At 41.4% G+C, this 288,358-nt stretch overlaps 2 protein-coding genes across 6 annotated transcripts; one reads left to right on the forward strand and one right to left on the reverse strand.

Moving 5' to 3' along the window:
• Positions 1-8,094: 8,094 nt before the first annotated feature.
• GNPTAB (N-acetylglucosamine-1-phosphate transferase subunits alpha and beta) lies at positions 8,095-122,063 on the reverse strand. Of its 3 annotated transcripts, XM_049884180.1 has the most exons (21): positions 121,760-122,063; positions 87,408-87,493; positions 78,911-79,030; positions 77,847-77,888; positions 74,145-74,350; positions 69,854-69,918; positions 69,422-69,556; positions 37,150-37,311; positions 36,163-36,342; positions 35,768-35,938; positions 33,896-34,019; positions 32,555-32,758; positions 30,445-31,502; positions 26,823-27,022; positions 26,258-26,477; positions 25,429-25,542; positions 22,046-22,131; positions 21,683-21,781; positions 17,104-17,271; positions 13,518-13,608; positions 8,096-11,193 (listed from the first exon to the last, which is right to left on the reverse strand). In XM_049884180.1, exons 1-21 carry the CDS (start codon positions 121,874-121,876, stop codon positions 11,116-11,118), a joined length of 3,726 nt encoding a protein of 1,241 aa, XP_049740137.1. In that variant the 5' UTR covers positions 121,877-122,063; the 3' UTR covers positions 8,096-11,115. The 3 variants fall into 3 exon arrangements, with proteins under 3 accessions (XP_049740140.1, XP_049740141.1, XP_049740137.1); XM_049884183.1 differs by lacking the exon at positions 21,683-21,781 and having other exon boundaries at positions 8,095-11,193; XM_049884184.1 differs by lacking the exons at positions 87,408-87,493; positions 121,760-122,063 and adding an exon at positions 84,056-84,760 and having other exon boundaries at positions 8,095-11,193.
• Positions 122,064-165,594: 43,531 nt separating this feature from the next.
• On the forward strand, positions 165,595-218,828 carry DRAM1 (DNA damage regulated autophagy modulator 1). 3 transcript variants are annotated; one of them, XR_007517357.1, is made up of 8 exons: positions 165,595-165,819; positions 190,710-190,777; positions 194,179-194,321; positions 200,590-200,767; positions 206,121-206,179; positions 214,217-214,309; positions 216,468-216,678; positions 218,562-218,828. XR_007517357.1 is itself a non-coding variant. In XM_049884185.1 (7 exons), the coding sequence occupies exons 1-7, from the start codon at positions 165,689-165,691 to the stop codon at positions 216,510-216,512; spliced, it is 717 nt and encodes a 238-aa protein (XP_049740142.1). In that variant the 5' UTR covers positions 165,595-165,688; the 3' UTR covers positions 216,513-218,828. The 3 variants fall into 3 exon arrangements, 2 of the variants coding, with proteins under 2 accessions (XP_049740142.1, XP_049740143.1); XM_049884185.1 differs by having other exon boundaries at positions 216,468-218,828; XM_049884186.1 differs by lacking the exon at positions 206,121-206,179 and having other exon boundaries at positions 200,590-200,721; positions 216,468-218,828.
• Positions 218,829-288,358: the final 69,530 nt, after the last annotated feature.

Consider the following 288,358-nt stretch of genomic DNA (forward strand, 5'->3'; position numbering starts at 1 on the left):
TACAGTGATCTGCCCCTACACTCCATTCAAAGTCTCCCAACCTGACCATACCTGAAACTACTCCCCCTTCAAAATTCCTCCTTCACACCTCCTCATCTTGAGCCATTACCATCTATCTTTCCAGTTCCCATAGTCGTCTGTCCCCACTATAACCATTTGCCAACCTCATCAGGACTTCCAATCCATTAACCTTTTTGCTTTTCCTCTATCCATGAGCCTCCTCCTGTCGTCTTAGATTCCAAGTCCATTATTTTAAGTCAGTCTCTTGCAAATAACTCCCTATGCTTTCATTTTATTTGTCTGGCAAAATCCTATTTCTGCAAAAAACCAACGATCTTTCTCTGTGCAGGCCCTAGCTCTTTTGCTTTGGGAGAGAATTACCCAATGGGATGATGTTGTACCATTTTAAATGAATGATTACCAACCTCAATTGGCCTCTCCCTCAAATTCTCCCATTTCTCCTGGGTTAACGTATTCTCCTCATTTGCCATTTAAAGCCTTTTTTATTCTATTCAACTTTCAACCCTGCTATATCTTCCCTCACAACTTTATTTTCAGCATTTTACCCTCTTCCTGAGAAAATAGTTCTGACTGAAACCATGAAAACTTCTACCATCAAACCTGTAATTTATCTGTATCTGTGTCCATGCTTTCTTCCTGTTAGAGTATGGGAGACGTCCCTCCTCCTGTGTTCTGGGTTCCATGATCTTTTGTTTTCCAGGACTCTTGCACTATCCATTATTTCTCTCTCTCTCCTGTATCTTCAGCCTACCTTTCTCTGCTGTTCCCCTCCCATTAACATTTTTGAATATTCACATCTCTCACAACCTAAAAATTAACCTCTGTGCCTTATTTGCTCTCCCATCTTATCCCCTTACCAAAGTTCTAGAAAGTATTATCTAAGCTTATTGTCTCTGTTTCCCCACCTTCCATGTGCCCTTTAAACCACTCTAAGCTAACTTTGGCCCCTACCACGTCTCCAAAATGGCTCTCACTCTAAAGTCAATAGTGATCTCCATGTTGCTAAATCAGATGGACAGTCTCTGCTCCTCAACTCACTTGACTCTCAGGAGTATTCAACACTCTTGACTGCGCTTTTTTCTCCCTTGTTCTATCTTCTTTTGGCTCCCGTAACTACACATCCTTCTGTTATCCACTTATTGTTCTGTCAATTTCTCGTTATCTTTGCTACTTTTCCTCCTTCAGTGGACACTGACATATTCCCCGGGACTTGGTTTTACTCAGTTCTCAGTTTATAGATATTTTTCTGTAAATGTTTTCATGTATTCATATGGTTTCAAACATCAAAGTTTCTTAAAGTGTGGCTTGTGGACCAGCCTATATCAGGATCACTGGAAGGGGCAAGAAGGGCTGTGAGCAAAAATTGTAGCTTCCTGGGCCAAATCCAAGGCCTACAAAATTAATTCTGTGGGTGGGGACTAGGAATTGGCATTTTAAAATAACTTCTCTAGGTTATTTTCATGCCCACTAAAGCTTGGAACCACAGTTTGTCAAGGACTGCCAGTCTGACGGAGCCCTGGTGGCACAGTGGTTAAAAGCTTCAGTTGCTAACCAAAAGGTCGGCAATTCAAATCCACCAGCAGCTCCTTGGAAACCGTATGGGGCAGTTCTACTCTGTCCTGTACAGTCGCTATGAGTCCGAATCAACTTGACAGCGACAGGTTTGGTTTTAGGTTGGCCAGCCCGACATTAACAAGGACAGCGCAACATCTCCATCTGGTGGCTTACTAACATCATTGCTTTATTTTCTTAAATGTTAAACTATTTAAAATTTGAGGGAAAAAAACGGAAAGAAATAAAGAACAAAGAGATTATCTGCTCCATGAACAGTCAATATTGGATTATACAATCCTTTGACTTTTCTAGAACTTGCCTATATTCAAGTTTCGAATTTTAATCCTCATCCAACTATATAAAAACACAGGAATGGGATGACTCTATCCTGTTCTATCACACCAAGTTTCTGATTTCTTACAGTGGTATGAAGGACATTTTAGAGATTTCAAAGTAAGCCTTCATGAGGAAATGGGTTATCTGCTCCATGAATAATCAAGAGTGGGTTATTCTCTGAATGCTTCAAAGGTCAGCAGAGCAAGGGCGGGGGTTTGGGGACTATGGCTTAAGGGAACTTTCAATTGGCAAAATAATTCTACTATGAAAACATTCTGCATCCCACTTTGAAATGTGGCGTCTGGGGTCTTAAATGCTAACAAGCGGCCATCTAAGATGCATCAATTGGTCTCAACCCACCTGGATCAAAGGAGAATTAAGAACACCAAGGTCACACGATAACTATGAGCCCAAGAGACAGAAAGGGCCACATGAACCAGAGACTTACATCATCCTGAGACCAGAAGAACTAGATGGTGCCCAGCCACAATCGATGACTGCCCTGACAGGGAACACAACAGAGAACCCCTGAGGGAGCAGGAGATCAGTGGGATGCAGACCCCAAATTCTCATAAAAAGACCAGACTTAATGGTCTGACTGAGACTAGAGGAATCCCGGTGGTCATGGTCCCCAAACCTTCTGTTGGCCCAGGACAAGAACCATTCCCGAAGACAACTCATCAGACATGGAAGGGACTAGACAATGGGTTGCAGAGAGATGCTGATGAAGAGTGAGCTACTTGTATCAGGTGGACACTTGAGACTGTACTGGCATCTCCTGTCTGGAGGGGAGATAGGAGGGTAGAGAGGGTTAGAAACTGGCAAAATTGTCATGAAAGGAGAGACTGGAAGGAGGGAGGGGGCTGACTCATTAGGGGGAGAATAAGTGGGAGTATGGAGTAAGGTGTATATAAGCTTATATGTGACAGACTGACTTGATTTGTAAACTTTCACTTAAAGCACAATAAAAATTATTTTTAAAAAAGTGGGTTATTCTAATAGGTTAGCTAATAAGAGCATTCTACTTTCCACTAAAAATTTAATATAGGTCAGTATAAGATTACCTAAAATTTAATATTAAATTTTTGTTCTAATTACACACACACACACATACCCATTGCCATCCAGTCGATTCCAACTCACGGCACACCTATACTTATACGAGTAATAAATATTTATGGTAAAACTTTTTTTTTTATAGTTTATGAAGGAAATGAAGTTTACCCATAATCTCACTACCCAGAGATAACACACAATTTTAAATCTGTAATTGTTGTTACTTGCTGCCGAGTCTATTCCAACTCATGGCAACCCCATGGGTTACAGAGTAGAACTGCTCCATAGGGTTTTCTTGGCTGTAATCTTAACAGAAGCAGATCACTAGGACTTTTCTTCCGCCGTACCACTGGGTAGGTTCAAACCAATGCAGTACAAACCATTTGCACCACCTAGGGCCTTAAGAAGCCTTGTGGTGCATTACTTATTTGGTTGTTAAACCAAAAGGTCAGCAGTTCAAACCCACCAGCAGCTCCTTGGGAACCCTATGGGGCAGTTCTACTCTGTCTTATGGGGTCCTTATGAATTGGAATCAACTCAATGGCAACAGGTACAGGTAAAAAAAAAAATATTTCCTTTAATCCTTTTTTTCTGTGCCTATATTTCCTCCTAAATCATATAAAAAATATATTTCAATTTTTGTACCAGTCTTTGTTACAAGCTCTACAATTTCTTTCTTCTGTTTTTAGTCATACATTTTAAGTCTTTTATTGAAGATTTGGCAAACAAAGTCTTAAGGATTTTGACTTCAGTCATAGTGTCAGACTACCTAGCTCAAAAAAAAAAAAAAAACAAACAGCAATCCACCAATTGTCTTAGGCTGGGTTCTCTAGAGAAGCAAAACCAGTGAAGCATATATATAGATACAGATATATAGATTTATCTCAAGGAAATGCCTCATGTGGTTGTAGAGGCTTGCAAGTCCCAAGTCCCTGAGTGAGACGTCAGGCTGGAGGCTTCTCCTGACTCAAGTAGCTGCAGGGGATGATGAACCCAAGATCAGCAGGTCAGATAGCAGGCCGCTGGCTCACAGGTCACAGAGGCTAACAAATCCAATATCAGCAGGCAGTATGACAGGCCACTGGCTCAAGTCCCAAGAACTGGAGGCCAGATGATGATAAGCCAGATGCAGCACCCAGAGCAAGCCAGGGAGCTTTGCCAGAACGTCAGTATATATTGGAAGGGAGACACACTCCTGAGGAAATTCCCCCTTACAACTGATTTATCATAGCAGATCACATCATGCAACTCTGGAAGCACTCACCCATCTATGCCAAGATATTCGGAAAACAGCTAGCTGGCCAACCGACTGAGATACATCTTTGTGCCCTTTCCAAAGAAAGGTGATCCAACAAAAAGCAGAAACTATAGAGCAATATCATTAATATCACATACAAGTAAGATAATTTAAAAATAGTTGTAGGAGTACATCAACAAGGAACTGCCAGAAGTTCAAGACAAATTCAGAATACGATGTCGAATGAGGAAAATCATTGCTAATGTCAGATGGATCCTGGCTGAAAGCAGAGAATACTAGAAAGATGTTTACCTGTGTTTTATTGACTATGCAAAGGCATTCAACTGTGTGGATCATAACAAATTATGAATAACATTGTGAAGAAAGGGAATTCCAGAACACTTAATTCTGCTCATGAGGAACCTTTACATAGATCAAGAGGCAGTTGTTCAGACAGAACAAGGGGATACTGATTGGTTTAAAGTCAGGAAAGGCATGCAGCAGGGTTGTATCCTTTCACCATACCTACTCAATGTGTACACCGAGCAAATAATCTGAGAAGCTAGACTATACGAAGAATGGGGCTTTGGGATTGGAGGTAGACTCATTAACAATCTGCGTTATGCAGATGACACAACCTTGCTTGCTGAAAGTGAAGAGGACTTGAAGCACTTACTGATAAAGATCAAAGGCTACAGCTTTCAATATGGATTAAACATAAAGGAAACAAAAATCCTCACGATTGGGCCAATGAGCAACATCATGATAAACAGAGAAAAGACTGAAGTTGTCAAGGATTTCCTTTTACTTGGATCCACAAGCAACACCCATGGAAGCAGCAAAAAATCAAATGATGCATTGCATTAGACAAATCTGCTGCAAAAGACCTCCTTAAAGTGTTATAAGGCATAGATGTCACTTTTTTTTTCCAAAATTTTTTTAATGTGCTTTAAGTGTTTACAGTTCAAGTCAGTTTTTCATACAAAAAATTATACACATATTGTTATGTGACCCTATTTGCTCTCCCTATAATGTGACAGCACACTCCTCCTTTCCACCCCCCAATTCCCCGTGTCCCTTCAACCAGGTCCTGCCTCCCTCCACCCTTTCATCTCGCCTCCGGACAGGAGCTGCCCATTTAGGCAAAGGTGTCAATTTCAGGAATGAGGTGCGCCTGACCCAAGCCATGGTACCTTTCAGTTGCCTCATATGTATGCTAAAGCTGGACTTCGAATAAAGAAGACCAAAGAGTAATTGATGCATTTTGAATTATGGTGTAGGCAAAGAACATTGAATAGACCATGGACTGCCAGAAGAATGAACAAATCTGTCTTGGAGGAAGTACAGCCAGAATGCTCCTTAGAAGCAAGGATGGCAAGACTTCATCTCTGGCACTTTGGACATGTTATTAGGAGGAGCCAGTCCCTGGGGAAGGACATCATGCTTGGTAAGGTAGAGAGGGTCAGCGAAAAAGAGAAAGACCCTCAAGTAGGTGGATCGATACAGTGGCTCCAACAACGGGCTCAAACACAGCAACAATTGTTAGGATGGCGCAGGACCTGGCAGTGTTTCATTCTGTTGTACACAGGGTCATTATGAGTTGGAACTAACTCAAAGGCACCTAACAAGTTCAACCATAGGTTCAAGGTAAACCTAATGTTTACTGTTTTGAATAGAATTCTCTTCCTTATGACTCTCAGATTTCATTGCCCTGTTTAAACATACCAAGATATTGGGTGAGGGATATTTGATGACCCTAGATCTCTTCCTATAATACACACTGCTCATTCATTTTACCATCATAAAAACAGTTGTTTTTTTTCCTACAGTGACTTTCCTGGAAATCCCCTATAATTTTTCTTTACAATTCATTTCATGGTAAAACTGTCCTAAGATTGATCTCCATCACTTTGGCATTTTACTACTGGAAAGAGCATATCATAATCCGAACAAATCTGAAGATTTCATCATGTGCTTTAACAGATAATTTATAATAGACACTTGTCTCAATGCTAATTCTTAGAACATAATGTTGGTAATATTTTACCACATAGCTCATTGCCTATTTAATTACCTGGATTCACTATAAAATATTTTCTCTTTTTTTAGTGTCTTGTGATGTACAATCTTTATCAAGGGCGTTTAAAAGCCTAAATATTAGATTCCTTGTTTCCTTATTCATAATCTCAAAAAACTCAAAGTGATATAATCAGGCTCTTAGAGAATTTTTCAGTAGACAAATTATTGCTGATGGGTCTTGGAGGTATGAATAAGAATTTAACAGATGAATTAGATAGGAAAAGACAGTTCAAGTCATAGTATCAGCAAGGGTACAAAGGCATAAAAGAGCAAACACAGCACATTTAGGAAAAAGAGATGTGGCTGATACAGTATGTGACCAGGGGTAGGGCTGGCAGGAAAGGCAGAAATAAGATCAGAAAGATAAATTGGGGACCAAATGTGAGCTGTAATGGCTATTTATGGAGCATTTATTATGTGGCAAGCACTGTACTAAGTGCTTTATAAATCTTTCTCTGAAACCTTTCAAAAATAAAATCCTTACAATTATAAAAATATGTTAAAATGGAGCCATAAGTTTCAGTATATCCTAATCTTCAGACATTTTGGTGTTCTCCAGCATGGCAGCTTACCTTCAACCTGTGTAATTCATCCAGGAACTTCATCTTCCACGTACATTCAGCCTTTATTCTGTGAAACTGGAGTGTTGTTTTTGTCAGCCCAGTCTCACCCCTTCTCCCCTTTCTGATAAGAGTCCCCATCATGCTGGCCACAGAACCCAGACTGAGCCAATTATAGCAACTTGTCCCCCACCAGATGGGAGCCAGAGAAAGAAGCTTCCTGCTTCTCTAGGATATTCGAGCCAGGAGCTGCCACCACTCCATCACGTGAGAAAGGCTGACATGCCAGAGGCAGGGATGAGTGGTGTTGCACAAGGGTCCTGCCAGGGCATCTGCCTCCTGCACCCCTTTTTTTTTTCTGTAAGCAGGTTGAGTGAAATTTGTCCTTGCGATGAAGTGTATCTTAGTGACTAAGAATGAACTCTGGAGAGACTTGAACCAAAAAGCTGTTTCTGCCACTTCACAGCTGTGAGACCTTGGGCAAGATACTTAACCTAGTCAGGCCCTAGGTCCCTCCCTGGTAAGATGAGGGTATGGTGAGGGTAAAATGAGATTATAAAATACAAAGCATTTAGCACATAGAAAACATGTTATTAGGGTAAGTGGGAAGAAGCAATTAGACTGATGGGGAGGTGGGCTCCTTCAGCCTCTCTTCCTTCTTAACAATTTCTGAAACTACTGACTGTACGCCTGTCTCCAATCCATTCCAGACGATACCCTACCACAGTGAAACCTGTGAAAGCCAGAACTAGACAGGACTGCCTTATTTTTTCCAAGTCTTGTATGTTTTCTGTGTTTGACAGAGTATAGTCTTATCACTTTTCTATTGCTTGTTCTAGGGGAAAAATATTTGCATTTTCCTTCTCTGACAGGTTTCCGCCTTACAGGGGTTCCAGCTTTTGCAGGTTTTACTATATACATTATCAATGCTATTACTGGCCTACATTGGAAACCCTGGTAGTATAGTGGTTAAGTGCTACGGCTGCTAACCAAAAGGTCAGCAGTTTGAATCTACCAGGTGCTCCTTGGAAACTCTATGGGGCAGTTCTGCTGTGTCCTGCAGGGTTGCTATGAGTCGGAACCAGCTTGACAGCAATGGGTTTACTCGCCTACATTAGTGGCTTGTGAGATAGTTTTACACACAAAACATACACAGAATAAAACTGTTTGAAGACACTCAAATGAAGACATTACATATACAGTACTCTTTAAAATTCAAGTTTTAAATAAATAAAATAGGCAAAAACATTTTTTAATTAAAAAATGTATCACTTTCTTAGCTTAGGGCAAGGTATTTGTCTGATCCTGACTAGGATAGAAACAATCCTTTACATAAATTTCCAACACCATCATCGTAATCAACATTACCAGCGAGGAATATTTGCCAGACACTGTACATTATGTGTGGCATTTCCTCTATTCATCACTGTAAGGCTATCAGGTAGATAGATATCAGTATTATACCTCCCATACTTCAGACTAAAAAGCTGAAAAGTAACAAGTAATGTCCAGGACCCTGGACTTGAACCCCAACAGTCTGACTGCAAAGCGTGCTTTTCACCCAGCTGTGCCACTCTGTCATGGGAGGCTGCGGTCTGGTGGGGAGCAGAAACAGAGACAGGCAACCTGGGCTCCAAGACAGGCAACCTGGGCTCCAATCCCACGGCTGCCTCTAACTGACTGGGAGACCTCCGGCAAGTCATGCAGTCTTTCTGGCCTTTGTTTCCTCATTGATAAAATGCAAGGCTTACCCCAACCAATAAAAAAAAACAGTCCCTTTCAAATTCTGCCTGCGAGCCCTTGGGTTTGGAGGCATTGCCTTGGGCAGACTGAGCAGCTTTCCTTCTTCTGTATTAAATACTGGCCTTCGGTGGATTTTATATGAATTTAATGGTTCTGAGGCTTCAAAAATTTTGAGGACCATCAACTTCTGAACTTCCTGTTCTAAAATTCTATGATTCTATTATCCATCCCATTATCTATCAGGCTCTTAATTAGGTGTCAACTATGTTTACCTAAAGGAGCCCTGTCCCAAGTAGTGATGTGGTTAAGCACTCAGCTGCTAACTGAAAGGTCGGCTGTTCCAACCCACCAGCTACTCTACAGGAGAAAGATGTGGCAGTCTGCTTCCGTAAAGACTGCAGCCTTGAAAACCCTATGGGGCAGTTCTACTCTGTCCTATAGGGTTGCTATGACCAAAACCAGTGAGTCGGAATCAATTCGTTGGCAATGTTTTTGTTTTGTTTGTTTATTCAACCACAGAAATTTCCACACCCAAATGTTCATTTCTCTATAACCTTTCTAGAATAAATTCTTTACTTCTAGAATGATATCCAGATGCCCCTTCCATTTTTATCGTATGATAAATTTCATCAAACCCAGCCCACCCAGTGCCGTCGAATCGCTTCTGACTCATAGGGACCCTACAGGACAGAGTAGAACTGTCCCATAGAGTTTCCGAGGAGCACCTGGCAGATTCAGACATTAGAGCCTATTTTCTCCTTATAACCTTCTCCAGTATATTCTAATACTACCCTCTCTTTGCACTGTTTTCCGTTTAATTTTCTTATTGTTTGGTACAAATAGTCAAATTGTCTTGCACAGAACCTTACATACTGTATAGGCACTCAAGTGGTTACTGAATCTGGATAACAATAAACTCACTCTTCAACGATTTAAAAATCAAAGTTTCAGACAAAATAACTTTAGAAGATTTCAGTTTTTGAAATACACAACTTTTACAGCACAAACACAGTATTTACATTTCAAGTTCTTTTTACAAAATATGTATGCCATTTTGAAAGAATACTTGTGAGATCATGATCTAAAACACTTGTCGGAAAGCTCAAAGAGGACTCATGGTATCTGGTCTCCACAAATCCACTGTATAATGACATAAACAAAATATGGCTGAATGTCAGGGCTTCCCCATACATAAAAATACTAATTCTCTATACCAGGCGTCAGCAAACTATGGCCTGTGGCCTGTAGTGGCCTGTTTTTTATAGCAGCAAGCTAGACATGGTTTTTACATTTTTAAAAGGGCTGTTTAAAAAAAGGAAGAAAAATATGCAACAGAGACAGATGTGGCCTGCAGAGCCTAAAATATTTACTATCTGGCCTTCTAAGTCTGCTGACCCCTGTTCTTTATGAAAGGAGCCCTGGTGGCCCAGTGATTAAGCGCTCTGCTGCTAACCAATAGGTCAGTGGTTGGAACCCACTGGCTGCTCCGTGGGAGAAAGCTGTGGTGGTCTGCTTCTGTAAAGATTACAGCCTTGGAAACCCTATGGAGCAGTTCTACTCTGTCCTACAGGGTCGCTGTGAGTCGGAATTGACTCCACAGCAATGGTAGTAACTCTTTATCATAATAACTGAGAGAGCACTACTGGAATACACTGATGAGCATTAAACAAACCACCACTGCAACGTACAGGTACCATTAGCAGGACTCATTTCTAAAATGAGGCACTTCTGTTTGAATATGTACATTTCTATGTTTTTTTTTTTATAACATAATTACATCTGGAAAGTAGCACTGCTATTTAACTCTAGCCCTTTGTAGTTAGGTCTCCACATGAAATCACAGTATTCTTATGGGCTGAAATAGACAAGAACAAGCATTTCAGATATAAGTCGCTGAGTTCTTCAGTAGCTGGACACCATTTACAGTTTTACACATTAATAAAAAAATCCATAATTTAGATATTGCCAATAAAAAGTGATATTGCTGCATTATTTAAATAACATCTATAAAAACATGTTCAGATATCCCAATTCATTATTCTCAGAAGTGAGAATAACTAGTTAACTTAGTAGCTACTTATTTAAAAAATGGGAAATAGAAAAGGGAAAAAAATAGCAAAAGCATAGCAAATGACTTTGGAACGCAAAGGCCGGGATCTCTGAGCAATTGCTCCCAAGCTGACCTGGGCTTCTCATATTAAAGTTTGCTCGCAATGGTTGCTATGGGAAATTAGCAGCTATCTCTTGTCAGTGAGCTTTTTTTTATAAAAAGGATGACAGGTCCATGAGCAAAGGCTTTTTAAAAGTAAAACCAGTTCAGAGCTGCTCAACGCACAAGTTTTCAAGGTATTGGTTAAACATTTCCTGGTCAGTGGGCTACAGTCACGCCACAAAACAAGTATTGTACTGGACATTATTCCTTCTTCAGGCCGAGCTGGCTAAGAATCACATCATGAAGACATCTTGGTGGCTCCAAGTTTTAAAATGCTCAGTAAACACTGAGGTAGACGATACTCAAATGAAGACCTTCTATACCCTGATTCGGTTGGGACTAGCTTCTTTGAGTATTCTCCTCCTGGGAAATATCTTCCGCTTAAGTGCAATTAACTAAATGATGAAAGATAGGAAATAAACTTTAATTCACCATGTGATCAAAAGAGTACATTAAATTTTCTTTCTGGAGAGCCATATGGCCTCAATTATTTCCATAGACTAATACATTAAAAAAAAAAAAAAAAAAGACTAACAATTCTCTATCATTCCTTCCCCAAAACAAAACCCAACCACTCATTTTGACTGGCTTTGCAGGGTCATTATGCTTAGTTATGTGCCCACAAGAGACCCACTTAACTTACAGTTAAGATTTTTACATAGTCATTACCATGCATATTTATTTTCAAGGAGATGTGTTTGCCAAGACTTTCTATTGAAAGGAAACTAAATGATGTTTAGCTATTAAGACACACCTTGGATTTGAAAATGACTAATTGTGTAACATAGGATTTTTTTTTTTTTTTTAACACTGTATTAAAAACCCTCTAATATTTTGTTCTATACTTGGGTTGTGATACAGGAGTTCATTTATAAATTAGCAGCTTGGAATTTGGATACTTTTTTCTTATAGAAACAGTTTACCCATGATACATCTGAAAAAGAAAAACTTCTCACCATTTTAATAAAGTTTCAATGAGGAAAAAAAAAGTGTTCTTTATGGTGGCAAAGTGGTTAAGAGCTTGGCTGCTAACCAAAAGGTTGACAGTTTGAATCCATCGAGCCGCTCCTTGGAAACCCTATGGGGCAGTTCTACTGTTTTACAGGGTCACACTATGAATCGGAATTGACTTGACAACAGGTTATTTACCTTGTCTTCCTTTTCTCAGGGCCAGCTACTCCTTCATCTAGAGGTAGACACAGGGCTTTGCCCAGGCATAAGCTACAATGGTTTGAATGATGAGCTAGGATTCTGGGGCAGAGGAATGAGCAGTGCTGACTATATTGGAGTGATGGGCAGGGGTGATGGGTGTGGTAAGAGTAAAGAGTTCGACCTGAGTAGGTAAAGAGCAGGGAGCTGGAGAGGAGAGGAAACTTGATCCTCCCTTCCTTTCTCTCTCCTCCTGGCCCTCTGGCTCCCAGTTATGAGATAGTATAAACAATAGGGATGGAAAAATGACCCTCCTGTTCCCTTTCCACTGCCACCAGCTGCTCCTTTTAGCCAGGGTCCCTCTCCTTCCCCATCCCCAGCCAGCGTATAGCAGACTCGCAGGTTCCTCAGTGGACTTCTATTCTAAAAGCAAGTACACACGCTTAGAGATTTTTTTTCCTTAGAGTCTGACCTGCCAGGAACAATGGCAAAAAATACCACAAACAAGGCTTATATTCCCTGGGAAGTAGATGAAGGCTAAACTGCAGTCCTGCTTGCCTGCCCGATCTCCATTTCCTGAATTTCCTTCCATTTGTAGCAGAAAGTCCCAAAAAACCAAACCAAACCCACTGCTGTCAAGTTGATTCCGACTCACAGTGATCCTGTAGAGTTCCCAAGGCTGTAAATCTTTCTCCGGCAGAGTGGCTGTTGGGTTCAAACCACCAACCTTTCAGTTAACAGATGACTGCTTTTTTAACTACTGCACCACCAGTCTCTGTTTATCTCAGAACTTGGGCCTCCTCCTCCTCCTTGGTGTGATTCCTCTGAGTCACAGCTAGAAAAGCCCCACTTAACGGTTATCTTAAATGGAGGCCCAGGCAAGGCTCGCCTGCCCTGCCTAAGTCAGGTTAGTGAAGACCCTCATTCCCCTCCTTCTTCAATCCTTTTTTCTTCAGACTGCTTCATCCCTGCAGTCACTGAGGGATTCTCTTATCCTTTCTTTTTACTTCACAAATCTTTCTCCTACCAACTCAAGCCCTCTCTCTGCTTCTGGCCTCTCACCTCAAGAAGGCTGTATGTGGGTGGGGAGGGACTGATAGCTGAGAGGATGAGGGAGGATTCCCGGCAATTCACAGGAAAGGTAAGTGGGAGACTAAGTGGTGTGTACCACATGCAATGCCACAGAACAGAGTAAGGTCTGAAGCCAAAATATCGCCATCACTTTTGGAAAGGAAGAACATCGACGACTCATAAAAAACCAGAATCAGACAAGGATCCTAAGTAGGTTCTTGGTGAAAAGTCCTTAGAGCGTTTTGGTTTTAGCCTGACAGCTGCAAGTTAATCTATTGAGTTCCAGGTAAAAAGAATACTGGTATTAGATTTAGAAGACGTGAATAAAGGCTGTTATGGCTGCTGCCTATTATTAAATATCCCTGAAATATTAACATGTAAGAAACAAAAGTAAAAATTAAAATTTTCTGGTTGTGAATTTATACCATTTTCTAAAATAATCAGATGCTAATGTATCAAGAATATCATTTAATAATTACATAAAATATAGAAAACTTACCTGTTCGGCAAAAAAAGAGAATACAGTAAACATAATCAATGTTGCTAGTACACAATGGGTCCAAAACTTCAATTTATCCCGATAAGCCCTCCTGTTCAGAGAGAGAAGAAAGCAAACATGTACCTCTGAGTATGGTTTTTCTGTCATTAGTGATAGTCATATATTAGTTTTGCAAAAAACAACACTGTGAAAAACAAAAAATATTGCTTGGAGGCAGTTCAAAAATGTTAACACAATATATATTCCCATCAGGAGCTCAGATTTTTCACTATATCACAGTAGACTTTATACTTTCATTAGAGAAAGTTATCCAGGGAGCAGAGAGGACCTCAAAAGAAAACTATCGCTAGGATTTAAACAAAACCACTCTTCCACTCATTTTTATTTATTCACTCATGTTCACTGGGTTGGGTTACTCATGTTTATTTCTTCCTTTACTCACTCACCCAATAAATGCTGTGGATACAAAGAGAAGAACAAGATAAGGTCACTGCCCTAACATGGAAAGTCACAGACATGCAGACAACAACCACCAGAGAACACAGAGACATATTACAAAAAAGCAAATTCTTGTCAAAATTGCAGAGAAATGTGAAAGCACCAGAGAAATGATACTAATTCATTCAAGCTCTGAAGGGAATCGAGAAAGCACCCGGCCGAGGAAGGGAATGACCGGCAGCAGAGTCAGAGTCACAAGGTGAGTCCTGCAGGACTGAGCCAAGTTCGGGACATGAGCTGCAGTGGGCACCAAACCATGGAGGAGGCAGTGATTATGAACTGTGGTTGTTCTAGAAAATCATGCAATGGGATTTGGACTTAATACTCCAGCGGGGAAGGAGGTAAGATGGCAGGGGTGAGGGTGGGGGTAACACAATCAGGGTAAAAATGGTGGCCATTTGAAGGATGGATGGAGAAATGAGTCCAGTTAGTCTAGGTATGATGCAAGAATCAGGGGCTGGACTAGGGCAGCGGGAATGAAAACAAATATGCAACTGAGAGTAGAATCCATTGGATTTGGAGACTACAGGACACCGAGGATTAAGAGAGGCAGTACAGCAGTTTCCTCACCTGTAATTTGAAAATGGGTAATTTGTTATGAAGATTAAAAAAATACTTAGCATAAGGCCTGAAGGTATGCTAATAACTACCAAATTCAGTCCTCTGTGCTGAGTTCCAGATTCTCATTTACAACTGTTCACTGTGGATAGCTCTACCTCAAATCACATGTTCAAAATCACACGTGTACTCTCTCACACACTGTTGTTCCTCCTGTATTTCCTAACTCTGTTAACAGGATCACAATTAGCTCACTCAGTTCTGCTGTCTACAGCATCATTCAGAGCCCACATGCAATTTAAAGAGCTAATGAGCCACAGGCTACAGCACAGCTAATGTGACGCATCAGCAATCAGAGAACCCTATAACAGCTGGAGGTGAACTGAGGTTCCCTCAACCACCCATCCACTGAGCACCTACCAGGTGCTAGGGAGGCACTGTGAACTCAGCGACAGGTAAGACACAGTCTTTGCCCCTGAAGAGGACTCAGTCTACTAGGGAAGGAGAGCATAACCAGATGCACTAAGTGGGGAAGGAACAGGGTTCTATGGAGACAGGAAGAAAGCCAATGCAGGAAATAAGGAAAAGATAACAGGTGACTCAAGAGTGCAGGTTGTAAAAGTAAAGAGAAAAAGGAAAGTTTCTACAAAGCAGCATGGGATTGGTGGGTTAGCAGTGGGGCAGGGTTGTCAGAGAACTGGAGGCAGGGAGACAATTAATATGTATTACAACAGACCTAGAACCATGGACATAGCCCAGGGAATAAGGAGAAAGCAATAGGTGGACCTGAGAGAGATTTCAGAGGGGAAACTGGCAGAGCTTGGCAACTAGAACTCCTTGGTACCTTGGAGTTGGGTAAATTGCACAATTACCGTGTACTTTGCTGATATCTATATATTTTCATTTTTAAAAGGAAAGATTATTACTAAATCCTTAACATCCTGTATCTGATTCGTCTCATTTGCACAACTCAGAAATCAAGGTCTTCTCAAACTACTCCTATGCAATTGAGCCCTTAAGGTGAATGTAATGACAAAATGTATTTGGGGGAGATAATACTTGGGGCCATCTGAAGACCATTTTCCTCTACACTAAAGGAAAGTAAAAATTTGAGAATCCAATCCTTGCTATTTCTGAAAGACATCAAAAAATGTTATCCCTACCTCTGTGTCTTCCCTTGTCTTCATCCTTCACAACTCTATAATTTCTATACTATACAGCTCTTAACCAGATGCCAATTCTTTGCTCATTATCTATAAAGGTTTCCAGCTGGTTATAAAGGCTAACTAGACACTCTGGTTGTCAAGGCTCTGAATAAAATGGTTTCCAATGCATCTCCAGGCTTATCTCCCACAACTTCACTATAGGAATTCTCCAACTGAGCCAGGTTAGCCCCTAAAACTTCTGGATCATTCTACCTCCAAACCTTTGCTCAATGTTCCCTTAACATTTTCTGAAATTCTTGCTTCTGAATTTAGCCTAATTCCATTTTCCCAGAAGCCAAAAGCTCCATCACAGCTAATGCACTGCCCCAACAATCAAAGAATCCTATAATAGCTGGGCTTCCCTCAGCCACCCATCAACTGAGCACCTAATACCTTGACTATCAGCTCAGCCTACACCTACTCCTCATACCTCTCATTGTGTACGGAACAACATGCTCCTATGAATTGATATTCCCCGTCATCTATATACTCGGTCAGCAAGCAGTTGAATAAATGATTAAAGTTCCCACTAAATTCAAAGGAGCTCTGGTGGTGCAGTAAAAAGCCTGGCTGCTAACTGAAAAGGTGGTGGTTTGAATCCACCACCACTCCAGGGGAGAAAAGACCTCATGATCTGCTCCCGTAAAGATTACCCAACCCAACCCAACCTCTGCCATCAAATTGGAATAGGAACCCTATAGGACAGAGCAGAACTGCCTCATAGGGTTTCTGCGGCTATAAATCTTTACGGAAGTATACTGCCACATCTTTCCACCACGGAGTGGCTACTGGGTTTGAACCTCTAACGTTTTGGTTAGCAGTCCTCCTATAAAGATTACAGGCTTGGAAACTCTATGGGGCAGCTCTACTCCGTCCTAAAGGATCGCTGTGGGTTGGAATCAACTCAACAGCAGTGGGTTTTTGAAGAAGCCCTGGAGGTGCGGTGATTAAGTGCTAGCCTGCTAACCGAAAGGTCAGTGGTTTAAACCCACCAGCCACTCCTTGGGACAAAGATGTGGCAGTCTGCTTCTGTAAAGATTACAGCCTTAGAAACTCTACTCTGTCCTACGGGCTTGCTATGACTCAGAATCGACTCTACTGCAATGGGGTAAACTGAAAGATTCTCAGTTAAATATTTTTTCAAATCCCTTAAAGTGCTAATAAGTGTCTTTCACATATTAAGCTCAATAAAAATGCGAACTGTATTTTTCCAAAGAAATTACAGAGCAAATAATAACACACTAAAGGTATTTCAACACTCTGAAATATAAATATATGAAATATATTTATATTTATATATAAATATATGAAATATGAGAACTTACCATTCTTGCAGCTCATGCATATGAAGGAAACGGTTGCGATACTCTCTTGGCAGCTCAAACTGGGATGGGATGGGGAACATGGATTCATAGAAGTCCCTGAGAACAGCCTTCACTGTCTGGGCATCTTTATGATTATGGTCAATGTTGTCATTCAAGCAAACAAATTTCCTGAAGTAACAGAGACCCAGGATTACTGATGATCATACGGATGATTGTGACCTAATAAGATAAGGAATGTGGATTCCAAATACATTTTAAACAAATTTATGCCCCCACGTTGGTGCATTTACCGATACAATTCTCTGCAGGAGTAATGTTCCATAAAATTATTCTTTAGCTATTCCTCGCTTGTAAACCAAGAGAACTGGGGTAGACAATCTTAAATGTGCCTTCTAGCGATGTGAGTGAATTAACGATTTTTACTTAGTGTGTCCTCTAAGTGTTCAATCAATATAGTTAACTGACTGGAACATTCTGTTAGCAGCTGGGGAAAAAAATTAGTTGTCTCTAAAACTGAGATCTATGAACTGATGGTTATATTATAAGAGCGGTCCCATAGAGAATTAAAACAGAGACAGTATGCTACAGCTACAGATTCTCTTAGTTTGCTGACTTCTACTTAATATGTCTTCAATCAAGTTAGAGTTCTGGCAAAAGTGATTATGGGTTGTGCTTCCCTACTTGTTTCAAGTTCCTTCAAGTCAAAAGTCATTACACTGAAGATGTATTAAAACAGCAGGTAAGTATGACACCACTTTTGAAGTTGTTGTTAGGTGCTGTCGAGTCGGTTCTGACTCATAGCGACCCTATGCACAACAGAATGAAACACTGCCCGGTACTGAGCCACCCTCGCAGTGGTTGTTACGCTTGAGCCCATTGTTGCAAACACTGTCAATCCATCTTGTTGAGGGTCTTTCTCTTTTCCACTGACCCTGTACTCTGCCAAGCATGATGTCCTTCTACAGGGACTCATCCCTCCTGACAACATGTCCAAAGTATGTAAGATGCAGTCTCGCCATCTTGCTTCTAAGGAGCATTCTGGTTGTACTTCTTCCGAGACAGATTTGTGCATTCTTTTGGCAGTCCGTGGTATATTCAATATTCTTCTCCAATACCACAATTCAAAGGCATCGATTCTTCTTTGGTCTTCCTTATTCATTGTCCAGCTTTCACATGCATATGAGGTGTGATTGAAAATACCATGGCTTGGGTCAGGCGTACCTTAGTCTTCAAGGTGACATTTTTGCTCTTCAACACTTTGAAGAGGTCCTTTGCAGCAGATTTACCCAATGCAATGCGTCTTTTGAGCTCCTGACTGCTGCTTCCATGGCTGTTGATTGTGGATCCAAGTAAAATGAAATCCCTGTCACCTTCAATCTTTTCTCCGTTTATCATGATGTTGCTCATTGGTCCAGTTGTGAGGATTTTTGTTTTCTTCATGTTGAGGTGTAATCCATACTGAAGGCTGTGGTCTTTGATCTTCATTAGTAAGTGCTTCAAGTCCTCTTCACTTTCAGCAAGCAAGGTTGTGTCATATGCATAACTCAGGCTGTTAATGAGTCTTCCTCCAATCCTGATGCCCTGTTCTTCTTCATATAGTCCAGCTTCTCAGATTATTTGCTCAGCATACAGATTGAATAGGTATGATGAAAGAATACAATCCTGACGCATGCTCTTCCTGACTTTAAACCAATCAGTATCCCCTTGTTCTGTCTGAACAACTGCCTCTTGATCTAAGCAAAGGTTCCTCATAAGCACAATTAAGTGTTCTGGAATTCCCATTCTTCGCAACGTTATCCATAATTTGTTATGATCCACACAGTCGAATGCCTTTGCATAGTCAATAAAACACAGGTAAACATCCTTCTGGTATTCTCTGCTTTCAGCCAGGATCCATCTGACATCAGCAATCATATCCCTGGTTCCACATACTCTTCTGAAACTGGCCTGAATTTCTGGCAGTTCCTTGTCGATATACTGCTGCAGCGGTTTTTGAATGATCTTCAGCAAAATTTTGCTTGCATGTGATATTAATGATATTGTTCTATAATTTCCACATTTGGTTGGATCACCTTTCTTGGGAATAGGCATAAGTATGGATCTGTTCCAGTCAGTTGGCCAGGAAGCTGTCTTCCATATTTCTTGGCATAGACGAGTGAGCACCTCCAGGGCTGCATCTGTTTGTTGAAACATCTCAATTGATACTCCATCAATTCCTGGAGCCTTGTTTTTTGCCAATGCCTTCAGAGCAGCCAGGACTTCTTCCTTCAGTACCACCGGTTCCTGATCACATGCTACTTCTTGAAATGGTTGAACATCGACTAATTCTTTTTGGTAGATATACCAAAATTAAAAAAAAAAAAAAAGATTTGATAAAGCCTTCAGATCCAACTACCAATGTACAGGAAATACAACAGACATAGAATAGGCTAAACGACTGGTATACAATTACAGAAATCCGAAGTATAGGAAAGCTACAGAATATACAATGAGATTTTTTGACACATATTGATCTTTTTTTTTATATAAAAAGATCAGTTAAAAAAAGAGAAATAGGGAAACCTATAAACTTAATTGCAATGAATGGACTTTACCAGATACCAATTTAACAAATTTAAAAACAGAAAATAAATGTTTATATAAGACAATTGAGGAAATGTGTACACTGACCAGAGAGTTGATCACATTAAGGAATTATTATTCATTTTTTTAGATGTGATAATGGTATTGTATTACGTTTTTAGGGGTCCTTATCCTTTAGAGATACACACTGGAAAATTTACAATGAAAGGATACAATGTCTGAAGTTTACTTAAAAATAATTGGGAGATGGTAGTGAGGGAGAGTATTTAGGTGAAACAAGACCAACCATGAATCAGTTATTGTTGAAACTGAGTAATGAGTACACAAAGATTCATTATTCTATTCTCTAAACTTGGAGAACGCTTGAAATTAAAGGGTTCTAAAACCAAATGCAGGGCCTAAGCCTTCATTGTATCCTGGATCAAAAACAGACAGACAACTATAAAAGGCACTTGAGGGCAACTGGGCAAATTTTAATATAAACTGTGTATTACATGGTATTATTGAATCAAAATTTTAAAATGTGTGGTAATGGTCTTTGGTATAAAGCAGACTGTCTCTGTTTCGGAAAACATGATGAAATAATCGGATGTAAAGTGTGTGGATGTCTGCAGTGTATTTTCAAATGGTTCAGCCAAAAAGAAAAAATGTGTACACATGCATGCACATAGAGAGAGAGAGAGAAAGCAAATATGACAAAGTGTTGACAGTGAGAAAATCTAGATTATGGGTTTATGGGGGTTATTGTACTACTTTCCTAATTGAGGGAAAAATTAAAGCAAAAGTTTACGAATGAGACAAAGGGTACGTGTGGGCACAGGGTAGTTAAAGCTGACACTGCTGAGCGCTCGCCAAACACCACTGCACTCCCCAGTCCTTCCGTCCTAAGAGAACTTCCATTTTGTTCAGCATTCTCTGCCTCTGACCTGACTCAGGAGGGGCGAACCCCACTCCAACCTCAGAATTAGCCCTTGACTGGTCTAGGTGAATCTCTCCCCCTCGCAGTGTCTGCTAGAGGGAAAGAAACACAGGAAGAGGTGGCCCCTTTCTGCCTGGAAACAAGGCGACATCCACAAGTGACATCTAGGACTGCTGCAGCCATCCTAAGCATAAAACTCAGACACATAAGAATGTCCTTAAAGTTGAAGCCAGTGAGAAGTTTGATTTTCTGCTCTTAACTTAACAATGAGACCCCATTATAGTAAAACAAAGCAAACAAACAAGAGTTAAAAAATGATAAAACCTGTTCAAGTACACTGGAGGTAGCTGGGCCTGGCTGACACTGTTGGAGAAGCCCAACTCACCATGTAACCTTTTAATAACTCTGTCCTTTTATGTATCGTGAAGATGTCTATGAATTCTCTCATCCCAACAACTTTTCAAAGTGGCACAAATACATAAAAGTAATTGCAAATTCCCACAGATATTGCTATAGACCAATAATGACTAAATGGGGAGAACAATAAGAAAGTATCAAAAAAGACTTCCAAAAACATTTTGGTGGTTCCTCAAAAAGTAAAACATAGAACTACCATATGACCCAGCAATCCCACTCCTGGGTATATACCCAAAAGAACTCAAAGCAGGGACTGAGTATGTTTCTCTACATGCAGGACCTTCTGATCTTTCCCAAACTCCTACCTCTTGGTCAAGTCCAGCTCAGTCATTACCTCCACTGTAAGGCCTTCCCATCTGCTCCAAAGAGATATAAATCGCTCCCTTCTCTCTGCTTTTTTAAAGCACTCGGCTGCTAACCAAAAGGTTGCTGGTTTGAATCCACCAGCCGCTCTGAGGGAGAAAGGTGTGGCTGTCTGCTTCTGTAAAGATTATAGCCTTGGAAACCCTATGCGGCAGCTCTGCTCTGTCCTATAGGGTTGCAATGAGTTGGAATTGGCTCACTGGCAATGGATTTGGGTTTTGGCTTTTTCTTTCTGTTTCTATTGCCCTTTATTGATATTTATTTGCAAAATTAAACGTAATTTAAGAAAACCAGTACCTGGGATTTTTCCTTATGTCATCGAGCTGGCCAACTACATGCGAAACGTTAGTACGGATCATTTTAAAAGCAATCTCTTCTTCTCCCATGATTTCAAACCTAATTATCAGAACATATTTTAAAAATTTACATGTTCATATGGATATGAAAAGCAAAACTTCAATGGAAAAAAAAAACTTTTTGAAAGGTTCGGTGGACCTGACATCCACAGAATTAAGTAATATTTCAACATTACTAAAGAAAACAATCCCATGTAATTTTTAAAAGAATTCTTAATAGATAAGATATTGTCAAATTATGAAAATGCCAGACCTCTGCAATTGTTCTTACACTAAATGAAAAGAATACGTATATACTACTTACCTATATTTGTTTTTGTCCTTATATGCTTTGTGGATTTTATCAGTTACTGGTTTACAGTTGGTAACTAGAGTCTTAGTGACTGGTGGCTGTGAGGAAATACAAGGAGGCCAGAGGTTACATCGGGGCCAGGGCTAGGGTGAAGCGAATAAGGCACTCACCTCAGGTACAAACCAAGAAAACTCAGTAATCAAGATAAATGATTTTTAATGCAATATTTAAAAAAATCTAATTGGCATACTACAGCTCACAGGCTGGCCACCTATTTTAATAAATAAAGTTTTATTTTAATTCCCATTTCCCACTGCCATCACATCGATTCCAACTCATGGCAGCCTCATGTGTTACAGAGTAGAACTGCTCCGTAGGGTTTTCTTGGCTGTAATCTTGATGGAGGCAGATTGCCAGGCCTTTCTTTCACAGTGCCAAAGGGTGGGCTCGAACCTCCAACCTTTTGGTTCATAGTGAAGCACAAACTGTTTGCACCACCCAGGGACTTCCATCACACATTACCCCATACTATATGTTACAACAGTCTTGTAAGTTATTGTTATACTTTTCTTCAGAAAGAAAATAAATTTCTAACACAAAATATAATGAAGTGGTCTATACTATACTCATAAGCTAACTTGTGATTCTTATAGTCTAATTAGAAAATACTTTATCTCATGTGTAATCGCAGTTAATTACAAAAATAAAGCCAACACCTTGGCTAAGATAAAAGTTCACTCAAGCAATGTAACTAATGCTGCCAAAAGAACTAGTACTTATGCTTTAAAAGTTTATTTGTGTGAGTTTCAAAACACCAACTTAATTACTAGCAAAGCAGCTTTACTTAGTTCTTAGCTCTCTCCTAAGTGCTAATTCTAAATCTCATTCCAGAAATTTGGAAAACACTGAAATATTATTCTGCTAAAGAATGCAGACAGACATATTTCAAAAGAAAATTAAAATCTCTCAATAATCTCTCATCATACCTATAATAGCAAGATGAATGGCTATTTTATACAGGTATATCATCTTTCCTCAGAAAATAACCCACTTCTGCAAGTTCTATATATGTGTAGGAGTCTGTAAAGTCTCACTACGAATACAATGTCTGCAAGAGAAGGAAAGAACACTACAGGAGGAAAGAGACACGAGTGAAAGGACAGATGTGGAAATAAGGGTGGGTGAAAGAGAAGCCTTGAGAGAAAGCTAAAAATGCTCTACCCATAACTAAGTTCCCTGGACTTTGAGGCCTTAGGTGATCTTTCAGCACAACTACTGCATCGACCAGAAGAAAGCAAAGATCAAAGGGGATTGGTTAGGAAGAAAGGTTGAGGGGGAACCCAACATCATTTTTCCTTCCTCCCTCCTCTGTCTTAGCCACACTCAGGGGCTGCTGACCAGGAAGGCAGGGAAAGGACAGGTTAGGGCAGCCCGGAGTTCACAGGGGCCCACTTTCCCCCTAATGGAGGTAGAGTGTGCCTATATCCCTGACAACAGATAGAAACTCCAGTATCCTTGACAAATACATAAACTTGGGGAAAAAAAGGATCTAAACCAGATCATCTACAGCCGGGTGATTTAGAGTTGACTGAATTAGCTTTGTTATACTGCTCTGTTAACGCCAAATTTGGGGGAGGTAGAAGAGAGTTATCGATGTTTAAAAAGTCTTGTAACTGAGAACATCCTTCAGCCTATGCAATCTAATGTCTAATGTTTTTTTAGACTTCTTTCTGCAGGAAAGAATAAAAACCTATTGTGATTACAGATATACCTTTTTATTCATGAAAAACATAGCTGTAAACGATTATTAACATTTATATAGTAATCTAGACTTTACAAAGTATTTTTCACAAGCATAAAGTACTTTATCCAACGAGACTGTGCCAAAGATCCAGAAGAAACTGCTGAGGCCACAAGATGAGCTACTAATATGTTATCGGGCTGTGTGAGACCTCCCCTGAACCAACAACCCAGACCTAGTCTTATTCCTCGACCTATTGATTCATATCAACTGGTATGAACTGATTACAAAAGCAAAGCCCTGGTGGCGCAGTGGTTAAGAGTTCGGCTGCTAACCATAAGTCGGCAGTTCGAATCCACCAGTCGCTCCTTGCAAACCCTATGGGGCGGTTCTACTGTTCTATAGGGTCGCTACGAGCCAGAATTGACTCAACGGCAATGGGTTTAGTTTTTCTTAATTCATCACAGGATGTACCAAAAATCTACGTCGAAAAGAAAAGGATTAATAATTACCCTTGATTTAACTTGCTATCACATCATCTTTTCGTGTGTGTATGGGTGTGAGAGTTTTCTGTATTTCAAATCATACTGTGTCTACGGAGCTACATTCCTTTTTTTTCCACCTCATTTCATTTTGTAAGCATTTTTCTGTACACCAATAAAAATTACCTATAAACATGTTAATGGCTATTTTATCCCTTGTTTCATCAATTCTAAGACGCATGGTTTTTTACATCTTCTCTGAAATCGGGATACATCTTAGAAGCCAGTCTTGCAATCACTTCAGCCTGGTGGCACCCCAGTGTTGTGTGCCGTCGTGTCAATTCAGACTCATAGCAACCCTATAGGACACAGTAGAACAGTCCCACAGGGTTTCCTAGGCTATAATCTTTATAGGAGCAGATTGCCAGGTTTATTCTGCCACAGAGCAGTTGGTGGGTTCGAACCTCGCCTAGCAGCTGAGCACTTAACCAATGCGCCACCAGGGCTTCATGGCATCCCAGTGTAGTTGTCTACAAATTATCCACCGACCCCTTCTGGTAAGATCAAGAAAGTGCCAGCGTGAAACATTTAGCTTTGATGAAAGATGGCACTTCGTCTGATGAATATTTCTTCCTTGGTTAATATTCAACCCCAGGATTGTTCTCCCAGGGCACTTAGAATGCTTTCAAGATATCTTCTGCCACATGTAGTGAACAGGATGTCTACTCATGGAATATAAGCAACCAATCTGAATATTAGCTTAAAATATCCATCAGGAGAAAAAAATATTCTACAACAAGATATAAATGATTCCGGAGCATTTGTGCCACTACTTTCCACCAAACACACACATATAAAACTTGCCTGTTGTTTTTAAATGGTGTAAATGACACCTGATAAGTTGTTGTACAAATGGAGACCTGGTGGCACAAACTGTTAGGCGCTGGGCTGCTAACTGAAAGGTTGAAGGTTCGAATGTACCCAGCAGCTTTGTGGGGAAAAGACCGGTGATCTGCTTCTGTAAAGATTACAGCCAAGAAAACTCTATAAGGCAGTTCTACTCTGTCACATGCGGTCACTATGAGCTGGAATTGACTGAAAGCACACAACAACAAGCTGTTGTACACCCATACAATGTTTTGTTCTACAGAAAAGTAACTCATGCCACCTACCAGATTGGGATCATAGTATGCTTCCTGAGTTGGTGGAATATTGTTTAGCTGAGTGATATTGGCAGGAAGCATTTTGGAGCAATTTATTAACATATGTTCCAGACCTGTCAAATCCTAAAAAGCAAAATAAAAGAATAAACCTGTTATGTGTATTTAAATAATGACTGTGGTTTTACAAATAAAACTTGTATAGGTCTCCTTGAAGATAGTTTAAATACTATCTTCAAGGAGAATTTGACAATATATTCTTAAGATAAACATTAAGACATCCTAAAAAAAAAAAAAAAAAGAGTAGAGTGAGACAATACAAATATAAATATTTCACCCTTGTTTCAAAGTAGAACAAACTGCTCTGTGAGACACCATTTCACACAAGGTGGTCCAAAGGGGTCACCAGAGGGAATGCTATGAAGCCCTATTCATCTTGGTACTCTCCACTGGTGAGTTTGCTACTCCTGGAACTAGAGGAAGCCAGGATGGTGTGGATTGTACACTGTTAGGGGTCTGGCTGAGATCTTTAGCCAACCACACCTGAAGGGCCCCTAAATGGGCCTTCCACAAAATTCTTACATGCAGGTATACTCTGGCTCTTCTCCAAATAGCACAATATCAATCCCTGCTGAAAACCCTAAAAAGTAATCTCATAAAATACTAACTTGAAATTTAGTTTGAATTCTGGCATTAAAAACAGACTCGTTGTAAACCCTCGCTAAATAATAAGAATTATTTTTAATTGCATTGAACTGAAATCTGTAAGGGAAAAAGAGAAACTGGCAAAATCAAAAATTTCATTTAAAATGTTGCAAAATTTAAGAAAAAAATATAATACCTGTAAACTTAAAGGCAGGTCGTGAATTCTGGTAGCCAGTGTTCGGATTTCTCTGTCAGATAAGATACCAGATTGGTCTGTATCCACTTCATCAAAAACTTGAGATATATTCAGTGGCTGGACTGCACTCATGAGATAATAAAAATAAGAGAAGGCAAACTGCATATCCTCAGAATGGCGGACTTTGTGAAATGACGTTTTGTCAAATTCTTCAGGGAACCTGTCCAAATATAAGACAGGATGAACTCTTCAGATTCAGAATATAAATAGTCCCTAACATTTGTGGGAATTGACGCCATTGAATTATGGTGCTGGAGAATAATACTGACTATACCACGGACTGACGGAAAAAACAACAAATCTGTCTTGGAAAAAATATAACCAGAAAACTCCTTAGAAGGGAGGATGGCAAGACTTTGTCTTACATACTTGGGAGTTATCAGGAAGGACTAGTCCCTGGAGAAGGATATCATTGTTAGTAAAGTAGAGGGTCAGCAAAAAAGAGAAAGACCCTCAATGAGATGGACTGACACATGCAAGCAACTCAAACACAAGCAAGACTCACATATCTTGCAGTTCTTGCATAACAATTCGGTCAATCATGTGAGGCATGTGTGCTGGGACTTTCCGAGACGTGAATCCAAATTTGCTGTTTAGAATTTTATTGACGTAGCGGAGGGAATCTGCAAACGTATCTTTCAGTTGCCTCCCAGTATGCTTGCTATCGGTAAAATACGCCAATTGTGTCCTCAGTGATTCTTCTTCCTGAAAAGAGAGTTCCATGTATACACACCTTTACATTTAGTAATGTACTTTGTTAAGGAGCTCTGGTGGCAAAACAATTAAACACTAAGTTGCTAACTAAAAGGTTAGCAGTTTGAACCCACCCAGCCACTCCAAGGCAGAAAGACTTGGCAATCTGCTCCCAAAAAGATTACAGCCTAGAAAACCCTATGGAGCAGTTCTCCTCTGTCACCTGGGGTCACTGTGAGTCATAATTGACTCAACGGCGCCTAACAACAACAATGTACTTTGTAAATAAAGGCACCATCTTATATAATGTGGCAATAATTAGTCACTAACTGGAGCCCTGATGGTGCAGCAGTTAAGAGCTCAGGCTGCTGCCCAAAAGGTCAGTAGTTTGAATCCACCAGCCGCTCCTTGGAAACTTTATGGGGAAGTTCTACTCTGTCCTACAGGGTTGCTATGAGTTGGAATCGACTTGACCGGAACAAGTGTGGCTTTTTTTTGGTGACTGACCATGCGGGACAAATTAAATGAGCACTAACTTGAAGCATCCTAAGAGTAGGACCGAACTGGATTCAGTGAAAGTCTGTCTCACCAACACTGGCTTGAGAACAAAAGCTGTGTGTTGAAGGTCTGTTTTCAGGGTATTCTTCATGCACTGGTCATTGGCCATGAGATTTCACAGCCAATTCGATGCAACATTTAAAAACGTATTTATAAACAAATCTGATATAATAATATCGAGCTATCTCTACCAGTGACGCCAAAGCAGAAAGCACCTGAGCTTGGAAGACAAGAACTGGAAACACATTTGGTGTCACCATATAATAGTGTTAATGATGCAAAGTATAAAGAATCCTGTCAAAACCAGTAAGAAGGAAAACGAAATGGCAAAGAAAATGAACACACTTTACAGGAGATGAAATTTTCTGTATGGAAACTTTTTTTTTTTTCTCGAACTGATAAAAAATGTAAAAAGATTGATATTAACTGGTATTGGTTAGCCTGTAGAGAAACATGTACTCTTATATACTGTTCATGGAAATAAACTTTATATACCAGCCACTTTAACCTAGCAATTCCACCTTCAGAAACAATTTACTCAAGTGTAAGGTACACATACAAAGATATTTACTGTAACATTTACAAGCATAAAAAAAGGAAGTAACTGTAGCTGTTGTAAAGAACAATGTACTGCTGTGGTTACTTTGCCCACTGTACTACTCAGTTACAAGGCAAAGGCAGAGCAATACATGCACAATATAAATTCACTGTTGAAAAACAAACTAGTTTATATGTTTGCATATCTATCAAAAAAAGACTGGAAGGATATGTGGCCCTCTAAAATATATGTCGAATTCTTGGGCCTTATACCTGTGAATCTGACGCTGTTTGGAAATTGGGCCTTTTCTTTTGTTATGTTAATGAGGCCATCTCAGTGTAGGATGGATCCTAAACCTAATTGCTTCTGAGCAGGGCTTTGAACCCCTGCTGAGAATTTGCCTTTCTAACAAGTTCCCAGGAAGTTAGACCTAAGAATCACCTGAGGATCTTGTTAAAATGTAGATTCTGATTCAGTATATCTGGGGGTGGGAGCGCAAATTCTTAGCAAGGAACTTACTAGAAATGCAAATTCTCAGCAGGGGTTCAAAGCAGTTGGAAGTCCTACTTTTGAGTTATAAAAAGACCAGGATAGACTCAGAGACACAAGGGGGAAGACATGCCATGTGAGGGCTGTCTACAAGTCAAAGAGCCAAGGAATGGCCAAGGCTACTCACAAGGAAGGAATCAACGCAGCCAAGATCCTAATGTGGACTTTTAGTCTCCAGAACTATGAGAAAATAAATTTCTGTTCTTTAAACACTTGTGGTACTTGTGTTGAAGCAGCACTAGGTAACTAGGACAGACACCCACCAAACTATTAAGAGTGATTATCTCAAAGAGGATGACTGAAGAAGGAAGGAGGGAGGAAGAACCTTTGCCTTTTTACTGTATATTTTTGCACTGCCTGTCATTTTTACCACTAACCTATGGTGCTTTTGTAATTAAAAAAAAAAAAAAGGCAAGGCGAAGGGGGAAATAGTGAGAAAATAAACACAGGCAAAAACGCCTCAGTTCTTCACTAGACAATTAGTAAATGTCTAATATGCCAGACACAAGATACTTTCAGAGGACACTGAAGAATAAGATGTCATTCCCCCTTCACCCACTTTTCTCCAGCCTAACACCTACTCATGACTCCTCTTCTTCACCATCCAACCTACCCCACTATTTTTCTTGTACTGTCAACTCTTGCCCACCCTTCAAAGGTCAGCTCACAGGGCACTTCCTCTTGGATGTCTTCCCCAATTTCTCAAGGCAGAGTTAATCAATTCTCCCTCTGGAATTCTTGCCCATACCTCAACAGAGGCACTTGCTACATAACTACGATTGCTTATCCATGAATCTGTCTTCCCAGCTGGTCTCCAGGAGCAGTGACTGTCCAAATCACTCTGTACTCCCCAGCGGTTAGCACAGTGACGGCACTTTGGAGATGTTCAAATGACAGCATGGCAGAGTGGAGCCCGGGGTGTGAGGGAAGAGCACCCCAAGTTTGAAGCTTGGCCACACTGACCTGCTGCTGTGCTGCTGGGGAAGCTAATGCACTTATCTGAGCCTCAGTTTTTAAATCAATAAAACGGGAAAAATGTCAGACTGGACTAGCATAATGTACACAAAAGCATTTCTGAAATCACAACAAGCTGCATAAGGATAAGATCCCACCCCTGGCTAAATCTCTTAACTCACAGTAAGGCTGTTATCAAAACTGTAAAATGGGGACACAACAGTAAATACCCCTTGCAAGGTACTTTTATTATTAGGGTTATTGGGAAAAAATGAAATGAAACCATATAAGAAAAGCACTTAGTTCAGTGGTTTGCAGAAGACAGTATTTTGTAGATGGTAAACAAACAGACAAAAAAAAACCCAGTTGCTGTCCAGTTGATTCCTACTCACAGTGACACTATGTGAGTCGGAGTAGAGATGTGCTTCCTAGGGTTTTCAACAGCTGATTTGTCAAAAGTAGATCACCAGGCTTTTCTTTCGAGGAGCCTCTGGGCACACTAGAACATCCAACCTTTGGGTTAACAGCCGAGTACATTAACTGTTTACACCACCCAGGGTCCCGTATAGACCCTAGCTATCAGTACATTGGAAACCTTGTGGTGCAGTGGTTGAGAGTTCGGCTGCTAAACAAAAGGTCAGCAGTTCAAATCCACCAGGCGCTCTTGCAAACCCTATGGGACAGTTCTACTCTGTGCTATCGGGTTACTATGAGTCGGAGTTGACTCAACAGCAATGGGTTTTTTGGTTTTTATCATTACATTGTTATGAATCACAGGATCACCGTAATCTATTTTTCCTGAGCATGGGAAAGAATAAGACTGGATGTAACTTACATCAAGGATATCTTGGAAATACTTCTTTCTCTCCCATGGCAGAAAGCCCGGGTAAGCTTCTATATAATGCTGCAGTTTTCTTCCAGGTAATACTTCATTAACACCTATGTTATTTTTAGGATTTTCCTCCACTCTGTTTTTCTCTTCTTTTTTTCCTTTCTTTTCTTTTGTCACATGTGAGACAATCAGAGAGGAGAGCTTTACATTTGATGCACCTCCGCCTCCTACTTTTTGTATCTCCAAGTCCTGGGGTAGATTCTGGCCCTGGGGGTGATCCTTCATCTTTGTCGTCACTGCTGGAAAAGTAGGCCTCTGTAATCTTTCAGATGCTAAGCTGTTTGCCAAGATGCTTTTGTGAATTTGTTTTTCCAGTGGGGCGTGCGAACTGTCATTTCTTTCATCTGTTAATTTAGCTTCACTTATTTTCGCTTGAGCGTCCTGTGAGTTCATCAGAAATGATCTCAGCAAAGCAGACTTGGACAGATTGTAGCCTTTCAAAGTGATATCTCCACGCTCTAGCTGCAAATCCAAGTTACTGAGACTTAGTTGGACCTGTTTTGGAAGAAGTGAAATATTGACCAGGGGGATTTTTGCCTTCTCTTGGGGGATCTCTGTTGTGTTACCATAACGTCTCTTGAACTTTGGAAAGCGTTTTCCCACAGGGACATCTTCAAACGGGATTTCCACCTCTGGAAGAAGTGTTATGGGGCTAACCAAATGCTTGTAAGACTTCTGGGTGGTAGAATTTAGTTTTGGCTCCTCTCTTGTGTCAACCTCTACTGTTATCTGGATTTTGAACTCGTCATTGTTTTTATTTTGAAATGTGAGGTTGAAATGTATTGTGGTCGCGTTCATTCCACTGTTCATTATCAGGTGGATGGTTTTCCATTTATTGGCAATAGAAGCATGTCGAATGATTGGATTGTCACTATAGGCACCTTCAAGTCCTCTTTTGGCTATTTCTGCAAAGCTGAAATAAGGTAGGCATTCACCTTTTGGAAGAACATAGTGAGTCTGGTTTGGGAGAAGTGTGACTTTATACAATTCATGAAAATGATCTAGAAGACAAGACACAAACATGATTTTTTAGAAACAAGGCATTTTTCTTCTTTTTCTTTAATTATCCGAGCTTGAGGTTTCACTTTCTAAGACTGACTCTAAACTGATTTCAAAATAATGAGAACTTCTAATACAATAGCTACTAACTGAGGAAATCATCATCATGAACCCTGAATGCTAACTCTGACTCACGGTAGGGATATGACTCTGTTCTTCATAGAAAATTTCAATAATCAACTTCCACCTTTTTATCCATTTGAAAAAATACCATTTTCTGCCCAAATGACTTCCATTACTAAGCCATCAACAGGGGCCAGTATTTGAATCACCCTTATGTACTGAATTTTTGTTCTCCTTTCATTGTTTCCAAATTAAACCTTCACAGGCATTTTTAGCTAAAATAATTTGCTTATTCAGAAAAATCACACCGTAGCAACAACAGGGAAATACAGCGCTTTAGTGTCTACTGTTTTCTAAAGATCTGTGTTCTGTTATTTTTCACTTACAACTGGTTTGGATGCAAGGCTAGAAAAAGTACTGTTGTTAAGGACTGAATTGTATTCCTTCCAAATATTTGTTGGAATCCTAACCCCTATACCTGTTGATGTAATCCTGTTTGGGAACAGGGTTATCTTTGGTATGTTAATGAGGTTCTATCAGTATAGGGTGTGTCCTAAACCTCATCACTTCTGAGTTATAAAAAGAATGGATCAGACACAGAAGCCAGCAAGCACAAATGGGTGCAGGTGGGATGTGGGAGATAGACTGCCAGGCAACCAGGGAACAATGGGGCAGATGGATCTTCCCCCAGAGCCGACAGAGAAAGAACCTTCCCCTAGAGCCTTGAATTCAGGCTTCTAGCCTCTTAACTGTGAAAAAATAAATTTGTTCTTTAAAGCTACCCACCTGTGGTATTTCTATTACAGCAGTATTAGGAACCTAGGCAGGTTTACGCAGAAAAACTAAGTAATAACAACCACCCCAAAGTCCTCCACTCATCGAAAATTTTTATTCCCTTATTTGTACGACGTTTTTATGGCAATAAATATACCTTGCCCACAGTCGCCAGCATCAAACCCACAGGACAAGACATTGCAGGCTTGGTCACAGAACTTATCAGCAAGCCAGGAATTTGCACATCCTTGATTACAGTAAGAGATACTGCTAATCCCTCCACCAAACTGCCAGGGCTGTCCAACTCCAATACTGCCGGTGCCCCCACCTCCTGCACCATAGCGACTGCCTCCACTGTTACCTATAGAGGAAAGGAAAAAGACAGTGTGTCTTACCATGCTTGACTTTGAAAAAAAAAAAAAAAAGATAGTTCCTTATTAATGTTTTCAGGGTTGATGAATGATTTCAGTTAGAAAAGGTTCATTTCATTCTTTAGTAGAAGATTTCACCTATCTGAAGACAAAAATAAACTGAAAAGGGACCATCACTTCAGTGAACAGGTCATGGGATGACCAGACCTTGGCACGTACGAGCTATGGAAGCCAGAAGTACAGGTTTCAAATATGCTCAAAGGGGCCACGTGCAGACAGGCGCAGGGAGCAGGAAAACAGGACGGGCAGATTATTTCAAAGACTGTAACTACTGTGCTGTTAAAAACGTGACCTGATACGGCTGCAAACCCTTGATCAACTAGCTTCCTTTCATTATCTGACTTTAATATTCTACGAGGGGCTGGGTTCTCTGGACAGCACAGAGTTATTTATGTCTGCATTCTCTCCCTGCCACTGCATATATTTTTCAAATGTGCATCTGACAGGTCTGATGGAAACACAATGCAAAGCTTTGTTTTCTGCAATAGGCAACACTTTTTCAAGCCCATTTCCTCATATGTAATTTGGGGGTGATGGTAACTACGTACATATTTTCTCTTTCTTAGGGGACTAGAAAATTCAAGCGGATAATGGCTAACGTGTGTGAAAACGCTTTATAAATTTAAAGGCAATAAATAAACGTAAAAAGTTGTTATCAAAAAGTCGAAATATAAGCATGTGAGAAAGGGAGAAGAAATGTTTACTACTCTTGCCTCCTTTAGTCATTCATTGACCGAGAGCAATCTACTGCTGAAAGCCACCAGCACAAGCTCCTATATAACCAGTCAGAGTGATTCCAGAGCTTGAGCTTCCATAATTAGGGGTATTGCAGATTTTCGTATTTTAAATAATAAGAAAAGGCATTTTCAAGTGCAGGACCAACATGGGAAAATGTCTTCAACAAGGGATAAAAGGAGTAACTGGGCCACATGTCAACTCCAAACAGTCTATGGATTACTGATTCAATATATGAAGAATGTTTATTACGTCTACGTGTATGTTCAATAATGTTGAAGAATGAAAACAGTCAGTAAACATGAACAAATTACATTTCAATACATCCTTACCAGAGCAATCACCACCATCCCAATCACAGGCCGAATTATTACAAGCCTTGTCGCAATAGCCATCTTTAATCCAGGAACCCGGGCAACCCTCGGCACAGTTTGGCACAGGCCAGGTCAAATAAACCTATGAGAAAACACCGGAGACGGTAAAAGGATTTCTGACACTTTTTTATACTCAAATTAACTGCTTAAAAAAGACAAAACAAAGAGCCCCCAGAAAAGGCTGAAATTTTCCAAGGGCTGATTGTTTACAGTCACGTGGGATATTTTGCTCAAAGTTCATCTGTACATACAGTGGTGTTCTAAGTCCTGCTGTGCTGGCAGTTCTTTCTGGGCAACACTATCCCTTCCCAGTTACTTGTATTAATCTCAGCAGAGTGAAGGGACTTTCTGAAATCTGGGCATTTCAGGGTGCCCCTATGTGAGAGAAGTCTGAAAGGCAGGCTCTGCTTAGTTGAGTCTTAGTTCCAAGATGAGCTCTCTGCAGAATTAAGGGCATGGCAGGGGAGATTTGAACAAGGATCACCTTGATGGAAGCAAAGACTCAATTTGTGGATTAGTTTCTTACAACACGGTCTATAATCTATTTTTTAAATAGATTTCAAATGTCAGACTTAAAAGCAAATGTCTGAATATGAACCCATGTCAAAGCAAATGGGAAGTGTAATACAAGTTATTGCTTTTCTGTGACAACTATCAGTAATTCCCAAGTGTATTTCCGTATAATTTTATCTCAAGACTGAGAAACGCAGCAGATGAATTCTCAGTATCCTTATCTCCATGCATTAGATTAGGTGATAATTAATCAACACAGTGGTTTACAGTATTGTGAATTGCAAACCTGCCTGCTTTCAAAATGAGTGATACTCGTGGCTAACTTTTTTAATTAAAATTATTTTTTAAAAATACATCTGCCTCTTAAAACCTCCATGTTTCTGCACACTCTGTCTACCTGGAATGTCTTTCTTCATCTAATTAACTCTTACTTATTCTTCAACACTCAGTTCAGATGGGAACTCTTCCCTAACCCTATCTGATTTAAACCTCCTGTGCTCCCACTCCTTAGCACGAAGGCATGCACACCTGTCAGCCCTGAAATCACTGTACACAGTCATTGATTGTGTGTGTGTCTCCCCTGGTAAGCCACAAGCTCGTCTTGCAGCCCTACAACCTAGCACAGAGGCAGCAACAGAACAGGCAAATGGGAGAATGAGCACAGCTGGGTGGCATAAACAAGAACAGAAAAAAAAATAGCTCTGGGCTGTTAGCATTTAGTTACAGAGATGTATAACTTTACAAGCTTATGGTGATAAGTATCTAACTTATCACACAACCCTTCCAACAATGCTATGGGGATATTCGTACTTTCCCCGTTAGGCAGACGGGAAATGCAGACGATGAGAGGCCAAGTCCCCGCCCAGAGCTGGGAAGTGGTGGAGCCAGGATCTGCCCTAAGCAGCTGGTCCCTGCCTCTCTGCTCTTAACCACTTCTCCATCCTGTCTCTCAAACAAAACCAAGCAAGACTGGCTGTCTTAAACAAAATTTCATCCATGAAACTGAGCTACCTTTCTGTCTCAGCCATTTTGCTGACATCCTACCCATGATTTTGTGTTTCATAGAGATTCCGTTTCTTGTGCTGTTGTTGCAGTAGAAAATTTAGAGGGTCGGGGAAGAATGGGTTCTGGGTGTCTGAGAATGCAGAGAAGCAAATGTCCTTACTCCCTAATTGTTAGCTCTCCTGAGCTTGGCATTGAAAAACACTTACCTGATCAAATCTGAATACAGTATTATAATAGACTGATTTCCTGATTTCCCTTTTATAACTTCTAAGTGCTTTCCAAGCTAGGCATCCTTTCCTCTTAGGTACTTACCTTCTGGCCTTTAGAGTGGCTGTAAAAATCATCTGGCCAGACGTCCTTCCCAAACATGACATCATCGTTTAGGTAAATAAATTTCTGTGACAGCCCTTCAATGCGATGAATGTGACTTTCAATAGCAGGCGAACTAAAGGTAGGCAAGTGGCTCAAATTTTGAAAAACGTCCTTTTAATAGGAAAAAAAACGAGAGAAAGAGAGAGGGTGAATGAGAGGTTTTGGTTTGGTTTGGTTTGGTTTGGAAAGGAAGGAAAGGAAAAGAAAGGGAGAATTAAAGAAAGTAGGAATGGAGGTAAGGAGGGGAAGGGAAATGAAATCTCAGATCCGTCTGAACCACAATAAAAGAACTGGAAAGGAACCCATGGCCTTGCCGTATTTGGAAAGTCATGTACCTGGTGTGTTACTATTGTTACTCGAGGGTTATCTAGGTTCAGCCAAGATGGAATCTGCCCATTGGTGACAATGAAAATATTCCGAACCCATGGTGCGTGCCTCTCGATAGATCGCAATGAGTATCTCAGCTCTTCGTTATCCTCAAAACGGCTGGCAGACACATCTTCATCCTGCTTAGACTGAGAAAAACAGTTGGGGCATGAGAAAGTAAAACATCCTCTTCTTCCTCTTTCCCCTGTGCTCTCAGGGTGCCTTGGCAGACTTTTCTTGTTGAGCGTATTCCCAGCAGGACATACATTGATTCAATAACTTCTACATGTGCCATTCAATGACACTGATATTGATAACATTCTTCAACTTGTGCTCCGGCAGACTTTTAGAGACTGAGTCCTACTTTTAAATGTTACAAAAAATGCAAAAGACTCACCATATTTAAAAAAAAACAAAAACAAAAACCTCAAAGACACAGCATTTCTTTAAGCCACGTTATAGAAAATACTCTTGAGTTAACGTAATTCTATATCATTGCAATTACACGTAGTCTTCAACTTACGACATGTTCAAGTAACGATGAACTGCACTTATGTCTTTTTTTGTACATCTTATCATTAGAAATATGTACTACATAAAATGTTAAAATGTATCTGTAAGTTTATATGTAATATTTCCAACCCCCAAAGCCAAATAAAGATCAGATTTACAAGGATAACTATAATTAAAAGCAATAATAATGAAAACTTAAAAACAAAAAAAAAGTGAGGTACTTGACTTACGTCAGAACTGATTTACAATGGAGTCATTGGAACGGAACCCCATAGTAAGTCAGGGACTACCAATGGTAAAAATGGTAGTGGCTGGAAAATCAGAAAGGTCCACTCAGCTCACCTTTCTACAGGTCCTCTTCCTTCTCCTCACCTGGTGACTTACAAATCCTTAACATTCTAAACCTTTGATTTGAGTTTTAAAAGAATCTCTGCACCCCTCACCTGGCTGATGGCACTCAGATCCCACAATAAGTATGCAGGACTTATGGTCAGTTCTTTTCCATCGATGGTCATGTTCTTCTTAGTTTGTTTATTCAGTTCTTGGAAACCCCTGGGGTTATTCAACTTTAGAAGTGCTACACTTGCATCTGAATATAACTGCAACTATAAAATAACAAGAGGGTTATATATACAAAACCTGAGCCCCAAAGAAGTAAACAAAACAAAACAAAACCTTAACCCACTGCTGTGAAGTCAATTCCAACTCATGGTGACTCCATGTGTGACACAGTAGAATTGCTCCATAGGGTTTTCCTGTTTATAATCTTTGCAAAAGCAGATTGCCAGGCTTTTTTTTCCGTGATGCCAATGGGTGGCTTCAAACCACCAACTTTTAGATTAGTAGCTGAGTGCAAACCGCTTGCATACCACCTCTGCAGACTTCCTGGAGTGGAAAAAAAATCACTATTCTCGAAACAAATAAATAATATACTGCACTTCAATATTCTGAACTTAATTTTAAGTTTATGAGAATAATATTTTTACCTTAATTTTGTCTACCCAAACTACTTTTATTCCAAAGAGGGGAACTATTTTGAAACTTCAAAGACATTTTAAAATTTCATGGTTTTTTAAAAATATTATTTAGGATACATTTAAAATCCAGAAAAGATCTGACACTGACATATTCCTGATATATGACAACACATTCAATTTTGATCTCTGATTTCCAACTCACAGCTAAGGTCATTTATTGTAGGAAATTATTTGTGTAGTATTTTTGTTGTTTTTACTGCCTAGGTACTGTTCATTACCCAGTGCCACCAAGTCATTAAAGGGAACCAATTTCACAGTAGCTATACATAAAATGATAACAAAAATAAAAGCTAAAAGTGCAACACATTACAGTTAAAAATCAACAAAGCTGACTTGCTTAACACATTTATATTTTAACTTGATTATATGTAGTAGCATTTTCACTTCAATTTCTACTACTCACTGGGTGCATACTATGTGCCAAACACTGCCCTAGGTGGTAAGTAAGTACCACAGCTGAAGACCCAAACTCAGATCTTCACGGCTCTAAACCTGGTATTTCTCTGCAAGTTTAGGCTTTTGACAATTCCTGGTGTCAGAAGTGAGATTCAAAGTGGATGACCAGAGTACCCCAGAGGTCTCATCGGACACAGGAATGGTACCTGCAAAAGCCCTTTTGGCTTACTCTCTCCATGAAGCATCTGGGTGTCATCCTGGTAAGCCCTCTTGGATTCTCAAGTTCCACTCTTTGCATTTTGAGCTTGAAACAGATATTTATTATGAGTTTGGTGCATTTGTTGTTTTGTTGCTGTTAAATCTGTCTCAAAATGGGGTCTCCCTAGGAAGCAGCAGATTTTCCTAGCAGAACTCTGGCTCACTACATGGCTAAGAGCTACAGGTCTAGGTCCTGTCTGTGTTTGGATTTATGGTTTGAGCTCACTAACATCAGTTTGCCAAATCAGTGATGACTTTGAGGTAGTTTTCAGTTGGAAAACTAGTATACCTAAGATCTAAATTAGAAAACCATGGTGCCCAAACCATACAAAACAATGCCATGTTTATTTTGATTGGTATTCTGAGGCATCAAATGTATTCAGGATTCTAAAATACCCTCTTTGAAGGACACTGTTCCAAAATTGAACGAATATAACCTTAAACTCCTTAATGAAATTACTGCTTTACCAAAAAAGATACTCTGGTTCTTCTCTCCCTCTTTGCTGCTCTTTATTTGGCTTTACCTCCTTATTCTGATGAGTGCTCAAATCTCTCTGAGATACCCTTTGCTCACTCTGATCTCCTTTCAGATCCTAAACCTTCCAGGGCCCCTGTGCCCCAAATGACTTTTAAAATAAAATCCGGTGAAGAAGGGGAAAACAAGCCACCTGTCATTACTTTTACTCCATGGTATATAAGCAGAGTTAAGGACTACACAAAAGGAATTTGCTAACTCTGTAGAAAACCCAGAGAAATTCAGGATATTAACTGATGCCTACCAACGAGGACGCCCTGACTTACACCTGCTAATATGCATTTGGGTGAGTCCTGGGGAAGCCCCAAATTGGATCCGGTTAAAGGAGCGGGAAAATGCTGAACAAAGTTTAGAAGCTGGCACGGCAATGCCGGCTAAATTTTTAAACAACTTTAAGGCTTTTAGCTCATAAATTATCAGAAGCTATACAAAAAGTCTTTCCTAGAAAGATTCATTGCGCCAAAATTCAAGGCTGCCAAAAAGGACCAGGCAAAACTGTATACAACTTCCTAGAACACTTAACGAAATCTTTCTCTGAACACGCTGGTCTAGAAATAAAAGGTGCCAGAAAAGCTTTTAACTCTATGTTTGTTAATGGCCTTAAGCCTGAACTAGCCATCCTTGTCAAACGACATAGTTTAGACTGGGACATGGGTCCAATAGTGGAACTAGCACACTCAATTGAACAATTGGCTCAGATACTTCAAACTGATAAGACAAATAAGCACAATCACCTCATGACTTTACAACTTCAACAGCTTCAATCTTCTAGCACCTGACCTGGCAATCCCCTAGTTGTTACACATGCTGGAATTTGCTATTACTGAAAAAAATCCTGGGCACTGGAAAAAAGAACGCCAGAAAGTACAGACAAAACTCCCAAGGACTGCCCCTGACGAGGATCTGAGGAAGTTGTCAGGCTGCAACTGGCTCTGCCCCTTAATTCTCAAGGTGAAGCTATATTACTAATTAATGGTGAACCACACACCTTTTTAATCAATACTGGTACTACCTTGTCTGCAATTAACCCCACTTCTTTATCACAGACTACTCCATGGAGTAAAAAAAACTATTGATATAGTGGAGGTTTCTAACATTACTCAGCACGTCATCCAGTCCCTTCCCATTTCAGTTTCTGTAGGGTCAGTGACCAACTGCCACTCATTACTTTTATGTGACACAGCCCCTATAAATCTCTTGGGAAGAGATCTACTGGGGAAAATGAGACAGTACTATAACCTTTAGGAAAAAAGGACAGAGTTCTTCAACTTCCAGAAAACCCTATGCCCAAACTAATTTGTCACTTAGAGGCCTTACATCTGCCAGAGGAAAGGGTACATTTGGAGACAGGTGTCCACTACTACCTACTATTCTTCCTCAACTGTGGGCAATCTCTTCTACTGATATTTGGAAAATACCAAGTGCCCAACCTATTAAAGTCCAAATTAACCCTCTAAACACCACTGAAATTTGAGGCCATTAAAGGTGTAACCCCTATAATTAGGGGTTTCCTAGACAAGAAACTCATCATGCCTTGTACTAGTTCTTGCAACACACCCATCCTGCCTGTTAAAAAGCTCCATGGCAACTTCTGGGCAACCTGGCACCACAGACAGAAGCACCACGCTGTCCCTCCACAGCAAAGACCCAAAAACCTAAGTAAAACAAAGACAAACATCACTCCTGGAACCCGAAGTGTCAAACAAAGAAATAAAGAACTCAGCCAAACACCAAATAGAATAAGAAACTGACAGAGGACTGAGAGTGAGGAAACATACTTGCTGAGATTCCTTTACAGCAAATGCAGCAGGGATTTGCCATCTTGGACTCCTGTCGGAGATCAGCTGGCGGGGAGCATGGGAAAGCAGCTTCACGGAGCTCTCAGCAGGAGACAGAACAACTGGTAACCAGCAATGCATACTTTCCCACTGCCCCCATCCTCTTCCTGTTCTTCTACCTCCAAGCTTCCTGGCTAGCTGCAGTGGATCAACCAGCTGCGAAGTGCAGTGTCCATGCTGCTTGAATTTGCCCCACCCACATCAGAGACAGGCGAACAGGAAGTACGGGAAAGCAACTTCACGAAGTTCCCAGCAGGAGACAGAGCACCCAATAACGAATGATATGCGGTTTCCTAACCCCTCTCCTTGTTCCCTTCCCACTTCGGCCTCCTCTGCTTCCCGCCAGCTTCAGATTCTTGGCCAGGAAGCAACTGCTTCCACCCCAGGCTGCTTGGATTCCCCCGTCCATACTGACTGGGTCCCTAAGCTGGTGTAGCTTCTTTCTGTCTTTTAGTTTCTTCTGTGCCTCCTACCATCTCCCCCTCCTCTCCCTTAAACACCTGGCTCCGTGCGCATCTTTGCTTCTTCTTGAAAGGCTGTGAAGCCCTGCATAACTGGGGATCGCTACCCCGGCCCATGACACCACGCTGGTGGGATCTCTGGGACTTTTTTTTTGCTTGTTTTGTTTTGCTTTGATCTGTTTTATTTTGTTTCTTTCTCTTTTCACACTTGGGAGCCCCTTCTAGCCAGGGTGCACTGCATGAGCTAGGAGGCACTCCCCCCATCTGTGTAGCCACGTATGCGGGATCCCTGGGGCCATTCTTTTCTCTTTTTTATTTCCTTTTACTTCTCTTTTTCCCTTTCTTTCCTTATTTCTCGGTTCTTGTCTGTCTATACTTTCTTTTCCAGTTTCCTGAGTACCTGGTACTGTGTAACATCTATATACCCTCTAGCCAGGCTGTACTACACAAACTGGGAAACTTCCCCAGTCTTCGCAGCCACACTGGTGGGACCCCTGAAGGCTTTTTTTTTTTTTTTTTAAATACATTTCCTTTTCTTTTCCAAATTTTTAATCTATTTTTTTTTTCCATTTTCCTTTTTTATTTTTTTTCCTTTTCCCTACTCTCCATTTCCCGGGTTCTCATCTCTCCACTCCAACAACGAGCTCCCATTGCACTTTTTTCTTCTGGTGGATTTTTTTTCCCTTTGTTTTTAGTTCCTGTTTCTCTCTCCTCTTTCCCATACCAATTTTAGCTCCATACATCACAACCTGCCCCCTCTTTCCTACCTACCTGCACCATGTACTGAACATCGCACCTCTGAGAAGCACAGGAAAGGAATACCAGAACCTGCCTGGCACTAATTCCTGGTCCACCCTGTCGGCCTTAGTATGTGCCACCAATAACCCATCCCAGCCCCTCCCCTTCAGCTGGACTTGCCCTGCTGCATCATAGCTGAGTGACTGGCCCCACCCACTGGACAAGGAGGTAAAAAGTATTACAACTACAAACAAGCAAACAACAAAAAAAGCACAGTCTGCCTGCTGAGACATAACCAGATAAAACAAAAAACCAGGACAAAACAAATCTACAATCAAGAAATGAAGAAAATAACTAATGAATGCCCTGGAGACAGCAGACAATATCAGCACATATCTAAAAAAAAAAAAAAAAGACAGGATGGTTTCAGTAGGCATCTAAAATAAATTAGCAGATGACTTTCCAGTAGAAGAAAAATCACTAGAACTACCTGACAGGGAATTCAAATCTGTAATATTCAGAGCTATCCAAGAGTTGAAGCAAAAAATAGATCAAAATGAGGAAAAAAAGACAAATTTATGGAAAAGACAAATTCATAGAAAATACACACAAAAAAATGGAATTCAGGAAATAATACAGAAACAAAATGTCAAAATAAATTCACAACTAGAAATCATACAAAAATAACATTTACAAATCCAAAAGATAAACAAGATTAAAGAAATGGATGGTGTCATAGAAGATCTGAGGAGAAGGTTTGAAATGACAGAAGACAGGATCAGTGAAATTGAAGACAAGCACTTGCATACAACTCAGGTTGAGAAAAATCAGAAAAAAGAACTAAGAAAAACGAGGAAACCCTGAGAAATATGTGGGATACAGTCAAAAGCAAAAATTTGCAAGTGATCGGAGTTCCAGAACAGGGAGAGAAAACGGAAAACATAGAGAGGATCACTGATGAACTGCTTAAACTTCCCAAACAGCATGAAAGATGAAAAGATGACCATCCAAGAAGCTCAACAAACCCCATATAGGACAGGTCCTGTCATGGATTGAATTATGTCCCCCAAAAATGTGTGATTCCCAGTATTCTGTGGTTGTCCTCTATTTTGTGACTGTAATTTTATGTTGAGAGGATTACAGTGGGATTGTAACACCACCCTTACTTAGGGCACTTCCCTAATCCAATGTAAAGGGAATTTACCTGGGGTGTGGCCTACACCACCTTTTCTCTCTTAAAAGATAAAAGGGAAGGGAAACAAGCAGAGAGTTGGGGACCTCATACCACCAAGAAAGCAGCACCAGGAGCAGAGCACGTCCTTGGGACACAAGGTCCCTGTGCCTGAGAAGCTCCTCGACCAGGGGAAGATTAAGGACAAAGACCTTGCTCCAGAACCAATGGAGAGAGAAAGTCTTCCCCTGGAGCCGAAGCCCTTAATTAGGACTTGGCACCTACTAGACTGTGAGAAAATAAATTTCACTTTGTTAAAGCCATCCACTTGTGGTACTTCTCCTTAGCAGCACTAGATGACTCAGACCCCAAAGGAAAAACACCAAGGCATATCATAATCACACTCACTAAAACCACAGACAGAGAAAACATCCTGCAAGCAGCTCAAGAAAAACAAAAAGTCACATACGCTAAACTCTGACTATTCAGCAGAAACACATAACACTAAACTCTGATTATTTGGCAGAAACCATGCAAGCAAGAAGGCAATGGGATGATTTATATAAAACCTTGAAAGAAAAACATTGCCAACCATGAATAATATATCCAGCAAAACTTTTGTTCAAATATGATGGCGAAATTAGGACATTTCCAGATAAACAGAAATTAAGGGACTATGTACAAACCAAACCAAACCTACAAGAATTATTAAAGGGAGTCCTTCAGTCTGAGAACAAACAAGCTTGTACCAGCCAGATACCAATATAGGAAATAAACTCTCAAGGATTATCTAAAACCAAAAGAATTGCAACAGGGAACCAGAGAGGTTTATCTATAAATGACGACAATGTCAGAACAATAAGAGAGGGAATAAATGGTGAAGGTACAGAACTTTGTAATGGAGAGGAAGGCAAGGCAATAACAAGTAATAATAGACTGGTTCAAACCTAGGAAGATAAGGGTAAATTTCAAGGTAACCTCAGAGAAAGTTAGCAAACCTACTCATCAAGATAAAACCTACAAAAACAAAAGAAATCCGCTAACAAAAGGAACTCAGCACAGGAGAGAGTAAGAGGAACAAAAAAAAAAATGTTAGCATCACCAAAAAAAAGCACTACAAAAGGATAGCAATAATCTCACACCTATCAATAATTACACAGAATGTAAATGGCCGAAATGCACCCACACAGACACACAAAGTGACAGAATGAGTAAAAAAACAAAACAGGATCCATCAATATGCTGTCTAAAAGAGACACAACTTAGAAACAAAGATGCAACTTTATTAAAAATCAAAGAATGGAAAAAAATATATCAAGCAAGTAACTACCAAAAAAGAGCAGGAGCAGCAATTCTGATCTCAGATAAAATACACTTTAAAACAAAATCCAACATAAAAGACAAATCACTATATAATGATTAAAGGGACAATCCATCATGAAGACAACAACAATAAAAATCTATGCACCCAATGACAGGGCTCCAAAATACATAAAACAAGCTCTAGCATCACTGAAAAGAGAAATCGACAGTTCTACAATAATCGTAGGAAACTTCAACACGCCATTCTCAATAAAGGACAAAACATCTAGAAAGAAACTCAACAAAGATACAGAAGAGCTAAAGAGCACAATCAGTCAACTTGGCCTCACAGACATATACAGAACAAGTCACTGAACAGCTGCAAAGTAAAAATTCTTTTCCAAAGCACATGAAACATTCACCAGAATAGACCACATCTTAGGCCACATGGCAATCCTCAATAAAATCCAAAACACTGAGATAATACAAAGAATCTTCTCTGACAGCAATGCCATCAAAGGAGAAATTAATAACAGGAAGAGTAAGGAAAAAAAAAAACGATTACATGGAAACTGCATAACACCCTGCTTTTTTTAAAAACCACTGGGTAATAGAAGAAATCAGAGGTGGAATCAAAAAATTCCTAGAAACAAATGAGAATGGAAACACATCATACCAAAACCTTTGGGACACAGCAAAGACAGTCCTCAGAGGTCAATTTATAGCAATAGATGCACACATCAAAAAAGAAGGGACAAAATCAAAACATTAGCCCTACAACTAGAACAAATATAAAGAGAACAGCAAAAGAAGCCCACAGCCACCAGAAGAAAGGAAATAAACAGAACAGAAATAAATGAAATAGAAAAAAGAAAGAATCAACAAAACCAAAAGTTGGTTCTCTGAAAGGATCAACAAAATTGAAAAACCACTAGCCAAACTGACAAAAGAAAACGAGGAGAGGATGTAAATAACCCAAATAAGAAATGAAACGGGATACATTACAACAGACTCAACCGAAATAAAGACAATCATAACAGGGTATCACAAAAAACTATACTCCAAAAAAATTGAAAACCTAGAGGAAATGGACACATTTCTAGAAACACACTACCTGCCCAAACTAACAAAAAATTATCTTGAAAATCTGAACAACCCCATAAAAAGATATTGAAAAATGTAATAAAAAAAACTCCAAACAAAAAAAGCCCTGGCCCAGATGGCTTTACTGGAGAATTTTACCAGACATTCAGAGAAGAGCTTACACCAGTACAACTCAAACTATTTCAGAACACAGAAAAGGAAGAGATACTTCCAAATTCATTCTATGAAGCCAGCACAGTTGATACCAAAACCAGGCAAAGACACCACAAAAAAAGAAAACTACAGATCAATCTCTCAACAAAATTCTACCCAATAGAATTCAGGATCATATCAAAAAAAATAATATACGACAACCAAGTATGATTCATACCAGGTATGCAAGGATGGTTCAACATTAGAAAATTACTTATAATTCACCACATAAATAAAAAGAAAGAAAAGAAGCACATGAGCATCTCAATTGACACGGAAAAGGCATTCGAGAAAGTCCAAAACCCATTCCTGATAAAAACTCTCAATACAATAGGTATAGAAGGAAAATTTCTCAACATAGTAAACGGCATCTATGCAAAACCAATGGCCAAGACCATTCTTAATAAAGAGAGGCTGAAAACATTCCCCTTGAGAACACGAACAAGACAAGAATGCCCTTTATCACCACTCCTATTTAACACTGTGCTGGAAGTTCTACCTAGAGCAATAAACCAAGAAGGAGAAAGAGCGAGCATCCAAATTGGTAAGGAGGAAGTTAAACTCTCCCTATTTACAGATGATACGATGCTATGCATAGGTAACCCAAAAGACTCCACAAGAAAACTACTGGAACTAACAGAAAGATTCAGTAGAGTTGAAAGATACAAGATAAACATACAAAAATCAGTTGGATTCCTATATGCCAATAACAAGAAGGATGAAAAGGAAATTAGGAAAACCATTACATTTATAAAACCAAAAAAACCAAGCCCAGTGCCTCAACTCGATTCCGACTCATAGTGACCCTATAGGACAGGGTAGAACTGCCCCATAGTTTCCAAGGAGCACCTGGCGGATTCAAACTGCCGACCCTTTGGTTAGCAGCCATAGCACTTAACCGCTACGCCACCAGGATTTCCATACCATTTATAATAGTCCTTAAAAAAAATAAAATACTTAGGAATAAATCTAACCAGGGATGTAAAAAACCTATAGAAAGAAAACTATGAAACACTACTGCAAGAAACCAAAAGACATGTATATAAATGGAAAAATATACCATGCTCATGGATAGGTAGACTTGTTGTTATGTGCTGTCAAGTCGGTTCTGACTCATAGCGACCCTGTGCACAACAGAACGAAACGCTGCCTGATCCTGCAACATCCTTACAATCGTTGTTATGCTTAAGCTCATTGTTGCAGCCACTGCGTCAATCCACCTCGTTGAGGGTCTTCCTCTTTTCCGCTGACCCTGTACTCTGCCAAGCATGATGTCCTTCTACAGGGACTGATCCATCCTGACAACATGTCCAAAGTATGTAAGACGCAGTCTCGCCATCCTTGCCTCTAAGGAGCATTCTGGCCACACTTCTTCCAAGACAGATTTGTTCATTCTTTTGGCAGTCCATGGTATATTCCATACTCTTCACCACCACCACAATTCAAAGGCGTCAACTCTTCTTCGGTCTTCCTTATTCATTGTCCAGCTTTCACATGCATATGATGCGATTGGAAATACCATGGTTTGGGTCAGGCACAGCTTAGTCTTCAAGGTGACATTTTTGCTCTTCAACACTTTGAAGAGGTCCTTTGCAGCAGATTTGCACAATGCAATACGTCTTTTGATTTCTTGACTGCTGCTTCCATGGGTGTTGACTGTGGATCCAAGTAAAATGAAATCCTTGACAACTTCAATCTTTTCTCCGTTTATCATGTTGCTCATTGATCCAGTTGTGAGGGTTTTTGTTTTCTTTATGTTGAGGTGTAATCTGCACTGAAGGCTGTGGTCTTTGATCTTCATTAGTAAGTGCTTCAAGTCCTCTTCACTTTCAGCAAGCAAGGTTGTGTCATATGCATAACGCAGGTTGTTAACGAGTCTTTCTCCAATCCTGATGCCCCGTTCTTCTTCATATAGTCCAGCTTCTCGGATTATTTGTTCAGCATACAGATTCAATAGGTATGGTGAAGGAATACAATCCTGACGCACGCCTTTCCTGACTTTGAACCAATCAGTATCCCCTTGTTCTATCCGAACAACTGCTCTTGATCTATGTACAGGTTCCTCATAAGCACAATTAAATGTTCTGGAATTCCCATTCCTCGCAACGTTATCCATAATTTGTTATGATCCACACAGTCGAATGCCTCTGCATAGTCAATAAAACACAGGTAAACATCCTTCTGGTATTCTCTGCTTTCAGCCAGGATCCATCTGACAGCAACAATGATATCCCTGGTTCCATGTCCTCTTCTGAAACCGGCCTGAATTTCTGGCAGTTCCCTGTGAATATACTACTGCAGCGGTTTTTGAATGATCTTCAGCAAAATTTTCCTTGTGTGTGATATTAATCACATTGTTCTATCATTTCCACATTCGGTTGGATCACCTTTCTTGGAAACAGGCATAAATATGGATCTGTTCCAGTCAGTTGGCCAGGAAGCTGTCTTCCATATTTCTTGGCATAGATGGGTGAGCACCTCCAGTGCTGCGTGTGTTTGTTAAAACATCTCAGTTGATATTCCATCAATTCCTGGAGCCTTGTTTTTCGCCAGTGCCTTCAGAGCAGCTTGGACTTCTTCCTTCAGTACCATTGGTTCCTGATCATATGCCACCTCTTGAAATGGCTGAATACAGACTAATTCTTTTTGGTATAATGACTCTGTGTATTCCTTCCATCTTCTTTTGATGCTTCCTGTGTCGTTTAATATTTTCCCCATGGAATCCTTCACTATTGCAACTCGAGGCTTGAATAGGTAGACTAAACATGTGAAAATGACAATTCTACCCAAAGCAATTTACGAATACAATACAATCCCAATCCAAATACCAACAACATTTTTTAGAGATGGGAAAACTTATCATTAACTTTACATGGAAAGGGAAGAAGCCCCAGACAAGGAAAGCACTTCTGAAGAAGCATAAAGTAGGAGGACTCCCACTACCTGACCTCAGAACCTACTATACAGCTACAGTAGTCAAAACAGCCTGGTTACTGGTACAAGGACAGATACATTGACCAATGGAACAGAAATGAGAACCCAGATGTAAATCCATCCATCTGTCTTCAACAAGGGCCCAAAGTCCATTAGATGGGGAAAAGACAGTCTTTTTGACAAATGGTGCTGGAAAAACTGGATGTTCATCTGCAAAAAAGAAAAAAGAAACAGGACCCCTACCTCACACCATATATAAAAACGAATTCAAAATGGATCAAAAACCTAAATATAAAGCCAAAAACCATGAAGTTCACAAAAGAAAAAATAAGATTAATGCTAGAGGTCCTAATACACGTCATTAACAGGATACAAACCACAACCAACAACACACAAGCTCTAGAGGATAAGCTAAGTAACTGGGATCTTCTAAAAATTAAAACACTTATGCACATTAAAAGACTTCACCAAAAGAATAAAAAGAGAACCCAGAGGCTGGGAAAAAATTCTTGGGTAGTACAAATCAGACAAAGGTCCAATCTCTAAAATCTACAAGGAAATCCAATACCTCTACAACAAAAAGACAACTAATCCAATTAAAAAAATGGGCAAAGGAAATGAACAGACCCTTCACCAAAGAAGACATTCAAGTAACCAACAGACCCATAAGGAAATGCTCAGTATCTCTAGCCATTAGAGAAATGCAAATCAAAACCACAATGAAATACCATCTCGCCCTGGCATTACTAGCACAGGAAATAACAGATGTTGGAGAGACTATGGGGAGATCGAGCTCTTATGCACTGCTGCTAGGAATGCAAAATGATACACCCATTTTGGAAAATGATATGGCATGTCCTTAGAAAGCTATAAATAGAAACACCATATGATCCAGCACTCTCACTCCTAAGAATATATCCTAGAGAAATAAGAGTCATCACATGGACAGTCATATACACACTCATGTTCACTGCAGAATTGTTCACAATAGCAAAAAGATGGCAACAACCTAGATGCCCATCAACAGATGAATGGATAAACAAACTGTGGTACATACACACAATGAAGTGTTACACACAATAATGAATCTGAAGCATCTATTTCATAACATGGATGGATCTGGAGGACATTATGATGAGTAAAACAAGTCAATTACAAAAGGACAAATATTGTATGAGACCATTACTGTAAATACTCATGAAAAGGTTTACATACAAAAACAATCTTTGATGGTTATGCTGGAGGGGAGGGGTGGAGATGGAAAAACACTTAATACAGAAGATAGGTAAGTGGTGACATTAGTGAAGGGTAAGATAGTGCACAATACTGGGGAAGCAAGCACAACCTGTACAAGGCAAGGTTATGGTAGCTCTATAGACACATCCAAACTATCTGAAGGACCGAATTGCTGGGCTGAGGGTTGTGAGGACCATGATCTCAGGGCATATCTAGCTCAACTGGCATAACATAGTTTATAAAGAATATGTTCTACATTCTCCTTTGGTGAGTAGCATCTAGGGTCTTAAAAGCCTGTAAGCAGCCACCTAGAATACTCCGCTTGTCTCACACCATCAGGAGCAAAGAAGAATGAAGAAAACCAATGACAAAAGGGAATGATTAGTCCAAAGGACAAATGGACCACATCTACCACGGCCTTCACAAGACTGTGTCCAGTACAATGAGATGGTACTCAGCTACCACCACTGACTGCTCTGACAGGGATCGTAAGAGAGGGTCCCAGACAGAGCTGGAGAAAAACACAGAGCATAATTCTAACTCAAAAGGAAAGATCAGACTTGCTGGCCTGACAGAGAATGGAGAAACCCTGAGAGTATGGCCCCTGGGCACCCTTTCAGCTCAGTATGAGGTCACCCCTGAGGTTCAGCCTTCAGCCAAAGACTGAACAGGTCCATGGAACAAAACAAGACTAAAGGCGCGTACCAGCCTTGGGGCAGGGACTGGAAGGCAGGAGGAAACAGGAAAGCTTTCCTCCCAGACACTCCGGGGATGGGTGTCAGCCCCCTGCCTTGTTCAGAGCATGACCCCCTGCTGCAACAAGATACCTGTACCTACACCAATCACCCCTGCCCCTCTAAGACTGTAGGAGAGAGCCTGGAACACACAGCTGATGACCAACTACCTGGACACCTGAGCTGAATCCACACAAGAAAAGTGAATGGACTCCTAGGCTCATATACCTGGTAACAGCTCTAGCCATCTGGCGACAGGATGTTAGGGCTTCGAAGGCAAAAATAATCAAGCTACCTCACTCAAGCAGCCTATTTAGGCATATCAAAACAAAACAAAGCAAGAAGCTAGGATACAGTAAGCAAACATAAATTAATGCAATAACTTAGAGATGGCTCGAAGACAACAGTCAATATCAAAACACATGAAGAAGCAGACCACGATCACTTCAACAAGCTCTCAAAACAAAGACTCAAGGAATCTTCTGGATGAATCTGTATTCCTGGAAGTACGAGATGCAGAATACAAAAGATAAATATACAGAACTCTTCAAGACATCAGGAATGGTATCAGGCAAAATGCAGAACAAACCAAGGAACACACAGATAAAGCAGTTGAAGAAATTAAAAAGGTTACTCAGGAACATACTGAAAAATTTAATAAGCTACAAGAATCCATAAAGAGACAGCAATCAGAAATTCAGAAGATTAACAATAAAATTACAGAATTAGACAATGTAATAGAAAGTCAGAGGAGCTGAACTGAGGATGTGGAAAGCAGGATTAGTGAGATTAAGATAAAACACTTAGCACCAATGTATTTGAAGAAAAATCAGATTAAAGAATTAAAAAAATTGAAGAAACCCTAAGAATCATGTAGGTCTCTATCAAGAGAAATAACCTATAAGTGATTGGAGTACCAGAACAGGGAGGGATAACAGAAAACACAGAGAGAATTGTTGAAGATTTGTTAGCAGAAAACTTCCCTAGTATCATGAAAGATGAAAAGATATCTATCAAAGATGCTCACCGAACTCCACATAAGGTAGATCTCAAAATAAAGTCACCAAGACATATTATAATCAAACTTGCCAAAACCAAAAATAGAGAAAATTTTAAGGGCAGCTGAGGATAAACGAAGTCACCTACAAAAGAGAGTCAATAAGAATAGGCTCGGACTACTTGGCAGAAACTATGCAGGCATGAAGGCAGTGGCATGACTTATACAAAGCACTGAAGGAAAAAAATTGCCAGCCAATAATCACATATCCAGCAAAATTGTCTCTCAAATATGAAGGCAAAATGAGGACATTTCCAGATGAACAAAAGTTTGGGGAATTTTTAAAAACCAAACCCAAACTACAAGAAATACTAAAGGGAGTTCTCTGGTTAAAAAATCAATAATATCGGATATCAACCCAGGACTAGAACACAGGAGAGTGCAACCAGATACCAACCCAGATAGAGAAATCACAAAAATAAATCAAGATAAAAAAATGCTCAAAACAGGGAAACACCAATGTCATCAATATAAAAGAAGACAACATTAAAACAATAAAGTGGGGCTAAGAATTTTTTTTTTTTTAAGAAATATAGTCATAGCTCTTTCATATGAAAAGGAAGTCAAGGCGATATAAATGAGTAAAAGTCAGGTTTAAACTTAGAAAAATTGGGGTAAATATTAAGGTACCACAAAGGAGCCTAACAATCCTACTCATCAAAATAAAATACAAGTAAAAAATACTCAGCAAAAACAAAACCAACAACAACGAATAAGAGAAAAAATATATAAACTACTAAACAGTGGGTTTAAGCACAAAAAATTAAGTGGGCAAAACAAACTCAACAACGTACAAAAGAAGACATTAAAATGACAGCATACCTATCCGTAATTACACTGAACGTAAATGGACTAAATGCACCAATAAAGAGACAAAGAGTGGCAGAATGGATAAAAAAAACATGAATCGTCTATATGCTGCCTACAAGAGACACACCTTAGACTTAGAGACACAAACTAAAACTCAAAACTCAAAGGATGGAAAAAAATATATCAAGCAAACAACAATCAAAATAGAGCAGGAGTGGCAGTATTAATTTCTGACAAAATAGACTTTAAAGTTAAATCCACCACAAAGGATAAGGAAGAACACTATATAATGATTAAAGGGACAATATAGCAGGAGGATATAACCATATTAAATATTTATGCACCCAATGACAAGGCTGCAAGATACATAAAATAAACTCTAACAGCATTGGAAACTGAGACAGACAGCTCCACAATAATAGTAGGAGACGTCAACACACCACTTTGGGTGAAGGACAGAATGCCCAAAAGAAGCTCAATAAAGACACGGAAGATCTAGATGCCACAATCAACCAATTTGACCTCATAGACATATGCAGACATATACAGAACACTCCACCCAACAGCAGCCAAGTATACTTTCTCTTCCAACGCACATGGAACATTCTCCAGAATAGACCACATTTAGGTCATAAAGCAAGCCTTGGGCAGAATCCAAAACATCAAAATACTACAAAGCATCTTCTCTAACCATAAAGCCATAAAACTAGAAATCAATAACAGGAAAAGCAGGGAAAAGAAATCAAACATTGGAAACTAAACAACACCTCGCTCAAAAACCACTGGGTTATAGAAGAAATTAAGGACAGAATAAAGGAATTCATAGAATCCAATGAGGATGAAAGCACTTCCTAACAGAACCTTTGGGACACAGCTAAAGCAGTGCTCAGAGGTCAATTTATAGCAATAAATGCATGCATACCATTGGCCAAACTGGCAAAAGAAAAACAGGAGAGGAAGTAAAAACCCAAATAAGAAACGAGATGGGCGATATCACAAAGACACAACTGAAATTAAAGGAGTCATATCAGATTACTATAAAAAATTGTACTCTAACAAATTTGAAAACTTAGAATAAATGGATGAGTTTCTAGAAACACACTAACACAAACTAACACAAACAGAGGCAGAACAACTAAATAAACCCATAACAAAAGAAGAGATTGAAAAGGTAATTTAAAAACTCCCAACAACAAAATAAAAGCCCTGTCCCAGATGGCTTCACTGGAGAGTTTTACCAAACTTTCAGAGAAGAGTTACACCACTACTACTAAAGGTATTTCAGAGCATAGAAGAGGAATGCTCCCAAACTCATTTTATGAAGCCAGCATATCCCTGATACCAAAACCAGGTAACGACACCACAAAAAAAAAAAAAAAAAGCAGACCTAGAGAATTTGGATTTCTTCTGTAAGCCCATCCTCATTCAGTATGTGGATGACTTACTGATTTGTTCCAAGTGTAAGGAAAGTTCTGAATACAATTCTGTTTATTTGCTAGATCAGCTGGCTTACAAGAGGCATAAAATATCTAAAGACAAATTATAATTTGCCCTGCCACAAGTTTAATACCAAGGATTATTTCCTTACTAGTCAAGGTATTCAACTGGAGCCTGCTCATTTAAAAACCACTTGTGACTTTCCTTTGTCCCATAAGAGGAAACAGCTTAGAGGGTTCCTGGCCTGTGTGGTTACTGCCATACTTGGATTCCCAATTTTTCTCTCATGGACCAACCCCTTTATGCCTATTGAAAACTGAAACCCCTGAACGTCTTGTTTGGACTAAAGAAAGGAAACATCAGTTCCCGGAGCTAAAAAGGGCCCTATCTGCACCCCCAGGCCTGAGAATACCTAATTACAAAAGAAACAGAAAGGCACTAGGTGTTCTGATTCAAAAACATGGAAGTCAGAGGAGACCTACTGTTTATTATAGCCTCCAGCTTGACCCTGTGGCCTATGTCTATCCTCCCTGTTTATGAATGGTAGCTGGCACTGCTAAATTAGTAGAGGTCACTGCAGATATAGTGATGGGGAATGATTTGGAAGTTCCTGACCCTCATTCCATAGAGACCTTACTTAACTCTGCTTTAATCCAGCATCTATCTACCAGCTGATTTTCCTCTTATGACATTCTTTTACTTTCTTCATCTCATCTGCATTCACAGATGCCACCTTCTTAACCCTGCTTCTCTCCTTTCGCTAGCTGATGAAGGTGAACCACATCCTGACTGTCTAGACTTGACTGAACAACTGTTGACTCCCATAGCTGACTTAAAGGATACTCCTCCTACTCACGAACCACGATCTCATTGTCTGTACTGATGGTTCTTATTTAGTACCCCAGAAAACTATAGGGTTAAGTATGTTGTCACTACTGATACTGAAATGTTGGAACAGCATTCTCTACCAGAGGCTAAGTCCCACACAACTAGCAGGATTAATAGCCCTAACCCATGCAAGGAGTCCTGGTGATGCAGTAGTTAAGCGCTCACCTGCTAACTGAAAGGTCAGCAATTTGAACCCAGCAGCTGCTCCGTGGGAAAAAGATGTGGCAGTATGCTTCCAAAAAAATTAGAGCCTTGGAAACCCTACGGGGCAGTTCTACTCTGTCCTATAGGGTTGCTATAAGTCAGAATCAACTCAATGGCAACAAGTTTGGTTTTCTGAACCCATGCACACCAGTTTGCTCAGAACTCAACTGTCAATGTATATACAGATTCCAGGTATACTTATATGAGGATTCTTAACCTCATCAGGGCACAAAATAAAGAGCCCAAATTAATCACCTGCTTGGTGCTCTTCTTTTGCCTAAAGAAATCACTACCATTAAAGTTGAAGCCCATACTAGTAAACAAAGTACTGAACATGGAGAGATGTATTAGTCGATAAAGCTGCAAAAGCTGCATCCAGTTTAAATAAGATCATTTCTACTTATACGTGTAGGATGAGTTAAACTCTGCCTGCTGCTCCTCAAAAATTAAAAACCCAGCAAAGTCTCATTCCAGACACTGAAAGGGAGCAATGGGAAGCCCAAGGATACTGTCTGGATCAGGGATCAGTTCTTTGTGTCAAACCTAAACACAAAACAGTATTACCCCCAATTTAATGACCCTCATGGTCAGTGCTTTACATTCCCTAAATTCATTCTGCAGTAACAAAATGATCCATATTGTGGAGAAACATTGGTAGAGAAAGTTTCTCCCCACTGTCAAACAAGTTTATACTTCATGCCAACCTGCCACAAACATAATGCAGGGAAGCCATTAAAGGTTTCCCCTGGAAATGATAGTCTTTTTAACAAATGGTGCTGGCATAACTGGATATCCATTTGCAAAAGAATGAAACAGGACCTATGCCTCACACCATGCACAAAAACTAACTCCAAATGGATCAAAGACCTAAACATAAAGACTAAAACGATAAAGATCATGGAAGAAAAAATAGGGACAACCCTAGGAGCCCTAATACAGGGCATAAACAGAATACAAAACATTACCAAAAATGATGAAGAGAAACCAGATAACTGGGAGCTCCTAAAAATCAAACACCTATGCTCATCTAAAGACTTCACCAAAAGAGTAAAAAGACCACCTACAGACTGGGAAAGAATTTTCAGCTATGACATCTCAGACCAGCGCCTGATCTCTAAAATCTACATGATTCTGTCAAAACTCAACCACAAAAAGACAAACAACCCAATCAAGAAGTGGGCAAAGGATATGAACACACATTTCACTAAAGAAGGTATTCAGGCAGCCAACAGATACATGAGAAAATGCTCCCGATCATTAGCCATTAGAGAAATGCAAATTAAAACTACGATGAGATTCCATCTCACACCAACTAGACTGGCATTAATCCAAAAAACACAAAATAATAAATGTTGGAGAGGCTGCGGAGAGATTGGAACTCTCATACACTGCTGGTGGGATTGTAAAATGGTACAACCACTTTGGAAATCCATCTGGCGTTATCTTAAACAGTTAGAAATATAGAACTACCACACAACCCAGAAATCCCACTCCTCGGAATATACCCTAGAGATACAAGAGCCTTCACACAAACAGACATATGCACACCCATGTTTATTGCAGCTCTGTTTACAATAGCAAAAAGCTGGAAGCAACCAAGATGTCCGTCAACGGATGAATGGGTAAATAAATTGTGGTATATTCACACAATGGAATACTACGCATCGATAAAGAACAGTGACGAATCTCTGAAACATTTCATAACATGGAGGAATCTGGAAGACATTATGCTGAGCGAAATGAGTCAGAGGCAAAAGGACAAATATTGTATAAGACCACTATTATAAGATCTTGAGAAATAGAAAAAACGGAGAAGAACACATACTTTTGTGGTTACAAAGGGGGGAGGGAGGGAGAGGGTTTTTTATTGATCAATCAGTAGATAAGAACTGCTTTGGGTGAAGGGAAAGACAACACACAATACAAGGAAGGTCAGCCTAACTGGACTGGACTAAAAGCAAAGAGGTTTCCGGGATAAAATGAAAGTTTCAAAGGTCAGCGGAGCAGGGGCTGGGGTCTGGGGAACATGGTTTGAGGAGACTTCTAAGTCAACGGGCAAAATAATTCTATTATGAAAACATTCTGCATCCCACTTTGAATTGTGGCGCCTGGGGTCCTAAATGCCAACAAGCAGCCATCTAAGATACATCAATTGGTCTCAACCCACCTGGAGCAAAGGCAAAGGAAGAACACCAAGGTCACACGACAACTAAGAACCCAAGAGACAGAAAGGGCCACATGAACCAGAGACCTACATTACCCTGAGACCAGAAGAACTAGTTGGTGCCCAGCCACAATCGATATCTGCCCTGACAGGGAGCACAACAGACAACTCCTGAGGGAGCAGGAGGCCAATGGGATACAGACCCCAAATTCTCATAAAAAGACCATACCTAATGATATGAATGTGACTAGAGGAATCCCAGAGACAATGCTCCCCAGAACTTCTGATGGCACAGGACAGGAACCATCCCCGAAGACAACTCATCAGGCATGAAAAGGACTGGTCGGTGGGGGGAAGACAGATGCTGATGAAGAGTGAGCCAATTAAATTAGGTGGACACTGGAGAGTGTGTTGGCAACTCTTGACTGGAGGGGGGATGGGAAGATAGAGAGAGAGGGAAGATGGCAAAATTGGCACGAAACGAGAGACTGAAAGGGCTGACTCAATAGGGGGAGAGCAAGTGGGAGAAGGGAGTAAGATGTATGTAAACCTACATGTGACAGACTGATTGGAATGGTAAATGTTCACTTGAAGCTTAATAAAAATTAATTAAAAAAAAAAAAAGGTTTCCCCTGGGCAATTTCCCCCACCCATTGGACCGATGAGGGAATGACAGATGGATTTCATTCAGCTCCCTTCTTCTATGTCAAACAAATATGTTTTAATCCTTATCTGTATGTATTCACGTGGGCCTAAAGCTTACCCCTGTTGAAAAGCAACTGCCACCTTCACTGCCAAAGAATTTTGTGAGGACACCATTCCTTCTTGGGGTACACACACCACGCTGCACAGTGATTGGGGAACTCATTTCACTGGACAATCAAAGAAATTTGCCGAATACTTCTAATTACTCAACATTCACACACCCTATATCACCTCCAATCATCTGGATTCGTTGAAATAACAAATGATATTATTATAAAGCAACAGCTAGCTAAATTAACTGAAACACTACATCTGCCATGACCTAAGATACTGGCTCTGGCTTTACTCAACCTTAAATCCACCCCTTTTGGAAAACATAAATTAACTCCTCCTGAGCTTGTGACTAGACGACCCTTACTTTTAAGTCACACAACTTATACTGATCCGCAATTAGTTAATGCTGATATTCTGAACTACTGTGAACTACTGTATGCAAAGGCTTAATGACATACGCTCAAACTTGTATTTCACACCTGGAACAAACTTCTGCCAAAAAAATAAAAGGATCACCGCAATTTTGAAAACAACTCCCTGTTGGCACCAAGAGATCTAGTATGTTGGAAAACTTCCCACTGCAACGCTCTTTGGAACCTTGCTGGAAAAGACATGTCTCTTCCATGTCATGGACTGAACTGTGTACCCCCAAAATATGTGTCAACTCGGTTAGGCCATGATTCCCAGTATTGTGTGGTTGTCCTCAATTTTGTGATTATAATTTTATGTTAAAGTGGATTAGGGTGAGACTGTAACACCCTTACTAAGGTCACATCCCTGATTCAATGTAAATGGAGTTTCCCTGAAATATGGCCTGCACCATCTTTTACCTTAAGAGATAAAAGAAAAAGGAAGCAAGCAGAGAGTGGGGTCCTCACACCATCAAGAAAGCAATGCCAGGGGCAGAGCGCGTCCTTTGGACCCACAGCTCCTGTGTGGAAAAGTTCCTAGTCCAGGGGAATATTGATAAGGACCTTCCTCCAGAGCTGACAGAGAGAGAAAGCCTTCTCCTGGAGCTGATACCCTGAATTTAGACTTCTAGCCTACCAGACTGTGAGGAGATAAATTTCTCTTTGTTAAAGCCAACCACTTGTGGTATTTCTGTTATAGCAGCACTAGATGACTAAGACACCAACCAATGTGCAATCAAACTTGAAGGAGTAAAACTCTGGGTACACATTTTGCAGCCTAAAAGCGCTCCACCGAACCCTTGGACAAGTGCAGTTGCCAGGATCCTCTGCCTTCATCTTTGCCGAGGATGACCCGAAGCAGACAATGTCTAAGACAGAGAAAGCTATTCCAAGACCACTGAATCAAGATTCTATCTAAACAAGTTTTTTCTTCCCCCTCCTCTTTTTCTTTTCCTTTCCCTTCTTCTGTCCTCAGTGAAAGTAACCTCCTTTTTCTTGTATTTTTCCCTGATGATTCCTTTTATATACCCTTGGAGAAGCAATGTTTTTATTCAATGGGCTCATTTATTTGTACAAACATTAAATCAAAAAAATTGCTGGATCTGTGACGTTATGCCCATGTCCAGCTCCTCTGGGATTCCCTGGTGGGTCTCTCCCCTGCAAGGGAAAGACTGGGCCTCTCCTGCCAAGTTTATACTTGAGGAAAAATAGGAATTTATCGTACTAAATTTATCCATAACTCTAGACAATCCTTATTTGTTCATACCCTGAACAAACCTGGTAATGGATACACTTTCTTTCTCAGCTGTCTCATACAAATGGCCAGAGAAACTGCTAAAAATGCTCCCAGAAACAGAACTACCAGACCATTTGGTACTGTCTGGCAGTTATGAGATGGGTTTATATGGCTAACTCCAGGATACAGTTCCCGAAGCACTACTGCCCCTCTTTATTGGGAAGAACATAATCACTCTAGACAACAGATAGAGTCCATCAAATATGATGGTTACTTGCCACCACATTATCATCTTACATGAGTCTGAATGGTATGGTACCAGCTGGTCTCATTGGCCTGGCACATTCTGGGTACCTACCATTGGCACACAATGGACTTGTGGCTCTAACCTTTGGCCTTCGTTCCCTCCTGGATAGCTAGGAAGCTGTACGGCAGGGTTTGCGTGGGCTCAAGGCTGTGTTGTGTACACCTTAGGCCCCACTGCTAATACCACTTCAATTGGAGCCAGATGGATTCATTCTGTTTTTCACTGGTATGACCATTTAGCCATTCTATTCATATCCTCTCGGAAACCCTGGAGGCGTAGTGTTTAAGAGCTACAGCTGCTAACCAAAAGGCTGGCAGTTTGAATCCACCAGGCACTCCTTGGAAACCCTATGGGGCAGTTCTACTCTGTTCTATAGGGTCCCTATGAGTCAGAATTGACTCAGCGGCAACGAGTTTGGTTTTTTGGTTTTATTCGTACCCTCTACTGGGTTAGAAGATGTTATAGCACACATTGAAACTCTAAACATGTTAACTCAATTAGCCTTAAAAGATAGTGCTAACAGTATTCTGACTCTAAACACTGAAAACACCCAAATGAGGAAGTCTGTCCGTCAAAATTGAGTGGCTTTAGTGATCCTCACTGCAGCCTAAGGAAGAACTTGTACTATAATTAAAACTGAATGTTGTAGTCACTGATGAAATCTAGTAATGTTACCTAATACATGTCACACATGAAGAATGTAATTAACCAAATGTCTGATCCTACTTCCAGTCTAGGTAAGCTATTCCAACAATGGTTTTCAAGTTGCGGATTCTGGAAGAAATCTCCATCTTTGTCTGCATAGTTATCATCCTATTATGCTTATATTGTTGCTTATCATGTTTCTGTTCTTTTATTCAGACTGCTCAACAATTTTGCTACAAACCAACTGTTCCCAGATCTATGCAACACTCGATGGGCCCTGAGGAGTCACCTCTCAGCCTTTGACTTAACCTTTTTCTGTTAAAACCAGCACTGTTCCTACAGTTCTGCCCAAGTCTACACTAGACACCAACTCATGAGTGTAAAGCTACAGCACAGTTATCGTTAGGTGCCACTGAGTCAGTTCCGACTCATAGCGACCTGATGTACAACAGATCGAATCACTGCCTGGTCCTGCACCACCATCTCATGATCATTGTTATGCCTGAGCCCATTGTTGTAGCCACTTTGTCAATCCATCCCTTTGAGGATCTTCCTCTCTTTTGCGGATGCTCTACTTTACCAAGCATGACATCCTTCTCCAGGGACTGATCCCTCCTGATAACATGTGCAAAGTATGTGAGATGAAGTCTTACCATCCTTGCTTCTAAGGAACATTCCGGCTGTATTTGTTCCAAGTCAGATTTGTTTGTTCTTTTGGCAGTCCATGGTATATTCAATATTCTTTGCCAATACCATATTTCAGAGGCGTCAATTCTTCTTCAGTTTTTCTTATTCATTATCCAGCTTTCGCATGCAGATGAGGCGAATGAAAGCACCATGGCATGAGTAAGGCACATCTTAGTCTTCAAGGTGACATCTTTGCTTTTTAACACAGACGCATGAGGGATGGCAGAGTAGATTCAAAGACATGTAAGCACTCAATGAATTGATGAGACCTGGTCACTCTAATGATTGGAAGTCTATGTAGAAGAAATACTCACCAAGCTTAAAGTGATAATAAATCTCATTTGAGATACTGATCAAAAGGGGGGAAGTGTGGATACCCCAAAATCCTAAATAGGTTGTGCTGGGCTAGCTGAAAGAGAAAAATTCCTTAACGATTAAATTTCCAGATGTTCTTCGATATATGGCATGTCCTTAATGACTCTGTTTTCACAACTGCCTGACCCTGAAACCTACACATGCTCTGATTCTATCTCTTGAGAAACCAACATGAAAGGAATTTACAATTACCTTCAGAAGACTACCCTGCCCAAGCCCCAATACCTTAAATTCTTAAGAACTGACCACCTTGAGGATCAATGCACATGATTCTTGACAAACAAACGCCGTCATGTTATATCCAAAGGTCACCCGATGAAAACCTGTTGCCTATATAACCCGCTTTCACTGTCATCTCTTCGGAGCACCTTCTGGTTTGGTGCTGCCTGATTTGAATTGCATCTACTCACAAGAAGTATTTTCTGTCACGCTGATTTCTGGTATTTCTCTGCACGTTTAGGTTTTTGACACCTCTATACTCACCCCCTGCAGGTCCACAACAGACACGTAGCATGTCTGAGAAATAAACTTTGTTATTTTTAAGCCACTGAGATTTTGCGATATTTGTTAGGGCAGCATTACCTAGAATAACCTGATACGTCTATATGTGGAAATATGTGACAAGGAAGAGAGAGGTAGAACAAAGTGGTGCCCAAGAACAGGACTTGGGTAAACTATAATAAATGAGCAACAGATGGAAGAATTTTAGTCAGTGAAAGACAACACAAATGATAATCAGGAGCGCTGCAGAAACCAAGGAGAAAAACAGGTTTCACAAGGAAAATGTTAATTCTGTCAAATGCTAAAGATAAATAACACGCATCAAAATTAAGGGACAAGAAACCAGTGGGTTTGATAATCAGCAGGTCAACAGAGACCTTATTGAGAGTTGTTTCAATGTGGTGATAGAAATGGAAACCGGAGCTCAAGGACTTTACTCTTAATAGCTAAACTACTAGGTACTGTTTGTAATATTAGAATGAAAGTAACACTTTATAGTTTGTATAGTACATGAAATAAGGCAGAGAAGAGAAAACAGTCACAGGACATTCACTTACAAACCTAAACTCAGAATTACACTCACCAAATCATAACATATAATAATAGCTAACAAATACAACTTTGAATGCATGATTTTAAGTCAACTAAAAGTAGACAATTGCAGAAGAAAAATTACCCTTTTAAGGCAAGCCTTAATTTAAAATAATGGTATCAAACTGATCATTTTTAAAAGCTGAGAAGAAAGGTTGTGCCAAAAAAAAAAAAGTTACTATCGAGTTGATTCAGACTTATAGTGAACCTATAGGACAGAGTAGAACTGCCCCACAGGTTTCTGAGGAATGCCTGGTAGATTCAAACTGCTGACCTTTTGGTTAGCAGGTATAGCTCTTAACCACTACACTACCAGTGTTTTCGTTTAAACCACTGGGACCTGAAAACACTACTTCTAGGACAGTGCTTTACACTATATTTAGCAAAGTCTAGAGACATTTTAGGTTGTCCCAATGAGGACAGAGTGCTACTGACATCTAGAGGGTAGAGACCTGGGATGCTGGTAAACATCCTACAATGCACAGGAGAGTCCCCTAAAGCAAAGTACTATCTGGCTCAAAATTTCAATAATGTAGAGATTGTGAAAACCTGTTCTAGAACATGCAAATCCAAAATGATGGCAAAGGCTTTCCTGTAAAAAGCTATGTCCCCAACATCGTTAAAGTGTTCACAAATTCAAAAGATCTAATTATTTTTTACTTTGGATCGACTTGATTCAAAGTCATTAAGAATCCTTAAGGAAAAAGCATGTTTGCTAAAACCAGCTGAAAAACAAATTAGCTCCTTCTAGTGACTTGACAGGAGTCCCTACGTGGTGCAAGTGGTTGAGAGTTCAACCATTAACCAAAAGGCTGGTGGTTCAAACCCACCCAGGTGCATTTCAGAAGAATGGCCTGGCAATCTGCTTCTGAAAGGTCACAGCCTTGAAAGCCCTATGGATCAGTTCTACTCTGCAACACAAGGGGTCACTGTAAGCCAGAGCTGACTCAGTAGCAGCTGGTTTTGTTTGTTTTGGTTTAGTGACGACAACTCAAGGCTACTGGGTCTTACTTAACATGTTCTGGTGGTTTTCTAAAACTTAAATCAGTTGAGAGTTGCTTGTTTTATCAACTTTTTAGAAACAAAACCAAAAGAAAGGGTGCTACACTTTAAAAGGGCAGGCGTATGAGATGGTTTTCAGGGAAGTCATTCAAGAAAGGACCAAAACTCATTGCCATTGAGTGGATTTGCAGTCATAGCTCTTAACCACTGAGCCACCAGGGCACCAGCAAGGAAGGACATTAGTACAATATTACCACAGTTTGCTGTTACCTTAAACATACCCTAAACAGAGGTTAGAGGTGGCAGAAAGTCCAGGAAGGACAATATGCTGTTTCCATCCAGCCTGCACTGTCCTTCCTGTCTATGCACTTTCTACCTGTTGAGCCTTCAAGGACCGGTTTACAGCCAGCCTCTTTTTTTTTTTTTTTTGGAGACCTTTCGCACTTCCCTAATCCCCATCTAAACCTTTCCTGTCTCTTAATGTCAATTCTAACTATTGGTACTACTCTCCTCAACATCTGTTTAATCTTATACCATCTCGTTTTGCTACCCAAATACTACGTATGTGCACACTCTGTCTCCAAAATGTCCAAAACATAGGTCGAGGACGGGGTCCACGGCCTCTACTTCTTTTGCACATCTTCTCAACAACCACTATAACTGAATTAAACCAAATGTGAGAATTCACTTGAGGGCTTCTGAGACGGTTCACCTGCTGTAACATACATCAAAGAAGAAGTAAACAGAATAAAAAAAGAACTCACCGTGAATGAAAATGTCTAAAGATACTGAATGACTAATAGTGAGATGAAAATAAAGACTAATGGATAATACGATTGCTCAGAAGATGAATTCTGTGCCCATCATCTAAAAAAATTCTACTTCATAAAACAGATACATTAGAAGATAATTAAAAAAAAAAACAAAACAACTCACCGCCATCAAGTCGATTCCAACCCATAGCAACCCTATAGGACAGGGTAGAACTGCCCCCCATAGGGCTTCCAAAGAGCATCTGGTGGATTTGAACTGCTGACCCTTTGGCTAGCAGTCGAGCTCCTAACCACTGCACCACCAGGGCTCCAGGAGATAATTAAGCAGAGCATAAAAAGGACTCACCTCACAGTATCTCAAAGTAGAAAGTCTCTAGTAAAAAAAAAAAAAAGATTATTTGATTTATAAGACTATGTTGTTACAGTCGTTAGGTGCCATCGAGTTGGTCCTGACTCATAGCGACCCTATGTACAAAAGAACAAAACACAGCCAGGTCCTGTGCCATGTTCACAATCATTATGCTTAAGCTCAATGTTGCAGCCACTGTGTCAATCCAACTAGCTGAGGGTCTTCCTCTTTCCCGCTGACTGTGTACTTTACCAAGCATGATGTCCTTCTCCAGGGACTGATCCAAAGTATGTAAGACGGAGTCTCGCCATCCTTGCTTGTAAGGAGCATTTTGGTTGCACTTCTTCCAAGGCAGATTTGTTCCATTCTTTTGGCAGTTCATGGTATATTAAACATTCTTTGACAACACCACAATTCAAAGGTGTCAATTCTTCTTTGGTCTTCCTTACTTGTTGTCCAGTTTTCACATGCATATGTTGCAACTGAAAATACCATGGCTTGGGTCAGGTGCACCTTAGTCTTCAAGGTGACATCTTTGCTTTTCAATACTTTAAAGAGGACCTTTGCAGCAGATATGCCCAATGCAATACATCTTTTGATTTCTTGACTGCTGCTTCCAAGGGTGTTGATTATGGATCCAAGTAAAATGAAATCCTTGATAACTTCAATCTTTTCTCTGTTAATCATGATGTTGCTTATTGGTCCAGCTGACTATAGTCAACAGAAGAAGGTCTAGGAATCCAGATCTATTATCTTGCAAATGAAACCATTTTCACATCCCACCTCCCCTCCTGAGGTGGGGGACAGGAAGTGAGGAATTCAGGTCTTGCTGTAAACAGGGCATTAAAGGCAAAGTTGCTGTATGTATACAACAATGTATAAAAGCACATTTCAAATACCAAAGAACCGAAGAGACTCGTGTGAATAATCACACTGATGAGAGTTCCCCTTTATATCCTAAGACACTGTATATGGCTGGTGTGTTCACAGTCACAGACTTTCTTCTGGCTCATTCCTTCAACAAGCATTTCTTAAGCACCCTGTAAGCACCTGGCCCCATTGTAATCATTACAAAGGTAAACAGGGTACAAAGGTGAACAGGGCAAAGCCTGTTCTGAGAAGCTCACAGCCCAGGTAGCATCTTTGGAGCAGAAGTGGGCCCAGGATGGCTTGGAGGGCCATGCCAAAACCAAACCAAATTCATTGCCGTCGAGTTGATTCTGACTCAAACTGACTCAAAGTGACCCTACTGGCCTTGGCGAAGGCCTCCCACAGAGGAGTCGGAGGTGGGAGTAGTTCAGCTTTCAGGTCCTGGAGCGCCTAACGGCCCTTTCCTCCCACACACCGCAAAACATCCCTAACGTAACATATGTCAAACTGAGCTCTGGGTTTCCTTCCCAAAACACTTCCTCCTCCCACTGAAGCTGTGAGTGTGGCTAATGCCACCGCTTCCATCTGCACTGAAACATCCACTCGCTCTTTCATTCTTCCTTCCCTCTCCCCCAACTGAACTATGCTGAGCATCACTCTCAGATGTTTCTGGAGCCATTCTCATCACTTGAATTTCACTGCCAAGGTCCTCCTTGAAAGTCAAATGTCTTGCTGGGTTATGACAGCAGCAGCTGAACTGGTTTTCAAGCCTTCTCTTGCCTAACCCAAGTCTAACTGCTCCACCCTCCCCTATGATGTTCCTTAGAAACAGATTAGACAGTGTTCTCCTCCTGCTAAAGACTCTCCCAGCCTCCAGGATAAAGTCTAGGCTCCTCAACACAGCATACAAGACCTTGATCTGTGTTCCTAACCAATCTCATCACCAGCAAAATTACAGCCAGTGCTTTGGTTCCCAGGAAAAACCATTTACCTTCAAGCTTCTAACCCTTTGCTCAGGCTGTTCCCTCTGCTTGGTATGGTCTTTCCCATTCCCTTCTCTGCTGCAAGAATGGCTATTTTGTTCTAGGCCCAGCTAAAATGCTTCCTATTCTGCAAAGCCTTCCTTGGCTTCCAGTACACCTATGGCCCATATGGTCTCACACCACTTTGTATAAACTTCTATTTGGAGCTGATCACACAGGGGTAAAAAAAAAAAAAAAAAAAGGCTGAAGTGCTGATCCCTAGCACAGCCCCTGGGCACACAGTAGGCATTTAATAAACGCTCACTAACCAAATCGACTGGGAACCCAATCATAGGAAACTTTATCACAGAGTATTCATAATAAGGAAACCCTGGTGGTGTAGTGGTTAAGTGCTATGGGTGCTCACCGAAAGGTTGGCAGTTCAAATCCACCAGGCGCTCCTTGGAAACTCTATGGGGCAGCTCTACTTTGTCCTATAGGGTCGCTATGAGTCGGAATCGACTCGACGGAACTGGGTTTGGTTTGGTTTTTTGGTTATTCATAATAAAACCAGGAAGCAGAACCTAAGGAAAGAAAGTCACTTGAAGAACTGAACTCTAATGCAAACACACTCCTCCTCTGTTCTTCCTCTTCCTCATTCTCTCTCTAGCCTCCAAAAATCAGCAGCCCTAGTCTGGAAGTTGATCACTGGTGATGGAATCATGGAAATGAATGCTATGAATTCTAAGGAGGTGCTGACCTCCATAAAGACAAGCCTGGGAATCGAAATAAACCTCCAACTGATTTAGAGGAAATGTGCAACAGGGTATTAGCAAGCATGGAGCCTGCTGGTGCTCCTTGTCCAATTCAAAGAACTTCTCACCCTACCTCTGCCTCCACAGGCCATACCATGCCACCCAAAAAGTTTGCTGAAGGATCAAACACTGCTTGGGGTTGGCACGTTCTGGCATGGCAGCAAGCACCCACCTGCCCAGCAACAGATGTATCAAAAGCAGTCGGCAGGCAAGGAGATCTGGGATATTCAAACCTGACTGGAGAAGGAACCTTCTTTCCTTTAGAAAATTATTATGGTTAGAATTATATAAACAGAATCAAGAATGTCATCTGAGCTGCCAGTCAGAAGTACAGATATAAATATATGTCTGTAATTCTGGTACTATTAAGTAGGAAGCCAAACCAAAAAACAAACAAACAAATCCATTGCTGTCAAGCCAATTCTGACTCATACATTGGCTGAAATGAATACTAACCTAGGGTTTTATCGGCCCAAATCAGTACTGAAAATAACTCAGGGGAAGAAGTGTAGAATATCTACTTTTAAATAACTGCAGATTAAAAACAAATTCAATCCTAACCTAGCTGAGCACTACCAATTTCTAGGTACCACCAAGAAAGTTACAGGTGAAAACATGAGGAAAAAAACCAAAAATATCACTACCACCACCAATGAACTGTGACAATAATTGAATGTATCTTAAAACTTATGGAGGAAAACAAACAAGTTAAAGGGAATTTGGGGGGGTGGGGGTGGGTAGAGATTAAAAAAAAAAAAACAGAAATTACATCCGAATGCCCGAGTCACTGCTCTCTCCCACCACTATCTCCATCTCTACCCTTTCATGCGCTAAACTGTTCAGTCTGTGCAACAGGAGAAGGAAGGAAGAGCCATGTGAAAAATAAACACATTAGTCAGGTCTCAACTAAGCTAAGTCCACTGGCAGAACTTAAAGCACATTTCTTTGTAGAATCAAGAAACTAGAGCCTAACTGGTTTATGCCTAGCTTAATGCCCTCTACTCTAAGAGAAAAGATATTCATGTTTTATGACCCGAATATTTCTGACAGAAGAGCAGACACCTTGACATAATGTCAAGTAGAAAGTACACCTACATGGACTATTCTTGAACTCCATCAGGCAAATGGCTCTGAAAACAATCAGGGTAAAGTAAGAAAGCATGGCCATTCTCCAATCTAAAGTCAACCCTAACAAATGGCATCAATGGTCAAACCTAGAGAGTTAATAAATAAAAACTTTAAAAAGTATATTAATACCTCAATTGGCTATTAATGAATGATGGTTGTACATCATCAGACTTTCCAAATATCTTAAGTTATTTGCAAGTGTACTCCCTCTGAGTGAAAACATTTTATAAATACACATGTTGGAGTAGGTGTATACTTAACTATATACATGAATTTCCTCCATCTCCTTCCCTTCCATGCTTTCATTTCCTTACACCGTAAGTTCCGTGTCCACTAATGTATCCCCAGCAGGTATAAAAACAGCACCTAACACACAGAAGGAACCCTGGTGGTGCAGTGGTTGAGAACTCAGCTGCTAGCCAAAAGGCTGTGGCGGTTCTGATCTACCAGATGCTCCTTGGAAACTCTATGGGACAGTTCTACTCGGTCCCATAGGGTTGTTATGAGTTGTAATTGACTGACTCGATGGCAACGGGTAATACATATGAGTTCATTTGTTAAGCAAATGAGTCCTGTTTCTATCTGAGAAACCAGCAAACCAAATTAAGACTCTTATAACTTTGCCTAAAATCAAATTTTGCCCAAAATGAAGACCTTCAATAAATAAAGAGTTGCCTTTATGACAACATAATGGGGCAGGAATAGAGACTCTGTTTCTTATGATTGTTGGCTCTTCATGGAATGAAATGAAGGGTCACACGTTAAAAGAGACAGGTTATATCGGTTGCTCTATTCGCTATGTTCTTACCAGTTTTATTTTAGAAGAAAGATTTTCTGGCAATTTTGTTTTGAGTTGATTTGTTTCCTTGAATGTTGGTGGAAATCCACTCAGGAAAGCCAAATCTTGCATTAGCACTAACCCAGGGACTTCTTTATCAGTTGTCTGAAATAAAAGGGGGAAAATAACCACAACTCACTTTCCACATCATGTGGCTGGTGAAAACGCACAGTCAGGAGAAGTAGTAAAGATATATTGCATTACACAATCTTCAAAATAAGAATGTCAAGATTACTTAAATCAACACTCATTAATACTAGTAAGCTAGCCTTAGAGAAAAAGTAAACATTCAAAAAACTTCTCAAAGTAAAACACTATTATAGTATAATTACTATATTAGTTACTACTCATTTTTTTATTCAAGTACACTGCAAACCTACAATTAAGTTTAAAATAACATACCAAATAGCCCCTCCAAACTGTCTGTCTGCTGTTTACTTTAGGCATTCCAGCATGGGCATCTTCAACTACAAAATACAATAATTACAAAATACAAAATTAAAGAATACAATAAACAAGCATATTTTTAATGAATACTTAACTACAATGCCTGGCAGGACGCTGTGTAAAGCATTTTGAGAGATACTAAGGTAGTATAACATATACAGTCTCAAAAAAAGGTAGTTGGAGGAAACAAAATGAACACATACAACAAAAGGGAAACAACAAAGTCAATGTACAATTAAATGTTAAATTCTACAAATACTGAGGGAGAGATCTGTGTGGGCAGCGGACATACTGAATGCTTCATAGAAGCAGTGGTATTTGAGCTGGATCTCGAAGGAGGAAATGACAGAATGATGGAAATCAGAGATGCAAGAAAAAACACGCATATGCTTGAGATGAGAAAGTAAAAAAAAAGAATGGTTTGATTAGAGTGAAACATTTGGGAGTGTTGAGTAGGAGGAAAAAAGGGTAACACGGCCAAGGGTGCCTTGGAAGCCAAGAAGAGGCATTTAAGTTAACAGCAAGGAGTCACTGTAGATCTTATGGTTCTTTAAGAGTCACAGTGACAATGGCCTCCTAAGGTCCATCAGGTAATGCTGAATAAAAAAAAAAAATTTTTTTTTTTTTTTTAGAGCAGGTTAAATGGCGGAGAGAGGAGGGTATGAAGCACAACTGGGAGAGCTTCTAGAGTGATCAGGACAAGTGATATTACCAAACTTGCTGCTCACATTCAGGGGTTGTGGAAAACAGGAAAGAGGTAAGAAAGCTGCCATTCTGATCTTCGAAATGGGCAAAGAAAGCAGATTCTGAAGATTATAGCCTGGCGAGATGGCTATCAATCCTGGGCAAGAGTTTCACATGTACCATAAAAATATAGTTGGTGAGTACTGGAGAAAAAGCCTTTACAATTTATTGTTTACCTTTAAAGGGGGCATTGCACACCAAGAGTACAAGTTCATTGCAAATAAATTTACCATATACACCTCTCTCTCTGTCTCTTTTGATATGGTGAGTTCCAGCTCTGTAAAACCAAAACCAAACCAAACTCACAGCTGTCGAGTCGATTCTGACTCATAGCGACCCTATAGGACAGAGTAGAGCTGTCCCATAGAGTTTCCAAGGAGCACCTGGCGGATTTGAACTGCCAACCTCTCGGTTAGCAGCTGTAGCACTTAACCACTATGCCGCCAGGGTTTCCTCTAGTTCTGTAGACCTAAACTTTTTAAAAAGCAAAGATGTTATTTTGATGACTAAGGCGTGCCTGACCCAAGCCATGGTCTTTTCAATTGCTCCATATACATACAAAAGCTGGACAATGAAAAGGTGGACAGAAGAACTGATGCATTTTAACTGTGGTGTTGGCAAAGCATACTGATTATATCATGGACTTTGAGACCAAAAAAAAGCCCGTTGCCCATCGAGTCAATTCCGACTCATAGCGACGCTATAAATCAGAGTAGAACTGCCCCATAGAGTTTCCAAGGAGTGCCTGGTGGATTTGAACTGCCAACCTTTTGGTTAGCAGCCATAGCACTTAACCACTACACCACCAGGACTTTCATGAACTGCAAGAAGAACAAACAAATCAGCCTTAGAAGAAATACAATTAGAATGCTTCTTAGACACAAGGATCCTGAGACTTTGGATCACTTACTTTGGACATATCATCAGCAAAGACCAATTGCTGGAAAAAGCATCATGGTTGGTAAAGGTGAGAGAGGACCTTAGTGAAATGGACTGACATAGTGACCAAAACAACAGACTCAAACATAGCAAATATCATGAAGATAGGCAACGTTTCACTGTTTCATTTATAGCAACCTTATGGTTGCTATGAGTTGGAGCTGACTCAAAAACAACTAACAGCCCAGTAGATCAGAGAAATCTAATAGATGACACACCCACATACAAACATCATAATCTGAGCAAGAAAGCTGACAACATCTCATGTCATCTTCATGGATAAAGCAGAGACATATGGGCTAGATGTTCATTTAGGTGGAATATAACCTAACCATGGCTGCCTGGAGAGTGTTGAACTTTAAAGACACAATATACCTACAGAGAGATCTTAGAGGTTTGTCATAGGTCAGTCTTTCTGAACCCTCCTATCAAGGATTTGGGGAACCCTGACACAGTGGTTAAGAGTTTGGCTGCTAATCAAAAAGGTCAGCAGTTTGAATTCACGAACCACTTTTTGGAAACCCTATGAGACAGTTCTACTCTGTCCTACAGGGTTGCTATGAGTCAGAATTGATTCGATGGCACCAGGTTTGGTTTGGTCTTTTTGGTTATCGAGGATTTGGGAAATAAAAGCCATCCTTGTGAAATCTGTGAGTTCATACAAAGGTGACAGAGAAGCTATTACCCTGAGTAACTAATGAAGAATTCCCAAAATTTCTGGCTCTTTGGAGCAATGAGTCAAATCTAGCAAAATAAAATCTCCTACAAAGGCAAGATCTTTAACTTAGCACCAAAAAACCAACTACACAAACATAAATTAAAAGTGGTATTTAGTACATATAAATTAAAAAAAAAAAAGACTTAGGAGTTTTAGCTGACAGTGAGTTCAGTACAAGTCTACCATGTGCTGTGGCTGTATAATCACTCCTCACTTATGAACATGATTAGGTTCCAAAGACCAGGTCATTATGTGAAAATTGGTGTTATGTGAAAACAGAAGATGACCACATCAGATCACAAAATGGAAGATGACTACATTAATACATAACTGCCAAATTACATCATTACACATCTGCCAAACCACTGAAAATCATGGCCCAGCCAAGTTGACACATATAACGTTAATTATCACAGCTATAGTTACTCTTGCCTTGTACCCTGGTGTTCGTTACTGCCAGACTTATGTCATTAACGGGCAAAATAGTCAGATAGTAGATTTTTACTATTGTTGCTAAGAGCAAAATGTTGAATAACGAGGGAGTTGATAAGTGAGGGGAAGGTGTACTGTATTTCCATAGCATGGCTGGGCTTCTAAACAAAAGTTCAGTACTCAGAATAAGAAAGTTGGATGACCCATCAGGAAACCCTGTTGAGTTGACCTTCCAAATATCTAGAATCCAACCACTTCTTACCATCTTCACTGCATCTCCCTGATCCAAGCCACCTTCCCCTTGCCTAAATTACAACTTTAGCCCCTTACAGTCTCTTCCCACCACAGCAGCCAGCCTGATCCTTTCAGAACATAAGTCAGATCACACTGCTCCGCTACTCAAAACCCCCCAATGACTCCTCATCATACTCCCAAGTTGAAGCCAAAGTCCCTGTTATGGCTACCAGGGCCTACACCTTTTGGTCCCCTCATTACTTCTCTGGGTTCATCTCCTGCCACCCTCTCCCTTCCTCACTCCATTCCAGCCACACATGTGTGTGAAGACACTGACAGATGCAATGTGATGGGTGGGAGGGTAGGGGTGCATGAATTAATGGGCAAGGTCAAGGCAATTAAAGATGAGTTCAGAACACCAGAAGAGGACTTTGATCTACATGAAAAGCAAATATAGACTACTACATTATTCTCTTCAGAAAGAGAATGAACCAATGAAATCAGAATTTTCAGATTTATTTGACAATTTTGTGCTAGACAGACTGAAGGAAAATTTTATAGGCAGTCAGAGCAGCTGGGAGCCTATTACTGGAGGCTGTCTGAGGGAATTCAGTCTGGTGGAAAGGATATGAGATGAGCAAGCAAGGTAAGAATCTAAGAATCACTTGCAAAAATAAAAGCAAGCAATACGTGAGGTTAGTTATCAGTACAAAGGTAAGCAGCAAGTACGAGTCAAAGATGGGTCAAAGATTTAAGCTAAAGAGTACGACACTGACAAAATGGGAAACTGAAAACAGGACTCAGTATTACAAGGGGAACATGACATCTAAACTAAAGAAAATAACCTTGCTGAGGAGTTATATGGTAGAAAAAATAACCTTCAAGAATAACTCAGAGCCAAAAGAATGAGGTAGTTGGGAGTGCCTGATTTAAGATCCTTGCCATGGCACAGAAAGGTATGTGTATTACACAGAAAAAAGCACACACCTTCTCTTTCTGAGGATAGGGCTGAAATACAAAGAGCTGAAATAGCTATTCTGCTTCTCTCTGTGCGCTTTTAGATCCTCAACTTCAGTGGCATTATCTTGAAAACTAAATCATTTCCATTCGGTTCAAAATTCTGTTATTCAAACATCCAACAATAATCTGATTTCAAAAAAACCAATAAAAAGAGCTTACCATCCTTAGAGCTGTCGAAAACGACAACTGAGACATTAGTGGAGGGGTTTTTTGGTTTGGCAACATTAAATATGTCACTGGCAGAATGAAAAGAAGGATGGAGAGACGGCAGGTCCTTTAGTGTGATGTTGGCTGGCAGGGCTGGATCCAGGATGAGCATTGGCACCTTAATGCAGTGGGTCAGCAAACACTCTAATTGCTTCTCACTGGAAAAAAAAAAAAAAGCCAACATGCTTATTGCTACATTCTTGAAAATTTAATCAGGATAGAAAAGCTTGTTGATGCTACTAAATTTTTCAGATTTTTCACAAAGACAAGGAAGCGCATCCCAAAATCATAAAATTTTAAGTCAGGTAGCAAGTATCATATAAAATTATTTAGGCTAACTCTAGAGATACAGCTTTCAATCAACTTTATTCTATTAATAAACTAAGATTGCCATAAAAATTTACACTAAAGTGTGTAAGAAATTTATTAGCATTATTTATAAGCTTATTCATAATTCCAGTGAATCTCATGATCAGGTAGATTAGGGAGTAGGAAAATTCTGGTTAACAGAGTGCTGTTTTACCAGATACAATTTACCAATTTCAATTAAAATACAATTAGATACAATTAAATTCAATTAGATACAATTAAATATACTGGACATGAAACTACACTGAAAGAAACAAAAGCAAATACGAAGCAAATATGACAACATGCCAATATAAGATAATTTCATCTAAATATAAGAAACAGCTAGAGAGTCCAACAAGGGAGTAAAGAACATGGCTAGATGATTCACGAAATGGGAACTAAAAATAACTAACATAAAATTGTTCAACATCAGTGATGAATCTGTGAAACATTTCATAACATGGAGGAACCTGGAAGGCATTATGCTGAGTGAAATTAGTCAGATGCAAAAGGACAAATATTGTATAAGACCACTATTATAAGATCTTGAGAAATAGTTTAAACTGAGAAGAACACATTCTTTTGTGGTTATGAGAGGGGGGAGGGAGGGAGGGTGGGAAAGGGTATTTACTGATTAGATAGTAGATAAGAACTACTTTAGGTGAAGGAAAGGACAACACTCAATACAGGGAAGGTCAGCTCAACTGGACTGGACCAAAAGCAAAGAAGTTTCCTGAATAAATTGAATGCTTTGAAGGCCAGCGGAGCAAGGACGGGGGTTTGGGGACTATGGCTTCAGGGGACATCTAAGTCAATTGGCAAAATAAATTCTATTAAGAAAACATTCTGCATCCCACTTTGAAGTGTGGAGTCTGGGGTCTTAAATGCTAACAAGCGGCCATCTAAGATGCATCAATTGGTCTCAATCCTCCTGGATCAAAGGAAAATGAAGAACACCAAGGTCACCAGATAATTATGACCCCAAGAGACAGAAAGGGCCACATGAACTAGAGACTTACATTATCCTGAGGCCAGAAGAACTAGATGGTGTCTGGCCACAACCGATGACTGCCCGGACAGGGAACAAAGCAGAGAACCCCTGAGGGAGCAGGAGAACAGTGGGATGCAGACCCCAAATTCTCACAAAAAGACCAGACTTAATGGTTTGACTGAGACTAGAAAAATCCCGGTGGTCATGGTCCCCAAACCTTCTGTTGGCCCAGGACGGGAACCATTCCCGAAGATAACTCATCAGACATGGATTGGACTGGACAATGGGTTGGAGAGAGATGCTGATGAGGAGTGAGCTACTTGTATCAGGTGGACACTTGAGACTGTGTTGGCATCTCCTGTCTAGAAGGGAGATGGGAGGGTAGAGAGGGTTAGAAACTGACAAAATGGTCATGAAAGAAAAGACTGGAAGGAGGGAGCGGGTTGACCCATTAGAGGGAGAATAAATGGGAGTGTGTAGTAAGGTGTATATACGTTTATATGTGAGAGACTGACTTGATTTGTAAACTTTCACTTAAAGCACAATAAAAATTATTTTTAAAAAAATTGTTCAACATTGCTACACAATGCAATTTAAAACAATGAGGTATTATCTTTTATTTACTAAATTAGCACTCCTAAAAAAGTGTTACTGTAGATATAGTAAACCTAATTCCTCTCAAACACTGCTGGTGTCATTCCTAATTGGTACATGCTAGATATGTGCCTGCCACACGGCCTTTGCATAGGCTGTTCCCTTTCCTGGGACCATGCTTCCCCCACTTACTCATACAGCAAAAGCAATCTGGCAATATGTATACCCAGATCCATAAAAACATACAAATGCTTTGACTCAATAATTCTACTTCCAAGAATCTTGTCCAAGCAAGGGGAGAGAAACAAACCAACTTACACAGAAAAATTGCCATAGAACCAAAAAGAAATATTACAATGAAAATGTGGAAATGTACAACATGCAGTAAATTATAGTGACTTTATGGAATATTATGCAACTATTAAAATGGAAAACTATGAAACATGAAGATTATATATCAATATGGAAATATATATGATAACGTAAATTAAAAAAGTAGGGTACAAATTTGCATAGAATGTAACTGTGAAAATATACATGAAAAGAAGGGAGTAATAAAAATGACAATAGTGTTGTATTAGGGTTATTTTTATGTGAGTTATAATTATGTGAATTATTTCTTTTTACTTTCCCCTCAATTGTTCTGTAATGTTGCTTTATTCCTTTTAAATAACTGTTAAATCATTTTAAAAAACAGTATTAATATTAGTAAAGTTTATAAATAAAGCTACATAATTAACATAAGGAGATGATCCAGAAGGCAGTTCTGGATCTTAAAATTCCTCAGCATCACTTCTATGACTGTTTTGTTTGTTTGTTTTGTTTTAACAGTTATAGAGTCTATTTCTGGAAAAAAAGGCCAGTGAAAGCTTTATGAACAGCAGCAGAACACTGTCTGGTATAGTGCCAGAAGATGAGCACCCCAGGTTGGAAGGCACTCAAAATATGACCGGGGGAGAGCTGCCTCCTCAAAGTAGAGTTGACCTTAATGACGCAGATGGAGTCAAAACTTTGGGGCCTTCATTTGCTGAGGTGGCACGACTCAAAACAAAAAGAAACAGCTGCAAACATCCATTAGTAATCAGAATGTGAAACGTATGAAGTATGAATCTAAACAGAGGAAGCCCTTCAACGAGATGGACTGACACAATGGCTGCAATGATGGGCTCAAGCATAACAACGACTGTGAGGATGGGGCAGGACTAGGCCGTGTTTTGTTCTGTTGTACACAGGGTCACTATGAGTCGGAACCGACTTGCTGGTACCTAATAACAACATAGAGGAGAAGGAGCCCTGGTGGCACAGCGGTTAAGAGCTCAGCTGCTAACCAAAAGGTCAGTGGTTCGAATCCACCAGCCACTCCTTGGAAACCCTATGCGGCAGTTCCACTCTGTCCTATTTAGGGTTACTATGAGTCAGAATCTACACAGCAATGAGTTTTATAGAGAAGAAAAACCTGGTACCCTAATCCTCCCCCCAAATGATAAAGCTTTGGTTAGCCAGAACCTGAAAAACCACAGTTCCCAATGAGCTATGCCTTCCACACTGCAAAATTTCCCCTTTAACAGTTGCACTTAATTTGGGGGCTAGAAGAAAGATCAAACACGAGCAATAGAGTACCTGCAAAATACTGGGTACCCAATAAACACAAAGGATAATCTATAATTTTCATTTCAATCCTTCACTTTTTTTCCTAAGAGGAAAATCAAAATGTGTACCTCTTTTTAGTTGGTTCTGTTGTGTTCTTCCCAAGGATCTCTCTAATGAAAAACAAATACAGATTATTATACATGCATAGGCTAGTGCTAGCCCTAAACATGAATAAGTGTGGGTCTTACTAGTTACTCTGCTGAAACTAATCTATTGTTAGAAGGTACTACAATGATTACAACTTTTAAAATGCATAATAAACTACATGTTTCAATGAAACAGTTTATCAACGAAGTTTATCAATCATATGTCAACCAAGACAGTTTACTTAAGAGAAGTTTTTACATTTTACTAGAAAAACATGGTACCAGGCTGTCCAAGCCATTTTTGTGCATTTGGAAGGTTTTATATCCTCTAAAAAGAGAGAAAGAGACAATCCGTTGAAGTATGAAGTGGCCAGTGATCTACAACAGGGTGTACGCGTAACATTGATAAAGAGATAAATGGGGAAGTTCCCAGCAAACACTCCTAAGGAATCAGAGAGGAAGCTACATCGGCGAAGGCCCTAGATCTGAAGGCTCCCGGCATCCCATTCTACCTTACCTGGATAAAGTAAATGAAACGAGCAAAATGGCGTGTTAAAAAAAAAAGTTCTCAATTCCGCAGTGTACTATTTGATACTAAAAGGGGAAAAAAGAATACACTCTTCCACTGCCTTTTTCAAATGGAAAGAAAATTAGGTCTACAGGCCCATTTTATTTCTCAAGGAATATATCTGTCTTACTGTGAAGTTGTTTCTCATAAGGAAAGCATATTTCACGAAGATATCATCAGCCTGGGACTCAGACTCTGCGAGCAGGAAGCACCTATAGGCCCCTCGGAGACAATGCTATCGCTACAGCCCAACATTCACATCTAACAAAGGCCAGGACCTCCCAGAAGTGGCTGAGTCCTCCTCATGCAACAAGAAACAAGGGTCAGACAGGTGACTGTCAAAATCTGGAAATGGCATGAATTTGAGACACAGACTTTTGTTTGGGTAGCATGGTGGATATCACCTGATCCTTCTCAAATGCTTTGTTACTTGTATAGTAGGACTTTTTGCATTTTAGTTTTGAAAAATCAGTTTTACCTCATTGCTTTCTGCTCCTCCTCCATCTGTTCTCTGACTTGCTTTAGTTCCTTTAGCAGTTCAAGATCGGTGCCGTTGACCCAGGTGTAGACCACATCAATTGGCATGGGCAGACAGAGCCTAGGACAAACCCGAAAGTCTTCCAGGTTAAGTGCATTTCTTCCAGTATATTTGGGAATAAGAGTATCACACAAGGTTTAAACTGAAAAGCCATTTTTAAAACTCAGTGTAAAGGTAATCCAACCACGGCATGTACCACAGAGTTACATGCTTTCAAATGGGAGCCAGAGGGCTAATATCTGTCACCTCCTCTGAGCTGCATTATGTACCCTAGATACTCTGTCATTTGCATCATTTGATCCTCACAACCACCTTGTAAGGAGGTTGGTATCACTCCATTTTAAAAATTGACGGGGAGGGTGTTTTCGGAAGCTTGTTAGATTAGATAAATTGCTACAGTTACATAGTCTAGGAAAAGGTGGAGCTGGGATACAAATGCAGCCAAAAATAGAAAAGAAATTAAAAGCTTAAAGAACAAAATAAAAGTTACCACAACAGTCCCCAGTGAAGACCTTGCCCGATTTCATGCTGCAGCTTTGCCCAGCCATGCCCAGGTGTCCCAATCCTCACTCTGATCCTCTTTTTTCTTTTCTACCATAACGCTTACACTTTTCTAACATGCTAATTAACTTGTCACCTACTCTGTTAATGATCTGTGTCCTTCCCCTAGAATGTAAGCTTCAAGAGGGCAGAAAAGCCTTCATCTGTTTGGTTTCCTCAATTGTCCAAGCACTCTGAAGAGTGCCTGGCACACAGGTCCTTGATAGATACTTGTTAAATGAATCGATGCTCTACTAGCACAGAAGACTTTCCTGAATCTACTTGATTTTTTTTCTTATGTCCTTATTCACAAAATAAGGAGTCAGGTTTACAGTTCTCAAGTATCCTGTTTAAGCCTCACCTTAGTGTTTCTGGTTTTACCCCTGCCTAAAGCATTCTTCAAGGCGCCCTGGTGGCACAGTGGTTAAGCACTTGGCTGCTAACCAAAAGCTTGGCGGTTTGAACCCCCCAGTCGCTCTGCAGGAGAAAGATGTGGTGGTCTGCTTCAATAAAGATTATGGCCTTGGAAACTGTATTGGACAGGTCTATTCTGTCCTATGGGGTCACTTGACGGTAGTGGGTTTGGTTTAGAAAAGCATTCTTCCTCTTCCTGTCACCGGTTTATCAAAATTCTAGCTATCAGGGTTCACGCCCATGTTACTCCAATCTATGACACAGGAGTTTAAATCTGGGTACTAGTATTACTTTAGATTATTCTGCTTCAAGTTTGGTATTTGCTAAGGAACTGCACAGTTCTTTTTAGGCCAATGACCAAAGCTTACCCTACTTTTGTCCTCATACCCAGACACAGGATCAGGCCCACTGCAGCTATAAAGGGTTCCAGAGACTAACCAAAAGATTGTGTCTTTGCTTTTAGCTGGATTCACATCAGTCAGTGCAGGGTTAATTACCTCAAGTTAAAATAAATGCAGTTTGGTTGGATAAATCTTTCAAATTATGGAGGGAAAAAATAAATGATAAAAGCTGAAAAGAACTAAGATAATGGTATAAAAGGAATGTTTAGTCATTCATTGAAAAAATATTTACTGAGTACTTTGTATATGCCAGGCACTATTTTGTGTACTGGAGATTCAGCAGTAAATAAAACAGACTCAAGCTGAAATTTGACAAACGCTTTTGATTTTCTTGGAATCCAGATTCTGGGGCCTCCGGAGTAGGCGTGATCCACCCAGGCCACTGCCCTGAGAGCTTCTTTCAAATCTTGAGCCTTGAGCAGACTGATCTCCTAAAAACCAAAAAGAAAATAAAAAACCCAAAAGAAAATAAAAAACCCACTGTTGTCGAGTGGATTCCGACTCATAGCGATCCTACAGGACAGAGTAAAACTGCCCCATAGGTTTCCAAGGAGCCGCTGGTGAATTCAAACTGCCAACCTTTTAGTTAGCAGCCAAAAAAACGCTTAACCACTTGGGCCACCAGGGCTCCACGGTCTCCTAAAAGTCAAACAATTTTGCTCATTAGTAAAGACAGTTTTGTCTTGGGCATTGTGCCCTTTTAAAGAATTCAGTCAGTTTCAGGCAACAGAAACTCCAGGGTTGGACTGGAAGCTGTGTTTTAGGATAAATTGTTATTATGAAAACACTGTTCTGGCCTCACTTCCACAGCAATGTCAGTAAGATGGGATATAAAAATCTTTGGAGAGTCTTCTTTGCAACATTTTTGACTCTCTAGTTGAAATATTCCCCCTATAAATGTCAATCAATTTCTATTATTGGCTTACTATGATTTTTGTTTTAACACATTATAGAAGGGTAAAGACAGGAAATTAAATAGTAGTAAACAAAAACTGAATACCTGTTGCCATCGAGTCGATTCTGACTCATAGTGACCCTGAAGGGCAGAGCAGAACTGTCCCATAGGGTTTCGAAGGATCCTCTCGTGGATTCAAATGCTGACCTTTTGGTTAGCAGCTTAACTGTTAACCACTGTGCCACTAGGGCTTTGAAATACATAGTAATATATATGTAAAAATCAGCTGATGTTAAGTGCTATGGAGAAAATAAAGCAGATAATGTGTCTATGTTGGGGTCAGTTTTAGATAGAGAGATCAGAGGTGGCCTCACTGAGAAGGTAGTATTTCAGCAAAGACCTAAACGAGGTAAGGAAGCAAGCCATGTGGGTAACTGGGGGAAGAATGGCCCCAGGAAATGAAACAGTCTGTGCAAAGGCCCTGAGGCAGGCACATATCTAGCATGTTCAAGGAGCAAGAGGCCAATGTGGTAGAGACAAAGGAAGCAAAGGGAAAAGTATAATAGGAGATGAAGGCTAAGAAGGTAACAGGGACCCAGAGCTACAGTAGGAAAACGAGAAATCGCCTATGCTTAGGCATATGTGGTATCTCAGTATCTAACAACTTTCTTGTCTAAGTTGACCACTACCTGCAGAATAAAGTCTAAACTCCCCCATAATCTGCACCTGGTGCTCCAAACCCGAAACGAAAAACCCAGTGCCGTCGAGTCGATTCCGACTCATAGCGACCCTATAGGACAGAGTAGAACTGCCCCATAGAGTTTCCAAGGAGTGCCTGGCAGATCTGAACTGCCGACCCTTTGGTTAGCAGCCGTAGCACTTAACCACTACGCCACCAGGGTTTCCGACGTGGTGCTCCAGACACTCAAATTGTGTACTCTTACCCAAACATGATAAGAACTTGCAACCTTTTGTGCCTTTTCCCTCTGCCTAGAATGTCTTCTTTCTTGCCTCCTTTACCCACCTCCTCCTTCCCTAAACCTCTTCCTCCTTTACCCATCCACAAAGAGAATTACAGCTTAACATGCAGCTTCCATAAACCAAACCAAACCCATTGCCATAGAGTGGACTCCAATCCACAGCTTCCACAGTACTCTGAAACCCTAAGGAGTCATGGCACACTATGTTATCCTATTTTTTATGCATGTTATCTCCCACTAGATGGAGTATCTCTGGTCAGGAATGGTCCTATTCTGTGCACTGATTCACTAAATATTTTCTCTTTCTTATAACTCCAGGCTCACTCCATGTAATACTATGTAAAAGCTTCTCTGGTTAGCTTTTTCTGCGTTTATCTGTATCAACGGTTTTCAAATTTTAGCAGGCATCGGAATTACCCAAAAGCCTTGTGAAAGAGATTGTTGGGTTCTGCCCCAAGGGTTTCAGATACAGTAAGTCTGAAATGGGGCCCAGGAATTTGCATTTCTAACAATATTCCAGGTAAGACTGATGCTGCTGGTCTGGGAATTACACCTCGGTAACTGCTGATTTATATGTTCACATTTTTAAAAAAAGTTTCCCCCACTAAAATGTTGGCTCTATGAGTTCATTTTGTTCACCATTATATACCTATGGCCTAGAATAGTGCCTGGTACATGGGTGGGGTTCAATAAGTATTTGTTAGATAAACAACTACTGGCTCACACCCTCAACATGCACATCAGTCTAACTGTCTCACATTACTCCTGTGTAAATTATACAAGGTCATCATGCTTCTAACTTACCAAGTGGTCTGTGTTCAGACTAAAAATTAATTTTAAAACTTGCTCTTCAAAAAAGAAGTTTAAGGGGGGGGGGAGAATTATACATTCTGAAACTTTCCTGTAAACATAATTACCTGCTATTAAAGATATTTTAATAGAATCAAGAGATAGCCATACATGTTCAATTGAGGGAAACAACGAAAGTATGTAATTCATTTATGTGTTGGCTCTTCTATTAATAAGGCTGTATTTCATGATCAATTTAATTCTCTGGTGTAAACTAACAACCCTAAAGAGATCATGAGATCTGTTCGAGGTCAGTGAGTCAGTTGTTTTCTACTATTAGCCATGGTCACACAGACTGAGTGTTTCCTTCTAACCACTAGATCGCTATCTTGGTTCACAGATGAGAAGGAAGACTATCTTAGTGGTGAAAACTCAGTCATGACTCAGATCCAAAGCAGTGGTGACTCTGATACAGCTTTTATCTTAGTCACTGTTTAGTTTAAGTGAACATTAAAGTCACTTAATTTTGCTCTACAATCTATGAAGTAGATAACAAAACTTAAATACCTATACCTCAGAACCAAAGAGTTGGAAGAGGTTTTACACTTAATCTAATATTCACATTTCACAGATGACAAAATCAAGCCCAGACTAACCAAGTGCCTCACAATGATAGCAGCAGATAGCTTACATATTCACTTGCTACTGGCATAAAAAAACAAAAACCAAACCCACTGCCATCAAGTTGATTCGACTCATAGTGACCCTATAGGACAGAGTAGAACTGCCCCTAGGGTTTACAAGGAGCCCCTGGTAGATTATAGAACAGGGTTTTTTTTTCATTTGGGGCAAAAACACATTAGAAAGATTTGTAGAGAAATACAGTATTTTAAAAGATATGATATATATGATCTGTTTGTCAGAAAAATTAAGCAATTCTGAATATCTCTACATAAAAATCAAGCTACATTTTAACGCAATCTAAAATTTGGAGAAGAAATATTTAACACAAAAAGAAAAAAACACTTTAGAATGTAAACAAAAGTATTTGATTAAATCTACTGACCTCAATATTTGGATTTTCTGAGCCAGGGTTTTCTTTCTGAAAGGTTGAAGCTCCTTCGGAACAGCAATTTATGTACCGGCGCACCATCAGGAAACCCTGGTGGCGTAGTGGTTAAGTGCTACGGCTGCTAACCAAAGGGTCAGCAGTTCGAATCTGCCAGGTGCTCCTTGGAAACTCTATGGGGCAGTTCTACTCTGTCCTATAGGGTAGCTATGAGTCGGAATCGACTCGACGGCACTGGGTGTGGTTTTGGTTTGGGTGCACCATCAGGACTTTACACAACTCATGGCACAACTCAATAAATGCTTGAGAAAAAAAGTCAATCAACTTTCAATTTTTCTTAGGGAATTCAGCAGTTGTTCAACTGAAAATCAGAGCAACTAGGAAAGTTGTATTTCATTAAGAATCTTTTAATGCAGTAGATCTCTGAGTACAGTCACCACACCAGTAGCTTCAGTATCACCAGAGACCTTGTTAGAAATGCAAATTCTTGGTGCCTCTCTAAAACCTACAGGCTCAGAAACTCTGGGGTGGGGCCCAAGCAATCTGTTACCACAAGCCCTCCAGTGGGTTCTGCTGCAGGCTCAAGTTTGAGATTACTATTTTAAGGCAACAGCTCTCAAACATTTTACCCTCAGGACTCTTAAAAATGATTAAAGACCTCAAGGAGCTTTTGTTTATAGGTTATAAGTATCAAAATTTGCCATATTAGTAACTAAAACTGAGACATTTTAAAAGATTAGTTCATTTTTAAATAATAAACCACTTCACAATTAACAGGCATAATTTTTTTTTAATGAAAATATGTATATTTTCAAAAAAAATTTTTTTTTAATGAGAGGCATTGTTTTACATTTCTGCAAATCTCTTTCAATGTCTGGCTTAATAAAACAGATAATTAATAAATAATTCTCCTATCTGCTTCTGCATTTAATCTGGTTCCATGTTGTTTTGGTTGAGATATGTGAAGAAAATGCAGTCAGCCTCATACAGTAGTTGGAAAGCTTTAAGGGATTCTAAAAGAGAGAGAGCTAAGGAGCCCTGGTGGCACAATAGCTAAGTGCTTGGGTGTTAGTCCAAAGATTGGCAGTTCAAACCCACCCAGCAGCTCCATGGGAGAAAAAACCCACTGCCGCCGAGTCAATTCTGGCTCATAGTGACCCTATAGGACAGAGTAGAGCTGCCCCATAGAGTTTCCAAGGAGCACCTGAGAACGACCTGGAAATCTGCTTCTGTAAAGATTATAGCCAAGACAACCCTATGAGACAGTTCTACTCTGTCGCACGGGGTTGCTACGAGCTGGAATCAACTCGACAGTACCCAACTACAACAAAAAGGGAGAGAACCAATTCCCTTATTTCATCAGCTACTTGTTTAGAAGCTATTTCCCTTACTAGACTATTCTTCACTGCAGATAGTTGTATCTCAGGGTCTCAAACAGGTTAAGGCTCAAAGATTTGACACTAAATCCTTGCTGAAAGAGCAAGGTCAGGGACACCATTCATACCTAGTGTTGCTTTAAGGACCAAAGCACAGGGTAAAGACTTGGGTCAACTCAAGGAATCCCATGGCCCTTCATTACTGAGACGTTAGGGACTATGTTTATCATCATACTCTAATTAGCATGGTTATTTTAAAAACTACTTATTTGATTGATAGAAACCACACAGGTACATAAGGAAGTGCCTCTGAGTAGGGGACAGGAACTCCAAGAGAAATGATGATACACAGTCTGGAGGTTCCCAGAAAACTCACACGCTACTAAGACGGCACCTGAATTGACACCAATTATCATCTGCAGTTTAACTAGGCTTTCTGGTTCAGTGGGAGTAGAGGGAAGAGCTGATGAGACCTGTCATCAGGGAAAATTGGACAGTCAGGATGCAAGGACCTTCCACTTATGGCCTCAGCATGGAGTCAGGACATTTAGACAAAGGTCCTTAGTGAGATTAGCCACCTTTGCTAACTAAAAAAAAAAAAAAAACTACTCCATGTTTATTCTGGTCACCTGCTGCTCCTTACCTGGTCATGATTAGCTGTACACCATTACAGTGAAAAGGGGAGTCCATCGATACTGCATAAAGTGGCTAAATCAAGGCGAGTACTCAATTTATTTTGTAAAGTTAGAATGACGATCACCAGACGCATGCAAAATAAATTCTTTAACAGTAGCTTCCCTGAGTGAATGATCATTGGGAATGGAATGAAGTGGCTTTTAGTTTTTATTTTATTTTTCTGTATTGTTGGAACTGTTTTCAACCATAGACTTCTATTGCTTTTGTGACATAAAACTGTGATAATTAAAAACAAAAACCAAAAGGACTCATGAAATTGAACCTAGTTGCAAGAAGGCAAGGAGAATTTTGAAAGACTGATTTCATTCTGAGGCTTGTCTTGTGAGGGAGGAGAAAATCCCCAAGGGAAAGAAAAAGTGAAGGCAGCATTCAAGAGTGACTACACTCGAGGAGTGCACAGACTTAAGGAAAGGGCCAAGCTGTGAGGTTGTTTGCTCCTTCCCCACAGTGTGGCAGGGGATATGTCACCACAGGAACGGGTCTAGCACCAGTGGTTACCATGGGAGCAGCCCTGGTTAACAGAACAATGTGACCGGAAGAAAACTGACTAGCCAGGGCTTACCCTACAGAGGATGAAATTACCTTTATCTCACAGACCTGGAGCGATGATTAAATGATATCACTGAAAGTGCTTGATAAACTGCAAGGCAGGATTACTCTTTGGCTTCTGTTTCTTTACCCATAAAATGTGGGGCTGAGCTATAAGGTTTCTTCCAATGGGAGTAGTCTTGTTTTATTTTTTATTTTTAATAATTTATTTTATTTTTGTTGTTGTGTTTAGAGTATATACAGAACACACACCAACTCAACCATTTCTACATATACAATTCAGTAACACTGACTACATTCTTTAAGCTGTGAGGCCATTTTCGCCCTCCTTTTCTAAGTTGTTCCTCCCCCATTTAACATAAACTCACTGACTCTTAAGTTTCCTACCTAATCTTCTGAGCTTCTGTCATCAATTTGATCCCATCAATTTGATCCTGTATAGATAGATCTTAAAAGAGCACAACACTCAAGGCAGACATTCTTTACTAGTTAAGCTAAACTACTGTTTGGTTTTAAGAAGACTTCAGGGGATACTTGTGGTATAAAGTTAAAGACTATCTCCGGGCAATAGTTTCAGGGGTTCATCCAATGGGAGTAGTCTTGAATAAGTTAAACGATACCTACAATTTGGAAAGAGCCCTTCAATGGTTGTATTTTAACAGGGGTGGTTTCATGAGTCATCATTTAAATCCAAATAACAGATACTCTCCAAAATATTTTTTTCTCACCGATTCTGAAAGGACTTTCCAGCAATATTGTCTCTATAGGAATCAAACAAAACGTGGTATTGATCCCGGCTCCATTCCAGAACCACCTATTAAAAAAAAAAGAAGAAACAATGTTTTCTTGCATCAAAAATCAAGAGTGTATAACTTTCATTTTAATTTCATTAGGAATTGCTAAAGGAACAGATACAGCAATCGAAATTCATTTGTTCACTTAGTGCCTGCCATACACCAGACACTGTGCTAGAGCCAGATAAACAAGCAACAGCTCCTGCCCTTGGCAGCCTAAAAGAACACTTGTGCTGGGGAAGGGTGGGGGAATCAAAGATGCTTAAGAGGATGTGACGATATCTGAATTGGATACTGCAGAATGAGCAGAAGCTCACCAGGTAGGGAGAAAACGGCCAGGCCAGCCACAGGAAAAGCATGTTCAAATGATTAAAAAGCAGCCGATACAAATTATTTGGGGGCAATGGCATAGCTGGTCATGGCTAGAGCACAGGTAGATAACTGGGGACAAAAGAGGCTTGCAAGGGAAGCTGGGCTCAGACTGTGAAACAATCCATGGGGAATCAGAGGCTCTGAAGGGCTTTAAGGCAGCTGCACAATCTGTCCAATGTTTGCGAAAGACTCTTCTCACAGCATATGGAAACATGAACTGAAACGTAAGAGGCTGACAAGATCTGGGGGATAAAACCTATGAGGTCTCAGCTTATAAACCTGCTAACCATTTCAGGAGAAAATTAGATAGGAGCTCCCTCATGTCTGCATCCCATCTCTATAAACCTGCCCACACACCTATGCCAAATTCTTCTTCACTCCTTTTACCACAGAGGAAGTGCCCCTTTTCCTTGCAAGCATCCATTTGCTCTGGATCTCCTCACCTCTCAGCTTCTCAAGTCCTTGCTTCTTTTCTCTTTCCCTCTCAAATAGGATTATTCCCGTCAGTATACAAACACCTTCTAGTATCTTGGGAAAACCTTCCCTTCATTCCATGTGCTTCCAGTCAGACCCCTTTTCCCAATTCTCTACCCCTTTCAAAGGAGCCCTGGTGGTGCAGTGGTTAAGCATTCGGCTGCCAATCAAAAGGTTGGCAGTTCAAATCCACCAGCCACTCTTTGGAAACACTATGGGGAAGTACTACTCTGTCCTATAGCATCACTATGAATTGGAATCGACTCGACTGCAACGGGTTTGGGTTTTTTGGGGGGTTTTTTCAAGGTCAAATATCTTTTAAGTCATCTCCTACTCTCCCATTTACCCTCGAGCCCACTCCAATATCACTTCTGCCCTCACCACTTCAATGGCCTTATCAAGGCCTCAATGATGTCAAATCCAATGATACTTTCTCAATCTCCACCTTACTCAATTCATAGTAGATGCCCAATTCCTCCCTCTTTAAAGAATTTATTTCTTGGTTTCCTTCTTGAAACACTCACCCACTTTTCCTTCACCCTGGTAGTTCCTTTTCAGTCTCCTTTGCCAGTTCATCCTCTTCAACCTGACCTTTAACTGTGTTCGTTCATTCTGCCCTTCTTCCTGGAACACCTTCCTTTGTGTCAAGCACCCAGGCTTTTTCCACCTTCCTATCACGCCACCCTAGGACGTGGTCCCACTACATACAGATGGCTGTGGGAGTTCCAGTCACTTGATTTGCATCCCAGCCAGCAAAAAGGAGAAAAAGGGAAAGACATGCCTCCTTCACAGAGACTTCTTGGAAAGTATACCTACCACTTGTTTTCACTGGCCAGACCTGGTCACATGGCTACATGACTGGAGGGTGGGGGTAGCCGTACGGACCCATGTGCCCAGCTACACATCCTCATTTCTTTTCATAGCATTCAGACCCTTCATGGTCTGTCTCTGTCTACCTTTTGCCATCTGACTTCACTGGGGTAGTTCATAAATACTACAAATTAAACTAATTATTATCTCAATCAATGTATTTATTTAAAAACATTCACTGAGGGTATAATGTACCCAGTACTGGGTTTACAAAGGGCAGTAAGCTAAGTTCTTTGGCTTCAAGGAACCATACCAATTACTTTTAAATAAATTACTGCCAGGTATAGCTGCACTGAAGAAAGAGCACCTCTCCCTTCTGAGAAGTACCGGAAAGACTTACCATAAGAAGCAATGTTTGAACAGAGTCTTAAAGGTTAAACAGGAGTCTGTTAGCAGTTCAGGTGGAGAACAGGGATGTGTTAAGGGGACATGCTACCACACTGGATAGGGAGTGAAGGAGAGGAAGAAAGCCGAGGATGATTGCTAGCTTATCAGTTTTTAGTATGAACAACCAAATGGATGGTGGGGTCATTTAAAGATATAACAGGAACAGGGATAGTGGGGGTGAGAGATGGCTCAGATCCAAGGATTCCATTTTAGTTATGGCAAATTTGAAGTTATATGTGCATACAACTAGCCTTTCTAACGAGACTGTAAACTCCTGGAATAGAGGGAATGAGCTCTACCTTTGCTATCGCACATGGCATAAAACCCAATGACAGCCACATAGCTATAAAGTGCCATCTGTTTGCTAAATATAGAATATTATCAATTTCAAATAATTTTAAATCAATCATACAACTGTATCAATTTACTGAAGGAGTCATGGTGGCATAATGGTTTAAGTGCTTGGCTGCTAACCAAAAGGTTGGTGGTTCAAAAACACCCGGCTGTTCCATGGGATAGAGACCTGTTGATCTGCTCCTATAAAGACTGCAGCCTAGAACACCTACTGGGGCAGTTATACTCTGCCACATGGAGTCGCTATGAGTCAAAAATCAACTCGACAGCACGCAACAACACTTTATTGAGTACATACAAACGGTGACTCTCCATCAGGATCTTTGTGTACTCTGCAAAAGGACAACCAGTATACCCACTATTTTTGTAAAGAAGAATACAGAAAATAAGCTTAGTAGGATGACTAAGATAAAAAAGAAAATAACAAATGTTGGTGAGGATGTGGGAAAATTGTAATCCTTATCCATTGCCGGTGGGAATGCAAAACGGTTCAGCCCTGTGGAAAACAGTGTGGTCATTCCTCAGAAAACTAAAAATAGAACTAACATATGACCCAGCAATTCCACTCGTAGGTATATACCCAAAAAACTTGAAAGCAGGCTCAAACAGAGACTTGTACACTGTCCTAGTTATCTCGTGCTGTTATAATAGAAATACCACAAATGGATGGCTTTAACAAAGAGAAATTTATTCTCTCAGAGTCTAGGAGGCCAGGAGTCCTAATTCAGGGTGTCAGTTCTCTCTATTGGTTCTGAAGGAAGACCCTTGTCATCGATCTTCCCCAGGTCCAGGAGCTTCTCAGCACAAGGACCCCAGAGTCCAAATGACATACTCCATTCCTAGCACTTCTCTCTTGGCGGCATGAGGCACCCCTCTCCTCTCTACCCAATTATCTCTTTTATATCTAAAAGAGATTAACTCAAGGTATAAACTAATCCTGTAGATTGAACTGTGAGTCATTAACGTAACTGCCTCTAATTCTAGCTCATTAATATCGTAGAAGCTAGGATTTACAACACATAGTCACATCAGATCACAAAATGCTGGACAGCCACACAATACTGGGAATTATGGCCTAGTCAAGTTGATACACATTTTGGGGAGGGACATAATTCAATCTACAACATACACCAGTGTTCATTACAGCACTATTCACACTAGCTAAAAAGTGGAAACAACCTAAATGCCCATCAACAAATGAACAGATAAAATGTGGAACATACACACAATTGAATACTACTTAGCCAGTAGGAGAAATGGTGTCTTGATACATACTACAATACGAATGAAGCTCAAAGACATCATGCTGAGTGAATTAAGTCTATCACAAAAGGACAAATATTACATGACCTCACTTATACAAAAAGACAAGGAAAGACAAGTGTATAGAGACCAAAGTTTATTGGTGGGTAACAGGGGTGGGAGGAGGAGGGAAAGAGGGGATTAATGGTGATAGAAAAATCACATTGAATAAGGGTAGGGTTGTATAGCCAATTACTATAACTGCTGTCAATAAGTTGCATATCTATAAAAAGTTGAATTGGCAAAAGTAGTGTGATATATTTTTAAAAACGACCAACAACAACAACAACAATAGAGGAGCTGCTGAGGCTGCTTATGAACAACCAAAAAGCTCAGGTTGTTTGGGTCCTTGGTCTGGAGGCTTAAGGTCATAGTTTCATGGGACATCCCAGTTCATTAGCCTAAAAACTTGTTTAGCACTTCTGTTCTACCTCCTAGCTCATGGTGTAGCGCCTGAGGTCTTAAAAGGTTGCAGGTGGCCATCTAAAGTAGAACAATTGGTCTCTATTTGCCTGGAGCAACAGAGGAAGAAGGAGAGAAAGGAACTGGAAGAGGATATGGAATATGTGGCTAAGTGCCTCCATGAACAACTGCCACCTCTGCCATGGGGCCAGAAGAACTGGACTGTGCTAGGCTACCATCACTGAACATTTTGATAAAAAACTCTATAGAAGAATCCTGATGAAAAGGGGGAAAGAACAGAACTTCACATTCTCGTGGAATCCAGACTTTCTAGAGCTATGAAGGCTGGATGAACCCCTGAAACTACTGCCCTGAAACAGTATTTAAACTTTAAATAAAAATTTTCCCTAAAGTCTTCTTAAAACCAAACAATAGTCTAGCATACCGAGTAAAAAATGTCTACCTTAAGCATTATGCTCTTTTAAGAACTATGTATACAGGATCTAAGCGACCACAGCAATTCAAAAGATTAGACAGGCAATGTAGGGAGCAGTGAGTTTATGTTAATGGGGAAGAGTAACTCAGAAAATGAGTGAAAATGGTTGCACAACTCAAAGAACGTAATCAATGTCACTGAATTATACATGTAGAAATGGTTGAATTGGCGTATGTCTGATTCTCTGTATATAATCAACAACAACAAAATAAAAAGGAAAGAAGCTCAATAAAGTCGTTCTTGGCTGGTGGGGTTAACCAGATGGGGAGAGAGCATCAGAGACAGCACACTTCACAAGCAGGTGAGAAACACTGACATGTTATATGTTGATATAACCTGTCTTCCTTCAACAGATAAGTTAATCTCACCATCTCCAAAACACTCCTGTGTATCAGCAAAAACAGTAACAACAGCAAAGCGTTCTTTTCCTACCCATTTAGGAACATTCCTACTAGTATAGAGCTCTACAAACTTAGATCTCAGCAGAAGTGGTAGGACTGCTAGGTTATGAGTCGGGAGACGTAGGTTTTCAGGCCAGCTCTGCCATTTTTATGTGAGACCTATTAGTTTCTTCATTTGTACAATGAAGGGGTCTGACCAAATCATCCTGAAATCCTTCCAGACCTAAAATTATATGACTACAAGAGTTGCAGAATTGTGCGGCTGCTGGCCAGGTTTCCTCCCTGTGCCTACATGCCAACTCCACGAGGCCATGGTATTTCTTCCTGTCTTCAGGATTCCTCTGGGTCTTTTCTCCCTGGTCTGGACTCATCACCACTGGAACTTGATTCTCTTCCATCACAACTATTTCCGTTTTCTGCTTAATTCCAACCATTAACTAGGCCTTAGTATGGAAATCTTGCCAAGCTCCTTTTTATTTGAGTAATGTGCTATATGAGAAAAAGAGCAGAAGACCGTATTGACAGAAAAAAATAATAAACCATTATGTCAGTATATGCTGTGGTGGTTGTTAGGTGGCTTTGAGTTGGTTCCAACTTACAGCGACCCCTACATACAACAGAAGGAAACACTGTTTGGTCCTGTGCCATCTTCATAATCGCTGTTATGCTTGAGTCCACTGTCGCAGCCATTGTGTCAATTCATCTCGTTGAGGGTCATCCTCCTCTTTGCTAACCTTCTACTTTACCAAGCATGATGTCCTTCTTCAAGGACTGGTCTCTCCTGATAACGTGTCCAAAGTATGTCAAACAAAATCCTGCCATCCTTGCTTCTAATGAGCATTCTGGCTCTAGTTCTTCCAAGACAGATTTGTTCACTCTTCTAGCAGTCCATGGTATATTCAATATTCTTCACCAACACCATAATTCAAAGGTGTCAATTCTTGTTCAGTCTTCCTTATTCATTGTCCAGCTTTCACATGCATATGAGGCAACTGAAAACACCATGGGTGGTTGGATCAGGTGCACCTTAGTCCTCAAACTGACATCTTTGCTTGTTAACACTTTAAAGGAGGTCTTTTGCAGATCTGTCCAGTGCAATACGTGGTTTGATTTCTTGACTGCCGCTTCCATGGGCATTGATTGTGGATCCAAGTAAAATGAAATCCTTGACATATTTTCTCCGTTTATCATGATGTCACTTTTTGGTCGGTCCAGGGGCGGGGATTTTTGTTTCCTTTATGTTCAGGTGCAATCCACACTGAAGGATGTAGTTCTTCATATAGTCCAGATTCTTGGATTATTTGCTAAGCATACAGATTGAATAAGTATGGTGAAAGGATACAATCCTGACGCACACCTTTCGTGACCTTAAACCACACAGTGTCCTCTTGTTCTGTTCGAACGACTGCCTTTTGGTCTATGTACAGTTTCCTCATGAGCACAATTAAGTGTTCTGAAATTCCTATTCTTTGCAATGTTATTCATTATCTGTCATGATCCACACTGTCGAATACCTCTGCAGTCAATAAAACACAGGTAAACATCTTTCATGCATTCTTGGCTTTCAGCCGAGATCCATCTGATCTCAGCTATTATATCCCTTGTTCCACGTCCTCTTCTGAATTCAGCTTGAACTTCGGAGAGATCCCTGTTGATATACTGCTGCAACAGCTTTTGAATGGTCTTCCACAACATTTTACTTGTGTGTGATAGTAATGATATTGTTAGATAATTTCCACATTCTGTTGGATCACCTTTCTTTGGAATGAGCACAAATATGGATCTCTTCTGGTCGGTTAACCAGGAGGTTGTCTTCCAAATTTCTTGGCATAAAAAAGTGAGCGCTGCCAGCACTGCATCCATTTGCCAAAACATCTCATTTGGTACTCTGTCAATTCCTGGAGGCTTATTTTTTGCCACTGTCTTCGGCGTAGCTTGAACTTCTTCCTTCAGGACCATCGGTTCTTGATCATGTGCTACCCTCCTGAAATGGCTGAATGTTGACCAATTATTTTTGGTACAGTAACTCTGTGTATTCCTTTCATCTTCTTTTGATGCTTCCTGTGTCATTCAATATTTCCCCCCATAGTATCCTTTAGTATTGCAACAGGAGGCCTGAATTTTTTCTTTGGTTCTTTCAGCTTGAGAAATGCCAACTGTGTTCCTCTCTTTTGGTTTTCTAACTCCAGGTCTTGGCACATTTCATTATAATACTTTACTTTGTCTTCTTAAACTTCTCTTTGAAATCTTCTGTTCAGCCTTTTTACTTCATCATTTCTTCCTTTCGCTTTAGCTACTCGATGTTCAAGAGGAAGTTCAGAGTCTCTTCTGACATTCATTTTCGTCTTTTCTTTCCTGTCTTTTTAATGACCACTTGTTTTCTTCAAATATGATATACGTGATGACATTCCACAACTTGTCTGGTCTTTGGTCATTAGTATTCAATGTGCCAAATCTATTCTTGAGGTGGTCTCTAAATTCAGGCGGAATATACTCAAGGTCATATTTCGGCTCTCGTAAACTTGTTCCAAGTTTCTTTAGCTTCAACTTGAGCTTGCATGTGAGCAATTGATGGTCTGTTCTGCAGTCGGCCCCTGGCCTTACTCTAAATAATGATATTGAGCTTCTCCACTGTCTCTTTCCACAGACATAGAAAATTTGATTCCTGCGTATTCCATCTGGTGAGGTCCACGTGTATAGCGGCCGTTGATGTTGTTGAAAAAAGGTATTTGCAATGAAGAAGTCGTTGGTCTTGCAAAATTCCATCATGCAATATCAGTGTCGTTTCTATCACCAAGGCCATATTTTCTAAGTACCAGTCTTTCTTCTTTGTTTCCAACTTTTGCATTCCAATCACCAGTAATTACCAATGCATCTTGATTGCATGTTTGATCAATTCAGACTACAGAAACTGGTAAAAATCTTCAATTTCTTCATCTTTGGCATGGTTGGTGCGTAAATTTGAATAACAGTTGTATTAACTGGTCTTCCTTGTGGATGTAAAGATATTATCCTATCACTGACAGGACTGTACTTCAGGATTGATCATGAAATGTTCTTTTTGACAGTGAATGTAACATTATTTCTCTTCAATTTGTTGTTTCTCGCATAGTAAGCCATATGATTGTCCTATTTAAAATGGCCAGTATCAGTCCATTTCAACTTACTAATGCCTAAGATGTTAATCTTTATGTATACATTTCATTTTTGATAACTTTCAATTTTCCTAGGTTCCCCACATGTCTGTCAGTTTGTCATACTATGGTGGTTTGTGTGTTGCTGTGATGTTGGAAGCCATACCACTGGTATTTCAAATACCAGCAGGGTCACCCATAGTGGACAGGTTTCAGCAGAGCTTCCAGACAAGACAGACTGGGAAGAAGGATCTCAAGGCCTACTTCTGAAAATACTGGCTAGCGTGCCTTGTAAAATCAAATAAAATTCATCAAAGGGTTAGTGTCAGATCATGGTCTTTATACTATCGAGAATGGAAAATATCAGAAATTTGCAGAGGTAATTATCAAATAATTTATTCTGCGGTAAGCTGTAAAAATACAAACACCTTCTAAAAGAACAAAGAAGCCAAATACAGACTCAAATTTGTTATCAGATATTATTTTCAACCATCATCAGCAATAAACAAAAGACCTCAGGAAAAGGTTGGAGAAACACTAACTGCTGTAAAATCAAATTCCTTCTACAAAGCTTGTCCATGTTCTTCAGCCCAGCCCTCCTGCTCCCTTCTCAGAACTCTGGATAACTTTTCTCTCTATCACTTACTTGGAAATTAGTTACCCACTGCCTTGTGACGTTTTTTTTGCCTTGCATCATTTAGTTTTTTTTTGTTACTTACCTTTTTTCCTCAAGCAATCAATTTATAAATGGAGGACAGAGAGCTGCATACATTTCTATTTAACATTCAACTCATAGCCAGCACAGTTTGTTATACACCATCTTCTTAAATACTATCTGGTTATGGAAGGAGTGACATAAGGAAAGGCAACTGGATTTGGGAATTTGGGACACCTTCTGGGAGAACTTCCCAGTTCTCCTACTTAGTATCTGTATAGCCTTGGTCAGGTCACAAACGTTCAGGCCTCAATTTCCTCAGCAATAAACTGGGTACAATATGTATTTCATTGGTTTGTTGTGTTGCTGTAGTAGGACAGTGATGCCCACGTCAAGTGGGTGAATAAAGGGTTCCAGGAGTGTGCTCAGCATACTAGAAGTCATGGGTAAGCAAAGCATACGTTCCTAAACCATCATTTTTTTAATGGTAAGACATTTAAAACATTATATTTATAGTAACATAAATGCAAAATTGTTATGGAGAAAAACAAAAAATCCATGTGATTTTTACAAATACAATGTTGAACTTCAAAACGATTTCCTACTTGCCAACTTGGAACTATTTCCTCAGGCGTCTCCTCAGAGTATTTACTTTTCTCTGCTATCAAGAGTACTTTGTTAGGGAAGTTTAGAGATACAATGAGCTAAGATACTATTTATTAAAATACTAAATGAGCTATGAAATGCATATTAACAATGCATTATTAATAAAGGATTATAAACAACATCTGAAGATACTAGTTAAAAATGTTTATCACTTCTAAGACTCCATTTTAATAATCATGGCAATCAAGGTACTCAAGATGAATTGTTGGTTGGTTTCCACAAAATGGTAGCCAAAGTCGGTCTTAATTTGTTGACCCCAAGGAAGGGGCACGTGCACACCACCTTCACCAAGCACCATCATAACAGGTGCTCTACCCAGCACTGAATCCCCATAACAAGGTACAAACTGTGAGGCAGATAACAGGAAGGCTCATTTTATACAATGAGGCCTCAGAGCATGTAGCTGTTGTGTGGTGCGGTGAAGATTTGAATCAGCTCCAGGGCCTATGCTTCTGTTTGGCTTAGCTTAGTCTCTCTCAGCTTCACCAGGCTGCCTCCTCTGACATTTACACAGAGCTAGCTTTGTCAAGTACACACTTATCAATGTGGTCATTCAACCAACTCTGAAACTGGTGTGTTTACCCTTAATTCAATGAGCCAGAACTGTTTCCCTGGCACGTTTATAACTGAACACAGGTCAGATAAGAATTTTGTTTTTTCATCAGCATTTTTCGAATGTCTAGTAGTCCTTTAACTGGTTTGCACCCACAAATGTTAAAATCTTCTGATAAAAAACTTTTTAGGATTATGAAACTGGGACACATTTTTAAGACTTTTATGATCCCGGTGCAGGATCAAATGTGTGCTTGTGGCAGAATAGTAAGTAATGAGATGCAGCCGCCATAATCGTGTATATCAGAGGAGCTCCACAGTGAAGGAAAGAATGGAAGGTAATTTTTAAGAAAAAATCTGGCACACAGAGGAAAGATCATAAGATTTATAATCAGAAAACATGAGTTTAAATTTGGTACTTATCAGTAGTATAAATCTAGGGTACTTCTCTATTTTTAATTTCTTCTTTTGTGGAACGACGATATTAATACCACCTCTTTCACAAGATTGGCCTGATGAGTAAATGAGATGTGCAAATCAGGCAGGGCTGTATAACAGTGCTGATATGCACACTGCTCACATGTCTCCTAAAGACAGCACTTAGAATGCTGCAATATCATTTACCTGCTTAAATGTCTGTCTATGCCTTTTGGGCAACTCAAGAACAGGGACTTGATCTCTTGTTTTTATTCCCAGAACCTTGCACTGTGCCTGGCACGAGATCAATAAACATTCTCAGAATGAATAAATAAGGCTACAGGTTTTGCACGGCAAACATCCTGGAACAGCCCAACACTCCATTGTTTCTCTCCAGAACTTTCTGCTTTCAGATCCATTCCATGATAGTCAAGGTACATGCTAAAGTTATAAAGAGATCATAACAGGCCTAGGCACAGAGTGCATAAAATTTCTTACTAAAAAGCACATGTCCCTTGAATATTACCAATTTTTAAGCATAGCAGGAATGTGGCCTGTTGTCAGCTCTAACTCACGGTAACCTAATGTATAACAGAACAGAGTGTTGCCTGGTCCAGCAACATCTTCGTCATCATTGGTATGTTTGAGTCCATTGTTGAGGCCACTGTGTCAATCCATCTCATTGAGTGTTTCCCTCACCTTCAATGGCCCTTTACTTTACCCATTGTGATGTCCTTTTCTAATGACTGGTCTTTTCTGATGATGTGTCCAAAATAAGTGAGCTGAAGTCTCGCCATCCTCACTTTAAAGGAGCACTCTGGTTTTATTTCTTCTAAGACTGATTTGTTCATTCTTCTGGCAGTCCATGGACTGCCCTGTAAAACTTAGTTCTTGAGGCACTTCAGCTTCAAGGAAGAACTCTAACACTGACAGACCTTTTCATACACTGATGATCACATCAGAAATGTATAGTGTTCCTAGCTTACAAACAGTTCATGGTTTCTGAAAATAAAATTTGTTTTGCATTAAAAGACACTAAAAGAGAGATCAAGATATAAAAATGTTCTAAGCTCTATCTTTCCTGCTAACCCTCCATCATCTCCTTTGATACCAATCAGGAAGTCAAATCTGCTCATCACCAGCAGCATTTTCTAACCACATCTAATTAAGAGCACTGACTTTCCCAGTGCAAAACGCCGTGTGATCAGCACGAGAAAGCAGTACTCAACAAATAAAAAAAATAACTGACCATGTTAGGAACTGAGTGGTTATTAAAACTGGGGTGACTCCCCCGCTTCACATAAATTAAAGGAAATGATCCAAACCCAGATGCATAATCACTAAGTATTCAAACACTAGTTGAGCTCAAGGGCACGTTTCTAGACTGTTTCTACCTTCTTTGAATCCTTTACAGTGTTAGACACATAACATATTTTTTAAGTAGATTTTTAAGAAGCACAAAATAGAAACCAGAGCTCTGCCCTCAAAGAACTGACATCCCTGTTAAGGACTAATCATTTATTTGCATGAGATGGCTTAGGAGTACTTCTAAAAAGTAAAGATTAAAATAACAACACTGTCAGAAAAAAGGAGCGATCCAGGGTAGGGTTAATCGCTATAGACTTTTCCTAGGATAAAACGCTGAGACGTTAAGGAAATATAAGAGTTGAAGAAAAGAAAAAATTTGTTCGCCACTTGGGGAGCAAGAGATATAATAAAGAAGAAAATGGTATTAAAAGGCAGACAAGAATTTGACAGTACACTGTATGAAAGGTGTATTACCTAAAAGGAAGAAAAAACACCTTCTGGCAACCCAACTTGGCTAAAAGGAGTGGAAAAAAAAAAAAAAAAAAACTACCAAAGATATCTTCAAAACATACACAACCAGACTTTCTGGGTCTATCTAGTTTTGCTTGTTGTACTGTTCAGAGTTTAAAGAATCACAAAATTCTATAGGAAGGGCCTGAAGCCCACTGTCCTACTCTGCGGTCAGTTTTTAAATCCTTGCTATAATCTTCTGGCAAGCAGTCGCTCTACCCACGAGCTTAGACCTTCAGGGTTCAGTGTGACACCCAATAGTGTCGTACCCAATAGACATATGTAGCTATTTAAATGTAAATGAATTAAAATTAAATACAACAAAAAACTCAGTCCATCAGTCTAACTGACCACATTTTAAGTCCTCAATAGGCACAGACTTGAGATTCTTTGGCAAGAAGGCAAAAGCAGCTGGTGACAAACAAGGCCAGTGTGCCTGAGCAGTTAAATTCTATGAAAGGTACAAGGTGATTTCTACAATATAAGACCAAAGACGAAAGGCAATTTTTGTAGATTAATTCCACCACCTCAATTATAAACCCTTCTTTGAAGAACATAACTCTAAATTGCTAATGTTATACACCATTCAACTAAGATTGCATTGATTTTATAATGAATTCTATCCTTAAGAACTTCTAACCCTCTTACAATGTGTATAGGTCTTTATGTAACTTGAACTTAACAAGTCAGGTGCACAGAATTATAAATGGCATAAGAATGATGAACAGGTGCCATTTCTGGACTTCAACACAATCACTAGTCTCCTATGATGCATCAGTGACTCCTACCTTCTAATCCAGTTACTTTCTAAATGTGGTATGGTAACAGTGGAAACAACATGAAACCAGAGCCAGGAGACTTGGGCTCCACTTCCACCTCTGCAATTGGATCATTATGCATAAGACAAATCCTCAATTTTCTCATCCTTAAAATAAGGATAATAACCGTACCCCTCTCTAACACACAAGAATACAACGAAATTCAAACAAAATCTAAACAAAGATGCTTCCGATATGCACTGGCATTTTAAAAGAACAAATGCATGAAACCATTAAATTTCTCAAATGATTTACCTAACACTTTTAACAACTAGTTTTTTTTCATGACTTATAAAGGTAACAGGTGCTCATTTTAGAAAATTAGGAACATAAAGATATGCATAAAGAAAACAAAACTACCCATAATCCCACCACCCGGAAAAAAACATTATGAACAGTTTGCTGTATTTCCTTCCAACTTTTGTTCTCTGTTTATATACTTATACAGATATACACACACTTTAAACAAAAGAAGCATTGTATTCTCGGTTTTGTATCCTGATATCTTTTTCCACTTAGCATATCATGAGCATTGTCACACGTTATAAACACCTCCAATGTAAATTTTTTACTGGCATCATGGTCTATGCTATGTTGTTGGGTGCCATCAAGTTGATTCTGACTCACGGCGACCCCACGTGTTACAGAGCAAAACTGCCCCCGCTGGGTTATTATCATGGCTATAATCTTTACAGCAGCAGATCACTAGGTCTTTCTCTCAAGGTGCAGCTGACTGCGTGCGTTCGCACACCCAACCTTTCAGTTAACAACCAAGCACTTAACCGTTCATGCCACCTGGGCTCCTTGTCTATGCTACAGACATAGCATTAATGATTTACCATTCCCCTTTTTTTTTGTGAGGTCATTCCTATTTCTTCATGATAAATGCCTCCATGAAATTCTTAAACACAGATGCAGAGAGATGCATCTCTCAGTATTTATTTTCTTAGGGCAAATTTCTAGAAGTAGAAATATACAGAACTGGAGAAATACCACGCAACCCAGCCCTCCAAAAGGTGTTTTTTTAAAAAGAGGGTTTAAGGATCATGTGAAAAGGAGCTGGGATGGAAGCCACGGAGGTGAATCTGATCACTGTGAGGCAGTAGCATTATATGAACTACAAAGACTAATGTTCAAATCCTAGTTTTGAATTTTGAAAAGTAACACATAGAAAATTCATAAAGCATATGTAGTTTAATTACTTAACAAATTATAATGTTAACATCCATGTAACGGCTACAGGGTAGAAACATTTTAAAAGCTCATCCCTATGCATAAAAAATAAAATAAACTTAAAAAACAAACCAATATTAACACTTTCATAAAAGTGTTACGCCAAAGAGATGATTTAGTAAAGATCTAACATAAATCAATGAGGAAAATAATCATATCTAAATAGGAAAATGGGCTGAAGGCACAACAATTCATAGAAGAAACACAAACGGTTAATGAAAACATGGCAAAACTCACCAATAATTAAAGAAGCGCCAATTACTAAAATAAAATACAATTCTACAGATTGGTACACAATTGTTTAATCAGCAGCAGTGTACAAAGTAGGCTTTTCGATACACTGCTGGTAGAAGTATAATTTGTTACCATCTTTCTAGAAAAAAAAATATTTCTGTAAAAAGCATCACTGGCCTTATTCAGTTTGCTTTTTAAATGTGAAACAAATTTAAAATTACAAGGAGAAATTAATAAACCTAATGTCTCTGTTTATAAACAATATTATACAGTTCCTCTATAAGCCAACGGAACCAGTCCAGGACGAAGGACACCGTAACAAGCTTTACAAGCAAAGGAATCATGGCTCGGCAGATGACTCTGCTCCCTAGACATCAACTAACTCATCCCCAAACTCCCAGAATCATTTTAGCCCAGCAGGCAATGAATGTCGTTGGACCAAGTCTGAAAAACAGACCTTCATGCATTCACTCCAATCTCAGTCTCATTCCTAAAATCCTCAAAGATGCCGATAACTCAGGTATTTTAAGCTAAGTAAGAGAGTGACAACTGTCAACAATGGCGACACAAATCTAGCCCCAGAATCTGAGATATAGAAGACCAATACCCAAACCTTACACTAAAGTTGAGGAACCTAAGACTCACCAAGGGTTCTCAACCTGGAGTCTGTGGACTTCTCCCCAAAATCCATGATAGAATTCAGGGGGTTTGCGGACTTGAATGGGAAAAAAGCTGTTTTTATTTTCACTTACCTCTGAGTGAAATTTATTATTTCGTCCATCTCAGTAATATTAGTAGTGCCTGTAACTCTACTATCAAAAGAAATCACAGATAATTTCATAGCAAATACTACTGTTGCAGATACCTTGAAATATATACCCTTCACTACTTACAAATCAGGACAGGTATTAGACACCTTTCCACACTAGGTTTTGTTATCTGTGTTAATAAAAAAGCATATTACCATACTGAATATTTGATTTTTAGAATTTTGATTATTTTATTTTACCATAATAGCTTTCCTTTGTAATCCTATGCATCTTAAGAGAAGGGATCCATAGACTTCATCAAACTGTCACAGGGACAATAATACAAAAAAGATCAAGGACCCCTGATAATCCTAGGGCTGTCTAGCTCTCAGTCCATCCCATTCCTTTATGCTCACCATGATTCCTGTATCTCTAGCCCATTGCAGCTTTTACCTTACTAACCTGCAATAGGTCATCTGTATGTCTACCGCCGTCACTAATCCACAAGCTTCTGAGGGCAAAGGCTGACTATGTCTCTTATCTTTGAATCATCATCACAGTCTCTGGCATTTCACAGGCATTCAACAAATACTTGGTGAATTAAAGAAGGATGGAAGGAGAAGACAGTTTAATAATATCTCCTCCTTTTCGAGCCCTAGCAGGTGCCATGGTTAAGAGCTATGGCTACTAACCAAAAGGTTAGCAGTTCGAATCCACCAGCCACTCCTTGGAAACCCTACGGGGCAGTTCTAGTCTGTCCCATAGGGTCACTATGAGTCAGAATCGACTCCATGGCAACGGGGTTTGTTTTGTTTTGTTTTTCCCCACCACTCTAGCAAACCTGAGGCTTACGTTGTTGTTGTTGTTAGGTGCCACTGAGTCGGCTCTGACTCATACTGACCCTATATACAACAGATCGAAACATTGCCCCGACCTGTGCCATCCTCCCAATAGTTGCTGTGTTTGAGCTCATTGTTTGATTTTGTTGAGGGTCTCCCTCTTTTTTGCTGAACCTCTTACTCTACCAAACACGATGCCCTTCTCTAGGGACTGGTCCCTCCTAACACAGCCAAAGTAAGTGAGACAAAGTCTCGCCGTCATTGGCTTCTAAGTAACATTCTGGCTGCACTTCTTCCAAGACAGATTCGTTAGTTCTTCTGTCAGTCCATGGTACGTTCAATATCCTTTGCCAACACCATAATTCAAATGCATCAATTTGGTCTTCCTTTTTCATTGCCCAGCTTTCCCATGATATGAGGTCATCACAGTTTGGGTCAGGTGCACTTTAGTCCTCAGAGTAACATCTTTGCATTTTAAGATTTTAAAGAGGTCTTTTGCAGCAGATTTCCCCAATGCAATATATCGTTTGACTTCTCCACTGCTGCTTCCATGGGCATTGATTGTGAATCCAGATAGGATGAAATTCTTGACAACTTCAGTATTTTCTCCGTTTATCATGATGCTGCTTATCGGTCCAGTTGTGAGGATTTTTGTTTTCTTTATGTTGAGGTGCAATTCATACTGAAGGCTATAGTCTTTGATCTTCGTCAGTAAGTACTTCAGGTCCCTTTCACTTGCAACAAGCAAGGTTGTGTTATCTGCATATAGCAGGTTGTCAATGAGTCTTCCGCCCATCCTAATGCTGCGTTCCTCTTTATACAGTCCAGCTTCTAGGATTATTTGCTCAGCATACAGACAAATGAATAAATATGGTAAAAGGATACAACCCTGATGCACACCTTTTCTGATTTTAAACCACATAATATCTCTTTGTTCTGCTCGAATGACTGCCTCTTAGTCTACATACAGGTTCCTCATGAGCACTGTTAAGTGTTCTGGAATTCCCATTCTTCACAATGCTATCCACAATCTGTTATGATCCACACAGTCAAATGCCTTTGGGTAGTCAATAAAACACAGGTAAACATTTTTCTGGTATCCTCTGCTTTCAGCCAAGATCCATGTGATATCAATAATGATATCCCTCATTCCATGTTCTCTTCTGAATCTGGCTTGAGTTTCTGGTAGCTAATCTCTAAAATGTCACCTATCTTTACAACTTGTGTAATCAATCTGGAATCATCATCAACTCTTTTATATTAGAAATGAATTTCTAAAAATTTCCCCCAAGTGAAGTTTTCAGAAATACACACACACACGCTAAATGTAGGCATGTATATGTAGGTATGTACTACTAAGAAGTAGTACGTAGTTTTTCTGTAATCTCTAATAGTCTTGGAAATACACTGAGTCTTGGAAACCCTGGTGGAGTAGTGGTTAGGAGCTACAGCTGCTAACCAAAAGCTCGGCAGTTCGATTCCACCAGGTGCTCCTTGGAAACCCCATGGGGCAGTTCTACTCTGTCCTATAGGGTCACTATATGTTGGAACTGATGCGACAGCAACAGGTTTGGTTTGGTTTCTTATAATAGTCACTGATTATATAATTTTATTTTCTAATTAAACAAAATAGGAACAAGATACTTTCTTGTTATACTGGTTCTGCAAGTTATTTCTAAATAAGCTTAACAGTCAAAAAAAGGTTCCATTAAAAAGAAAGTCACATGCTCAGTCTAACAAAAGTTGAATAGTAATCTCATACTTGTAAAAGCTGTATATATATACAGTTAAGAAGGAAAAACGTATGTGGCACCACATTAAATCATTAAGTCAAACACAGTTCATGCTGATTAGATACTCAGCCTTTTCATTTAGCATAATAACCCTGGACAGATTCTCAGTAGTACAAAGCAGGAACCAAATTGAGGAAAGGTACAAAAATGGAAAATGCTATATAAGAAGGAAGACAAACTGGATAATCGGGCTAGACTACTAGGAACTGGCAGTCCCTAGAAGCCAGCCTTCTCTCTCCATCATACCCACATAACCAACAGTCATAGAATCAGAGTTGAAAGGAACTCTATCTTTCAAATTTCCATTTGGAGTAGAAACTCCTTGATGAGTGACCTTCACAGATGGTTATCTGGCCTCTAATACTTCCAGGGAGGATGCACTATCAGCTGCAGCAGTTCCAAGGAATTCATTCATTCGCCACATAGCTACTGAGCACCTACTGTGTGCCAGGCACTGTTCTAGGTGTTGAGGATACAAACATCCCCGACCTCATGGAGCTTATATTTTAGTATGCAGAGAAAAACAGGATCTTAATAAGTAAAATACATAGTATCTCAGATGGTGACTAGTGCAATGGAGAAAATAAGGGAGGGAAGGCGGGGGGAGATGTCTTGGGGTAGAAGGTGCCAGGGAGTTGCAATTTTACGTAGGGTAGGAAGGCCTCACTAAGAAGGTAGTATTTGAGCAAAGATGTGAAGACAGTAAGGAACAAGCCACACAGGTATCTTGGTGAGAAGCATTCCATGCAGAGCCAAGAGCCCATGCCTGGAGGTTTGCAGAATGTGCAAGGGGAGAGGAGAAGGCAGGTCAGCAAAGAATCCAGGCCTCGATGACATGGGCCTTGTGGTCCACACTAAGGGTTGTGCTTTTTACTGAGTGAGATGGGAAATCAATGGAAGATTAATGCAACAGCTGGACAGCTTTAATTATGAGCTGATGCTTTATCTCATCTATAACTAGACTTTCATTACAGAGCAAAGGCAAAAAGAATGAAATCACTATTTTACTTTACTGTTGCAAAAATTAAAACACTCTGAAATACCAACTTAGCCCACATACTTTCTGTTACAGTTAATTTAGAAACCGTTCACCACAAGTGACTTTTCCACATCATCAAAGTGACATGAGAACACGTTTCAGATACCAGGAAAAGGTATTCCTGTGCTCAACTGACTTCTACGTGCTAGCCTCGGTTCTAGTGGCTGGGGATACAGTGGTGAATGAGACAGAGTAGCCCCTGTTCCCACAGAGCTTATATTTTCATGGAGCGAGATAAGACATTAAGAAAACATGTGTGCACACAATCTCAGACTGACACTAAGTATTTAAAAACAGGGTAATGTGCTAAGGAGTGAGCTGACGGGAGAGCCTGCTTTAGGTTGGGTGGTAGGGAAGGCCCATCTGGGAAGGTGTTACCGAGCTGAGCCTACAGTAGAAGCTAGTGACATGTTAAGGAGTCCTGTGGTGCAATGGTTAAATGTGTTATGAAATATTATTCTTCTTTTAATTTTTTTAACCATTTAAAAATGTAAAAACCATTCTTACACTAAACTGTACATGTGAAGATTGCTGAAATGGCAAAAACATGGGACAATTTGCGCCAAGAAAGATTACAGCCTAGGAAACCCTATGGGGCAGTCCTACTCTGTCACGTACAGTCACTATGAGTCAGAATTGACTCGACAGCATACAACAGTGACATGATGATCTGGGGCAGTGCTCTCCAGGCTGAGGAACGGCGAGCACAAATGTCCTAAGGCAGGAAGAAGCTTGATTTGTTCAAGGAAGAAAAAGGAGAAGGTAACTGCACCGTTTTCAGCCTAGACCTCAGGAAGGCTTGCAAGTATTCACCTGATGTTTTGTGCCTTTATCTTTGCTTTAAGAACATGTCCAGGTGGATCCACTGCTCCCAGGAAGATTAGAAACATGGGGAGCAGAGCCAATCAAGTCCAGCCTAGATCAGCTAAGCCCAGCTGACCCACACACCTCTGAGAATGAGAAATTGCCATTTTAGGCCAAGGGCTGGCAAACTTATTCTGTAAAGGGCCAAGCAGTAAACATCTTAGGCTTTGCAGGCCACATGATTTATGCCGCAATTATTCAGCTCTGCTATTGTAAAGCTAAATCAGCCCTCTAATCTAACCTGTTGAACTCGTTGCTGTTCCAACTCAAAGCGACCATACAGGACAGAGTAGAACTGCCCCATAGGGTTTCCAAGGAGTGGCTGGTGGATTCCATCTACCACCCTTTTGGTTAGCAGCCAAGCTCTTAACCACTGTGCCGGCACGGCTCCAAAATCAGACATAGGCAATACATAAATGAATAGGCATGACAGTGTTCATATAAAAATTGATTTAGGGACACTAATATTGAATTTCATATAATCTTCACGTGTTATGAAATATAATTCTTCTTTTAATTTTTTTAACCATTTAAAAATGTAAAACCATTCTTACGCTAAACCGTACATGTGAAGATTGTTGAAGTGGCAAATGTTTTTTACCTATATATTTACCACAATTAAAAAAATGTAGCCCGCTACAACCGATGACTGCCCTGACACAACAGAGAACCCCTGAGGGGGCAGGAGAGCAGTGGGATGCAGACCCCAAATTCTCATAAGACCAGACTTAATGGTCTGACTGAGACTAAAAGGACCCCGGTGGTCATGGCCCCCAGACCTTCTGTTGGCCCAGGACAGGAACCATTCCCGAAGCCAACTCTTCAGACACGGATTGGACTGGACAATGGGTTAGAGAGGGATGCCAGTGAGGAGTGAGCTTCTTGGATCAGGTGGACACTTGAGACTATGTTGGGCATCTCCTGCCTGGAGGGGAGATGAGAGGGTGGAGGGGGTTAGAAGCTGGCAAAAAGGACATGAAAAGAGAGAGTACAGGGAGAGAGCGGACTGTCTCATTAGGGGGAGAGTAATTGGGAGTGTGTAGCAAGGTGTATATGGGTTTTTGTGTGAGAGACTGACTTGATTTGTAAACGTTCACTTAAAGCACAATAAAAATTATTCTCAAAAAAATGTAAAAAAAATAAAAATGATCAAATCGTTCTCAGCTCATGAGCCATACAAAAGCAGGAGCAGTTTGCAATTTTCATCAGAAAATTTTGGAATGATTTGTTATACAACATTTTTGTAGCAATACTTACATGATACACAATCGTATCATGGAACTCACAGAAGTGGACAGGGCCAGCATATTTAGGGAGCCCTAGTAGCACACTGGTTAAAGCGCTTGGCTGCTAACCAAAAGGTAAGCAGTTTGAACCCACCAGCCACTCCACAGAGAAAAACGTTAAAGCGCTTGGCTGCTAACCAAAAGGTAAGCAGTTTGAACCCACCAGCCACTCCACAGAGAAAAACGTGGCAATCTGCTTCTGTGAAGATTTACAGCCTTGGAAACCTTATGGGGCAGTTCTACTCTGTCCTATAGGGTCACTATGAGTTGGAATCGACTCGATGGCAGCGGGTTTGGATTTTATACATGCTATTTTTTTATTGGAAGAAGTTTGGATTTTTTACCATGTTCAGTTGGTGTCATATAATGTTTCACATTTTAAAAAACACTCCTGTTGCAGTGTGGAGCCTGGATTATAACCGAGCAAGAATGGTGAGAGAAGATGGTAGCTTATCTTTGTATCTGCATGATAGAGGTAACACATCTTTCTTGCTAAATTCTCAGAGCAGCAGTTCTCAAAATTTTTGTCTCAGAAGCTTTCCACACTTAAAAATTACTAGAAGATTCCTAAGAGTTTTCTAAAATGGATTATGTCTATTGATATTTCTGTATTAAAATATTTAAAAAATTTTAAAAATACTCATTTAAAAATAAACCCATTACACACCATGTTCATTGCAGCACTGTTTACAACAGCAAAAAGATGGAAGCAACCATGGTGCCCATCAATGGATGAATGGATAAATAAATTATGGTATAGTCACACAATGGAATACTACATATCAATAAAGAACAATGACAAATCCATGAAACATTTCATAACGTAGTAGAATCTGGAAGGCATTACGCTGAGTGAAATTAGTCAGTTGCAAAAGGACAAATATTGTATGAGACCACTATTATAAGAACGTGAAAAATAGTTTAAACAGAGAAGAAAATATTCTTTGATGGTTATGCAAGCAGGGAGGGAGGGAGAGGGGTTTTCACTAATTAGTAGATAAGAACTATTTTAGGTGAAGGGAAAGACACACAATACAGGAGAGGTCAGCACAACTGGACTAAACCAAAAGCAAAGAAGTTTCCTGAAAAAACTGAACACTTTGAAGGCTAGTGTAGCAGGGGTGGGGGTTTGGGGACCATGGTTGCAGGGGACGTCTAAGTCAACTGGCATGATAAAATCTATTAGGAAAACATTCTGCATTCCACTTTAGAGAGTGGCGTCTGGGGTCTTAACTGTTAGTAAGCAGACATCCAAGATGCATCAATTGGTCTCAACCCACCTGGACCAAAGGAGAATGAAGAACACCAAAGACACAAGGTAATTAGGAACCCAAGAGATAGAAAGGACCACATAAACCAGAGACTACATCAGCCTGAGACCAGAACTAGATGGTGCCTGGCTACAGCCAATGACTGCCCTGACAGGAAACACAATAGAGAACCCCTGAGGGAGCAGAAGAGCAGTGAGAGGCAGACCTCAAATTCTCGTAAAAAAGACCAGGCTTAATGGTCTGACTGAGACTAGAAGGACCCCAGAGGTCATGGTCCCCAGACCTTCTGTTAGCCCAAGACAGGAACCATTCCCAAAGCCAACTCTTCAGACAGGGATTGGACTGGACTATGGGATAGAAAATGATACTGGCAAAGAGTGCGCTTCTGGGATCAAGTAGACACGAGACTATGTGGGCAGCTCCTGTCTGGAAAGGAGATGAGAGGGCAGAGGGGATCAGGAGCTGGCCGAACGGACAGGAAAATAGAGAGTGAAGGGTAGGAGTGTGCTGTCTCATTAGAGAGAGAATAGGAGTATACAGCAAGGTGTATATAAGTTTTTGTCTGAGAGACTGACTTGGTCTGTAAACTTTCACTTAAAGCACAATAAAAATTTTAAAAAATAAAAAAATAAACCCATTACAGGTTACCATAAATATTTTTATGAAAAATAACTATATTAACAAAAATTATAAGACAGAAACTTTTTTTGCTTGTTTGTTTCAAATCTCTTTAATGTCTGATTTAACAGAAGACACGTGGAATATTTGTCTGTTCTGCAGTCAGCTGCAATGTCACATGCCAAGTAGGTCTCTGGAAAACTCCACTGTACTCTCATGAGAGAATCAAAGTAAAAAGGCAAATAATGTCTTAATATTATAATAAAAATAGTTCTGACCTTCAGAATCACTGGAAAAGGTTTTGGGCACCACCAGAAGTCCCAAGACTACACTTCGAGAACTGCTGGCTTAGGATAATAACAGCTTATTTTAAATGCTAGGCTCTCAGTGGTTTTGAAGTTACTTTGTGGTAAGTTATTTACTTTAAATACTATATAATAAGGACAATTTTAAAATAAAGAGACTTGCCCAAAGTCAAACAATAAATCAGCAATAGATAAGGCTAGTTTCCAAAAGCAAAGGTACCTTGCTTTCAGGCCACTGTACAATTCTAAATATCAAAATTCAAAGCCTGCTGATTCTGAAGCATTGCACTCAATGTGGAATCTTTGCCTACTACAACTCATAGTTTTCCACCTGCAATTTATCTTCCACATTACTTCCAGAGCAATTATCCTAAAACACAGTTCGATTCTATCACTCCTTTGCTTAAAATCAGGAGCCCTGATGGCACTGTGGTTAAAACGCTTGGCTGCTAACCGAAAAGGTTGGCAGTTTGAACCCTCCAGCCACTCTCCGGGAGAAAGATGTGGCAATCTGCTTCCATAAAGATGTACAGCCTTGGAAACCCTATGGGACAGTTCTACTTTGTCCTTTAGGGTTGCTACGAGTTGAAATCAACTCCATGGCAACGGGTTTCTGGTTTACTTAAAATTCTTTGATGGTCCCCATTTTCTTCAGGATGAACCCAAATTCCTTAGCATCACCAAAAAAAAAAAAAAAAAAAAACAAACGCTCTGCCATCGAGTCGATTCTGACTCATAGTGACCCTATAGGTCAGGGCAGAACTGTCCCAGTGGGTTTCCAAGGAACGCCTGGTGGATTCCAGCTGCCAACATTTTGGTTAGCAGCCATAGCTCTTAACTACTATGCCACAAGGGTTTCCGCATCACCAACGAGGCAAGTCCTAAACTGGCCTGTGTCTGCCTCTCCATCTTTAAGCTCCAAAACCAAAAACCAACAACACTGCTGTCGAGTTGATTCCGACTCATAACAACCCTATGGGGCACAGCAGAACTGACTCATAGGCTTTTCAAGGAGTGGCTGGTGGGGTCGAATTGCCGACCTTTTTTGGTCAGCAGCTGAGCTCTTAATCACTGTACCACCAGGGCTCCCTTTAAGCCCCACTGCCCACGTAATAAGGATCTCTGGTGGTACAGTGATCAAGCACTTTGCTGCTAACTGAAAGGTTGATGGTTCAAACCTACCAGCCGCTCCACGGCAGAAAGATGTGGCAGTCTGTTTCTGTAAAGATCACAGCCTTGAAAACCCTATGGGGCAGTTCTACATTGTCCTATAGGGTCGACAGCAGTGGGTTTGGTTTTTTACCCCCGTGATGCTGCATCCTTCAGAATTACTTCTGTTCCTAGAAAGTGACAGTATCTCTCATTATCCATACCTTTACACCTATGGCACCCTTCGCTTTAAAAAGAAAAAAAAAAAAAAAAAGTCCCCTCAGCCATCTCCTTCAAGATCCGGCTAAGATGTCACCTGTCTGGGAAGCCCTGCCTGACACCCATGCCTATCTCTACAGTTTCATTTTTCAAAATGTGTTTTAATTGTCTATTTGCTTGTCCTGTCTGGACCATGAGTTCCTCAAGAGCAAAAAAAAAAAACTGCATGCCTACTGTCTCGCACGGAGTGAATACCTCGGTAAATCTCTGTTGAATAAACAACTTCTGGAAATTTAGTAAAGGTGCTTTACCCAATTTGGAATGAATGATAGACAGAAATGAAGTTAAGGGAATGAGGTCATGAAGAAAAGAGTATACCAAAAGGGAAAGATAAACCAAGAAGAAGCTATTTCAAGAAACAATTTTAAAGCAGGCAACATGGTTTTCATCTGATTACAGAGTACATCCCACTCTCCTTAGTCTGCTGTAACATTTTTGAAAGATCACTTCTTTTTCTGCTTAATTTAGTGCAGGTATGAATCACACAGAGGCTGACTAATCACCTGCCAAGAATACTGCATCTGGATCAGAAGACTGGAACAACCAATCTAAAGACAAGTTGGAATTTAAAAAGAACATGAATACATGTAATCTATTGCAGTAATACTTGTTCATAACAGTTTAGAAGAAATTAAAGAGGAAGACTACAAAAGTTATTATAAAGCACGAAAACCAAAACCAAACCCCTTGCTGTCAAGTATGACTCATAGAAACCCTACAGGACAGAGTAGAACTGCCCCACAGGGTTTCAAAGGAGCAGGTGGTAGATTCAACCACCAATCTTTCGATTAGCAGCTGAGCTCTTAACCACTGTGCCACCAAGGCTCCTTATAAAGTACAAGCTGTGATCAGTAAAGCAGCCTGCCCCCTCTGCTTTCATATCAACCATAATAAATCACACTGGGTTAAAGAACACTGCATTTTTCTACTGTGTCTCTAAAGATCAATATATCCCTCAGTGTGATCTGAGGCATCAGTCCAGAGGGCAGGCCTCCTGCTCCTGTCTTCAGGAGCACTATGGCCAAGGGGAGAACAGCCCTAAGATGGGACCTTAGAGCTTAATTAGCATCTGCTGGACACCCTGTTGACAGATTAATTAGCAATAAAATAATAAAAATAGAAGCAGCCCACTATTAAGACTTCTAGAACAAGATGAAGGGCAAACAGCAAACACAGTCACAATGTCAACGTCAAGGCTAAGGAAAGGAAATGGGCTTTGACTCAACTAGGACATCTGTTGCTCTAGCCCTTCTTTTGATAATACCCTTGTGATCCTCCTCTGGGAAACCAGTGGCCCCCCTCAGTTCATGTGGTTCAGCTGTGACTGACAGCCCTGACCACTTCCCCACCTCCAGGAATGGGCATGTGACCCAGGTGGTTCACAAGGGCATAACAAGGGTGCTCACTCCCCTCGCCAAGCAGGCAGCCTGGGTTTAGGCGGCATTAATGAGAAAAATCAGCTCTCTTTTGGCTGGGCTCACTCAACTGGTGAAAGAGAAGCTGGAGTTGCTGGCAGCAATCTTTGTTCCCATATGGGGAGAGTTTGCCTGAGAACGAAGTCAGCAAAGCTGGAGGACAGTACAGGATGAGATTCTTGAAGATGTCATTTGAGTACCTCGATCCAAGCCCACCTGAAGTTTCACTTATATATTTCAATTACACGGGTCAATAAATTACTTTTTTGCTTAAGCCAAGGTCTAAGCTAAGATTCTGTCACTTGCAACCAAGTGCTTCTAATACCAGCAGCAATTTTTAAACCATTAATAATTCAAAAAGAAAAAAGGACCATAAACTTTTCTGATATTACCAAGTTTATACTCAAATTATTCCCCTCACAGCCTAAAACCTTCTTTCCTTCCGTCTCCTCTATTTAGAGTCCTACTCCTCTTTAAGCTTCCCCTAAGGCTTTTGCCTCCCTGTGATGGTCTCTGAACCTCCTCTAGGCTGTTTCAACCCACCAATTTCTTCCCTTTTCTGTGACTTTCTAAGCTCTTACTGTGTACGTACTCAGGTATTCAACTACAAAGTCCTCACATGTTTATCAATGTCTCATCGTAACTAGATAAAGACAAAGGCATGAGCTATAATTCTTTGTCCATTTGAGAGCCCCCTCTACCGTACAGAGTACATTCTAAGAGCAGGCCTCAGGTTTTCTGAGAAAGCTACCAGCACAGTACTAGAATGACTTTCAGAGCATGGAGACCAATCATGTCTGAGAAATAAAATGTAATTACAGATGATCTTTGATGACTGTGATGCACCTGACCCAAGTCATGGTCTTTTCAAGCACCTGATATACATGTGAAAGGTGGGAAACAGAAGAATTGATCGGTGGTGCTGGCAAAGAATACTGAATATGCCATGGACTGCCAGAAGAACCAACAAATTAGCCATAGAAGAAACACAACCATAATGCTCCTCAGAAGCGAGGATGGAAAGCCTTAGACTTGCATACTTTGAACACATCACCAGAAAGACTAATCACTAGAAAAGGACATCATGGTTAGCAAAAGCAGAGGGTCAAAAAAACAAAGGAAACACTCAATGAGATAGAATGACATAACGGCCAAAACAATGGACTCAAACATGTCAACAATCATGAAGATGGCTTAGGACCAGGCAACACTTCATTCTGTTATACAAGAGATTGCCATGAGTTGGAGATGACTTGAGGACAACAATAACAATAACAACAGATGGTTTTAAGACAGGGAACAGAGGGCCCCCCAAATCTACAAACAAAGTTACAAGAAATGGGCCAGGGCGCAGAAACAAAGCCATTCCCCAGAACAATGGGGCAGGGTATCAGAAAATAGCGGGCAAACTTCTTTAGTCTTGCAGATGCTGCTGGAGAAAACCAGCCCCAGGCACATGCGCAGAACATCCACCTGTGACTGCTGTGTGACCTTCCACCAAGGGCAGCGAGGGGCTGCAGCAGCAGCCGGAAGACTGCACAGGTGCGACACCCCATAATAAGTCCTGCTACGAATCCCAGAGGCCTCCAGGAGAGGAGCCATCTTGGAAAGCCGCTGTGAGGACACCGTAGTTAACACATCCCCACCTACGCCTGGGAATAAACATGAATCTTTTCCCGCCCAAGAACTTTTAAAAGCCCAGGCTAGTCTTTTGTTCTCTGAGAGGAGGGTAAGCATTGCTCTAGACCCTCCTTGTCTCTGCTTACAAGCCTATTCAGTAAAGCTTTGCTCGTGTGGAAAATTCTGCATGCCTTACCTGTTCATTCTTGACCAGGGAGAGGCAAGAACCTTATTCCAGTAACAGTTTAAGTCAGAGAGCAGAAAACTTTTTACTGGAAATGAGCTTGAAAGAATGCCAGTTAAAATCACTCAATTCATTTATTCATTTATTCAGCAAGTATTTATTTGGCATCTGCTGGGTACTTGGTACTCTAAGTACTAAGCATACAGCAGGGAATAAGACAAGGTCCCTGCTCTGACAGTTAGCTGGGCCACATATCCCTCTCAAATCCCCCAAAAGAAAAAGACCACTTAAAAAGGGCTCTCTGAGGCCACTGACATTTTCTCAGTAGCACATGCTCCATTACGTTGTAGATCCTGCTTTCTCCTATGAAGCATTCAATGAATGTATATTCACAGAACATTAAAGCTAAAAGCAGTCTCAGAAATCTAGTTTAGCAGTTTTAAGATATTATTTTTTAACAAGAAAACGTTGTCCCCAAAAGACATCTATACAAAACAAGAGTGGCCCTCACAGCCAGGGGCAGCACAGAGTAACAGTTTGGGAACAGGTCAGTATCAGTCTGTGAGGGAGCTACAATCCAACCAGAGGCTGTCTTTGACTCCTAGGCCAGGTGTTTCAACTTTGCCTATTTGTTGCCTTCGGCAAAGAACACACTCAAAATATATGTTTAATGAGTGAACTAATCAAATACAAACCTGATAAATAAATTTCTTTCTTGCAATTGGGCCAGCATGAGAAATTAGTCACTGAGGCTGAACAGAACTCGAGCTCAGCCCAGCTTTCAATCCTTACCGAACAATATCTGACTAAGCCAAAATGGGGAGCCCTGATGGTGCGGTGGTTAAGTGTTCGGCTGCTAACCAAAAGGCTGGCAGTTCGAATCCACCAGCCGCTCCTTGGAAACACTGTGGGGTAGTTCTACGCTGTCCTACAGGGTCTCTATGAGTTGGAATCAACTCGACCGCAGTGGGTTTGGTTTTTTGGTTGAAATCCAAAATAGCAATGGAAGGTAGGAGACCAAAAGGGAGCAGGGAGGCCAAGGAAAAGTTACTATTCAGTATGGATAGAATCTAACTGAACCTCTGACTTCTTTATGCAAATTAATTCTGGGATGATTCTTTCTTTCCATATTTTATGCACATAAGAAGTCATGCATTTTACATGCATACACCACTCATCCACATGCGCACAGATACACATATACACCACAGATCTACAATCCTTTATCTGCAATCGTGAAATCCAAAAAGCTCTGAAAATCGAAGGTCTTTCTGTACTTAGCAAAACTTGACCTGACTGGAACTCATTTGGTGGCAAAACCTGACTTAAACTGACCTGAACCTATTTATAGTCCATTTATCTCATTGAATAGGAGTACTCGTACATTTCACTATAAAAAAAATATTGCTATTTAATTATAAGGCAATGCAGCAGTTCTAAAGGTTTTAGAAAAAAAAATTGTGGACTTGTATATAAATGCCTCAACTAAATTACAACAGCCCTGAAATAATTTTTTTACCTTGAAAGCACAAGTTTGAATGGTTATACAGTACCAAATAGTAGATAGAATATTTAAAAATGGAAATTCCTCAAGTTTCAGGTCCTAAAAGGAGAGTTAACCTAGCGTCCTCATTTGTACTTGAGAAAACTGAGGCTCCTAGAGGCCATGTGATTTGCCCAAGGCAACTAGTCCATCACCCACAAAAGCTCCACCCTGCCATCCTTACCATCAGGACGCCCTGCTGGAATGTCACTTTTGGATACATTTCAGCTTTGTTTGGTCAGGTAATTCCCAAGCATTCTCCAGAAAGTACTTCACTCACTCAACTTGAGGAAACAAAAATACATATTTGGAGCCCTGGTGGTGCAGTGGTTAAGAGTTCAGCTGCTAACCAAAAGGCTGGCAGTTCAAATCTACCTGTCGCTCCTTGGAAATCCTATGGGGCAGTTCTACTCTGTTGTATACAGTGGTTATGAGTCAGAATTGACTTGACGACAACAGGCTTGGGTTTTGTTTTGTTTGTTTGTTTGTTTTTTTACTCAACTCCACTTTTTACCCTCAAAATTTGTCTGCGTATACAAATAGCTTATCAAAAGGCAGCAGTCAATACCTCTAACATATTACATATAAAAAGATAACAATATAAATGATAACAGTGATGATGTTAGTCCTTAGTAAACTTATCAACAAATTGATGACATTAACTGGGGAACATATTCTATTTCAAGGGTATATTCCAAAATACACACTAAGGATACAAAAATAGCTGATAATAATTATAACACTAGCAGTTGATGTTGTGTCATGTCAACTAGTAGCAACCCTATATGACAGAGTAGATCTACCCCATAGGGTTTCCTAGGCTGTACTCCTTAAGGAGCCCTGCTGGCACAACGCACTGTGCTGCTAACCATAAAGGTCGGAGGTTCGAGCCCACCCAGCAGCTCCACGGGAGAAAAGACCTGGCGATCTGCTCCTATATAGATTACAGCCTAGGAAACCCTGTGGGGCAGTTCTACTCTGTCACATAGGGATGCTATGAATCAGAATCAACTCGAGGGCGCACAACAAAAAAAATCTTTACTGGAGCAGATTGCCAGGTCTTTTTCCCCATGGGACAGCTGGTAGGTTCAAACTGCATATCTTTTGGTTAACAGCTGAGTGCTTAACCATTGCACCACCACGGCTCCTTACAGTAGCAGCATAAACCAAAACAAACCAAATCCATTGCTATTGAGTCGATTCTGACTCATAGCAACCCTAAAGGACAGAGTAGAACTGCCCCATAGGCTTTCCAAGGAGCGCCTGGTGGATCCGAACTACCAACCTTTTGGTTAACAGCCATAGCTCTTAACCACGTCACCACCAGTGTTACCATTTATTGAGGGTCTATTATGTGCCAGAACTGTCCTAGGTGCTTTACATACAGGTCTCATTTAATCCTCACCATCAATCCTACGAGGAAAGTTTTTCTGCCTCCATTTTAAAGATGAAGAAGCTGAGGCTCAGAGAGGTTAAGAGCTCTTCCCAAGATCATGTAAGGGACAGCCTGAGGTCTTCGAGAGATGGTAAAGATATGTGCTTTAAGAACACAGCTCTAGAACTAGACCGCCTGGGGCTGATGCCCAGATCTGCCACAAACTAGCTGGATGAACTTTTACAAGTGACCCAGCTTCTATACAACAGCTCCATCACCGGTAAAGTGAGTATATTCACAGCACCTACCTCACAGGGGTGATGTTGTCAGGGTTAAACAAACCAAAAACCATCGCCGCAGAGCTGATTCTGACTCACAGCGAACGTACAGGACAGAGAGCTGCCCATAGGGTTTCCAAGGCTATAAATCTTTACCGGAAACCCTGGTGGCGTAATGATTAAGAGCTACAGCTGCTAACCAAAAGGTCAGCAGTTCAAATCCACCAGGTGCTCCTTGGAAACCCTATGGGGCAGTTCTACTCTGACCTATAGGGTCCCTGTGAGTCAGAATCGACTCGACGGTAATAGGTTTTTAAATCTTTACAGAAGCAGATTGACATATCCGTACCCTGTGGAACAGTTGGTGAGTTCCCGCTGCTGATGTTTTTTTGGTTAGCAACCAGAGCTTTTAACCACCATACCACCAGGGCTCCTTCACTGTCAGGATTAAATGAGTTAATGCATATAAAAAACCCATTGCCATCGAGTCGATTTCTACTCATGGCGACCCTATAGAACAGAATAGCACTGCCCCCTAGGGTTTCCAAGGGGCAGCTGGTGGATTTGAACTGCCAGCCTTTTAGTTAGCAGCCATAGCTCTTAACCACTACGCCAATATATATAAGGCACTTAAGTATATTAGGGGAGTACCTAGGCACATGGTAAGCGCTATGTCACTACGTGAGCATTAGCTATTATCGTGATTATTACTGGAGTCTACATTCAAACCCATGTCTGCAGAACCCTTCTCCTCCTCCTCTTGTTTTCCACCGCACTGGACAAGTTAACCACAGGTGATACGTTAGTGGTACTGAGTCAGCTGCCTCCACCTCACATGCCACCCGCTGACATTCTTTACTCCTGGTTTCCTTTCTCCATTCCAAACTTTAAGATCTGTGACCATTTCAAGACATCTTTCTTTTTGGTACGTGAATAACCAGGCATGAAATAAAAGGAAAAAGGATAAAGAATGAAAAACTCTAACAACTGATGCCTTTAAGTCACCTTCACACTAAGCAGGAGTTACTAAACAGCTAGCTTAAAATTAATCAAGGGCAAAAATCTTCCAAAGGCAATAAGGCACTTAACTATGCATAGATACATTCATTGTATTAGCTGCAAAATACGAAACAAAGACAGAACAGCAGGTGTCGAATATTAAGTACCTATTGCACTTTTCCAAGTTTAGGGCATCTTCTCACCCTTATCCTATAAGACTTTTTTTTTTTCCCCCATTCCCTAGAAACAAGAACTACCAAAAGTGTACACTTGGAAATCATGCCATATAACTCATTCTTTCATTAAGCAAACACTCAGACTGCCTACTCTGTACCTGGCACTGTGCTTGGGCCAGGGCTGCAGTAGCTAACGACACAGTAGGGGTACAGACTTCAAGCAAATATACACAGTGGCATTTCTAAAAACCATTCTGTTAAATTTAAAACATTTTGTGCTGGGACGCGGTGAGTTTCTGCTTGCGGTAATGGGAAATTTGGCAACACTTATGGGTGAGGGTTGCACAGCATGATTAACGTAATTAATATCACTATACTGTCCAAAAAAAAAACCAAACCCATTGCCGTCAAGTCGATTCCGACTCAACAACCATACAGGACAGAGTAGAACTGCACCACAGTTTCCAAGGAGCGCCTGGTGGATTCGAACTGCTGACCTTTAGGTTAGCAGCTGTGGCACTTAACCACTATACTGTGCACCTGAAAAATACTGAATTGGCAAATGTCGTTATATATATTTTTACAGCAGAAAATAAATAAAACCTTTTGTGACCTCCTATCGAAAAAAAAATTAGAACAAGGAGACAGATTTCAAACATCTTGAAAATACAGCTTTTCCCCTAGCTGCTGTAGACATTTAATTTTAAAAGTGGTGTTCTCTAACATATATTTTCATGTGATTTTATTCCAATTCTAACCTAGTCATGTTTTCTATATACTTGTTTATGATAACGAATATCTTATTAGACTGCCAATAATGAAATAATACTGCTAAACCTAAGCCAAAGAGCTGTATCATTCAACAAGATGTTTAAGGTATATATCCAAAGGGGCATACAACCTATTAAATCCAGTTGTTTCCACGTCGTAAACAACTTGCCTGGACCCTGAAGAGTTTACAGCCTAACATAACGACTTTATTGCACATTACAAGCAGCTCAAGATGGCTGGGCTTGTGTGATCTGAAAACTATATTACGAGCTTATCCCATGACCCAGGGGCTTGTCCTGGCTCCCAGGATGTCAAATGCTGGAGTCCAGGGCACTTGCCTGTTCTCGGTCACGTGAAGGGGACCCTAGCCTTGGCTGATCCCGGAATAGGGACATGGGTTTGGAGCTGCCAAGAAATCTTTCACGTTAGTGTGCCCAGACCTACCAGTAGAACCTCTAGGGACTACCAGATGTACAGTTGTCCAAAATAACAGACCAAAAGCGCAAAAAGCCCCCTTCACACCTAAATCCTTTCAATTCTGGCCCAGTACACTCTCCCCACTGCAAAATTCACACGCAAACAACACATGCCTCTTGGACAAAAGTTTTTGCGATCCGGGAAAAATGAGATTAAGAATATAAGGTTCTTTTGTCAAAGGTGAAAGGATTAGAAAAGTGTCACAGAAGAGAAAAACTGCAGGAGGGGCAGGGAACAAGAATTTAAGAATGCTTTGGAAGAACAGGAGAAGACACAAACTCTAAGTCCCGGGGAGAGGATCTGAAAGTAGGGGTGGGGGAGGGAGGACAAGGCCTGAGGAAGACACTCCAATAACGTGAGGACCCTGAAGAAAGCACCTGCAAGGAAGAAGCGTCGGCAGAAGGACCACCTATCCCCCCAAACAGTCGGGAGGATGAGATGTCGACCCCAGATGCTGAAACGGGAGCCCGGGGAGAGGATTCCGGCTCTCGGCGCCTACGGCGAAAGGGTAGGCTCCGGAGCTGGTCCCCGGTGCTGCAGGGAAGATGGGAAGGCGAAAGCCAGCGCGCCAGGACTCGGGGCACCGCGAGGGCAACGGCTGGGGGGCGCCCTGAGGGTCCTGCGGGTTCAGGGAAGGGCGCACTGGCTGGGGCTCCAGCGCCGGTACTCACCTCTCCGAACTGGAAGGCGGAGACGATGGTGACAACGATGCCCACGAAGCAGACGTAGAGCCCATACCTGTGGGACAGGCAGGTATAGGTCTGTCTCTGTAGAAGCTTGAGTAGCATCACTCCGGCCGCCGCCACGCCACGCCCGGAGGAGCCGCCACCGCCTCAGCGAGCCGCCATTCAGCGACCCCTGCAGGGCCGCCGGACTCAAGTCACAGCCTCCAGCCGCCGCGCATTGCTGCGCCGGGAACCGAAGCCTGCTCGGCTCCGCGCCACGGCCGCCGCTTCCGGGAGCCCGGAGCCCACGCCCTCAGCGCAGCGGAGGCGGACCCGCAGCCCACGAGGCAGCCAGCACCGCCCCGGCCCGGCTCCGCTAGAAGCGTGGTGGCTGCGGCTGCGGCGGGCCCTCCAGCGCCACCTAGAGGGCGGAGGGGCCGAGGGACGACAAGGCGCCTTCCCTTTCTGCGCGTGCGCGACTGTCTCTCCGGCCGGGGTAGGATCTGTTTACAGGGTTTGGTCAGGCAATCCAGAGGCTGTTTGTACCCCAGCTACAAGGATGGCCTAGACGACTGTTCAGGGCCAGCCCCTACATCAAGACTGTGCCACAGACTGTGCTAGATTGCCATGAATATTTTTGTGCATAAAGTCTTCTCTGCATTGACAATAGTTGGGAATTTTTTTTTTTTTCTAAGTCCCCAGAGGTTCCCTATGGGGCTCCTTCCCTCCAAACCATATTGTTTGGGCTGAATGTGCTAACCCTAAATTCATTCATTCGTATATTCATTAAATATGTATCTAATGCCTGGTGTCTAGCATAATAATGCTAAGGGTCAAAAATGAACTAGACAAACATGTAAACCACTAAGTACAGAGTAGTTATGACAGAAATCCTGAGATGTACAGGAGTGGAAGCAATGCAGAAATGGTCAGTTCTACCTTGACACCAAGTTATTTCCAGGAGGTCCTCCTCTTGGCACCATTGACAAAGAGAGGTTTTTTTCTCCCAATGTTGTTGTGAGGTGCGATCAAGTTGGTTCCAAATCCTAGCAACTTTACGTACTACAGAACAAAACACTGCCTGGTCCTGTGCCATCCTCACAATCGTTGCTATGCTTGAGCCCACTGTTGTAGTCACTGTGTCAGTCCAGCTAATTGAGCATCTTCCTTTTTTTTTCCACTGACTGTCTGCTTTACCAAGCATGATGTCCTTCTCCAGGGACTTGATCCTCCTGACAACACGTCCAAAGTACAGGAGACAAAGCCTCACCATACTTGATTCTAAGGAGCGGTCTGGCTTTACTTCTTCCAAGGCAGACTTGGTCGTTCTTCTGGCAGTCCATAGTTATTTGATATTCTCCGCCAGCACTACAATTCAAAGGAATCAATTCTTTCATTGTCCTTATTCATCGTTCAGCTTTCACATGCACGTCAGGCGATTGAAAACACCATGGTTTCGGTCAGGCACACCTTAGTCCTCAAAGTGCCATCTTTACTTTTTAACACTTTAAAGAGGTCTTTTGCAGCAGATTTACCCAATGCAATATATCATTTGATTTCTTGACTGATGCATTCCAGTAAAATGAAATCCTTGCCCAAAACCAAAAAACAAGTCCCTTGCCATCCAATCGATTATAGCAAAGACTAGAACTGCCCCATAGGGTTTTCAAGGAGCACTTGATGGATTCCGGCGGCCAAGCTTTTAGTTAGCAGCCAAGCTCTTAACCACTGCATCACCAGGATTCTACAACTTTCATAACTTCTCCCTTTATCATGATGTTACTTATGGGTCCAGTTGTGAGGATTTTTTTTTTTAATGTTGAGGTGTAATCCATACTGAAGGTTGTAGTTTTTGATCTTCATCAGTAAGTACTTCAAGTCCTCTTCTCTTTCAGCAAGGTTATGTCATCTGCATATGTTGTTACCAAATCTTCTCCAATCCTGATGCCATGTTCTTCTTCATATTGTGAGGCTTCTTGGATTATTTGCTCAGTATACTGATGGAATAAGTATGTAGAAAGGATACAACCCTGACACATACCTTTTCTGATTTTAAACCACGCTGTATCCCCTTGTTCTGTTCAAACAACTGCCTCTTGGCCTATGTACAGGTTCCTCATGAGCACAATTAAGTGTTCTGGAATTCCCATTCTTTTCAATGTTATCCATAATTTGATCCACACAGTTGAATGCCTTTGTGTAGTCAATAAAATACAAGTAAAGATCTTGCTGGTATTCTCTGCTTTTAGCCAGGATCCATCTGACATTAGCAATGATATCCCTCATTTCATGTCCTCTTCCAAATAAAGCCTGAACTTATGGCAGTTCCTTGTCAACATATTGCTGCAAACATTTTTGAATTACCTTCAGCAAAATTTTACTTGCATGTGATACTGATGACATTGTTTGATAATTTCTGCATTCCATTGAATCACCTTTCTTCAGAATGGGCACAAATATAGATTTCTTCCAGTTCTTTGGCCAGATAGCCATCTTCCAAATTTCTTCGCATAGACGAGTGAGCACCTCCCGAGCTGCCTCCATTTGTCGAAACATTTCAATTGGTATTCCATCAATTCCTGGAGCCTTGTGTTTTGCCATTCCCTTCAGTGCAGCTTGGACTTCTTCCTTCAGTACCATTGGTTCTTGATTATATGCTACCTCCTGAAATGGTTGAATGGTGACCAATTCTTTTTGATACAGTGACTCCGTGTATTCCTTCTACCTTCATTTGATGCTTCCTGCATCATTGAATATTTTCCTCATAGAATCCTTCAGTGTTGCAATTCAAGGCTTGAATTTTTTATTTACTCCTTTTACCTTGAGAAATGCTGGGCATGTTCTACCCTTTCTGATTTTCCAACTCTAGGTCTTCACACATTTCATTATGATACTTTACTTTGTCTTCTCAAGCTGCCTTTTGAAACCTTCTGTTCAGCTCCTTTACTTCACCATGTCTTCTATGCGCTTTAGCTACTCTGCATTCAAGGGCAAGTTTCAGTGTCTCTTCTAACATCCATTTTGGTCTTTTTTTTTTTTCCTATCTTTTTAATGAACTCTTGCTTTCTTCATGTATGATATCCTCGATGTCAATCCACAACTTACGTGGTCTTCAATCATTACTGTTCAATGCATCAAATCAATTCTTGACAGGGCCTCTGAATTCAGGTGGGATATACTCAAGGTCCTACTTTGGCTGTCATGAACTAGTTTCAATTTTCTTCTACTGATTTTGCATGTGAGCAACTGATAGTCTGTTCTGCAGGTGGCCCCTGGCATTGTTCTGATATTGAGCTTCTCCATCGTATTTTCCCACAAATGTAGCCGATTTGGCCAGTTAATACGACCATCATTTAAATTTACGCACCAATCATTAAGGCCCCAGATGAAGAAATTCAAGATTTTTACCACCTTCTGCAAGCTGAAATGGATCGAACATGCAATCAGGTTGCAATGATAATTGGTGACTGGAATGCAAAACTTGGAAACAAAGAAGAAGGATCAGTACTTAGAAAATATGTCCTTGGTGATAGAAATGATGCCAGAGATCCCATGATAGAATTTTGCGAGACCAACTACTTCTTCATTGCAAATACCTTTTTACACCACCATAAAGGGCAACTATCAACAACAATGTGTCTGTCAGTTTGTCATACTGTGGGGGCTTGCGTGTTGCTGGTGCTGGAAGCTATGCCTCCAGTATTCAGATACCAGCAGGGTCACCCATGTAGGACAGATTTCAGCTGAGCTTCCAGACTAAGACAGACTAGGAAGAAGGACTTGGCAGTCTACTTCTGAAAAGCATTAGCCAGTGAAAACCTTATGAATAGCAGCAGAACATTCTCTGATATAGTGCTGGAAGATGAGCCCCCCAGGATGGAAAGCACTCAAAAGATGACTGGGAAAGAGCTGCCTCCTCAAAGTAGAGCTCACCTTAATGACGTGGATGGAGTAAAGCTTTCGGGACCTTCATTTGTTGATGTGGTGTGACTCAAAATGAGAAGAAACAGCTGCAAACATCCATTAGTAATCAGAACCTGGAATGTACGAAGTATGAATCTAGGAAAACTGGAAATAGTAAAAAATGAAATGGAACGCATAAACATAGATATCCTAGGCATTAGTGAGCTGAAATGGACTGGTATTGGCCATTTTGAATCGGACAATCATATAGTCTACTATGCTGAGAATGACAACTTGAAGAGGAATGGTGTTGCATTCATCATCAAAAAGAACGTTTCAAGATCTATCCTAAAGTACAACGCTATCAGTGATAGGATAATATCCATATGCCTACAAGGAAGACCAGTTAATATGGCTATTATTCAAATTTACGCACCAACAACTAGGACCAAAGATGAAGAAACATAAGATTTTTATCTGCTGCAGTCCGAAATTGATTGGACATGCAGTCAAGATGCATTGATAATTACTGGTGATTGGAATGCGAAAGTTGAAAACAAAGAAGAAGGATCAGTAGTCGGAAAACGTGGACTTGGTGATAGAAACAATGATGGAGATCGAATTATAGAATTTTGCAAGACCAACGACTTCTTCATTGCAAATACTTTCTTTCACCAACATAAACGGTGACTGTACACGTTTTATACACATGGATCTCGCCAGATGGAACACACAGAAATCAAATTGACTACATCTGTGGAAAGAGACGATGGAAAAGCTCAATATCATCAGTCAGAACAAGGCCAGGGGCCAACTGTGGAACAGACTATCAATTGCTCATATGCAAGTTCAAGCTGAAACTGAAGAAAATCAGAGCAAATCCACGAGAACCAAAAAATGACCTTGAGTACATCCCACTTGAATTTAGAGACCATCTTAAGAATAGATTTGATATATTGAACACTAATGACTGAAGACCAGATGAGTTGTGGAATGACATCAAAGACATCATACATGAAGAAAGCAAGAAGTCATTGAAAAGTCAGGAAAGAAATAAAAGACCAAGATGGATGTCAGAGGAGACTCTGAAACTTGCTCTGAATGTGAAGCAGCTAAAGCAAAAAGAAGAATCGAAGAAGTAAAAGAACTGAACAGAAGATTTCAAAGAGCATCTCGAGAAGACAAAGTAAAGTATTATAATGACATGTGCAAAGAGCTGGAGATGGAAAACCAAAAGGGAAGAAGACACCCAGCGTTTCTCAAGCTGAAAGAACTGAAGAAAAAAATGCAAGCCCCGAGTGAAGGATTCTATGTGGAAAATATTTAACAATGCAGGAAGCATCAGAAGAAGATGGAAGGAATACACAGAGTCATTATACCAAGAAGAATTAGTCAATGTTCAACCATTTCAAGAGGTGGCACATGATCAGGAACTGATGGTACTGAAGGAAGAAGTCCAAGCTGCTCTGAAGGCACTGGTGAAAAACAAGACTAGAGGAACTGATGGGATATCAATTGAGATGTTTCAAAAAACAGATGCAGCACTGGAGGTACTCACTCGTCTATGCCAAGAAATATGGAAGACAGCTTCCTAGCCAACTGACTGGAGAGATCCATATTTATGCCTATTCCCAAGAAACGTGATCCAGCTGAATGCAGAAATTATAGAACAATATCATTAATATCACATGCAAGCAAAATTCTGCTGAAGATCATTCAAAAATGGCTGCAGCAGAAATTCAGGCTGGTTTCAGAAGAGAATGTGGAACCAGGGATATCATTGCTGATGTCAGACGGATCTTGGCTGAAATTAGAGAATACCAGAAAGATGTTTACTTGTGTTTTACTGACTATGCAAAGACATTCAACTGTGTGACTCATAACAAATTATTGATAACATTGCAAAGAGTGGGAATTCCAGAACACTTAACTGTGCTCATGATGAACCTGCACATAGATCAAGAGGTAGTTGTTCAAACAGAACAAGGAGATACTGCCTGGTTTAAAGTCCGGAAAGGTGTGTGTCAGGATTGTATCCTTTCACCATACTTATTCAATCTGTATGCTGAGCAACTAATCTTAGAAGCTGGACTGTATGAAGAAGAACAGGACATCAGAATTGGAGGAAACTCATTAACAACCTGCGTTATGCAGATGACACAACCTTGCTTGCTGAAAGTGAAGAGCGTTTGAAGTACTTACTGATGAAGATCAAAGATCACAGCCTTCCGTATGGATTACACTTTAACATAAAACAAAAATCCTCACAACTGGACCAATAAGCAACATCATTATAAACGGGGAAAAGATTGAAGTTGTCAAGGATTTCATTTTGCTTGGACCTACAATCAACACCCACAGAAGCAGCAGTCAAGAAATCAGAAGACACATCGTGTTGGGCAAATCTGCCGTGAAAGACCTTTTTAAAGTGTTGAAAAGCAAAGATGTCACCTTGAAGACTAAGGTGTGCCTGACCCAAGCCATGGTATTTTCAATCACATCATATACATGCGAAAGCTGGACAATGAACAAGGAGGATCAAAGAAAGATTGATGCCTTTAAATTGCGGTTTTTGCAGAGAATATTGAATATACCATGGACTACAGAAGAACAAACAAATCTGTCTTGGAAGAAGTACAACCAGGATGAGCCTTAGAAGCAAGGATGGCGAGACTAGGTCTTACATACTTTGGACATTTAATCAGGAAGGATCAGTCACTGGAGAAGGACGTCATACTTAGTAAAGTACAGGGTCAGCAAAGAAGAGGAAGACCCTCAACAAGATGGATCAACACAGTGGCTGCAACAATGGGCTGAAGCATAAGAACGATTACGAGCATGGCGCAGGACCGGGCAGTGTTTTGTCCTGTAGTACATAGGGTTGCTATGAGTCAGAGCCGACTCAGTGGCATCTAACAACAACAATAACAGTCAGTTTGATTGCTGTGTATTCCATCCGGTGAGGTCACCATCTATGTTGTTGTAAAAAGACATTTCCGATGAATAAGTCATTGGCCTTGCAAAATTCTATCATGCAATCTCCTGCATTGTTTGTATCACCAATGCCATATTTTCCAAATACTGATCCCTCTTGGTTTCCAGCCTTCGCATTCCAATCACCAGTAGTAACTGTTAGTGCATCTCGATAGCATGTTTGATCAATTTCAGACTGCAAAAGTTGGTAAAAATCAAAACACTTAATAGACAATAGATACATGGAAACTTTGGTGAAGGGTAAGACAATACACAATACTGGGAAAGGCAGCACGACCTGTACAAGGCAAGGTCACAGAAGCTCCACAGATACATCTAAACTCCCTAAGGGACTGAACTGCTGGGCTGAGGGCTGTGGGGACCATAATCTTGGGGAATATGTAGCTCAATTGACATAACATAGTTTACAAAGAATATGTTTTAAATTCTACTTTGGTGAGTAGCGTCTGAGGTCTTAAAAGCCTGTGAGCGGCCATCTAGGATACTCCACTGGTCTCACCTCTTTGGGAGTAAGGAATAATGAAGAAAACTAAAGATACAAGGGAATGATTATCCCAAAGGACTAATGGACCACATCTACCATGGCCTCCGCCAGACTGAGTCCAGAACAACGAGATGGTGCCCGGCTACCACCGCTGACTGCTCTTACAGGGATCATAGAAGAGAGTCCTGGACAGAGCTGGAGAGAAATGTAGAACAAAATTCTAACTCAAAAAGAAGGGCAAGACTTGCTGGCCTGACAGAGACTGGAGAAACCCTGAGAGTATGGCCCTTTCCCCTCAGTAATGAAGTCATTCCTAAGGTTTGCCCTTCAGCCAAAGACTGAACAGACCCATGGAACAAAACAAGACTGAAGGGGCCCACTAGCCCTACGGCAGGGACTGGAAGGTGATGGTGGGGTAGGGGTTGGGATGGGGACAGGAAAGCTAGTAATAGGGAACCCAGGGTTAAGAAGGGAGAGTGTTGACATGTCATGAGGTTGTTAACCCATGTTGTAGAACGATGTGTGTACTGTTTGATGAGAAACTGGTATGTTCAGTAAACCTTCATCTAAAATACAATTTAAAAAAATTTTTTTTAAAGTTTGTAAAAATCTTCGATTTCTTCATCTTTAGCATCCTTGTTGGCATTTGACTCTTATCCTATCACTGACAACATTGTACTTCAGGATAGGTCTTGGAATCTTTTTGACAATGGATATGAATCTGTTCCCCTTCAACTTGTCATTCCCAGAATTGCATACCACATGATTTTCCAATTCAAAATGGCCAATACCAGTCCACTTCAGCTTGTTCATGCCTAGGATATTGATCTGCAAGCATTCCATTTCATTTTTGACAACTTTCAATTTTCCTAGATCCAAACGTCATACAGTCCATGTTCCGGTTATTAGTGGATGTTTGTAGCTGTTTCTTTTCATTTTGAGTTTTGCCACATCAGCAAATGAAGGTCTTGAAAGCTTTACTCCATCCACGTCATTAAGGTCAACTCTACTTTGAGGAGGCAGCTCTTCCCCAGTTGTAATTTGAGTGCCTTCCAATCTGAGAGGCTCATCTGCCAGTACTATGTCAGATAGTGTTCTGCTGCTATCCGTAAGGTTTTCACTGGCAAATTTCTCCTAGATCTCTGAGTCCTTCTTTCTAGTCTGTCTTAGTCTGGAAGCTCGGCTGAAACCTGGCCACCATGGGTGACCCTGCTGGTATTTGAAATACCTGTAGCATAGCTTCTAGCATCACAGCAACATGCAAGCCACCACAGTATGATAAACTGACAGATAAGTGGTAGTCTTTTCCAATACACCCTGGTTAATATAACCAAATCATTGTTGTTTTAAATCTAGTCACCTTGGGAAACAATACACAATGCAATGTTGCCATCTTTTAGAACATTTTTAGAAGCATCTTCCTAACCAACTTCAAGAAACACTCAAAATATGCACTCTAAGCTTGACGGTCATTGGCTACACCATGCAAACCAAATAGATGGAATTAACAGAACTGCGAAAGCGATTAACTTTGTTCCAAGATGAGGTGAGGTTTTTGTGATTTTCCATCAATGTCTTAGACTGGGCTCTCTAGAGGAGCAAAACCAGTGATGCATGTGTATAAATACATAGAGATTTATTTCAAGGAAATGGCTCGCACAGTTGTGGAGGCCAATAAGTCCCAAATTTGTGGGTTAGGCATCAGGCCGGAGGCTTCTCCTGACTCACATGGTTGCAGGGGTCGAGGAACCCAAAATTGGCAGGGCATGAAGAAGGCCGCTGGCTCATGGGGTTGCAGGAGCTGCTGAATCCCAAAATCTGAAGGTCAGACGGTAGGCTTCTGCCTTATGTCCCAAGAACCAGAGGTCAGAGCAGGACGAGTTGGATGCAGGATCAAGAGAAGGCAAGCTTTGCCAGCTCATCCATATATATTGGATGCAGGCCATACCCCCCAAGGAAACCCCCCTTTCAACTGACTGGCTGCTCACATCAGATTGCAAAATGGAGGATGATTACATAATATCTGCCAGACCACTGAGATTCGTGGCCTAACCAAGTTGATATATAACCTTAACCATCACACCTTCTTTAGAAGAAGTTGATATTAATGCTATATGTACAAGACAAAGATAGTAGCAGTAGTACAAGGCACTTGTACAATTCTGAGGTCTTTTCAAGCATGATGACAGATAAAAAACCATTTATCATTCAACAGCTCTCTCTTATGACATTTGTTTTGATGACAATTATGGCCAACATTACTTAAAAAAAAGCCAGTGCCGTTGAGTTGATTCCAACTCGCTTAGTATCTACAATATGTCACAACAACATTATGAGACAGAGATCATTATTATTCCCATTCTACAGACAAAGAAACTAAGGGACCAGAAGGGTAAATAACATCACACAACTAGTAAATGACAGAATTAAGATTTGAATCAGGTACTCAGGCTCTAGAACAAGGACAGCAATCCCCAAACAAAAAAAACTCAGTAGCAGGAGGTAAATGAGGTAAACCCTACAAGTGAAGGATAAGATTCTGTTTTTATTTTAAATTTTGGTATTTTGTTCATCATGCATTTTTTGCATTGCCTTTTAAGAGAACTATTGTATTAAAATATTATTTATCTTGATTACTGATTTTTTGGCTTCTCCTTAAATTTTACATCCAAGCATGTGCCTTGCTGACCTGACCCTAGTCCTGGCCCTGCCCTGAAACTCCATGTCTTTAAAAAGTATGTTCTGTTGTAGCGAAAGTTACCTTAATATTTTTTTCTCTTTTTATGTTCTAACAGAAAACCTCAAGGTAGTCAGGAACTTTTCAAGTCATTTCTTCTGGAGCACTTATTCTTAATTGTCTTCCAAATTTCTTGGCATAGACAAGGGAGTGCTTCCAGTGTTGCATGATGTGATCTGACATGATCAACCAATCAGTTGTAAAATGAGTTTCCTAGGGGGTACAGCCCGTAACCAATGTATATGTGGATGTTTTGGCAAAGCTCTCTGGCTCCTTCTGGATCCAGCACCTAGCTTGTCATCTCTGACCCCTGGTTCTTGGGACTTGAGCCAGCAGCCTACTGTCTGACCTGCTAATCTTGGATTCATCAGCCCCTGAGTTTGACCTGCTAATCTTGGATTCATCAGCCCCTGAACCTATGTGAGTCAGGAGAAACCTCCAGCTTGACACCTGACCCATGGGACTGCATAAGCCATTTCCTTGAGATAAATCTCTTTCTCTCTCTCTCTCGATGTATATATATGCTTCACTGCTTTTGCTTCTCTAGAGAACCCAGCCTAAGACATTTGGTGGATTGCTTGAACTAGGCAGTCTGAAAGTGTGACCAAAGTCAAAATCCTGAAGCCTTTGTTTGCCAAATCTTCGATAAAAGCGGTAAAACGTATGATTAAAAACAGAAGAGGAAAAGTTGCAGAGCTGGTAGTAAACAAAGGCAGATACAAAAATTGAAATATATTTTTAATTGATTTAGGGGAAATATATACAGGCATAGAAAAAGGATTAAAGGAAATAATACCTCAAATTTAAGGTCTCTAAGTGGTGTAAATGGTTTGTATTTCACTGCTACCTTAAAAGTTGGTGGTTTGAGCCCAAGACACAAACCATTCCCAAACCCAACTCTTCAGACAGGGGTTGGACTGGACTATGGGATAGAAAATGATACTGGTGAAGAATGAGCCTCTTGAATCAAGTAGACACATGAGACTATGTTGGCATCTCCTGTCTGAAGGGGAGATGAGAGGGTAGAGAGGGTCAGAAGCTGACGAAATGGACACAACAAGAGAGAGTGGAGGGAAGGAGTGTGCTGTTTCATTAGGGAGAGAGCAATTACGAGTATATAGCAAGGTGTTTATAAATTTTTGTATGAGAGTCCAACTTGATTTGTAAACTTTCTCTTACAGCACAATAAAAAAAAAAAAAATGTTGGTGGTTCGAACCCTCCCAGCAGTATGGCAGAAGAAAAGGCCTATTGATCTGATTCTGTTAAGATAACAGCCAAGAAAACCATATGCTAGCTCTCAGGAGGTGAAGTGCTGGAGTCCAAGATACTTATTCTGTTCTCAGTCATGGGAAGAGGACCCTAGCCTTGGCTGATCCTGGAATAAGGACATGGATTTGGAGCTGCCAAGAAATCTTTCACTTCAGTGTGTGCACACCTACCAATAGAACCTCTAGGGACTATAAGATGCACGGTTGTCCAAAGTAACAGAGCAAGAGTGCAAAAAGCCCCCTTCACACCTAAATCCTTTCAATTCTGGCCCAGAACACTCTCCCCACTGCAAATTCATGTGCAAAAACACATGCCCCTTGGGCAAAAGTTTTGCAATCTGGGAAAAAGTGAGATTAAGAAAATAGGTCCTTTTGTCAAAGGTAAAAAGATTAGAAAGTGACATGGAGGAGAAAAATTCAGGAGGGGCAGGGAATAAGAATGTAAGAATGCTATGGAGGAACAGAAAAAGGCACAAACTCTAGGTCCTGGGAGAGGAGCTAAAAGTGGGGATGGGGAGAACAAGGCCTGAGGGAGATACTCCAGTAATGTGAGGACCCTGAAGAAAGCACCTGGAAGGAAGAGGAGTAGGCAGGAGGACCACCTATCCCCTCAAACAGTCAGGAGGATGAGATGTTGACCCCAGATCCTGAAACGGGAGCCTGGGGAGTGGATTCTGGATCTAAGCGCCTATGGCGACCCCACTGCTGCAGAAAAAATGAGGAGGCAAAATCCAGCATTCCAGGACTCAGGACACTGCGAGGACAAGGGCTGCAGGCGCCCTGAGGGTTGCTCAGGTGCACGTTGGGAAGTTGGGTGTCACTGTGGGTGTGAGGGTTGGGGCACACAGTGTCCATATCAAGGGAACTGCAACAAAGTGGCCACCAGGCCTAGGCCAGGGATGCCAAGTGTCTTAGTCATCTAGTGCTGCTGTAACAGAAATACCACAAGTAGATGGCTTTAACAAAGAAAAATTTATTCTCTCATAGTCTAGGAGGCTAAAAGTTCAAATTCAGGGTGCCATTTCCAGGCGAAAGCTTTCTCTCTGTGTCGGCTCTGGGGAAGGTCCTTGTCATCAATCCTCTCTGGTTGAGGAGCTTCTCAGTGCAGGGACCCAGGGTCCAAAGGATGTGCTATTTTCCTAGCTATTGTTTCTTGGTAGTATGAGGTTCCCATGTCTCTCTTTTATATCTCAAAAGAGATTGACTTAAAACAAAACCTAATCTTGTAGATTGTGTCCTTTCTCATTAGCATAACTGCCATTAATCCTACCTCATCAACATCATGGAGAGAGGATTTACAACACATAGGAAAATCACATCAGATGACATAAAGGTAGACAATCACACAATACTGGGAATCTTGGCCAAGCCAAGTTGACACATTTTTGGGGAATGCAATTGAACCCATGACACAAGGTCACTGAGAGACTATGCAATCTGGGTACAAGTATGATGTTGTGATGTCGAACTTTGCCAGCAGAGGAAGCTGGAGAGCTACTTCTGGAAGAAGGCTCTTCTTCCTGATTCTAGTGTGTGTTCTTTTGTTTTTCTTCCTCTTGTATTATGGAGGGTTAAAAAAAACACAGCTGCCATCAAGTACATTCTGATTTACTGTCAGATTAGAACTGTGCTCCATAGGATTTTCTATAGCTAAAATTTTGGAAGTCCATCACCAGGCCTTTTTTCTGAGGCACCTCTGCATTAACCCAAACCTCCAACCTTTCAGTTATAAGCCAAGCACTTGATCATTTTCATAACCCAGAGACACCCACGCTGGGTTAATTCCTGAGTATGTGAAGAGCAGCCTCCTTCCAGCAATAGCTCTCCAGCTCCCTCTAATGCCCAAGCTCAACATCACAACATCATACTTGGTATAAAGGAGAAACACTTAGAGTACAAGTCCTTCATTGCAGAGCAGGTTCATAAGGGTGAATGTACAGCCAAGAGACGATCATTGATAAGTGGCATATCCCTGAAGTTAGGGTTCCAGATGTGATTTGTTGTTGCTGTTGTTAGGTGCCATTGAAGCGAATCTGACTCATAGTCACCCTATGTACAACAGAATGAAACACTACTTCTAAGCCATCCTCACAATTGTTATGGTTGAGCCCACTGTTGGAGTCACTGTGTCAATCCATCTCATTGACGGTCTTCCTCTTTTTCACTAACCCTCTACAATACCAAACATGATGTCCTGTTCCAGGGACTAGTCCCTCCTGATAACATGTTTAAAGTATGTGAGACGAAGTTTCTCCATCCTTGCTTCTAAGGAACATTCTGGCTGTACTTTTCCCAGACAGATTTGTCTGTTTTTCTAGCAGTCCATGGTATATTCGATATTCTTCGCCAACACCATAATCCAAAGGCATCAATTCTTTTTCAGTCTTCTTTATTCATTGTCCAGCTTTCACATGCATATGAGGTGATTGAAAACACCATGGCTTGCTTGGGTCAGGCGCACCTTAGTCCTTCAAGTGACATCTTTGCTTTTTACCACTTTAAAGAAGTCTTTTGCAGCAGATTTGTCCAATGCATTGCATCATTTGATTTCTTGACTGCTGCTTCCATGGGCGTTGATTGTAGAGCCAAATAAAATGAAACTGTTGACAACTTCAATCTTTTCTCTGTTTATCATAATGTTGCTTATCGGACTAGTCGTGAGGATTTTTGTTTCCTTTATGTTGGGGTGTAATCAATATGGAAGGCTGTTGTCTTTGATGTTCATCAGTAAGTGCTTCAAGTCCTCCTCACTTTCAGCAAGAAAGGTTGTGTCATCTGCATAACGCAGGTTGTTAATGAGTCTTCCTCCAATACTGATGCTGCATTCTTCTTCATATAGTGCAGCTTCTCGTGTTATTTGCTCAGCATACAGACTGAGTATGGTGAAAGGATACGACCCTGACACACACCTTCCCTGACATTTAACCAGGCAGTATCCCCTTGTTCTGTTTGAACAATTGCCTCTTTTTCTGTGTACAGGTTCCTCATGAGCACAATCAAGTGTTCTGGAATTCCCACTCTTTGCAATGTTACCCACAATTTGTTATGATTCATACAGTCAAATGTCTTTGCGTAATCAATAAAACAAGGTAAACATCTTTCTGGTATTCTCTGCTTTCAGCCAAGATCCATCTGATGCTATGATAAATGGAGAAAAGATTGAAGTTGTCAAGGATTTCATTTTGCTTGGATCCAAAATCAACAACCATGGAAGCCGCAATCAAGAAATCAGACGAAGCATTGCATTGGGCAAAGAGATCTCTTTAAAGTGTTAAAAAAGTAAAGATGTTACTTTAAGGACTAAAGTGCCTGACTCAATCACTTCATAATGAATACAGAAGACCGTAGAAGAATTGACACCTTTGAATTATGGTGTTGGCGAAGAATACTGAATGTAGCATGGACTGCCAGAAGAATGAACAAATCTGTTTTGGAAGACGTACTGCCAGAAAGCTCATTAGAAGCAACGATGGTGAGACTGCATCTCATGTACCTTGGACATGTTATCAGGAGGGACCAGTCCCTTGAGAAGGGCATCATTCATGGTAAAACAGAGGGTTAGCGAAAAACAGGAAAACTTTAACAAAATTAATTGACACAATGGTCGCAAAAATAGGCTCCAACGTAGCAACGATTGTGAGGATGGCACAGGACTGGACAGTGTTTCGTTCTGTTGTATATAGGGTTGCTGTGAGTCAACGGCATCTAAGAACAATATCCCTTGTTCCACGTCCTTTTCTGAATATGGCTTGAATTTCTGGCAGTTCGCTGTTGATGAATAATGTTGAATAATGTTCAGCAAAATTTTACTTGTGTGTGATATTGAAGATACTGTTGCATAATTTCCACATTCTGTTGGATCACCTTTCTTTGGAATGGGCACAAATATGGATCTTTTCCAGTCAATTGGCCAGGTAGCTATCTTCCAAATTTCTTGGAATAGATGAGTGAGCGCTTCCAGCGCTGTATCCATTTTTGAAACATCTCAATTGGTTTTCTGTCAATTCCTGGGGTCTCTTTTTTTCTCCACCATATCCTTCAGTGCACCTTGGACTTCTTTCTTCAGTACCACTGGTTCTTCATCATATCCTACCTCCTGATATGGTTGAATGTCAACCAATTCTTTTTGGTACAGTGATTCTGTGTATTTCTTCCAACTTCTTTTGATGCTTCCTGCATTGTTTAACATTTTCCCCAGGGAATCCTTCACTATTGCAACTCAAGGCTTGAATTTTTTCTTCAGTTCCTTCAGCTCGAGAAACACCAAGTGTGCTCTTTCCATTTGGTTTTCTATCTCCAGCTCTTTGCAGGTGTCATTATAATACTTCACTTTGTCTTCTCGAGCTGCCCTTTGAAATCTTCCGTTCAGCTCTTTTACTTCATTCATCATTTCTTCCTTTTGCTTTAGCTACTGGGCTTTCAAGAGGAAATTTCGGGGCCTCTTCTGACATTCATTCTGGTCTTTTCTTTCTTTCAAAAAAATTTTTTTATTGTGTTTTAAGTGAAAATTCACAGTTCTAGTTTCTCATATAAAAATTTATACACACGTTATTATGTGACACTAGTTGCTCTCCCTATAATGTGACAGCACACTCCTCCTTTCCACCCCAGATTTCCCATGTCCATTCAACCAGCTCTTTTCCGTTTTTGCCTTCTCATCTTGCCTCCAGACAGGAGCTGCCCATTTAGTCTCATGTATCCATTTGAGCTAAGAAGCACTCTCTTCACGAGTATCATTTTATGTCTTATGGTTCAGTCTAATCTTTGTCTGAAGAGTTGGCTTCAGGAATGCTTTCAGTTCTGGACTAACAGAGTCCAGGGGCCATGTCTTATGGGATCCCTCCAGTCTCAGTCAGACCATTAAGTCTGGTCTTTTTACTAGAATTTGAGTTCTGCACCCCACTTTCCTCCTGCTCAATCAGGGACTCTCTGCTTTATTCCCTGCCAGGGTGGTCATTGGTGGTAGCTGGGCACCACGTAGTTCATCTGGTCTCAGGCTGATGGAGTCTGTGGTTTATGTGGCCCTTTCTGTCTCTTGGGCTCATATTTTCCTTGTGTCTTTGGTGTTCTTCATTCTCCTTTGCTCCAGGTGGGTTGGGACCAACTTATGCATCTTCGATGGTGGCTCGTTAGCTTTTAAGACCCCAGACGCCACTCATCAAAGTGGGATGCAGAATGTTTTCTCTTCTTCTTTTTTTTTTAAATAATTTTTACTGTGCTTTAAGTGAAAGTTTACAAATCAAGTCAGTATCTCACACAAAAACTTATATACATGCTCCCAATTACTCTCCCCCAATGATATAGCCCGCTCCCTCCCTCCACTCTCTCTTTTCGTATCCATTTTGCCAGCTTCTAACCCCCTCTACCCTCTCACCTCCCCTCCAGGCAGGAGATACCAACATAGTCTCAAGTGTCCACCTGATCTAAGAAGCTCACTCCTCACCAGCATCCCTCTCCAAGCCATTGTCCAGTCCAATCCATGTCTGAAGAGTTGGCTTCGGGAATGGTTCCTGTCCTGGGCCAACAGAAGGTCTAGTGGCCATGACCACTGGGGTCCTTCCAGTCTCAGTCAGACCATTAAGTCTGGTCTTTTTATGAGAATTTGGGATCTGCATCCCACTGCTCTCCTGCTCCCTCAGAGGTTCTATCTTTTGCTCCCTGTCAGGGCAGTCATCGGCTGTAGGCAGGCACCATCTAGTTCCTCTGGTCTCAGAATGATATAGTCTCTGGAAGAACATTTTCTTAATAAACTTTGTTATGCCAGTAGGCCTAGATGTCCCCTGAAACCATGGCTCCCAGACCTCCACCCCTGCTACTCTGTCCCTGGATGTGTTTGGTTATATTCAGGAAACTGGTTTAGTCCAGTTGTGCTGATTCCTCTGTATTGTGTGTTGTCCTTCCTTTCACCTAATTCTTGTCTACTATCTATTTAGTGAATACCTCTCTTCCTCCCTCCCCACCCTCACAACCATCAAAGAATGTTTTCTTCTGTATTTAAACCTTTTCTTGAGTTCTTATAATAGTGGTCTCATACAGTATTTGTCCTTTTGTGACTGACTAATTTCACATAGCATGATGCCTTCCAGATTCATCCATGTTATGAGATGTTTCGTGGATTCATCATTGTTCTTTATCATTGGGTAGTATTTCATTGTGTGAATATACCATAATATGTTTCCTTCTTTTTGCTACTGTGAACAGTGCACAGCGCTGCAATGAACATGGGTGTGCATATACCTATTTGTGTGACAGCTCTTATTTCTCTAGGATGTATTCCAAGGAGTGGGATTGAGGGATTGTATGGTACTTCTATTTCTAGCTTTTTAAGGAAGCACCAAATTGATTTCCAAAGTGGTTGTGCCATTTTACAATCCTACCAGCAGTGTTTGTGTTCCAGTCTCTCCACAGTATCTGCAACATTTATTATTTTGTGTTTTTTGAATTAATGCTAGCTTTCTTGGGTGAGATGGTGTCTCCTTGTAGTTTTGATTTGCATTACTCTAATGACTAACGATCATGAGCATTTCCTCATGTATCCGGTAGTCACCTGAATGTCTTCTTTGGTGAAGTGTCTGTTCATATCCTTTGCCCATTTTTAATTGGGTTATTTGTCTTTTTGTTGTTGAAGTTTTACAGGATCTTGTAGATTTTAGAGATTAGATCCTGATTAGATTTGTCATACGCAAAAATTCTTTCCCAGTCTGTAGGTTGTCTTTTTACTCTTTTAGTGAAGTCTTTCAATGAGCATAAGTGTTTGATTTTTAGGCGCTCCCAGTTATCTAGTTTCTCTTCTGGTGTTTGTGGATCATTAGTAATGTTTTGTATTTCTTGCCTGTCTTTTTAATGGCCTCTTATTTTCTTCACTTTTAATGTCCTTGATGTCATTCCACAGCATGTCTGGTCTTTGGTCATTAGTGTTTAGTGAGTCAAATCTATTCTTGAGATGGTCTCTAAACTCAGGTGGAATATACTCAAGGTTGTACTTTGAGTCTTGTGGACTTGTTCTAAGTTTCTTCAGCTTCAGCTTGAACTCACATATGAGCTATTGATGGTTTGTTCTGCAGGCGGAGGTCTCTGACCTTATTCTGACTGAAAGTATTGAAATTTTCCATCATCTCTTTCCACAGATGTAGTCAGTTTGATTCCTGTGTATTTCATCTGGCAAGGTCCATGTGTATAGTTGCTGTTTATGTTGTTGAAAAAAGGTATTTGCAATGAAGAAGTCATTGGTCTTGTAAAATTCTCTCATGCCATCTCCGGTGTCATGTCTATCACAAGGTCATATTTCCCAATTACTCCTTCTTCTTTGTTTCCAACTTCTGCATTCCAATCACCAGTAATTATCAATACATCTTGATTGCATATTTGATCAATTTCAGACTGCAGAAGTTGGTAAAAATCTCCAATTTCCTCATTTTTGGCATTAGTGGTTGGTGTGTAAATTTGAATAATAGTCTAATTAACTGGTCTTTTTGTAGGCATATGGATATTAGCCTATCACTGACAGCATTCTACTTCAGGATAGATCTTGAAATTTTCTTTTTGATGATGCCATTCCTCTTCAATTTGTCATTCCTGACATAGTATACCATATGCTTGTCTGATTTGAAAGGACCAATACCAGTCCATTTCAGCTCACTAATGCCTAGGATATTAATCTTTATGTGTTCCATTTCATTTTTGACGACTTTCAATTATGCTAGATCCATTCTTTGTACATTCCACATTCCAAATATTAACGGATATGTGTAGCTGTTTCTTCTCATTTTGAGTTGTGTTGCATCAGCAAATGAAGGCCCTAAAAGCTTGACTGCATCCACATCATTAAGGTTGACTCTACTTTGAGGAGGCAACTCTTCCCCAGTCGTCTTTTGAGTGCCTTCCAACCAGAGGAGCTCTTCTTCCAGCACTATACCAGACAATGTTCCACTGCTATTCATAAGGTTTTCACAGGCTAATTTTTTCAGAAGTAGACCACCAGGTCCTTCTTTCTAGTATGTGTTAGTCTGGAAGCTTGGCTGAAATTGGCCCTCCATGGGTGCTGCTGCTGGTATTTGAAATACCAGTAGCATGTCTTCCAGTTTCACAGCAATACACAAGCCACCACAGTACGACAAACTGACAGACGTGTGGAGGATGTTGTTTAGGTCCCCCAATTCATAAAAGATTTTAATCTGGAACTTAGTTATATGGGGAGAGAGGAAGAGCAAAGGGAAGACATGTTTGTTAGTGTGAGTCAGACACACAGGAGGTTTTGGTTCTGCAGTCAGCACTGCTGGAAGTGACTTCCTGTTTCTTTTCCTGATCTGAGCAGAGATAGCAGCTCTCTTGGCAGCTCACTTCAGCTGAGGTTTTGGAGCTATTCCTACAAACTCAACCTAAAGTCTACTTGTTCAGTCCTCCTAATGGTTGGTGGGTGTACCAACTGAATCCATTTTGGCTTAAATCAGTAAGAACGGTTTCTTTTACCCACAAATAATTACTCTGATCAAATCCCAGTAAGAGAACATATTTTGTATGAAGTTGATTCTTTGGAATTCATTGAGGTGTCCTTTGTTGCCTAGTCCATGGTCAGCTTTTGAGAAGGCTTCAGCTTTGCTCAAAAAGAACATATTCTCTCTCTGTTTGTAATATTTATTACTTCTCTTTGAGTTCTCACAAGTCTTTCATTTGACAATAGGTTCTAGCATATTTCTCAGGAACAATTTCAAGCCTACCATGATATAGTTTGCAGGCTCTACCTATTTACAAAAGCTAACGCCTACCCTTATGTTTGAAAGTTGAATTAACTTCCTGACCTTTAAGCCTTTCTGATCTCTATGATTTTTCTTATTGGTTTTTAGCTTTCTGCTCTTTGGAGCCAAAGAAATACTAGTACATAGTGGGCACTCGGTATATATATATTGTCAATAAACACTGTTTATGCAACTCATTGCAATGTTAAATGCATAATTAAACAGAAAGACTTTTGCGTAGTCTGCTATGATGGTTGTTTGTCAACTTGGCTGGGCCATGATTCTTGGTGGTTTGGCAGTTAAGAAGTAGTTTAGCAGTTATGTAATGATGTAATCAACTCCATGATGGGATTTGCTTTGAGCAGCCAATCAGTTGAAAGGGATTTTCCTTGGGAGTGTGGCTTGCCTCCAGTATATAAATGGACATTCCAGCAAGGCTTTTATTCTGAATCCTGCACCCGGCTCATCATCATCTGACCCCTGGTTTTTGGAACTTGAGCTAGCAGCTTACCTGCTGAACTTGGTATTCACCAGCCTCTGCAGCCTGAGAACAAGCAGCCTGCTGTCTGACCTGCTGATCTTGAGTTGGTCAGCCCCTGCAGCTATGTGAGTCAGAAGAAGCCTCCAGGCTGATACCTGACCCACAGACTTGGCACTTGCCAACCTCTATACCCGTGTGAACCATTTCCTTGAGATAAATCTCTCTCTCTTCACTCATTTTGGTTCTCTAGAGAACCCAGCCTGAGATATTTGCTTTCTACAAGACTTTCAGGGATACTGTGATATTTTGCTATAACACTTTGGCAATTCTCCAACTTTATTATAGCCACTGTAATCAATCCTATGGAAACAGTATACATCCAAGTGACGCCAACTATGTAATACAGATTAAAAAAAAATAATAATAAGGGTACTAAATTCTAGACTTAGTTTATATGAAGTGCAAATGTCATAGTAAAGGACTAATAGAATTTGTAGTATGTTGAATGCCATCCCTCTAAATGAGTAATCTCTTTTATAAGGGTCAGCATAAATCTGATTCCTGTAAGGCAAAGGTTAAAGGTGTATCAAATGTCCAACTTTTCCAAACTACTATACCACTCCATCATCCCTGACATCAACTACTCCTTCTCCCCTCAGTACTCTCCCTCCTGTCTTTGGGTTAGGTAACTTGCTGCAATGTCTCACAAAGCTCATGAACCATCTTTATAGCTAAGTGGTTTATTAGGGAAGTAAGAGTACAACTCAGATTTGGGATCGACTTGGAAGTAATAGGAACAACTCAGGATGCAGTGCCTTGATCAGGAAAGCTTCTGTTGCCACCATGCCCTGCTGGGGCCTTCTCGGGCAAGTGTTACACCTCGTAGCTCTGTGGGTCGGCAAGCCCCACCACAGCCATCTCACACTCGTCTCCTGATTCCTGCCGCTCTGTCTTCCCTGTTACAGCTCCTCCCTCCCTCTCTCTCCATGTCTCTCTTTAAGCCTAATGGGATGGCAAAACTGACCAATCACCTTGTTAGGGTTCCATACACCTTATTTGCATGGTCTCACCCCCACAAGTGTGCCATGCACCTTATTTACATTATTAGCCAGCTATCTAGTCCTCTTGGTGGATCACAAGAACCTCATTTGCATAGTTTCACCCAGTCATTTGGTGGGAATTACAAAGACTATGGCTAGAAAGAAGGAGCCCTGGTGGCACAGTGGTTAAGTGCTAGGCTGCTAACCAAAAGATTGGAGGTTTGAGCCCACCAGCTGCTCCATGGGAGAAAGATGTGGCAGTTTGCTTTCGTAAAGATTTACAGCCTTGGAAACCCTATGGGGCAGTTCTACTCTGTCCTACAGGGTCACTGTGAGTCGAAATTGACTCAACAGCAATGGGTATGGCTAGAAGGAACCCTGGCAGTATAGTGGTTAAGAGCTTGGCTGTTAACCAAAAGGTCAGCAGTGCAAATCCACCAGCTGCTCCTTGGAGACACTTTGAGGCAGTTCTTCTCTGTCCTCTAGGGTCGCTATGTATTGGAATCAACTCAACAGCAATGGGTTTATGTCTAGAAGGGCCATATTAATTCACTGCACCTCACCCTCCAAAACTCATTTCTACCCAGAACTTCAAAATGTGACCTTATCTGGAAATAAAGCCTTTGCAAATGTGATTAGTTAAGGATCTCAAGATGAAATTTGAATTTAGGTGAGCTCTAAATCAAATATATGGTGTCGTTGTAAGAAAAGGAGAGGATACAGACAGTCACATGGAGAAGGAAGCCACGTGAAGACGGAGGCAGGGAATGGAGCGATGCTCCCACAAATCAAGGAGCACCTGGGGCCAACAGTTGCTGGGACAGAAAAGGAAGTATTTTTCCCTACAGCCATAAGAGGAAACATGGCCCTGACAACTCCCTGATTTCTGACTTCGAGGCTCCAGAGCTGTGAGAGAATAAATTTCTGTTGTTTTAAGCCACTCAGTTTGTGGCACTTTGTCATGGAAGTCCTAGGAAACTAACATGTAACTGTTGTCTCTGGCCTCTCAGGCTAATACAGGTGAGGCAATGCCTATGGTAAGAATCTCTAGAATGTACCAAAGAGAAGGATGGATACTTATTAGATAGTGTGGCTAGAAGGAAGCTCAAGAAAAAGGAAACAAATTTATCTTCTTTTGTCTTTTCTTCTATCATGAAGCACATTCTAGCTGTAAACTTACCTGAATTTTACCATTATGAGGTACATTGAAATAAAAAGGTCCTAAAAGCTATGTTTAAAAATTAGTTCCCTCACTATGTGGATGTTTCTATCCCTTCAGGGGCAGATACACTGAGTTCTTAATTGTATTAGTGGCATTAAAATTGCAATTGGGATAAAGTTGCATTAGTTTTACTCGTTTCACTTCTCACTTCATGTTGATATAGATTCAGTAGGTAAAGTGCCATTGGTCTTGGTTTGCTTTCATTTCACAATGTATACATTCACTGCAAATTAGGGAATTCTCTTCTGGGTAAGCTAGAAACATGCTTTTATGCTGTGACACATTTCTCTTAAAGGTTAAATAAATATGAAATCATGTGCCACAATTGGACTAAACCAAAAGCAAAGAAGTTTCCTGAATAAACTGAATGCTTCGAAAGCCAGTGTAGCAGGTGCAGGAGTCTCGGGACCATGGTTTCAGGGGACATCTAAGTCAATTGGCATAATAAAATCCATTTAGAAAACATTCTGCATCCCACATTGTAGAGTGGCGTCTGGGGTCTTAAACGCTAGCAAGCAGCCATCTAAGATGCATCAATTGGTCTCAACCCAGCTGGAGCAAAGGAGAATGAAGAACACCAAGGACACAAGGTCATTACAAGCCCAAGAGACAGAAAGGGCCACACGAACCAGAGACTACATCATCCTGAGACCAGAAGAACTAGATGATGCCTGGCTACATCCAATGACTGCCCTGATAGGAAACACAACAGAGAACCCCTGAGGGAGCAGAAGAGCAGTGGGATGCAGACCCCAAATTCTCATAAGACCAGACTTAATGGTCTGACTGAGACTAGAAGGACCCCGGTGGTCACGGCCACCAGACCTTCTGTTGGCCCAGGACAGGAACCATTTCCGAAGCCAACTCTTCAGACACGTATTGGACTGGACAATGGGTTGGAGAGGGATGCTGGTAAGGAGTGAGCTTCTTGGATCAGGTGGACACTTGAGACTATGTTGGTATCTCCTGCCTGGAGGGAAGATGAGAGGGTGGAGGGGCTTAGAAGCTGGCGAAAAGGACACAAAAAGAGAGAGTGGAGGGAGAGAGCGGGCTGTCTCATTAGGAGGAGAGTAATTGGGAGTGTGTAGCAAGGTGTATATGGGTTTTTGTGTGAGAGACTAACTTGATTTGTAAATTTTCACTTCAAGCACAATAAAAATTATTTCAAAAAAAAAAAAAAAAAGAAATCATGTGCCAAATCTCAGTGTCTGTTAAGCAACCACGTAATAATGTTTGTTTCTAGTTTAATTTACTGTCCAAATTCTTTTTATTTCAAGTTTTTTTTATATTCCTGATTTAAACTTTAACAAAACAAAACAAAACAAAACAAACCTTTATAATTTAACCAGTTGCTGTCAAGTCAATTCCAGCTCATGGCAATTCCATGTATGTCAGAGTAGCACTGTGCTCCACAGGGTTTCAGTGGCTGATTTTTCAGAAGTAGATCACCAGCTCTAGCTTCTCAGGTGTTTCTGGGTGGATCTGAACCTCTAACCCTTTGGTTAGTAGCTAAGCACGTGAACTGTTGGCACCACCCAGGGATTCCTCCACGGATGTAGAGGTTAGAATTCCAGCACATATTTTTGGGGAGCACAACTTAAGCCATAACACATGGTGTTTCTAGGTTCACAGAGAAGAACTGCCTAAATTCCTTGTCCAAATTATAGTTTGACAATATATAGTCAACACATTTCACACTGAGTGGCAGCATCCATAATGATAATTTTCAAGGATGCTGCAACACCAGGAAACGCATCACTGAGGCTTCAATGAACATAGTAACAAGAGTCTGATAAGAACATAACATGTATTTTCATTACAAATGAATTACATTCTGAGCAGAATGAGTTACTCTTCAAATAATATCTAATAAATATGATTAAGAATTAAAAATGTCTAACAGCAAATATTTGCCTTGATACATCATTTATATGAATTTTAATATTTTTAAATAAAGTTTAGTTTTCTTATTATGAAAATACTATATTCTCAGAACAAAACAGGTAAAAGAAGGGAAAATCTTCTCTTCTTCCTGTTGTGTTTTCTCTGTAATTATTTTGTTTTTTTTTTTCTTTTGCAAATTGCCTTTAAATTGTATTGTTCCAAAACAGTTCATGCTCATGAAAAATAAGAACAGTAAAAGGTGTATAAAGTTAAAAGTTAAAGTCTTCCTTCTCTCCAGGGCCCTGCTCCCACTCCCAAGGAACAGGGTAACCGCTGTTAAACAATGTGATGTGTGTTCTTCTGGATAATTATTTTCTGCAACCTTAATTGTGTTTAAAAAGTTTAAACAATTCTTATTACAAGTATAGCACAATTAATATTCTCTGCCTCTCAGTTTCTTTCCCTCTAAAATGAAACTGCATAGCTGAATCTTTGTTACCAGTTTGATATGGAGTCCAATTCTCAACACTTGTTGTTAGGCGCTGTCCAGTCAGTTCCCACTCAAAACTACCCTATGTACAACATGACGAAACACTGCCCCATCCTGTACCATCCTCACGATCGTTGCTTTGCTTGAGCCCATTGTTGTAGCCACTGTGCCAATCCATCTTGTTGAGGGTCTTCCTCTTTTTTGCTGGCCCTCCACTTTACCAAGCACGATGTCCTTCTCCAGACACTGGTCCCTTCTAAAAATATGTCCAAAGTACATAAGATGTAGTCTTGTCATCCTCGCTTCCAAGGAGCATTCTGGCTGTACTTCTTCCAAGACAAATTTATTTTCAACACTGAAGCATTTGCAAATTGTGTGAGAGCATTTTTGGTTGTCACAGTGTCAAGAGAGCACTACTGGCCCTTGAGGGCACAGTGCTCAAGGAAACCAACAACTTTGGAATGCCCAGGGGGACATGAGAAAACATTGTGCCACTAGTACCCCTGATGAGAAGACACACACGCACACACACAGAGCCTTTTTTCATTCATATAGAAAGTTGGAAGGATTGTATAGTGAAGTTCTCATTATACCAACATTTACAATCTACTATTAACATTTTGCCTTATTTGCTTGCAAGCAACTGGTTTTCCTGTCTAATTAGGAAATTGTTATAGCACTGTAGCCACCCTGCATAGTCATGGGTATACTCTGTAGGGTGGTATTCTCTGCTTCAAAGCAAGAAGTCAGGCCAAAGCCCCTTTTGCATTTGATTTTCTCCTCAACGCAACCGTGGTGTTCCTTTCTCCTAATCAGCAACCCCTGGAATTTCAACAGGGAACAGGAGCTGTGTGCCTAAGGGTCTTGGGGTTTAATCTCTTCCCCTACATCTTCCGCACACAGCTTCCCTCTGGGGAGATTTCCTTTTTAGAAAATCTTCCTTAACCTAAAGTTAGCTCTGCCCCTTCCTTTGCCTGAGGCAGTAAACCTCTCCTAGCCTTGAAGGTAGGAAAGTTTTAAGGGAAAGAATCAGATTACTGAGAACAAACTTATTTGTGGAAGTATTTCCACAATATTACACCAATTATGGAGTCTCTGGGTGGTGCAAAGAGTTCACCCAGAGATGCCTTGGAAAAAAGACCTATCTACTTTCGAAAAACCAACCATTGAAAACCCTATGGAACACAGTTCTGTAAGGGAGAAGGGGAGAGCTTGCACTCGGGAAGAGGAAGAGACAGGGGGTAGTGACATTCCTCAATAAGACAGTCCCTACAAAGAAAAGACAAGGGGTGGTGACACTCCTCAGTAAGATGGTCCCTACAGAGTTAAACTTTAAGCCAAGGAAATAGTCTCCATAGGTGGTCCTGTCCTGGCTTTTAAATGTTAACAGAGACAGATAAGAGACAAGAAGGGCATAAAATCCTAAGAAAAGGATTATCGGGGCTCTCAAATTCTCTCTATATCTGAGTAGCCCGCTTGACACTCCCTAGTCAAGTGTACTTTTACTACTAACCCTCTGCTTGCTTATAAACCTCTGCTCCCTTGGGCACTATTTGTCTCAGTGTTTGAATTCTTTCCTACACGGATGACAAGAGTCGAGGCCATTCTCCAGTAACAATTCTACTCTGACATACATAGGGCGGGCCTGAGTTGGAATTGACCCAACAGCAACCAGTTATACCATCCTTTCACTAGCAAGTATGAGTGTCCTTCCACCCCTCACCACCACCTCCAATTTTTAGATTAATTATGTAAAGTCAAATAGCTATACAGTTTTGCATAGCTGAGATACATTTAAATAAAACATGAAAGGTAAATAAATATTAGGGAAGAAGATGACAATGACAATTATAATGGAGCAGAGCAAAAACACAGCAAATTGGATTTGGCAGCAATCAGAATGTCCATCACTTGAGATTTTGGTCTGCTCATGAGTTCTTTGAGTTAATTTTCAAAAGGCTTCTCTTTTTTTACTTCCCGAACCAAAATAAGGTGAGGGCAAATGTCCTGGAAGAGATTATGAAACCCAGTGTCTTAGTTATCTAGTGCTGCTGTAACACAAACACCACAAGAACAGAAATTTATTTTCTCGCAGTTCTGGAGGCTAAAAGTCTAAACCAGGGTCTCAGTGCTGTGGACGCTTTCCTTGTGGGTAGCTCCAGGAGTTCCTTGGTGAGGCTCACATGCCATCTGTCTTTCCCAGTGTGTGTGCTCACTTGTCTGCGTTTAATCTGCTCTTTTTCTAACTCAGAAGTGATTAGGTTTATGACACACCCTACCCCAGTATGGCATCATTAACATAACAAAGAAATTCTATTTCCAAACAGGATTACATCCACAGGTATAGGGGTTAGGATTCCAATACATATTTTGGAGGGACACAATTTAATCCTTAATACTGGGGTTATGACTCTGTCAGAACATCGACATTTGAGTTTGGACACTTTACCCCTCTGATTTTACAGCTTCTTTGCACAAGTCTAAGGGATTACACCAGATAATCTCTAAGGAATTTCTCCAACTCAAGCGTCAGTGTGGATCTATGATTTCCTGAAATACTCAGGCAATTCACTGTCCGTAATTGTGCCATTCATGGGTCACAAGTCAACACCCGAAAGGAATGTGAATACATCACATTGCTATTATGCAACCTTCCAGCCCTTTAGGGTGTGGGTTATTAACATCGGCCAGAATGGAAAGAACCTCTGAAAGGTATGTCCAGTTTAACTGCACAGGGACGGATATAATGTGGCTGAAACTAAAAAAAAAGCAAAACTCCAGAAGACTGAACACATTTTTATTCCTATTCACTTTCTCCTCTGTGACCTTGTGTCATCATTCACTTTCTCTGCTAGCGATTCTTCACATTCTTTCTCAGACAGGATTCTGTCCATTTTGTCTTCTTGCCATTCTTTTCTTCTTCACCTAACATCTTGGGATGGAATTCTGAACCTACTGCCTTTGCAGCTAGGTCTAAAACACTGCTCTACTGAAATTATTCTTATAAAGACTGACAGTGACTGCTTATCTGTCCACAGCAATCTTTTCTTTTCTCATTGTGCTTGATGTTACTGGAGCACTTGCTCCCTCAGTGATCTCACCAGGTCTAACGGTATACAGGTGTCCTTGGGTGGCTCAAACAGTTAAGCACTTCACTACCAGCTGAAAAGTTTGGCAGTTCAAACTCACTCAGTGGATCCCTGGAAGACAAGCCTGGCAATCTGCTTCTGAAAGGCCACAGCCTTCAAAGCCCTATGGAGCAGTTCTACTCTGCACCCATGGAGTCGCCATGAGTCAGAATCGACTTGACAGCAACCAGCAACAATGGTGTGCTACCCCTGTCCCCTGATGCTTCCCAAGTCGACTTCTAACTACCTACCTTCACCTATATAATGACTCTGTGTATTCCTTCCATCTTCTTTTGATGCTTCCTGCATCACTTAACATTTTCCCCATAGAATCCTTCACTATTGCAACTCGAGGCTTGAATTTGTTCTTCAGTTCTTTCAGCTTGAGAAACACCAAGTGTGTTCCTCCCTTTTGGTTTTCCATCTCCAGCTCTTTACACATGTCATTATAATATTTTACTCTATCTTCTCGAGACGCCCTTTGAAATCTTCTGTTCAGTTCTTTTACTTCATCATTTCTTCCTTTTGCTTTAGCTGCTCGACGTTTGAGAGCAAATTTCAGAGTCTCCTCTGACATTCATCTTGGTCTTTTCTTTCTTTCCTGTCTTTTCAATGGCCTCTTGCTTTCTTCATGTATGATGTCCTTCCACAACTCCTCTGGTCTCTGGCCATTAGTGTTCAACGTGTCAAATCTATTCTTGAGATGGTCTCTAAATTCAGGTGGGATACACTCCAAGTCTTATTTTGGCTCTCTTGGACGTGTTCTGATTTTCTTCAGTTTCAGCTTGAACTTGCATAAGAGCAATTGATGGTCTGTTCCACAGTCGGTCCTTGGCCTTGTTTTGACTGATGATACTCAGCTTTTCCATCGTCTCTTTCCACAGATTAGTCATTTGATTCCTGTGTGTTCCATTTGGCAAGGTCCATGTGTATAGTTGCCATTTATGTTGGTGAAAAAAGGTATTTGCAACAAAGAAGTCATTGATCTTGCAAAATTCGATCTCCGGCATTCTTTCTATCACCAAGGTCATTTTTTCCAACTACTGATCCTCCTTCTTTGTTTCCAACTTTCGCATTCCAATCACCAGTAATTATCAGTGCATTCTGGTTGCATGTTCCATCAATTTCAGACTGCAGAAGTTGGTAAAAATCTTCAATTTCTTCATCTTTGGCTTTAGTGGTTGGTGCATAAATTTGAATAATAGTCGTATTAACTGGTTTTCCTTATAGGCACATGGATATTATCCTATCATTGACAACGTTGTACTTCAGGAGAGATCTTGAAATATTCTTTTTGCCGATGAAGCAACACCATTCCTCTTCCAGCTGTCATTCCTGGCATAGTAGACTATATGCTTGTCTGATTCAAAATTGCCAATACCAGTCCACTTCAGATCACTAAAGTCCAGGCTAACGATGTTTATGCATTCTTTTTCACTTCTGACAATTTCCAATTTTCCTAGATTCATACTTCCTACATTCCAGGTTCCGATTATTAATGAATGTTTGCAGCTGTTTCTTCTCATTTTGAGTTGAGCCACATCAACAAATGAAGGTCCTGAAAGCATTACTCCATTCACATCATTAAGATCAACTCTCTTCTGAGGAGGCAGCTCTTCTCCAGTTGTCTTTTGAGTGCCTTCCAACCTGGGAGGCTCATCTTCCAGCACTATATCAGACAATGTTCCACTGCTATTCATAAGGCTTTCACTGGCTAATTCTTTTCAGAAGTAGACTGCTAGGTCCTTCTTCCTAGTCTGTCTTGGTCTGGAAGCTCAGCTGAAACTTGTCCTCTATGGATGACCCTGTTGGTATCGGAATACACAGAGTCATTATATGAAAAAGAACTAGTCGACGTTCAACCATTTCAAAAGGTAGCATATGGTCAGGAACCGATGTACTGAAGGAAGCAGTCCAGCTGCGCTGACGGTATTGGTGAAAAACAAGGCTCCAGGAACTGATGGAATATCAACTGAGATGTTTCAACAAATGGATGCAGTGCTGGAAGTGCTTACTCATCTACGCCAAGAAATATGGAAGACAGCTTCCTGGCCAACTGACTGGAAGCGATCCATATTTATGCCTATTCCCAAGAAAGGTGATCCAACCAAATGTGGAAATTATAGAACAATATCATTAATATCACATGCAAGTACAATTTTGCTGAAAATGATTCAAAAAGTGGCTGCAGCAGTATATCGACAGGGAACTGCCAGAAATTCAGGCTGGATTCAGAAGAGGGCATGGAGCCAGGGATATGATTGCTGATGTCAGATAGATCCTGGCTGAGAGCAGAGAATACCCGATGGATGTTTACCTGTGTTTTATTGACTATGCAAAGGCATTCGACTGTGTGGATCATTACAAATTATGGATGACATTGCGAAGAATGGGAATTCCAGAGCACTTAATTGTGCTTATGAGGAACCTGTACATAGATCAAGAGGCAGTTGTTCGGACAGAACAAGGGGATTCTGAGTGGTTTAAAGTCAGGAAAGGTGTGAGTCAGGGTTGTATCCTTTCACCATACCTAAAAAAAAAAAAAAAAAAATTTTTTTTTTTTTTTTTTTTATTCAATGTGTATGCTGAGTAAATAATCCCAGACACTGCACTATATGAAGAAGAATGGGGTGTCAGGATTGGAGGAATATGCATTAACAACCTGCATTATGCAGATCACACAACCTTGCTTGCTGAAAGTGAAGAGGACTTGAAGCACTTACTAATGAAGATCAAAGACCACAGCCTTCAGTATGGATTGCACCTCAACATAAAGAAAACAAAAATCCTCACAACTGGACCAATAAGCCACATCACGATAAACGGAGAAAAGATTGAAGTTATCAATGATTTCATTTTACTTGGATCTACAACCAACACCCATGGAAGCAGCAGTCAAGAAATCAAATGACGCATTGCATTGGGCAAATCTTTTGCAAAGGATCTCTTTAAAGTATTGAAAAGCAAAGATGTCACCTCGAAGACTATGGTGTGCCTGACCCAAGCCATGGTATTTTCAATCAGCTCATACGCATGTGAAAGCTGGACAATGAATAAGGAAGACTGAAGAAGAATTGATGCCTTTGAATTGTGGTGCTGGCAAAGAATATTGAATATACCATGGACTGCCAAAAGAATGAACAAATCTGTCATGGAAGAAGTACAACCAGAATGCTCCTTGGAAGCAAGGATAGCGAGACTGAGTCTTACATACATACACATCGTCAGGAGGGATCAGTCCCTGGAGAAGGACATCATGCTTGGTAAAGTACAGGGTCAGTGAAAAAGAGAAAGTCCCTTAACGAGGTGGATTGACACAGTGGCTGCAACAATGGGCTCAAGCATAACAATGATTGTAAGGATGGCACAGGGCTGGGCAGTGTTTTGTTCTGTTGTGCATAGGGTTGCTATGAGTCAGAACTGGCTCAAATGCACCTAACAACAACACCTTCACCTAGGTATTCTATAGGCATCTCATACTGTTGATTAGACTGTTGGACGTCTAAACAAACTCGTACTTCTCCATACTTCTTCTATTCCCTGGCTGAATTAATGATTAATATGCACTGAGCTTTTCAAACTGGAAATCAACTCCATCTCATCTTCAATGAATTTCATCTCTTTTATTGCATACACCCATTTAGCCACCAAATTATCCGTCCATAATCCACTGCCTAAGGTTAGGTCTTTAGCATTTCTTAAGGGACCCACCTGCCATTAATCTCCACTTCCATCTCCAGTTCACCCACCCAAAGGCTGCTGGGGTTGCCATCATAAAAAAAAATCTGATAGTGATACCATCTTAGTCATGAACTTTCACTGTCTCCTGTTGCTTCCAGAGTAAAGTCTAATTTCCTTAGCATGTTATACAAGGCCTTTCATGATGTCATCCCAACAATTTCTTCCTCCTTACCTCCATGTGTTCCGTCCACATTGGACACTTATCATACCCTAAACAAGCCAAGTTCATCTGAACCCTCTGACCTTCCCGATTCCAGGCACTAAGGGTTCTCTTTCTATATCTTTAATCACACAGCCCTATGTCTGACAAATTGTATATTCTCAATCAGTGTTTGTGGAATTGGTGAACCAAAAACGCTGGGTGATGCCTTGATAAAAATGTTGATTAATTATTAATTAAAAGCATAATAAAACAAATCTCTTTTTCAAAAAAATTGCTTATTGGGGGGAAGGACACAAACAATAGCCTTTTGATCTGACATTTCTGTCATTTTTTCAGCCATTTTCTAATCTTGTCCAACTCATGTCAGACTATCCAAAGAGCAACAGGCTGACAAAGACGCCTTCTTCCCTTCTGAAATATCTTTAGTATGTTGAGAAATAACTCAGTGAGATAATTGTAAATGCAGATATCATACCCTCATTTTTCCATAGATGAGGACAACTACAGCATGAACTGCACCTCCTAAGAAAATCCTATCCTATATAGGATTGTAGAAGTAAATGCATAGAGACTTAAGATTAGGTAAATTGAGAAAGACAGATCATATGAGTTCGTATATGTCCAGTAAATTTAGAAATTATTCATAAGGGGAAGGAAGAAGAAGAAAAAAACCCTTATTTCATAAAACTTAAAAAGAAATTCTCGCTTGTGCTTGTTATATGGAAATTCCCAAATTTCTCAAGTTCATTCTTTCTTCTTCATCTCTGATAGCATAAAAGCATCTGCCAGAAAAGATTAGGAAACTAAAGAAGTATCTGCTGCCATTGTCCAGACCTGTAATAATTTATAACTGTCACTATCACAGGGCATCTGCATAGCAGTCAGGCATGCTTCCCACGAAGGGCACTGGTGCTATCTCCTTTGAAATAAACAAAATCTCTAAACCTTTACTGCTTCTGAATTCTGTATTCAAAGCCATGGGGTTAACAGTGACTCTGATGAGAATGGACGTGGGAAATCAGGGGTGGAAAGGAGGAGTGTGTGGTCACTTTATAGGGATAGCAGCTGGGGTCATATAACAATGTAATATAAATTTTTGTATGAGAAACTAACTTGAGCTGTGAACTTTCATCTAAAGCACACACACACACACACACACACACACACAATCAGTGTGAAACAAGGGAACCTTAGAGGATAATCATATCCTTTGGCTCACAAAATCATAAATGTTTGTGCAAAATCATTGTAGTACATGTATTAGAGCAAATAAAATTGATGAAATTGTTTAAAAAAGGCTCAAGGTTCAAAAGGACACCTACGGTGACTTTGACTTTAGAAAAACCAGTTCATCAAGGGCTCAAAAGGACACCCAAGGGCAAATGGCCTGGGTGGGCCACTCGAACTCCATGGACCCCAGAAATCTGGACTCCAAGAGAATTAAAATGGTTTCTCACCCTCTAAAATGTGTGTTGGAATTCTAACCCCTATACCGCCATGGGTCTGTCAGTTTGTCATACTGTGGTGCCTGGCATGTTGCTGTGATGCTGAAAGATATGCCATTGGTATGTCAAATACCAGCAGGGTCACCCTTGATGGACACTGTTCAGCAAAGCTTCCAGACTAAGATAGACTAGGAGGAAGGACCTGGTGGTCTACTTTTGAAAAAACTGGCCAGTGAAAACCTTATGAATAGCAGCAGAACATTGACTGAGCGCTTGAAGATGAACCCCTTAGGTTGGAAGGCACTGAAAATACAACTGGGGAAGAGCTGCCTCCTTAGAGTTGACCTTAATGACATGGATGGAGTCAAGCTTTCAGGACCTTCATTTTATGATGTGGCACGACTCAAAATGAGAAGAAGCAGCTTCAAGCATCCATTAATAACAGAAATGTGGAATGTACACGGCATGAATCTAGAAAAATTGGAAGTTGTCCAAAATGAAATGGAGCCTATCAAGATGGATATGTAGGCATTAGTAAGTTGAAATGGGCTGGCATTGGCCATCCTGAATCAGACAACCATGTGGTCTACTATGCCAGGAATGACAAATTGAAGGGGAATGGCATACAATTCATCACCAAAAGTTGTGGGGCCCATGCTTTCGGGGAACATCTAGATCAACTGGCATAACACAGTTTATAAAGAAACTGTTTTACATTCTAGTTTGGTGAGTAGTGTCTGGAGTCTTAAAAGCTTGTGAGTGGCCATCTAAGATACTCCATTGGTCTCACCCCCTTGGTAGCTAAAGATACACGAGAAAGATTAGTCGAAAGAACTAATGGACCACAAGTACCACCGCCTCCACCAGACCAAGTCCAGTATAACTAGATGGTGCCCAGCTACCACCACCAACTTCTCTGACAGGAATCACAATAGAGGGTCCCAGACAAAGCTGGAGAAAAATATAGAACAAAATTCTAACTCACAAAAAAGGCCAGACTTACTGGCCTGACAGAGACTGGAGAAACCCCGAGAGTATGGCCCCTGGACACCCTTTTTGCTCAGTAATGAAATCATTCCTGAGGTTCACCCTTCAGCCACAGATTAGACAGGCCCATAAACCAAAACGAGACTAAAGGGGCACACCAGTCCAGGGGCAAGAACTAGAAGGCAGGAGTGGGCAGGAAAGCTGGTAATAGGGAACCCAAGGTTGACGAGGGGGAGTGTTGACATGTTGTGGGGTTGGTAACCAATGTCACAAAACAATATGTGTACTAACTGTTTAATGAGAAGCTAGTTTGTTCTGTAAACCTTCACCTAAAGTACGATTAAAAAAAAAAAGCAGCACCAGGAGCCAAGTGTGTTCTTTGGACCCAGGGTTCCCGCACAGAGAAGCTCCTAGTCCAGGGGAAGACGGAAGAGAAGGACCTTCCTCCAGTACCAACAGAGAGAGAAAGCCTTCCCCTGGAGCTGACACCCTAAATTTGGACTTCTAGCCTACTAGGCTGTGAGAAAATAAATTTCTCTTTGTTAAAGTCAGTATATACATACATACATACATATAAGTAAAACAAAAATAAAGATCTATCCTGAAGTACAATGCTGACAGTGATAAAATAATATTCATATACCTTCAAGGAAGACCAGTTAATATGACTATTATTCAAATTTACACACCAACCACTAAGGCCAAAGATGAAGAAACTGAAGATTTTTACCAACTTCTGCAGTCTGAAATCAATCAAACATGCAATCAAGATGCATTGATAATTACTGGTGATTGGAATGTGAAAAGCTGGAAATGAAGAAGGATCAGTAGTTGGAAAATATGGCCTTGGTTATAGAAATGACACTGGAGATCGAATGATAGAATTTTGCAAGACTCACTCATTGCAAATAGCTTTTTCAACAACACAAACCGCAACTATACATGTGGACCTCACTGGATGGAAAACGCAGGAATCAGATTAACTACGGCTATGGAAAGAGACAATGGAAAAGCTCAATATCATCATCAGTCAGAACAAGGCTAGGGGGCGACTGTAGAACAGACCATCAGTTGCTCATATAGAAATTCAAGTTGAAGCTGAAAAAAATCAAAACCAGTTCAAGAGAGCCAAAATACGACCTTGAGTATATTCCACCTGAATTTGGAGACCATCTCAAGAATAGATTTGATGCACTGAATACTAATGACAGAAGACCAGATGAGTTGTGGGAAGATATCATACATGAAGAAAGCAAGAGATCATTAAAAAGACAACCTGTAATATGCAGATGACACAATCTTGCTTGCTGAAAGCTAAGAAGGCTTGAAGCACTTAACTGCTGAAGATCAAAGACTATGCCCTTCAGTATGGATTATACTTCAACATAAAGAAAACAAAAATCCTCACAAGTGGATCAGTAAGCAACATCATGATAAACGGAGAAATGACTGAAGTTGTCAAGGATTTCATTTTACCTGGATTCACCATAAACGCCCATGGAAGCAGCAGTCAAGGAATCAAACGATGTATTGCATTGGGCACATCTGCTGCAAAAGACCTCTTTAAAGTGTTAAAAAGCAAAGATGTCACTTTGAGGACTAAGGTGCATCTGACCCAAGCCATGGTATTTTCAATTATCTCATATGCATGTGAAAGCTGGACAACGAATAAGGAAGATCAAAGAAGAACTGATGCATTTGAATTATGATACTGGCGAAGAATATTGAATATACCACGGGCTGCCAGAAGAATGAACAAGTCTGTCTTGCAAACAGTATCGCCAGAGTGCTCCTTGGAAGTGAGGATGGCAAGATTTTGTCTTAGGTACCTTAGATATGTTATCAGGAAGGACCAGTTCCTGGAGGGGGACTGTCTTAGTCATCTAGTGCTGCTGTAACAGAAACACCACCAATGGATGGCTTTAACAAGAGAAATCTATTTCCTCACAGTAAAGTAGGGTAAAAGTCCAAATTCAGGGCATCAGCTCCAGGGGAAGGCTTTCTCTCTCTGTTGGCTCTGGAGGAAGGTTCTTGTCCTCAATCTTCCCCTGGTCGCAGGCACAGGGACCCCGTGTCCAAAGGAAGTGCTCTGCTCCTGGAGCTGCTTTCTTGGTGGTATGAGGTCCCCAACTCTCTGCTTGCTTCTCTTTCTTTTTTATCTCTTGAGAGACAAAAGGTGGTGCAGGCCACTCTAGGGAAACTTCCATTACCTTGGATCAGGGAGGTGACCTGAGTAAGGATGGTGTTACAATCCCATCCTCATCCTCTTAACATAAAATTACAATCACAAAATGGAGGACAACAACACAATACTGGGAATCATGGCCTAACCAGGTTGACACATATTTTTGGGGGAACACAATTCAATCCATGACAACTGCCTATTGGTCTATGTACAGGTTCCTCATGAGTACAGTTAACTGTTCTGGAATTCTCATTCTTCGCAATCTTATTTATAATTTGTTATGATCCACACAGTCAAATGCCTGTGCATAGTCAATAAAACACATGTAAACATCTTCCTGATAGTCTCTGCTTTCAGCCAAGATCCATCTGACATCAGCAATGATATCCTTTGGTCTACATCCTCTTCTGAATCTGGCTTGAATTTCTGGCAGTTACTGTCAATATACTGCTGCAACCTCTTCTGAATGATATTCAGCAAAATTTTACTTCTGTGTGATATTAATGATATACTTTGATAATTTCTGCATTTGGTTGGATCGCCTTTCTTTTGGAATGGGCACAAATATAGATCTCTTCCGGTCAGTTGGCCAGGTAGCTGTCTTCCAAATTTCTTGACACAGACGAGTGAACACCTCCAGTGCTGCATTCCTTTGTTGAAACATCTTAATTACTATTCCATCAATTCCCGGAGCCTTGTTTTTCGCCAGTGCCTTCAGTGCAGCTTGGACCTCTTCCTTCAACACCATTGTTTCTTGGTTATATGCTACCTCCTGAAATGGTTGAATGTCAACCAATCCTTTTTGTTACAGTGACTCTGTATTTTTTCCATCTTCTTTTGATGTTTCCTTTGTTATTCAATATTTCCCCCGTAGAATCCTTCACTATTGCGACTCGAGGCTTGAATTTTTTCTTCAGTTTTTTCGGCTTGAGAAACGCTGAGCGCGTTCCTCTCTTTTGGTTTTCTAACTCCAGGTCTTTGCACATGTCATTATATTTTACTTCCCCTTCTTGAGCCACCCTTTGAAAAAATCTTCTGTTCAGCTCTTCTAGGTGATTTCTTCCATTTGCTTTAGCCACTAAGTTCAAGAGCAAGTTTCAGAGTCTCTTCTGACATGCACTCTGGTCTTTTCTTTCTTTCCTGTCTTTTTAATGACCTTTTGCTGTCTTCATGTATGATGTCCTTGATGTCATTCCACAGCTCATCTGGTCTTCGGACATTAGTGTTCAATGCATCAAATCTATTCCTGAGATGGTCTCTAAATTCAAGTGGGATATATTCAAGGTTGTATTTTGGCTCTTGTGGACTTGTTCTAGTTTTCTTCATCTTCGACTTGAACTTGCTTATGAGCACCTGACGGTTTGTTCCTCAGTTGGCCCCAGCCTTGTTCTAACTGATGATATTGAACTTTTCCATTGTCTCTTTCCACAGATATAGTTGACTTGATTCTGAGTATTTCATCTTGCAAGGTCCATACGTATGTTGTTGTTGTTGTTAGGTGCCATCGAGTTGCTTCTGTCTCACAGCAACCCTATGTACAACAGAAAGAAACACCGCCCAGTCCTGTGCCATCCTCACTATTGTTGTTTTGCTTGAGCATATTGTTGCAGCCACTGTGTCAGTCCATCTCCTTGAGGGTCTTCCTCTTTTTGGCTGACCCTCTATTTTACCAAGTATGATGTCCTTTTCCAGGGACTGATCCCTCCTGAGAACATGTCCAAAGTATGTAAGGTGTAGTCTGGCCATCCACGCTTCTAACGAGCTTTCTGGTTGTAATTCTTCCAAGGCAGATTTGTTTGTTCTTTTGGCAGTCCACGGTGTATTCAATATCCTTTGCTAACACAATTCAAGGGCATCAGTTCTTCTGCGGTCTTCCTTACGCACTACCCAGCTTTTGCATGCACATGAGGCGACTGAAAACACCATGGCTTGGGTCAGGCACACCTTAGTCTTCCAGGTGACACCTTCGATTTTCAACACTTTGAAGAAGTCTTTTGCAGCTGATTTGCCCAATACAATGCAACTTTTGATTTCTTGACTGCTGCTTCCATGGGTGTTGAATGTGGATCCAAGTAAAATGAAATCCTTGACAACCTCAATCTTTCCTCCATTTATCATGGTGTTGCTTACTGGTTCAGTTGAGAGAATTTTTGTTTTCTTTATGTTGAGGTGTAATCCATACCAAAGGCTGTGGTCTTTGATCTTCATCAGAAAGTGCTTCAAGTCCTCTTCACTTTCAGCAAGCAAGGTTGTGTCATCTGCATAACGCAGGTTGTTAATGACTGTTCGTATGTATAGTCGTCTTCTATGTTGTTGAAAAAAGGTATTTGCAATGAACTGGTCTTGCATGATTCTATCATTTGATCTCAGGCTTTTCTATCACCAAGGCCATATTTTCCAACAGCAGATCCTTCTTTGTTTCCAACTTTCAAATTCGAATCACCGGTAATTATCAATGCATCTTGATTGCATGTTTGATCAATCTCAGACTGCAGGAGTTGGTAAAAATCTTCAATGTCATTATCTTTGGCATCAGAAGTTGGTGTGTAAATTTGAATAATAGTCCTATTAACTGATCTTCCTCGTAGGTGTAGGAATATTATCCTATCACTGTCAGTATTGTACTTCAGGATAGATCTTAAAATGTTCTTTTTGAGGATGAATGTGACACCATTCTTCTTCAATTTGTCACTCCCAGCATAGTTTACATATGATTGCCCAATTCAAAATGGCAATATTAGTGCTGCTTAGAGGGTTCCTGATAAGGGTCTTGTGTCATGACCCTCCCTTAGGAATATTCTTTCCATATCTTTACTGTAATTTAGCCACAGAGAAAAACATTCCCTTTATTATGCAGTTAAGTCCACCTAAGGGTTTGAAGGTTGCAGGAGAAATCCCTTGTTATGTACTTAAGTTCGACTAATGGTTTGAAGGTTCAAGGGAAATTCTTTGTTACTACTTAAGTTTGACTAAAGGTTTGACAGTTGCAGGAGAAATAAGCAAAAGCTAAGATGGAGCTGGGGCTCAGACCTAGGCTTATCATTGTGATATAGGCATCTCAATTTTGGAACCCACAAATGTTAAAGGTCACAAGCTTTGGAGTCAGATAGACCTGAATTCAAACTCTTCACCTCTATTCACTGGAAACTCTGTTGGTGTAGTGATTAAGAGCTACGGCTGCTAACCAAAAGGTCAGCAGTTCTATTCCACTGGGTACTCCTTGGAAACTCTACGGGGCAGTTGTATGTCCTACAGGGTCGCAATGAGTTGGAATCAACTCGACAGCAATGGGTTTTTTTTTTTCCTATTCAGTATGTATATGACCTCAAGCCTCAGTTTGTTCATCTATAAAAAGGGGACAACAATGTCTGAGTGCTGGTGTGCAGATTAAATTAGATCATGGGGGCACACTGCCTTTTAATAAATAGTGGCCACCAAGGAAAAATGACTTCGTCTTCAAAAGGACATTTCATCCAGACCCTTACTTTATTCTTTACTTAAGGATCCTGGTTCTGTAGTGGTGACAGTTTTTGGCTGCTAACCCAAAGGTTGGCCATTCGAATACAATAGCGGCTCCACAGGAGAAATAAATGTGGCAGTCAGCTCATGTAAGGATGACTGCCTTGGAAATCCTATAAGGCAGTTCTACTTTGTCCTGTAGGGGTGCTGTGTGTTGGAATCCACTTGACAGCAACAGGTTTGGTTTTGGTTTTTACTCTTTACTATGTCAAAGAGAAATCCTCAATGAGTTGGATTGACACAGTGGTTATAACAATGGGCTCAAACATATTGTGAGTAAGGTGCGGGACGGGGCCACATCTCGTTCTGTTATACATAGGGTCGCTATAAGTTGGAACTGACTCAACGGCACCTAACAAAACAATTGTAAAAGCTGGCCTCTCAGTGACTTGGCCTCGGCCTACCTATGGGGAATCAATGCAAGGGGAGAAGCGCAGTTTTTATTATATATCTAAAGGTACTTAGCATCAAAGTTGTCTTCCAGAACCTTTGCTTTTTTTAGCGTTATAAACCTTACTGTTCCAAGGACAGGGTGTTTCAGGATCATTGATATGGAAAACTTTTAGAAGGGAAAGTAGCATTGTGCTTCTCAGGGATGTTGACACTATACCTATAGTTACTTAAACCTGTTGCTGCTGAGTCAATTCCTACTCATATTGACCCTATAGAACAGAGTAGAACTACCCCATAGGGTTTCCAAGGAGCTGCTGGTGAATTCCAACTGCAAACCTTTTGGTTAGCAGCTGAAATCTTAACCACTGAGCTACTAAGGCCCCTACAGTTACTTATTTACAGTATTTAAAACATACCTATTTTAAATACATACTTACTTTATGTATACATAAAACCAAAAAAAAGCCCACTGCAGTGGAGTCGATTCCGACTCATAGCGACCCTATAGGACAGAGTAGAACCGCCCGATAGTTTCCAAGGAGCGCCTGGCGGATTCGAACTGCCGACCTCTTGGTTAGCAGCCGTAGCACTTAACCACTACGCTACCAGGGTTTCCTATGTATACATATTTACTTTAAACAAAATATCTAATTCCATTATAGGCAGACAACTTTTATAATTATAACCAAAAACCAAACCCATTGCTGTTGAGTGGATTCTGAATCATAACGACCTTATAGGACAGAGTAGAACTGCCCCACAGTGTTTCTAGAGTGGCTGGTGGCTTTGAACTGCTGACCTTTTGATTAGCAGCCATAGATCTTAATCACTGAGCTACCAGGGCCCCTCTTGTAATTATATTTGGATTAAAAAGTTATTAGCCAATTGGATTGCGTAGGGGAATTACCTAAGTAGCACAAAGGTAAAATGAATAGGTGGATTCCTTTTGATGTCATAATTCCTCTGCCTAAGGGAGGCTTTTTCAATAAGATGAATCAGTAGCAGAGTAGGAAAGGAGAAAGGGGAGGAGATGGGGAAAGAGGAAGTAAGAGTGGTTTTCAGAAGACAGAAACCTACGTAGAGATGTACAATGGGTCAGTAAGGATGATAGCTTTTGCACTTTCTAAAAAGCCTTAAAGCTTCTGGTTTATTCAATATGGTGGAATCAAATTGTGGGCAATCACCCAACAGCCACAATGATCTCCTGAAATACGAGTCTGTTAATATTTCTTGCTTAAAACACCTTAATGACTCTTATCACTACCAAATAAAATCCAAGGTTCTTATTTGGGCTCTCAGTGACTTGGCCTCAGGCCACCTGTCTATTCCCTGCCTAGCACTTAACAATTTCACAATCTATGCATTTTCTCCTTGACCTGGAAAGCTAGACTCATCTTTGTTTGCCTGATTAGCAATGATTTACTTTTCAAAAACGCCGTTATCTGCCAGGAAACCTTTCCTGGTCCCATATCCATCCCAGGGCCACCCCCTGCCCTCCTCAGCTTTGTATAGATCTTTTCTTTTCTTTTTTAAATCCATTTAATATTCCATATAAATTTGTTTTATTTTGATGTGTCAGTCTCCTAGTCCTAATGGTGCTATGTAATCCTTGTATTCTCAGCCTCTGTCCCTGGGTGGTATAAACTGTTAACATGCTCAGCTGCTAACCCCAAAGTTGGAGGTTTGAGGGTCAAGCCACCCAAAGGCACCTTGCAGGAAAGGACTGGTGATCTACTTTGGAAAAATCAGCTACCGAAAACTCTACGTGGTACAGTTCTACCCTGCCACACATGGGGTTGCCATGAGTCGTAGTCCACTGAACCACAACTGGTCATTCTGAACCCCTACTCCCTGGGTGGCTCAAACAGTTAAGAGCTTCTCTACTAGCAGAAAGGTCGGTGGTTCAAACCCACCCAGAGGCCTCGGAAGACAGGCCTGTTCCCAAAAGTCACAGGCTTGAACGCCCTATGGAGCAGTTCTACTCTGCAACAGGTGGGATTTGAAGGCAACCAACCACAAGCAGGGTGCACCACCTGTCCAACATTTGTGTGGCTGAAATAAACGGCATTTGGTTACCAGTGACCCAACGACCTCAAAACATGCCTGGGGCTTAGAATCCATAAAGCATACTTCCAAATCTCAATGCTTGGAAGCACCCCCAGAACACAGATCACCTTTGCAAGGCTTTAAATGTATCAAGTCACCGTTAGTCATTTTAGGACATGATTCCAAGTCTGGGCTAATCCAGATCTGCGTGAAAACAAAGGGAAATCTAATTTCTAGGAAACCAATACTGAAACTTCACTCTGACTAAAAACAGAATGAGCAGTCCCACCCTGATCCCACCCCCACCTGCATCTGCAGAGTTCTGGTTTCCAGGTGTTCACTATCCAGGTTTGCACCACATCTCTGTCCCGTGGCCTGTGGAACGTCATCGAACACTTCTGCCCGGATCCCCCCATCCCCGCAGCAGCAGCCGCCGGACGGCGGGATGGGATGGGTGTGACCACGCGGTGGCCACCCCTCCCCCAGCACTTGCCGGCGGCTGTTCCTCGGAGAGGTGGCCCTCAGGGTTCGAAGGCTCGTACCCCGGAAACCCCGAGGAAAGGAGGGGGCGGGAGGAGTTAATCCATTTCTCGCGAGCTGAGCAGGCCGGGCCGGGCCGGGGTGGGGCGCCAGGGCCGGTATTACCGCCGCTCCCCCCGGGCTGCCCACCGCGCCACCCACGCGGTGTCCGAACCAAAAGTGAAAGGAGCGGTCCGCCGCGTCCCTTCAGCCCTGGCGTCGCGTCCGCGGGGGGGTCGCCGCTCGCCTCCAAGGTGGTGGGGCCGCCGCTTTGTGACTTCACCCGTTTCGCAACAAGCCGGGGCCGCCCGCGCCCCACCCACCCCCGGCCCGGCCGCCTAGCCGTCCGCGCTTCGCTTGGCTTTTCGCGCTTCCCCTCCCTCCGGGGCCGGGCCTGCCCCGACGGCCGCGCACCTTCCGTCCGGCCGCCCGCTGCTGTCGCTCGGTGGCCGCCGCCCGGCGGGCTTGGCACGTGCGCGGCCCCGGCCCCCCGGCAGCCAGGCGCACCCGGCGCCCCGGCCCGGCTGAGCTCAGCGCCTTCCCGGCGGCGGCGGCGGCGGCGGGGTCGCGATGCTGTGCTTCTTGAGGGGCATGGCCTTCGTCCCCTTCCTCCTGGTGACCTGGTCGTCCGCTGCATTCATCATCTCCTACGTGGTCGCCGTGCTCAATGGGCACGTCAACCCCTTCCTCCCCTACATCAGGTGAGGGGCAGGGTGGGCGGCAGGGGGCCAGGGATCAGGCAGAAGGACCACAGCGCAGCGTGGCTAATGGTGAGGGAAGGGGTCTAGACGCTGCTGGGGCATCTTGGGGAAAGACCGAGAGCCCGGCAGTAGGGAGGCCCAGAATGTATAGGGAGGTTGGGGCTACCGAGCTGAGTTAGCACTCAACAGTACTCTGAACACTGTTCATTACCCTGGACACAGAACAGCGTGGCATCAGAAGGGGGTTCAGGATAGGTGGTAGAACTTTCAGACTGGGTATGGGACAGAATCTTGGGAAGACACTTTTTTGGCCATGTTGGGATAAGTGTAGGTCATGATAAAAAACCAAACCAAACCCATTGCGGTCAAGTCAATTCTGACTCACAGCGACCCTACAGGACAGAGTAGAACTGCCCTGCAGGGTTTCCAAGGAGCGCCTGGCGGGTTCGAACTGCTGATCTTTTGGTTAGCATCCGTAGCACTTAACCATTACGCCACCAAGATTTCCATGAAAGACGTCATTTATTGAGTACAGATACGTCAAAGCACTGTGCTAAACAGCTCATGTATTTCAAGTGTGCCACCCAACACAGCCATGAAGTGGGTATCTAGCCTCATTTTTCATGCAGGGAGGCTGAGATTTAAACAGGTGACAAATGTCATCAGTGTGATGCTGATGTCGCAGCTAATAAGTGATGGAGGCAAGAAGAACTCATACCTAGTTCTGTCCCACACCAAAGACAACACTGTCAAGATCCTAGGGAGTGTGGCTTATGCTTTTCCTGAGTGGAGCAGCCCAAGCCCCTGCTGGGCACTGTGTGCTCAGTCAGAGCTCTCAACTTGTCAAATCATTTCTGACATCTCTTGTGTAGCCATTTTACTGTTTTACTTTCCGTTTGTTTTGGCTTCCACCTTTCCTGAGGGTCACTTTCTCAGTGCCAGGGTCATGCCCTGATCCTCTTTCCGTAGCAGCCAGCTCTATGCCTTGTCCATCGAGGACATTGCTTAAATATCAGGACTCATCCTCATCTAAGTTGAGTCGATTCCGACTCTTGACCACGCCATATGTGGCAGAGTAGAACAGTGTTCCACAGGGCTTTCGGCGGCTGATTTTTTCTAAGGAGATCAACCGGCCTTTCTTCCAAGGTGCGTCTGGGTGAACCTCAAACCTTGAGAATTAGCAGCCAAGCGTGTTAACTGTTTGTACTACCCAGGGATTCACAGCCTTACCTAAGTGGTATGAAACTCCTAGATCTGCAGTAGTTGGTGAGGGAAAGGTGATGCCCAAGGTTTTTACCTCTTTATGGCAGAGATTAAAGGGCCAGTCCCTCCCCGCAGCCTTTCCACTGTGAACCATGTTCTGTACTTTGTGTGTCCAGGAGGAGGGGGAAGAGGGAAAAAGAGGTAAGGCAAGAGAGGAATAGAGTTTCAAGATACAAAAAAGAGCAATATAGAGAATAGTGTACGGAGGAGTCTGCAGAAACGGTTGTGGTTTTGCCCACACGAGAAGAGATGTTCCATACTTGGAGGAGACTTTCCTATCAGGCCTTTCGCCCCTGTAGTTTCTCATTGGTTTCTCATTGGCACATCTCAGTCCCAAGTGACAAGTCTTGCTTCTCTCCTTTCTGAAGCAAGGTAGATCCTCTTAGAAAGAGCTGCTCTCTGCAACACTTTTTATTGAGAAAACAATAGCTGAAAGTCATGGCAAATACTTGATACTCATTGGCCAGCCTGTCAGAGGCTGGGTTTGGGTCTTTGTTAGGTGCCTGATGCATTTGTTATGAACTTCACCTCAAGGTAAACTTGAAATGTAAGTCATTTGGAAATGGGGAAATAAGCTGACAAGGCTAATGTCTCTTGTGAGATGCTAAAATCACAGGTATTGCAAGGAAGGGATTTCAAATTTAGCGAGGTGAGGAAGCCTAGGAAAAGCAGACACGGGATTGTCCCCTTGTTGCCAGGAGCCATCAACCAAAAACAACAAACACAGGTATTGATCATGCCTGGGGCTTTTGGATCTTCTGCTCTCTGCTTCCTTGAGCAGCTCAAGCTGGATTTCTTCTGCCCTTCCTGGAAAACCAAGTCAGTATAGCAAGGGCAAGATGTATATAAGAACAAAAAACATCAGGTAGTAATGGGAGTGATGTCCCAGGCCAGTGCAGAGCTGGGAGTACGCAGAGATTTCTCCATTTGGTCCACAAGTGTTTGACCTTATCTCCTACAACTCCCCTTTGATCTCACTGCTGACACAGACTTCTGTCCCCACCCCTGGGCTTCAACCACGCAGGTCACCTGGCTGTCTTGAATATACCAGGCACATCTCATGGCATTTGCACGGGCTGTTCCTTTTGCCCCAGTGCTCTTCCAGAAGGCTTTCTCCCTTATCTCCTTCATGTCTTTGTTCAAATCTCTCTCTCTGAGATCTGCCCTGATCAGTCTGCTTAAAATTCTACCACAGCACTTCTGAGCCTCCATATCTAGTCTTCTTATCTACCTCCCAGCCAACTGTATGATTTATTTCCTTGTTATGTTGGTTGTCTTCTCAAACTGAAAGGTAAGATCTATGAAGGCTCTCAATAAATATTTGTCAAATGAATATTTCTTGAGCACTCACCAGTTGCTGAGGAGTTAACTCGGACTCAAGGCGACCCCACGTGTGTCAGAGTAGAACTGTGCTCTAAAGGATTTTCAGTGGCTGATTTTTCTTAAGTAGATTGCCAGGCCTTTCTTTCAGGAGTGCCTCTAGGTGGACTCTTAACAGCTTGCACCACCCAGTCCTTGAGCACTCACTATGGGTATGGATGTCAAACCTTTTCTCCAGGGCAGGGCACGCCCCTTTGGGGGAAAACTTGGTAAGATCTACATTTGGTGGTTGGTCCTTGATTTGAATGGTTCTCAGAATAAGCCCCCTTTTACATGCTGACATCAATGTGATGTTGTTCTTATCTTTTTTAGCATGGTTGAACTGTTTAAGCCAGAACCACAAGGAGAACCACCCTGTATTATGACATTGGAATTCATCTTCCTTGTCAGATACTTCTCTTTTTGTTACCTTGCTTTTCTTCAGAATACTGGATAAATAGACAAGTGGCTCTTGGACTTGAAAAGATGCTCAACCTTGTGAATAGGAAGAAAAGTTCAACTTAAAACTTCACTAATGCCATTTTTCATCTATGACAATGTAGGACTGCCCCATAGGGCTTCCAAGGAGCGACTGGTGGATTCAAACTGCCAACCTTTTGGTTAGCAGCTATAGCTCTTAACTACTACGCCACCAGGGCTCCGCTGGATTGGCAGAGATCCACGCTCTATGGGTGAGACTTTAGGGAAACAGGCTTTCTCATACATACGTTGCTGGTGGGAATATAAATTGATTCAGTTTTTGATTGCTCTGAGGGGACCTTGGTAATATCTGTCAGAATCACAAATATATATATGTGTGTATGCGAGGATGGTGAGACTTTGTCTCGCTTACTTTGTACATATTATCAGGAAGGACCAGTCTTTGGAGGACATCATTCTTGGTTAAGTAGAGTGCAAAAAAGAGGAAGACCGTCAATGAAACGGATTGACACAGTGGCTGCAACAGCAGGCTCAAACATGTTTACTATTGTGAGAATGGCACACAGGACCACTACGCAATGTTTCATTCTGTTGTACATGGGGTCACTATGGGTTGGAACCGACTGGAGAGAATGTGTGTGTTTATTTTTTTTTGATACATATATTTCCTCTCTTGTGAAGAATGGCATATCTGCAAGATTACTAATTGTAGCAAAAGATTGGGAACAATACAAATGTCCACCAGTAGAAGACTGGTTAAATAAATGTCGTTTATTTAAAGTATTCCTTAAGCAAAAGATCTCTATACATATCCAGCTCATAGCGACCCCGTAGGACAGAGTAGAGCTTCCCCATAAGGTTCCAAGACTGTAAATCTTTACTGAAGCAGTTGGTGGATTTGAACTGCCAAACTTTCACTTAGCAGCTGAGCAGTTAACCACTGCACCACCAGAGCACCTTTTTTTATACATAGTATACTCTATGTGTCAATAAACTGGTATGAAAAAATCTCCGAGATACGTTGTTACTTACAAAAAAGCAAGATGCAGAACAAAGTAAGTGAGAAAAAAAAAGTGGAGAAAAATAATACATTTTTGTATTTGCCTGCATGAAGAAATCAATAGAAGTTTATCCGTATATGGTGGAGGGAGGAGGAGGTCACACTCAGTGAGCCCTGAGCAGATGAGGAATAAGGGTGGGAATAAGGCTGTTGCTGGCATACCTTTTTATATGTATTTTTTAGCAAATGTATGGGTTTCTTATCAGAAAATTAGATTTAAAACGTGGTATTCAAACACCCAGTAAATTTAGCAAGCAGGAAGAACATAATGTGAAACTCTTTAGGCAAGGGATGTCAAAACCTAGGACAAATAAAAGTAAACCTCAAAGGATTAGTTCAGATCTTTATAAGGGCATGCCCACGCTCTCCAGCACACTCATTCTTAATTTGTCGAATCAACTTTATTGATTAACTCCTTTGGCTAATAGATATCTCTTCGTCGACATATGTCACATCCTTCCAGAATATTTTGTGGCCCTTAATGCTTAAAGTTTTATTAATTCTGAACCCTGGCATTCTGAACACTCATCTTACCTTTTGGGCCAAGTACGGTTTTGCTGGATAGGTAATGATCTTTGGTCATCCTCCTTAGGACCACGATCCTTGCTCAGTGATTGGTGGCAGAAAAACAGGTCAACTAGAACCAAGTCACTTTACAAAGGGGGCCAACATTTCATGCTAAATAAAGAGAGGTTTGGTTGGATCTTTAATTTGAAAATGAATCTAAAATCAGGAAAACACTCTATCTTACATTTAGTTAGTTAACAATCAAAAAATTTAGGTTATAGTTGCAACTACGCGTCTATCTAATTTTTACTATGAACAAAGAGTGGTTCAGGTACTAATTTCTTTAAGTGGAGGTGCATATTTTTTCCAATAGTTTTATGATTGCATGATATAAAGTCCTCTATTTCACATTTAAGGAGCTCTGGTGTCCCAGTGGTTAAGTGCTCTGGTGCTAATCAAAAGGTCAGTGGTTCAAACCCATGGTTCTAACCCACTAGTTGTTCTGTGGGAGAAAGTTGTGGCAGTTTGCTTCTGTAAAGATTACAGCCTTGGAGACCCTATGGGGCAGTTCTACTCTGCCCTATAGGGTTGCTATGAGTAGGAATTGACTTGATGGCAGTGGGTGGGTATTTCACATTTGGCTTTTTTTTTTAATTTTTTAAAATTGTGGTAATATGTATGTAACAAAACATTTGCCTTTTCAGCAGTCCTCACGTGTGATTAATTATGTTTATCATTTTGTCCAGCCATCACCCTTATCCTTTCCCAAAGTTTTCCATTAGCACTTGGCTTTTGAAGGAGAATATGAAAAGGTTCATTTTTGCAAAAAATGTTTGATAACTTCAGTTTTTCCAAGGGTCATTCTTAATCTATCTGTCCGGATAGTGATGTTTACGGTCTGTCTCTTACAGAGAATAAATATAAGCTCCATGAGTGTAGAGATTTGGTGTTTGTTCAAGGCTGTATCCCCAGTACCTACAACAGTGGGTGGCACATTGTGGGAGCTCAGTAAATAGTGGTTTAATGTTCAATAAGATCATTTATACCACATGGGCCTCTTTTATTAACCTTGTCAGTTTTCTCCTCAATTGTTAACTGATTCTTCTAGCTCCCTCTTTGTTCATTGACTTTGGTTGCAATTCTGCCTGTTCCCCAACACCACTTCCAGTGACTTCATGAAATCCTCCATGTTTTACAAGACTTGAAATTTCACTTTGTGTTTAATTCGACTTGTATTGTTAGATATTTACAACATTTGATCATCATAGTGAGAGGGATCACAGTGTCAGGGTTCAGAGCAACAGCTATTGAACAGACAGTCCAGGTTAGAATACTACTCCATCACATACCCCATGAGAAAGACCCTCAATGAGATGGATTGACACAGTGAATGCAACAGTGCTCGAGCATAACGATGACTGTGAGGGTGGCGCAGGACCAGGCAAGGTTTTGTTCTGTTGTACATAGGCTCAGTATGAGTCGGCACCTAACAACAACATGTGCCCCAGTTATAGGACTTTGAACAAGTTACTTGACCTCTCTCTGCTTCTCTCTGGGTTAATAATAGCACCTACCTCATGAATTAATGTATGAACTCACTTAGAATTCATTAACACCCTGGTCCAAGAACATAATAAGTTCTGTATAAGCATTTGCTCTTAATGTTACCAAGGAGTGCTGGTGGCACAGTGGTTAAGTGATCAGCTGCTAACCCAGAGGTTATCAGTTTGAACCCACCAGCCACTACGTGGGAGAAGGATGTGACAATCTGCTTCTGTAAAGATTACAGTCTTAAAAGCCCTGTGAGGCAGTTCTACTCTGCCCTATATGGGTCTCTGTGAGTTGGAATGGCCTCAAAGGCACACCACAACAACATTGGTATTATCCATGGACCAGTCAGTACACACGGGTCTGGATAGATGTGCTAGTGTTAAATGGGAAAGGATGCTTCATTGGTGGCTAATTTTATCAGTGATAGGTTTATTGGTGAAGATAGCAGAAACTCTCTTAACCAAACCAGTTGCTGTTGAGTTGACTCAGATTCATGGCGACTACATGAGTGTCAGAGTAGAACTGTGCCCCATAGGTTTTTCAATGGCTGATTTTTTTAGAAGTAGATTGCCAGGCCTTTCTTCCAAGGTGCCTCTGGGTGGACTTGAACCTCCAACCTTTCAGTTAGCAGCCCAGTGCATTAACTGCTTGCACCACCCAGGGGCTCCTCTCTTAACCAGTTCACCTTAATCAACTTGCTGAGTTAACAGTTAACCTCCACTTTCTTAAAAACATTGACCAAAGCCAGTGGCCCCGAAGACCTTTCCCAGCCTGATGGCCACTCTCTGGGCTGCTTGCTTGTTTCTCCTCCCACCTGTTTTACTCTATGCTTATCAGTTGTCACCTGTGTTCGTTCCAAATGTGTTTATGATAGTTGTATTTTTTATTGCAGTTGTGTGATTTATTTTTTAAAATTTTTATTGTGCTTTAAGTAAAAGTTTACAAATCAAATCAGTCTGTTACACAGAAACTTATATATAGCTTGCTACATACTCCCAATTGCTCTCCCCCTAATGAGACAGCCCGCTCCCTCCCTCCGCTCTCTCTTTTCGTGTCCATTTCACCAGCTTCAGACCCCCTGTACCCTCTCATCTCCCCTTCAGGGAGGAGACGCCAACATAGTCTCAAGTGTCCACCTGATCCAAGAAGCTCACTCCTCACCAGCATCCGTCTCCAACCAATTGTCCAGTCCAATCCTTGTCTGAAGAGTTGGCTTTGCAGTTGTGTCATTTAACCAAATACACATAAACTGTCAAAGGTAAAAAAAAAAAAAAAAAGAGAGAGAATTATGATTTTCTAAGAAAACTCAGTTGAATGCTTTGGAAAGATTCAGAAAAGAACAAGTTATCAAAAACTGCTGTTCATTTGGTAGTGGATATGGCAACTGTAGGAACAAGATTTAGAAAAACTTATTTAAAAAAAAAAACTGGAAAGATTCTGTACCCAAATTGCTTCAAAAGTGTTAAGAATTTTGAAAGAAACACAAAGCTGGAAATGAGATGACTCAGAGTGGATGTGGTTTATATGCCAGGAAGCCGTACAGTGGACCTGTGCTCATCTGTCAGCCTTGGTCCTGCACCAACACAAGGGCAAATGAATGAAGATTTGTCTTAGTCATCTAGTGCTGCCATAACAGAAATACCACAAGTGGATGGCTTTAAGAAAGAGAAATTTCTTTTCTCACAGTCTAGTAAGTTACGAGTCCAAATTTAGGGCGTAGGCTCTAGGGGACAGCTTTCTCTCACTGTTGGCTCTGGGGGAAGGTCCTTGTCCTCAATGTTCCCCTGGTCGAGGAGCTTCTCAGGCGCAGAGACCCCGGGTCCAAAGGATGCGCTCTGCTACTGGTGCGGCTGTCTTGGTGGTATGAGATCCCTAGCTCTCTGATGCTTCCCTTTCCTTTTATCTCTTAAGAGAGAAAAGCTGATGCAGGCCACACCCCAGGGAAACTCCCTTTACCTTGGATCAGGGAGGTGACCTGGGTAAGGGTGGTGTTATACAATCGCCCCCTAATCCTCTCAACATACAGTTACAAAATGGAGGACAACCACAAGATACTTGGAATCATGGCCTAACCAAGTTGATACAGACTTTTTTTGGGGGATATAATTCAATCGATGACAACATTTATATGCTTTAAGTTAAAATGTTTGTGGTGTGAATGTATGCATATACCTCTTAATGATTTCCTGCTTAAACCACCTTTTTATTTTCCAGGAACAAATAATATTTATTAAAAAACCAAGCAAAAACTTACTGTAATACACACATGATGCTAACAGTTAGGTGATTTGGGGAATCATTTAATGTATTTTGTATTGTTAAGTAAACCAGATGCTGGACTTCTGAAATAACAGTTACGCTTCAGCATAACAGCCTTTTTGTATATATTTCTCTTCGTGATGCTTGTTCCTCCAGTTTACCTGGAATCCATGAATCTCAGCTGGGAGAGGCAGACCTGGGCCTGCTTCAGCCTTGTCACCACCCCAGCTGCAAGCCAACCACGTCACCATAGCAACTAAACCTTCCTAAACCAACGTTTTTTGATTATTGACTACATTGAACCTTCGGCAGTGGTGATATTTGCTTTCTTATGGTTAACTCCTCAGCTGCTAACCAAAAGTTCGGCAGTTTGAATGCACCAGCTGCTCCTTGGAAACCCTGTGGGGCAGTTCTACTCTGACTTACACAGTTTGAATCCTTGGAAACCCTATGAGGCAGTTCTACTCTGACTTATAGGGTTGCTATGGGTTGGGATTGACTCGACTGACAGTGGATTTTATTCAACTGTAAGGGCTGCCTGGGTAGCACAAAAGGTTAAGTGATTGACTACTAAATGAAATGTTGGCAGTTCTAACCCACCCAGAGGTGCCTCAGAAAAAAGGCCTGGCAATCTACTTTAGAAAAATCAGCTATTGAGAACTTTATGGAGCACAGCTCTACTCTGACTCACATTGGGTCACCGTGAGTTGAAAATGACTTGACGGCAACTAGTTTGGTTTTGGTCTTTATTGAGCTGTAACAATAGGGACTGAGATGGTCAATATTTAGTTGCGTCTGTTGTAATGTCCCCCATTTTGTTTCTTATTTGGGTTATTTGCATCCTTGACTGTTTTTCTTTTGTCAGTTTTGTCAGTGGTTTGTTGATTTTGTTGATCCTTTCAAAGAACCAACTTTGGGTTTTGTTAATTCTTTCTGCTGTTTTTCTATTCTCTATTTCATTTATTTCTGCTCTGATCTTTATTATTTCCTTTCTTCTGCTGGTTGTGGGCTTCTTTTGCTGTTCTCTTTTCACTTTGTTCAAGTTGTGTAGCTAATGTATTGATTTTGTCCTTTTTTTGATGTGTGCGTCCAATGCTATAAATGGACCTCTGAGCTCTGCCTTTGCTGTGTCCTGAACGTTTTGGCATGCTTTGTTCTCATTCTTGGAATCTTTTGATTCTGTCTTTCATCTCTTCTATTACCCAATGGTTTTTAAGCACAGCGTTATTCAGTTTCCATGTATTTGATTTTTTTTCCCTTGCTCTTCCCGTTACTAATTTCTACTTTGATGGCATTGTGACCAGAGTAGATACTTTGTATTATTATAGTGTTTTGGATTTTGTTGAGGGTTGCTTTGTGGCCTAAAATGTGGTCTATTCTGGAAAATGTTGCACGTGCATTGGAAAAGAATGTGTACTTTGCTGCTGTTGTGTGGATTGTTCTTTGTATGTCTATGAGGTCAAGTTGGTTGATTGTGGCCTGTAGATCTTCTGTATCTTTGTTGAGTTTCTTTCTAGATGTTCTGTCCTTTACCGAGGGTGATGTGTTGAAGTCTACTACTATGATTGTGGAACTGTTAATTTCTCTTTTCAGAGCTGTTAGAGTTTGTTTTATATATTCTGGAGCCCTGTCACTGGGTGTGTAGATATTTATTGTGGTTATGTTTTCATGGTGGATTGTCTTTTTAATCACTATATAATGCCCTTCTTTGTCTTTTATGGTAGATTTTTGTTTTAAAGTGTATTTTATCTGAGATTAGTATTGCTACTCTTACCCTTTTTTGGTAGCTGTTGGTTGATGGAAACCCTGGTGGCGTAGTGGTTAAGTGCTATGGCTGTTAACCAAGAGGCCGGCAGTTCGAATGCGCCAGGCATCCTTGGAAACTCTGCGGGGCAGTTCTACCCTGTCCTATAGGGTCGCCGTGAGTCGGAATTGACTTGATGGCAGTGGGTTAGTTTTTTAGTTGGCTCGATATATTTTTTTCAACCCTTTGATTTTTAGGAAATTTATGTCTTTGTTTCTAAGGTGTGTCTCTTGTAGACAGAATATTGATGAGTCCTGTTTTTTTATCCATTTTGTCACTGTCTGTCTCTTTATGGGTACGTTTAAGTGATTTACATTCAGTGTAATTATTGATAGGTGTGAGTTTATTGCTGTCATTTTGTAGTGCTTTTTCTGTGGTGCTGACGTTTTCTTTGTTCCTTTTACTCTTCTGTGCTGAATTCCTTTTGTTTGTGTATTTCTTTTTTTGAATTCATTTCATTTTTGTAGATTTTGTGTTTACTGAGACTATATGTTTTTCTTTCAATTTTGATGAGTAGATTTGTTAACTTTCTTTGTGATTACCTTGAAATTTATCCCATCTTCCTAAGTTCAAAGCAGTCTTTTATTACTTGGTAATGTTTTGATTTCCTCTCCATTTCAAAGTTCTATACCTACACCATTTATTTCCTCTTTTATTGTTCTGATGTTGTCATTTACAGATTGACATCTCTGGTTCCCTGTTGTAAATTTTTTAGTTTTGTTTTATCCTTTAGAGTTCATTATATAGGTTGGTATCTGGCTGATGCTGTCTTATGTGTTAGATTCAGGTTGTTGTCTGATGTTGGTTCTCTAAATGAAGGACTCCCTTTAATAATTTTCGTAAGTTTGGTTTGGATTTTACATATTCCCTTAATTTCTGTTTATCTGGAAATGTCCTGATTTTGCCATCATATTTAAGAGAGCTTTGCAGGATCTATTATTCTTGACTGGCAGTTTTTTCCTTCAAGATTTTATTTATGTCATCCCATTGCCTTCTTGCCTGCATGGTTTCTGCTGAGTAACCAGAGCCTAGTCATATTGTTTTCCCTGTGTATGTGACTTTTCATTTTTCTTGAGCTACTCTCAGGATTCTTTCTCTTTGGTTTTAGTGAGTATGTCTTGATGTTTTTCTTTTGGGGTCTATCCTATATGGGGTTGGTTGAGTTTCTTGAATACTCGGCTTTTCATCTTTCATAATATTAGGGACCTTTTCTGTGAACAAATTTTCAGTCATCCTCTCTGTGTTTTCCATTTTTCCCCCTATTCTGGAACTCCAATCACACGCAAATGTTAGTTTTTGATTGTATCCCATATTGTTCTTTTCTCTGATTTTTTTCTTAAACAAAGTGATATCCAAGGATTTGTCTTCACTTTTGCTGATTCTGTCCATCGTTTTAAATTTGTGCTTAAGACCTATATTGCACTATTCATTCCTGAAATCTTGTTAATTTTTTGGATTTCTAATTGCTGTTTTTGTATGATTTCTAATTGTTTATTATATTTTGATATTTTGTTCCTGCATCATTTTCCTGATTTATTCCATTGTTTTGTCTGTCTGTTCCATGATTTTGTCTGTCTTTTCCATGATTTTGCCTATTTTTTCCTTATTTTTGTCAGCATTTTCCTTCATCTGTTGGAGAACCCTGAATTCAGAATTCCATATCAGGTTTTTCCAGTGCCTTTTCTTCTAGCAGAAGGTCATCTGATGTTTTGTTTTGGTTGCTTTCTGGAGCCATCCTCTCCTGTTTTTATTTTTTATTGTACTTTAGATGAAGGTTTACAGCACAAACTAGCTTTTCATTAAACAGTTAGTACACATATTGTTTTGTGACATTGGTTGCCAACCTCACGACATGTCTCCCCTTCTCGACCTTGGGTTCCTATTACCAGCTTTCCTGTCCCTTCCTTCCTTCTAGTTCTTGCCCCTGGGCTGGTGATCCCCTTTAGTCTCTTTCATGGGCCTGTTTAATCTTTGGCTGAAGGGTGAGCCTCAGGAATGACTTCATTACGGAGCTAAAGGGGTGTCTGGGGGCCATACTCTCGGGGTTTCTCCAGCCTGTGTCAGACCAGTAAGTCTCATTTTTTTTTTTTTTTTAATGAGTTAGAATTTTGTTCTACATTTTTCTCCAGCTCTGCCTGGGATCCTCTATTGTGATCTCTGTCAGAGTTGGCAGTGGTGGCCAGGCACCATCTAGTTGTGCTGGACTCATTCTGATGTCTCCTGTTTTTTTATGTTTTGATTTTGTCTGCTGTCTCTGAGACATTCAGGAATTATTTCATTCATTTATTGATTGTAGATTTGATTATTTTGTCCTGCTTTTTTGTTTCATTTGGTTATGTCTGAAAGGTGGGCTGGGCATGTTTTGGTGCTTGTTTGCCTGTGGGCATGATACTTCTCACCACCTTGTCCAAGTGGATAGCTATGGTGCAGCAGGGCAGGTCCAGTGACGGTGGAAGGGTGGGGATGGGTATTTTGTGGCACAAACTGGGGGTGATGGGGCGGGGCTGGGGGATATGGCAGGGTGGGGTCTGGGGGACTGTATTGGTACTGCTTGTGAGTGTGGCACTCCATGCATGGTGCAGATAGGCAGGAGGGAAAGAAGAGGATGTGATGTGCGGAGATAAGTGGGTGGGTGAAAGGAGAGAAAAACAAAGGTAAAAAAAAAAGAAAAACAAAAATGAAGTAGAACAGAAGTAAGTAAAATGGTGGTGTGGTAGGATTTGGTGGATGGGTTCAGGGTAGACCCAGCAAGACTGTGTGCTGCTGGCTCTCTAGCCTAGTGGTATGACTTGGCCTGTTGAGAAGCAGTGTGGGTGGCAGATGGGGCTAGGTGGGCAGGAGAAAGGAAAAGAAAGAGGAGAAGGAGAAGAAACCATCAATCAAACAAATGAATAAAAACAACAACAAAAAAAGTGGGGGCACCAGCTGTTGGGGGGACAGAATTGGGGTGGCGGCAAACTGATGTCTTTCTTGCCAGCTGTTACAGCATGGCCCTTCAGGAAGGGGCAGAGACAGCACAGGGCCTAGGTGGGAGGGAGAAAGAAAAGGAGAAGGGAAAAGATAAGTATAAAATATGGTGCTGAGGGAGCTGGCCTGTAAGGCCAGCACAGATCGGGGAGCCCTTGTGCCAGAGGCTCTCCAGCCAAGTGGTACAGAACAGCCCATTAAGAATTGGGGGCGGCATACAGGGCTGGGTGGATGAGGGAAAGGAAAGGGGGGCGGGGAGAGAAGAAACAACAACAACAACAACGAAAAAAGACCAAAACAAACAAAAATAAATAAAATGGCACAGAAGGAGCTGGTTGGTGACCATGGTGCAGACCCAAGGAGGCCATGAGCAGTGACTGTCCAACTGAACTGTGCAGCATGGCCCCTCCAGAAGGGGTAGGGGTTCTGCACAAGGCTGGGTGGGTGGGAGAAAGGAAAGTTGAGAGAGAAGAAACAGAAAAAAAGAAGAAGGAAAAAAAAAAAACCAAGCGAACAAACCCCAAAAATCACAGCCCATCAAGAAGTTGAGGGAATGGCACATCGGGCTATCTGGGCAGAAGAAAGGAAAGGAAAGAAGGGAAACAGACACAACAGGGGAAGCCCCCCCAAAAATAAAAAACCAAACAAATAAACAACAACAAACAAACAAAAAGCGAACAAAACAAAACAAAAAAATCAGAGCCTCTCAAGAAGAGGAGGGGATGGGACAAAGGGCTAGCTCAGCGGGAGAAAGAAAAAGGAGGAAGGGAGAGAGACAAAAACAACAAAAAAAGTCAAAAATAAAAAAGCCCCAAAGCAAACAGGCCAAAAAATCAGAGCCTGTCAAGAAGGGGAAGGGATGGCACATGGGGCTACCTGGGCAGGAGAAAGAAAAGGGAGAGAAGCAAAAAATAAAAATAAACAAACAAATACAAACCAAACAAGAAATGGCACTGAAGGGGCTGGCCATTGGGGGTGGGATGGACCTCAGTGCAAGTCAGATAGTGTTTCTCTGAGCAAGCAGTGGAGGCCACATAGAGGGAAAAGGATGTGGGCGGGGGGGGGAAGCGTGTATCCCAGGTTACCTGGTGCTTTGTCTCCTGCTGGGAGCTCTGTGAAGTTCCCTTCCTATATTCACTAGTCTGGAGTTCTTTGGCAGCTGTAGCCCAAGATGGTGAATTCTGGCAGCAGTGAGTTGGTGGTATCTCTCAAGCTGAGTGACTGTGGCCTGTTCGCAGGGAGCCAAGGTCTTGCACAGGGAAGAAAAGTGTAGGGTGGGAAAGTGTATCCCTGGTTACTGGGTGCTCTGTCTCCTGTTGGGAGCTCCGTGAATTTGTCTTCCTGTACTCTCTGTCTGAGTTCTTTGGTGACTGAGGCCCAAGATAGTGAACCTGGCCTTGTTAGCTGGTATAGGGTCTCCACTCCTAGCTCTCCTCGTTCTTTGTTCTCTTTCAGTTTCTTATCCCATTTGGTGCTTGATCGAGTTCTTTGTTCCTTTGTTTGGTAATTAGGGTTCCAGGATTGACGTTTGCATCTGTTTTAGTTTTTTGGGTCTTTGCTGCAGAGGGATGGTGTGATGATTGTCTGTTGTACCATGTTGGCTCTGCCTCCTCTGAGATAGTGTTTAGATAGTGATGTCTGTGTGCAAGAAAACATATATTCTGACACAATTTTAATGACATTTTAGTCTTTGCAGTACAGTAATTATCCTTCATTAACTCATACCTCTAAACCATAGTGTCATGAGAATGAAAAGTTGGACATGCTATTTAAAATTTATTTCTAGAAAAGGACCACCCTTGAAGTGAAAATTTGAAATGTACTATTTTATTCAAAAAAAGCATAACGCAAATAGTTAATGCTTTGAAATACATCCTAAGAAAATTGAAGATCTCAAACTTTCACAGCCTGAGACTTAATGGAGGTAGTGGGTAAAGTATTATCTGGCTGCTGAGCTAACTGTAAATATATTATTTCTCCTCCGTTTAATGGAAATTTTCCTTTGTCGTTTGAGTGCTTCAGATTCCTTTTTTTCACTAAATTAAATTGTGACCTTTTTTCTTATTCCTACTAAAAGGCATTAGTTTGAGTATTACTCAAACGCCTTGACTGATGTGGGGCTGCCAGCTTTCAGATATAAGGGCATAATCCCAATTTAATTAAGAGTCTTCTTTACCTGAGATCAGTTGCATTCCAGGCAATCAAGGACTTGCATAGAAGAGTTATGGTATGCCCAGGACAACTTAGAGAGGCTCCAGAGGGACAGCTGATTCACACCTGATTGTAGATGCACAATACTTTAAACCCAAATGAAAGTGTTAGGTAATAGGCTTAAAGGAACATAATACGCCACTATAAAGAAGAGTTCTTAAGTTATGCCCATTGAATCAGACAGCTCTAGATGTATGGCCGAAGCCCTGGTGGTGCAGTGGTTAAGTGCTCTTTTATTAACTGAAAGGTCAGCGGCTTGAACCCAACCAACCTCTCTGTGAGAGAAAGATGTGGCAATCTTCTTTCATAAAGACTACAGCCTAGGAAACACTATGGGGCAGTTCTACTCTGTCCTGTGGGGTCGCTAGGAGTTAGAATCGACTTGGCAGCAAGGAGTTAAGATGTATAGCCTGGCTTCCCCTTTTACTATCTGTGTTACCTTGGGCAATTTACTTTTCTAAGACTCAGTTTCTTTATCTTTGAGATGGGGACACAATATGTATCTTCCTTGTAATGTTGTGAAGATTAAATAAGATGTGCCTTGCACAGTGTAACTGAGGAAAATGTTAATTACTTTTTTTTTTTTTTGTAGCAGTAGTAGCTGTAGTCCAAGCAGGGGTGGTTTCTAGAACCTACCCTTAAAAATCTTCCCCAAATCTGACCACTTTTCACGTCGTTCTTCATTACCACCCTGATCCAAGCCGCTGTCATTTCTTGACAGACTACTGAAATAGCTTCCCAGTGGTCTGCCTGATTCCACAGTTGTCCCCCACAATCTCTTTGCAACATCCTTTAAAATAGGCAATCAACGTCCATCACTTCCCTGCTGTCAGCCCTCAGTGACCTCCCATAGTGCTTAGAATGACATTCAGAGCCCTTAGCATGACTCTTCATGACCCCCTCATGTGCACGCACACATCCTCCTCTTCTCTGAGCTCATACTGCCCCAGCCACACTGTCCTCCTTGCTCTCTTCCCCTAACATACTGTGCCATTTCACGACTTTGCACTTAACCGTTCCCTCTGCTTGTCATTTTCCCGGCTCAGATGATCCAGTGCTTACTCCTCCACTTCATTCAGGTCTCTGTTCAGAGCAGCCTTTCCACATTACTCTGTCTAAAGGCAGCAGCAGGTCACCCATCTCTTTCTGTCTCCCTGTCCGGCTTTATTTTTCTTCCCAGCATTCATCACTACTAGGTAATAGATTTTTATTGCCTCTGCTTACTTACAACAATCTAAGTTCTGTGAGAGAGGGACGTTTTCTGTATTGTTCACGGCTATAGTCCCTGTGCCTACAAAATTACTTATTATGTGGAAGGTATTCATTAACTTCATGTTGAATCAATTCATCTTTAAATTACTTGTTAGATATTAAGATTTTTGAAGGTAGTGAATTGTTATCTTTTCATCTCTACTTTGCTGGGAACTCTGGGTTCTACTTGGCGCGACTTCATCCAGGGCCAAAATGGCAGATACTGAGTTGGAGAGAACGAGAGGCTACTTTATTGGTTTGACCAAGCAAGGAGACAGTCGGGCTAAGGGCCTCCTAAGACTGCTTGCAGGCAGCTTGTCGAGGCTGGTTTATACAGGCAGGATCAGTATCAGAATACAAAATTGTTTTAGAATGAGTAATCATTTTCTAAGGCCCGGGTTTGATTCCCTACATAGGAGGAAGTTAGCCATTTTTGTTCATTAGCATGTTAGCGGTCTACCCAGGGACAGAGCATCTACCATGCATGTGGCAATTAAGGAAACCCTGGTGGCATAGTGGTTAAGAGCTATGGCTGATAACTGAAAGGTTGGCAGTTCAAATCTACAAGGCACTCCTTGGAAACCCTATGGGGCAGTTCTACTCTGTCCTACAGGGTCGCTATGAGTTGGTGTTAGGGGACAGCCCCAGCAAGGAAAGACCCTCACTGTGCGTCCTGGCAGATAATCCGAAGAACTGACACATAGCCCTTTCCAGATTTACGCGTTTATTCAGGGAAACTTCCTTACACAGACAAGCAGCTGCTCTCCAGTGGTGGCCAGCTGCAGTATTTTCCACAACCACCTAGCAAGTGACACAAGCTTATATACCATTCCAGCTGGGACCAAGGCTCATCATTTTTCTCCCACGTCCTTGGGTAGTCAGTGTTCCCAGGGACTTAACATCCAGGCCCAGATGTTTTCCTTCTTGTTGCTAAGGCATTCCTTGGCCTTGGCTGCTGGCCCAGTCATGCCACTCCCAGCCTTGTACCTTAGCCTGAGTCCATCCCGAATTCATCCCCAGCATGGTTCAGGGGAGAGCAAGGCTGATTCCATTAGGGAGGGTATGCATACAGCTGAATAGCATTACCCTACAGTCGGAATCAACTCAACGGCAATTGGTTTGGTTTTTGGTTTTTCTGAGGCAGTTAATGAGCTATAAAGGTCATTTGGAGTGCCGGGATGGAGGGCAGGATCTATTTCAGCCAATTCTGGCTAGCTGGTGGCAGTTTCTTTTCAAACAAGTTCTGAGGAGAAAAACAACTTCAGGAACTGGGCTGGGTGTGGGGCTATGCTGAGGAGACGATGATATTAAGAAAATGGCTTTAGCCTTTAATTATAGCACCATTACCTAGCAGAGTTCCCGATACTTAGTTGTCCTTGAGGATTTTTGTTGGCTAATTTTCAGAAGAGGAAACCCTGGTGGTGTAGTGGTTAAGTGCTATGGCTGCTAACCATAAGGGTCAGCAGTTCGAATCTGCAAGGTGCTCCTTGGAAACCCTATGGGGCAGGTCTACTCTGTCCCGTAGGGTCGCTATGAGTCGGAATCGACTTGACGGCACTGGGTTTGGTTTATTTTTTGATTAATTTTCAGAAGTAGATCAACATACCTTTCTTTCTGGTTTGTATTAGTCTGAAACTGTTGAAGTCTGTTCACCATGGGCAACTCTGCTGGTATTTGAGACTGATGGAGTAGCTTCCAACATCATAGTAGTACTCAAGTCATCACAGTATGACAAACATGCAGATGAGTGGTGGTCCTGACACTTCCGAAAAACGGAAACCCACTGCCGTCGAATCAATTCTGACCCATAGCAACCCTATAGGACAGAGTAGAACTGCCCCCTAGGGTTTCCAAGGCTGTAAATCTTTACGGAAGCTGACTGCCATGTCTGTCTCCCGTGGAGCGGCTGATGATTCGAACTGCGACCTTTTGGTTAGCAGCTGAATGCTTATGAGGTGCTTAATTAAATTTTTTTTTTGATGAGTGAACTTGGATTGATGGGAAATATGGATAATGTGAGAAAAGAGCAAGTTGTTTGCATTTTTTCTTTTTTTAATTGTAAAATATAGCACAAAGGTTTTTCATATTTATGAGCAGGAAATTCTTTTTACATTTAAAGGTAGTAGCTATAGTTGTATGGTGTCTTCCAGTGTTGAATAATCAGCATCAAGTGAAACTACCAAAAAGGTAGCCCTAATCAAAGTACCTAATACAAGGAGCCCTGGTGGCACGACAGTAAAGCACTTGTTTGCTAACTGAATGATTGGCAGTTGGAACCCACCCATCTGATCTGTGGGAGAAAGACCTGGCCATCTGCTCCCATAAAGGTTGTTGTTGTTGTGTGCTGTTGAGTTGATTCCAACTCACAGTGACCCTATAGGACAGAGCAGCACTGCCCCGTAGGGTTTCCATAGGCTGCAAATCTTTACAGAAGCAGACTGCCGCATTTTTCTCCCCTGGTGCAGCTGGTGGGTTCAGACCGCTGACTTTTCAGGTAGCAGTTGATCACTTAACCACTGTGCCACCAGGGTTTCTTTCTAGAAAACCTTATGGGGCAGTTCTACTCTGTCAGATGGGGTTGTTATGAGTCGAAAATTGACTCGACGGCACCTAACAAAATTAAAATGTAGCACGATATTATTATGAAACATTCCTTTAAAATAATACTCTTTGGGGCAGTTCTACTCTGTCCTATAGGGTTGCTATGAGTCGGAATCAACTCGATGGCACTGGGTATTTAAATATTGTGATGATAAAGGAAGTAATGGTTTCCTCTTACTGGTGCATTAAGTTTTTTAGGTTCTAAGTACTGAGTTTTAGGACAATTTAATCAGCCATAGACTGGGGACACAGATAATGTTGTCAGCATCTTGTCAGCATATAAGCCCCTCCAGTACATCTTAACTCCAGGCTCTGGAGTAATGGAATCACATGTGTCTGAAGATTTTAAGAACAGAGTTTGACCAAGTATGGGAAAGGCTGACATTAATTAGCAGGCATGTTTTCTTCAGATTGTTTTCATTCCTTAGAGCATCAAGTGATTCTGCACTAGCCTACCTCATAAATTAGGCCAGGGAAGGATGTTATAGGAACTACTTGGAATTTTCCACGGTCGGCTTGCTTTGTAGAAGTGTAAATACAGGAAATGTGGACATAAACTGATTTCCTAGGCATAGCCTACCCTAGAAACAGCTCTAAACATAATAGCTTCTAAACCACAAGCAAATGAACAATTAGCTTTTCTTATCCCTGAAGCAGTTCCCTGAGTCTTTGGTGTTCTTCATTCGCCTTTGCTCCAGGTGGGTTGGGACCAATTGATGCATCTTAGTTTGCTGCTTGACAGCTTTTAAGACCTCAGACACCACTCACTAAAGTGGGATGCAGAACATTTTCTTAATAAACTGTGCTATGCCAAGTGACCTAGATGTCCCTGATTTGATTTCTTAACTGCTGTTTCCATGGCCATCGATTGTGGATCCAAGTAAAATGAAATCCTTGACAACTGCAATTTTTTCTGCATTTATCATGATGTTGTTTATTGGTCAGTCCAGTTACGAGGATTTTTGTTTTCTTTATGTTGAGGTGTAATTCATACTGAAGGCTGTAGCCTTTGATTTTCATCAGTACATACTTAAAGCCCTCTTCGCTTACAGCAAACAAGGTTGTGTCATCTGCATGTCACAGGTTGTTAAACATTGTGAAGAATGGGGATTCCAGAACACTAAATTGTGCTCATGAGGAATGTGTACATAGACCAAGAGGCAGTCATTCTAATAGAACAAGGGGGTACTGCATGGTTTAGAATCAGGAAAGGTATGCGTCAGTGCTGTATCCTTTCACCATACTTTTTCAATCTTTATGCTGAGCAAATAATCCAAGAAGCTGGGCTATATGAAGAAGATCGAAGGAACAGGATTAGAGGAAAACTCATTAACAACTTGTGTTATGCAAATGACACAACCTTACTTACTGAAAGGGAAGAGGACTTGAAGCACTTACTGACAAACATCAAAGACTACAGCCTTCAGTATGGATTACACCTCAACATAAAGAAAACAAAAATCCTCACAAGTGGATCAATAAGCAACATCATGATAAATGGAGAAAAGATTGAAGTTGTAAAGGATTTCGTTTTACTTGGATCCAAAATCAACACTCATGGAAGCAGCAGTCAAGAAATCAAATGAGTATTGCATTGGGCAAATCTGGTGCAGAAGACCTCTTTAAAGTGTTATTAAGCAAAGATATCACTTTAAGGACTAAGGTGCACCTGACCCAAGCCACAGTATTTGTTGCCCCATATTATGCATGAGAAAGCTGGACAGTGAATAAGGAAGACCAAAGAAGAATTGATGCTTTTATGGTGTTGATGAATATTGAGTATACCATGGACTGCCAGAAGAACAAGCAAATCTGTCTTCGAATAAGTATAGCCAGAATGCTCCGTAGAAGCAAGGATGGTGAGACTTCGTCTTATGTACTTTGGACATGTTATCAGAAGGGACCAGTCCCTGGAGAAGGACATCATGCTTGGTAAAGTATAGGGTCAGTGAAAAAGAGGAAGACCCTCAATGAGATGGATTGACACAGTGGCTGCAACAATGGGCTCAAACATAACAACAGTCATGAGGATGGTGCAGGTACAGACAGGGTTTCGTTCTGCTGTACATAGGGTCACTGTGAGTCAGAACCAACTCGAAGGCACGTAACAACAACAGGAAGTTTCCGTAACTGTGTCCCCTATGTGCTCTATTATACATATGAATGTATATATAGCACATACAAATACTTGTATGCAAATGTTCATATGAGTCTAGTCATATTCTCATTTCCTGTTGGAGCACCTTCTTCCCCCCACCTACCTACCCTCCTAAGTATCCTTTTTGCTCTTCCATTTCCTTTTTCTCCACAACAAGCAAACAGTCATCTTCCTTGCACGTCTCTCTCTCCTCCAACTCCTGGCATGTGGCATGTGTGAGGTGGCAGGTTACTCTTAGACTGTGGTTGCAAGTGCAGGTAGTCCCCAACTACGATGGGGTTCCATTCATAAGTCGGTTCTGACATAAGTAGAATACCTCTTTTTTTTTTTTTTTAGTTTTCATTATTATTGCCTTTTATTACCAGTATCTTTGTAAATCAAAGCTTTATTTTTTTTCTTCGGGAGTTGGAAACTTTACATATAAGCTTACAGGTATATTTTAATATAAATGTACATATATAAAAAATACACAAATCATAAAAATTTACTCCCAGCAAAGAAGAAGGGTTGGACCACATTGGCATTTTGTCAGTTGCAGTAATAACTCCACATGTGGAAGTTTCTGGATCATTTGTTTTATCCCTGGGAATGGATATAACATTTCTAGTCAGTAACTCCAGCTAATCCTCTTACTCTAAAATGTTTTGACAACTTCTCTCCTTCCTCTTCTCCGTTGTTTCTTCTTCAACATTTCTTTCCTCTTCAAAATCCAGCAAGTCCTGATCTGTCAATTTCCCTTCTTCATGATCTATGTCCTGTTCTATATCGGCAATATCAAGTTCTAAATTCACTGTTCTTGCCATATGGACGATTTTTCCACCAGTCTCTTCCATGTTATCATGATCACATAACTCAGCAATTTTTTTTTCCATATCCACCACATGCATTTTCCCATAACTTCCTCCTAGGAAGATGCGATGTTCCAGGTACACTGATGGTCCTGCGCGTGTGGTTTGTCATGACTTGAATACAGCGTAAGTCAGGGGCTACCTGTACTCTAGGATGAGTCACCTAGTAGCAGCTCTTTTATACCCTGAGACCAAAAGAGGGAGACTTGATTTCCCTGGGAAAGTTAACCTTCTGGTAAAAGCATAGCCCAAGGATATGAGCTACCTGGTCTCTCTGCCTTCTTCCCGTTACTGGTTCCTATCCCTGCCTCAGTGCCCACTTGGCACCACATGCTGCTCAGCGGGGCATCTTGTACATCGGGCAGCCTTTTTCACCTCAGCATTCCTGTAGCGTGAAAAATGGTTATTGTAGGAAAAGTAATGTTCAGTACTAAATCCTTCAGATTCTTACAGGTTATAAACGATGCTGTGATTGAAATAATTGGCAATGAAGGCGTTTGTTGTAAGGGGAATATTAACTTCTTTATGTTGTTAGTTGCTGTCCAGTCAGGTCTGACTCAGGGCGACCTTATGTATAACAGAATGAAATGTTGCCAGATCCTCTACCATCTTCACCATCGTTGGTATGTTTGAGTCCATTATTGTGGCTATTGTGTTAATCCATCACATTGAGGGTTTTCCTCATTTTTGCTGACCCTTTACTTCATCAGACATGGTGTTCTTTTCTAGTAATTGTCTTTCTTGATGACATGTCTAAAGTAAGCATTCCAAGGGCACAGCATTCTCACTTCTAAGGAGCGTTCTGGTTATATTCCTTGTATTTCTTCAAACTCCTCCTTTAGTATTATGTGCTCATGAAACTTAAAGCTTCCTGTTTTCTGCACAGACAGGTTTCTGATGCAAGCTTCAACCACTGATGCATGCCTTCTCGTTGTGGTCAGTTTTTCATACTTAAATTCCAGAGTTGTTTTTAAATGTGGAAACACTCAAACCAGGTACAAGTTGCTTCATGCTGGGAGCTCTTTTGCCATCCATTTAAGACTAGAAAAGTTGCTCTATGCGAGCAACCTGGAACTGTAAAAGATTAAAACTTTGCATTAATGAATAGAAAAAAGCATATCAAATGCAACTTCCAACTGTACCTGAAGATGCTTTATAGAAATTGTTTCTTTGCTAAAATAATTGTTAGCTGCTGTTGAGTCGGCTCCTGACGCATGGCAACCCCATGTGTTACAGAATAGAATTACTCTATAGGGTTTTCTTGGCTGTAATCTTTATGCAAGCAGTTTGCCAGGCCTTTCTTCTATGAAGCCATAGGATGGTTCGAACTGCCAACCTTTAGGTTAGCCTCAGATGGCAAACTGCTTGCTCCACCCGGGCTCCTTCATTAAAATAATTACTCCATCACAATTAGTATATAGTTGATTCTCTGTTGTTTCTACAAAGTACTGATATTATTGTTGTGTGCCGTCAAGTCGATTCCACTCATAGCCACCCTATAGGACAGAGTAGAACTACCGGGTAGGGTTTCCAAGTCTGTAAATCTCTATGGAAGCAGACTGCCACACAGGGGCAGATTATCCAATAGACATGGTCAGCACAGTGCTTTCCTTGCTTACCAGATCATCTGTAGTGAAATCGTTCACTACAGATTAATAAGTAAGCACAAGAAAGCCCGTGTTTACCTTGCTTATTGTGTCACCTGCCCCATCAGGGACTGTAAATTTGCAAAGATGCTTTGATTCTGTAGGAAGGTGCTATGGGGTTGGGCAAGAGACAGATGCCAGCCGCACCTAGAAGCAGAATCTTTCATGTGGTGAAAAATGTGAAATTGTTCCCTACAGGTAATCTGGTCATCAGCCTCCTGTCACATCTTTCTCCCACAGAGTGGCTGCTGGGTTTGAACCACCAACCTTTCTCTCAGCAGCCAAATACTTAACCACTGTACCACCAGGGCTCCTAAAGTACTGACAGCAATCAATATATTACTCAGGTTTTCATCAGTATATTTTCAGCAATGCAAACTCTTGTCTTAAAATTTAGTTAAAAAAATTAAAATGATGTTTATGTGTATGTTGTTGGTTGCCATTGAGCTGCCTCTGACTGATTGCAACCTTATGTATAGCAGAACAAAACGTTGCCTGGTTCTGTGCCGTCTTCATGATCATTGGTATATTTGAGCCCATTGTTGGAGCCGCTGTATCAAGCCATCTCATTTAGGGTTTTCCATGTTAGGAATTGTCAAACATGATCTTATATCAGTTTCTTTCTTTCTTTTTTTAAGCAGTCACACTCAGTTCTTCCCTGAGAACTGAACACACAGGAGGTTTTATCAAGTCCATCATTTGAGAAACACCAACACCACTCACCTTTAACACCTCCTGGCTTTTTACTATAAAGAAAAAAAGAAGTAATCTCTTGTGGTAGGAAAATGAATTTTAGATTTTTGAGAGCTGAGATGAAAATGGCTTTAGAACAAAATCAGACCAGATCTTCGGAATTCAAAGTGGCCAAGCACTCAGTTGGACAGTGTCCAACCTGTCCATCCCATGCCTGCCCAGAGTTCTGAACTAGAATTCCTTTGTAATAACCTGGACATTTCTTTTGTAGTGACACAGGGACAACACCTCCAGAGAGTGGTATTTTTGGATTCATGATAAACTTCTCTGCATTTCTTGGTAAGTGCATAACCATCGTTACAAATAAATGAAAGTTTACAATCCCATGTAAAGTAAAACGTGTTAGTTATGGTTTTTGTGTGGTTCTTTTAAAGTATAGCCTTCCCATTTAGAATTTTGCCATACTTTAAGAAACTTATCTGACTAAAAATCCAGTCTTATTTTATGGCTTCATTATGGAACGCTTCTTCACTTTATCTGATAATTTGTCACAGGATTTGCTATAAAAACCAAACCCATTGCCATCGAGTTGATTCCGACTCATAGTGACCCTATAGGACAGAGTAGAACTGCCCCATAGAGTTTCCAAGGAGCGCCTGGTGGATTTGAACGCCGACCTTTTGGTTAGCAGCCACAGCACTTATCCACTACACCACCAGGGTTTCCAGGATTTGCTATAGATGGTTTTAAATACCAAATTCTTCAAATGAATTTAAAATGCACTGTGATTTTTTAAATGGTGATTTACATCCAAAGACACACAATCCATACCAAAAACCAGACTAAATCTGTTGCCGTCAAGTCGATTACAACTCATAGGGACCCTATAGGACAGAGCAGAGTTTCCCGCTAAGATTTCCAAGGAGCAGCTGGTGGATTCAAACTGCCGACCTTTTGGTTAGCAGCCTAACGCTTAACCACAATGTTTTTCAAAGTGTGTCCTGAAGGCAGCTTACATTGAACTCATATGGAGTGCTGGTTAAAATGCATGTTCCCAGGCCCTGTGGCAGAGCTACTCAGTCAGAAATTCTGGCAGTGAGGCCCAAGAATATGTATTGTAAACAAGCACTCTAGACAACTTGGATGATGACTGAAGCCTGACAACCATTAACAAAGGCATTATCCCACCTGTTAGAGAAAGGGCAAAAATAAAGTAAGAAAGTTTGTCTCCAAAGAAAAATAAGATTTTTCTTTTCAGTTCCCTAAATGCACACTGTGACTCCATCACCTGAGAGGCAGTGGACATGATCCAACCTATCATGAGCCAATTAACTGTAAGGGATGAAAAGCTCAGCCTGCCATGGCGATCTGGATGTATCGATGTAGGCCTCTTTCTCTTACGCCTTCCACAATTCCCTACTCTATGGAGCAATTAAATGTTTGCCAAGAGCCTCTCATGTAACCAGCAGAGGTGCTGAAAACCCTGGTTAGTGACCTAGCGTCTTTGGAATTTGTTCATCCTCCTTGGTAGAGACTGTCTGACCCTGTTACCACTGTGGTACCCAAGGTTTGTGAAGCAAGTAAGCGGAAATAGAAATATGCAGTCAGTAAAGCCCTCTTACACCACCATTGCCAAGAGTCCAGAACTGGAAAATGGATTATTTTATCATGAACAAGTGTTAAATAAGGCTATTTGCTTCTAGGCAAGGCAGAATCTGACATAAACATATTAGTTGAAGCAGGGAGAAAAGATTGTTTCTGTGCAAGCATATATATTTATATGTTTTATTTTTTAAAAGGTTTTATTGTAGTGAAACATATATAACAAAACCTTTGCCCAGTTATTTTTATGCATATAATTCAGTGACATTATATGACATCCTGTATAAGCATTGCCACTATCCATTTCCAAAGTTTACCACCCTAAACAGACATTCATACGCCTTAGCAATACTCCTCCTTTCCCCTCTCACGCACCCCTTGTAACCACTGATAAACTTTGGTCTCTGTACGTTTGCCTGTGCTAGGTATTTCATATAAGTGAGATCATACAATATTTGTCTTTTTGTGTCTGACTGATTTCACTCAGCGTAATGTTTTCAAGGTTCTTCAATGTCATAGCATGCATCAAAACTTTGTTTCTCTTTATGGCTGAATAATATTCCATCATATGTATATTCAAGGAACCCTAACGGTGCAGTGGTGAAAATGCTCAGCTGCTAACCAGAAGGTCAGCAGTTCGAATCCACCAGCCACTCCTCAGGAGGGAGATGTGGCAGTCTGCTTCTGTAAAGATTACAGCCTAGGAAACCCTATGGGGGCAGTTCTACTCTGTCCTACAGGATTGCTCTGAGTTGGAATCTCGACAGCACACACACACGCACATACACACAAATAAATGATTAATAACCTTGAGAATCTTTTCATGTGCTTGTTGTCCATTTGTATATCTTCTATGGTGAAATGTCTATTCAAGTTTGCCTTTTTTTTAATTGGATTGTTTGTCTTTTTGTTGTTGAGTTGTAGTTCTTTATATATTCTGGATATTAAGCCCTTATGGTTCCCAAATATTTTCTCCCATTCTGTGGGCAGCCTCTTCACTTCCTTGATAAAGTCCTTTTGGTGCACAAAAGTTTTTATTTTTAATGAAATCCGATGTATCTCTTTAATTGCTTTAGCTTTTGGTATCATAGATAAGAACCTGTTATTGAAAACTAAGTCCTGAAACATTACTTCTAAGTTTTGTTCTAACGGTTTTATGGTTTTAGCTTTTATATTTAGGGCATTGATCCATTTTGAGTCGATTCTCATGTGGTGTGAGGTAGGCATCCGACTTCACTCTTTTGTATGTGGAGATCCAGTTGTCCCAGCACCATTTATTGAAGAGATTAGTCTTTACCCATTGAATGGACTTAGCTCCCTTTTTGAAAATCAGTTTGACCAAAGATATATGGGTTTATTTCTGGACTCTCAATTTTATTCCATTGGTCTGTGTGTCTACTATTATACTAATACCAAATTGTTTTGATTGCTGTAGCTTTATATTTCTTTTTTAAATATTTTATTTTGTTGTTGTTGAGAATATACACAGCAAAACCATACAACAATTCAAGTTTTTACATGTACAATTCAGTCATGTTGATTATGTTCTTTTCTGCGTCGTTCCTCCCCCATTAACACAAACTCACTGTCCCCTAAGTTTCACTGTCCCGTAAGTTTCTTATCTAATCTTTCGAGTTGCTGTTGTCAGTTTGATCCTATATAGATAGTTCTTAAAAGAGCAGTGCTCAAGGCAGACATTAAGTTAAGCTAAATTATTGTTTGGTTTTAAGAAGACTTCAGGGGATATTTTTGGTTTAAAGTTTAAAGATGATCTCAGAGCAATAGTTTCAGGGGTTCATTCAGCCTCCATGGCCCAGAAAATCTGGATTCCATGAGACTTTGAAATTCTTTTTTTCATTTTCCCCTTTTTGATCAGGATTCTTCTATAGAATCTTTGATGAAAATGCTCAGTTATGGTAGTTGGGCGGCACATCCAGTTCTGGTCTCATGGCAAAGGGGGCAGTCGCTCATGGAGGCAGTTAGCCACACGTTCCTTTCTTCCTCCTATTCCTGATTCTCCTTCCTCTGTTGCTTCAGGGAAAGTAGAAATCTTTTTAAAGTGATACAAAACTGCTTCTGTGTTTTTCGTTCTAAAAAATCACATGATGAAAATTCATCAAAGTGTCTTTCTTTTTCAGGTGCAGCCACGATGTACACAAGATATAAAATAGTAGAGAAGCAAAATGAAACTTGGTATTTCAACACTCCTGTTTTTAACCTGGTGTCGTTAGTTCTTGGATTAGTGGGATGTATCGGAATGGGCATTGTAGCCAATTTTCAGGTATGATGGGAGATGTTTTTGGTTATCGGGGGTGATTAAGTATATGTGTCTGGGGAGTGAAGCAGAAATACAAGAGAGATGCTCGAGAGCTCAAAAGTGAGCATGGAGGTCATTGCTGAGCCTAGATTTGTGATCTTGACCCAATACTTTCTTTTCCACGTTAATACTAGTAGGAAACCCTGGTGGCATAGTGGTTAAGAGCCATAGCTGCTAACCGAAAGGTCGGCAGTTGGAATCCACTGGGTGCTCCTTGGAAACCCTATGGGGCAGTTCTGCTCTGTCCTATACAGTTGCTATGAGTTGGAATCGACTGGATGGCAACGGGTTTAAATTGTCGATGAGTTTATAAAAATGGGAAAGTCAGTCCTGCCTGGTACATTGGAGAGATGGGTGAGCATGTTTGTACAGTTATAAGAGAATGTGCTTCCAGCAGGCTGCAGTGCGCCACGTTTTTGTTGATACGGTTTGATGTGTTGAGAGAGCTACTTCTGCCATTGTTATGGTTTTGCTAAGTGTGAAAATACATGTGTGCATGACTGTGAGTTTGTGTGAGAATATGTATTGAGAGTACGTGTGAACATACGTAAGCATGTGGTGTGTGTGTAAGGGTGTGGTGTGAGTGTGTCTCTGTGTGAGAGTGTGTGTTAACATGTGTATAAGTGGGTGTGAGAGCATGTGTCAGTATTAGTGTGCGTATGTGTGTGTGTTATTTGCAGATTCTACCACTTGAGCCTCTGGCATCTAATTTGGAGAGCAGTACCTGATCTCTGCCATTCACAGGTGAGGGTATGGGTGCATGGAGGTGAGACAGCTTGCTTAGGGTTCCTTAGCTAATGGGTGGCAGAGTCAAAATATGGTCCCACTCGAGAGAATTAATTTGTATGACAATGCCAGCGGAGTCTGCTCTATGTCTTCTCACTGTGTCAAGTGTTTAGAAAAACCCTTCATTATTCTAACTTGTGGATTCCTCTTGTTCATCTCCTAGTCTCTTTCTGGAAGGCATGGAACCTGTTTGTCTCTGGAGACAATATATTTCAAAAATATTTAATTGCTGTATTTCCAATGAATACTAACTATACTAATGCCCACCTCATCGGGTTATTGCAGAGAGTCAAGGAGATTAGGTACAGCACTCATGGTCAGTAGTTGATGCCATCATGGGCATTATCAGCTCACCATTAGAGGTTCACATGACTGCAGGCCTGCCTGCCCCATTGCCTACTGTCTCTATAGGTATCCCTGGTGGTGGAAACATTTAACTTGCTAGGCTGCTAACCAAGGGTTGGAGGTTCAAGTCCACCCAGAGACACCGTGGAAGAAAGGCCCGGTGATCTACCTCTGAAAATTCAGCCGTTCAAAATCTCGTGTGGAGCGCAGGTTTACCCTGACACACATGGCGTCACCATGCATCAGAGTTGATTCGAGAGTGACCAGTTTATTGTCTCTATGCGAGAGCAGAACAGAAGTAACTCCCTGGGGGAATTGTGGTTCTGGTCTGGGGTACCCCTTTCACTTTCTTCCTGACAGAGGTGGGGTGATCTGGTGTGGTGCTTATTTTCATCTCTCCCACTTAGCTGACTGGTAAAGTACGCATCTGTACGCTGAAGCAGCAGTGTGAGGGGCTGCATCCAGGTGCTGATCTGGTAGTAAAATAACCTCAGGCCATTTGCCTTCACAGTCTGTTTCCATCCATTCTCTGATGTCCGCTCCTGCATGAAGTCCGCTCCTGCGTGAAGTCAGACCATCATTAGAGAGTCCTGTCTGACCTGAACCAGGAGGGGCCTCCTGTCATCTGTCTGTAGGGAGGGATACTGTAATAAAGTGCTGTGTTTACTGAGTGGTCGGGGAAGAGCCCTTCACTATGTTACACAATATCTTCTTTAGAACCACCCACCTAAAAAACCAAGACACCAGCTGCCATGGAGTCGATTGCGACTCATGGTGGCCCATGTGTGTCAGAGTGGAACTGTGCTCCGTAGGGTTCTCAGTAGCTGATTTTTCAGAAGTAGATTGCCAGGCATTTCTTCCGAGGCACCTCTGGGTAGACTGGAACCTCCAATCCTTCGGTTAGAAGCTGAGCAGATTAACTGCACTGGGGCTCTGAACTACCCACAGGTCAGGGATGTTCTCTTAGGTCTCAGGGCCAACCGGTTTTAGTTTTCAGACACTGTAAATCCTATGATTATTAGTGTTTCTTTTGGGAGACTATCAAGGTGAGAGCCACATTTGTTGCTGCCCTGAGGCAAGTGTAGAGGAATTCATGGAAGGCACCTCCAGAACCAGTTTGCCCCTGGCTCCATTTTACTTTCCCACCCCTGTTGTCTCATTATGAGGAAATAAGAGGTAAACACAGAGTGCTGCAGGGCATGGTGGCTTGTGACATTTGTCACATGATAGAAGCTCTTTAGAGGAGCCCTGGTGGCACAGTGGTTAAGCACTCAACTGCTAACCAAAAGGTCGGCAGTTCGAACCCACCAGCGGCTCCAGGAGAGAAAGATGTGGCAGTCTGCTTCTGTAAAGATTACAGCCTTGGAAAGCCTATGGGGCAGTTCTGCTCCGTACTGTAGAGTCACTAGGAGTTGGAATTGACAGCAGCGGGCTTGGCTTTTTTAGTTTAGAGGTTCCTTGTGACATTTGCTCCTATTTTGTGATAGGATGCATTTTGTTTTTCATAACACTTATTGGAAATGTTCTGTGTCAGACATGTTTATGAAAGTGTTCCATTCTTTGACCCGTATTATTCTAATGACAACCCTGTGACAGCTATTGTTGATCCATTTATGCATGAAGAAATAGAGGCCCAGAGAGGTTAGTAACTTGCTCAACCAAGATCATATGAGTAATGCCCGCCAGAGTTGGGTTTCGAATTGGGACACTGTGTCTCGTGTGTCCAGAGCCTGTGGGATGAGGAAATCTCTTTGAGAAAAACAGCATGGCCACAACTCATAGTTCTAGAGCCGGAAAGCACAATGTGGGGCGGGGGGGAAACAAAAACAAACTGGGAGATCTAGAATGATACAATTTGTCTCCAACAGTGTAGAGCTGAGTTATCTGGTAGGGACTAGTATGCCCTTTATGATACTGTATCACTTCATTCTCTGAATAACTCAACATCAGAAGACAGGCAGATGCCACATGTTAAACCCTAAAGGCTAGGCTGTAACGTTAGGAGGAAAACTGATGGTTAGAAAGTTAAACTTTTGGTTATTTTCAAGGCCTCTGTGAAATGATTAAATAGTTTACGAAAACGAGAACTATAATCTTTAACTTGTCTGGGAGCAAAGTGTTTGCCTTGTCATTGTTCCCATAAATAGATCTTGTTCAAAGTCCTGTAATTCATTTTCAGCATGCCTTGAGCAAACCAACTCGAGCTGTTGACGCAAGAAGGGTTAAGAGACATGAGGGCAAAGGAGCGTTGACGCTCTCTGGTGGCTTTCCTTGAGCGGCAGTGCGTGACATTTATCACGAGTTCACAGTTAATTCTCTTCCCTGAACTGCTGGGTGTGGTGGCTGCCTTCCGGTGTATCTTCAGAAATGTGTCAGTGCTTTATTTCCCCTCAAAAAGTTTCCTTGGCAGAAAAGGCAAGTTTTCCAAGGTTTGACCCTCCCAACATTCTAGTTTTTTCTATCTTTGTTGTTGTTGTTAGGTGCCATGGCGTGGAGTCGGTTCCAACACATAGCAACCCTGTATACAACTGAAGGAAACACTGCCCAGTCCTGCACCATCCTCACAATCTTTACTGTCTTTTAAATTAACAGGAGAGTTTCTAATATGGGGTCCGAAAAGGGTGCAAAGTTTCGTACTTTATCACCCGTCCAAAATTTATGTCTGATCAGAATTGTTTCCCTTCTAAAGGACTTCTTTGATGAGAGTACACAATGCTGGTGAAAAAGACCTATCACAAATACAACCCCTGCTGAATGAAGGGCCTTTGGATCTGATAATGTCAGGGTTAATGGGGGAGTGGGGGCATGAAGTTCGCAGATTAAGATCCTAAAGGATATGCTGAATTGGCCGGGGTTGAGGAAGCAAATTCCCAGACAGGGGAGTGGGAGGAAAGAAGGTACATAAATCCAGGGTGTAGGTTTACTTAGCTTGAAAAGAAAATGGAGAGTGGAAAGCGCGAGGAATCTTGGAAGATTTTTCTTCAAGACGACTCATTAGTAGACGACTTGCCTTTTGTTGAATTGCCTTTGCCCAGCATGCTCACCTTCAAGGAAGGAAAGGGATTTATTTTCCTTAATTCTTTAAGTACTTTGAGGTGTGCACACATTTTCAAGGGGATAGAATGTATTTTATGTCTCATCTATGATCTCCCTAAATCTATGCTCCTGCGCTTCAGACAGGATTTACACCTAAACAGTAGGTAATTGATAAGACGTTTATATACCTATTTATACACTGAAATAAATGCCAAGAATGTGGCTCTTGCACAGCAGACCTGGGTAGGTGGGATGAGGAAAGAATGAAGTCTACCTTACAGGTGGGAAAGTTGGGGATGGTGGGCTTTGGAATCTGGCCAACCTGGATAAAAATCCCCATAGAATGTTAAAACCAAAACCAAACCCGCTGCCATCTAGTCGACTCCAACTCATGGCGGTGCTATAGGACAGGGTAGAACTGCCCCATAGAGTTTCCAAGGAGCACCTGGTGGATTTGAACTGCTGACCCTTTGGTTAGCAGCCATAGCTCTTAACCAGTATGCCACCAGGATTTCCAATAGAATGTTAATGCAGCCATATTTGAGTATAACTCAAATCAAGTAATGGACTTCTTCTTCCTTTCCTGAATTTGAACCAGGAAATTTTCTTAGAAAATAATTTTAAAGGTTTTGTTTTGCTCTCCCTTTCCTATATGGAGAATAAAGAATATCAATTTCTTCATGCTCCAGTTTGAGATTGAACAGCCTGGATGGAAAACATTCTGGTGGTTGGAGAAGCATGGGTGGCCTCGGATCAGAAATAGTCTGAGGAATGAGGGTGTGGACAATACCTTGGGGCCAACTGGGGTCCTGTGGCCAAAAACAGGCAATATGTTAACTTACTCTTTTACAGACTTGCATTTTCAAGTTGAAACCAAAATTCAGTTGTTGTGTGTCATCGAGTCAATTCCAACTCATGGCGACCCCGTAGAGCAGCGTAGAACTGCCCTATTGGGTTTCCAAGGAGCAGCTGGTGGATTCGAGCAGCTGTAGCTCTTAACTAAATGTTGTTGTTGTGCCAGAAGGTACGTGCACATTGGAAGGGAGCCTACTACGATGAGGTTCCTTGGTGGGTCAGTCCTGAGCACGGCCAGGGTCAACATCAGACTTCCTGCATAGACTGGGCACAGGGGCTGCCGTCTGGTTGAAATGGCGGTGAGAGGGTGGTGGGGGGCTGGGGGCTTGTTCTGAAGTTGCCTTTGTGTCTCAAGAGCAGTGTTTTCACTTAGATTTGTGTGCTCGCTTGGGGTAGCTCGGGAAGGATTAATGGAGACCACTGGGAAGCAGGGGTCCTAAAGACCCCAAGCCACCCTTGGCCCCATCTGTACTTTTATATGGAATTTATCGTATAATCTTCACAGCAAGGCTGCACCCAGCAAGGCAGGAATTATTATCCCCATTTTACAGATAGAGAAGTTGAGGTTTTAGGCTAAGGTGACAGAGCCTAGTGGTGGAGTTGGGATTTTTATCCAGGTTGGGCCAGACCTTAAAGCCAACTCTTCCACCCCTGAGGTAGACTTCGTTCTTTCCTTGTCCCACATGCCCAGGCGTGTTGTACAACAACCACATTCTTGGCCTTTATTTCCACGTAGCACACATCACCCACTGCCGTCGAGTCGATTTTGACTCATAGCGACCCTATAGGACAGAGTAGAACTGCCCCATAGAGCTTCCAGGGAGTGCCTGGCAGATTTGAACTGCTGACCTCTTAAATTAGCAGCCGTAGCACTTAACCAGTATACCACCAGGGTTTCCTCGTATGGAAGGTTTTTCTCTTTGTAGTCTCCTGTCTCTTTCTGCGGTTGCCATTTAGTAGACTCTGATAGACTTAAGTATAACTGTACTCCATAGCGTTTTCAATGGCTGTGATCTTTCAGAAGTAGATCGCCAGGCCTTTCTTCTGAGGGCCTCTGGGTAGACTTGAACCTCCAATCTAAGCAGCTCCATTTTCCAAGAAGTGATGCATCTCTGACGCCTGATGGTTTTGAAGGGCACAGAGTGAGGGCTTAGGTGTTGATGCGGACAGAACCATTAAGAGTAACTTCGTATTTGTGGTTTCTCTGCAGGAGCTAGCTGTCCCGGTAGTCCACGATGGGGGTGCCCTTTTGGCCTTTGTCTGCGGTGTTGTGTACACGCTGCTGCAGTCCATCATCTCTTACAAATCATGTCCCCAGTGGAACAGCCTCACGACGTGTCACGTACGCATGGCCATTTCTGCCGTTTCCTGTGCAGCTGTCGTCCCCAGTATCCTTTTCATATTTGTCTACGTCCTTGCAAATTTGACCACCACCCCCCGCCCCCCGCAAAAAAAAGCATGAAAAAAGCAAAGGTTAACAAGCAAGTTTCCACATGCTTCAGAAGAACAATTGGGAGAAAAGTGTAAATGATTAAGAAAATATCTCAACATTGTCTGGTTAGATCAAAAGAATGTTTGGGGGAGAGAATGGCCTTGAAAGGAGGGTGGAAAAAATGTAGGAACACTTCAGTCTCTGTTGACTTTCCTTCATATAGGGTCGGTTTCATGAGTCATTTGAAAATATTTAGTTTTCTCTGTAGTACTTGCTAAAGACACCAAATATTGATATTGTACTTAAAGTAATAGCTCTATGAACTCTCAAGAGGCCAGGTTCTCCCCTCTCCCTGTACTTGGGTAATAAAGAGAAAGTTTAATTTATGCATCCATACTAAGAGACTTTAATGAGCTCTATGTCATTTATTACTAAGTCATTTAAGATACGTTTAGGCTTTTCTTTTTACAATCAAGAACCTGGGTGGTGCAAGCAATTTGTGATTGGCTGCTAACCTAAAGGTTGGTGGTTTGAACCCATCCCGCAGCTTCTCAGAAGAATGGCCTGGTGATCTGCTTCTGTCAAGATTGTAGCTGAGGAAGCCCTATGGAGCAGTTCCACCCTGTAACTTATGGGGTCACATGAGTCGGAACTGACTTGATAGCATTGGGTTTTTGTAATCACTGATTTCATTTTACGTTTTAATTCAACAATATGAAGAGAAGAGAAAACATTTATCATGCTTGTGTATTCTGATTTAGACAAAATGGAAGGCCTTTCTTTCCTCTCTCTCAGCAGATATTTAACAAAGAATATAAAAAAACCTGTGGTCTTTAAGGGGTGGAAAGTTTCCCATCTTTCAAAATACTGTCTATAGTCATATCAGGAAAAGTTGCAAAGTCTTTAAAAAGCAAAGAAACAGTGCCTAGTGTCAGACTATGGGAAAATGGAAACGATTTGATCAGAGGCAGTTTTGTTAGTCCGGATTGGGTTATTTCAAAACCGGCAAAACTGAGAGAAAGCATATCCTGTGCTTCTCTGAGTCTTAAGCTTTGTGTTTCTCTTTAAAATAGAAACTACTCAAAGTGTGAAGTCTTAAGTATGGCTTGGGGGTATTTTCTCATCTTAGGGCAGGGAAATTTTCATTACACAATTTCCAGGCACAGAGGAACCAAATCCTAGTATTGAGAAATACAACAACCAAGTATATACCCATGTTCCTAAGATAGTTCTTTCTCAGTTTCCTTGTGCTGTTTAGGACATGGTTTCTCTCCGAATTCACCTCCTGAAAACTTTTAGCTTCTGTCAATTGTCAAATTTACAGTAGAAGTGTTAAAAATAAAGTTTCTTGGTGTAGGAAACCCTTGCTTTCAACTTTGGAGCCAGATCTCTAAATATTAAAATCAGAGAGTTTTCTCAGAATAAGCATTTCAGACCTCTCAGAGTTTCACATGCTAATAGTTCCTGTTTCTAGCAGGGGCAGCGTTCCCAAACAGAAATGACTTGTGTCCCTGTGTCGAATTGACTTGAATGAATTCGGTCCTGTGAAAAAGTCTTTTGTCTTAAACCAAAAAAAAAAAAAAAAAAAAAGGCTTGCTATTGAGTTGATTCTGATCCCCTAGCCACCCTATAGGGCAGAGTAGAACTGCTCCACAGGGTTTCCAAGGAGCACCTGGTGGATTCGAACTTACGACCTTTTGGTTAGCAGCCATAGCACTTAACCACTGCACCACCAGGGATTCCCCATAAGCATGCAGTTTCTATTTCCTTACAAAGAATTTAAAGCATATGTTAAAATTCGCTTGATTCTCCTTACTATACATAACATTTCTGTGAAATGGCCTCATTTTACTACTGAGGGAACTGAGCCACAAGAGTTGTGAGAATTGAGCTTCTAAGCCTTTCCTGCTAAGCCCAGTTTCTAGGGCTTTCTGAAGCCTCCCAAAGTCACTGACAGGTTCCCGTGCATGAGACACGGGATCTGGGGCTGCCTAGCTCTTCACCTTCATTTGCACGCTTCCTCCGTCTTAGTTTGCTAAGGCTGTCGTAACAGAAATACCACTAATAGCTGGTTGTAAAGAACAGAATTTTATTTTCTCACAATTTTGGAGGCTAGAAGTCCGAATTCAGGGTGTCAGCTCAGTGACACCGTGTACTCTGTTTAAAATGACAGTAAAGAGACTTTTTGAGAGCAAAGACACCTCGAGCCGGGGACATGTTGGATCTCACAAAGTGAAAACCAGCACTCCGAAAAGCTATAGTCACATGGGTTTAGTTACATGGCTAAATTAGGAACTTAGCTTACAATATTCTGATCGGTAGGCGAGCAATTAGGAAAGTGGAAGACGGGATATCTTGAAGCGGGGCTTTGGTTTGCATTGGTTAACAGAGTATATGTGGGTTAAGGGGATTGGGCACACTCACATAATTGTGGAGGTATGTGCTCACAAGGGGGGGGTCACAGGATGATTGATAGGGGGCCAAGGTCTGCTGGATCCACCCAGCCACAGGCCCAAGGTCATGTGCATATGAATGGGAAGAAGTCAGTTGGCTGGTTCCACTTAGCCAGAGGCCCAGGACCATATTCATATGAAGAAGTCAAGGTTACAGTCTCGGGAATGGAGAAGCAGAAGTCACAAAATGGGGTCAGGCCTACACCTGGGGCCTACACCTGAGCCAGCCACTCTAGGTATGGCAGGCACCTCAGTTTTGGAACCCTTGCATAAGGAGAAGTTCCTTCTTTGTCTCTTTCAGCTTCCAGTAGCTGCCGCCAATCCTCGTCATTCCTGGGTTTATAGATTCATCCGTCTCAGTCTTCACAGGGCATCTCCCGCTGTGTGTGTATGTGTGTGTCTTTCTGTGTTTGTACTCTCCTTTATAAAACACCATTGGGAAAGGATTAGGTTTAGGACCCACCCTGCTCCTGGATGACCTCATTAACATAACGAAAGAAAACTCCTATTTTCAAATAGGGTCACATTCATAGGTACAGGGGTTAGGCTTAAACATATACTTTTGGGGGACACGGTTCAGTCTGTAACACTTCCATAGGCGAGGCTGTTTCCTGCATTTATACTCATTCCCCTCCCTTGATAGTCATTCTCCACCTTGTCTTTTTAGAGCTGAGCTGTATCTCTAATACGGTAGCCAAGGGGCCCTGGTGGTGCAATAGTTAAGCGCTCAGCTGCTAACCAGAAGGGTGGCAGTTCAAACCCACGAGCCACTCCGCGGGAGAAAAGACCTGCCAATCCGCTCCTGTGAAGATTACAGCCTAGGAAACCTTATGGGACAGTTCTTCTCTGTCCCATAGAGTTGCCATGAGTCAGAATCAACTCGATGGCACACAACAACAGTGGTGCAAATGGTTAAGCGCTTGACTAGTAGTCAAAAGGTTGGCCGTTTAACCCACCCGGAGGTGCCTTGGAAGACAATCTGCTTCCGAAAGTCACGGCCTGGAAAACCCAGTGGAGCAGTTCTACTCTGCACACATGGGGTGGCCAAGAGTAAGAACTGACTCGGTGGCAACTACGACAGCAGCCACCTGTGGCTATTGTGCGCTTAAAATGCTGTCAGTCCCAATTGAGATGGGCTGTAAGTGTAAAATGCACAACACATTTCAAAGACTTGATAATAAAAAAAGAGGAATGTAAAATATGTCAATAATTTTTTACATTATTTTGAAATAATAAATTTGACATTGGGTTAAATAAAATATAAAAATTCATTTCACCTGGTTCTTTTTAAATACGTGGCTACCAGAAAATTTAAAATTACACGTGTGGCTTGCACAATAATTCTGTGGGGTGGAGCATTTCTTGAGAGGTCCTCAAACTCTGCCATTCACAGCCTACCCGGACACCCCAACCCCAGTCCTGTTCTGAATTTATGATTTTCCCTCTGGACCATCACACACCCTTTTCTTCTAACACTGCGTGTTCCCCTGGCCTTCTGAAGAGGCAGTGATCTGATTGCTGAGACCAAGTCTGATTCCCTAGGTTCTCCCCACCCTGCCACTACTCCAGGTGGAACTAAAGAACAAGTTAATGAAAGAATTAAAAGACTTTTAAACTATTAGAAACAAAGGTAGGGTAATGAAATGGCCTTAGAGTCTTCTCTGCTTTCTACTTCGTTTTAGTTTGAGGAACCTAGAAGTGTTTGGTATTGCAAAATGCACGGGGAGGGGGAGGGGGAGGGGGAGGCAGAGATGGGAGAGGAGGTGTTGACTCAGCATTTAGAGGAGGCTGCATTCACTCCAGACTTTACATTCATTTTTCGTAAAGCCTTTTTAGAACATCCCTTTTGCCTCTACCTTTCTCTTTTGCTTCCCTAGTTCAATCAAAATGGTTGTCACGACCCTTGTGCAGAGAGTATTGCCCGTGGAAGGATGTAGCCTCATTTCCTAGAATTATAAGGTTGGCTTGGACTGAGGCTTGTCATTCATCTCCAGGTCTGATGTAGGGGATATCTCTTGGATTTATAAGCCCTTTAGGTAGGGTAGGAAAGACCCCACTTACCCAACAAAAACCTGTGTTTCAGAGATAACCCTTGGAATTCCTGTGGCTTGTTTTTGCATGGCTACCCTTGTGTGTCAGAGTAGAACTTTTGGTGGCTTGTTTTTTCAGAAGTAGATCATCAGGCCTTTCTTCTGAGGCACCTCTGGCCAGGCTCAAACCTCCAACCTTTTAGTTAACAGCGTGTTAACTGTTTGCACCACATGGGGTCATTATGAGTTGGAATTGACTTGATGGCAACTGGGGTTTTTTGTTTTTGTATATGAGAATTGGTACTTGATAATGCTAAATTTTCTTTAAAGCTGTTATCTTGGAAATAGTATTTTAGGGAGAAAGTATTTTCATTCAGAAGCAAGCAAAAATAATGCATCTAGGGCTTCTTTGTCACCTATTTCGACCTAATTTAAACAGCTAGCTGAACTGGAAACGTCCAGACAGATGCACCAAAAAAAAAAAAAAAAAAAAAACCCATTTATGTCCAGTTGATTTTGTCATAGAAATATGTACAGTAGAGCAAAAACGTCAACTCAGGTTAAAATTTTGCTCTATACCTAATTGAAAAAGAGGATTGCTAAGGAATGACTGTATTTCTGTGTTGTAATTTAACTGCTGTCATAACCGAACTTAAGATTAGAGCTTCTAGGAAGCTAATATAGCTGGTTTGACTGCAGAAATGTCAATATTAATATATTTTAACACGGTGTAGTGATTATATTATTAGAAGGATAACCTGGTCTCAACATTAAAGGACCTATTTTCTTCAGTATTTTTCTTAACAGTTTTTTTTTTTTCTTTAAGTGATTGCCTGTGCGTCACTAATTTCTATAACCAAACTGGAGTGGAATCCAAAAGAAAAGGTAAAATTTAAATCGCTTTCAGTATGATCTTCAAACCTGGTTATTTGAGACTGTGACTGGGTGAAGCCTAGAAAAGGGCACTGACATTTCTTCAGGCACATTGCAAAATATGCAGTAAATATGTTATATATCAACTTCTTGTTGTTTGGTGCCATCGAGTTGGCCCCTGACTCATGGTGAACCCATGGACAGTGGAAAAAATGCTTCCCAGTCCTGTGCCATCCCCATCAATTGTGGATAGGAACATTGTGATCCGTAGAGTCTTCGTTGGCAGATTTTTGGAAGTAGATGGCCATGCCTTTCTACCTGGTTTCTCTTAGTCTGGAAGCTCCACTTAAACCTGTTTCGCACCGTAGCAACACACAGTCTACCACGGACAGATGGTGGCTATGCATGAGGTGCACTGGCTGGAATCGAACCTGGGTCTTCTGTGTTCTACCACTGAACCACCACTGTCCTGTATGCGGTGGCAACATTCAACGTGCTTGGCTGCTAACTGAAGGGTTGGAGGTTCGTGTCAACCCAGAGGTGCCTCGAAAGAAAGGCCTGGTGATTCTATTTCCAAAAAATGAGCCATTGAAAGCCCTATAGAGCATAGCTCTACTCTTACGCACATGGGGTCACCCTGAGTCAAAGTTGACCTAATGGCAACTGGTTATAGTCAAAAAAAAAAAAACAAAAAAAACTTACCATCCAATTATTTGGCAATGTGTATGTAGTAATTGGAGTCCTTAGATGGTGTAAATGATTAAGCACTTGACTACTAGCTGGACGGTTCAAAACCACCTGGAGGCACCTTAGAAGAAAAGGCCTGGTGGTCTGCTTCTGAAAGGCCACAGCCTTGAATACCCATGGAGCAGTTCTACTCTGCACACATACAGTCACCATGAGGTGGAATCGACTTGATGGCGAAACCAACAACCATGACAACAACAATAGGTAATAATTAGCTATCAGGGTAGTTATGGTTCTGGGGATTATATTTCAAATTCTTGAATTGCTAATTCTCTTCTTTGACACTTCAACCGTCTATGCTTAGTAAAGAGGTTGAACATTTAAGGGTAGGGAAACAATGTGAATGAAGGTGTATGGAGGCTGTTAAAAAAAAAAAAAAAAGAGGCATGGGGCAGAGTCTGACCTTCTCTTGTTGCCCGGAACTCTGGGTTCTGCTTGGCGTAACTCCATCAGGGCCAAAAACACAGGGATCCAGCTGGGGAGAACGAAAGGCAGCTTTATTGATTGACCAAGCAAGGAGGTGTGCCTGACTCAAACCGTGGTATATTCAGTCACCTCATATGCATGCGAAAGCTGGACAGTGAATAAGGAAGGCTGAAGAGGAACTGACGCCTTTCAGTTGTGGTATTGGCAAGGAATATTGCATATACCATGGAGAGCCAGAGGAATGAACAAATTTGTCTTGGAAGAAGTACAACCAGAATGCTCCTTAGAAGCAAGAATGGCGAGACTGCGTCTTACATACTTTGGACATGTTATCAGAAGGTATCAGTCCCTGGAGAAGAACATCATGCTTGATAACGTATAGGGTCAAAGTAAAAAGAGGAAGACCCTCGACAAAATGTAGTGACACAGTGGCTGCAACAGTGGGCTCAAGTGTAGTGGTTGTGAGGATAGTGCAGGACCGGGCAGTGTTTCATTCTGTTGTACGTAGGGTTGCTATGACTTGGAGTCGACTCGACTAACCTAACAACAACAGCAAGCAAGGAGTCAGACAGCTGCGCACCATCCAAGATTCTCAGGCAGCTTGTTGAGGCTGGTTTATATAGGCAGGATCAGTTTCAGAATACAAAACGGCACGCGCACAGGCTCAGAGCATTTTAGAATGAAATGAAAAAGCATTTTCTGAGACCCAGGTTTGAGTCCCTGTGCAGGAGGAACTTAGTAATTTTTGGTCATTAGCATTTCATTTCTCTACCCAGCAGCGGAGAGTTTACCGCGCATGAAGCAGAGAGCTAAAGGTCATCTGGAATGCCTGATGAAGGGCTAGCCCGTGGCTGTTTGTCTTTAAGGAGGTTCTGAGGAGGGAAAGAAAGAACTCTAGGAAATTGGCTGGGCGAGGGGCTATCTTGAGGCTAAGAAAAATACTCTATGGCTCTAGCCCTGTCTTACTCTCTCTTCACAAGGGGGAAAGGGACTCAAGATCAACAGCCCAAGGCTGATTCCTAGGAGGTAGAGGCCAGGCATGCTTCCTCTCTCCGCCCTCTTGACCAATTCTGACACCAGCCATCCCTCCCACTCAAAACAAAAACCAAACCCACTGCCGTTGAGTCGATTCCGACTCATAGCAACCCAGTAGGACAGAGTAAAACTGCCCCATAGAGTTTCCAAGGAGACCCTGGCGGATTCGAACTGCCGACCTTTTGGTTAGCAGCCGTGGCACTTAACCACTACGCCACCAGGGTTTCCATCCCTCCCACAGCACTCTCTAATTCTCTGCTGGGTTGGATAGTTTCACTGCAATGACCACACAGAACTCATAGACCATAACTCACGGTTATAAAGTTTATTAGGGAGGTAACAGTTCACAGTTCAGGCTCAGGAACAGTCAGGACACAGTTTTTCCATCAGGACAGCCTCTTTTCGACCTAGGCCTCTGCCTTGCTCAGGTAAGTGTTACAAAGCTCTTTTAGCCCCTGCCAATAAGTAACCAAAGGTGCCCCAAGCATTCACTCAGCTTTCTTGATTCTTGGGCCCATCTCTCCTGCTGGCCTTTCTCCTGCCACCAATTCTCGAGAGCTCTCCCCGCACCCCCCCTCCATCTCCTGGTTCTAGGAGCTGCTCTTTGCAGAGATCCCGGTCCAAAGGATATGGTCTCCACTCCTGGATGTTCTTCCTTGGTGGTGGTGGGATCTTCTCTCTCTCACCTGTTGGGTGGCTCATTTCAAGCCCAGCAGCATGGCAAAACTGACCAGTCCCCTTGGTGGGCCATAATTACGCTATCTACACAGTCCCACCCAGTCACCTGGGTGGGAGTTACAAGGCCATGGCTAGAAAGGCCACACAAAAATGATCCATTGTGCCAAAGGAAGCACAGAATGGTAAGGAGAGGGGACAAGGCCAGCTCGAGTATAATGGATAGTTCATTTTAGGGAAGGATGAGAAATAAACATGATCAGGGATGAATTTGCCAAGGAGTAGTTTCTGCAGGGCTTTAAGAGGCAGACAGGTCTCCTACCTGATTTAGATGATGAGAGCGAGCTCGAGGGCTTTTGAACAGGAAAGTGAAGTGTGTTACTGGAGAGGTAGTAGTCGCAGCAACACTTTTGGGATAGATTGAAGAGGAGAAAGCCGGGAGTTAGGAGGGCAAGGAGAAGGCTGTTTTACCAATTCAGATTTCAAACAAATATTTGCCTAGGTTGGAAGTCATAGGGGGAAAATTATTTATTTATTGTGCTCTAAGTGAAAGCTGACAAATCAAGTCAGTCTCATACAAAGTTACGCACACCTTGCTGTGTACTCCTGGCTGCTCTACCTCTAATGAGGTAGCACATTCCTCCTCTTCACCCTGTGTTCCCCGTGTCCATTCAACCAGCACCTGTCCCCCTCTTCCTTCTCATCTCACCTCCAGACAGGAGTTACCCACGTAGTCTCGTGTCTGCTTGAGCCAAGAAGCTGACTCCTCACCAGTATGATCTAATAGTCCAGTCCAACCCCTGTCTGGAGAGTTGGCTTCAGAAACGGTTGTAATATTAGGCTAACAAAAGGTCTGCGGACCATGACCTCCAGGGTACCTCTAGTCTCAGTCAGACCATTAAGCCTGGTCTTTTTACGAGAATTTGAGATCTGCATCCCACTGTTCTTCTGCCGGGTATTCTCTTTTGTTTTCCCTGTCAGGGCAGTGATTGGTGGTAGCCGGGTACCATCTAGTTCTTCCTGTCTCAGGCTGATGGAGTCTCTGATTTATGTGGCCCTTTCTGTCTCTTGGGCTCACAGTTACCTTATGTCTTTGGTGTTCTTCATTCTCGTTTGCTCCAGGTGGGTTGAGACCAATTGAAGCATCTTAGATAGCCGCTTGCTAGCGTTTAATACATTTTGTTATGCCAGTTGACCTAGATACCCCCTGAAACCATGGTCTCCAAACCTAGGGGGAAATTTTTGATGGGTGCTGGGAAGCAACTCACTTCAGAATGAAGGGGTGTGATGAACCCAAGGGGACTTCCAAATTCCTGTTTTGGGAGAACCAAACAGTAAGTTGTTAGAAACAGAGAGATAAGTCCCCTACCCTACTAGGGATAGGTGATTTCATAGGGGGAGTGGATGAGTTTGGTATTAGAATCATTGCTTCTGAGGCTCTGGTGGGGCATCAAGAAGGAATATCTGGCTAGGAATGTAGGACCATGATTCCTGGTGAGACTGAGTACCATCAGAGGATAGAGCAGAACAACTCATGTTTACCAGACCTAACATCAGAGCACAGGGGACTGAATGGAACTGCGATTGACTCATACAGTTAGATACCTACAGTGCTGGTTCATCAGGTACCATAAAGAGATATGACTGATGCCCCAGGAGAGGACAGAGTTAGCAAGAGAACAGCAGGAGATGTGTTTCCAAGGGGGCAGGTGAAGAAATGCCTCTAGCAAAGGAGAAATAAAGGGGAGAAATCACTAAGTGAAGAAAAGAACCAGAGGTGGACTGTGTAGTCGACCTCATTGACTGAGTCTCTACCTTGAGCAGGACTCTGCTGGGGGCAGGTGGGAGGGAAGGGTGGCCATGGCACGTAGGGTCCCTGCCCTCAGGAGGCTTATAGTTCAGTGGGACAGGGAGCCAGTTGTTGACTGCAAAATGTAATACTGTGAAGAATAAAAGAAATTCTGTACTCGAGTAGGAACATCGTACTATGGAAATACAGAAGCAATAGCAATTCATTCTTACTAAGGAATGAGAGAAGATATTGATTATCCCAGGGGCTAAGGGAAGAGCATTTTAAGGGAAAAGGAAATGATTAACCACAGCATGTGTAGCTGAACCGTCTTTAAGAATGAGGTCTCAGAATCTGGCAATGAGGGAGTCACCGATGTTTTTCAAAAAAGCAGTTTCAGTAGTGTTGGGGTTAGAAACCTTTTGCGGGAAGTTAAAATGGTGGGAGGAAATGGTTCATTCATCAATCAATCAAATGTTTACTGAGTTCTATTCTGGATTGGAGGTGAGAGGAGCAGGAGAAATAAGATGGTGGCTAGAGGGGACAATGGGACCAAACCATCCAAAAAAAAAACCAAACCCATTGCCGTTGAGTCAATTCTGATTCAGTGACCCTGTAGGACAGAGTAGAACTGCCCCATAGGGTTTCTAAGGAGCACCTGGTGGATTTGAACTGCCAACCTTTGGTTAGCAGCTGAACGCGTAACCACTACGCCACCAGGGTTCCCACATCGGGACCAGGGGAAGGATTTTTCCCCAGATAGAGGGTTTCAGCAGGCCATGGAAACCACTAGAGAACGAGAGACAGAAGATGATGGTGAGAATGATCCAGACGAGAGTTCAAAAAAGTGCTTCCATCGAATGTAACTTTAAAATAGCCAAATCATCCAGTAGGTTAGAATGAGACAAAAGGCAAGTCTCTGAGGTGTAGGGAATTAGCCTGGCTTTTTTTTTGAAGGGTGTTCAGTTCCAAAATCTGACAGCAGAGCAGCCCGAGGTGTATTTCACTGTAGAGCCACCAGGGGGAGACCTTCCACCACAAATCAAGCACAAATCAGCTGCTGGGAAGAGTACATCAAAGAGTATCCAGGCAGTTAAAAATTCTTTTCACTCAATTTTCCATTTTAAAAGTGTGAAAAGAACCAGGTTTTCTATTCATTCCATAACTCACCGTGCCAGTCTTGTACTGTCTTTTGTTCTAGATATCAATGAATGCAAAGAAAGCCTTTTACATTAATTTATTGAATAAAATAATCATTAAGGAGTCCGTAAAATCAAACCAAACCCCGTGCCGTCAAGTTGATTCCGACACATAGCGACCCTATAGAACAGAGTAGAACTGCTCCATAGAGTTTCCAAGGAACACCTGGCGAATTCGAACTGCTGACCCTTTGGTTGGCAGCCATAGCACTTAACCACTAGGCCACCAGGGTTTCCAAGGAGTCCATGGGTGGTGTAAATTATTAAGCTCTTGACTACTAGCTGAAAGGTTGGCGGTTCAAACTCATTCAGGCACCATGAAAGAGGCCTGGCGATCAGCATCTGAAAGGTCACAGTCTTCAAAAACGTGTAGAGCACAGTTCTACTCTGCACACGTGGGATTGCCATGAGTCGGAATTGACTCGATGGCAAACAGCAACAATTGCCACCACCAACAGTGTCCTAGAACTTCTACAGCACATTCTATGTATTGGCTTACCTGGTAGGGAGGGCAAGAAGCATCAGGCCATTGTCTCGTATGTAACAAGATTTAGAGCTTAAACCGCATTCACGTGCATGTAGTGGAAGGGTTAGGACCAAAAGTAAAGTCTTTGACTCCTGCTAGTTCAGAGCTTTTTCATTTAATATGTTGAAGAAATTTGCCCCAAATTTCTGTCTCTATTTTTATAAGCTCTTTGCTGTCCTGGGTTGATATGGGATTGATCCCCGGGTGTTGTCACTGTCACGAAGAGCCCTCTGGCCAGTTTCTCCTCGTTGTGGCCTGGGATGAGAACTGTGGATGGGTGAGGACATCCATGAATAGAACAAGGAGTGACGTCTGTGAGAGTTGATGTGGCTCAGTGCAATCTCTGGATGAAAATGGATCAAATGAAACAACTGTCACCAGAGGACTGACCTGCGGTCCAGCACATTTGTTTCTTCGCACTAATAATCTATAACAGAACAAAGTGTAGTAAAGAAAAGAAATTAAGTCCTCATTTGAGATCGGAGGTGGCAAACTAACAGGCCAGAGGCCTCACTCGGCATGTGGGTTGAAGTCAGATTACGAATGGGCATTTATAGTTTATATCATGTTTAAGTGGTTAAGAGCTTAGCTGCTAACCTAAAGGTTGGCAGTTCAAATCCACCGGTCGCTTCTTGGAAACCCTCTGGGGCAGTTCTGCTCTGTCCTATAGAGTCGCTATGAGTCAGAATTGACTCGATGGCAATGGGTTATCATGTTTAAAATGTTTTCAAATTAGTTTCCAGCATTTTTTAAAAAGGAGATCACACACACAGACAGAGGCTTTTTTATTTCTGTTGAAGCCACACAGGGCCACTTTTGTGTTTGGTGAAAATGAAAGTGAGCCAATGAGGCACGGCCTCCCCATCTTCTCTCTCTTCAAAACTTTAAGTTTTTAGCACTTTTATTCATAGTCTGGCCTCACTACGCAGCTGAGTTTGGAACCCCTGCTTAAAGCCATTTTCATTTTCCCACCGCCAAGAAGATACAGACACAGTTAACATGTAGATACCAAACCAAACCCATTGCTGTTGAGTTGATTCCAACTCACAGCAACCTTATAGGACAGAGTAGAACTGCCCCATAGGGTTACCAAGGAGCGCTTGGTGGATTTGAACTGCCGACCTCTTGGTTAGCAGCCCCGGCTGTTAATCACTATGCCACCAGGGTTTCCAGTGTGTAGATATCTCATTATTAATGTTAAACAGCAATATTTTCTAAGCTGAATGGTGACAGCCAGTTTCATCTAGATGCCTTCACTCCTTCTTTGGAAAAACAGCACAAGTGCTAATTTGTTACTTTTTAAGCGTTTTCTTCAACTTTGAGGCTCTAGCAGTCCTAGAGCAAGTCGTGTCTCGTATGGAAGGTTCTCTCTTCTGTTGAGCCCAAGTTTGCTTCCCTGTCTCAGTTATTTTGTAGTCCTTTTTCTGCCTTTTGAAGTTAGACTATCTTAAAACCCGAGTGGGTTACAGCCAGAAAGAATGTCCTGAATAATTGCATTCAACGTCTAAATTGTGCAGTGCTCTGAACATTTACCTAGGTTGCTTTGCCAGATTTTCAGGTGTCTTTCTGCTTGGTAGACAGCTTCTCCCCTGGTCTGACTTTATTATTCGTTCAGTACATATGCTAATTTGTTTATTTATCATTACTTTTAGGATTATGTGTATCACGTGGTGAGTGCAATCTGTGAATGGACAGTGGCCTTTGGTTTTATTTTCTACTTCCTAACCTTCATCCAAGATTTCCAGGTAGGTATTTATCAATTTGAATGTTATAAATCGCTGTCAGTTAGGATTAGTAAAAAATTCCTTGCGTTAAAAAAAAAAAAGAACCCTGTCTTCTTTTTTCTAAAAAATATTTTTTAGAGCAATTTTAGGTTTACAAAAAAATTGTGCAGGAAGTTCAGAGTTCCTATATATCACCCTCCCCCCTGTACACAGTTTCTCCTATTAACACCTTGCATTTCTGAGGGTACCTTTGTTACAGTTGATGAGCCAATAGTGATGTGTTTTTAATAAATGAAGGGTCTGTGAAAAAGAAGAAGACCCTCAACAAGATGGATTAACACAGTGGCTGCAACAATGGGCTCGAGCATAACAATGATTGTGAGGATGGTGCAGGACCAGGCAGCGTTTCGTTCTGTTGTACATAGGGTCACTATGAGTTGGAACTGACTCAACGTCACCTAACAACAACAACAAAGCCCATAGTTTACATTAGGGTTCAGTCTTTGTGTTGTACAATCCTGTGGGTTTTGAGAAATACATAATGTCATGTGTCCACCATTACAATATCATAGAGAATAGTTTCATTGCCCTCAAATGCTGTATGCTCCACGTTCTTCCTTTTTTCTCATGTTTTTGAAAAAAAAGTATAAGTATTGTGCAACTTAATTTGTTCTTGAAGGGAAGTATCTCTAACAGCTCTCTAAATCAATGAAATTTTCATACGTTCTCTGTGGTGTTTATAGTCATATATCCTGGTCATTTTCTTTTTGAGAAGGTCATACTCACTAGATCCAAATAATACAACATGTATCTTTTTGAAAAATAAAAGTGTATTGTTGGAAGTTTATTAAGAAAATATTCTGCATCCCACTTTGGTGAGTGGCATCTAGTGTCTTAAAAGGTTGCAAGTGGCCATCTAAGATGCATCAATTTGTCCCAACCCACCTGGAGCAAAAGAGAATGAAGAACACCAAAGATGCAAGGAAAATATTAGCCCAAGAGACAGAAAGGGCCACATAAACCAGAGTCTCCATCAGCTTGAGACCAGATGAACTAGCTGGTGCCCAGCTACCACCAATGATCTCCCTGACAGGGAACACAACAGAGTCCCTGACTGAGCAGGAGAAAAATGGGGTGCAGAACTCAAATTCTAGTAAAAAGACCAGCCTGAGACTGGAGGGACTCTAGAAGACATGGCCCCTGGACTCTCTGTTAGCCCAAAACTAAAACCACTCTCAAAACCAACTCTTCAGATAAATATTAGACTGGACTATAAGACATAAAATGATACTTGTGAAGAGTGTGCTCCTTAGTTCAAGTAGATAAGTGAGACTAAATGGGCAGCTCCTGCCCAGAGGCGAGATGAGCAGGCAGAAGGGGACAGGAGCTGGTTGAATGGACGTGGGAAATCCAAGGTAGAAAGGAGGAGTGTGCTGTCACATTATAGGGAGATCAACTAGGGTCACATAACGATGTGTATATAAACTTTTCAATGAGAAACTAACTTTAACTTAAAGCACAATTTAAAAAGAGAAATGTTGGAAAAAAATGTTCTCAAGGCAGAGAGAAGATGGACCTTATCAAATCTGGAAATAGAGAAAACCTTACATTTTGGAACAAGTGATTTATTAGCTAAAGGATATAGAAAGCCAAGAAAATTCTTTAGAACCCAACTCAAGCATAGCACAAACCATCCCTAGTGAGATGGTCTTTCTCTTTAAAAAAAAATTATTATTTTTTGTTGTTGTTGAGATTATACACAGTAAAAAATACAGTAATTCAAGTTTCTACATGTACTCTTTGGTGACACAGATTCCATTGTTCAAGTTGTGCAACCATTCTCACCCTCCTTTTCTGAGTTGTTCCTCCCCCATTAACAAACTCACCACCCCCCTAAGTTTCTTATCTAATCTTCTGAGTTGCTATTGTCAGTTTGTCCGGTGATACATCTTAAAAGAGCACAATGTTCAAGGCATTCTTTACTAGTTAAGCTAAGGTATTGTTTGGTTTTAAGAAAACTTCAGGGAATATTTTTGATTTAGGTTTAAAGATGATCTCAGGGCAATAGTTTTGGGGGTGTCAGATGGTCTCTTGGGTGCAAAGTTGTTGGGAGAGTTTCAGCGTTGGCACTGGAATTGTTTACCTTCTTTGAAACTTTTTTTTTCTTTTTTGTTTAAAGAGTGTCACCTTAAAAATATCCACAGAAATCAATGATGACATATGAAGAAAGAAGAATTATATCTCGGTCAGTCAATGTCAGAGACAGTTTCCAAAGTGGTACAGAGGACAGACAGGGTTTTGAAGCTGACCTGATTCCAGTGCGTCTGTAGCATGTCCAGGACTTGAAACTCATTAAGAAAGAATTCCCAGTAGTTGTACTATTTCCAAAGGTATGTTTTCCTAGAGAATGTAGAGAATTTATAACACTGTAGCAGTATTTTATAATTTTCTAAATAGATGCTTTTTTTATATTAACAAATTTCATATCAAAAAGATAAAGGTGTTACTGAAAATGAAGAGCTCTTATTTTTGTACAGATTTGGTTTTATTTTGTGTGATTTATGGAAATAGACTAAACGAGGAGTTTTAAGTTTAGGACGTTCATTTAAAAGTAAAATCGGGGAAGGTATCATTTGTAAATTTTGTTTTCGGAGAATGAACTGTATCATTTTATATCATGAGAGCATTTATATAAAGTTCAATTTATAATGGTCACGTACTCAAATCATGAAGGTTTAGCTAATAAATAGACACTAATTAAGGTAGTCTGATTTTTAGATGGACTAAGCAAAATGCTCCCATTCAGAAGCCTTAATACCTCTGTGCATATTAATGCTAAGTGAACACCCACGACCTTGATTTTGAAACCTCTCTCCCTCTGCCTTCCTGCTCATGGGGCCACACCCTTGACCCTTGCTGCTAATTACCAGTCCTCAGGGGGAGTAATTCCAGTGGGATGAAGTCAGCAAAAGGCAGATTAGACATAAAAAGCCTTGGAACAACAGGCCGGTGACTGGCTAACAGGAAAATCTCCTTTGCCAGGTAGGCAAGGAGGGAAAGATCTGTCAGCGTGTCTCAGGTTTGTGGCAGGCCCGGCTGTGGAAATGAGACTTGTTTATCAATACTAAAGCTCTGCAAAAGCCCGACCTGTGAAAAGCATTAAAAATACCATTTCTAAAACCATCCTTTATTGTTACTGGCGTAACTCAAGATGCTAAAGCTCAGTCTTGATTTCATTTTATGTCAGCGAATGTGTTGGAGAGAACATAGGGCCAAGGGAGACAAAGAGAAGGGAGAGAGAGCTGAGGAAACTTCCGGGTTCAGGGTGCCGTTTATTTGCTCCTATTTTTAATGCCTGTGGCCAAGTGCACCGCACACCAAAGAGTGTGTGTCAGGCCCGTTGCTTTAAGCAGGACATACAGTCTCCACTTTTTCACTCAAATGATGAGGGAACACATGAAAAGCAAGTCATTCTGGGGGAAGAACGGGTGCTTGAAATCCAAGGCTTGAATCAAGGCTTGGGTTTGAATGTTGAAGAGAAGTAACTCTCCTTCATGGACTCCCGGACAACAAACCTGTGTCTGGCCTAATGGGGCTGCACCGTGAGGGCTTGTACCAAGCAGAGCAGCCCATTTGGACAGCCTTGGAGGGAAGCTAAGGATGTAACTATGTGTAGCTCCTTAGTAATTATTTGAGTGAGTGAAGGGGTGAGACCCAGCCAGCCACAGTCAGCTTCCTTCGCAGTGATAAATTGTGTCTCCCCTAAGTGTTCAACGGTGGAAACCTGATAACCATTTCTGGGTCCATTGTAACTTGCAATAATGCTGCAGGTCCCCATTGTGACACTGGAACCAAAGACCAGCAATAAAGGCTGTGTCAAATGTTCATTACTTGAAAAGGAGGAGGAGGAATGCTACATACTCTTTCCGTGGAACCTGTGATAGAACAAATCTCTGGTTGTGTTTTGCTTTGCACAAACTTTTGTTATCAGCACTTTTAACAATGCACTGCCGTTCTTCATTTCCATATCTGTCAGCACAATTAGACTGAAAGCTCCTTGAGGGCAGAGGATGTGCCTTAATCTTAATCTTTGTAACCCCAGCATTTAACACGGTGCCTCCTGGTACATAGTAGGTGCTTCATAAATACTCACTGATTGTATGAAGTGTTGCATAATGGGATTTGCTCTGATTTACTAGTGAGTTTTACTGATAAATGTCTGTATCACCAAGAAATGTTGACTGTTTTGCTTTGTATACTGTAAATGTTTCAGTTGTCTGGCTTCACCATTCTGTGACAACTCATCAACCTGGACAGTTACCACAGAAACTGTTACCTGGGCTAGACAAAACGGTACACCTGGCGTGCCAAACTGAGAAGGCCCAAAGTCACTCCAGACAACCACATTCCGCCGATACCATCCAGCCTCTAAAGCTGGCCTTATTCATGTTTTGGTATCATTTCTAATTTCCATGAAGTTGCATTTCCTTGGGCCTCATGGCTGAAAAAGTTAAATAAAATGAAATATTTATTTTAGTAATTTGTGTCTCTGTTAAGTTACAAAACACGCTGGGTACTCCTATGAAGTGTATTTACCTGGGAGATGATCACAGCTCCCCATGGACTTTATAGAGTTTAAACCTTGTATTTTCTTATTTTATGTTGCTTTGCACGTAAGCACAGTTTTCAAGCATGAGTATCAGAAATTTGCATCAGACTCTGATAATTGAGGGCATCAGGAATCCAGATCAGATTTATAGATAGAAAAAAGAGCATCTGCTGACTAGATATCTGACAAGTCCAGGGTAGAGTTGGCGGTAGAGATGGCTGGATATGAGAAGTGCCACCAGGACACACTTATTCTCTCCTTCCCTCAGCTTTGCTTTCCTTTCTGTTAGCATCACTCTTAGGTAGGCGTTCCCTTGGTGGGAGTAAGATTGTTTCTAGAAGCCCCAGGCTGCAAACCTATTTGGCGGAAAGAGAGGACTTCTTAAAATTGCAGCAACAGGCCAGGAATTATAACTCATTGTCTTTCATTAGGTGGCGTGGATCATGTGTTGCATCAGTTTCCTAGCGCTGCCATAACAAAGTAGCACAAAGTGAGTGGCTTATAAAACCCCAGTGCCCTCGAGTCGATTCCAAATCATAGCGACCCGATAGGGCAGAGTAGAACTGCCCCATAGAGTTTCCGAGGAGCGCCTGACAGATTCGAACTGCCGACCCTTTGGTTAGCAGCCATAGCACTTAACCACAATGCCACACCAGGGTTTCTGAGTGGCTTATAAGAATAGAAATTCATTGTCTCACAGTTCTGGAGGCTAGAAAGCCAAAATTAGGGTGTCAGTTGTGTTGATTCCTTCTGAGATTTTGAAGGAGCATCTGTTCCGTGCTTCTCTCCTAGCTTCTAGTAGCTGTGGGCATCCCTTGGCTTGCAGCTCCAATCTCTGCCTCCATAGGCACATGGTTGCCTTGCTTCTGTGTCATCTTTTTTTTTTTTTTAAATCGTTTATTTATGGCAAGTAGTGAGTATAATAATTGCTTTATACTTAGCCAACAGAGAAGCATGCAACTAAGTGTCAAAACGTGCACAGCAAAAATTGGCTCCAGGGATGATCATCATTGTGTTTTGTTAATTTTATTAATTTTGTTCTTGTTGAGGATGTATAGAGCAAAACATACACCAATCCACAGTTTCTATGTATACAATTCAGTGACATTGATTACATCCTTTGAGTTATGTACCCATTCTCACCCTCCTTCTCTGAGTTGTTCTTCCCCCATCTTCTCCTCTTTTATAAGGACACCACACCTATTGGACTGGTTGTGCAAATGGTTAATGGGCTCAGCTGCTAATTGAAAGGTTGGAGGTTTTGGTCCAGCCAGCAGTCCTCGGAAGAAAGGCCTGGTGATCTACTTCCCAAAAAATCAGCCATTGGAAACCCCACAGAGCACAGTCCTACTCTGACACACATGAGTTGAAATCGGCTGAACAGCACTTGGTCATATCAAATAGGACCCATCCTATGCTCGTATGTCCTCATGGTAACTGAGAACGTCTTCAAAGTCCCTGTTTCTAAACAAGGCCACATTCACAGGTGCAGGAGGTCAGGGCTTCGACATATTTTTTTGGGGACACAACTCAATCCATGACACATGCCCGTCCCTGAATTAATCATTGTGTCGCTGGGAGACGTGATGCTCTGATTAGTCAGATCTGAGTCACATCTCACCCCTGGAGCAGAGAGAGGGTCAGCACCACCCAGACTACAGGATGGTGAACACAGGTTGTTTTTCAGAAGAAGAGAGTGAGAAGCAGCTCCTGGACAGGCACAAATCAGCAGCTTCTGCTGTCGCCTGAAAGCCCCCCTCACCAAAAGAGCCATCCTGACTTGTCTCAGAGTAAACCAGATTATACTTGTTGAACCTTCTGGGGGTGGGGGGGTGGGGGGGTGGGGGGTGGGAAGTAAAGGTAAGCTATTTAAGTAATAAAAATGTTAATTTCAGAGTTGTTCTGATCCTTTTTCCAGGCTCTTGTGTTCTTATTTAACCTCTGTGAGGTTGTCAGGCAGAGTTAATTCTTGTCTTTTTCAGATGAGGGAACTAAGACAAAGAGAGGCTCAGTGACCTGCAAGAGATCCTTCAGCCAGATGGCAATGAATTCCAGTCTGGGACTCTGTTTTCCCGATTCCTAATCCAGTGGGTCTTGCTTTTTTTTTTTTTTTTTTTTTAACACTAACAGAGGATTCCATAGAAATTGCATTTCACAAACCAAATTAAGTACATCAGTGTTGTGCTGTTTGGGTTTCCTAACATCCTTACATGTGGCCTTGTCCCGTGTTCCCATTTTTTACTCTGTTGGAGACATCGCGGTCTGGTGTTTGGGCCTGGAATGAGGAAGGGGGAGTGGGAGGGAGATAAGTGCTATCCCGTTCTCTCCCACTCCCTGGTTCTGGCAAGCCGGGAAGCCCAGCCGTCTCCCCACACACATACTCTTGGTCTGGCTCAGAACGTCCCACATTCTCCAATCCAGAGTGTCATGCGCCTGCGTTGTGTCTGTTGCACAAGAGAGCAACCGCAGCTTCAAGCCCTGGAGGGGAAGCTTCTGACTTTTCTTGACCACCCCCCGCAGACTCCATCAAAATGAAGTTTGGGATCCTGGCAGGATCTCAAACTCATATCGGGGATGGCAGCAACCTCCCAAATCAGACTTTTGCATGATTGGAGACACCGGCAACCTGCTTTGTGATGTAAGGAGTCAGGGGTCCACGAGTGCCTAGTAAACCTGCAGCTGAGCTAGTCCGCCAGCAAGGAGCAATCCTCTGTGCCCTGCCATCCTCAAAGCCAGTCCCATCTCTGGGTTGTTTTTTTTTTTTAAGTCAATAGAGTCCTTTTTTTTTTTTAGTTTTATTGTGGTGAAGTACATATAACAAAACATTTGCCATTTCAACCATTTTTAAGTGTACAGTTCATTGACATTAATTATGTTCACCATTGTGCAACCATTACCACTATCCTTTCCAGATTTTTCCGTCACTCTTAACAGAAACTCATACCGCTTGCACAATACCTCCCTGTTTCTCCCTCCCACCTGTCCCTGGTAACCACGAATAAACTTTGGTCTCTATGCATTTGTCTAGATATTTCATATAAGTGGAATCAGGCAGTATTTGTCCTTTTGTGTCTGGCTTATTTCACTCAGCATAATGTTCATCCATGTTGTAACATGTATCAGGACTTCATTTCTCTTTATGGCTGAATGACATTCCATTGTATGGATATACCACATTTTGGGTATCCATTGATCTGTTGAAGGACACTTGGGTAGTTTCCATCTTTTGGCCATTGTGAACAATGCTGCAGTGAACATTGATGTACAAACTATCTTTTTGAATCTCTGCTTTCAGTTCTTTTGTGTATATACCTAGGATTGGGATGGCTGGGAGCTATGGTAGTTCTCTGTTTAACTTTTTGAGGAATTGCCAAAGAGTATTCCACAGCGGTGGCGCCATTTCACATTCCCACCAGCAGTGGATGGGGGGTCTTAATTTCTCCACATCCTCTGTAACACTTGTTACTTCCTGTTTTTCTGATGATCGTTATCCTCGTGGGAACAGACTCCCTTTTTAAATTCAGTCAACTTAAGCTGAACCTCTGATGCTTATACCTGCGAGCCCTGACCGATACCAATGCCCAAGAATTCCTTAATACATAAATACAATAAACTTCTGTTGCCTGGAACCACAAGTGTCGGATGTGAGGATTCAACTGCCCCCACTTATAACCCTGACTTTTAGAACCATTTGTTATTTTTTAATTTTGAATCAGTAATAGATTGACATGATTCAAAAATCAAAACAGCGTTAAAAGGTATGCTGTGAAACCTGGTTATTTTCCTCTACTGTCATCTATTCAGTTCACCCCTCCCTTGCACTTTTTATCCAATTTTTATCAAAATTTAAGCAAAACAAACATTTAAAAATGTTTTCCTTTTTTTACCCAAAAGTAACATGCTGTACAATTTTGAACCTTTTTTTTTTTTTTTTTTTGACTTAGCAATCTATCTTGGACATGTTCCTTATCAATACAGAGAGCTTCCTCCTTGGTTTCTTTGACACCTGTATAGCATCCCATTGTATGGCTGTGGCATCGTTTATTTATCAAGTCCCCTATTGATGAACAAGTGTGTGGCTTCCAAGCTTTTGCAATGACAAGTGAGTGACCTTGTACATATGTCATTTCACACAGGTACAAGGAAACCTATAAGAGAAAATCCCATAATTGGGATGCTGGAACAAAGAGGAAACTACATATGTAATTTGACAGATGGTCATCTTTCCCTAGAACCTGTCTACTTGAACGGTTTTGTTGGAAATCCTTCAAAGTATTACACATTCCTCTCCAAAATGAGGATACTGAATATGTTTACCTTTTCCCGATGACTCAGTCATCAGTGTGAGCACCTGTGACTGAAGACGCAGGCAGAGTTTATACTTTCCGGTGGCTGCTGTAAATGAAGAACCGCAGGCTGGGTGGCTTAAACAACAGAAATTTGTTCTCTCACAGTTCAGGAGGCCAAAAGTCCAAAATCAAGGTGTGGGCAGGGCCGTGATCCCTCCGGAGGCTCTAGGGGAGAACCCTTCCTCGCCTCTTCCTGCTTCTGGTGGTACAGGTATTCCTTGGCTTGTGGCCACATCTCTGCAGCCTCTGCCTGTCTTCACATGGCCTTCTCTGTGGGTCTCTGTCTTCCCCTTTTCTGCCTCAAGTTCCTCTCTGCTTTTCTCTTATGAGGACTCTTGCAATTGGATTTAGACCCCACCTGGATAATCCAGGAAGATCTCCTCATCTGAAGATCCTTAATACATCTGCAAGGACTGTTTAAAAAAAAAAAAAAAAGGCACATTCACAGGTTCCAGGACTCAGGATGCTGGCATACCATGTTGGGGGCCACCACTCAGCCCACTTCGGGAGGCATCATGGTTTTATTTTTCCAGTTCCAGGTGTTCAGGGACATTTGCTTAACCCCCAAGGGCATTTCTTTACTGTTTGCATTATCACTCAGGTTCTGTTAACATTGATTGAGCACTGGCCATATGGCAAACACTGTGAGAAAAGGAGTGCCTCATAGTTCTCTCCATTTTGCTAATGAGGAAATAAAGGGGCAGTGAGGTTGTCCCCAGGTACCAAATCATGAGGCTGGGAGCCAAACCTAGGGCTTTGCTACATTCAACTTTTTCCATACTGCTAACAGGAGTATTCCACCATCAGTCAGTTTATCATACTATGATAACTTGCATGTTGGTACCTTGCTGGAAGCTATACCACCAGTATTTTGAATACCAGTAGGGTCACCCATGGTGGACAGGTTTCAGCAGAGTTTTCAGACTAAAACAGACTAGGAAGAAAGGCCTGGTGATCTGAGAATTACCCAATGAAAACCCTATAGATCATGACAGAATATTGTCCAGTGTATGGGAAGGGCCCACACAATTGTTGCAACGATGGGCTGAAACATGCCAATGATCATGAAGATAGCACAGGACTGGGCAATGTTTTCTTATGCTGTGCACAAGGTCAGCGTGAGTTGGGGGCTGACTTGACGGCAACTAACAACAACAACAATGTGATTATCGACTGTTATCATATGAGTATGAATTCATTTGTCTGCTTTTCTAGGCTCATGTAATAACAGAGCCTGAAGGAATGGAACCCCTAAACTGGCAAGTTTAGAAAAACGAATGAAATGTCTCGGTTGCTGCTTCGAAAATGTGGGGTCCTGGTTGGACTCTCGGCTCCTAAGTGGTGAGGGAGGAGGAAGGTAGTGGGAATCAGGAGAAGATGCATCATAAAGAGAGGGCTTGTATGACACCCCTGAGCTTTGATGAGAGTTCAGGATTGCCTCCGCCACACCCCTATGCCACCTCTGAGGGTGTCTTAGTCATCTAGTGCTTCCATAACAGAAATACCACAAGTGGATGGGTTTAACAAAGAGAAATTTATTTTCTCACAGTCTTAACCAAACCCAAACCCACTGCCGTCGAGTCGATTCCAACTCATAGCGACCCTATAGGACAGAGTAGAACTGCCCCATAGAGTTTCCAAGGAGCGCCTGGCGGATGTGAACTCCCAACCTTTTGGTTAGCAGCCATAGCACTTAACCACTACGCCACCAGGGTTCTCTCACAGTCTAGTAGGTTACAAGTCCAAATTCAGGGCGTCGGCTCCAGGGGAAGACTTTCTCTGTCAGCTCTGTAGGAAGGTCCTTGTCCTCAATCTTCCCCGGTTGAGGAGCTTCTCAGGCGCCGGAATCCCAGGTCCAAACGATGCACTCTGCTCCTGGTGCTGCTTTCTTGGTGGTATGAGGTCCCCAACTCTCTGCTTGCTTCCCTTTCCTTTTTATCTCTTGAGAGAGAAAAGGTGATGCAGGCCACACCCGAGGGAAATTCCCTTTACTTTGGGTCACAGATCTGACCTCAGTAAGGGTGGTGTTACAATCCCACCCTAATCCTTTTAACATAAAATTACAGTCACAAAATGGAGAACAGCCACAGAATACTGGGAAGCATGGCCTAACCAACTTGACACATATTTTGGGGGGGGACACAATTCAATCCATGACAGAAGGGAAGGACTGTAATGGCCAAGGATTCTACTGGGAGGTGAAGTTGGGAGTGGAGGCCTTTCAGTATGATTAAGGCTCTGGTGGCTGCATGTGTAGTTTTTTAGGACTTTTGTGTCTTAGTATCTTTTGCTTCCAGTTGGTGCAGTAAGATGAATTGGGGGCTGTTTCCTGTGTGGAAAGAAACAATCTGCTTTGGATTTCTCAAGGGGGAAGTCATGGTGGAGTTCCGGGGAAAGATGGCATCCTTAATACCATTCAGACCGCCACTGGGCTGGATAAAAGAATTCCTCAGCATTCACACTTGCCCAAAGTACGCGTTTGGCATCAGAGCTCCAGCATGTAATACAGTCTTCTCTGAGAGTGTTGTGTTTTGTTGAACATAGGGTCACTATGGGTTGGAACCAACTCGGCAGCACCTAACAACAACCGAGACTGAGACACTGCAAGAAGCAGTAAAAGACTTAATGTCCTGGGTTCTAGCTGTGTTGCTCTCTATTGCACATCAGGTAATTGTAGCCCAAGTGTCAGGAAAGCCTGAAGGACAGATTTCACCTTCTTTAACAATCCTTTTGCTCAGGGTCAGCCCAGAGTAGCAAGTCTCAGGTACCAACCAAGACATCTGATTTATGGTGAAGAGTGATGTGTTCAGAGTGAGCCAACACCTTGACAGCTGCTAACACAACCTTTAACACATGGATTAAAATTAATTCTGAGCTTAATTCAGTCTGTCATTTCCTCTTAATACTTGAAAAGCCACAGTTCTGTTTGAAAATTCTCTCCAAAGGCCCTAGTGGGTGAATTTATTCTTCCGCTTGACTGCATTTGGAACCCTTGAGTATGAGCCACCTTGAAATTGAAGCTGGGAAAGTCCCAGGTCCCTCTCGCCAAGAGAAGAAGCAAAGGTATGTTCTGAGGTTTAGTAATTACTGAGTTGTTGACATGTTGTGGTCAGAGGAAGAAAACAGAGGTGTTGGCAAGTATGAACAGAGATTAGTAAGGATCTTGGGTCATGAGGTTATAAATGAAGTAGAACATTTTTCTGTTCTTGACCTTTGGCTCAGGCCAGTGAAACCAGAATATGCATCCTTCCAACTCAATGAACCAGGCGTTGGCGTGGTACATCATTATTTTCACTGTCTCAGTGACCATGGTCAGTGGTGATCCAGTTTATTCTGAAGACAGTCAAAAGTCCTTGGTTGTCTGGAGCAGAAGCAGCAGTGACTTGAAGGGGAGAAAGTGAAGAGGAAGAACCAACAGCCAGAATTAATTGGCCATTTCCACACCATCTGCAGTTGGTTGGAACAGCAGATAGGGCAGATTTCCCAATGTACTGACTTGGTCTGGGTCTAAGTCATTGAGACCCTTAGGGAAGGAGGATGTTCTCAATTTGCTGATAACCTTCAGCGAGGGTTCCCAAAGCCTCAGCCATTTGTGTGCCACACCTTCTCAGTTTTTTTCATGTGATGTGTTGCAATTTATACTTGTCCATGACTCAGTTTTTAACCAAAATATCTGTATTTTAAAGAGAAACTTCCTCTCCCATCACCTACCCCTTTCCTCGAAGCACTGCTTCACCTCCTGGATTCCCTGGCTTGGTGAATGGGTGTTACCATCTACCGGGTCACCCAGTGCAGAAACTTGAGTCATTCTAGACTCCTCACTCTCCTTCTACCCACCCCCCCGCCATGTTCTATTAACTTTATCACCTATGTATAGGGGGACCAAATAATTATCATCCCAACAAGTGCATTTTGGGGAATGAAAGGGACAGTATTAATAATTTTGTTGTTGTTGGGTGCCATCGAGTTGATTTCAATTCATACTGACCCCATGCAACGGAGTAGATCTGCTCCATAGGGTTTTCTAGGCTGTAATCTTTACAGGAGCACATCACCAAGGTGCTTCTCCCACGGAGGCACTGGCAGGGTTCAAACCACCAACCTTTTTGTTAGCAGCCATGCGTTTAACCGTTGCACCACCAGGGCTCCTTATTAATTAATTAATTACACCTGGATATATGTAAACTGGAAGCCCTGGTGGCACAGTGGTTAAGAGCTTAGATGCCAACCAAAAGGTTAACAGTTCAAATCCACCAGCCGCTCCTTGGAAACCCTATAGGGCAGTTCTACTCTGTCCTATAGGGTTGCTATGAGTTAAAATTGACTTGATGGCAATTTTTTTTTTTTTTAAGTGTGTATAAAGTGAGGTAGCCCTGGTGGTGAAAATGGATAAACACTCAGCTGCTATCTGAAAGCTTGGCTGTTAGAACCCACCCAGAGGAACCTCAGAAGAAAGTCACGGCAGTCTGCACCTGAAAGGTCACAGCCATGAAAACCCTGTGGAGCGCAGTTCTGCTCTGAGACAGACGGGGCTGCCACAAGTTGGAATCGACTTTAAGGCAACTAGTTACTGGTTATATATACATTGGAGTCCCTGAGTGGTGCACATGGTTAATGTGATTGCTTAATAACCAAGAGGTTGGAGGTTCAAGTCCACCCAGAGGCACCTCAGAAGAAAGGCTTGGTGATCCACTTCTGGAAAAATCAGCCATTGGAAATCCCGTGGAGCACAGTTCTACTCCGATGCACATCGGGTCTCGGTGAGTAAGAGTCGACTAAATGGCAACTGTTTTGTTTTGTTTTTTATATAAACTGAATCTGTTATAAGCTAGCAGGGGTGTGTGGTCTCAAATCCTCTTAACTTTTCTCCATTCCCATCACCACTAACTTAGTTCAGGCCTTCATGACTATTTACTTGGATTAGTACGGCAATTTGCTACTGTTACCATGACTTCAGTGTTGTTTCTTTCCAACACATTTTACATACTGCAGAGGGTGAGCTTTCTAAACACAAACTTGATACATCACCTTTTTTTTTTTTTTTTAATTGTGGTAAGTGTATATGTATAAGCAGCCCTGGTGGTGGAACACTTGAGTGCTTGGCTACTAACCAAAAGGTTGATGGTTTGAATCTACCCAGTGCCTCCATGGGAGAAAGACCTGGCAATCTGTTCCTGTAAAGGTTAAAGCCTAGAAAACCCTATGGGGCAGTTTTACTCTGTCATGTGGGGTCACTATGAATCAACTTCAAGACACTTAACAACAAATTATTGTATATATATATATATATATAAACCAAATACCCATTGAGTTGATTCTGACTCATAGTGACCCTGTAGGACAGAGTAGACTGGTCCCATAGGGCTTCCAAGGAGCACCTGGTGGATTCCAACTGCCACCTTTTGGTTTGCAGCTGTAGCTCTTAACGACTACATCACCAGAGTTTCATATATATATATATATATATATATATATATATATATATATATATAGTGGACCCCTGGTGGCACAGAGGTTAAAAGCTTGGCTGCTAACTAAAAGGTTGGCAGTTGGAATCCACCAGCCACTCCTTGGTAGCCCTGTGGGGGAGTTCTATTCTGTCCTGTAAGGTCACTATGAATCAGAATATATATAAATATATATAAAAAACAAAACATTTGCCATTTCAACATTTTTTACATGTACAATCCAGTGACATTAATTATCCATTGTGTTTGATATATCATTTTCTTACTTAAAATCCTTCAGTGGATCCCCATAACCTAGAGAGCTTTGTAAAACCCCAACTCACTGAACAGTTAAGTCAGAATTCCTGGAACTGGGCCAGAAGCATCATTTCAGGTGACTCCAATACGCATCCAAGGCTGAGAACCACTTCCGTAGCGGTGGCCCACCAACTTGACATGCATTAAAACCATCTGGAGGTCCAGGTAAAACACAGTGCCTGGGCTCTAAGCCCCAGAGTTTCAAGCTCGATAGATTAGGAGGTGAGCATAAGAATTTACATTTCTAACAAGTTCCCAGGTGATGCTGACCCTGCTGCTCTGGGGAACACCCTTTGAGAACCACTGGTCAATAGCCTCATTTGGTCTGTCCATTTCTTTAATATTTTCCCATCTTCTAACAGGCTTATGTCCTAAAAACAAAACAGCCCTCCACTGTGGCTCTTTTGTTTGTGGTTTGTATTGTTTTACCCGTTTCCTAACCTCTTCCAGACCTGTTACTCTACTGAAGTTTTTCTTGAAAACATTTGCCAGTGGCTGTCTTCATGCCAATGAATGGTCTCAGTATTCTTGAGCCTGCTCTTCTGGCTTGAGACACAGTTGATCATGTCAGTAATTTCCCTCCTTTGGATTCAGAGCCACTACTCTTTGGATTTTCCTTATTTCTCTTCCCACCCTCCTCCCTTCCCTGCTTGGAAGTAGGGCTTCCCATGCAGGACTCCCATGTCCATTTTCTTGGGTCCTTACATTTATCCGTTAAAAAAAGGACAGTCTTTGGACCGAGACAGACATGAATTTGTACTTTGTATTTAAACACTTCGCTCAAATTCTCTGAACCTCAGTTTCCTTCACTGGTAAGTCAAGGGTGATGATAATAGTACCTCCTGTAAAAAAAAAAAAAAAAGAAAAAGAAAACATCTATGGCACATAGCCCTCAAGAATCAGCTATTATATGTTTCACCGTTCCAAAAAAGGTAAACTCTTACCTCAAAGAGTCTATGGGATGCAGAGAGCAGAGCCAGGGATATAAAAAACAGCATGGAGGAACAAAGCCAGGATTTATTCAGACACAAGGCGATGGTCCCAATCAAAGATTTTCCAGGGGGGCTGGACAGAGGTAAGGGTGACAGATGGGATCCCCTGTGACTATATAAAGTGTGAGGTCACAGGCTAACATATGCACAAAACCAGTTGCCATCAAGTTGACCCTGACTCCAACTCATGATTACCCCATGTGTTGCAGAGTAGAGGATTTTCAATTGCAGCGAGCTTTTGGAAGTAGATTGCCAGGTCTTTCTTCTGAAGTGCCTCTGGGTGATCCAACTGCCAACCTTTTGCTTAGTAGCTGAGCACTTAACCATTTGTGCCACCCAGGGACTCCTACCAATGCACAAAACCTGCTGAACCAAACCCGTTGCTGTCAAGTCGATTCCAACTCATAGCGACCCTATGAGTTAGACAGAGTAGAACTGTTCCATAGGGTTTCCAAGGAGCAGCTGGTGGGCTCGAACTGTTGACCTTTTGGTTAGCAGCCATAGCTCTTAACCACTGTGCCACCAGGTCTCCAAGGGAGGGTGTTATTAGCCATGCTAGGAAGGGCTATGGAATGGCCCCAGAGGAAACCCACAAGAGATTTCAACCCTGTCAGTGTGGAATTTGGTCACGTTGGCAAGAAACAGAATGATAACGAACCAGTTAAGGTTTGTGCCATTTCTTATAGACGGATGCAAAACATGACCGCGGGGTGTTACACAGAGCTCTCATTTCCAGATAAGGTCTCCGAGTGCTGTTTTCCTTCCCTGATGTTATTCAGCAGGATGGCTCACATGTTGAAATTTGATACCCCTTGGGTGAAAAATCCCTTTGCAGGTTGTACCAGATGTTGCTTGTATAGCTCCCCAAGCCCAGAAAGATGAGTTAATCCTGGAAGGAAATTATTTTGAACTTGCATCAAACTCAGAGGCTTTGATCCAACAGGCCACGACAATTAAAAACAAGGCTACAGAAGAACGGTGGGTGAGATAGTCCTGTCTTTGAGAAATGAACAGGGCCACTGGCCCACGACCACATTCCAGAACCCTCCAGATGCAGACAGCCTTGAGGCCTCACTTGGTGTGAAGTTGTGAAAATACCGCACTTAACCACATGTAGTCATAAACAAAAACCTCCTTACTCTTTAAAGATCCTGCCTAAGCATCACCCTGTCCAAGATGATTCCCCTGACTGCTCTAGCCACCCCCGATCTCATTTACCTCGAAACTTCTCTTACCCTCATCAGCCATAGCACAGAGCTTAACACTTGTTTATTCTCCAAATACATACCTCGATCTTTCTCCAGTTACGTGGTAAGCTCCTAAAAAAAAGCTCCTAGAGGTCCTAAATTAAGTATATTTTATATTTCCGTGTTTCTAGCACTCTGAGAGACACAAAATAGGAAAAGATTCATATTCATCTTTGTGTCTCTAAGATCTAGCTCAGTACATAGTAGATACTTACAGGGGTGGGTTAACCAGTAAGCAAGGTATGCATCGGCTTACATTAAGGAAGGTGTGCGTGGGATTCCTTGTGCTTACTTACTGATCTGTAGTGAACAATTATCACCTGTTTTTCACAACAAATCATGGTGGAAAACAGGTGAAATTGTTCACTACAGGTTAGTAAGTATGCACAAGTAAGCCTGTGTGTACCTTGCTTGTTGGGTAATTTGGCCCTGGTACTCGATAAGTGCTTATTAAATGAGTGATTGAAATTGCTGATTGGTAGCTACATTGGGTTGGCATGAAAAAATAAATAAGGGAAAGATGTAACCGGCATCTCTTGTTTTCTTTCCCCAGCACCTCACCCTCCTTCTTCTAGAAATTTCCCCTCCCCTAACCCCAGCCCTGTGGTTCCCACAGGAGTTGCTATGTTGTTTTCCTGACTTTCTGACTACAGGGAATTAGTTGTTCCAAAGTTGACCTGACTCAAATTGCTTCAATGAGGCTTTCTTTGGGACTTTTGCTTTGGAACCAGAGAGGATGTTAAGATAGTCTTTTTCTAGTGACAAAGGCTATAAGATGTACTGGTAAATTTGGGAACTTTGGGCCTTGATGTTTTTTACTATGTGGAAAAAGCTGATCTCTAGGCAGAGGGAAGAATGAAGCTAATGGAGACAGTGAATGGAGCCACAAAGACAAGAAGAGAGAATCCTGATGGTGTTTGAGTCCTGGTTTCAGGTGTTCCTGTGCTGTAGGCATGTTCTCGTCTTTGGGTATTAGGGACATCACATTATCCCTTATAATAACTCCCACTTTTGATTAAATGAATTTGAGTTCGGTCTTTGTCGTTTGCAACACACAAGTCCTAACTAATGCAGAAATGCCTGCTGCATGGTAGACACTCAATAAAAAAGTGAACAAAATCTCATTATGCCAAGTTATGAAGTTTTGTAAACATGAATTTTTCAAGACTTCCCATCCTTGTTTGTGGTTTTAATAACTACCTCTTTGCTATCCCTCTCAAAACTAGTATAGTACTGAGTAGAGAGGAGACACACAGTATATATGGAAGCTACAGTTTCTGGCAGATTGACTTTTCATTTTCAATGACTTTTTTCCATGTGTGCATTTGCTGAGAATCTCAGATGCTTAGGGCCACAGTACCATCTGTGCATGATGCAAAACAGTTTTAAGGGTTCCCTAAAGTCCAGAGCGATGGGCTTCAAAGAGCAGCCACAGAGTTTAACACCAAAAGATGGTCTTTGCCAGCAAAGGCTGTGAGAAAGAGCCTTTGAATAGCTCCATGGTAGAGAAGATGGCACTAGAGACTTAATGGTGTCCACATTTTCCAAACCTCAAATCCAGGCACATGGCTCAATGCATATGTGAGAATTTATGGGAACAGTGGAAGCAGTTTATTTGATGTTGGTTGACTGGCTTGGCATCTCTGGTTACCATTTTTATAAAGCTAATCTTTAGCATCAAACCCTTCTCTGGACAGGCTTGTTTACTTATTGCCCCCCACCCCCAATAGGCCTTCTGTGTTTTATCCTTGCCACATTTGCTCACAAAATTCCTGGTGCCAGATTCCTCTCCGTTCCCTGCTTCATATCCTTTCATTCATACTCTACCCATTCTCCAGGGGCAGCTACTCTACCTCCTCTGGAAAGGAGCATTCTAACAGACACACCTGGCATTTTATCCTTCATTCCAAGAATGGTAAATATACACCGTACAACCACATATCCACACTCCCTACTCCTGTGACAAAGATGACTAATTGTTCCTGGTGGTCTTTCCCTTCACAGCTGGCAATAACTGCTTAACTTTTCCAATATCCTTGCCTGAAGAATTTGCCATTCCACAAATAAACATGCTTTGTGGATAGAGAAATTCTGGAGAGCATCTTAAGGAGAGACACCCTGATGAAGGAGAAGGTCTATGAGATTGGGAGCCTTTTGACCAGGGTCCTCACATGGCTGTACCCCCATCAAGTCACCAGAAACACTCTGGGATTCGATTTCCCAGTTTGTAAAACAATTCATTTGGATACACCAGCACGTCCCAAGTGTATTCCCTGGAATATTGATCATATAAGAAATTTATATAAAAAGGAGTTTGTGGTGCAAATGGTTAACTCATTCAGCTGCTGTCCAAAAGGTTGGAGGTTGGAGTCCATCCAGAGGCACTTCGGAAGGAAGGTGCAGTGATCTACTTCCGAGAAAAGTGCCATTGAAAATCCTGTGGAGCACAATTTTAATCTGACACACATGGAGCCACCATGAGTTGGAATGGACTCAATGGCAACTGGGTGGTTCCTGAAGGCCATTTGCAATTGGGAAATTGCATTTTACCTTGTAAGATACACAATTCTTTATTGCTGGCTCTGAGAATGCTAGCAATAAAGAACCTGCTTATTTTTTGTTTACTTAATGTTTATTTAACCCAGCATTTCCCACCCCCCTTTGGTTTCAGATAATAACTGTGAGTATGTCTCAGAGCTAATGTTCACACTTGGTAAAAACAGTTGGCTAAATATTTTCTGTGGATCCTTCCTAAGGTTCTGAGTCTATGAAATAATCATGTAATTTGATTATAAAACCAAAAAAAATCCATTGCCATCGATTAGATTCCCACTCATAGCGACCCTATAGAACAGAGTAGAACTGTCCCATAGGGTTTCCAAGGAGCAGCTGGTGGATTCGAACTGCTGACCTGTTGGTTAGCAGCTGAACTCTTAACCACCGCATCCTAAACTGCCCCTTAATTAATTAAAGATGGAGTCACAATTTCAAATTTCTGAGATCTTTGTCAAAAAATATTAGAGGGTTTTAAAATAAGGCTCCTTCTGCCCTATTAGTTTCCAGAAATGGGCAATAGGGGACACTATTGTGAAATGCAGTAATGACCACCCCTCCTCAAACGCAGCAGGAAAGGGCAAACCCAAGTTCCAGCAACCAGAGGGACTTCAGCAATTCCCTTTCCAGCTGAATAGAAAGCTACTGACATCAAACTCCTCTTCCTGGTGGGTCTGTCTCTTCCAAGAGACAGAGAAAAAAAGGATAGAACAGGATCGGTGACCTCTTACTTTTTGCCTCTTAGCATCATAGAAGCCCTGGTGGTGCAGTGGTTAAGAGCTTAGCTAACCAAAAGGTTGGCAATTTGAATCCACCAGCCACTCCTTGGAAACCCTATGGGGCAGTTCTAGTCTGTCCTATACGGTTGATATGAGTCCAGACTGACTCAATGGCATCTAACAGCAACAACATGAGAGAGAGAAAATCACATGAAGTAACTACAACTGCTTGTAGATGGTTTGTGTTTACTCGGGACAGCTACATTTGACAGTGGGGGTTCTTATTGGACTAAACATAGAATCTATGAATTGAATAAGAAATTCTTTCTTTCCTTCACCAGTTATAGCATTTTAAATAAAAAAAAAAAAATGGTACTGTTGGGGAAAATAACAAACTTCCTTAGGATATGTCCCTTAAATTTTTTTTTTCCTCGACTTTGGGCACAAGCCCTACACAATAGGATTCTTTAATGATGTGGCAGACCACAAAGGGCTTGGAGGCTACAGGGAAAAATGCAGCTTTTTCTTACTGATCAGCTCTTTGCCTTGTGTGTGTGTGTGTGTGTGTGTGTGTGTGTGTGTGTGTGTGTGTGTGTGAGGTGGAACGGGGCAGGCAGGCCTCTATCCAAGTCAAACCCAAGAGATTTATGGAGTTACTGGTTCTAAGGAGATACCGTCAGCATTTGAAAGGCCGGGTGGGAAATGTACATAGCTGAAATGTGGCTGAACCAGAACTTGACCCTCAAACCTTTGCTCTTCATCAGTATGGCGCACTGTCTTGCTCTTCTTTGTACTGTCCAACTAGCGCAGAGCTAGGTGTACAACCAACCACAAATTGCCACAGAGTCAACTCCAGCTCATGGTGACCCCATGTGTATCAGGGTAGAACTGTGCTCCACAGGGTTTTCAATGGTGATTTGTTTTTCAGAAGTAGATCACCAGGCCTTTCTTCCAAGGTGCCTCTAGGTGGACTTGAACCTCCAACCTTTCAGCTAGCAGCTTAGTGCATTTACTGTTTGAAGCATCCAGGGGCTCCCATGTGTGTATAATAGGTGCTTAATAAATATTTGTTGAATAACAGCCTTTTCTAAAACAATGAAGGTCTTCACAAGAGACAGAAATTGAGTTGAATACCCCTCAACAATACTGCCCTAACACAGAGCCCCCCACTTAGGAAAGAAGCATTTACATAGAATTTTAAAGTTTTTCCTCAAGAGAATGTGTAAACAAGATTTAAAATTATGGGCTACAGAGGCCCATGGAGGACAGAGAAGTCACTTTCCACTGATAGAAATTTTCTACATCACAGGCTCAGAGGAACTTTGTGCTTGGAGGGTCTTCTGCAGTCACTTAATCTTACACTTTAGTTCTACACCAGAGGAGACCAGGGTCCTCAAGCCATGTAGGGAGGTACCAGCTCAGCCAGTGCTTGAGCTGACCACCTGCCCTCCAAAGCATTGTCCTTCCCAGTGCCCTGCACTGGGCCCCAGGTTGGAGACCTCAGGTGCTCCCCTCCAGAGGCAGCATGGTGTGAGCAATAGCCACATCTGACCTTAATTCTGCACACCGCCCAAAGCATCTTCTTTCTGACATTCTCATTCCTTTCCCAATGAGAACAGTGGTGGAAACGGACTGCAACTGGGGCCTATTGGACCAAAAACCCACTGCCATCGAGTCTATTCCGACTCATAGTGACCTTATAGGACAGAGTAGAACCGTCCCATAGAGTTTCCAAGGAGCGCCTCGTGGATTCAAACTGCCAACGTTTTTGTTAACAGCTGTAGCACTTAGCTACTGCGCCACCAGGGTTTCCTGTATTGGACCAGCAAAGAAAAATAAAACAAAAGCGGTTACCATCAAGCTGATTCCGGCTCCACCTTGTGTGTTATCAGTAGAACTACCCTCTGGAGAGTTTTCATGCAGATCGTTAGGCCTGCCTCCAAATGCCTCTGGCCGGGTTTGAACCACTGACCTTTCCATTGGTAGCTGAGCGCCTGACCATTTGTACCACCCAAGGACTCCTGCAAGTGAAGTCCAATTCGTCTGGCTGACTTCTGACCTGTCTCTACCACTCACCTCTCACAAAAGTAATACAGGGCGAGCTCAGAACTGGAAATTAAGCAGTTTAAGGTCTTTGGAAAGTTCCTTAGAATTCCAGGAAGTACTGCATCATAGAGTCACAGAGTAGGAAAGGATTCATGAGGAAAGGACATGAACATTTGTTAAACACCTCCCATGTTATTAGACATATTTCAGCCTCACCATCACTCTCAGACGTGGGTATACTGTGCTCTCCTTTGTAGCAAGGGGAAAACCGAGGATCAGAGTGGTTCAGGAAATTGGCCCAAACCTTTCAACTACTAAATTAGGATTTGAACTCAAGGCTGTTTTAAATGAGGAAACCACTGCTTAAAATCATACACCATATCCTCCATCTGTAATTTTTTTTTTTCCTGTGCTTTCTTCAAATTCTCACAGAGAGCAATGTTTTACAACCACATTTGTGTCTGCCTTTCAGAACTATTAGGATGAGCAAGTTCTTCCCAGGGTCTAACTTAAATCCTCCCAGCTGCAATGATAGCCACTGGCCCTGCCCTCAGGGAACATGGAAAATGGCTACAACATTCCAGTTAGCAGCAGTTTCCCAGCCCTGGTTCCAAACTGCTTCTGTTACAAGAATTGCCAATTCAAAACACATGCGCTGTCCTGAAGCTTCACTCCTGCCCGTACACTCTGTTTTTCTTTGGACCCCTTTCAGGGGGAAACATCACTCAGAATCAGGCCCCGTTGTCTGGATTGCAATCAAGGTGGATCAAGCTTTTCCTCTATCCCCGTTTCTGAGCTGAGTCCTGACAATCAAAGTATATTCCAGGGCTAACATTTTGACCAAATGAAGAGCGTATTCGCATCACAGCTGTGTCTGGGACTGCCCAAAATCCCAAACCCATTGTCGTCGAGTCAATTCAGACTCATAGTTACCCTATAGGACAGAGTGGAACTGCCCTGTAGAGTTTCCAAGGAGTGCCTGGTGGATTCAAACTGCTAACCTTTTGGTTAGCAGCTGTAGCACTTAACCACTACACCACCACGGTTTCCATGTCTAGTACCAGAAACTATAATCTTTTACATGGGGAATTGGGATACCCTCTTTGATTCTTCTTACATGGGGAATTGGGATACCCTTTTTGATTCTTTACTAATAGAAAATTCTAGCTTGGGAATCACTTTGCAAAAATGTATGAGTGCAGGGCATGATAGAAAAGTGCACAGCAGTACAACAACTTGCTTTTAAGAACAAGTGAAGCTAATAAGGATAGGGTTGCACAGCTGATTGATTGCTCTCAATAAGTTGTATGCCTGTAAAAGCTGAATTGGAAAAAGTTGTGTGATAAATATATTAACAACAATGGCAAAAAAAAAAGAGTAGCTGCTCAGGTTGCTTGCTTATACCCAAATGCCTCATGGGACTTCGTTTCTTGGTTTGGAGGTTTAGAGTGATAGTTCCATGGGGCATCCCAGTTATTTAGCTAGTATCATGTTTAGGGCTTCTGTTCTACCTCTAGTTCATTGAGTAACACCTAGGGTCTTAAAGGCTTGCAAACAGTCATCCAAGTTACAGCAATTGGTCTTTATTCAATTGGAGCAACAGAGGAAAAAGGAGAGTCAGGAATAGGAGAAGAAAATGGAGTGTGCGGCTAATCGCCTCCATGAACAACTGTCACCTTTGCCATGAGACCAGAAGAACTGGATGGTGCACTATTGAATACTGTAATCAAAGATTCTATAGAATTCCTGATCCAAAGGGGGAAAATGTAAAACAGAATTTCAAATTCTCATGCAGTCTAGATTTTTTAGAGCCGTGGAGGCTGAATGAACCCCTGAAACTATTGCTGTAAGATAATTTTTAAACCAAAAATATCCCCCAAAGTCTTCTTAAAACCAAATAGTTTACCATAACTAGTAAAGAATGTCTGCCTTGAGCATTATGCTCTTTTAAGATCTATCCATATGGGATCAAATTGACAATAATTTTGAAAGGTTAGATAGGAAACTCAGGGGGCAGTGAGTTTATGTTAATGGAGGAGAACAACTCAGAAAAGAAGGGTGAGAGTGGTTGCACAACTCAAAGAATGTAATCAGTGTCACTGAATTGTACATGTAGAAAACTTGAATTGGTATATGTTTTTACTGTGTATATTATCAACAGCAAAACAATGAATTATTAAAAACAGAAAAAAAAAAGTGAAGATTTCTGGAAAAATGCAGGGTGTTTGGAGGTGAAAGATCTTGGTTTGAATCCCACTGCAGCACCTTACAAGCTTTGTGATCTTTGTAAGTTATTTTCTTCTCTGTGAAATGCAGGTAATAATAGATATCTCATACGGTTGTTGAAAAGATTCTTGCAAAGTGCATCATTCAAATTTTATAGGTACTATTATTGGCATTAAAGAATTCTACCTTTGATTTAAGAAAAGAATAAACTTCAATCTTGGTCCTTTTGGGTACACCTTTATTCCTTACACATTTTAAGAGCTGATTTTTTTAATAGTTCACATTTATTTGGGCACTTACTATGTGGCAGGCTGTGCATGTCTCAAGTTTTACATGTATTTGTTCATTCCTAACAACAATCCTAAAATGAGAAGCATCCTCATTTTACAGCCAAGTCATACAAAAACAAAAATAAACTGTTTGCCATCCAGTCGATTCCAACTCATAGTGACCCTATAGGACAGAGTAGAAATGCCCCGCAGAGTTTCCAAGCAGCAGCTGGTGGATTTGAACTGTCAACCTTTTGTTAGCAGCTTGGATCTCTTAACCACTGCACCACGAGGACCCAAGACATATAAAGTGAAGGAAATTACCTAAGGCTGTGAGCTAACAAGTGATGGAGCCAGACTTTGAACCTAGGCATTCTGATTCCAGAATCCATGCTCCTAAGCACTAAATTAGTTAGGATTTGTTTTTGGCTGTGAGTAACAGGAACCCAAAATAACAGTGGCTTCAAAAAAAAAATTTTTTTTTTCAACTAGATGGAAGTTTATTGCCCTCTTATGTAAAAGTCCAGAAGTTGATAGTTAAAGACTAGACTAGAGGTTCAGCTCCAAACAGTGGTCGGGGCTCCATGTTCCTCCTGCTTTCTAATCTAGCACTCCTAAAATGTAGTCTTAGAGGCATGGGTGGTTCAGTGGTAGCATTCTTGCCTTTCACACGGGAGACCTGAGTTCAACTCTCAGCCAGTGTACCTCATGCACAGCCACAAACCTCTCTGTCAGACCTGGAGATTTATTTCCAAAAATCAGCCAATGAAAACCCTATGTATCAAAATGTCTGATCCTTAAGTGATCATGGGGATGGCCCATGACCAGGCAACATTTCACTCCATTGTGCATGGGATTGCCATGATTCGGGAGCCAAGTTGATGGCAGCTAACAATAATATGCAGCCTTATCCTCAGCACCCAAAATAGCTGCTAGAGCTTCAGCCATCCAGTCTATATTGCAAGGAGCAGGATAGAGGAAGTGACTGGACAGAAGAGGGGCGAAGACACATGCCAGTTGTGTATTATGGACTGTTTCTGGATGCAGCCATGTGACTTTTCTGCTTACATCTCACCCTAATCATGACTTAGTCACAAGGTCAGACCTAGCAGCAAGGGGGTGAGAAATGTAGTCATTATTCTGGGTGGCCTTGTGACCAATTCAAAATTGGAGGATTTTATTAAGGAAAGATGAGGAGAAGTAGTCAGGGGCTAGGCGGAGCTGTGGGAGAGTAGTGGGAGATGAAGCTGGAGAGGTGGGCACTGGCTGGGTGGATTCCACTGAGGAGAATGTCCAGTGATGAAAACTTACCAAGACTCCACATTTATCATTCTGGTCTTTGCCTGTGTTTATCTCCTATTTCAGTAGGTACCAATGGAAGGCAGGGCTGTCCCCTGAGAACCATCCCCTGAGAACCCCTGAAGCCTTTTAAATAGGCCACTCCCAGAACACCAACACAGGTGACTGCCTTGGTGATGGACTTGAGGCTGGTTCTGTCCTGGGACCCATAAGCCCATTAGGTTAAGAGGGGAAGTGGGTGATTTCTGACCCACACCTCCAGGGAGTCCAGAAAAAGGAGGTGGGATGGCAAGGCACCATGATGGACCACAGTCTCTGAGTGGTCCTTGGCTGGCTTCTCTTAACCTCTAAAAGGATCCTGGGGTCACACACTGGAGAGTAATTTCATAGTTTCCAAAGCTCTACTTCCCTTGAAATACACAAAAAGTTGTTCTGCCTTTTCACAAAGGCGCCTGATGATTCTCATGCTCAAATAAGTTTGGGAAACACTGTGCTCAGGGTGGTGAGTGATATGGGAGGATCTACCTAGAGTGACAGATGAATCATGAGACAATGAACTCCCTGTTGTTAGGAGTTCTGTGTTTCAACACCCATGCTGTGTCTCTGTACCTGACACATTGTAGATATTCAAATATCTGGTGAATGAATGAATGAATGAAGACAAGCTTAAGCATCCCCAGCCTTCTTGAATCCTCTTTCCTTTACTTCCATGGGGTAATCCTAAAAGGAACTCACATTTTTATACTCTTAACACCCACAAGGTAGGAGATAGATACTATTATTACCCCCATTTTACAGATGTAGAAACTTAGGTTAAGTGACTTGCCCAAGGTTATACAGATAGTAAGCACTAGAACCAGGATTCAAACTCTGTCACTTTAATGTTATACTTTCTTGTTTATCTAATAGGGAATAACTATTTATTTCATTTCAGTAGATTTACCATAGCTCAACTCATTCCCCATGAAACAGAAAAAGTCCATTCAGTAGTTATTTAATATAACAGGTAACCTAATACACAGATGTGAGTACTGTCATTCAACACCAACGTTATAGAAAAGTTCCACTCTACTCCATAGACTATTTGCTCATATTGAAATGCCAAATGAGATTGGTGGAGAGGAATGTATATTGACCTTGAATGTTTATCTTACTCCTGAGCACACTCGTCTGTTTTTGTTAATAGGAATGAAGGCAATTCAGAGCAAATATTCTTGATGGTGGAATTCTTTCTCCATCTATGAATACTTATCATCCCTCGGGCTGAAGAGTAGGTTGTCAGTTTAGACAGTGAACCCAGAGGCTTCTGGGCTCTTCTGTCTTTCAAAAGATGCATTGTTTCTTCAGGACCTTTAGCTGAAGTTGAACCTTAGAAGATTTGTGATTCTGTGGTGGATTAACTACATCACAAGGACCCCAAGTAGGCTTAGAAGTATAAAACAGCAATATGGGGCCCCATGTAAAAACCCCTCTCTTTTCCAGTGACAAATACAAAGTACAAGAGCTGACCCCTTTTCTGATCTGCCTTCTTAGTCCCCACCTCCCGCACCATTCCTCTCCCCACTTTTCTGTCCACTGCCCTAGTGCTGGCATGTGTGGAGGAGGGGAGGCTACCCACATTGGGAATGGTTTCCATTTCTGTCCTTTGTTGACATTCCTTTAGAGAAGACATAACACACACAGATTGCGCTAGCAAATCCTGCCTCATGACATGTTTGGCATTAGTAGCCTTCATGTGGTTTCTAGTCAGTTCTTCATTAGTCTTAGATGCAGGCAACCCAGCCCGTGCATTGTTTGGCAACTTCTCGCTTTTGCAGGTTTTACTACACTATCTCCCAAGGTATAGCCCTTTAAGACTTCCCAACTAACAGCCTGACGTATTTACCAGGACCCCTGGTAGATCCTGGGGAATGTATTGCAGTGAGCCCAGCATTGCTATCTTTTTTCCAGGAATTTGTCTGTAACTGGTATGGAATCAGGAATCTAAAGAGAAAATGATGGCTCAGAGAAGTTGGGAATCTCATGGGTCTTAGGAGGAAAATATTAGTTTATAGGTCAAGGCAGCTAGGACTTAAGGAACTAAGATCTTGGAGAAAAGGAAAATTCAGAGAAAAGAGTTCAGCATTCTGTTGAACAGACTTTTCAATAGAAACAAACTAGAAGAAAATACAGTGACAACTTTAAAGTGACAAAAATAATTGCCAATGAAGAATTCTACACCCAGTGATAGTATTTCTTTAAAGTAAAGATGAAATAAGGATGTTTTCTGATAAACTAAAACTCAATGATTTTATTGGCAAGAGACAACAATTTTCAAGTATTAAAATCACATAAAATATGTTCTCTGACCACAGCTGAATTAAGCTAGAAATCAATGGCAAAGACATAACTTAAAAATCCGCATATGATTGGATATTTAGAAATACACTCATCCATAACACATATGTCAAAGAAAAAAATTACATGGAAACATTTTAACGGAATAAAAATATGAATAGCAAAATTTGCAGTATAGAATTAAAGCTGTGCTTAGAGGAAAATTTATAGGTCAAAAGTACATACAGATTAAAAGAAGAAAGGCTGAAAATCAGTGATCTATTTTCTACTTCAAGAAGTTGGAAAACGACAATAAATTAAATCCAAAGAAAGTCAAAGATGGCACATAATTTGGTAATTATAAAGAGGCTTAAATTTTGACCCAATAATTCTCCTTCCAACAATGTATTATAATGAAATAATGAGAACCTTAGATAAAATGGTTATGCACAAAGATGTTTGTGGTAGTGTTATTTATAATTATAATAAATTGGCCACATTGTGATTCTAACAATAAGAAAATGGTTATATCCATAAGATTTAATATTGAGGTAGTCATTAAGAATTATAGGGAATATCATGGGCCCCTCATCTTCCAGGCATATGGTGTAATTACACTTCCCTTCCAGCTGAAATTAGATATGAGTAGCCTTAGCCTTGGTGGCGCAGTTCAAGCCCACTGGCCACTCCACGGGAAAAAGATGTGGCAGTTGCCTTTGGTAAAGATTTACAGCCTGGAAACCCTATGGGGGCAGTTCTACTCTGTCCTATAGGGTTGCTATGAGTCAGAATGGACTCCATGGCAGTGGGTTTGGTTTTTTTGTTTATAAGATTTAGGGTCGCTATAAGCCGGAATCAACAAAATGGAAATGGGTTTTTTTTTTTTAATAAACCAGCTCTTGCCGCATACCAAACCACCCCCAAAATTTAGTGGCTTAAAATAATCTCAGTGTTCTGTGGCTTGGCTGGTTGGCTCTTCTGGTCTGGACTGGCTCAGCTGGGGCTAAATGGTTGAGGATGGCCTCACATGCCTGGAACAGCTGGGCCTCTCTCTCCACGTTGCTATCCAGCTCAAGTTCTGGGTTCCGCCCAGCGCGACTTTGGCCAGTAAAGACAACACCAGAGTGAGGAACAAAGAGAGGATTTATTCCAAGCTTGTGCACAAGTTGAGGCAGAGAGGAATGCAGTCCTCAGATTCTGCCTGCCTTGGGTTACATAGGTCAGATCTTTTATACTCTGAGGAGGAAGGAAGTTCTTAGCAAATCCTACAACTACAGGTTTTTATATTTTCCAACATACTACTTAAGCACAATACAGTCCTAATCTCATTGTAATGTTAGTGTATCTCATTATCCTGTTCAATCTTTGCCTGTTAAAAACCGGTTGCTGTTACAGGGAAGTGATTTTTACTATGTTAATGAACGCTTTTCTGACCTTAGGGCTCAAGATTCTGGTGTAATGGTTAATATTTGACAGGTGGCCTCTTGTGGTTATTCTGAAAGTTTAACAAGGGTTTGCTGTTTTGTTCTTAGCAAGCTTTATGTAACTAGGCTCTTTCAGGACATATGGATGGTATCAGTGTGGTCTCTCACCCGCTAAGAAGTCAACCTTGGACTCTACTAAAAACATTAAGAGAGAGCAAGCCCCAACACACAAGTACCCTTCAAGGCTCTGCTTACTTACATTTGCTAACGTCTCAGCCAAAACAAGTGCCATGGCCAAGCTCAGAGTCAAGGGGTAGAGAAATAGACTCAGCCTCTAGATTGGAGGATCTGCAAGATATTGTGGTTGATTAAAAAAAACTATCACACCATGTGACTCACACTGGCTAATAAAATGTGAAAGCTTTTGAGGCACACATTTTGAGAGGCAACACATGTTTTCCTACATTCCCCTTTCCCTCAACTAGACGCATTTGAAATGGTGGCTGCTCCATGTGCCTTAGTTCCACAATGATCAAGATGAGCGGAGCCTTGGTGCCAACTTGCACTGGACTTGCAGCTTGAATGAGAAATAAACCTTTGTTTGATGCCACACATCAAAGTTGAGAACCATTTGTTATTGCTGCAAACCTATTATAGCCAGACTACTACAAATATTATGCAGACACTAAACTGACCCTACAGATCACAATTGTCCAATCCTCTGGTACCTGGGATGCCATGATTTTGGGGCTGACTCAATGGCAGCTAGCAAGAACAACAACAAAATGATATTTTAAAAGAATATTTATGAGAGAAACAGTTCAATATATAATTTTACATAAGCAAGCAGCCTCTAAGCAGGAATACACTTGTATGTATTATATAATCCTAAATTTGTCAGAACAAGCAAACGCACAACACATATCATGAAAGAAAATATATCAAAATGTTAACAGTGAGATTACAGGTAATTTTTATTTTCTTCTGTAAACGTCTCTATATTGTCCAAATTGTATCATCGCAGTAGAGTATGTTATTTTTTCTATTACTCCTTACCCCTTCTCTACAAGAGGATTTTTCATCCCCACCCACTGTCATGTGAAGGATTTATGGAAGGAGTTTTTATCCCCACTTCATTGGATTTGCCCTTGGCCATGTGATATGCTTGACCAATGAAATGTGAGTAAATATAACATTCCCCACTTTGGAGCAGTAGGCTAGGCTTAAGATACATCTTAAGTTTCTCCCAGCTTTCTTGCTCCTTCCCAGGCATGTTCCCCACAGGGGTTGTTCCTCCAGTCTGGGTCTGGAAATGAGAAGACAGAGCAGAGCCAGGGCCAGGCCGGCCTGGTACAGAGCCATGGCCCACTGCAACGTGCATGTAACACGAGGGAGAAATAGACCATTGTTATAAGTCATTGAGATTTGAGGTTGTCTGTTAACATAGCAAAGCTCATTAATATAAATTACTTTTTTAATTTCACAAACACAACCAAAAATATGGCCATCAGTGACTCAGAAGCAGCCAAATTTTAAGTCCTACCCATAAAGGATCCTGCTTTCTTCTTAATCCTGCACGATTTGCTCTTTTTCTCCTTCGATTTCAAGGTAGGATGCTACAAAATCAGGTTGTCCTCAAGTAAGCCAGTTCATAGATCCAAGTATTACCTCCATGTTTTAAGGCAGCAGTCCATGTTCCCATTTTCAGCAGATGTACCAGGAGTTGCCACTTCTTTGGACCTGAAGACAGCTAAAGACAGAGCTCACCTTTCCTTTTGCTGTGAAGTGCCCTCAAGTTGGTTCCAACTCATAGCGACTGTATGTACAACAGAACAAAACAGTACCGAGTCCTGCTCCATCTTCACGATCGTTATGCTTGAGCCCATTGTTGCAGCCACTGTGTCAACACATCTTGTTGAGGATCTTCTTCTTTTTTGCTGACCCTCCACTTTACCAAGCATGATGTCCTTCTCCAACGACTGGTCCCTCCTGATAACATGTCCAAAGTATACAAGACGAAGTCTCGCCATCCTTGCTTCTAAGGCTCATTCTGGGCTGTACTTCTTCTAAGACATGTTTATTTGTCCTTCTGGCAGTCCATGCCAACACCATAATTCAAAGGCATCAATTCTTCTTCGGCCTTCCTTATTCATCATCCAGCTTTCACATGCATATGAGGCAATTGAAAAACACCATGCTTAGGTCAGGTGTAGCTTAGTCTGTAAAGTGACATCTTTGCCTTTTAACACCTTAAAGAGGTCCTTTGCAGCATATTTGCCCAATGCAATGCGTCTTTTGATTTCTTGACTGCTGCTTCCATGGGTGTTGATTGTGGATCCAAGTAAAATGAAATCCTGTACAACTTCAATCTTTTCTCCTTTATCACGATGTTGCTTATTGGTTCAGCTATGAGAATTTTTGTTTTCTTTATGTTGAGGTGCAATCCATACTGAAGGCTGCCAAACCCATTGCCATCGAGTCAATTCGGTCTCATAGAAGGAATCAAGAAGTCTTTGATATTCACCAGTAAGTTCTTCAAGTCCTCCTCACTTTCAGTAAGCAAGGTTGCGTCATCTGCACTGTGGGGAGTATGACATGCTTCAGAAGTCACCAAACAGCATGGAATCTTTGGCGTTCAGTATTAACATAGAAGTGTTTCATCAAAAACCTGGCCAGAGTCTGGGGTCTTAAAAGCTAGCAAGCAGCCATTAAGATACATCAATTTGTTTCAACCCACCTGGAGCAAAGGAGAATGAAGAACACCAAAGACAAAAGGAAAATATGAGCCCAAGAGACAGAAAGGGCCACATAAACCACAGACTCCGTCAGCCTGAGACCAGAAGAACTAGATGGTACCTGGCTACTACAAATGACCTCCCTGACAGGGAACACAACAGAGAAGCCCTGATAGAGCGGGAGAAACATGGGATGCAGAACTCAAATTCTAGTAAAAAGACCAGACTTAATGGTCTGACTGAGACTGGAGGGATCCCAGAGGACATGGCCTTTGGACTCTCTGTTAGACCAAAACTAAAACCATTCCCGAAGCCAACTGATCAGGCAAAGATTGGACTGGACTATAAGACACAAAATGATACTGATGAGGAGTATGATTTTTAGCTCAAGTAGACATATGAGACTATGTGGGCAGCTTTTGTCCGGAGGTGAGATGAGAAGGCAGAGGCAGACAGGAGCTGGCTGAATGGACACAGGATATACAGGGTAGAGAGGAGGAGTGTGCTGTCACATTATAGGGAGAGCAATTAAGGTCACATAACAATGTGTGCATAAGTTTTTGTATGAAAAACTGGCTTGAACTGTAAACTTTGACTTAAAGTACAATAAAAAAAAAAAACCTGGCAAGAAATATTCATAAACCACATTTAGAGGGGTTGATCATTCACATACAATATAGTCATTTATTCAAAGAAAACGTAGCTTTCGTGTTTTTTTTGTCATTGTTGCTAGTTGCCGTCAAGTTGGCTCTAACTCATGGCTACCTTATATATAACAGAACGAACATTATCTGGTCTTGTGCCATTGTCACAGTCTTTGCTATGTTTGAGCCCATTGTTGCAGCCACCATGTCCATCCATCTAATGGAGGGTTTGTCTTGTTTTCACTGACCCTGTAATTTACCAAGCATGATGTCCTTCTCTAGGGACTGATCCCTCCTGATAACATGTCCAAAGTACGTGAGACAAAGTCTCGCCATTTTTGCTTCTAAGGAGCATTTTGGCTATACTTCCTCCAAGACAGATTTGCTTGTTTTTCTGGCAGTCCATGGTGTATTCAATATTCTTCTCCAATGCCACAATTCAAATTCAAATGTGTCAATTCTCCTTCGATCTCACTTTCTCATTGTCCAGCTCTCATATACATATGAGATGATTGAAAAGACCATGGTTTGTGTCAGGCACACCTTAGTCATCAAAGTGACATCTATGCTTTTCAACCCTTTAAAGAGGTCTTCTGCTACAGATTTGCCCAATGCAATACATTGCTTGACTTCTTGACTGCTGCTTCCATGGGCTTTGATTGTTGAACCAAGTAGAATGAAATCGTTGACAACTTTCTTTGCCATTTATCATGATATCTTTCTATACATTACCCAATCTTCCCTATGAGCCCTATCCTGCTGAATAACAGGGAAATGTGAATTTAAGTATCTCAGTATTTCCTCCCTGTCCTCTCTTCTCTTAGTACATGAGTTTGCTTATTGTATCTCCTTGATGGTGGGTAGTGGAAATGCTGATCTGTGTGCCAGCGCATGCTGCTCCCTGGGTCTTCACTGTCTTAGAAGAAATAATGTTCCCTTTCCACCTGGTTGCTCCTTGATCTACGGGCATCTTCTGCAGCATTTGTGGCCGGACTACTCAAGGTCTGCTCTCTCTCAGCTCAGTCAGGACCTGGGGGCCTCCTGGCTAACTTTGCCTCACCTCAGCTCTCCAAGGCTGTATATTGTTTTAGATTATGGCCAGGACTCCCATTTGATCCCCATCACAGATCGTATGCCCTGTAGCCACCACTTTGGTAACCTTCTGCAAAGCTTTCCAGTCAACACCTTCAAAATGCTTCACTGGGCCCTTGGGAATTTCTGGACAGTCTTCACACCACAAGGGAGCTAAGGACCACTGGGCTCCACTGTGCCCAACGTGGCAGCCCCAGATTGGTAGAGGGGACACTGTTTCATTTTAATTACTGCCCTTGTGCAGTAGGAGAGAAGAGATATTTTCTGCCCGACTACAATGAGGTGAGCTAGATAGACTTCCTGCCTTTGGTCTTGGGTGAAGGTCATAGAAGGAAGTGGGCTATATACCCCAGGGTTTGGAAGTAAGGGATCTGTGGGCTCCTTAGACTAGAGTGAGATTCTCTCCTGCCTCTCCGAGGGCTATGCTTGGGCCGTGTTTGGGAGCATTTTCCCCATCTGTTTTTTATTTTTGTAGCATGGATGTGGGAGGCCAGGATCACAGAACATTCCTTCTCGTTCCCAAGATGCCTCTGAACTCCCTTCCTTGAATTTTTTGCTTCTATCCATGCTGAATTACTTGAATGGCTCCCAGCACACACCATGCTATTTCATACTTCTCAGGCTTTGCCCATGCTATCTTTTCTGCCCAGGTTGCCCTTCTAAAGCCCATTTTTCTTGGAAAACATCTATTCATTCCCAAGACACTGCCAAGATTCTTCCTCCAAGATGCTCCCTTCTCTCTTGGCACTTCGCAAAACAAATTCCATCAAAAAGATCTTCTGTGTCTGTCTTCATCACAAGAATATAAGGTCCAGAGGAGCAGGGTCCCATCTGAGCATCTTTGTTTTCCTGATGCCTGGCCCAGAAAAAGTGCTTAATAAATATTGGTTCAAGAAAACAAATCTTGGGTAAAGGGTACATGGGATTGCTCTGAATTTTGTTTAAATTTTATTTGGTTGTTGTTGAGAATATACACAGCAAAACATACACCAATTCAACCATTTCTACATGTACAATTCAGTGGCATTGATCACATTCTTCTAGTTGTGCAACAACTCTCACTGCTTTTCTGAGTTGTTCCTCCCCATTAACATAAACAGGCTGCACTCTGAATTATTTCTTACAACTGCATTTGAATCTACAATTATCTCAAAATAAAAAGGTTAATTAAAAAAAAACAAAACCCTAAATGAATGGGACCAACTATTTTCTAAAACTCCCTAGTCACCCCCTCAGAGACCAGTGTCCAAATGAGGTCCAAGTCCTTTACTAAGTTACCATTTCTAATTATGGGATAAATGCTTCAAGCTACTAATACTTGGGTGCTCTGCACCCCGCTTACCCTCAGAACCATCAAGTTATAAAAAACTGTTAGGGAATTTGAAGCACCTGCTAGCACATATAGATAATGCGAATTATAAAAATGTACTCCTCTGGAGAGATGAATTAGGAAAAGTGGCCTCCTCTAGGCTTAGCAGGTAGATAGTGTCTTAGAGTGAAATAGAAATATGGTGCCCCTTCCTCTGGGCTGCTCCACCCATCCACACACACAGGCTTAAGAGAAGAATGTAGGCCAGATTTCAGCACCCCTTTAGCTCTGCCCAGCTCGCTTGTGTAAGGCATAACTTGAACATAGCAGCATAGACCTGAGAATTTTCCCAGGTTTGCCATCTCATTTGAAAGGGCCAACTGCCATGTTTTCATCCACTTGGAGTGTCTTCTCATGTTCAAACACTAATTGCAGCAAAAAGTTAGTATTGTCTGTTAATTTTCTTAAATGAGTTAGTGTAAGCAAAGAGTATATGGCTCATTCTCCATGAAAATTAGTTCCTCTTTAGTGATTATCTCCTCCTTTTGGGTTTGTTCCTAGTGGAAATTCTTGTCAGGATACAGTCCTCTGTTGGGGCTTCTTCTTTCCCTGGAGAGTGAAAGTGGGGGTCCAGGAGCCAGTCTGAGCCCCTTTATGTATCACAAAGGCGTAGCCTTACAGGACTTCACTAAGGGGGGCAGAATTATGCACCTAGTTAAGATTATGGAAAACCTGGCAACACAGTGGTTAAGTGCTATGGCTGCTAACCAAAAGGTCGGCAGTTTGAATCCACCAGGTGCTCCTTGGGAACTCTATGGGGCATTTCTACTCTGTCCTATAGGGTTGCTATGAGTTGGCATCGACTCGACAGCAACAGGTTTGGTTTTTTGGTTAGTTAAGATTACAACAGCTACATGCCCATTTGCTGCCTGGGGGTCAGGTGGAGTAACAGCCAGTCGAAGTTCCTTCTTACCTTAGGTGTCTGTAAGTATATTTACATCTATTCATGCCCTATTTTTTTCTCTGGGTGGTGCAAAGTGTTAACATACTCATCTGCTAACCAAAAGGTTGGAGTCCACCCAGAAGTGCCTTGGAAGAAAGGCCTGGTGATCTATTTCTGAAAAATAAGCCATTGAAAACCCTATGGGACACAGTTCTTTACTCTGATCCACATAAACCAAAAACCAAACCCACTGCTGTTCCGTGGTTCCTACTCATAGCAACCCTATAGTCATAAGTTGGAATCGACTCAATGGGCAACTGTTTTTTTTTTTTTTTTTCCTTTTCTTTTCTTTTCCACAAGACTGTGAACTCCGGTGCATTGAGACCTTTTGTCCTTCCTGTCTGCATCCTGGCTGCATTGCTGAGGCATCATGCTGTCACGCCAAGGTGGCAGAGGCACACATACAACTAGCGACTTGCAGCAGAAAGTGAAGTAAAGTTTACTGGGACAGTTTACCCATAGGAAGGCAGCAGGATGCATGGGCACCCTGGGATGCTGTAGAAATTGTATGAGGGAGGCGTCTGACCATCTCTAAGTTCACTAAGGGGAAAGAGAATCAAGATCAACAGCCCAAGGCTGATTCCTATGAGGCGGATGTTAGACATGCCTCCTCCCCCATCTTTACCAATTCTGACACCAACTGTCCCTCCCATGGCACTCTCTACTTCGATAATTCATTACAAAGGCCACACAGAACTCACAGACAATACTCACAATTATGGGATTTATTAGGGAAGTAACAGGTTACAATTCAGGTTCAGGAACCCTTAGGATACAGTTCTTCCTTTAGGACAGCCTCTTCTCAGCTGTGCCCACAGGCATGCCTCTCTCTGGCCTTCAGCCTCTGTCATGCGCTGGCAAGTGTTACAAAGCTCTTTTAGCTCTGCCTGCACCCCACTCTGCCAGTAAACCTTGGCCTGAAGGTGCTCAGCTCTACCTCTGTGGGTCAGGAAACCTAGCTCTACCAAATGCCCAAGGCACCTGGTTTCTTGTGCTGTGGACTGGGAAGCCCACTGTGCTGTCTCCTGCTGGTCTCTCTTGCCACCACTTGTCACTGTCTTCAGTGTTACAGCTATCTCTCTCTCTCTCTCGGTCTCCTGGTTCCAGAAGTTTCTCAGCACAGGGATCCCAGGTCCAAAGGATGTGCTCCACTCCTGGCTCTTCTTTCTTGGTAATGGTGAGATCCTCTCCTCCTGCCTCTGGGATGGCTCATTTTAAGCCTAGCAGGATGGCAAAACGAACCAATCCCCTCATTAGGGTTCCATATACCTTATTAGCATGGTCCCACCAGATCATTTGGTGGGAGTTACAAAGGCTGTGGCTAAAAGGACCATATTAAGTAATTCATTGCACTGCAGGTGCAATCATCTGACAGAGAGGCGTGTGCTTGGTCAGCAGAGCTGAACACACCCTGAAATGGCTCCAGGGGAAGGGCTCATTCCTGTACTATGCTACGTATCATAAGAAAGTGATGGCAGAGAATGTCAAGTAAGCACGCTAGGTAATATTGGGAACTTGCCGATTGGGGAAATGGCCCCGTTAGAAGATGGAGGTGCAGAGATTAGCCTCTGGCATCAGGCTGCTCTTCCCTCGAGCTAACTCAGACCTGCTCAGCCAGCTTCTTGCCAGGCTACCAAAGGGGCTGCTGGTGTTCATCCCTCCTCTGTCACCAAATAGGTACTTGGCATTTGGTAAGTGTTAGATGAATAGAAAGAACTATTATTGTTAGCAGGATACGTGTGTTTCTTTTAAATTTGCTCTCCATACACAAGCTGGATATGGGAAGGCCCCTTAGGGGTGGATGAGCTGGGGGGATTAGGTGGGATTCTCTGTGCCTGTCCACTTTATAGGGAAGGGGGTGGGTGGATTAGCTACCACCAGTTCTTTTTGCACCTGGATTCCTAGGATGGAAACCAAGCAAGCTTCTTTCTCCTGCTGTTTAGGAGAGGCAGCCACCAAAGGAGGGAAGGTAAAGAGCCACCAGGAAGGCATAGCTCTCTGCCCCACGTCACTGTTTGGACAGAGAAGCTCCCATTGTGCCAAGCCTTCTGGAGAACCTCACGACCATTCTAGAGAGGGGTCTGTGTAGGTATGGCAATCATGTTGTCTCAGCCCAAACATCAGGGCATGTGGTGTCCATACAATAATTGTGAGGGCTCTTGGAGACAAATGTTTGAAATCAGGGCTGTCCTGGGGGCGGGGGGGGGGGGGGGTGGTGGTGGTGGTGGTGGATCCAGGATCCATTAGAAATATGAGTTTCTTGTGAGCTCTGAAGGATCTAACATCATTGGAAGTTCCTGATCTGCTTCTCCTGAACGTAACATTCAGCTCCTGCTGAAACTGAAGGGACAGAGTGGGTGGGAAGAGTCTATATCCAGGGTGCAAGCTTCCACCTTATATGAAGAAGAATATGGCATCAGAATTGGAGGAAGACTGATTAACATCCTGCAATATGCAGATGACACAGCCTTGCTTGCTGAAAGTAAAGAGGATTTGAAGCACTTACTGATGAAGATTAAAGACTACAGCCTTCGGTATGAATTGCAACTCAACATAAAAAGAAAACAAAAATCCTCACAACTGGACCAATAAGCAACATTATGATAAATGGAGAAAATATTGGAGTTGTCAAGGATTTCATTTTACTTGGATCCACAATCAATGCCATGGGAGCAGGAGTCAAGAAATCAAATGATGTATTGCATTGGGCAAATCTGCTGCAGAAGACCTCTTTAAAGTGTTAAAAAGCACACTAAAGTGTACCTGACTCAAGCCATGGTATTTTCAATTGCCTTGTATGTATGTGAAAAGTGGACATTGAATAAGGAAGACTGAAGGAGAATTGATGCCTTTGAATTATGGTGTTGGCAAAGAATATTGAATATGCCATGGACTGCAAGAGGAATGAACCAATCTGTCTTGGAGGAAGTACAGCCCTAATGCTCCTTAGAAGCAAGGACGACGAGACTTCATCCCACATACTTTGGACATGTTATCAGGAGGGACCAATCCCTGGAGAAGGACACCATGCTTAGTGGATTAGAGGTTCAATGAAAAAGAGGAAGACCCTCAGCGAGATGGATTGACACAGTGGCTGCAACAATGGGCTCAAACATAACAGTGATTGTGAGGATGGAGCAGGACTGGGCAACATTTTATTCTGATTAACACAACATTGCTAAGAATTGGAACCTAGTCTATGGCACCTAACAACAATACAGCAGGCTTCCACAGCCACAGCAACTGATGGGAGGCCTCAGGGGTGACAAGATAGCTGCATTTTTGGGGTCAGAAATGTCAGGGTTTGGGTAGTGTGAGGGATCCTCTCCACAGTGGGGCTAGCAACTGAACTGTACTGGGCTACTGGGGAATTAAGAGGTGCATTTCTTTCTGTGGGCAGCAGGAGGCACTGCAGCTTTGGAAGGCAGAGGATGCATTTCCAAGCACCAGGCAAGTCTTTTTTTTTCTTGCCCACAAACTGAGAGACTCCCAAGGGAAGATGGTTGGATCTAAGACCTCCTAGTGACAGCTGGACCCATAAACTTGTAACACCAAGGATGAGGAAACTTAGCCTTTTCTGCTGATGGCCAGTGTAGCTCTTCTTCTCCTCCTCCTCATCCTTATTCTTCTTCTTCCCCCTCCTCCCTCTCCTCCTCTTCTACTACTACTATTTCTACCTCTACTACTACCTCTACTGGGTATTGATCGGGTCCTTTGTTAAAAATACTACAAGGTTTTTTTTTTAAATGTTTTTCTTTTTTCATTTAATCCTTGAAATAACCCTATAAGGTAAGTACTACTGTAATGTAGAAATCTGAAGCTCAGTGAGGCCAAGTAAAATGTCCACGATAAAACACCTTGGAATGGTAAAGCCTAAATCAGAACAGTTAACCCAGATTCTGGAGTTTACAAGTGTTTTTTTTAGTTAAAGTCTGTATTGTGTGTGCCTCAAATGTCTCAACAATATGCCACCAAGATATCTTCCTGCAATAAGTGCCACGTGGTAGGAATCGTGTTTATCCTGTTCACCACTGTGGTCTCAATGCCTAGCATAGTGCTTGGCCCACAGTAGGCACTAGATAATTATTTGTGGAAAGGCAACAGGGATGTGCATGTAGCAGAAAACCTACAGTTTGTACTGAGTCTTCTTCATGAAGTGAGCTGTGAATCATATTCCCATACCAGCTCAAGGGAAGGAGGCTGTAGACCATTAGGTTATTTGTGCTTTCAATATTTCACATTCGAAACAAGCATTGTTTTATGATCAAAATGAATTATCCTGACATTCTATCACATCTTATCAAACTCTTCTTTATTCAAAGTGTTGTTGGTACTATTACTTAATAAACTGGAGCAAGCAATAAATTCCACTGGTCTACAGAGACTGTGGTTGGGTTCCCAGTACCAAAATGATTTTGATTATTGAGTTGGCATATACCCCTAAACATTCCTAAATCAGTGGTTGGCAGCGGCAAGATTCTGAGAGAAAGAGAAAAAAAAAAAAAAAGCGCTCACACACACACAAATATAGCAGCTTCAAAGCCTCTTACAGATTAATCAATTCCTTATGGATTACATTGCTGTAATTTTGAAAGATGACACAGAACCTTATTTCTTTAAACAAAAAATTAAAAAAAAAGATATTCCTTTGAAAAAGTCCACTTTTCTGAAGAGAGTAGGGGAAAAAACCTAACATAATGGAACTCTTAAAAATGTGTGTCAGCACTACAATAGGAAACCAGAATAAATGTAGACAAGGCAACCACATGAAGCCAATTGCAGAGTGCATTTGTACTCTACCAGCAAACCTAGATGGAGAAAACAAACAGCAGAGGAGAGAGTAATAAGGGTGAGAATGCCAACTCATAGTAAGAGGGCCAGTAGGTGGGGGCAAAGGTGAGGTTTGGGGAGGAACATTCTAGAATCCGAAACAACAGACTATTCATATCATATTCCTAAAATCTGTATAATGAAACATGTTTATACTATCCTTAAATTAATTGTTCGATGTTCAAATTTCAGTGTTCCGGCCAATGACCCACCAACAATTTCCTTGTTCATAACATGTTCTTTTCTTGGTTCCTTGAAAAAAATAACGAATGAATTTCTCTATTTATAAAGCTGCTCTGAAATTTCTTCTTACGTCATGAAGACTGGAAGGTCATCTTGGGACACTGGATGTAATGGGGGACCCTTGGGCTGGGGACCAGGAGTTTTTTGTGATCGTGAGGCAATTTCTGATCCCATTAGCTGATGCCTGACTGACATTTTGGAACAAGATTTTGCAAGAGACTGGGGAAAGGAAAAGAAGGAGCATGGGAAGAAGGCACTTAAAATACTGAAATAGCAGGAATGAGCTGAGTGCTCCCAGATTCGAGGAGGATTTTATTATTGGATGCAGATCTGTGGTGAGCTTTCAGCCAGGATCCTGGAGGCCCGGCTTGAGGGGCCTCATTTGGGTTTTCCTATCATCTCTGTGCTGATCTTACCAACCAAACTGCCTTTGTGAGAAAGGTTAACTTCTCACTTATAAATTAAGCAGCATTGTATACAGTCATGAGGGCTCCCTTTCTAGAGGGTTGAAGTAATGTTTTTGAGAAAATATTATTTCCCAAAGAAGTGACTTTGTGAGAAAAGGTGAGTTAAAATATAAGACATACTAAAAATAACTAGTTTCATGAATGTTTTATCTATATTCCTTGGGACTATATTTGTAATAATTTATTATTAGAAATGAAGGATGTTGGGGGATGTTCTTAAATCTTCCTCAGTATTTCTGTCAGAGGCAGAATATTGGTTGGCTTGAATAGAATCTGATGAACATGTAATTTCTCATTGACAACAGTGGGAAAACTTTGGAAGACCTCTGCACACCCCGCTGTCCAAAGTATATAGAAAGGTTTAAAAAAAAAAAAATGCTTCGCAGACAGCCAGGGATTTGAAGCCCACTTGCATTGCCTCCTGGCTGTATAACCTTGGGTAAATTACTTAGCCCCTCTGAACCTCAGCTCAAGGATGAAGATGAAAACATGTGCCTAACAAAGCTTCTGTGAAGATCAAGAGGGAACATATATGTGAAAACCTAGCATAGTAGGTGCCTGTTAAATGTTAGTTCCATTTATTTTCTTTACCTTCCTTTTCTCCCCAGCCCCATCACCTCCTATACTCACATCTGCTTTTATTCTTGAAACTCCTTTAAGTAGCAACAAAGCCTTTCCTTGCATGATTAAAAATAATAATGATAATTAGCATTTGGGTTTTCTTACTATCTGCCAGGCATAGCACTAAGCACTTGCCACATATTTAATCTCATTTGGTTCTTGAACAATTCTACGAAACAGGTGCCATTATTGATCCCATTTTACAGGAGACAACTCCAAACCTTAGTGAGGTTAAATACTGTTTCAGCTATCTCTTGCCTCATAACAAACATGGGGCGTCATAACAGAGTAGGAAGTAAACCCTGGTGGCACAGCAGTTAAGAGTTTGGCTGCTAACCATAAGGTAGGCAGTTCAGATCCACCAGGGGCTCCTTGGAAACCCTGTGGAGCAGTTCTACTCTGTCCTATAGGGTTGCTGAGTCAGAATTGACTCGATGGCAATGGGTTTGGTTTGGTTTTAACAGAGCGGGTACCAAAACTTAGTGACTGAAAACAGCAATCATTATTATCTTTCAAGATTCTGTTAGTTGACTGGGCTCAGCTGGGCAGTTCTTCTGCTCCACATGATGTTGTCTGGGGCTGCAGTTATCTGGAGGGTTGGCTTGGCTGGAAAGGCCAAGATGGCTCACTCACATGGCTGGCACTTGGTACTGGCTGTCAGCTGGGCACATACCTAAAAGCATATCCATTGCCCCCTCCCATATGCTTTTTACAGGATGGCAGCTGAGTTTCAAGAAGGAGTGTTCCAACAGGAAAGAAGTGGAAGCTACCACTCTTCTTAAAGCCTGGACTCAGAATGTCACTTCTGCCACAATCTACTAACAAAGCAGTCACAGGGCCATCCCAGATTTAAGGGGAGGGGTAATGCATTTCAGCTCTCAATGGAAGAGTGGCATGAATGTACAGGGAGGAAGGAATGGATAATGGCCATGTGTGGAGACTGACATGGATTGAATTGTGTCCCCCCAAAATATGTGTCAAGTTGGTTAGGCCATGATTCCCAATATTGTGTAATTGTCCTCCATTTTGTGATTTTCACTTAACCTTTGTTATAATCTCTGCCTTTGGTTAAAGAAAATTAGGGTGGGATGTAACACCCTTGCTCAAGTCACATCCCAAATCCAATGTAAAGGGAGTTTCCCTGGGGTGTGGCCTGCACCACCTTTTATCTTACAAGTTATAAAAGGAAAGGTAAGCAAGCAGAGAGTGGGGGAACCTCATACCACCAAGAAAGCAGTGCCGGGAGCAGAGCACGCCCTTTGACCCTTGGGTTCCTGTGTGGAGAAGTTCCTAGTCCAGGGGAAGATTGAGGAGAAAGACCTTCCTCCAGAGCCGACAGAGAGAGAAAGACTTCCCCTGGAGCTGATACCCTGAATTTGGGCTTCTAGCCCACTAGACTATGAGAAAATAAATTTCTCTTTGTTAAAGCCATCCACTTGTGATATTTCTGTTGTACAGCACTAGATGACCAAGACAGAAGCTATCTACCATGAATGAAAATGAATGTTGCTGTTGTTATTTTTACCAATAAGATTCTGACTCAGTGACCCTGAGTATGCAGAGTAGAGCTGCAATCCACAGTTTTCAAGGCTGTGGCCTTTTGGAAGCAGATCACCAGGCCTTACTTCCAAGGCACCCCGAGTGGGTTTGAACAGCCAATCTTTTGGCTAGTAATCCGGTGCTTAACAATGTGTGCCACCCAGGGACTCCTTTCTACCATGAAAACTTTGCCCAAAGTCACAGAGCTAGTCAGTGTATGAGTCAAGATTCCAGCCACATCAATCTGACTTCAGCATCCATGTGCTCCGCCATATGCATTAAGCATATGCATACATGTATACAACTAAATGCCATAATGTATGGTCAACACAATAAATGCAATATAATTTCAGATGAGAGATCAGCACAAAATTAAGAACTTTAAGGATCCTAAACTGAAAAGACATTATGTTATCCTCATGCCCCTCGACCCCATGTAATGAGGCATAAAGTGTTATTTCTTAAAATGTCATGAAACTTACATATGCTAAAGTTAAAATGAATTCTTTCTAGATTTGTAAATTTCAAAATTCTGGGTATATGCATTAAAACTAACGTTCTCTCTGTCTCTGTCTTTCTCTGTGGTGAGGTAGTGGCGGGGATGGAAGTGGGGTGGGGCGAGACCCCTGACTTACAGGTGCTCTAAGTATGTACTCAGTCTGCCTACTGAGTAACCCATCTTTGGGTGGGAGAGATCAGAGAAGGCAAGAGTTGGCAGAGGGAGCTTCTTGGTAGAGGCAGAATTGAGCCTGGCTCTGAAGTCTGATTGGGGTTTGAATTCAAGAAGGGAAAAGAGAGAGAAAAGGAAGGGAAAATATGAACAAAGACATGGAGTTGGAAATGAGCACTGAGTAGCCAGAGGATAGAAGAAAGGACCAGGCTGAAGTAAAAGGGTATGGATGTGGAAATGGGATGGCCTGTTAACAATTCCTTTGATGACTCTGAGCTAAATTGGCTCCCTATCTTCAAAGGTATCCCAAAGTGGCACAGGAAGCCAGATTACAAAGAAAGAAGAGCCTCCTGAAACCCAGGCCCAGCTACCACACTGTGTTGAGCCTTGGTCTTGCTGAACACAGATGCCTGAGGAGCCCTTGTGGGGATGGGGTGGAGACAGTACTGCTGAGGATCTCCCAGGGACATCCAGGCTCACACCAACTATCTTCCCTCCCAGCTTCATCTGGAAATGAATTTATAAGCATATAGCAAACCCAGTCCCTAGAACCCTTCTTATACTACTTTCCAGAGAGTTCATTAACCTAAATCTCTCTCATGTGGCATACCTATCAGTCCTTCTCAAAGAAACAAAGAATTTGGGGGACATCACTGGGTAATTCTGAGCAGGCACCATCATCAGACTGTTTTCCTACTAAGGTGGCTTCTATCATCCTCATTTGCAAAACCTTTTCTCCTTTTTCACATTTGAAAGAAACCCAGTATGACTGTTGTAATTTTTTTCATGTAAATTACAAATATTTAGAATCCCTGTCAAGGGAATGAAATAAAAGCAGATGTTTTCCCTTATGCTGGTCTCAAGTAATACCACATTAGAAAATAGAGTATTTTCAAGTCTAGTTAAAAAATATTTCAGGAAAATAAACATTTTTTAAATGCAAACAAGAACAGATTATGGAATTTTTAATATCAATATGGAATTCAGAGCTAAGGAGTCTGAGGCCCAGAGAGACTGAGTGACTTGTTTTAAGGTCACAGAGTGAGTTTGCAGCCAAGCTAGAATTTGAACTCAGGTCTCTCAAGTCCCAGCCAGGTGTGTTTTCCATACTATACATCGTAGATGGCAAAGAATTCTTTGCAATTCTGTATGCCTCCCTGTATCCATACCCTTTGCAATATGACTTTCCTGCTCCTCCCATCTCAAGGTAGGCTCTCCATTTCCCCACCCCTTGAATCTGGGCTGACCTTGTGACTTGCTTTGAGCCATAGAATGATGGTGTGCCACTTCTGAGCCTAGGCCTCAACAAGTCTTGTGTGCTTCTGCCTAGTCTATTAGAATCCTATTACCGCTATACGAACAAGCCTAAGCTGGCCCATTTGTTGTTGCTGATAGCTGCTGTTGAGTTGGACCCTGACTCATGGTGACACCATGCATAATGGAATAAAACACTGTCTGGTCCTGTGCCATCCCCATGATTGGTTATGGGCCCAACCATTGTGATCCATAGGGTTTTTTTTTTTTTTTAATGTTTAAATGTTGAAAAGCAAAACTTCATCTTGAGAACTAAGGTGTGCCTGACCCAAGCCATGGTATTTTCAATTGCACCATATGCATGTGAAAGCTGGAAAATGAATAACGAAGACCAAAGAAAGACTGACACCTTTGAATATACCATGCACTACTGGAAGAACAAACAAATCTGTCTCAGAAGAAGTACAACCAGGATGCTCCTTAGAGGCAAGGATAGCAAGACTGCATCTTACATACTTTGGACATGTTGTCAGGAGGGATCAGTCCCTGGAGAAGGACATCATGTTTGGCAGGGTACAGGGTCAGCGGAAAAGAGGAAGACCCTCAATGAGGTGGATTGACACAGTGGCTGCAACAATGAGCTCAAGCATAACGACGATTGTAAGGATGGCGCAGGACCGGGCAGTGTTTCGTTCTGTTGTGCATAGGGTCGCTATGAGTTGGAACCGACAGGATGGCACCTAACAACAACAACATAGGTTACAAAACATGTGCCATTTCAACCATCTTCACATGCACAGTTCTGTGACACTAAATATACTCATCGCGTTGGTCAACCATCACTATTACTTGTTTCTGAATTTTTCCAATCCATAGGGTTTTCACTGGCTGATTTCAGAAGTAGGTTGCCAGGCCTTTTTCCTAGTCTGTCTTAGTCTGGAAGCTCTGCTGAAACCAGTTCAGCATCATAACAACATGTAAGCTCCACTGACAGATGGGTGGTGGTTACTCATGGGCACATTGGTCGGGAGTCAAACCCGAGGTCTCCCACATGGAAGGTGGGAACTCTACCACTGAAGCTAGCCTGCTAACCAAAACCAAACCCAGTGCCGTCAAGTCGATTCCGACTCATAGAGACCCTATAAGACAGAGTAGAGCTGCCCCATAGAGTTTCCAAGGAGCGCCTGGTGGATTCGAACTGCCGAACCTTTGTTTAGCAGCTGTAGCACTTAACCACTACACCACCAGGGTTTCCGCTGGCCTGCTAGACAATGAAAAATCACAGAAGAAGATTCCACTTACTCCAGTTAAGGCCATCCTAGACCAGCAGACAACCAATCAGATATGAGAAAGCCTATCCGAGATCAACAGAGATCCTTACCCAACTCACAGCTGATCACAGAGGCATGAGTAAGCCCATCTGATACCAGAACAGCTACCCAGTTGACTCATGAGCAATAACATATAGTTATTCTTTTAAGCATATTTCCGCAAACTTTTTTGAAAGGGCCAGATAGCAAATATTTTAGGTTCACAAGCCATGTCATCTCTGTCACAGCTCCTTTCTGCTACTGTAGTATAAAAAATAGTCAGAATTCCCTGTGGAACTTATTAAAAATTCAGAATCATAATAGCCATATTTTGAGAAAGCTCCTCAGGTGACTTTGATGAACACCCCTGTAGAAGACAGTATTTTCTAAAGATGTACCCAAAACACCTCCCATCCTACCTGGCTTTCTGCAATGTGACTGTACCATTCCCCCATGAAAAGGTAGGGTCTATTTCTCAACCCCCTTGAATATGGGTGGGTCCTGTGACATCTTTGACCAACAGAATATGACAGAAGTAACACTGTGTCAGCTCCAGGCATGGCCCTTTACTGACCTGGAAGATTTTACTTCCTGCCTCTTGGAAGTCAGACTCATTGTAACAAGTGTGATTACCTTGAGACCACCATCCTATGAGAAGCCCAAGCCATAGAGGGAGGCCCCATGTGTTGAGCACCGTAGCACTTTATATGTGAGCAAAGAAATCATCTTGGCAGTGGATCCTATATGCTCAGCCACTACAACCAACACCATGTGAAATAAAGCTGCCTAGCCAAGCCCTTCCCAAATTCCTGACCCACAAAACTGAGAGTAAAATAAACCTGTGGTTGTGTTTTTTTTTAATTATTATGATAAAATATATTTAACAAAAGTTTGGTGTTTTAGCCATTTTTGTTTGTTTTTTGCCTTTAACAGAGATAAATTTATTCTCTCATTGTCTTGGAGGCTAGAAGTTCGAGTTCAGGGCACCAGCTTAGGGGAAGGCTTTTTCCTCTCTGTCGGTTCTGGGAGAAGGTCCTTGTCATCAATCTTCCCTGACTGATGAGCTTCTCAGCACAGGGACCCCGGGTCCAAAGGACGCGATCCACTCCTAGAGCTTCTTTCTTGGTGGCATGAGGTCCTGGTGGCATGAGGTCCCTCTCCTCTCTGCTCACTTCTCTCTTTCATGTCTCAAAAGAGATTGACTCAAGATACAACCTAATCCTGTAGATTGAGTTCTGCCTCATTAACATAAAAAAAAATGCCTAATTAATATCATAGAGGTTACGATTTACAATACATGGGAAAATCACATCAGGTGACAAAATGGTGGGCAATCACACTATACTGGGAATCATGGTCTATCCAAGTTGGTACACATTTTTGGGCGACACAATTCAATCCATGACGCTCAGTCTCTGACAGTAGGAGCCAAGATGCAGGTACGGCACTGTAAAAATGGAGTAGGGAGCAGCATCTGGCCTCCTTTCTCTGGCCCTAGGCCTCTACCCCGCTCAGGAAAGTGTTACAAAGTCTTTGAGCCCCTGCCAATAAGTCCCCAGAAGCACCCCAGGCACTCAGCTTTCTTGCTCCGTGGGTCAGGAAGCCTGCTGCACTGTCTTGGCTGCCGGTCTTTCCTGCCACTTCTTCTCGCCACTCTCAGAGTTACAGCTCACTATCTTCTGGGGCCAGGAGCTTCTCAGCACGGGGATCTTGGGTCCAAAGAATGCACTCTCCATTCCTGGCTCTTCTTCCTTTGTGGTAGTGGGATCCTCTCTTTCCTGCCTCTGGGGCGCCTCATTTCAAGCCTATCAGGATGGCAAAACTGACCAATCCCCTTGGTGGGCCACAATTACCCTATCACACAGTCTTGCCCAATCACTTGGATGGGAGTTACAACACCATGACTAAAAAGGCCACACAAAATGATGCATTGCACTGCAGGCCACGCCCTGGCTTTTCAGCCAGTTCTTTCCTATTTGTTTTTTGGTTGTTGTTGTTTTTAATTATTGTACTTTAGAGGAAGGTTTACAGAACAAACTAGCTTCTCATTAAATAATTAGTACACATATTGTTTTGTGGCATTTGTTACCAATCCCACAACATGTTAACACACTTCCCTTGTCAATCATGGGTTCCCTATTACCAGCTTTCCTGTTCCCTCCTGCCTTCTAGTCCTTGCCCCTGGGCTGGTATGCTCCTTTAGTCTAGTGTTGTTTTATGAGCCTGTCTAATCTTTGGCTGAAGGGTGAACCTTAGGTGTGACTTCATTACTGAGCTAAAAGAGTATCTGGGAGCCATGCTCTCAGGGTTTCTCCAGTCTCTGTCAGACCAGTAATTCTGGTCTATTTTTTTTGTCTGTGTGAGTTAGAGTTTTGTTCTACATTTTTCTCCAGCTCTGTCCAGGACCCTCTATTGTGATCCCTGTCAGAGCAGTTGGTGGTGGTAGCCGGGCACCATCTAGCTGTGCTGGACTCAGTCTGGCGGAGGCTGTAGTACTTGTGGTCCATCAGCCCTTTGGACTAATCTTTCCTTTGTGTCTTTGGTTTTCTTCATTCTCCTTTGCTCCAGGTGGGGTGAGACCAGTGAAGTATCTTAGATGGCCGCTTACAAACTTTGAAGACCCCAGACACTACTCACCAAAGTAAAATATAGAATGTTTTCTTTATAAACTATCTTATGCCAGTTGAGCTAGATGTTCCCTGAGACCATGGTCCCCACAGCCCTCAGCCCAGTAATTCGGTCCCTAGGGGAGTTTGGAAGTGTCTATGGAGCTTCCATGACCTTGTTTTGGACAAGCTGTGCTGGCTTCCCCAGCATTGTGTACTATCTTCACCAAAGTTATCATTTATCTATTGCATTTTAGCCATTTTTAAGACAATTCAATGACATTATTTACATAAGTTATATGTAAGGTTTATGTTAATACCTGAAGTTATATATAAGGTCACCATGAGTTGGAGCCGAATAGACAGCAATGAACATCAACATTTACTTTCACTTTGTTGTGCTAACATTGCCACTATTCATTTCTAAAAGTTTTATGTTTCCCCAAACAGAAAGTCAGAAATGCCTATTTTAAGTCATTAAGGTATGAGGTAGTTTATTTGTTACTCAATACTGGATAAACCAGAACAGCCCTCCCACCCCTAAACACACAGACACAGACACAGACACAGACACAGACACAGACACAGACACAGACACAGACACAGACACAGACACAGACACAGACGCAGACGCAGACGCAGACGCAGACACAGACACAGACGCAGACACAGACACAGACACAGACACAGACAGACAGACACACACACACACACACGATGTTAAGAAACATTGTCCTATACTATCATATGATTTTAGCCACTATTCATGGGCTGATAGTTCAGAAATCTGTGCTTCACCTCATAATGAGCTGTGTATCTGACATTTATGTAGATGTCCTGGCGGCATCTCAAACTCAATACATACTGTTTTGGATTGAATTGTGTCCCCCAGGAATATCTGTTGTAAATACTAACCCCTATACCTGTGGTTATAATCCCATTCAGGAATTTTTTTTTTTTTTATTACATTAATGAGATAGTGTGTCTTAAATCAGTCTCCTTTGAGATATAAAAAGAGCTGATTAAGCAAGGAAATAAAGCAAACAGAGATGGGTGAAGATAGATGCCACACCACAGGAAATCAGCAAGGAGCCAAGGAACAAGGACTTTCCCCTGGCGCCAACAAAGAGAGAAAGCTTTCCCCTAGAGTTGATGCCCTGACTTCAGACTTCCAACCTCCTAAACTGTGAGAAAATAAATTTCTGCTTGTTAAAGGCACCCACCTGTGGTATTTCTGTTATAGCAGCACTAGATAATTACGACATGTACTAAACATTATTTTATTGCCCCACTGTCTTCCAAGTCACCTGTTGGAGTGATTTTTTCATTCCTGTCACCTGGAACCCTGGTTAAAGACAGTGGTTAAGAGCTCGGCTGCTATCCAAAAGGTCAGCAGTTCAACTCTACCAGCTGCTCCTTGGAAATCCTATGGAACAATTCTACTCTGTCCTATAGGGTCGCTATGAGTCACAATCGACTCCATGGCAACAGGTTTGGTCACCTGGAACAGCCAATAAATCACAATGTCTTTTTTGTCCTCTGCTTTCTCTCCACTTCTTCACTGTCCTAGTTAGGTCTTTATCATCTCTCAGTTGAAGTATGGCAGTAGTAGCCTCCTCAGTGGTCTCCCTGTCTTTCTTTTCTCCAGTCCACCTTCTTCCTAAAACACAGGTGGTGGTTGTTGTTATTAGGTGCCGTGGAGTCATTTATTATTCATAACAACCCCATGTAACAGAGTAGAACTACCCCATAGGGTTTCCAAGGCTATAATCTTTACAGGAGCAGATCACCAGTTCTTTTCTCCTGCTGAGGGGCTTGGTGGGTTCGAATCAGGAACCTTTGGTTAGCAACTGAGTGCTGAATCATTGCGCCACCAGCCCATTACCTTGAGTCGATTTCAACTTACAGTGGCCCTATAGGGCAGAGTAGGACTGCCCTTTAGGGTTCACATCTTTCGTGCTCCGAGCAGCTGGTGGGTTCAAATTGCTCACCTTTTGATTTGTTGCCAAGTGCTTAACCACTGTATCACCAGGGATTCTTAATTTTTTTTTTTTAAAACATGGGTAGACTCACCTTTTTTCCTTCCTTCCAAAGTAGCAATAACACCTAAATGTTTACCAGAAACACTTCACACTTCTCAGTATGGCAATCAACTCCCTTCATTACTGATTGACAAAGTAACTTCTCTGCCTTTTATGTAGCCTACGCCCAGCTATCTGATATACTAGGTGACTTTCCAGGGCTCTGGTCCTCTACAGACTCTCTCCTCAGTCTGGAATACCCTTGCTCTCCTTCTCCACAAGTAGAAATCCTTTGTATACCTCAGAGCCCAGTTCAATTTCTATATTCTCCTGAATGCATTTTCTGATCACTCTTTCCCCCAGAGCCGCCACATGCACCTGCGCAGGTTATCTGGCACACATTGCTAAGAGATGTCACTCACAGTAACTGCAATGTGGACTGCACCTTCTCCTGGAGTTGTGCAGTCCACAGCTTATAAACCCCGGTCATCAGGGATTATGTACTCCCTCAACATAGTTCTTTGTTCATTTAAAAAACATTTCCATAATACCTAATATATGCCAGCTACTAACTAAAGACCAGGGATACAAAGATGAATATGATCAGGTCTTGGTCTTGAGAGGCTTAAATATAATCAAATGTATACTACAAAAGACTTGCACCTCTGTTTTATTTTTCCTTTATTCTTCCCTGTACTAGAGTTGGTGGAGAACTCTGATGTAAAATCCTTGAGGGCAGAGGTCATGTCTTATTTAGAACAGTCTACAATTAATACTTGGCTTTGCACCACATAGGAGCCCTGGTAGCGCAGTGGTTAAGTATTTGGCTGCTAACCAAAAGGTCAGAAGTTCAAATCTACCATCTGCTCCTTGCAAACCCTACAAGGCATTTCTACTTTGTCCTATAGGGTCACTCTATAGCAACGGGTTTGGTTTTGGTTTTGCACCACATAAGGTCTCAAATAATGGTTATTAACTTGTATCAGAGGTACCAATAGTACCACGAGCAATGACTTAGTGGCCCTTTACTTAGTACATTGCTACCCCTACAACGCTGGATGGGATGTATGCATTTCTAGCTGTGGCAGAGACTGCTATGTGTCCACCCTACCCCATTTCCTTTTCTTGTTGGCTACTCAGCTAGACTACATTTGCCAGCCTTCCTTGTAATTGTGTGTGGCCGAGTGACCGAGTTCTGGGCAGAAGTGACGTATATCATTTCTGTTGTTAGTTGCTGTAGAGTGGGTTCTGATACATGGAGACCTTATGTAAAAAACAGAACGAAATATTTCCTGGTCCTGTACCATCTTCATGATTGCTGGTATGTTTGAGTCCATCATCGTGGGTGTTGTGTCAATCCATGTCATTGAAGATTTCTTTCATTTTCATTGGCCTTCTACTTTACCAAATATGATGTCCTTAGCAATTAGTCTTTCTTGATAACGTGTCTATATCAGATAATATTCTGTTGTGACCCATGAGATTTTCATTGGCTAATTTTCAGAAGTAGATTGCCAGGCCTTTCTTCCTAGTCTGTCAGCCTGGAAGCTCCACTGAAACCTGTCCACTATGGGTGACCCTGCTGGTATTTGAAATACTGGTGGCATAGCTTTCAGCATCACAACAACACATAAGCTACCACATTGCAACAAACTGACAGATTGGTGATGGGTATCACTTCTAGGCCTGGCTTATAAGAGCCTTCTGCTTACTTTTCCACATTCTCTTCTCATCCTGCACCTTAATGGAGAGGACTCTGAAGAACTAGAGGAGATGGAACTACAGCATGGAAGGAGCCTCAACCCCTGAATTGCTACTTGGGGGATCATTGACGGGCCAAGAATACCTGCATTGTAGAACTGCATGAATTAGAAAGAAATGTTATCGTGTAAAGCCTCTGAAATTTTGGGGCTTCTTGCTACAGCTATTACCTTACCTTGATTAACACAAATGCTAAGTTTAATGCCATCTTCCCAGACTGATCATGATTACCTACCTTTGAAAAGAGTACCCAGTGAAGGAGATTCCAAAACTGCATTTATTACCCCACTTAAGTAGGAGTTCTTTCATCATATCAGAAATCAATGGCCTTGTTCGAGCTCTCACTTTTGTAGTTCTCAGAACTTAAATGAGTGGTAATAATAACAAGGAGCTGATCAACTTTTCTTAAAATATACTTTAATAATCCCAGAGAAAACCCTTATGTGTAGAGTAACAAAAGGTCCCAGGTATCCCTGCCACCAGTCAGGAGTGTGTTCGAGCCTCTTGCTGTCATGGGAGGGGAAGAAGATGTCCAGATTCACTCACAGTTGGAAAAGAAATAGGGGGGCTAAGCTTTGATTTATTTGAGGATTCAGACCCAGTTTGGCACTTGTCACAACTCTGGGATTTGTATTCATGTGACAACCTTACCACTTCCTGCTTTGATTCAGACAAAGAGCTTCTAGTAAAGAGGCCACAAAGCTGTAGGAGGCCCAGCATGCCCTTTCAGCTTCCATTGTCTCACTATACATTTACTGAGTACTTACTATGTGCACGGCCTATGTGTGTGTGTGTGTGTGTGTGAGGAGGTGGTTTTAAATACACTTAACAAACAATATTTTCTTCCAGGGAAGTTTTTAGACTGCTGGCATTTGACAAGGCAAACAGCTGCTTGACAGGCAGTATAGCATAAAAAAGGGCATTGACTTTGGACAGACAGACCTGGATTCAAATTCTGGCTCCATCAATTACTGTGGTTTGAACTTGGGTATCTACTTACCCATTGCCGTCGAGTCAAGTCCGATTCATAGTGACCCTTAGGACAGAGTAGGGTTTCCAAGGAGCAGCTGCTGGATTTGAACTGCTGACCTTTTGGTTAGCAGCCGAGCTCCTAACCACGGTACCACCAGAGCTCTGGTATCTATTTAGCATTACTGAAATTCAGTTGACTCACCTATAATTTTTCAGGATTGTTTTAAGAATTAGAGATCATAAACATAAATTCCCTAGCCTGGTGCCTGGCAAATAGTAGGTACTTCCTAAGCGATAGCTATTCCTGTACACAGAGAGAAGGCACACACATGACCAGTTGGATATATGAGGAAATTACAAATAAAAGGCACAAACAAGAAAAAAAAAAGGACAATAATGGAGGAGGGAAATCACATTGGGCTGGAATAGATGAAATAGGTCATTAATTTTTCTTAATCAACACTTCCTGTTAGAACATTTTTCATTTCTAATCTAATATGGATGCCAGAACTAAATATACAACTCTTGCGCAGGCATCACCAAAAAAGGTATAGAAGGTGAGAGGAATTCATTGTTTTAGAACAAAGTTCCGGTATTGGATGAAAAGATTCACAGCAGGCACAGCTGTGCGTGTGTGTGTGTGTGTGTGAAATACGTATGCTACATACATGAGGAGTAAGTCATAAAATAGTTCATATGTTCAGGAACAAGAAGTTATGATTTCTAAAATTGCAGTGACCAAGAGCCAGAATGGGATTTTTAATCCAAAGCAATCATTTTACAATTGACATAATAGACTCAAAGAGGTCAAATGACTTGTCCATGGCAACACAATGGCTGAGCCAGGACTCAGCCATGATGAATCTCCATCTCCTGGATTTACAGCCTGGGGTTCTTACCACTAATTCCTTTTCAGTCGAGGCCTGAGGAGCTATCCCATGATGCCACTGGGAAGAGCTTCTTGGAGGTTTTTATTCCAGGGAGTGAAGACATCCCCAAAAAACAATACTATGGTCAGAGATGAGGACTGAACAAATACTCTATTAAGGGATTCCACAAAATAGTTAAAAACAGCCCTCACTTTTTGAGTACTTGTGATGTGGCAGGCACTGTGCTAAACGCTTTACATACTTAATTCATTTATTCATTCACTTAAACTTTGTGTCTACAACTTTGCATCTATGCTACATGCTGGGGTACAACAGTGAAAAGACACACAGGGTTCCTGCCCTCATGGAACGTGTATCCTTCCCCACAACAATTCCAAGTTGTTGTTGTTAGGTGCTGTCAACTCATAACAGGCCCTATGTGACAAAGCAGAACTGCCTCATTGGATTTCCTAGGAAATACCGTATTTTTATACAAATAAAGTGCTTGTTATACATTTTTTTGGCCAACAGTACTCTCCCCGCCCCCCTGCAGAGGTATTTTCATAAATATGCTATGCTATTTTTTAATATATAATATTTTATTGTGTTTTCTGTGAAAGTTTACACAGCAAATTAGACTCCCATTTAACATTTTCTATGCAAATTGTTCAGTGACATTGGTTACGTTTTTCACAATGTGTTAGCATTACCATTATTTCCGTTCTGGTTTTTCCATTTCCATTAATCTAGTTTCCCTGCCCCCCATTACCTTCTCATCTTTGCTTTAGAGTAAATGTTGACCATTTGGTCTCATATAGGTGATTTTTTTAAAGAAGTACAGTACTCACAGGTGATAGTGCTTATTTAATGAGCCAATCTGTTGTTTAGCTGAAAGGTGACCTCTGGGAGTAGTTTCAGTTCAAAGTTTAAAAGGGTTCTAAGGGCGATAGTCTAGGGGGTTTGGCTAGTCTCCATTCGTCCAGTAACTCTGGACTTTTTAAGAATTTGAGTTTTGTTCTACATTTTTTCCCCATTTTATCAGGGTTCATCTATTGTGACCCTGATCAGAATGGTTGGAAGTGGAGCTGGGCACCACCTAGTTCTGGTCTTCTAGGCTATAATCTTTAAGGGAGCAGATCACCAGGTCTTTTCTCCTGTGGAGTGGCTAGGTGGATTCAAACCACCAAATTTTTTGGTTAGCAGCCAAATGCTTAACCATTGTGCCACCGGGGTTCCTTCAACAATTTCATAGGGTTTGTTTATTTATTTATTGCCTCCACTTTACAGGTGAGGAAAACAAGTCCCAGAGAAAAATAATGATGGCTACCACATATTGGGAGTCCCTGGGTGGTGCAAACAGTTAACTCACTCAGCTGCTAACTGAAAGGTTAGAGGTTCTAGTCAACCCAGAGGCGCTTCAGAAGAAAAGCCTGGAAATCTACTTCTGAAAAATCAGTCATTGAAAACCCTATGGAGCACAGTTCTACTCTGATACACATAAGGTTGCTATGAGTAGGAATCTACTTGACGACAACTGGTTCCCATATATTGATCACCAACCCCATGCAAGCACTGTTCCAAACATTCTCAGAATTAACCCTCACAATAGCTCTATGAGATAGGGAAACGGAGGCACAGAAAGATTAAGCCTATGTGTTCAAGATTGCTTTGGGAGTAAGCGGTAGGGTCGAGAAGGGGTTGGAATCAAGGCTGTCTGGTACCAATGCCTGTGATCATAATTGGCACATTATACTGAGAGTTTGGACTCCTGCTTTTATTCTTGTCTCTAAAAGATGATGCATATTATGTCAAAACTCTGCTAGTGAGAGCTGGGTTCCCAGGGAGCACAAATAAATTAGTCTACAGATATATCTGTGTTCTCACCAGACTTGAGTAGATAATAATATTTGCTTGAGTCCTTACCATGTGTTAATGTGTTATGTGTGAATTAAGCCATTTAGTCTTCACAGCAGGCGAGGTACCATCATTGAATAGGTAGGTTCGATCATTGTACTCATTTGCAGGTGAGTTAATAAAGGCAGAGAGAGGTTAATAAAATTGCCCAGTACCTCTCAGCTAGGTAGCATCTGAGTTGGGATTTAAATGTAGGCCGTCTGCCTGCACGGTCTGAGCCTTTAACCACTGCACATATGACTGCCAGGTAAAGTACCCAGCACAGTGCTGGCCCCTAGTGAGTCCTCAATATAGTAGGGAAATGGTAAGTTGTAGGAATAAATAAGTGAGGCTAGAAAGAACCTGGAAGTTATTAAGGAGTGGGGATGCTGGTAGCAATATTGGTGTATCTGCATGGACAAAAATATGTCTGCATTTCTGCAAGGCTAGGTTGGCTTCATTTAAATATAGAAATAGCAAGTATTGTCATAAACTTTCACACACCTGTTAGAAAAAGAGGTAATTTCTGCAGAACTTTATATGTCAGCCATAAAATTTATTGCATAATACGATTTACCCATCTGTTTAAGCCATCCTTTTGCAAGGCATGGACACACTCCTGGAGAATAAAAAACAGACTTGAACAATTTTCAGTTTCGCGTACATTTCATTAAAAGAGAATAAAGCAGTGTAATCACAAAATGTCTCCGTTCTCTTCCGCCATATGGGTTTCTTTGAGGTTTAATAATATTATAAATAAATCAGCTCTGAGATGAAATACAAAGCAGTGAACAACAATTTAGAAACATTTCGAAGAAGCAAGTATTACATCCCAGTGTTGCCAGGCCTTCAGCGTAAGCAGGACAGAAAGCAGAGCGAGGCTCTTATTTGTCCTATCAAGAAAGCATAAATATGGCCCTGTATTTTTTTATTAAGCCAGCCTCTTGCAGCTGTACACCAGGTTTCAACTATTAAAAAGATTCTTAAACTCCCAGGGAAACAAAAATCAATTTCAGCCATACAAGTCTGTATATAAATCTATTGTGCTTTATTCCAAATATTTTCTCAGCAAGCAAGGAGTTTGGAACAAAAAAAAAAAAAATTTTTTTTTTTTTTTTGAAAGAGAGAAGTCTCCAGTTCACCCAATACACTATTAAAAATATTTGAATGGCTTCCAGTAACTTAGCTTAGAAAATGTCAATGTCCACATGTCAATGACAGCTCAGCATTCATGTCAATATATTTCATTATTTGGCAAAACAATCACTCCTAGCAATAGATTGGAATTCTGATTGCCATTTTGATATATTATATTTCACTTTTGTCACAAGCACACTGGGTGGTTGCTCTTGCCCTCTTGGCAATGCATTCATTTCTGGGTTTATATTAAAAAATCTGTTTTATCTGTTAAGGCTTAGTATGAGCTAAGTGATTACTGTTTTAATCCCAAATCAATATGTGTAGTCAGGTCTTGAAAGAATTCCAATCACTCTAGCTCTTGTTCATATTTTAGATGGATAATAATGCTATTGGGTCATTTTCTTTGGAGCTCATTTTATGTACTCTGTAGGAATTACAACCACGGGTTCAGTGACTTGTTCATATGGGCACAAAGAAAGAAACGGATGTGATATCAATTGTATGGGTTTTATAAGACTCTGCATGGGCAAAGTGAGATGTGACACATATTTGCGAAAGTTTGGAGAAATGGGGTAGAATTGAGACGTGCTCCTCGAACATTCATGTATATTAGTTTCACCTGCACAGCTGGTGCAAAGGACTGTGAGTCTCGCCACCAGATACTCTGATTCAGTAGGTCTGGGTAGGGCTGGAGACTTTGATTTACAACAAGCTCCCAGGTGATGCTGATTCTGTCCGTCCAAGTACCACCCTTTGAGGAAGAGTAGAAGAGAATGGAGTGGTTAATTGCAAAAGTTTTGGAGTTAAATGGTCTTGGATTCAAATCCTGCCTTTGCCATTTACAGGTTTGTTGACTTTGGGTAATTTACTTAACCTATTTTTGACCCTTAGTTTCTTCATCTGCTCAATAGGGGTTTTGTAAGGAATAGATAAAAATTATGTCTATGCAGCACTTTCCATAGCACTGAACATACCTGGTCAGTGCTTAATGAATGATAGCCATGGTTATTAGAAATGATGTACTTTCCTTTTCCAGGACCCATCTGGTTGAATACGCAGTGCTTCTGCTTCATATCCTAGTATAGTTGGCAAATTGTTAAGTACTGCCTAGATTAGGAGTTATCTGATTTAGTGGTCTAGCAGCTGTTCAGGACTTGAATGGCTCAGGTGGGCCCTCAAATATTTAAATATTTTTACCCTTGGGCCCGAACTCCAACTAAATACCATATTGAATATTTGCTTGAGTCTCTGTCCTTTGGATTTTTTTTTTGTTTGAATAGTTTCATAGTTCCATGGTTATGTCTCCTTATGAATGATCTTTTAAAAAACAACATGAGTTTATTTTCAAAATCAAACTCAAGTCTTTGGAGACTAATATCCTTTCTCTCCATATTTTGCTATTAAGAGGCCTAGTGTTCTGCCAAGGCAACATATTAATAAATTTAAGCTTGAGATTTTCATTGTCATGTGAACATTGAAATTGGCTCCCAATTACAGAAAGCAGCCAATTCAACAGGATACGTGTATTGGATTTACAACGAACATGTCTGTGAAAGAATTACTTTAAAACCCCCGATTTTGTGGTTTGTTTTTAATCTGTGAAAAAAGCATGATCCACCAGACACAAGAATCTCAGCCAATTCAGGCCAAGTTTATTTTGACAAATATATAATTTTACTTTAGTCAAGTGTTAATGAATTTGTCTTGCATTCAAACATTCATTCAACAAATGTTTACTAGGTCCCATCGCTCAGTAGGTACTGGGCTAGACACTAAGGAAAAAACACCCTGCTCTCCCAGTACTTACAGTCCAGTGAAGAGGTTCAAAGCACAATTATCAGAACCTAATTTTAAAAGGCTGATAAATCCCCAGTCTTTAACAGTTAACAAACTTATTATTTGTGTTTATAATCAATTACTCATTAATCAGTTAACCATCACCCAAAGCTTCAGACACATCCACAGCACTGGCTGATCTCTTCTGAAAGTAGGATCCTCAAAACTTCTAATCAATCCAAAGGAGAACTTTACATTTTCTATGGTTTTACTTGTAAAATGAACTTCTGCTGCTATTGAGTCGATTCCAACTCATAGTGATCCTACGGGACAGAGTAGAACTGCCCTATAGGGTTTCCAAGGAGTGGTTGGTGGATTCTAACTACTGAGCTTTTTGTTAGCAGCCAAGCTCTTAACCCTTGCGCCACCAGGGCTCCACAATGAACTTAGAGAAAGCAAATAATTCAAGTCAGCTTTGCAGCTCACTGTTACATAAACATTCTAGCAATTACTTCTTTGGAGGAAAGTGACATAAACATTAAAACAAAATAACATGATTGAAGACAGAGTACCAGTTTGTATACCAAACTTAATTATTTGAGCTTTTCAAACAATGTAGGAATTTACATTCATATGACTTTAGAAAGATCACAGAGAATTGTACAAAACTATGGAAATGCTCCAAACTTATCTCTTACTATTCCCAAGCAGGCCCCTCTGGCCCAGCCTGCCAGGCTGGCTCTTTACCATTGCCTGCTCACAATTTGCTCTTTCTTGCCTGGAGTATGCACTCCTTCTTGGGGTATTTTCTTTACCTGAAATGCCCTCCCCAGATCTTCCATTTCTGGCTCAAAAGCTCATCACTAAGAAATCTTTCCTGATTAGCCCCACTCCTTTCCCAGACAGTTCTTCATTACAAAGCTTGTGTTTCACCATGCACTTACTTGCAATTCATTCTGTTGTGTCCTCGTGTTGGTTCAAGGATGTAGGTCCTATCTCTGCAACTTGACCTTGAGCTCCCCCAAGAGAAGTCTAAGGTCGAGATTTTTCAAAACTTTTGTGACCTCTATTGGCCCTCTTAGGGTATTGTGCAAATAAAATGGGAATAAAACTTACTGAATGAAAACTGAACTAGATTCTGAGAGCCAACAAATGTTCTGAGGCAAAATGAATCAAGCAATGCAAGGAAGTACAATAAAATCCTGGCTCCAGGGCCAGGGAGAGAGGGTGGGGGGCAGTCGTTCTGGATAAGTGAGTTTAATAGATGGCTGAAGATTTATCCTTTTAAACACCAAAAGTTTTAATTATCTTGGATGGAAGTATTTCCAATATATTAATTTTCCCTGCCTTTTAAAATAGTGCATTAGAAACATAATCCAGCTTGATGACTTGGGTTGTCATTAAATGTAGTCTTGTGCTATAATACTGACAAGTCCTCAGGCCCTTCGAAGGTATGCAGAACTGTTTGTCCCTATTCTAAATAGCTGCAGATAGCTGTGGTTTTATTGTTGTTTTTCTTTTTAGCTTTTCTAGGTCCTCCCTTGCTGCTGCACCGTCAATCTCCTTGATATCCTTGTGACTGACTGCCATTTCTACTCCCGGCTCCTAATGTGCTGCTTCTCATCCAAGGTCAGTTTGGAAATCAAATGCCCAAGCTCACTGTGGTGGATGTCAGGATTATTGTGTGATAAATGTGTGTAAACTGAGAGCAAAGGGCTCTGTGTGAAGACTTGCCAGGGTCTCCAGGGCTGAACTGTGCAAGAGTTAAATGCATGGGTGTTGTGACCTCCTAGTTTGGTTGCTCTGAAGCCTTTTTGATTTACTTCCTATTCTTATTTTTCTGTTCTGAGAATGGAGCTTTCCAGATATATGTTTTCCAGAAAAACTAGAAATTTGGCCAGCCACTCAAAAAATAATCACTGAGTGGCTACAAAGTACATGATAAATGTTAGGTGTGGTAGGAGAGATGGCAGTGCTGGCCCTCTAGAATGGGTGCTCTTTTTTGCTTAGTGTTTTCTCTATCATACTAGCACATAGTAGGCACTCAATAAATACTTGTCAAATGAATGAAATGAAGTTTATAATCTTAATAGAGATAATAAGATGTTGGCATACACACACACACACACACACAACAAGCTTACAATGTAAACTGTACTAAACCCATTTTCACTGAGTCTATTCTGACTCACAGTGAGCCTACAGGACAGAGTAGAACTGTCCCCATAGGGTTTCCTAGGCTGTAATCTTTACAAAAGCAGACTGCTACATCTTTTTCCCATGGAACAGCTGGTGGGTTCGAATTGCCAATCTTTTGGTTAGCAGCCAAGTGCTTAATCACAACACCTCCAAGGCTCCTAAACTATAGTAAAGGTCATAATAAAGATACATATAAAGTATAAATGAGGACCAAAAGATCATTTCCTGTTGGAGAATCTAGAGGGACTTTATGGAAGAGGTAGTACTTTCGGTTGGGACTACCAAGACTGGGATCATATTTCAATCAGCAAGAAGTTAGGAAAGTAAGAAAAAACTAGAAGGCCAGGAACAAAGCCCAGATGCTGAAATGGACAGTGTGTATTTAGAGATGATTAGTACATTTTGGCTAGAGTACATGTAGGGGTGTAGGAGGAGATAGATTATAACATTATGTTGGGGTCAGAGCATGGGTGGGCCTTGAATGTCAGGCTAAAGAATTTGGACTTTATTAGGAAATGGGGAGGAACTGAGGGGTTTTGAGCTGGGAGGTGGCATGCCTAGAGCTTGGGGTTGCTGGAATTTAGGAGTTGAAGGGAAACAAGACTGGAGGTGATTCCAAGATATAGGTGAGAGGAAATATGGGCCTTAGCTAGGATGCTGGCAGTGGAAACAGCAGGGATGGAAAGATGTCAGAGATGCTGCAGAAATAAATGAAAAGGGCTTGGCAACTGATTTGTTGCCAGGGTGATAAAGAAGGACACAATGAATATAACTCCAAGTGATGTCCTTTCTAGAACTTAACAAATTCAGAAGAAGAGGCTTTAGAAAGCTGGTGATGAGTTTGATCTGGAACATGCTGAGGTGTGAGAGTGAATTTTTGATAACTCTGAGGTAAAAAGTATGAACGGAAAACTGCACTGAAAAATACTAAAGGGATAGCAAACATAAAACAAGTGCTTATGTGGATTCAGCCCAGAAAAAGGAGTTAAAATGTGCACATCTTATTTTTAATCCCTTCTTGACATGACTATACATTTTAAAAAATAATTCTTCTTTTCAAATAGATTTCAAGTGAATATTTTTAAAAAAGCTTTTACTTGTTTTTCCTGAGAAATTACTTTTGTAGGATCGGGGCATTAATACTATCAAAAGTTGGAGCACTATTAGACTTTCTCATGGAAGTAGAAGTAGCTCCTCGCTGAAGCACGCCTGTTAGCAAGAAAAACAAACTGAAGAAACACTTTCCTAAAACAAAAAGATGGATCTTGACTCCATCATCAGAATCAAAGGTATTTGCAGACTAGCAGGCAACTCTGCACAGAATAAACAGGGAAGCTGGGACACTAAATCAGATTTTATAGAATGGATGAGCAAGATTTTGACATGTAGACAAGAGGGGAAAAGTGCAATCTAGGCAAAAGAAATAGTGTATCCTGACAAGTAACAATGAGATGTGGCATGGCAGAGGGTGAAAAGAAGCTACTCGTGTGTGGTTGGACTACGTGCAGAGGGGAGGTGGGAGAGATGCCATGAGATCAGGGAACTCGATGGAGGTGTTGCTTGAGAAATGGGTAAAGGGCAGGTGCAGATGGATCTCATATGCTATGCTACAGAGTTTGTACTCGATTGGCAGTGGGGAGCCATGTCAGAGGTCCACAAGGGAAGCAGAACAATTAGCTCTGTTCAAGAAAGGTCTCTCTGCTGGATCTATGGAGGATGGGCTGAGAGTTGGGGAGAAAGAGAGATCAGGGTGCTGCTGAAGTGCTGCGGAAAGCAAATGAGGACCTGCGCTAATCAGGTTCTGAACTAAACCAATGCTTGGCCCGTGGCAGGCACCGAATGTGTGTTGGTTGACAGGCTGTTCAGGCTGACAATCGTTGCTGGCTCATCAGAATTGCATGAGGTTCTTCTTGGGTTCAAATCAGCTTCAGCAGTAGGTTGCTAGGCCACAGGCCCGAAAGTAGGAAAGGTCCCAGAAGATTAATACTGTAGCCAGAAGCCAAGATTCACTTTTGATTTGGGGTACAATGTTGATATAGAAGACCCAGGGAAGCAAAATACTGTCTGGTTCTGGTGGGCTTGCTTCCTTGTACCATGTGCAGCACCCTGAGGCATAATCATCTGGACTGGAACATATCAGTTCCTGGGATGTAAGGGGGCAACATAGCCTCTAAGCAAGACCAAGGGGAAAACTGCAAGGGCTCTCCATTAAAGAGATTGTATTTCTTTTAAAAATACAATAAATATTTATTAACCAAAAACCAAACCCACTGCCGTCAAGTCGATTCCAACTGATAGTGACCCTATAGGACAAAGTAGAACTGCCCCACAGAGTTTCCAAGGGGCGCCTGATGAATTTGAACGGCCAACCTTCTGGTTAGCAGCAGTCATGCTTAACCACTACGCCACCCTTAAGCCCACTGCTGTCGAGTCAACTCCGACTCATAGCGACCCTGTAGAGCAGAGTAGAATTGCCCCATGGAGTTTCCAAGGAGCACCTGGTAGATTCGAACTGCTGACCTTTTGTTTAGTAGCCATAGCACTTAGCCACTATGCCACAGGGTTTCCAGATATCTATTACTCTATAGAATTACTCTGTCCATCACGGTAGCCACTACCCACATGTGGCTATTGAGCACTTGAAGTTTGACTAGTCCAAATCCAGATTTGCCGTGGGTGTAAAACACTCACAAGATTTCTAAGACTTAGTATGAGAAAAAGAATATAAAATATCTCATTAATACTTTTTGTTTTGGTTACATGTTGAAGTGATAATATTTAAGATATATTGAGTTAAATAAATATTTAATTATTATTTAAATATTTACTAAAATCGATTTCATGTTTCTTTTTCCTTTTTCAAAAAAAATATGGCCACTAAAACCAAAAACAACACAAGCCTGTTGCTGTCGAGTTGGTTCTGACTCATAGTAACCCTTTAGGACAAAGCAGAACTGCCCCATAGGGTTTCGAAGGAGAGGCTGGTGGATTTGAACTACCAGTTTTTTGGTTAGCATCAGAACACTTAATCACAGCGCCACCTTTGGCCACTAGGACATTTAAAATCATGTATGTGGTTCATATTATTGTTCTATTGGGCAGGACTTTTTTTTTTCTATTTTAATAATAAAATAATTTTATCTTCTCCGACTTTTCTCCTTGTAAGGAACTTGCCAACATGTGCAATAGGAAAGAATTAAAACAGGTTAATGCATTTTGTTTATTGTCCAGGATTGCTTATTTTCATTTCAATGTTTCCATGGAGATGACCGCAACTGCAGGCTTCTTTTAATGGGCCTGGCTTTCTATGTAGCTTGCATACTACAAAGATCATTTAAAAAACAAAAAGTTTGAAAGGATTCATCATTTAGGGTCATTAAAAAACAAGACAGAAGAGGAGGGAAAAAGGTCTCTCAAATTAATAATGTTCATATCAAAGCATGTTGTAGTCTGACATGTTCAAATAAACTCAGCCTTTCTAAAGAAGAGGCTGTTGTAAAATTCTCCTCTCCTGCAAAGCGATTGGAGCCAGTATCTCTATTAGAACATCAAATAACAATTGCAAATTCTCAAACACCAGAGTATGTGAAGGATTATTTTGCTTTCACATTGGTGAACAGTGAGTAACTGTTCAGAAAGGGTATTCCTGGATTCAACTGCAGGGCTTCCAATTCTTTATTTTTTTCCTTGGGGGCTAGTGGGAATTATAATGTTTGATCATAACACTCACCTTAACTTAATCTGCCGTAAGCTTGCAGAACTTTCCTGCTTCATACCAACAATCTCCTATGATTATACAAATTTGGTGTGTTTTAGCATTTAACAGAATGTTAAATAGGCTCAAGGATTCTCGACCAAATGGAACTGATTATACAATGAAAATAAACTTAAGGAACGATCTGAGACATCATGTAAAGCATTTTACTATGTTTTGCAAGGCTCTTCCCATTTAGGAACCCAGTAAGTTTGTTTTTAAATAAAAGTGTTCTCTTTTAAAAAAGCAAAACCTTATTCACTGTCTTTGAAGTATAAGCAAGCAAAAAAGAAAGAAAGAAATGATGATTATGAAATCCAAAGGGGGAGAGTTATAACCTGAGGCGTGCCTGTCACACAGAGGGTCTGCTGTGCTTCAGAGCACTTGGGGGCAGTTTAGTTATGTATGTGGACAGTGTGATAGTAATGGGTAGACAGTGGACCTTTTGGATAGAACAAGCAGTTCTTAAATACCTGTCACCAGCATTATATTGCCGACCAAGATGGAACTCAAAGATTCTCAGGTCAAGCCTTTTATATCAGTACAACAAAAATGACTTCATCTGTGCAGTTAATGAACAAGCTGTTCCCACTCACGTAACAGCTCCAGAAGGAGAAACTTATTTTAACTTTGATTTGCACCATTTTTTCCCGCACACTGAATGTTGCAACCTTATGTTGACTACAATCTACTAATTACAGCCAACAATGAAAAATGCTGCCCTCAAATTATTAATACAAATAAAAGGAGGGAAAAATAAACTCAACCCTTTCGTCCCCATGGTACAGATGACATCTACCTGCCCCGTAGAAGTTCTGTGGTCAAAATGTTTCAGCACGTCTTCATCTGTAAAATCAAACTAAATTTCTGCTTAAGAAGTTAACTGGACATAGTTATATTTTGCTACGATCATCACTGTTTTATTGATAAAGGAATTGCTGTGGCAGCATATTCCATAAAGTTGAAAATAATCAAGTTCTGTTACTTAAAGAAAAGAAACTAAGAGAAGAGATTCCCCTTTTCCTTAATCAGTTTCAACTGTTTAAGGAGAGAGGACTCAAAAGAGACGTGTACTTCTAGACACGTACAGTTATTACAATGCCCGTGCATATGTGAAACACACAGTGTCTAGAATATCTTATCCAGAAGAAAACTTTCAGATATTAACATACTAACCATTTGACTTCAAGCTGACTCATGGCAACCCCACGTGTGTCAGGGTAGAACTGCACTCCATGGGGTTTTCAATGGCTGATTTTTCCAAAGTAGATTGCCAGGCCTTCCTTCCGAGGCAACTCTGGGTGTACTCAAACCACCAACCTTTTGGTTAGCAGCCGTTTGCACCACCCAGGGACTCCATTAACATATTACATCTCAGAAAATGGGTTATGTGCGTTTTTTCAACGGGGAGTTTAAATAAGCAGCCCCATTGCTCTTCTTCATCAATAGCTGAAAAGACAGGTCCAAAAATCTTTTTAAACATATCATTTTCCAGGATTAAGTTATTTTGCTAGGGACAAGCCCCAGGAGTCTAAGGACTATCAGCAATATTGTATAAATGATGCCAATTTATTACAGGACCTAAAGATCTGGATTGATTATTCCAAAGTGAAAAGTGAATGTAGAGCAAAGGTGTTAAGTCAGGAACTGCTCCCTTTAAAAGCAGCAGTAATTAGCCATTTATGCTGTGACTTGTCAGGTAGCATTCTTACCATATGCTATATTACATTATATTGAGGAAAACACATAAGCAAATTATTTTTACTTAAAAATGTGTTTCCAAATTAAAAAAAAAGAAGTGTTTCCATTTAATTCCTCATCTGACTTTAAAATAATGGCTTTTTTTTTTTTTCTTCTTTGTGCTGGAATGATATGTATAGTCCCATTATTGTCATGCCGTTCTACTTTTCAAAAGGGCAAATGTACTAAGAGGGGTGAAAGAAGGTGAGCCACAAGAATGATGGAGAAAGCTCAAATGCCCACTAAGTGCTAGTACAGTGATTAACTTTGAACTGGATTTATTTTATTCTTCTAAAAAAGGATCTGATTTAGGGGATGGTTTCATCCAAGAATTTTTTTTTAGCACTTAGCCTGGTACCCTGGAAGAGACAGAGTCAATGTGCCAATACCATCCATTTCTCAGCACTTTCAGTCCTCAGGCCATAAATTTGAGTGCTAGACCAGGGCAAACCAAAAAAACAAAACAAAACTCAGTGCCGTCGAGTCATTCTGACTCATAGCGACCCTATAGAACAGAGTAGAACAGCCCCATAGAGTTTTCAAGGAGCGCCTGGTGGATTCAAACTGGCGACTCTTTGGCTAGCAGCCGTAGCACTTAACCACTACGCCACCAGGGTTTCCAGACCAGGGCAAAGTTACATTATTTTGGCAGATGAGACATACGGGGCACTTTGAGGAAAATTTAGGCCATTGGATGAGACCATAGTTTAATGGGTATACAACGGATGAGAGATTCTGCTCAAGAAGTTATCATCAGCAGGTTAAGTCATGAACCAGAGGAATCTACAGTTAGGTAGGTCCTCTCCAGAGATCTTTTCGTTTTTAAAAAACATCTTTAGAGGCGGAGCCAAGATGGCAGAATAGACAGATGCTTCTGTCAAGCCCTCTTTACAACAAAGACCCCAAAAAAACAAGTGAAACGAGTATATTTGGGACAAGCTGGGAGCCCTGAGCATCAAAGGAAAGCTTAGACAACGAACTGAGGGGCAGGGGGAGGAAGAGGCCGTTCAGAAGCAGAGGAGTTACCGGACCTGAATCGCTGGGAGGCCTCAGGCACCATTCCCGGAGTGGCGGCGGCTGCAGCAGCGGCAGCTGGCTGGTCCTAGCATTGGGCCACAGTTTCCTCAGGGAGAAGCAGCCAGCCACACAGCCCACTCACACCTCCAGAACCTGAGGAGAAGGGTGCTCTCGGCAAAAGCTAAGTACTTGCGTATATTTTACCACGCCCCCCCCCCCCCACCCGGAAGCCAGCTTCAGCAGCTGAATCCCTAGGCCTGAGATAGACCGTGGTGAGCACCTGGAGCCGTCCTCCCAGCCTTGGGGAATGAAAAAATTTGCAACTGCTGGGAAAAGATAATTTGCTAGCTCCATTAACTGGGGGAGCTCAGGACAGAAGTGGCTCCTGTCCAGGCATAAACCGTCCATGGACCTTGAGCACCTTTCCCTTCTGCATGGACCCTACTTCGGGAGAATAAGCCTTTGTTGGCAGACTCCAACCATTTCAGCTGTGTGGTGCAGAGGTGGGTGTTTGATGTTTGGCATTGCTTTGCCTATTAAACAAGGTCCTCACCTACCCACAACAGGGGCCTAAGGACTGGTGGCTCCACTTGGGTCACTCAGCCACCTGCAACAGGGGTCCAGGGATAATGGGTACCTCCGACTCCTTACAACAAAAACTTTGGGTGCCCATGGTCCCTCTGCAGAACCTACCCACCAGCACGCTCTAGGGAACAGAGACGCATTTTCCTCAGAGACACTTGGGGGTTGGTTCTCAGCTCCCTGCCTTGTTCAGAGCATGATCCCCTGCTGCAACCAGATACCGGTATATACGCCAATCACCCCTGTCCCTCTAAGACTGTAGGACAGAGCCTGTACCACACACTTGATATCAGCTACCTGGAAACCTGAGCTGAATTCATACAAGAAAACTGAATGGACTCCTAGACTGATATACCTGATAACAGCTCTAGCCAGCTGGGGACAGGACACCAGAGCTCCAAAGGTGAAAATAATCAAGCTAGCTCACTCAAGCAACCCATAGGGGTATACCAAAACAAAACAAAGCAAGCAGCTATGACACAGTAAGCAAGCATAAACTAATACAATAACTTATAGATGGCTCAGAGACAACAGTCAATATCAAGTCACATAAAGAAACAGGCCATGATCACCTCAACAGGCTCTCAAAACAAAGGATCCAGGGATCTTCTACATGAAAGTGCATTCCTGGAATTACCAGATGCAGAATACAAAAGTTTAATATACAGAACCCTTCAAGACATCAGGAAGGAAATGAAGCAATACGCAGAACAAGCCAAGGAACAGACAGATAAAGCAACTGAAGAAATCAGAAAGATTATTCAGGAACATAATGAAAAGTTTAATAAGCTGGAAAAATCCATAGACAGACAGCAATCAGAAATTCAGGAGGTTAACAATAAAATTACAGAATTAGATAACTCAATAGAAAGTCAGAGGAGCAGAATTGAGCAAGTAGAAGCTAGAATTTCTGAACTCAAAGATAAATCACTTGGCACTAATATATTTGAAGAAAAATCAGATAAAAGAATTAAAAAAAATGAAGAAATCTTAAGAATCATGTGGGACTCTATCAAGAGAAATAACCTATGAGTGATTGGGGTACTAGAACAGGGAGGGATAACAGAAAATACAGAGAAAATTGTTGAGGATTTGTTGGCAGAAAATTTCCCCGATATTGTGAAAGTTGAGAAGATATCTATCCAAGATGCTCATCAAACTCCCCATAAGGTAGATCTTAAAAGGTCACCAAGACATATAATAATCAAGCTTGCCAAAACCAAAGATAAAGAGACAATTATAAGAGCAGTGAGGGATAAAAGAAAAGTCACCTACAAGGGAGAGCCAATAAGAATAAGCTCAGACTACTCAGCAGAAACCATGCAGGCAAGAAGGCAATGGGATGGCATATTTAAAAAACTGAAGGAAAAAAATTGCCTGCCAAGAATCATATACCCATCAAAACTGTCTCTTAAATATGAAGGTGAAATTAAGACATTTCCAGATAAACACAATTTGAGGGAATTCGTAAAAACCGAACCAAAACTACAAGAAATACTAAAGGGAGTTCTTTGGTTTGAAAATCAATAATATCAGGTATCAACCCAAGACTAGAATACTGGGCAAAGCAACCGGAAGTCAACCCAGACAGGGAAATCCAAAACAAAAAAACAAAGCAAGATTAAAAAAAAAAAAGCCCAACACAGGGTAACGGTGATGTTATTATATAAAAGAAGACAACCTTAAAATAATAAAGAGGGACTAAGAAATGTAATAATACACCTTCCATATGGAGAGGGAGATACGGCGACACAAAGAAATAAAAGTTAGTTTTAAATTTAGAAAAATAGGGGTAAATAATAAGGTAACCACAAAGGAGACAAACCATCCTACTCATCAAAATAAAATACAAGGGAAAATACAGACTCAGCAGAAACAAAATCAACAACAACAAATATGAGGAAAGGACAATACATAAAGAAAATCTACTCAGCACATAAAATCAGGTGGGAAAAAGAAGCTGACCACACACACAAAAAGACATCAAAATGATAGCACTAAATTCATACCTATCCATAATTACCCTGAATGTAAATGGACTAAATGCACCAATAAAGAGACAAAGAGTGGCAGAATGGATTAAAAAACAAGATCCGTCTATATGCTGCCTACAAGAGACACACCTTAGACTTAGAGACACAAACTAAAACTCAAAGGATGGAAAAAATATATCAAGCAAACAACAATCAAAAAAGAGCAGGAGTGGCAATATTAATTTCTGACAAAACAGACTTTAAAGTTAAATCCATCAGAAAAGGAAGGACATTAAATAATGATTAAAGGGACAATACACCAAGAAGATATAACCAAATTAAATATTTATGCACCCAATGACAGGGCTGCAAGATACATAAAACACTCTATCAGAATTGAAAAGTGAGATAGACAGCTCCACAATAATAGTAGGAGACTTCAACACACTGCTTTCGGTGAAGGATAGGACATCCAGAAAGAAGCTCAATAAAGACACGGAAGATCTAAGTGCCACAATCAACCAACTTGACCTCGTAGACATATACAGAATACTCCACCCAACAGCAACAAACTATACTTTCTTTTCTAGTGCACATGGAACATTCTCTAGAATAGGCCACATATTAAGTCATAAAGCAAGCCTTAGCAGAATCCAAAACACTGAAATATTACAAAGTATCTTCTCTGACCTTAAGGGCATAAAAGTGGAAATCAATAACGGGAAAAGAAATAAAACACTTGGAAACTGAACAATACCCTTCTCAAAAAAGACTGGATTATAGAAGACATTAAGGATGGAATAAAGAAATTCATAGAATCCAATGAGAATGAAAACACTTCCTATCAGAACCTCTGGGACACAGCAAAAGCGGTGCTCAGAGGCCAATTTATATCAATAAATGCACACATCCAAAAAGAAGAAAGGGCCAAAATCAAAGAACTGTCCCTACAACTTGAATAAATAGAAAGAGAGCAACAAAAGAAACCCACAGGCACCCGAAGAAAACAAATAATAAAAATTAGAGCTGAAGTAAATGAAATAGAAAACAGAAAAACAATTGAAAGAATTAACAAGACCAAAAGCTGTTTTTTTGAAAAACTCAACAAAATTGATAAACCATTGGCCAAACTGGAAAAAAAAAAAAAAAAAAACAGGAGAGGAAGCAAATAACCCGGATAAGAAATTAGATGGGCGATACTACAACAGACCCAACTGAAATTAAAAGAATCATATCAGATTACTATGAAAAACTATACTCAAACAAATTTGAAAACCTAGAAGAAATGGATGAATTCCTAGAAACACACTACCTACCTACACTAACACAAACACAAGGTAGAACAACTAAATAGACCCATAACAAAAGAAGAGATTGAGAAGGTAATCAAAAAACTCCCAACAACATAAAAAGCCCTGGTCTGGATGGCTTCACTGCAGAGTTATACCAAACTTTAAGAGAAGAGGTAACACCACTACTAGTAAAGGTATTTCAGAGCATAAAAAAGGATGGAATACTACCAAATTCATTCTATGAAGCCACCATATCCCTGATACCAAAACCAGGTAAAGACACTAGAAGAAAAGTATAGATCTATATCCCTCATGAATTTAGACACAAAAATCCTCAACAAAATTCTAGCCAATAGAATTCAACAACATATCAAAAAAAAATAATTCACCATGACCAAATGGGAGTCATACCAGGTATGCAGGGGTGGTTCAACATTAGAAAAACAATTAATGTAATCCACCACATAAATAAAACAAAAGATAAGAATCACATGATTTTATCAGTTGATGCAGAAAAGGCATTTGACAAAGTTCAACACTCATTCATGACAAAAACTCTAAGCAAAATAGGAATAGAAGAAAAATTTCTCAGCATAATAAAGGGCATTTATACAAAGCCAACAGCTAACATCACCCTAAATGGAGAGAGCCTGAAAACATTCCCACTGAAATCAGGAACCAGACAAGGATGCCCTTTATCACCACTCTTATTCTATTCTACCAGAAGCGATCTATACATTTAATGCAATTCCGATCCAAATCCCAAGGACATTCTTTAATGAGATGGAGAAACAAATTCCCAATTTCATATGGAAGGGAAAGAGGCCCCGGATAAATAAGGCATTACTGAAAAAGAAGAACAAAGTGGGAGGCCTTACTTTATCTGATTTTAGAACCTATTATACAGCCACAGTAGTCAAAACAGCCTGGTACTGGTACAACAA

The sequence above is a fragment of the Elephas maximus genome, chromosome 4, assembly GCF_024166365.1.
Source record: "Elephas maximus indicus isolate mEleMax1 chromosome 4, mEleMax1 primary haplotype, whole genome shotgun sequence".
Taxonomy (NCBI): domain Eukaryota; kingdom Metazoa; phylum Chordata; class Mammalia; order Proboscidea; family Elephantidae; genus Elephas; species Elephas maximus.

Coding starts and splice junctions, on each gene's coding strand:
- GNPTAB (XM_049884180.1), bottom strand. CDS start 121,876: ATGCTACTCAAGCTTCTACAGAGACAGACCTATACCTGCCTGTCCCAC. Junction 36,343..37,149: donor ATCTGAGTGCCATCAGCCAG/GTGAGGGGTGCA, acceptor TGTTTTTCTCAG/TCTAAGCAGGATGAAGATGT. Junction 32,759..33,895: donor GGATGGTGGTGATTGCTCTG/GTAAGGATGTAT, acceptor TTTCCTCTATAG/GTAACAGTGGAGGCAGTCGC.
- DRAM1 (XM_049884185.1), top strand. CDS start 165,689: ATGCTGTGCTTCTTGAGGGGCATGGCCTTCGTCCCCTTCCTCCTGGTG. Junction 200,768..206,120: donor CTGTGCAGCTGTCGTCCCCA/GTATCCTTTTCA, acceptor TTTTTCTTTAAG/TGATTGCCTGTGCGTCACTA. Junction 214,310..216,467: donor CCTTCATCCAAGATTTCCAG/GTAGGTATTTAT, acceptor TTTTGTTTAAAG/AGTGTCACCTTAAAAATATC.